Here is a 288,358-nt window from a genome sequence, read left to right as displayed (position 1 = left end):
CTGCTCTTCAGCCCTACCCCATGACCCTACTCCCCATACCTCTAATATACTCCCTGACTGCTCTTCAGCCCTACCCCATGACCCTATTCCCCATAACTCTAATATACTCCTTGACTGTGCTCTTCAGCCCTAGACCATGACCCTACTCCCCATACCTTTAATATACTCCCTGACTGCTCTTCAGCCCTACCCCATGACCCTACTCCCCATACCTCTAATATACTCCCTGACTGCTCTTCAGCCCTACCACATGACCCTACTCCCCATACCTCTAATATACTCCCTGACTGCTCTTCAGCCCTACCACATGACCCTACTCCCCATACCTCTAATATACTGCATGACTGCTCTTCGGCCCTACTCTCCATAACTCTAATATACTCCCTGACTGCTTTTCAGTACCCATGACCCTGCTCCCCATACCTCTAATATACTCCCTGACTGCTCTTCGACCCTACCCCATGACCCTACTCCCCATACCTCTAATATACTCCATGACTACTCTCAGCCCTACCCCATGACCCTACTCCCCATACCTCTAATATACTCCCTGACTGTGCTCTTCAGCCCTACCCCATGACCCTACTCCCCATACCTCTAATATACTCCCTGACTGCTCTTCAGCCCTACCACATGACCCTACTCCCCATACCTCTAATATACTCCCTGACTGCTCTTCAGCCCTACCCCATGACCCTACTCCCCATACCTCTAATATACTCCCTGACTGCTCTTCAGCCCTACCACATGACCCTACTCCCCATACCTCTAATATACTCTGACTGTGCTCTTCAGCCCTACCACATGACCCTACTTCCCATGCCTCTAATATACTCCCTGACTGCTCTTCGACCCTAGTCCCCATACCTCTAATATACTCCCTGACTGCTCTTCGGCCCTACCACATGACCCTACTCCCCATACCTCTAATATACTCCCTGACTGCTCTTCAGCCCTACCCCATGACCCTACTCCCCATACATCTAATATACTCCCTGACTGCTCTCCGGCCCTACCCCATGACCCTACTCCCCATACCTCTAATATACTCCCTGACTGCTCTTCGAGCCTACTCCCCATACCTCTAATATACACCCTGACTGCTCTCCAGCCCTACCACATGACCCTACTCCCCATACCTCTAATATACTCCCTGACTACTCTTCAGCCCTACCACATGACCCTACTCCCCATACCTCTAATATACTCCCTGACTGTGCTCTTCAGCCCTACCCCATGACCCTACTCCCCATACCTCTAATATACTCCCTGACTGTGCTCTTCAGCCCTACCCCATGACCCTACTCCCCGTACCTCTAATATACTCCCTGACTGCTCTTCAGCCCTACCACATGACCCTATTCCCCATACCTCTAATATACTCCCTGACTACTCTTCAGCCCTACCCCATGACCCTACTCCCCATACCTCTAGTATACTCCCTGACTGTGCTCTTCAGCCCTACCCCATGACCCTACTCCCCATACCTCTGATATACTCCCTGCCTGCTCTTCAACCCTACCCCATGACCCTACTCCCCATACCTCTAATATACTCCCTGACTACTCTTCAGCCCTACCCCATGACCCTACTCCCCATACCTCTAGTATACTCCCTGACTGTGCTCTTCAGCCCTACCCCATGACCCTACTCCCCATACCTCTAATATACTCCCTGCCTGCTCTTCAACCATACCCCATGACCCTACTCCCCATACCTCTAATATACTCCCTGACTACTCTTCAGCCCTACCCCATGACCCTACTCCCCATACCTCTAATATACTCTCTGACTGTGCACTTCAGCCCTACCCCATGACCCTACTCCCCATACCTCTAATATACTCCCTGCCTGCTTTTTTACCCTACCCCATGACCCTACTCCCCATACCTCTAATATACTCCCTGACTGCTCTTCGGCCCTACCCCATGACCCTACTCCCCATACCTCTAATATACTCCCTGACTACTCTCAGCCCTACCCCATGACCCTACTCCCCATACCTCTAATATACTCCCTGACTGCTCTTCAGCCCTACCACATGGCCCTACTCTCCATACCTCTAATATACTCCCTGCCTGCTCTTCGACCCTACCCCATGACCCTACTCCCCATACCTCTAATATACTCCCTGACTGCTCTTCAGCCCTACCACATGACCCTACTCCCCATACCTCTAATATACTCCCTGACTGCTCTTCGGCCCTACCCCATGACCCTACTCCCCATACTTCTAATATACTCCCTGACTGCTCTACGACCCTACTCCCCATACCTCTAATATTCTCCTTGACTGCTCTTCAGCCCTACCCCATGACCCTACTCCCCATACCTCTAATATACTCCCTGACTGTGCTCTTCAGCCCTACCACATGACCCTACTCCCCATACCTCTAATATACTCCCTGACTGCTCTTCAGCCCTACCACATGACCCTACTCCCCATACCTCTAATATACTCCCTGACTGCTCTTCAGCCCTACCCCATGACCCTACTCCCCATACCTCTAATATACTCCCTGACTGCTCTTCAGCCCTACCCCATGACCCTACTCCCCATACCTCTAATATACTCCCTGACTGCTCTTCAGCCCTACCCCATGACCCTACTCCCCATACCTCTAATATACTCCCTGACTGCTCTTCGACCCTACCCATGACCCTACTCCCCATACCTCTAATATACTCCCTGATTGCTCTTCAGCCCTACCACATGGCCCTACTCCCCATACCTCTAATATACTCCTTGACTGCTCTTCAGCCCTACCCCATGACCCTGCTCCCCATACCTCTAATATACTCTGACTGTGCTCTTCAGCCCTACCCCATGACCCTACTCCCCATACTTCTAATATACTCCCTGACTGCTCTTCGACCCTACTCCCCATACCTCTAATATACTCCCTGGCTGCTCTTCAGCCCTACCCCATGACCCTGCTCCCCATACCTCTAATATACTCCCTGACTTGCTCTTCAGCCCTACCCCATGACCCTACTCCCCATACTTCTAATATACTCCCTGACTGCTCTTCGACCCTACTCTCCATACCTCTAATATACTCCCTGATTGCTCTTCAGCCCTACCACATGGCCCTACTCCCCATACCTCTAATATACTCCTTGACTGCTCTTCAGCCCTACCCCATGACCCTACTCCCCATACCTCTAATATACTCCCTGACTGCTCTTCAGCCCTACCCCATGACCCTACTCCCCATACCTCTAATATACTCCCTGACTGCTCTTCAGCCCTACCCCATGACCCTATTCCCCATAACTCTAATATACTCCTTGACTGTGCTCTTCAGCCCTAGACCATGACCCTACTCCCCATACCTCTAATATACTCCCTGACTGCTCTTCAGCCCTACCCCATGACCCTACTCCCCATACCTCTAATATACTCCCTGACTGCTCTTCAGCCCTACCCCATGACCCTACTCCCCATACCTCTAATATACTCCCTGACTGCTCTTCAGCCCTACCACATGACCCTACTCCCCATACCTCTAATATACTGCATGACTGCTCTTCGGCCCTACTCTCCATAACTCTAATATACTCCCTGACTGCTTTTCAGTACCCATGACCCTCTCCCCATACCTCTAATATACTCCCTGACTGCTCTTCACCCTACCCCATGACCCTACTCCCCATACCTCTAATATACTCCCTGACTACTCTTCAGCCCTACCCCATGACCCTACTCCCCATACCTCTAATATACTCCCTGACTGTGCTCTTCAGCCCTACCCCATGACCCTACTCCCCATACCTCTAATATACTCCCTGACTGCTCTTCAGCCCTACCACATGACCCTACTCCCCATACCTCTAATATACTCCCTGACTGCTCTTCAGCCCTACCCCATGACCCTACTCCCCATACCTCTAATATACTCCCTGACTGCTCTTCAGCCCTACCACCTGGCCCTACTCCCCATACCTCTAATATACTCCCTGACTGTGCTCTTCAGCCCTACCACATGACCCTACTTCCCATGCCTCTAATATACTCCCTGACTGCTCTTCGACCCTAGTCCCCATACCTCTAATATACTCCCTGACTGCTCTTCGGCCCTACCACATGACCCTACTCCCCATACCTCTAATATACTCCCTGACTGCTCTTCAGCCCTACCCCATGACCCTACTCCCCATACATCTAATATACTCCCTGACTGCTCTCCGGCCCTACCCCATGACCCTACTCCCCATACCTCTAATATACTCCCTGACTGCTCTTCGAGCCTACTCCCCATACCTCTAATATACACCCTGACTGCTCTCCAGCCCTACCACATGACCCTACTCCCCATACCTCTAATATACTCCCTGACTACTCTTCAGCCCTACCACATGACCCTACTCCCCATACCTCTAATATACTCCCTGACTGTGCTCTTCAGCCCTACCCCATGACCCTACTCCCCATACCTCTAATATACTCCCTGACTGTGCTCTTCAGCCCTACCCCATGACCCTACTCCCCGTACCTCTAATATACTCCCTGACTGCTCTTCAGCCCTACCACATGACCCTATTCCCCATACCTCTAATATACTCCCTGACTACTCTTCAGCCCTACCCCATGACCCTACTCCCCATACCTCTAGTATACTCCCTGACTGTGCTCTTCAGCCCTACCCCATGACCCTACTCCCCATACCTCTGATATACTCCCTGCCTGCTCTTCAACCCTACCCCATGACCCTACTCCCCATACCTCTAATATACTCCCTGACTACTCTTCAGCCCTACCCCATGACCCTACTCCCCATACCTCTAGTATACTCCCTGACTGTGCTCTTCAGCCCTACCCCATGACCCTACTCCCCATACCTCTAATATACTCCCTGACTGCTCTTCAGCCCTACCCCATGACCCTACTCCCCATACCTCTAATATACTCCCTGACTGCTCTTCAGCCCTACCCCATGACCCTACTCCCCATACCTCTAATATACTCCCTGACTGCTCTTCAGCCCTACCCCATGACCCTACTCCCCATACCTCTAATATACTCCCTGACTGCTCTTCAGCCCTACCCCATGACCCTACTCCCCATACCTCTAATATACTCCCTGACTGCTCTTCAGCCCTACCACATGACCCTACTCCCCATACCTCTAATATACTCCCTGACTGCTCTTCGCCCTACTGCCTCCATACCTCTAATATACTCCCTGACTGCTCTTCAGCCCTACCCATGACCCTACTCCCCATACCTCTAATATACTCCCTGACTGCTCTTCGACCCTACCCCATGACCCTACTCCCCATACCTCTAATATACTCCCTGACTGCTCTTCAGCCCTACCCCATGACCCTACTCCCCATACCTCTAATATACTCCCTGACTGTGCTCTTCAGCCCTACCCCATGACCCTACTCCCCATACCTCTAATATACTCCCTGACTGCTCTTCAGCCCTACCACATGACCCTACTCCCCATACCTCTAATATACTCCCTGACTGCTCTTCAGCCCTACCCCATGACCCTACTCCCCATACCTCTAATATACTCCCTGACTGCTCTTCAGCCCTACCACATGGCCCTATTCCCCATACCTCTAATATACTCTGACTGTGCTCTTCAGCCCTACCACATGACCCTACTTCCCATGCCTCTAATATACTCCCTGACTGCTCTTCGACCCTAGTCCCCATACCTCTAATATACTCCCTGACTGCTCTTCAGCCCTACCACATGACCCTACTCCCCATACCTCTAATATACTCCCTGACTGCTCTTCAGCCCTACCCCATGACCCTACTCCCCATACCTCTAATATACTCCCTGACTGCTCTCCGGCCCTACCCCATGACCCTACTCCCCATACCTCTAATATACTCCCTGACTGCTCTTCGAGCCTACTCCCCATACCTCTAATATACACCCTGACTGCTCTCCAGCCCTACCACATGACCCTACTCCCCATACCTCTAATATACTCCCTGACTACTCTTCAGCCCTACCACATGACCCTACTCCCCATACCTCTAATATACTCCCTGACTGTGCTCTTCAGCCCTACCCCATGACCCTACTCCCCATACCTCTAATATACTCCCTGACTGTGCTCTTCAGCCCTACCCCATGACCCTACTCCCCATACCTCTAATATACTCCCTGACTGCTCTTCAGCCCTACCACATGACCCTATTCCCCATACCTCTAATATACTCCCTGACTACTCTTCAGCCCTACCCCATGACCCTACTCCCCATACCTCTAGTATACTCCCTGACTGTGCTCTTCAGCCCTACCCCATGACCCTACTCCCCATACCTCTGATATACTCCCTGCCTGCTCTTCAACCCTACCCCATGACCCTACTCCCCATACCTCTAATATACTCCCTGACTACTCTTCAGCCCTACCCCATGACCCTACTCCCCATACCTCTAGTATACTCCCTGACTGTGCTCTTCAGCCCTACCCCATGACCCTACTCCCCATACCTCTAATATACTCCCTGCCTGCTCTTCAACCATACCCCATGACCCTACTCCCCATACCTCTAATATACTCCCTGACTACTCTTCAGCCCTACCCCATGACCCTACTCCCCATACCTCTAATATACTCTCTGACTGTGCACTTCAGCCCTACCCCATGACCCTACTCCCCATACCTCTAATATACTCCCTGCCTGCTTTTTTACCCTACCCCATGACCCTACTCCCCATACCTCTAATATACTCCCTGACTGCTCTTCGGCCCTACCCCATGACCCTACTCCCCATACCTCTAATATACTCCCTGACTGCTCTTCAGCCCTACCCCATGACCCTACTCCCCATACCTCTAATATACTCCCTGACTGCTCTTCAGCCCTACCACATGGCCCTACTCCCCATACCTCTAATATACTCCCTGCCTGCTCTTCGACCCTACCCCATGACCCTACTCCCCATACCTCTAATATACTCCCTGACTGCTCTTCAGCCCTACCACATGACCCTACTCCCCATACCTCTAATATACTCCCTGACTGCTCTTCAGCCCTACCCCATGACCCTACTCCCCATACCTCTAATATACTCCCTGACTGCTCTTCAGCCCTACCACATGACCCTACTCCCCATACCTCTAATATACTCCCTGACTGCTCTTCAGCCCTACTCCATGACCCTACTCCCCATACCTCTAATATACTCCCTGACTGCTCTTCGGCCCTACCACATGACCCTACTCCCCATACCTCTAATATACTCCCTGACTACTCTTCAGCCCTACCCCATGACCCTACTCCCCATACCTCTAATATACTCCCTGACTGCTCTTCAGCCCTACCCCATGACCCTACTCCCCATACCTCTAATATACTCCCTGACTGCTCTTCAGCCCTACCCCATGACCCTACTCCCCATACCTCTAATATACTCCCTGACTGCTCTTCGACCCTACTCCCCATACCTCTAATATACTCCCTGACTGCTCTTCAGCCCTACCCCATGACCCTACTCCCCATACCTCTAATATACTCCCTGATTGCTCTTCAGCCCTACCACATGGCCCTACTCCCCATACCTCTAATATACTCCTTGACTGCTCTTCAGCCCTACCCCATGACCCTGCTCCCCATACCTCTAATATACTCCCTGATTGCTCTTCAGCCCTACCACATGGCCCTACTCCCCATACCTCTAATATACTCCCTGACTGCTCTTCAGCCCTACCCCATGACCCTCTCCCCATACCTCTAATATACTCCCTGATTGCTCTTCAGCCCTACCACATGGCCCTACTCCCCATACCTCTAATATACTCCCTGACTGCTCTTCAGCCCTACCACATGACCCTGCTCCACATACCTCTAATATACTCCTTGACTGCTCTTCAGTCCTACCCCGTGACCCTACTCCCCATACCTCTAATATACTCCCTGATTGCTCTTCAGCCCTACCACATGACCCTACTCCCCATACCTCTAATATACTCCTTGACTGCTCTTCAGCCCTACCCCATGACCCTACTCCCCATACCTCTAATATTCTCCCTGACTGTGCTCTTCAGCCCTACCACATGACCCTACTCCCCATACCTCTAATATACTCCCAGACTGCTCTTCAGCCCTACCACATGACCCTAATCCCCATACCTCTAATATACTCCCTGACTGCTCTTCGGCCCTACCCCATGACCCTACTCCCCATACTTCTAATATACTCCCTGACTGCTCTTCGACCCTACTCCCCATACCTCTAATATTCTCCTTGACTGCTCTTCAGCCCTACCCCATGACCCTGCTCCCCATACCTCTAATATACTCTGACTGTGCTCTTCAGCCCTACCACATGACCCTACTTCCCATGCCTCTAATATTCTCCCTGACTGCTCTTCGACCCTAGTCCCCATACCTCTAATATACTCCCTGACTGCTCTTCGGCCCTACCACATGACCCTACTCCCCATACCTCTAATATACTGCATGACTACTCTTCAGCCCTACCCCATGACCCTACTCCCCATACCTCTAATATACTTCCTGACTACTCTTCAGCCCTACCCCATGACCCTACTCCCCATACCTCTAATATACTCCCTGACTGCTCTTCAGCCCTACCCCATGACCCTACTCCCCATACTTCTAATATACTCCCTGACTGCTCTTCGACCCTACTCCCCATACCTCTAATATACTCCCTGGCTGCTCTTCAGCCCTACCCCATGACCCTACTCCCCATACCTCTAATATACTCCCTGACTGCTCTTCAGCCCTACCCCATGACCCTACTCCCCATACCTCTAATATACTCCCTGACTGCTCTTCAGCCCTACCCCATGACCCTACTCCCCATACCTCTAATATACTCCCTGACTGCTCTTCAGCCCTACCCCATGACCCTACTCCCCATACCTCTAATATACTCCCTGACTGTGCTCTTCAGCCCTACCCCATGACCCTACTCCCCATACCTCTAATATACTCCCTGACTGCTCTTCGGCCCTACTCTCCATAACTCTAATATACTCCCTGACTGCTTTTCAGAATTACCCAATGACCCTACTCCCCATACCTCTAATATACTCCCTGACTGCTCTTCAGCCCTACCACATGACCCTACTCCCCATACCTCTAATATACTCCCTGACTGCTCTTCAGCCCTACCCCATGACCCTACTCCCCATACCTCTAATATACTCCCTGACTGCTCTTCAGCCCTACCCCATGACCCTACTCCCCATACCTCTAATATACTCCCTGACTGTGCTCTTCAGCCCTACCACATGACCCTACTCCCCATACCTCTAATATACTCCCTGACTACTCTTCAGCCCTACCCCATGACCCTACTCCCCATACCTCTAGTATACTCCCTGACTGTGCTCTTCAGCCCTACCCCATGACCCTACTCCCCATACCTCTGATATACTCCCTGCCTGCTCTTCAACCCTACCCCATGACCCTACTCCCCATACCTCTAATATACTCCCTGACTACTCTTCAGCCCTACCCCATGACCCTACTCCCCATACCTCTAGTATACTCCCTGACTGTGCTCTTCAGCCCTACCCCATGACCCTACTCCCCATACCTCTAATATACTCCCTGCCTGCTCTTCAACCATACCCCATGACCCTACTCCCCATACCTCTAATATACTCCCTGACTACTCTTCAGCCCTACCCCATGACCCTACTCCCCATACCTCTAATATACTCTCTGACTGTGCACTTCAGCCCTACCCCATGACCCTACTCCCCATACCTCTAATATACTCCCTGCCTGCTTTTTTACCCTACCCCATGACCCTACTCCCCATACCTCTAATATACTCCCTGACTGCTCTTCAGCCCTACCCCATGACCCTACTCCCCATACCTCTAATATACTCCCTGACTGCTCTTCAGCCCTACCCCATGACCCTACTCCCCATACCTCTAATATACTCCCTGACTGCTCTTCAGCCCTACCACATGGCCCTACTCCCCATACCTCTAATATACTCCCTGCCTGCTCTTCGACCCTACCCCATGACCCTACTCCCCATACCTCTAATATACTCCCTGACTGCTCTTCAGCCCTACCACCATGACCCTACTCCCCATACCTCTAATATACTCCCTGACTGCTCTTCAGCCCTACTCCATGACCCTACTCCCCATACCTCTAATATACTCCCTGACTGCTCTTCGACCCTACTCCCCATACCTCTAATATACTCCCTGATTGCTCTTCAGCCCTACCACATGGCCCTACTCCCCATACCTCTAATATACTCCTTGACTGCTCTTCAGCCCTACCCCATGACCCTGCTCCCCATACCTCTAATATACTCTGACTGTGCTCTTCAGCCCTACCACATGACCCTACTCCCCATACCTCTAATATACTCCCTGACTGCTCTTCAGCCCTACCCCATGACCCTACTCCCCATACCTCTAATATACTCCCTGACTGCTCTTCAGCCCTACCCCATGACCCTACTCCCCATACCTCTAATATACTCCCTGACTGCTCTTCAGCCCTACCCCATGACCCTACTCCCCATACCTCTAATATACTCCCTGACTGCTCTTCGGCCCTACCACATGACCCTACTCCCCATACCTCTAATATACTCCCTGACTGCTCTTCAGCCCTACCCCATGACCCTACTCCCCATACCTCTAATATACTCCCTGACTACTCTTCAGCCCTACCCCATGACCCTACTCCCCATACCTCTAATATACTCCCTGACTGCTCTTCAGCCCTACCCCATGACCCTACTCCCCATACTTCTAATATACTCCCTGACTGCTCTTCGACCCTACTCCCCATACCTCTAATATACTCCCTGGCTGCTCTTCAGCCCTACCCCATGACCCTACTCCCCATACCTCTAATATACTCCCTGATTGCTCTTCAGCCCTACCACATGGCCCTACTCCCCATACCTCTAATATACTCCCTGACTGCTCTTCAGCCCTACCCCATGACCCTACTCCCCATACCTCTAATATACTCCCTGACTGCTCTTCAGCCCTACCACATGACCCTACTCCCCATACCTCTAATATACTCCCTGACTGCTCTTCAGCCCTACCCCATGACCCTACTCCCCATACCTCTAATATACTCCCTGACTGTGCTCTTCAGCCCTACCACATGACCCTACTCCCCATACCTCTAATATACTCCCTGACTGCTCTTCAGCCCTACCACATGACCCTACTCCCCATACCTCTAATATACTCCCTGACTGCTCTTCAGCCCTACCCCATGACCCTACTCCCCATACCTCTAATATACTCCCTGACTGCTCTTCGACCCTACTCCCCATACCTCTAATATACTCCTTGACTGCTCTTCAGCCCTACCCCATGACCCTGCTCCCCATACCTCTAATATACTCTGACTGTGCTCTTCAGCCCTACCACATGACCCTACTTCCCATGCCTCTAATATACTCCCTGACTGCTCTTCGACCCTAGTCCCCATACCTCTAATATACTCCCTGACTGCTCTTCAGCCCTACCCCATGACCCTACTCCCCATACCTCTAATATACTCCCTGACTGCTCTTCAGCCCTACCCCATGACCCTACTCCCCATACCTCTAATATACTCCCTGACTGCTCTTCAGCCCTACCCCATGACCCTACTCCCCATACTTCTAATATACTCCCTGACTGCTCTTCGACCCTACTCCCCATACCTCTAATATACTCCCCGGCTGCTCTTCAGCCCTACCCCATGACCCTACTCCCCATACCTCTAATATACTCCCTGATTGCTCTTCAGCCCTACCACATGGCCCTACTCCCCATACCTCTAATATACTCCTTGACTGCTCTTCAGCCCTACCCCATGACCCTGCTCCCCATACCTCTAATATACTCTGACTGTGCTCTTCAGCCCTACCCCATGACCCTACTCCCCATACTTCTAATATACTCCCTGACTGCTCTTCGACCCTACTCCCCATACCTCTAATATACTCCCTGGCTGCTCTTCAGCCCTACCACATGGCCCTACTCCCCATACCTCTAATATACTCCTTGACTGCTCTTCAGCCCTACCCCATGACCCTACTCCCCATACCCCTAATACACTCCCTGACTGCTCTTCAGCCCTACCCCATGACCCTACTCCCCATACCTCTAATATACTCCCTGACTGCTCTTCAGCCCTACCCCATGACCCTATTCCCCATAACTCTAATATACTCCTTGACTGTGCTCTTCAGCCCTAGACCATGACCCTACTCCCCATACCTCTAATATACTCCCTGACTGCTCTTCAGCCCTACCCCATGACCCTACTCCCCATACCTCTAATATACTCCCTGACTGCTCTTCAGCCCTACCACATGACCCTACTCCCCATACCTCTAATATACTGCATGACTGCTCTTCGGCCCTACTCTCCATAACTCTAATATACTCCCTGACTGCTTTTCAGAATTACCCAATGACCCTACTCCCCATAACTCTAATATACTCCCTGACTGCTCTTCAGCCCTACCACATGACCCTACTCCCCATACCTCTAATATACTCCCTGACTGCTCTTCAGCCCTACCCCATGACCCTACTCCCCATACCTCTAATATACTCCCTGACTGTGCTCTTCAGCCCTACCACATGCCCCTACTCCCCATACCTCTAATATACTGCATGACTGCTCTTCGGCCCTACCCCATGACCCCACTCCCCATACCTCTAATATACTCCCTGACTGCTCTTCAGCCCTACCACATGGCCCTACTCCCCATACCTCTAATATACTCCCTGACTGCTCTTCAGACCTACCACATGGCCCTATTCCCCATACCTCTAATATACTCCCTGACTGTGCTCTTCAGCCCTACCACATGCCCCTACTCCCCATACCTCTAATATACTGCATGACTGCTCTTCGGCCCTACTCTCCATAACTCTAATATACTCCCTGACTGCTTTTCAGAATTACCCAATGACCCTACTCCCCATACCTCTAATATACTCCCTGACTGTGCTCTTCAGCCCTACCACATGACCCTACTTCCCATGCCTCTAATATACTCCCTGACTGCTCTTCGACCCTAGTCCCCATACCTCTAATATACTCCCTGACTGCTCTTCGGCCCTACCACATGACCCTACTCCCCATACCTCTAATATACTCCCTGACTGCTCTTCAGCCCTACCCCATGACCCTACTCCCCATACATCTAATATACTCCCTGACTGCTCTCCGGCCCTACCCCATGACCCTACTCCCCATACCTCTAATATACTCCCTGACTGCTCTTCGAGCCTACTCCCCATACCTCTAATATACACCCTGACTGCTCTCCAGCCCTACCACATGACCCTACTCCCCATACCTCTAATATACTCCCTGACTACTCTTCAGCCCTACCACATGACCCTACTCCCCATACCTCTAATATACTCCCTGACTGTGCTCTTCAGCCCTACCCCATGACCCTACTCCCCATACCTCTAATATACTCCCTGACTGTGCTCTTCAGCCCTACCCCATGACCCTACTCCCCGTACCTCTAATATACTCCCTGACTGCTCTTCAGCCCTACCACATGACCCTATTCCCCATACCTCTAATATACTCCCTGACTACTCTTCAGCCCTACCCCATGACCCTACTCCCCATACCTCTAAGTATACTCCCTGACTGTGCTCTTCAGCCCTACCCCATGACCCTACTCCCCATACCTCTGATATACTCCCTGCCTGCTCTTCAACCCTACCCCATGACCCTACTCCCCATACCTCTAATATACTCCCTGACTACTCTTCAGCCCTACCCCATGACCCTACTCCCCATACCTCTAGTATACTCCCTGACTGTGCTCTTCAGCCCTACCCCATGACCCTACTCCCCATACCTCTAATATACTCCCTGCCTGCTCTTCAACCATACCCCATGACCCTACTCCCCATACCTCTAATATACTCCCTGACTACTCTTCAGCCCTACCCCATGACCCTACTCCCCATACCTCTAATATACTCTCTGACTGTGCACTTCAGCCCTACCCCATGACCCTACTCCCCATACCTCTAATATACTCCCTGCCTGCTTTTTTACCCTACCCCATGACCCTACTCCCCATACCTCTAATATACTCCCTGCCTGCTCTTCACCCTACCCCATGACCCTACTCCCCATACCTCTAATATACTCCCTGACTGCTCTTCAGCCCTACCACATGACCCTATTCCCCATACCTCTAATATACTCCCTGACTGCTCTTCAGCCCTACCACATGACCCTACTCCCCATACCTCTAATATACTCCCTGCCTGCTCTTCGACCCTACCCCATGACCCTACTCCCCATACCTCTAATATACTCCCTGACTGCTCTTCAGCCCTACCCCATGACCCTACTCCCCATTTCTCTAATATACTCCCTGACTGTGCTCTTCAGCCCTACCACATGACCCTACTCCCCATACCTCTAATATACCCCCTGACTGCTCTTCAGCCCTACCACATGACCCTACTCCCCATACCTCTAATATACTCCCTGACTGCTCTTCAGCCCTACTCCATGACCCTACTCCCCATACCTCTAATATACTCCCTGGCTGCTCTTCGACCCTACTCCCCATACCTCTAATATACTCCTTGACTGCTCTTCAGCCCTACTCCATGACCCTACTTCCCATGCCTCTAATATACTCCCTGACTGCTCTTCGACCCTAGTTCCCATACCTCTAATATACTCCCTGATTGCTCTTCAGCCCTACCACATGGCCCTACTCCCCATACGTCTAATATACTCCTTGACTGCTCTTCAGCCCTACCCCATGACCCTGCTCCCCATACCTCTAATATACTCTGACTGTGCTCTTCAGCCCTACCCCATGACCCTACTCCCCATACTTCTAATATACTCCCTGACTGCTCTTCGACCCTACTCCCCATACCTCTAATATACTCCCTGGCTGCTCTTCAGCCCTACCACATGGCCCTACTCCCCATACCTCTAATATACTCCTTGACTGCTCTTCAGCCCTACCCCATGACCCTACTCCCCATACCCCTAATACACTCCCTGACTGCTCTTCAGCCCTACCCCATGACCCTACTCCCCATACCTCTAATATACTCCCTGACTGTGCTCTTCAGCCCTACCCCATGACCCTACTCCCCATACCTCTAATATACTCCCTGACTGCTCTTCAGCCCTACCCCATGACCCTACTCCCCATACCTCTAATATACTCCCTGACTGCTCTTCAGCCCTACCACATGACCCTACTCCCCATACCTCTAATATACTCCCTGACTGCTCTTCAGCCCTACCCCATGACCCTACTCCCCATACCTCTAATATACTCCCTGCCTGCTCTTCAACCATACCCCATGACCCTACTCCCCATACCTCTAGTATACTCCCTGACTGTGCTCTTCAGCCCTACCCCATGACCCTACTCCCCATACCTCTAATATACTCCCTGACTGTGCTCTTCAGCCCTACCACATGACCCTACTTCCCATGCCTCTAATATACTCCCTGACTGCTCTTCGACCCTAGTCCCCATACCTCTAATATACTCCCTGACTGTGCTCTTCGGCCCTACCACATGACCCTACTCCCCATACCTCTAATATACTCCCTGACTGCTCTTCAGCCCTACCCCATGACCCTACTCCCCATACATCTAATATACTCCCTGACTGCTCTCCGGCCCTACCCCATGACCCTACTCCCCATACCTCTAATATACTCCCTGACTGCTCTTCGAGCCTACTCCCCATACCTCTAATATACACCCTGACTGCTCTCCAGCCCTACCACATGACCCTACTCCCCATACCTCTAATATACTCCCTGACTACTCTTCAGCCCTACCACATGACCCTACTCCCCATACCTCTAATATACTCCCTGACTGTGCTCTTCAGCCCTACCCCATGACCCTACTCCCCATACCTCTAATATACTCCCTGACTGTGCTCTTCAGCCCTACCCCATGACCCTACTCCCCGTACCTCTATTATACTCCCTGACTGCTCTTCAGCCCTACCACATGACCCTATTCCCCATACCTCTAATATACTCCCTGACTACTCTTCAGCCCTACCCCATGACCCTACTCCCCATACCTCTAGTATACTCCCTGACTGTGCTCTTCAGCCCTACCCCATGACCCTACTCCCCATACCTCTGATATACTCCCTGCCTGCTCTTCAACCCTACCCCATGACCCTACTCCCCATACCTCTAATATACTCCCTGACTACTCTTCAGCCCTACCCCATGACCCTACTCCCCATACCTCTAGTATACTCCCTGACTGTGCTCTTCAGCCCTACCCCATGACCCTACTCCCCATACCTCTAATATACTCCCTGCCTGCTCTTCAACCATACCCCATGACCCTACTCCCCATACCTCTAATATACTCCCTGACTACTCTTCAGCCCTACCCCATGACCCTACTCCCCATACCTCTAATATACTCTCTGACTGTGCACTTCAGCCCTACCCCATGACCCTACTCCCCATACCTCTAATATACTCCCTGCCTGCTTTTTTACCCTACCCCATGACCCTACTCCCCATACCTCTAATATACTCCCTGCCTGCTCTTCGACCCTACCCCATGACCCTACTCCCCATACCTCTAATATACTCCCTGACTGCTCTTCAGCCCTACCACATGACCCTATTCCCCATACCTCTAATATACTCCCTGACTGCTCTTCAGCCCTACCACATGACCCTACTCCCCATACCTCTAATATACTCCCTGCCTGCTCTTCGACCCTACCCCATGACCCTACTCCCCATACCTCTAATATACTCCCTGACTGCTCTTCAGCCCTACCCCATGACCCTACTCCCCATTTCTCTAATATACTCCCTGACTGTGCTCTTCAGCCCTACCACATGACCCTACTCCCCATACCTCTAATATACCCCCTGACTGCTCTTCAGCCCTACCACATGACCCTACTCCCCATACCTCTAATATACTCCCTGACTGCTCTTCAGCCCTACTCCATGACCCTACTCCCCATACCTCTAATATACTCCCTGGCTGCTCTTCGACCCTACTCCCCATACCTCTAATATACTCCTTGACTGCTCTTCAGCCCTACTCCATGACCCTACTTCCCATGCCTCTAATATACTCCCTGACTGCTCTTCGACCCTAGTTCCCATACCTCTAATATACTCCCTGATTGCTCTTCAGCCCTACCACATGGCCCTACTCCCCATACCTCTAATATACTCCTTGACTGCTCTTCAGCCCTACCCCATGACCCTGCTCCCCATACCTCTAATATACTCTGACTGTGCTCTTCAGCCCTACCCCATGACCCTACTCCCCATACTTCTAATATACTCCCTGACTGCTCTTCGACCCTACTCCCCATACCTCTAATATACTCCCTGGCTGCTCTTCAGCCCTACCCCATGACCCTGCTCCCCATACCTCTAATATACTCTGACTGTGCTCTTCAGCCCTACCCCATGACCCTACTCCCCATACTTCTAATATACTCCCTGACTGCTCTTCGACCCTACTCTCCATACCTCTAATATACTCCCTGATTGCTCTTCAGCCCTACCACATGGCCCTACTCCCCATACCTCTAATATACTCCTTGACTGCTCTTCAGCCCTACCCCATGACCCTACTCCCCATACCCCTAATACACTCCCTGACTGCTCTTCAGCCCTACCCCATGACCCTACTCCCCATACCTCTAATATACTCCCTGACTGCTCTTCAGCCCTACCCCATGACCCTATTCCCCATAACTCTAATATACTCCTTGACTGTGCTCTTCAGCCCTAGACCATGACCCTACTCCCCATACCTCTAATATACTCCCTGGCTGCTCTTCAGCCCTACCCCATGACCCTGCTCCCCATACCTCTAATATACTCCCTGACTGCTCTTCAGCCCTACCACATGACCCTACTCCCCATACCTCTAATATACTGCATGACTGCTCTTCGGCCCTACTCTCCATAACTCTAATATACTCCCTGACTGCTTTTCAGCCCTACCCCATGACCCTACTCCCCATACTTCTAATATACTCCCTGACTGTGCTCTTCAGCCATACCACATGACCCTACTCCCCATACCTCTAATATACTCCCTGACTGCTCTTCAGCCCTACCACATGACCCTACTCCCCATACCTCTAATATACTCCCTGACTGCTCTTCAGCCCTACCCCATGACCCTACTCCCCATACCTCTAATATACTCCCTGACTGTGCTCTTCAGCCCTACCACATGCCCCTACTCCCCATACCTCTAATATACTCCCTGACTGTGCTCTTCAGCCCTACCACATCACCCTACTTCCCATGCCTCTAATATACTCCCTGACTGCTCTTCGACCCTAGTCCCCATACCTCTAATATACTCCCTGACTGCTCTTCGGCCCTACCACATGACCCTACTCCCCATACCTCTAATATACTCCCTGACTGCTCTTCAGCCCTACCCCATGACCCTACTCCCCATACATCTAATATTCTCGCTGACTGCTCTCCGGCCCTACCCCATGACCCTACTCCCCATACCTCTAATATTCTCCCTGACTGCTCTTCGAGCCTACTCCCCATACCTCTAATATACACCCTGACTGCTCTCCAGCCCTACCACATGACCCTACTCCCCATACCTCTAATATACTCCCTGACTACTCTTCAGCCCTACCACATGACCCTACTCCCCATACCTCTAATATACTCCCTGACTGTGCTCTTCAGCCCTACCCCATGACCCTACTCCCCATACCTCTAATATACTCCCTGACTGTGCTCTTCAGCCCTACCCCATGACCCTACTCCCCGTACCTCTATTATACTCCCTGACTGCTCTTCAGCCCTACCACATGACCCTATTCCCCATACCTCTAATATACTCCCTGACTACTCTTCAGCCCTACCCCATGACCCTACTCCCCATACCTCTAGTATACTCCCTGACTGTGCTCTTCAGCCCTACCCCATGACCCTACTCCCCATACCTCTGATATACTCCCTGCCTGCTCTTCAACCCTACCCCATGACCCTACTCCCCATACCTCTAATATACTCCCTGACTACTCTTCAGCCCTACCCCATGACCCTACTCCCCATACCTCTAGTATACTCCCTGACTGTGCTCTTCAGCCCTACCCCATGACCCTACTCCCCATACCTCTAATATACTCCCTGCCTGCTCTTCAACCATACCCCATGACCCTACTCCCCATACCTCTAATATACTCCCTGACTACTCTTCAGCCCTACCCCATGACCCTACTCCCCATACCTCTAATATACTCTCTGACTGTGCACTTCAGCCCTACCCCATGACCCTACTCCCCATACCTCTAATATACTCCCTGCCTGCTTTTTTACCCTACCCCATGACCCTACTCCCCATACCTCTAATATACTCCCTGCCTGCTCTTCGACCCTACCCCATGACCCTACTCCCCATACCTCTAATATACTCCCTGACTGCTCTTCAGCCCTACCACATGACCCTATTCCCCATACCTCTAATATACTCCCTGACTGCTCTTCAGCCCTACCACATGACCCTACTCCCCATACCTCTAATATACTCCCTGCCTGCTCTTCGACCCTACCCCATGACCCTACTCCCCATACCTCTAATATACTCCCTGACTGCTCTTCAGCCCTACCCCATGACCCTACTCCCCATTTCTCTAATATACTCCCTGACTGTGCTCTTCAGCCCTACCACATGACCCTACTCCCCATACCTCTAATATACCCCCTGACTGCTCTTCAGCCCTACCACATGACCCTACTCCCCATACCTCTAATATACTCCCTGACTGCTCTTCAGCCCTACTCCATGACCCTACTCCCCATACCTCTAATATACTCCCTGGCTGCTCTTCGACCCTACTCCCCATACCCCTAATATACTCCTTGACTGCTCTTCAGCCCTACTCCATGACCCTACTTCCCATGCCTCTAATATACTCCCTGACTGCTCTTCGACCCTAGTTCCCATACCTCTAATATACTCCCTGATTGCTCTTCAGCCCTACCACATGGCCCTACTCCCCATACGTCTAATATACTCCTTGACTGCTCTTCAGCCCTACCCCATGACCCTGCTCCCCATACCTCTAATATACTCTGACTGTGCTCTTCAGCCCTACCCCATGACCCTACTCCCCATACTTCTAATATACTCCCTGACTGCTCTTCGACCCTACTCCCCATACCTCTAATATACTCCCTGGCTGCTCTTCAGCCCTACCCCATGACCCTACTCCCCATACTTCTAATATACTCCCTGACTGCTCTTCGACCCTACTCTCCATACCTCTAATATACTCCCTGATTGCTCTTCAGCCCTACCACATGGCCCTACTCCCCATACCTCTAATATACTCCTTGACTGCTCTTCAGCCCTACCCCATGACCCTACTCCCCATACCCCTAATACACTCCCTGACTGCTCTTCAGCCCTACCCCATGACCCTACTCCCCATACCTCTAATATACTCCCTGACTGCTCTTCAGCCCTACCCCATGACCCTATTCCCCATAACTCTAATATACTCCTTGACTGTGCTCTTCAGCCCTAGACCATGACCCTACTCCCCATACCTCTAATATACTCCCTGGCTGCTCTTCAGCCCTACCCCATGACCCTGCTCCCCATACCTCTAATATACTCCCTGACTGCTCTTCAGCCCTACCACATGACCCTACTCCCCATACCTCTAATATACTGCATGACTGCTCTTCGGCCCTACTCTCCATAACTCTAATATACTCCCTGACTGCTTTTCAGCCCTACCCCATGACCCTACTCCCCATACTTCTAATATACTCCCTGACTGTGCTCTTCAGCCATACCACATGACCCTACTCCCCATACCTCTAATATACTCCCTGACTGCTCTTCAGCCCTACCACATGACCCTACTCCCCATACCTCTAATATACTCCCTGACTGCTCTTCAGCCCTACCCCATGACCCTACTCCCCATACCTCTAATATACTCCCTGACTGCTCTTCAGCCCTACCACATGGCCCTATTCCCCATACCTCTAATATACTCCCTGACTGTGCTCTTCAGCCCTACCACATGCCCCTACTCCCCATACCTCTAATATACTCCCTGACTGTGCTCTTCAGCCCTACCACATCACCCTACTTCCCATGCCTCTAATATACTCCCTGACGGCTCTTCGACCCTAGTCCCCATACCTCTAATATACTCCCTGACTGCTCTTCGGCCCTACCACATGACCCTACTCCCCATACCTCTAATATACTCCCTGACTGCTCTTCAGCCCTACCCCATGACCCTACTCCCCATACATCTAATATTCTCGCTGACTGCTCTCCGGCCCTACCCCATGACCCTACTCCCCATACCTCTAATATTCTCCCTGACTGCTCTTCGAGCCTACTCCCCATACCTCTAATATACACCCTGACTGCTCTCCAGCCCTACCACATGACCCTACTCCCCATACCTCTAATATACTCCCTGACTACTCTTCAGCCCTACCACATGACCCTACTCCCCATACCTCTAATATACTCCCTGACTGTGCTCTTCAGCCCTACCCCATGACCCTACTCCCCATACCTCTAATATACTCCCTGACTGTGCTCTTCAGCCCTACCCCATGACCCTACTCCCCGTACCTCTAATATACTCCCTGACTGCTCTTCAGCCCTACCACATGACCCTATTCCCCATACCTCTAATATACTCCCTGACTACTCTTCAGCCCTACCCCATGACCCTACTCCCCATACCTCTAGTATACTCCCTGACTGTGCTCTTCAGCCCTACCCCATGACCCTACTCCCCATACCTCTGATATACTCCCTGCCTGCTCTTCAACCCTACCCCATGACCCTACTCCCCATACCTCTAATATACTCCCTGACTACTCTTCAGCCCTACCCCATGACCCTACTCCCCATACCTCTAGTATACTCCCTGACTGTGCTCTTCAGCCCTACCCCATGACCCTACTCCCCATACCTCTAATATACTCCCTGCCTGCTCTTCAACCATACCCCATGACCCTACTCCCCATACCTCTAATATACTCCCTGACTACTCTTCAGCCCTACCCCATGACCCTACTCCCCATACCTCTAATATACTCTCTGACTGTGCACTTCAGCCCTACCCCATGACCCTACTCCCCATACCTCTAATATACTCCCTGCCTGCTTTTTTACCCTACCCCATGACCCTACTCCCCATACCTCTAATATACTCCCTGCCTGCTCTTCGACCCTACCCCATGACCCTACTCCCCATACCTCTAATATACTCCCTGACTGCTCTTCAGCCCTACCACATGACCCTATTCCCCATACCTCTAATATACTCCCTGACTGCTCTTCAGCCCTACCACATGACCCTACTCCCCATACCTCTAATATACTCCCTGCCTGCTCTTCGACCCTACCCCATGACCCTACTCCCCATACCTCTAATATACTCCCTGACTGCTCTTCAGCCCTACCCCATGACCCTACTCCCCATATCTCTAATATACTCCCTGACTGTGCTCTTCAGCCCTACCACATGACCCTACTCCCCATACCTCTAATTTACCCCCTGACTGCTCTTCAGCCCTACCACATGACCCTACTCCCCATACCTCTAATATACTCCCTGACTGCTCTTCAGCCCTACTCCATGACCCTACTCCCCATACCTCTAATATACTCCCTGACTGCTCTTCGACCCTACTCCCCATACCTCTAATATACTCCTTGACTGCTCTTCAGCCCTACCCCATGACCCTACTCCCCATACCTCTAATATACTCCCTGACTGCTCTTCAGCCCTACCCATGACCCTCTCCCCATACCTCTAATATACTCCCTGACTTGCTCTTCAGCCCTACCACATGGCCCTACTCCCCATACCTCTAATATACTCCCTGACTGCTCTTCAGCCCTACCCCATGACCCTCTCCCCATACCTCTAATATACTCCCTGACTGTGCTCTTCAGCCCTACCCCATGACCCTACTCCCCATACCTCTAATATACTCCCTGACTGCTCTTCGAGCCTACTCCCCATACCTCTAATATACTCCCTGACTGCTCTTCAGCCCTACCCCATGACCCTCTCCCCATACCTCTAATATACTCCCTGACTGCTCTTCAGCCCTACCCCATGACCCTACTCCCCATACCTCTAATATACTCTGACTGTGCTCTTCAGCCCTACCCCATGACCCTACTCCCCATACCTCTAATATACTCCCTGACTGCTCTTCAGCCCTACCCCATGACCCTACTCCCCATACCTCTAATATACTCCCTGACTGCTCTTCAGCCCTACCCCATGACCCTATTCCCCATAACTCTAATATACTCCTTGACTGTGCTCTTCAGCCCTAGACCATGACCCTACTCCCCATACCTCTAATATACTCCCTGACTGCTCTTCAGCCCTACCCCATGACCCTACTCCCCATACCTCTAATATACTCCCTGACTGCTCTTCAGCCCTACCACATGACCCTACTCCCCATACCTCTAATATACTGCATGACTGCTCTTCGGCCCTACTCTCCATAACTCTAATATACTCCCTGACTGCTTTTCAGCCCTACCCCATGACCCTACTCCCCATACCTCTAATATACTCCCTGACTGTGCTCTTCAGCCCTACCACATGACCCTACTCCCCATACCTCTAATATACTCCCTGACTGCTCTTCAGCCCTACCACATGACCCTACTCCCCATACCTCTAATATACTCCCTGACTGCTCTTCAGCCCTACCCCATGACCCTACTCCCCATACCTCTAATATACTCCCTGACTGCTCTTCAGCCCTACCACCTGGCCCTACTCCCCATACCTCTAATATACTCCCTGACTGTGCTCTTCAGCCCTACCACATGACCCTACTCCCCATACCTCTAATATACTCCCTGACTGTGCTCTTCAGCCCTACCACATGACCCTACTCCCCATACCTCTAATATACTCCCTGACTGCTCTTCGACCCTAGTCCCCATACCTCTAATATACTCCCTGACTGCTCTTCGGCCCTACCACATGACCCTACTCCCCATACCTCTAATATACTCCCTGACTGCTCTTCAGCCCTACCCCATGACCCTACTCCCCATACATCTAATATACTCCCTGACTGCTCTCCGGCCCTACCCCATGACCCTACTCCCCATACCTCTAATATACTCCCTGACTGCTCTTCGAGCCTACTCCCCATACCTCTAATATACACCCTGACTGCTCTCCAGCCCTACCACATGACCCTACTCCCCATACCTCTAATATACTCCCTGACTACTCTTCAGCCCTACCACATGACCCTACTCCCCATACCTCTAATATACTCCCTGACTGTGCTCTTCAGCCCTACCCCATGACCCTACTCCCCATACCTCTAATATACTCACTGACTGTGCTCTTCAGCCCTACCCCATGACCCTACTCCCCGTACCTCTAATATACTCCCTGACTGCTCTTCAGCCCTACCACATGACCCTATTCCCCATACCTCTAGTATACTCCCTGACTGTGCTCTTCAGCCCTACCCCATGACCCTACTCCCCATACCTCTAATATACTCCCTGCCTGCTCTTCAACCCTACCCCATGACCCTACTCCCCATACCTCTAATATACTCCCTGACTACTCTTCAGCCCTACCCCATGACCCTACTCCCCATACCTCTAATATACTCCCTGACTGTGCTCTTCAGCCCTACCCCATGACCCTACTCCCCATACCTCTAATATACTCCCTGCCTGCTCTTTACCCTACCCCATGACCCTACTCCCCATACCTCTAATATACTCCCTGACTGCTCTTCAGCCCTACCCCATGACCCTACTCCCCATATCTCTAATATACTCCCTGACTGCTCTTCAGCCCTACCACCTGGCCCTACTCCCCATACCTCTAATATACTCCCTGACTGCTCTTCAGCCCTACCACATGACCCTACTCCCCATACCTCTAATATACTCCCTGACTGCTCTTCAGCCCTACCACATGACCCTACTCCCCATACCTCTAATATACTCCCTGACTGCTCTTCAGCCCTACCCATGACCCTACTCCCCATACCTCTAATATACTCCCTGACTGCTCTTCGACCCTACTCCCCATACCTTTAATATACTCCCTGATTGCTCTTCAGCCCTACCACATGGCCCTACTCCCCATACCTCTAATATACTCCTTGACTGCTCTTCAGCCCTACCCCATGACCCTACTCCCCATACATCTAATATACTCCCTGACTGCTCTCCTGCCCTACCCCATGACCCTACTCCCCATACCTCTAATATACTCCCTGACTGCTCTTCGAGCCTACTCCCCATACCTCTAATATACACCCTGACTGCTCTTCAGCCCTACCACATGACCCTACTCCCCATACCTCTAATATACTCCCTGACTGTGCTCTTCAGCCCTACCCCATGACCCTACTCCCCATACCTCTAATATACTCCCTGACTGTGCTCTTCAGCCCTACCCCATGACCCTACTCCCCGTACCTCTAATATACTCCCTGACTGCTCTTCAGCCCTACCACATGACCCTAATCCCCATACCTCTAATATACTCCCTGACTGCTCTTCAGGCCTACCCCATCACCCTACTCCCCATACCTCTAATATACTCCCTGACTACTCTTCAGCCCTACCCCATGACCCTACTCCCCATACCTCTAGTATACTCCCTGACTGTGCTCTTCAGCCCTACCCCATGACCCTACTCCCCATACCTCTGATATACTCCCTGCCTGCTCTTCAACCCTACCCCATGACCCTACTCCCCATACCTCTAATATACTCCCTGACTACTCTTCAGCCCTACCCCATGACCCTACTCCCCATACCTCTAATATACTCCCTGACTGTGCTCTTCAGCCCTACCCCATGACCCTACTCCCCATACCTCTAATATACTCCCTGCCTGCTCTTCAACCATACCCCATGACCCTACTCCCCATACCTCTAATATACTCCCTGACTGCTCTTCAGCCCTACCCCATGACCCTACTCCCCATACCTCTAATATACTCCCTGCCTGCTTTTTTACCCTACCCCATGACCCTACTCCCCATACCTCTAATATACTCCCTGCCTGCTCTTCGACCCTACCCCATGACCCTACTCCCCATACCTCTAATATACTCCCTGACTGCTCTTCAGCCCTACCACATGACCCTACTCCCCATACCTCTAATATACTCCCTGCCTGCTCTTCGACCCTACCCCATGACCCTACTCCCCATACCTCTAATATACTCCCTGACTGCTCTTCAGCCCTACCCCATGACCCTACTCCCCATACCTCTAATATACTCCCTGACTGCTCTTCAGCCCTACCACATGACCCTACTCCCCATACCTCTAATATACTCCCTGCCTGCTCTTCGACCCTACCCCATGACCCTACTCCCCATACCTCTAATATACTCCCTGACTGCTCTTCAGCCCTACCCCATGACCCTACTCCCCATACCTCTAATATACTCCCTGACTGTGCTCTTCAGCCCTACCACATGACCCTACTCCCCATACCTCTAATATACTCCCTGACTGCTCTTCAGCCCTACCACATGACCCTACTCCCCATACCTCTAATATACTCCCTGACTGCTCTTCAGCCCTACTCCATGACCCTACTCCCCATACCTCTAATATACTCCCTGACTGCTCTTCGACCCTACTCCCCATACCTTTAATATACTCCCTGATTGCTCTTCAGCCCTACCACATGGCCCTACTCCCCATACCTCTAATATACTCCTTGACTGCTCTTCAGCCCTACCCCATGACCCTACTCCCCATACCTCTAATATACTCCCTGACTGCTCTTCAGCCCTACCCCATGACCCTACTCCCCATACCTCTAATATACTCCCTGACTGCTCTTCGACCCTACTCCCCATACCTCTAATATACTCCCTGACTGCTCTTCAGCCCTACCACATGACCCTACTCCCCATACCTCTAATATACTCCCTGACTACTCTTCAGCCCTACCACATGACCCTACTCCCCATACCTCTAATATACTCCCTGACTGCTCTTCAGCCCTACCCCATGACCCTACTCCCCATACCTCTAATATACTCCCTGACTGTGCTCTTCAGCCCTACCCCATGACCCTACTCCCCATACCTCTAATATACTCCCTGACTGCTCTTCAGCCCTACCACATGACCCTAATCCCCATACCTCTAATATACTCCCTGACTGCTCTTCAGCCCTACCCCATGACCCTACTCCCCATACCTCTAATATACTCCCTGACTGCTCTTCAGCCCTACCCCATGACCCTACTCCCCATACCTCTAATATACTCCCTGACTGTGCTCTTCAGCCCTACCCCATGACCCTACTCCCCATACCTCTAATATACTCCCTGACTGCTCTTCAGCCCTACCCCATGACCCTACTCCCCATACCTCTAATATACTCCCTGACTGCTCTTCAGCCCTACCCCATGACCCTACTCCCCATACCTCTAATATACTCCCTGACTTGCTCTTCAGCCCTACCCCATGACCCTACTCCCCATACCTCTAATATACTCCCTGACTGCTCTTCAGCCCTACCCCATGACCCTACTCCCCATACCTCTAATATACTCCCTGACTGCTCTTCAGCCCTACCCCATGACCCTACTCCCCATACCTCTAATATACTCCCTGACTGCTCTTCAGCCCTACCCCATGACCCTACTCCCCATACCTCTAATATACTCCCTGCCTGCTTTTTTACCCTACCCCATGACCCTACTCCCCATACCTCTAATATACTCCCTGACTGCTCTTCGACCCTACCCCATGACCCTACTCCCCATACCTCTAATATACTCCCTGACTGCTCTTCAGCCCTACCACATGACCCTACTCCCCATACCTCTAATATACTCCCTGACTGCTCTTCAGCCCTACCACATGACCCTACTCCCCATACCTCTAATATACTCCCTGACTGCTCTTCGACCCTACCCCATGACCCTACTCCCCATACCTCTAATATACTCCCTGACTGCTCTTCAGCCCTACCCCATGACCCTACTCCCCATACCTCTAATATACTCCCTGACTGCTCTTCAGCCCTACCCCATGACCCTACTCCCCATACCTCTAATATACTCCCTGACTGCTCTTCAGCCCTACCACATGACCCTACTCCCCATACCTCTAATATACTCCCTGACTGCTCTTCAGCCCTACCCCATGACCCTACTCCCCATACCTCTAATATACTCCCTGACTGCTCTTCGACCCTACTCCCCATACCTTTAATATACTCCCTGATTGCTCTTCAGCCCTACCACATGGCCCTACTCCCCATACCTCTAATATACTCCTTGACTGCTCTTCAGCCCTACCCCATGACCCTACTCCCCATACCTCTAATATACTCTGACTGTGCTCTTCAGCCCTACCACATGACCCTACTTCCCATGCCTCTAATATACTCCCTGACTGCTCTTCGACCCTAGTTCCCATACCTCTAATATACTCCCTGATTGCTCTTCAGCCCTACCACATGGCCCTACTCCCCATACCTCTAATATACTCCTTGACTGCTCTTCAGCCCTACCCCATGACCCTACTCCCCATACCCCTAATACACTCCCTGACTGCTCTTCGACCCTACTCCCCATACCTCTAATATACTCCCTGGCTGCTCTTCAGCCCTACCCCATGACCCTGCTCCCCATACCTCTAATATACTCCCTGACTGTGCTCTTCAGCCCTACCCCATGACCCTACTCCCCATACCTCTAATATACTCCCTGACTGCTCTTCGACCCTACTCTCCCATACCTCTAATATACTCCCTGACTGCTCTTCAGCCCTACCCCATGACCCTACTCCCCATACCTCTAATATACTCCCTGACTGTGCTCTTCAGCCCTACCCCATGACCCTACTCCCCATACCTCTAATATACTCCCTGACTGCTCTTCAGCCCTACCCCATGACCCTACTCCCCATACCTCTAATATACTCCCTGACTGCTCTTCAGCCCTACCACATGACCCTACTCCCCATACCTCTAATATACTGCATGACTGCTCTTCGGCCCTACTCTCCATAACTCTAATATACTCCCTGACTGCTTTTCAGAATTACCCAATGACCCTACTCCCCATAACTCTAATATACTCCCTGACTGTGCTCTTCAGCCCTACCACATGACCCTACTCCCCATACCTCTAATATACTCCCTGACTGCTCTTCAGCCCTACCCCATGACCCTACTCCCCATACCTCTAATATACTCCCTGACTGCTTTTTTACCCTACCCCATGACCCTACTCCCCATACCTCTAATATACTCCCTGTCTGCTCTTCGACCCTACCCCATGACCCTACTCCCCATACCTCTAATATACTCCCTGACTGCTCTTCAGCCCTACCACATGACCCTACTCCCCATACCTCTAATATACTCCCTGACTGCTCTTCGACCCTACCCCATGACCCTACTCCCCATACCTCTAATATACTCCCTGACTGCTCTTCAGCCCTACCCCATGACCCTACTCCCCATACCTCTAATATACTCCCTGACTGCTCTTCAGCCCTACCACATGACCCTACTCCCCATACCTCTAATATACTCCCTGACTGCTCTTCAGCCCTACCACATGACCCTACTCCCCATACCTCTAATATACTCCCTGACTGCTCTTCAGCCCTACCACATGACCCTACTCCCCATACCTCTAATATACTCCCTGACTGCTCTTCAGCCCTACCCCATGACCCTACTCCCCATACCTCTAATATACTCCCTGACTGCTCTTCGACCCTACTCCCCATACCTCTAATATACTCCTTGACTGCTCTTCAGCCCTACCCCATGACCCTACTCCCCATACCTCTAATATACTCCCTGACTGTGCTCTTCAGCCCTACCACATGACCCTACTCCCCATTCCTCTAATATACTCCCTGACTGCTCTTCGACCCTAGTCCCCATACCTCTAATATACTCCCTGACTGCTCTTCAGCCCTACCACATGACCCTACTCCCCATACCTCTAATATACTCCCTGACTGCTCTTCAGCCCTACCCCATGACCCTACTCCCCATACCTCTAATATACTCCCTGACTGCTCTTCAGCCCTACCCCATGACCCTACTCCCCATACCTCTAATATACTCCCTGACTGCTCTTCAGCCCTACCCCATGACCCTACTCCCCATACCTCTAATATACTCCCTGACTGCTCTTCGACCCTACTCCCCATACCTCTAATATACTCCCTGGCTGCTCTTCAGCCCTACCCCATGACCCTACTCCCCATACCTCTAATATACTCCCTGACTTGCTCTTCAGCCCTACCACATGGCCCTACTCCCCATACCTCTAATATACTCCCTGACTGCTCTTCAGCCCTACCCCATGACCCTGCTCCCCATACCTCTAATATACTCCCTGACTGTGCTCTTCAGCCCTACCCCATGACCCTACTCCCCATACCTCTAATATACTCCCTGACTGCTCTTCGCCCTACCCATGACCCTCTCCCCATACCTCTAATATACTCCCTGACTGCTCTTCAGCCCTACCCCATGACCCTACTCCCCATACCTCTAATATACTCCCTGACTTGCTCTTCAGCCCTACCACATGACCCTACTCCCCATACCTCTAATATACTCCCTGACTGCTCTTCAGCCCTACCCCATGACCCTACTCCCCATACCTCTAATATACTCCCTGACTTGCTCTTCAGCCCTACCACATGACCCTACTCCCCATACCTCTAATATACTCCCTGACTGCTCTTCAGCCCTACCCCATGACCCTACTCCCCATACCTCTAATATACTCCCTGACTGCTCTTCAGCCCTACCACATGACCCTACTCCCCATACCTCTAATATACTCCCTGACTGCTCTTCAGCCCTACCACATGACCCTACTCCCCATACCTCTAATATACTCCCTGACTGCTCTTCGACCCTACCCTGCTCCCCATACCTCTAATATACTCCCTGACTGCTTTTCAGCCCTACCACATGACCCTACTCCCCATACCTCTAATATACTCCCTGACTGCTCTTCAGCCCTACCCCATGACCCTACTCCCCATACCTCTAATATACTCCCTGACTGCTCTTCAGCCCTACCCCATGACCCTACTCCCCATACCTCTAATATACTCCCTGACTGCTCTTCAGCCCTACCCCATGACCCTACTCCCCATACCTCTAATATACTCCCTGACTGCTCTTCAGCCCTACCCATGACCCTCTCCCCATACCTCTAATATACTCCCTGGACTGCTCTTCAGCCCTACCACATGACCCTACTCCCCATACCTCTAATATACTCCCTGACTGTGCTCTTCAGCCCTACCCCATGACCCTACTCCCCATACCTCTAATATACTCCCTGACTGTGCTCTTCAGCCCTACCCCATGACCCTACTCCCCATACCTCTAATATACTCCCTGACTGCTCTTCAGCCCTACCACATGACCCTACTCCCCATACCTCTAATATACTCCCTGACTGTGCTCTTCAGCCCTACCCCATGACCCTACTCCCCATACCTCTAATATACTCCCTGACTGCTCTTCAGCCCTACCACATGACCCTACTCCCCATACCTCTAATATACTCCCTGACTGCTCTTCAGCCCTACCCCATGACCCTACTCCCCATACCTCTAATATACTCCCTGACTGCTCTTCAGCCCTACCCCATGACCCTACTCCCCATACCTCTAATATACTCCCTGACTGCTCTTCGACCCTACTCCCCATACCTCTAATATACTCCCTGACTGCTCTTCAGCCCTACCCCATGACCCTACTCCCCATACCTCTAATATACTCCCTGATTGCTCTTCAGCCCTACCACATGACCCTACTCCCCATACCTCTAATATACTCCCTGACTGCTCTTCAGCCCTACCCCATGACCCTACTCCCCATACCTCTAATATACTCCCTGACTGCTCTTCAGCCCTACCACATGACCCTACTCCCCATACCTCTAATATACTCCCTGACTGCTCTTCAGCCCTACCCCATGACCCTACTCCCCATACCTCTAATATACTCCCTGATTGCTCTTCAGCCCTACCACATGGCCCTACTCCCCATACCTCTAATATACTCCCTGACTGCTCTTTGACCCTAGTCCCCATACCTCTAATATACTCCCTGACTGCTTTTCGGCCCTACCACATGACCCTACTCCCCATACCTCTAATATACTGCCTGACTACTCTTCAGCCCTACCCCATGACCCTACTCCCCATACCTCTAATATACTCCCTGACTGCTCTTCAGCCCTACCCCATGACCCTACTCCCCATACCTCTAATATACTCCCTGACTGCTCTTCAGCCCTACCCCATGACCCTACTCCCCATACCTCTAATATACTCCCTGACTGCTCTTCGTACCCATGACCCTACTCCCCATACCTCTAATATACTCCCTGGCTGCTCTTCAGCCCTACCCCATGACCCTACTCCCCATACCTCTAATATACTCCCTGACTGCTCTTCAGCCCTACCACATGACCCTACTCCCCATACCTCTAATATACTCCCTGACTGCTCTTCAGCCCTACCCCATGACCCTACTCCCCATACCTCTAATATACTCCCTGACTGCTCTTCGACCCTACTCCCCATACCTCTAATATACTCCCTGGCTGCTCTTCAGCCCTACCCCATGACCCTACTCCCCATACCTCTAATATACTCCCTGACTTGCTCTTCAGCCCTACCACATGACCCTACTCCCCATACCTCTAATATACTCCCTGACTGCTCTTCAGCCCTACCCCATGACCCTCTCCCCATACCTCTAATATACTCCCTGACTGCTCTTCAGCCCTACCACATGACCCTACTCCCCATACTTCTAATATACTCCCTGACTGCTCTTCAGCCCTATCCCATGACCCTACTCCCCATACCTCTAATATACTCTGACTGTGCTCTTCAGCCCTACCACATGACCCTACTCCCCATACTTCTAATATACTCCCTGACTGCTCTTCAGCCCTACCCATGACCCTACTCCCCATACCTCTAATATACTCCCTGACTGCTCTTCAGCCCTACCACATGACCCTACTCCCCATACTTCTAATATACTCCCTGACTGCTCTTCAGCCCTACCCCATGACCCTACTCCCCATACTTCTAATATACTCCCTGACTGCTCTTCAACCCTACTCCCCATACCTCTAATATACTCCCTGGCTGCTCTTCAGCCCTACCCCATGACCCTACTCCCCATACCTCTAATATACTGCCTGACTACTCTTCAGCCCTACCCCATGACCCTACTCCCCATACCTCTAATATACTGCCTGACTGCTCTTCGACCCTACTCCCCATACCTCTAATATACTCCCTGGCTGCTCTTCAGCCCTACCCCATGACCCTACTCCCCATACCTCTAATATACTCCCTGACTGCTCTTCAGCCCTACCACATGACCCTACTCCCCATACCTCTAATATACTCCCTGACTGCTCTTCAGCCCTACCCCATGACCCTACTCCCCATACCTCTAATATACTCCCTGACTGTGCTCTTCAGCCCTACCACATGACCCTACTTCCCATGCCTCTAATATACTCCCTGACTGCTCTTCGACCCTAGGCCCCATACCTCTAATATACTCCCTGACTGCTCTTCGGCCCTACCACATGACCCTACTCCCCATATCTCTAATATTCTCCCTGACTACTCTTCATCCCTACCCCATGACCCTACTCCCCATACCTCTAATATACTCCCTGAATGCTCTTCAGCCCTACCCCATGACCCTACTCCCCATACCTCTAATATACTCCCTGACTGTGCACTTCAGCCCTACCCCATGACCCTACTCCCCATACCTCTAATATACTCCCTGACTGCTCTTCAGCCCTACCCCATGACCCTACTCCCCATACCTCTAATATACTCCCTGACTGCTCTTCAGCCCTACCACATGACCCTACTCCCCATACCTCTAATATACTGCATGACTGCTCTTCGGCCCTACTCTCCATAACTCTAATATACTCCCTGACTGCTTTTCAGAATTACCCAATGACCCTACTCCCCATAACTCTAATATACTCCCTGACTGTGCTCTTCAGCCCTACCACATGACCCTACTCCCCATACCTCTAATATACTCCCTGATTGCTCTTCAGCCCTACCACATGGCCCTACTCCCCATGCCTCTAACATGCTCCCTGACTGCTCTTCGACCCTACTCCCCATACCTCTAATATACTCCCTGACTGCTCTTTGGCCCTACCACATGACCCTACTCCCCATACCTCTAATATACTGCCTGACTACTCTTCAGCCCTACCCCATGACCCTACTCCCCATACCTCTAATATACTGCCTGACTGCTCTTCGACCCTACTCCCCATACCTCTAATATACTCCCTGGCTGCTCTTCAGCCCTACCCCATGACCCTACTCCCCATACCTCTAATATACTCCCTGACTGCTCTTCAGCCCTACCACATGACCCTACTCCCCATACCTCTAATATACTCCCTGACTGCTCTTCAGCCCTACCCCATGACCCTACTCCCCATACCTCTAATATACTCCCTGACTGCTCTTCGACCCTACTCCCCATACCTCTAATATACTCCCTGATTGCTCTTCAGCCCTACCACATGGCCCTACTCCCCATACCTCTAATATACTCCTTGACTGCTCTTCAGCCCTACCCCATGACCCTACTCCCCATACCTCTAATATACTCCCTGACTGTGCTCTTCAGCCCTACCACATGACCCTACTTCCCATGCCTCTAATATACTCCCTGACTGCTCTTCGACCCTAGGCCCCATACCTCTAATATACTCCCTGACTGCTCTTCAGCCCTACCACATGACCCTACTCCCCATACCTCTAATATACTCCCTGACTGCTCTTCAGCCCTACCCCATGACCCTACTCCCCATACCTCTAATATACTCCCTGACTGCTCTTCAGCCCTACCCCATGACCCTACTCCCCATACCTCTAATATACTCCCTGACTGTGCTCTTCAGCCCTACCCCATGACCCTACTCCCCATACCTCTAATATACTCCCTGACTGCTCTTCAGCCCTACCCCATGACCCTACTCCCCATACCTCTAATATACTCCCTGACTGCTCTTCAGCCCTACCCCATGACCCTACTCCCCATACCTCTAATATACTGCATGACTGCTCTTCGGCCCTACTCTCCATACTCTAATATACTCCCTGACTGCTTTTCAGAATTACCCAATGACCCTACTCCCCATACCTCTAATATACTCCCTGACTGTGCTCTTCAGCCCTACCCCATGACCCTACTCCCCATACCTCTAATATACTCCCTGACTGCTCTTCAGCCCTACCCCATGACCCTACTCCCCATACCTCTAATATACTCCCTGACTGCTCTTCCACCCTACCCCATGACCCTACAACCCATTCCTCTAATATACTCCCTGACTGATCTTCAGCCCTACCACATGACCCTTCTCCCCATACCTCTAATATACTCCCTGACTGCTTTTCAGAATTACCCAATGACCCTACTCCCCAGACCTCTAATATACTCCCTGACTGCTCTTCAGCCCTACCACATGACCCTTCTCCCCATACCTCTAATATACTCCCTGACTGCTCTTCCACCCTACCCCATGACCCTACTCCCCATACCTCTAATATACTCCCTGACTGCTCTTCAGCCCTACCACATGACCCTACTCCCCATACCTCTAATATACTCCCTGACTGCTCTTCAGCCCTACCCCATGACCCTACTCCCCATACCTCTAATATACTCCCTGACTGCTCTTCAGCCCTACCACATGACCCTTCTCCCCATACCTCTAATATACTCCCTGACTGCTCTTCCACCCTACCCCATGACCCTACTCCCCATACCTCTAATATACTCCCTGACTGCTCTTCAGCCCTACCACATGTCCCTACTCCCCATACCTCTAATATACTGCATGACTGCTCTTCGGCCCTACTCCCCATATCTCAAATTTACTCCCTGCCTGTGCTCTTCAGCCTTACCCCATGACCCTTCTCCCCGTACCTCTAATATACTCCCTGACTGTGCTCTTCAGCCTTACCCCATGACCCTACTCCCCATACCTCTAATATACTCCCTGACTGCTCTTCGACCCTACCCCATGACCCTACTCCCCATACCTCTAATATACTCCCTGACTGATCTTCAGCCCTACCACATGACCCTACTCCCCATACCTCTAATATACTCCCTGACTGCTCTTCAGCCCTACCACATGTCCCTACTCCCCATACCTCTAATATTCTCCCTGACTGACTTCTTCAGCCCTACCCCATGACCCTACTCACCATACCTCTAATATACTCCCTGACTGCTCTTCAGCCCTACCACATGACCCTACTCCCCATACCTCTAATATACTGCATGACTGCTCTTCAGCCCTACTCTCCATACCTCTAATATACTCCCTGACTGCTTTTCAGAGTTACCCAATGACCCTACTCCCCAGACCTCTAATATATTCCCTGACTGTGCTCTTCAGCCCTACCCCATGACCCTATTCCCCATTCTTCTAATATACTCCCTGACTGCTCTTCAGCCCTACCACATGACCCTACTCCCCATACCTCTAATATACTCCCTGACTGCTCTTCATCCCTACCACATGACCCTACTCCCCATACCTCTAATATACTCCCTGACTGCTTTTCAGAATTACCCAATGACCCTACTCCCCATACCTCTAATATACTCCCTGACTGTGCTCTTCAGCCCTACCCCATGACCCTACTCCCCATACCTCTAATATACTCCCTGACTGCTCTTCAGCCCTACCACATGACCCTACTCCCCGTACCTGTAATGTACTCCCTGACTGCTCTTCATCCCTACCACATGACCCTACTCCCCATACCTCTAATATACTCCCTGACTGCTCTTCGACCCTACCCCATGACCCTACTCCCCATTCCTCTAATATACTCCCTGACTGATCTTCAGCCCTACCACATGACCCTACTCCCCGTACCTGTAATGTACTCCCTGACTGCTCTTCATCCCTACCACATGACCCTACTCCCCATACCTCTAATATACTCCCTGACTGCTTTTCAGAATTACCCAATGACCCTACTCCCCAGACCTCTAATATATTCCCTGACTGTGCTCTTCAGCCCTACCCCATGACCCTATTCCCCATTCTTCTAATATACTCCCTGACTGCTCTTCAGCCCTACCACATGACCCTACTCCCCGTACCTGTAATGTACTCCCTGACTGCTCTTCATCCCTACCACATGACCCTACTCCCCATACCTCTAATATACTCCCTGACTGCTCTTCGACCCTACCCCATGACCCTACTCCCCATTCCTCTAATATACTCCCTGACTGATCTTCAGCCCTACCACATGACCCTACTCCCCATACCTCTAATGTACTCCCTGACTGCTCTTCATCCCTACCACATGACCCTACTCCCCATACCTCTAATATACTGCATGTCTGCTCTTCGGCCCTACCACATGACCCTACTCCCCATACCTCTAATATAGTCCCTCACTGCTCTTCAGCCCTACCCCATGACCCTACTCCCCATACCTCTAATATACTCCCTGGCTGCTCTTCTGCCCTACCACATGACCCTACTCCCCATACCTCTAATATACTCCCTCACTGCTCTTCAGCCCTACCCATGACCCTATCCCCATACCTCTAATATACTCCCTGACTGCTTTTCATAATTACCCAATGACCCTACTCCCCAGACCTCTAATATACTCCCTGACTGTGCTCTTCAGCCCTACCCCATGACCCTACTCCCCATACCTCTAATATACTCCCTGACTGCTCTTCAGCCCTACCACATGACCCTATTCCCCATACCTCTAATATACTCCCTGTCTGCTCTTCGGCCCTACCCCAGGACCCTACTCCCCATACCTCTAATATACTCCCTGACTGACTCTTCAGCCCTACCACATGACCCTTCTCCCCATACCTCTAATATACTCCCTGACTGCTCTTCAGCCCTACCACATGACCCTTCTCCCCATACCTCTAATATACTCCCTGACTGTGCTCTTCAGCCCTACCACATGACCCTACTCCCCATACCTCTAATATACTCCCTGACTGCTCTTCAGCCCTACCCCATGACCCTACTCCCCATACCTCTAATATACTGCATGACTGCTCTTCGGCCCTATTCCCCATATCTCGAATTTACTCCCTGCCTGTGCTCTTCAGCCTTACCCCATGGCCCTGCTCCCCATACCTCTAATATACTCCCTGACTGTGCTCTTCAGCCTTACCCCATGACCCTACTCCCCATACCTCTAATATACTCCCTGACTGCTCTTCGACCCTACCCCATGACCCTACTCCCCATTCCTCTAATATACTCCCTGACTGATTTTCATCCCTACCACATGACCCTACTCCCCAGACCTCTAATATACTCCCTGCCTGCTCTTCGACCCTACCCCATGACCCTATTCCCCATAACTCTATTATACTCCCTGACTGCTTTTCAGAATTACCCAATGACCCTACCCCCCAGACCTCTAATATACTCCCTGACTGTGCTCTTCAGCCCTACCCCATGACCCTACTCCCCATACCTCTAATATACTCCCTGACTGCTCTTCGACCCTACCCCATGACCCTACTCCCCATTCCTCTAATATACTCCCTGACTGATCTTCAGCCCTACCACACGACCCTACTCCCCATACCTCTAATATACTCCCTGACTGCTCTTCAGCCCTACCACATGTCCCTACTCCCCATACCTCTAATATACTCCGCTGACTGCTCTTCAGCCCTACCCCATGACCCTACTCCCCATACCTCTAATATACTCCCTGACTGCTTTTCAGAATTACCCAATGACCCTACTCCCCAGACCTCTAATATACTCCCTGACTGTGCTCTTCAGCCCTACCCCATGACCCTACTCCCCATACCTCTAATATACTCCCTGACTGCTCTTCAGCCCTACCACATGACCCTACTCCCCATACCTCTAATATACTCCCTGACTGCTCTTCAGCCCTACCCCATGACCCTACTCCCCATACCTCTAATATACTCCCTGACTGCTCTTCAGCCCTACCACATGACCCTTCTCCCCATACCTCTAATATACTCCCTGACTGCTCTTCAGCCCTACCCCATGACCCTACTCCCCATACCTCTAATATACTCCCTGACTGCTCTTCAGCCCTACCCCATGACCCTACTCCCCATACCTCTAATATACTGCATGACTGCTCTTCGGCCCTACCCCATACTCGAATTACTCCCTGCTGCTCTTCAGCCTTACCCCATGACCCTACTCCCCATACCTCTAATATACTCCCTGACTGTGCTCTTCAGCCCTACCCCATGACCCTATTCCCCATACCTCTAATATACTCCCTGACTGCTCTTCGCCCTACCCCATGACCCTACTCCCCATACCTCTAATATACTCCCTGACTGCTCTTCAGCCCTACCACATGACCCTACTCCCCATACCTCTAATATACTCCCTGACTGCTCTTCAGCCCTACCCACATGACCCTACTCCCCATACCTCTAATATACTCCCTGACTGCTCTTCAGCCCTACCCCATGACCCTACTCCCCATACCTCTAATATACTGCATGACTGCTCTTCGGCCCTATTCCCCATATCTCGAATTTACTCCCTGCCTGTGCTCTTCAGCCTTACCCCATGGCCCTGCTCCCCATACCTCTAATATACTCCCTGACTGTGCTCTTCAGCCTTACCCCATGACCCTACTCCCCATACCTCTAATATACTCCCTGACTGCTCTTCGACCCTACCCCATGACCCTACTCCCCATTCCTCTAATATACTCCCTGACTGATCTTCAGCCCTACCCCATGACCCTACTCCCCATACCTCTAATATACTCCCTGACTGCTTTTCAGAATTACCCAATGACCCTACTCCCCATACCTCTAATATACTCCCTGACTGCTCTTCAGCCCTACCCCATGACCCTACTCCCCAGACCTCTAATATACTCCCTGACTGCTTTTCAGAATTACCCAGTGACCCTACTCCCCATACCTCTAATGTACTCCCTGACTGCTCTTCATCCCTACCGCACGACCCTACTCCCCATACCTCTAATATACTCCCTGAGTGTGCTCTTCAGCCCTACCACATGACCCTTCTCCCCATACCTCTAATATACTGCATGACTGCTCTTCGGCCCCTACTCTCCCCATACCTCTAATATACTCCCTGACTGCTTTTCATAATTACCCAATGACCCTACTCCCCAGACCTCTAATATACTCCCTGAGTGTGCTCTTCAGCCCTACCCCATGACCCTACTCCCCATACCTCTAATATACTCCCTGACTGCTCTTCAGCCCTACCACATGACCCTACTCCCCATACCTCTAATATACTCCCTGACTGCTCTTCAGCCCTACCACATGACCCTACTCCCCATACCTCTAATATACTCCCTGACTGCTCTTCAGCCCTACCCCATGACCCTACTCCCCATACCTCTAATATACTCCCTGACTGCTCTTCAGCCCTACCCCATGACCCTACTCCCCATACCTCTAATATACTGCATGACTGCTCTTCAGCCCTACTCCCCATACCTCTAATATACTCCCTGACTGCTCTTCAGACTTACCCCATGACCCTACTCCCCATACCTCTAATATACTCCCTGACTGTGCTCTTCAGCCCTACCCCATGACCCTACTCCCCATACCTCTAATATACTCCCTGACTGCTCTTCAGCCCTACCACATGACCCTACTCCCCGTACCTGTAATGTACTCCCTGACTGCTCTTCATCCCTACCGCATGGCCCTACTCCCCATACCTCTAATATACTCCCTGAGTGTGCTCTTCAGCCCTACCACATGACCCTTCTCCCCATACCTCTAATATACTCCCTGACTGCTTTTCATAATTACCCAATGACCCTACTCACCAGACCTCTAATATACTCCCTGAGTGTGCTCTTCAGCCCTACCCCATGACCCTACTCCCCATACCTCTAATATACTCCCTGACTGCTCTTTAGCCCTACCACATGACCCTACTCCCCATACCTCTAATATACTCCCTGTCTGCTCTTCGGCCCTACCCCAGGACCCTAATCCCCATACCTCTAATATACTCCCTGACTACTCTTCAGCCCTACCACATGACCCTTCTCCCCATACCTCTAATATACTCCCTGACTGCTCTTCAGCCCTACCACATGACCCTACTCCCCATACCTCTAATATACTCCCTGACTGCTCTTCAGCCCTACCCCATGACCCTACTCCCCATACCTCTAATATACTGCATGACTGCTCTTCGGCCCTATTCCCCATATCTCGAATTTACTCCCTGCCTGTGCTCTTCAGCCTTACCCCATGGCCCTGCTCCCCATACCTCTAATATACTCCCTGACTGTGCTCTTCAGCCTTACCCCATGACCCTACTCCCCATACCTCTAATATACTCCCTGACTGCTCTTCGACCCTACCCCATGACCCTACTCCCCATTCCTCTAATATACTCCCTGACTGATCTTCAGCCCTACCCCATGACCCTACTCCCCATACCTCTAATATACTCCCTGACTGCTTTTCAGAATTACCCAATGACCCTACTCCCCATACCTCTAATATACTCCCTGACTGCTCTTCAGCCCTACCCCATGACCCTACTCCCCATACCTCTAATATACTCCCTGACTGCTTTTCAGAATTACCCAATGACCCTACTCCCCATACCTCTAATATACTCCCTGACTGCTCTTCATCCCTACCGCACGACCCTACTCCCCATACCTCTAATATACTCCCTGACTGCTTTTCAGAATTACCCAATGACCCTACTCCCCATACCTCTAATGTACTCCCTGACTGCTCTTCATCCCTACCGCATGACCCTACTCCCCATACCTCTAATATACTCCCTGAGTGTGCTCTTCAGCCCTACCACATGACCCTTCTCCCCATACCTCTAATATACTGCATGACTGCTCTTCGGCCCTACTCTCCCCATACCTCTAATATACTCCCTGACTGCTTTTCATAATTACCCAATGACCCTACTCCCCAGACCTCTAATATACTCCCTGAGTGTGCTCTTCAGCCCTACCCCATGACCCTACTCCCCATACCTCTAATATACTCCCTGACTGCTCTTTAGCCCTACCACATGACCCTATTCCCCATACCTCTAATATACTCCCTGTCTGCTCTTCGGCCCTACCCCAGGACCCTACTCCCCATACCTCTAATATACTCCCTGACTACTCTTCAGCCCTACCACATGACCCTTCTCCCCATACCTCTAATATACTCCCTGACTGCTCTTCAGCCCTACCACATGACCCTACTCCCCATACCTCTAATATACTCCCTGACTGCTCTTCAGCCCTACCCCATGACCCTACTCCCCATACCTCTAATATACTGCATGACTGCTCTTCGGCCCTATTCCCCATATCTCGAATTTACTCCCTGCCTGTGCTCTTCAGCCTTACCCCATGGCCCTGCTCCCCATACCTCTAATATACTCCCTGACTGTGCTCTTCAGCCTTACCCCATGACCCTACTCCCCATACCTCTAATATACTCCCTGACTGCTCTTCGACCCTACCCCATGACCCTACTCCCCATTCCTCTAATATACTCCCTGACTGATCTTCAGCCCTACCCCATGACCCTACTCCCCATACCTCTAATATACTCCCTGACTGCTTTTCAGAATTACCCAATGACCCTACTCCCCATACCTCTAATATACTCCCTGACTGCTCTTCAGCCCTACCCCATGACCCTACTCCCCATACCTCTAATATACTCCCTGACTGCTTTTCAGAATTACCCAATGACCCTACTCCCCATACCTCTAATGTACTCCCTGACTGCTCTTCATCCCTACCGCATGACCCTACTCCCCATACCTCTAATATACTCCCTGAGTGTGCTCTTCAGCCCTACCACATGACCCTTCTCCCCATACCTCTAATATACTGCATGACTGCTCTTCGGCCCTACTCTCCCCATACCTCTAATATACTCCCTGACTGCTTTTCATAATTACCCAATGACCCTACTCCCCAGACCTCTAATATACTCCCTGAGTGTGCTCTTCAGCCCTACCCCATGACCCTACTCCCCATACCTCTAATATACTCCCTGACTGCTCTTTAGCCCTACCACATGACCCTATTCCCCATACCTCTAATATACTCCCTGTCTGCTCTTCGGCCCTACCCCAGGACCCTACTCCCCATACCTCTAATATACTCCCTGACTACTCTTCAGCCCTACCACATGACCCTTCTCCCCATACCTCTAATATACTCCCTGACTGCTCTTCAGCCCTACCACATGACCCTACTCCCCATACCTCTAATATACTCCCTGACTGCTCTTCAGCCCTACCCCATGACCCTACTCCCCATACCTCTAATATACTGCATGACTGCTCTTCGGCCCTATTCCCCATATCTCGAATTTACTCCCTGCCTGTGCTCTTCAGCCTTACCCCATGGCCCTGCTCCCCATACCTCTAATATACTCCCTGACTGTGCTCTTCAGCCTTACCCCATGACCCTACTCCCCATACCTCTAATATACTCCCTGACTGCTCTTCGACCCTACCCCATGACCCTACTCCCCATTCCTCTAATATACTCCCTGGCTGATCTTCAGCCCTACCCCATGACCCTACTCCCCATACCTCTAATATACTCCCTGACTGCTCTTCAGCCCTACCCCATGACCCTACTCCCCATACCTCTAATATACTCCCTGACTGCTTTTCAGAATTACCCAATGACCCTACTCCCCATACCTCTAATGTACTCCCTGACTGCTCTTCATCCCTACCGCATGACCCTACTCCCCATACCTCTAATATACTCCCTGGCTGCTCTTCAGCCCTACCACATGACCCTTCTCCCCATACCTCTAATATACTCCCTGACTGCTCTTCAGCCCTACCACATGACCCTACTCCCCATACCTCTAATATACTCCCTGACTGCTCTTCAGCCCTACCCCATGACCCTACTCCCCATACCTCTAATATACTGCATGACTGCTCTTCGGCCCTATTCCCCATATCTCGAATTTACTCCCTGCCTGTGCTCTTCAGCCTTACCCCATGGCCCTGCTCCCCATACCTCTAATATACTCCCTGACTGTGCTCTTCAGCCTTACCCCATGACCCTACTCCCCATACCTCTAATATACTCCCTGACTGCTCTTCGACCCTACCCCATGACCCTACTCCCCATTCCTCTAATATACTCCCTGACTGATCTTCAGCCCTACCCCATGACCCTACTCCCCATACCTCTAATATACTCCCTGACTGCTTTTCAGAATTACCCAATGACCCTACTCCCCATACCTCTAATATACTCCCTGACTGCTCTTCAGCCCTACCCCATGACCCTGCTCCCCATACCTCTAATATACTCCCTGACTGCTTTTCAGAATTACCCAATGACCCTACTCCCCATACCTCTAATGTACTCCCTGACTGCTCTTCATCCCTACCGCATGACCCTACTCCCCATACCTCTAATATACTCCCTGAGTGTGCTCTTCAGCCCTACCACATGACCCTTCTCCCCATACCTCTAATATACTGCATGACTGCTCTTCGGCCCTACTCTCCCCATACCTCTAATATACTCCCTGACTGCTTTTCATAATTACCCAATGACCCTACTCCCCAGACCTCTAATATACTCCCTGAGTGTGCTCTTCAGCCCTACCCCATGACCCTACTCCCCATACCTCTAATATACTCCCTGACTGCTCTTTAGCCCTACCACATGACCCTATTCCCCATACCTCTAATATACTCCCTGTCTGCTCTTCGGCCCTACCCCAGGACCCTACTCCCCATACCTCTAATATACTCCCTGACTACTCTTCAGCCCTACCACATGACCCTTCTCCCCATACCTCTAATATACTCCCTGACTGCTCTTCAGCCCTACCACATGACCCTACTCCCCATACCTCTAATATACTCCCTGACTGCTCTTCAGCCCTACCCCATGACCCTACTCCCCATACCTCTAATATACTGCATGACTGCTCTTCGGCCCTATTCCCCATATCTCGAATTTACTCCCTGCCTGTGCTCTTCAGCCTTACCCCATGGCCCTGCTCCCCATACCTCTAATATACTCCCTGACTGTGCTCTTCAGCCTTACCCCATGACCCTACTCCCCATACCTCTAATATACTCCCTGACTGCTCTTCGACCCTACCCCATGACCCTACTCCCCATTCCTCTAATATACTCCCTGGCTGATCTTCAGCCTTACCCCATGGCCCTGCTCCCCATACCTCTAATATACTCCCTGACTGTGCTCTTCAGCCTTACCCCATGACCCTACTCCCCATACCTCTAATATACTCCCTGACTGCTCTTCGACCCTACCCCATGACCCTACTCCCCATTCCTCTAATATACTCCCTGACTGATCTTCAGCCCTACCCCATGACCCTACTCCCCATACCTCTAATATACTCCCTGACTGCTTTTCAGAATTACCCAATGACCCTACTCCCCATACCTCTAATATACTCCCTGACTGCTCTTCAGCCCTACCCCATGACCCTACTCCCCATACCTCTAATATACTCCCTGACTGCTTTTCAGAATTACCCAATGACCCTACTCCCCATACCTCTAATGTACTCCCTGACTGCTCTTCATCCCTACCGCATGACCCTACTCCCCATACCTCTAATATACTCCCTGAGTGTGCTCTTCAGCCCTACCACATGACCCTTCTCCCCATACCTCTAATATACTGCATGACTGCTCTTCGGCCCTACTCTCCCCATACCTCTAATATACTCCCTGACTGCTTTTCATAATTACCCAATGACCCTACTCCCCAGACCTCTAATATACTCCCTGAGTGTGCTCTTCAGCCCTACCCCATGACCCTACTCCCCATACCTCTAATATACTCCCTGACTGCTCTTTAGCCCTACCACATGACCCTATTCCCCATACCTCTAATATACTCCCTGTCTGCTCTTCGGCCCTACCCCAGGACCCTACTCCCCATACCTCTAATATACTCCCTGACTACTCTTCAGCCCTACCACATGACCCTTCTCCCCATACCTCTAATATACTCCCTGACTGCTCTTCAGCCCTACCACATGACCCTACTCCCCATACCTCTAATATACTCCCTGACTGCTCTTCAGCCCTACCCCATGACCCTACTCCCCATACCTCTAATATACTGCATGACTGCTCTTCGGCCCTATTCCCCATATCTCGAATTTACTCCCTGCCTGTGCTCTTCAGCCTTACCCCATGGCCCTGCTCCCCATACCTCTAATATACTCCCTGACTGTGCTCTTCAGCCTTACCCCATGACCCTACTCCCCATACCTCTAATATACTCCCTGACTGCTCTTCGACCCTACCCCATGACCCTACTCCCCATTCCTCTAATATACTCCCTGACTGATCTTCAGCCCTACCCCATGACCCTACTCCCCATACCTCTAATATACTCCCTGACTGCTTTTCAGAATTACCCAATGACCCTACTCCCCATACCTCTAATATACTCCCTGACTGCTCTTCAGCCCTACCCCATGACCCTACTCCCCATACCTCTAATATACTCCCTGACTGCTTTTCAGAATTACCCAATGACCCTACTCCCCATACCTCTAATGTACTCCCTGACTGCTCTTCATCCCTACCGCATGACCCTACTCCCCATACCTCTAATATACTCCCTGAGTGTGCTCTTCAGCCCTACCACATGACCCTTCTCCCCATACCTCTAATATACTGCATGACTGCTCTTCGGCCCTACTCTCCCCATACCTCTAATATACTCCCTGACTGCTTTTCATAATTACCCAATGACCCTACTCCCCAGACCTCTAATATACTCCCTGAGTGTGCTCTTCAGCCCTACCCCATGACCCTACTCCCCATACCTCTAATATACTCCCTGACTGCTCTTTAGCCCTACCACATGACCCTATTCCCCATACCTCTAATATACTCCCTGTCTGCTCTTCGGCCCTACCCCAGGACCCTACTCCCCATACCTCTAATATACTCCCTGACTACTCTTCAGCCCTACCACATGACCCTTCTCCCCATACCTCTAATATACTCCCTGACTGCTCTTCGACCCTACCCCATGACCCTACTCCCCATACCTCTAATATACTCCCTGGCTGATCTTCAGCCCTACCCCATGACCCTACTCCCCATACCTCTAATATACTCCCTGACTGCTCTTCAGCCCTACCCCATGACCCTACTCCCCATACCTCTAATATACTCCCTGACTGCTTTTCAGACTTACCCAATGACCCTACTCCCCATACCTCTAATATACTCCCTGACTGCTCTTCAGCCCTACCCCATGACCCTACTCCCCATACCTCTAATATACTCCCTGACTGCTCTTCAGCCCTACCACATGACCCTTCTCCCCATACCTCTAATATACTCCCTGACTGCTCTTCAGCCCTACCACATGACCCTACTCCCCATACCTCTAATATACTCCCTGACTGCTCTTCAGCCCTACCCCATGACCCTACTCCCCATACCTCTAATATACTGCATGACTGCTCTTCGGCCCTATTCCCCATATCTCGAATTTACTCCCTGCCTGTGCTCTTCAGCCTTACCCCATGGCCCTGCTCCCCATACCTCTAATATACTCCCTGACTGTGCTCTTCAGCCTTACCCCATGACCCTACTCCCCATACCTCTAATATACTCCCTGACTGCTCTTCGACCCTACCCCATGACCCTACTCCCCATACCTCTAATATACTGCATGACTGCTCTTCGCCCTACCCCATATCTCAATCTTATCTCCCTGTGCTTTCAGCCTTACCCCATGACCCTACTCCCCATACCTCTAATATACTCCCTGAGTGTGCTCTTCAGCCCTACCCCATGACCCTACTCCCCATACCTCTAATATACTCCCTGACTGCTCTTCGACCCTACCCCATGACCCTACTCCCCATACCTCTAATATACTCCCTGACTGCTCTTCAGCCCTACCCCATGACCCTACTCCCCATACCTCTAATATACTCCCTGACTGCTCTTCAGCCCTACCCCATGACCCTACTCCCCATACCTCTAATATACTCCCTGACTGCTCTTTCAGCCCTACCCATGACCCTACTCCCCATACCTCTAATATACTCCCTGACTGCTCTTCAGCCCTACCCCATGACCCTACTCCCCATACCTCTAATATACTCCCTGACTGCTCTTCAGCCCTACCACATGACCCTTCTCCCCATACCTCTAATATACTCCCTGACTGCTCTTCAGCCCTACCACATGACCCTACTCCCCATACCTCTAATATACTCCCTGACTGCTCTTCAGCCCTACCCCATGACCCTACTCCCCATACCTCTAATATACTGCATGACTGCTCTTCGGCCCTATTCCCCATATCTCGAATTTACTCCCTGCCTGTGCTCTTCAGCCTTACCCCATGGCCCTGCTCCCCATACCTCTAATATACTCCCTGACTGTGCTCTTCAGCCTTACCCCATGACCCTACTCCCCATACCTCTAATATACTCCCTGACTGCTCTTCGACCCTACCCCATGACCCTACTCCCCATTCCTCTAATATACTCCCTGACTGATCTTCAGCCCTACCCCATGACCCTACTCCCCATACCTCTAATATACTCCCTGACTGCTTTTCAGAATTACCCAATGACCCTACTCCCCATACCTCTAATATACTCCCTGACTGCTCTTCAGCCCTACCCCATGACCCTACTCCCCATACCTCTAATATACTCCCTGACTGCTTTTCAGAATTACCCAATGACCCTACTCCCCATACCTCTAATGTACTCCCTGACTGCTCTTCATCCCTACCGCATGACCCTACTCCCCATACCTCTAATATACTCCCTGAGTGTGCTCTTCAGCCCTACCACATGACCCTTCTCCCCATACCTCTAATATACTGCATGACTGCTCTTCGGCCCTACTCTCCCCATACCTCTAATATACTCCCTGACTGCTTTTCATAATTACCCAATGACCCTACTCCCCAGACCTCTAATATACTCCCTGAGTGTGCTCTTCAGCCCTACCCCATGACCCTACTCCCCATACCTCTAATATACTCCCTGACTGCTCTTTAGCCCTACCACATGACCCTATTCCCCATACCTCTAATATACTCCCTGTCTGCTCTTCGGCCCTACCCCAGGACCCTACTCCCCATACCTCTAATATACTCCCTGACTACTCTTCAGCCCTACCACATGACCCTTCTCCCCATACCTCTAATATACTCCCTGACTGCTCTTCAGCCCTACCACATGACCCTACTCCCCATACCTCTAATATACTCCCTGACTGCTCTTCAGCCCTACCCCATGACCCTACTCCCCATACCTCTAATATACTGCATGACTGCTCTTCGGCCCTATTCCCCATATCTCGAATTTACTCCCTGCCTGTGCTCTTCAGCCTTACCCCATGGCCCTGCTCCCCATACCTCTAATATACTCCCTGACTGTGCTCTTCAGCCTTACCCCATGACCCTACTCCCCATACCTCTAATATACTCCCTGACTGCTCTTCGACCCTACCCCATGACCCTACTCCCCATTCCTCTAATATACTCCCTGGCTGATCTTCAGCCCTACCCCATGACCCTACTCCCCATACCTCTAATATACTCCCTGACTGCTTTTCAGAATTACCCAATGACCCTACTCCCCATACCTCTAATATACTCCCTGACTGCTCTTCAGCCCTACCCCATGACCCTACTCCCCATACCTCTAATATACTCCCTGACTGCTTTTCAGAATTACCCAATGACCCTACTCCCCATACCTCTAATGTACTCCCTGACTGCTCTTCATCCCTACCGCATGACCCTACTCCCCATACCTCTAATATACTCCCTGAGTGTGCTCTTCAGCCCTACCACATGACCCTTCTCCCCATACCTCTAATATACTGCATGACTGCTCTTCGGCCCTACTCTCCCCATACCTCTAATATACTCCCTGACTGCTTTTCATAATTACCCAATGACCCTACTCCCCAGACCTCTAATATACTCCCTGAGTGTGCTCTTCAGCCCTACCCCATGACCCTACTCCCCATACCTCTAATATACTCCCTGACTGCTCTTTAGCCCTACCACATGACCCTATTCCCCATACCTCTAATATACTCCCTGTCTGCTCTTCGGCCCTACCCCAGGACCCTACTCCCCATACCTCTAATATACTCCCTGACTACTCTTCAGCCCTACCACATGACCCTTCTCCCCATACCTCTAATATACTCCCTGACTGCTCTTCACCCTACCCCATGACCCTACTCCCCATACCTCTAATATACTCCCTGACTGCTCTTCAGCCCTACCCCATGACCCTACTCCCCATACCTCTAATATACTCCCTGACTGCTCTTCGCCTCCCCAGCCCTACTCCCCATACCTCTAATATACTCCCTGACTGCTTTCAGTTACCCATGACCCTACTCCCCATACCTCTAATATACTCCCTGACTGCTCTTCAGCCCTACCCCATGACCCTACTCCCCATACCTCTAATATACTCCCTGACTGCTCTTCAGCCCTACCACATGACCCTTCTCCCCATACCTCTAATATACTCCCTGACTGCTCTTCAGCCCTACCACATGACCCTACTCCCCATACCTCTAATATACTCCCTGACTGCTCTTCAGCCCTACCCCATGACCCTACTCCCCATACCTCTAATATACTGCATGACTGCTCTTCGGCCCTATTCCCCATATCTCGAATTTACTCCCTGCCTGTGCTCTTCAGCCTTACCCCATGGCCCTGCTCCCCATACCTCTAATATACTCCCTGACTGTGCTCTTCAGCCTTACCCCATGACCCTACTCCCCATACCTCTAATATACTCCCTGACTGCTCTTCGACCCTACCCCATGACCCTACTCCCCATTCCTCTAATATACTCCCTGACTGATCTTCAGCCCTACCCCATGACCCTACTCCCCATACCTCTAATATACTCCCTGACTGCTTTTCAGAATTACCCAATGACCCTACTCCCCATACCTCTAATATACTCCCTGACTGCTCTTCAGCCCTACCCCATGACCCTACTCCCCATACCTCTAATATACTCCCTGACTGCTTTTCAGAATTACCCAATGACCCTACTCCCCATACCTCTAATGTACTCCCTGACTGCTCTTCATCCCTACCGCATGACCCTACTCCCCATACCTCTAATATACTCCCTGAGTGTGCTCTTCAGCCCTACCACATGACCCTTCTCCCCATACCTCTAATATACTGCATGACTGCTCTTCGGCCCTACTCTCCCCATACCTCTAATATACTCCCTGACTGCTTTTCATAATTACCCAATGACCCTACTCCCCAGACCTCTAATATACTCCCTGAGTGTGCTCTTCAGCCCTACCCCATGACCCTACTCCCCATACCTCTAATATACTCCCTGACTGCTCTTTAGCCCTACCACATGACCCTATTCCCCATACCTCTAATATACTCCCTGTCTGCTCTTCGGCCCTACCCCAGGACCCTACTCCCCATACCTCTAATATACTCCCTGACTACTCTTCAGCCCTACCACATGACCCTTCTCCCCATACCTCTAATATACTCCCTGACTGCTCTTCAGCCCTACCACATGACCCTACTCCCCATACCTCTAATATACTCCCTGACTGCTCTTCAGCCCTACCCCATGACCCTACTCCCCATACCTCTAATATACTGCATGACTGCTCTTCGGCCCTATTCCCCATATCTCGAATTTACTCCCTGCCTGTGCTCTTCAGCCTTACCCCATGGCCCTGCTCCCCATACCTCTAATATACTCCCTGACTGTGCTCTTCAGCCTTACCCCATGACCCTACTCCCCATACCTCTAATATACTCCCTGACTGCTCTTCGACCCTACCCCATGACCCTACTCCCCATTCCTCTAATATACTCCCTGGCTGATCTTCAGCCCTACCCCATGACCCTACTCCCCATACCTCTAATATACTCCCTGACTGCTTTTCAGAATTACCCAATGACCCTACTCCCCATACCTCTAATATACTCCCTGACTGCTCTTCAGCCCTACCCCATGACCCTACTCCCCATACCTCTAATATACTCCCTGACTGCTTTTCAGAATTACCCAATGACCCTACTCCCCATACCTCTAATGTACTCCCTGACTGCTCTTCATCCCTACCGCATGACCCTACTCCCCATACCTCTAATATACTCCCTGAGTGTGCTCTTCAGCCCTACCACATGACCCTTCTCCCCATACCTCTAATATACTGCATGACTGCTCTTCGGCCCTACTCTCCCCATACCTCTAATATACTCCCTGACTGCTTTTCATAATTACCCAATGACCCTACTCCCCAGACCTCTAATATACTCCCTGAGTGTGCTCTTCAGCCCTACCCCATGACCCTACTCCCCATACCTCTAATATACTCCCTGACTGCTCTTTAGCCCTACCACATGACCCTATTCCCCATACCTCTAATATACTCCCTGTCTGCTCTTCGGCCCTACCCCAGGACCCTACTCCCCATACCTCTAATATACTCCCTGACTACTCTTCAGCCCTACCACATGACCCTTCTCCCCATACCTCTAATATACTCCCTGACTGCTCTTCAGCCCTACCACATGACCCTACTCCCCATACCTCTAATATACTCCCTGACTGCTCTTCAGCCCTACCCCATGACCCTACTCCCCATACCTCTAATATACTGCATGACTGCTCTTCGGCCCTATTCCCCATATCTCGAATTTACTCCCTGCCTGTGCTCTTCAGCCTTACCCCATGGCCCTGCTCCCCATACCTCTAATATACTCCCTGACTGTGCTCTTCAGCCTTACCCCATGACCCTACTCCCCATACCTCTAATATACTCCCTGACTGCTCTTCGACCCTACCCCATGACCCTACTCCCCATTCCTCTAATATACTCCCTGACTGATCTTCAGCCCTACCCCATGACCCTACTCCCCATACCTCTAATATACTCCCTGACTGCTTTTCAGAATTACCCAATGACCCTACTCCCCATACCTCTAATATACTCCCTGACTGCTCTTCAGCCCTACCCCATGACCCTACTCCCCATACCTCTAATATACTCCCTGACTGCTTTTCAGAATTACCCAATGACCCTACTCCCCATACCTCTAATGTACTCCCTGACTGCTCTTCATCCCTACCGCATGACCCTACTCCCCATACCTCTAATATACTCCCTGAGTGTGCTCTTCAGCCCTACCACATGACCCTTCTCCCCATACCTCTAATATACTGCATGACTGCTCTTCGGCCCTACTCTCCCCATACCTCTAATATACTCCCTGACTGCTTTTCATAATTACCCAATGACCCTACTCCCCAGACCTCTAATATACTCCCTGAGTGTGCTCTTCAGCCCTACCCCATGACCCTACTCCCCATACCTCTAATATACTCCCTGACTGCTCTTTAGCCCTACCACATGACCCTATTCCCCATACCTCTAATATACTCCCTGTCTGCTCTTCGGCCCTACCCCAGGACCCTACTCCCCATACCTCTAATATACTCCCTGACTACTCTTCAGCCCTACCACATGACCCTTCTCCCCATACCTCTAATATACTCCCTGACTGCTCTTCAGCCCTACCACATGACCCTACTCCCCATACCTCTAATATACTCCCTGACTGCTCTTCAGCCCTACCCCATGACCCTACTCCCCATACCTCTAATATACTGCATGACTGCTCTTCGGCCCTATTCCCCATATCTCGAATTTACTCCCTGCCTGTGCTCTTCAGCCTTACCCCATGGCCCTGCTCCCCATACCTCTAATATACTCCCTGACTGTGCTCTTCAGCCTTACCCCATGACCCTACTCCCCATACCTCTAATATACTCCCTGACTGCTCTTCAGCCCTACCCCATGACCCTACTCCCCATACCTCTAATATACTCCCTGACTGCTCTTCGACCCTACCCCATGACCCTACTCCCCATTCCTCTAATATACTCCCTGACTGATCTTCAGCCCTACCCCATGACCCTACTCCCCATACCTCTAATATACTCCCTGACTGCTTTTCAGAATTACCCAATGACCCTACTCCCCATACCTCTAATATACTCCCTGACTGTGCTCTTCAGCCCTACCCCATGACCCTACTCCCCATACCTCTAATATACTCCCTGGCTGCTCTTCTGCCCTACCACATGACCCTACTCCCCATACCTCTAATATACTCCCTGACTGCTCTTCAGCCCTACCACATGACCCTACTCCCCATACCTCTAATATACTCCCTGACTGCTCTTCAGCCCTACCACATGACCCTACTCCCCATACCTCTAATATACTCCCTGAGCTGTGCTCTTCAACCCTACCCCATGACCCTACTCCCCATACCTCTAATATACTCCCTGACTGTGCTCTTCAGCCCTACCACATGACCCTACTCCCCATACCTCTAATATACTCCTGACTGCTCTTCGACCCTACTCCCCATACCTCTAATATACTCCCTGACTGTGCTCTTCAGCCCTACCCCATGACCCTACTCCCCATACCTCTAATATACTCCCTGACTGCTCTTTAGCCCTACCACATGACCCTATTCCCCATACCTCTAATATACTCCCTGTCTGCTCTTCGGCCCTACCCCAGGACCCTACTCCCCATACCTCTAATATACTCCCTGACTACTCTTCAGCCCTACCACATGACCCTTCTCCCCATACCTCTAATATACTCCCTGACTGCTCTTCAGCCCTACCACATGACCCTACTCCCCATACCTCTAATATACTCCCTGACTGCTCTTCAGCCCTACCCCATGACCCTACTCCCCATACCTCTAATATACTGCATGACTGCTCTTCGGCCCTATTCCCCATATCTCGAATTTACTCCCTGCCTGTGCTCTTCAGCCTTACCCCATGGCCCTGCTCCCCATACCTCTAATATACTCCCTGACTGTGCTCTTCAGCCTTACGCCATGACCCTACTCCCCATACTTCTAATATACTCCCTGACTGCTCTTCGACCCTACCCCATTACCCTACTCCCCATTCCTCTAATTTACTCCCTGACTGCTTTTCAGAATTACCCAATGACCCTACTCCCCATACCTCTAATATACTCCCTGACTGCTCTTCGACCCTACCCCATGACCCTACTCCCCATTCCTCTAATATACTCCCTGACTGATCTTCAGCCCTACCCCATGACCCTACTCCCCATACCTCTAATATACTCCCTGACTGCTTTTCAGAATTACCCAATGACCCTACTCCCCATACCTCTAATATACTCCCTGACTGCTCTTCAGCCCTACCCCATGACCCTACTCCCCATACCTCTAATATACTCCCTGACTGCTTTTCAGAATTACCCAATGACCCTACTCCCCATACCTCTAATATACTCCCTGACTGCTCTTCATCCCTACCGCACGACCCTACTCCCCATACCTCTAATATACTCCCTGACTGCTTTTCAGAATTACCCAATGACCCTACTCCCCATACCTCTAATGTACTCCCTGACTGCTCTTCATCCCTACCGCATGACCCTACTCCCCATACCTCTAATATACTCCCTGAGTGTGCTCTTCAGCCCTACCACATGACCCTTCTCCCCATACCTCTAATATACTGCATGACTGCTCTTCGGCCCTACTCTCCCCATACCTCTAATATACTCCCTGACTGCTTTTCATAATTACCCAATGACCCTACTCCCCAGACCTCTAATATACTCCCTGAGTGTGCTCTTCAGCCCTACCCCATGACCCTACTCCCCATACCTCTAATATACTCCCTGACTGCTCTTTAGCCCTACCACATGACCCTATTCCCCATACCTCTAATATACTCCCTGTCTGCTCTTCGGCCCTACCCCAGGACCCTACTCCCCATACCTCTAATATACTCCCTGACTACTCTTCAGCCCTACCACATGACCCTTCTCCCCATACCTCTAATATACTCCCTGACTGCTCTTCAGCCCTACCACATGACCCTACTCCCCATACCTCTAATATACTCCCTGACTGCTCTTCAGCCCTACCCCATGACCCTACTCCCCATACCTCTAATATACTGCATGACTGCTCTTCGGCCCTATTCCCCATATCTCGAATTTACTCCCTGCCTGTGCTCTTCAGCCTTACCCCATGGCCCTGCTCCCCATACCTCTAATATACTCCCTGACTGTGCTCTTCAGCCTTACCCCATGACCCTACTCCCCATACCTCTAATATACTCCCTGACTGCTCTTCGACCCTACCCCATGACCCTACTCCCCATTCCTCTAATATACTCCCTGACTGATCTTCAGCCCTACCCCATGACCCTACTCCCCATACCTCTAATATACTCCCTGACTGCTTTTCAGAATTACCCAATGACCCTACTCCCCATACCTCTAATATACTCCCTGACTGCTCTTCAGCCCTACCCCATGACCCTGCTCCCCATACCTCTAATATACTCCCTGACTGCTTTTCAGAATTACCCAATGACCCTACTCCCCATACCTCTAATGTACTCCCTGACTGCTCTTCATCCCTACCGCATGACCCTACTCCCCATACCTCTAATATACTCCCTGAGTGTGCTCTTCAGCCCTACCACATGACCCTTCTCCCCATACCTCTAATATACTGCATGACTGCTCTTCGGCCCTACTCTCCCCATACCTCTAATATACTCCCTGACTGCTTTTCATAATTACCCAATGACCCTACTCCCCAGACCTCTAATATACTCCCTGAGTGTGCTCTTCAGCCCTACCCCATGACCCTACTCCCCATACCTCTAATATACTCCCTGACTGCTCTTTAGCCCTACCACATGACCCTATTCCCCATACCTCTAATATACTCCCTGTCTGCTCTTCGGCCCTACCCCAGGACCCTACTCCCCATACCTCTAATATACTCCCTGACTACTCTTCAGCCCTACCACATGACCCTTCTCCCCATACCTCTAATATACTCCCTGACTGCTCTTCAGCCCTACCACATGACCCTACTCCCCATACCTCTAATATACTCCCTGACTGCTCTTCAGCCCTACCCCATGACCCTACTCCCCATACCTCTAATATACTGCATGACTGCTCTTCGGCCCTATTCCCCATATCTCGAATTTACTCCCTGCCTGTGCTCTTCAGCCTTACCCCATGGCCCTGCTCCCCATACCTCTAATATACTCCCTGACTGTGCTCTTCAGCCTTACCCCATGACCCTACTCCCCATACCTCTAATATACTCCCTGACTGCTCTTCGACCCTACCCCATGACCCTACTCCCCATTCCTCTAATATACTCCCTGGCTGATCTTCAGCCCTACCCCATGACCCTACTCCCCATACCTCTAATATACTCCCTGACTGCTCTTCAGCCCTACCCCATGACCCTACTCCCCATACCTCTAATATACTCCCTGACTGCTTTTCATAATTACCCAATGACCCTACTCCCCAGACCTCTAATATACTCCCTGAGTGTGCTCTTCAGCCCTACCCCATGACCCTACTCCCCATACCTCTAATATACTCCCTGACTGCTCTTTAGCCCTACCACATGACCCTATTCCCCATACCTCTAATATACTCCCTGTCTGCTCTTCGGCCCTACCCCAGGACCCTACTCCCCATACCTCTAATATACTCCCTGACTACTCTTCAGCCCTACCACATGACCCTTCTCCCCATACCTCTAATATACTCCCTGACTGCTCTTCAGCCCTACCACATGACCCTACTCCCCATACCTCTAATATACTCCCTGACTGCTCTTCAGCCCTACCCCATGACCCTACTCCCCATACCTCTAATATACTGCATGACTGCTCTTCGGCCCTATTCCCCATATCTCGAATTTACTCCCTGCCTGTGCTCTTCAGCCTTACCCCATGGCCCTGCTCCCCATACCTCTAATATACTCCCTGACTGTGCTCTTCAGCCTTACCCCATGACCCTACTCCCCATACCTCTAATATACTCCCTGACTGCTCTTCGACCCTACCCCATGACCCTACTCCCCATTCCTCTAATATACTCCCTGGCTGATCTTCAGCCCTACCCCATGACCCTACTCCCCATACCTCTAATATACTCCCTGACTGCTTTTCAGAATTACCCAATGACCCTACTCCCCATACCTCTAATATACTCCCTGACTGCTCTTCAGCCCTACCCCATGACCCTACTCCCCATACCTCTAATATACTCCCTGACTGCTTTTCAGAATTACCCAATGACCCTACTCCCCATACCTCTAATGTACTCCCTGACTGCTCTTCATCCCTACCGCATGACCCTACTCCCCATACCTCTAATATACTCCCTGAGTGTGCTCTTCAGCCCTACCACATGACCCTTCTCCCCATACCTCTAATATACTGCATGACTGCTCTTCGGCCCTACTCTCCCCATACCTCTAATATACTCCCTGACTGCTTTTCATAATTACCCAATGACCCTACTCCCCAGACCTCTAATATACTCCCTGAGTGTGCTCTTCAGCCCTACCCCATGACCCTACTCCCCATACCTCTAATATACTCCCTGACTGCTCTTTAGCCCTACCACATGACCCTATTCCCCATACCTCTAATATACTCCCTGTCTGCTCTTCGGCCCTACCCCAGGACCCTACTCCCCATACCTCTAATATACTCCCTGACTACTCTTCAGCCCTACCACATGACCCTTCTCCCCATACCTCTAATATACTCCCTGACTGCTCTTCAGCCCTACCACATGACCCTACTCCCCATACCTCTAATATACTCCCTGACTGCTCTTCAGCCCTACCCCATGACCCTACTCCCCATACCTCTAATATACTGCATGACTGCTCTTCGGCCCTATTCCCCATATCTCGAATTTACTCCCTGCCTGTGCTCTTCAGCCTTACCCCATGGCCCTGCTCCCCATACCTCTAATATACTCCCTGACTGTGCTCTTCAGCCTTACCCCATGACCCTACTCCCCATACCTCTAATATACTCCCTGACTGCTCTTCGACCCTACCCCATGACCCTACTCCCCATTCCTCTAATATACTCCCTGGCTGATCTTCAGCCCTACCCCATGACCCTACTCCCCATACCTCTAATATACTCCCTGACTGCTTTTCAGAATTACCCAATGACCCTACTCCCCATACCTCTAATATACTCCCTGACTGCTCTTCAGCCCTACCCCATGACCCTACTCCCCATACCTCTAATATACTCCCTGACTGCTTTTCAGAATTACCCAATGACCCTACTCCCCATACCTCTAATGTACTCCCTGACTGCTCTTCATCCCTACCGCATGACCCTACTCCCCATACCTCTAATATACTCCCTGAGTGTGCTCTTCAGCCCTACCACATGACCCTTCTCCCCATACCTCTAATATACTGCATGACTGCTCTTCGGCCCTACTCTCCCCATACCTCTAATATACTCCCTGACTGCTTTTCATAATTACCCAATGACCCTACTCCCCAGACCTCTAATATACTCCCTGAGTGTGCTCTTCAGCCCTACCCCATGACCCTACTCCCCATACCTCTAATATACTCCCTGACTGCTCTTTAGCCCTACCACATGACCCTATTCCCCATACCTCTAATATACTCCCTGTCTGCTCTTCGGCCCTACCCCAGGACCCTACTCCCCATACCTCTAATATACTCCCTGACTACTCTTCAGCCCTACCACATGACCCTTCTCCCCATACCTCTAATATACTCCCTGACTGCTCTTCAGCCCTACCACATGACCCTACTCCCCATACCTCTAATATACTCCCTGACTGCTCTTCAGCCCTACCCCATGACCCTACTCCCCATACCTCTAATATACTGCATGACTGCTCTTCGGCCCTATTCCCCATATCTCGAATTTACTCCCTGCCTGTGCTCTTCAGCCTTACCCCATGGCCCTGCTCCCCATACCTCTAATATACTCCCTGACTGTGCTCTTCAGCCTTACCCCATGACCCTACTCCCCATACCTCTAATATACTCCCTGACTGCTCTTCGACCCTACCCCATGACCCTACTCCCCATTCCTCTAATATACTCCCTGACTGATCTTCAGCCCTACCCCATGACCCTACTCCCCATACCTCTAATATACTCCCTGACTGCTTTTCAGAATTACCCAATGACCCTACTCCCCGTACCTCTAATATACTCCCTGACTGCTCTTCAGCCCTACCCCATGACCCTACTCCCCATACCTCTAATATACTCCCTGACTGCTTTTCAGAATTACCCAATGACCCTACTCCCCATACCTCTAATGTACTCCCTGACTGCTCTTCATCCCTACCGCATGACCCTACTCCCCATGCCTCTAATATACTCCCTGAGTGTGCTCTTCAGCCCTACCACATGACCCTTCTCCCCATACCTCTAATATACTGCATGACTGCTCTTCGGCCCTACTCTCCCCACACCTCTAATATACTCCCTGACTGCTTTTCATAATTACCCAATGACCCTACTCCCCAGACCTCTAATATACTCCCTGAGTGTGCTCTTCAGCCCTACCCCATGACCCTACTCCCCATACCTCTAATATACTCCCTGACTGCTCTTTAGCCCTACCACATGACCCTATTCCCCATACCTCTAATATACTCCCTGTCTGCTCTTCGGCCCTACCCCAGGACCCTACTCCCCATACCTCTAATATACTCCCTGACTACTCTTCAGCTCTACCACATGACCCTTCTCCCCATACCTCTAATATACTCCCTGACTGCTCTTCATCCCTACCACATGACCCTACTCCCCATACCTCTAATATACTCCCTGACTGCTCTTCAGCCCTACCCCATGACCCTACTCCCCATACCTCTAATATACTGCATGACTGCTCTTCGGCCCTATTCCCCATATCTCGAATTTACTCCCTGCCTGTGCTCTTCAGCCTTACCCCATGGCCCTGCTCCCCATACCTCTAATATACTCCCTGACTGTGCTCTTCAGCCTTACCCCATGACCCTACTCCCCATACCTCTAATATACTCCCTGACTGTGCTCTTCAGCCTTACCCCATGACCCTACTCCCCATACCTCTAATATACTCCCTGACTGCTCTTCGACCCTACCCCATGACCCTACTCCCCATTCCTCTAATATACTCCCTGACTGATCTTCAGCCCTACCCCATGACCCTACTCCCCATACCTCTAATATACTCCCTGACTGCTTTTCAGAATTACCCAATGACCCTACTCCCCATACCTCTAATATACTCCCTGACTGTGCTCTTCAGCCTTACCCCATGACCCTACTCCCCATACCTCTAATATACTCCCTGACTGCTCTTCTGCCCTACCACATGATCCTACTCCCCATACCTCTAATATGCTCCCTGACTGCTCTTCAGCCCTACCACATGACCCTTCTCCCCATACCTCTAATATACTCCCTGACTGATCTTCAGCCCTACCACACGACCCTACTCCCCATACCTCTAATATACTCCCTGACTGCTCTTCAGCCCTACCACATGTCCCTAATCCCCATACCTCTAATATTCTCCCTGACTGACTGTGCTCTTCAACCCTACCCCATGACCCTACTCCCCATACCTCTAATATACTCTCTGACTGTGCTCTTCAGCCCTACCACATGACCCTACTCCCCATACATCTAATATACTCCTGACTGCTCTTCGACCCTACTCCCCATACCTCTAATATACTCCCTGACTGCTCTTCAGCCCTACCCCATGACCCTACTCCCCATACCTCTAATATACTCCCTGACTGCTCTTTAGCCCTACCACATGACCCTATTCCCCATACCTCTAATATACTCCCTGTCTGCTCTTCGGCCCTACCCCAGGACCCTACTCCCCATACCTCTAATATACTCCCTGACTACTCTTCAGCCCTACCACATGACCCTTCTCCCCATACCTCTAATATACTCCCTGACTGCTCTTCAGCCCTACCACATGACCCTACTCCCCATACCTCTAATATACTCCCTGACTGCTCTTCAGCCCTACCCCATGACCCTACTCCCCATACCTCTAATATACTGCATGACTGCTCTTCGGCCCTATTCCCCATATCTCGAATTTACTCCCTGCCTGTGCTCTTCAGCCTTACCCCATGGCCCTGCTCCCCATACCTCTAATATACTCCCTGACTGTGCTCTTCAGCCTTACGCCATGACCCTACTCCCCATACTTCTAATATACTCCCTGACTGCTCTTCGACCCTACCCCATTACCCTACTCCCCATTCCTCTAATTTACTCCCTGACTGCTTTTCAGAATTACCCAATGACCCTACTCCCCATACCTCTAATATACTCCCTGACTGCTCTTCAGCCCTACCACATGACCCTACTCCCCATACCTCTAATATACTCCCTGACTGCTTTTCAGAATTACCCAATGACCCTACTCCCCATACCTCTAATATACTCCCTGACTGCTCTTCAGCCCTACCACATGACCCTACTCCCCATACCTCTAATATACTCCCTGTCTGCTCTTCGGCCCTACCCCAGGACCCTACTCCCCATACCTCTAATATACTGCATGACTGCTCTTCGGCCCTATTCCCCATATCTCGAATTTACTCCCTGCCTGTGCTCTTCAGCCTTACCCCATGGCCCTGCTCCCCATACCTCTAATATACTCCCTGACTGTGCTCTTCAGCCTTACCCCATGACCCTACTCCCCATACCTCTAATATACTCTCTGACTGTGCTCTTCAGCCCTACCACATGACCCTACTCCCCATACATCTAATATACTCCTGACTGCTCTTCGACCCTACTCCCCATACCTCTAATATACTCCCCGACTGCTCTTCATCCCTACCACATGACCCTACTCCCCATACCTCTAATATACTCCCTGACTTTGCTCTTCAGCCCTACCCCATGACCCTACTCCCCATACCTCTAATATACTCCCTGACTGATCTTTTGCCCTACCCCATGCCTCTACTCCCCATACCTCTAATATACTCCCTGACTGCTCTTCAGCCCTACCCCATGACCCTACTCCCCATACCTCTAATATATTGCATGACTGCTCTTCGGCCCTATTCCCCATATCTCGAATTTACTCCCTGCCTGTGCTCTTCAGCCTTACCCCATGGCCCTGCTCCCCATACCTCTAATATACTCCCTGACTGTGCTCTTCAGCCTTACCCCATGACCCTACTCCCCATACCTCTAATATACTCCCTGACTGCTCTTCGACCCTACCCCATGACCCTACTCCCCATTCCTCTAATTTACTCCCTGACTGATCTTCAGCCCTACCCCATGACCCTACTCCCCATACCTCTAATATACTCCCTGACTGCTTTTCAGAATTACCCAATGACCCTACTCCCCATACCTCTAATATACTCCCTGACTGCTCTTCAGCCCTACCACATGACCCTACTCCCCATACCTCTAATATACTCCCTGTCTGCTCTTCGGCCCTACCCCAGGACCCTACTCCCCATACCTCTAATATACTGCATGACTGCTTTTCGGCCCTATTCCCCATATCTCGAATTTACTCCCTGCCTGTGCTCTTCAGCCTTACCCCATGGCCCTGCTCCCCATACCTCTAATATACTCCCTGACTGTGCTCTTCAGCCTTACCCCATGACCCTACTCCCCATACCTCTAATATACTCCCTGACTGCTCTTCGACCCTACCCCATGACCCTACTCCCCATTCCTCTAATATACTCCCTGACTGATCTTCAGCCCTACCCCATGACCTTACTCCCCATACCTCTAATATACTCCCTGACTGCTTTTCAGAATTACCCAATGACCCTACTCCCCAGACCTCTAATATATTCCCTGACTGTGCTCTTCAGCCTTACCCCATGACCCTACTCCCCATACCTTTAATATACTCCCTGACTGCTCTTCGACCCTACCCCATGACCCTACTCCCCATACCTCCAATATACTCCCTGACTGCTCTTCTGCCCTACCACATGACCCTACTCCCCATACCTCTAATATACTCCCTGACTGCTCTTCAGCCCTACCACATGACCCTTCTCCCCATACCTCTAATATACTCCCTGACTGATCTTCAGCCCTACCACATGACCCTACTCCCCATACCTCTAATATACTCCCTGACTGCTCTTCAGCCCTACCACATGTCCCTACTCCACATACCTCTAATATTCTCCCTGACTGACTGTGCTCTTCAACCCTACCCCATGACCCTACTCCCCATACCTCTAATATACTCTCTGACTGTGCTCTTCAGCCCTACCCCATGCCTCTACTCCCCATACCTCTAATATACTCCCTGACTGCTCTTCAGGACTACCACATGACCCTACTCCCCATACCTCTAATATTCTCCCTGACTGCTCTTCATTCCTACCCCATTACCCTACTCCCCATACCTCTAATATACTCCCTGACTTACTGTGCTCTTCAACCCTACCCCATGACCCTACTCCCCATACCTCTAATATACTCCCTGACTGCTCTTCGACCCTCCCCCATGACCCTACTCCCCATACCTCTAATATACTCCCTGACTGTGCTCTTCAGCCCTACCACATGACCCTACTCCCCATACCTCTAATATACTCCCTGACTGCTCTTCAGCCCTACCACATGACCCTACTCCCCATACCTCTAATATACTCCCTGACTGCTCTTTAGCCCTACCACATGACCCTATTCCCCATACCTCTCATATTCTCCCTGACTGCTCTTCAGACCTACCCCATGACCCAACTCCCCATACCTCTAATATACTCCCTGACGTACTGTGCTCTTCAGCCCTACCCCATGACCCTACTCCCCATACCTCTAATATACTCCCTGACTGCTCTTCAGCCCTACCACATGACCCTATTCCCCATACCTTTAATATTCTCCCTGACTGCTCTTCAGCCCTACCCCATGACCCTACTCCCCATACCTCTAATATACTGCATGACTGCTCTTCGGCCCTACTCCCCATACCTCTAATATACTCCCTGACTGATCTTTTGCCCTACCCCATGCCCCTACTCCCCATACCTCTAATATACTCCCTGACTGCTCTTCAGCCCTACCACATGACCCTACTCCCCATACCTCTAATATTCTCCCTGACTGCTCTTCATTCCTACCCCATGACCCTACTCCCCATACCTCTAATATACTCCCTGACTGACTGTGCTCTTCAACCCTACCCCATGACCCTACTCCCCATACCTTTAATATACTCCCTGACTGCTCTTCGACCCTACCCCATGACCGTACTCCCCATACCTCTAATATACTCCCTGACTGTGCTCTTCAGCCCTACCACATGACCCTACTCCCCATACCTCTAATATACTCCTTGACTGCTCTTCAGCCCTACCACATGACCCTACTCCCCATACCTCTAATATACTCCCTGACTGCTCTTCAGCCCTACCACATGACCCTATTCCCCATACCTCTAATATTCTCCCTGACTGCTCTTCAGACCTACCCCATGACCCAACTCCCCATACCTCTAATATACTCCCTGACGTACTGTGCTCTTCAGCCCTACCCCATGACCCTACTCCCCATACCTCTAATATACTCCCTGACTGCTCTTCAGCCCTACCACATGACCCTATTCCCCATACCTATAATATTCTCCCTGACTGCTCTTCAACCCTACCCCATGCCCCTACTCCCCATACCTCTAATATACTCCCTGACTGCTCTTCGACCCTACCACATGACCCTACTCCCCATACCTCTAATATACTCCCTGACTGCTCTTCAGCCCTACCATATGACCCTTCTCCCCATACCTCTAATATACTCCCTGACTGCTCTTCGGCCCTACCACATGACCCTATTCCCCATACCTCTAATATACTCCCTGACTGCTCTTCAGCCCTGCCCCATGACCCTACTCCCCATACCTCTAATATACTCCCTGACTGTGCTCTTCAGCCCTACACCATGACCCTAGTCCCCATACCTCTAATATACTCCCTGGCTGCTCTTCAACCCTACCACATGACCCTACTCCCCATACCTCTAATATTCTCCCTGACTGCTATTCAGCCCTACCCCATGACCCTACTCCCCATACCTCTAATATACTCCCTGTCTGCTCTTCGGCCCTACCCCAGGACCCTACTCCCCATACCTCTAATATACTCCCTGATTACTCTTCAGCCCTACCCCATGCCCCTACTCCCCATACCTCTAATATACTCCCTGACTGCTCTTCAGCCCTACCCCATGACCCTACTCCCCATACCTATAATATACTCCCTGACTGTGCTCTTCAGCCCTACACCATGACCCTACTCCCCATACCTCTAATATACTCCCTGACTGCTCTTCAGCCCTACCACATGACCCTACTCCCCATACCTCTAATATACTCCCTGGCTGCTCTTCAGCCCTACCCCATGACCCTACTCCCCATACCTCTAATATTCTCCCTGACTGCTCTTCAGCCCTACCACATGACCCTACTCCCCATATCTCTAATATACTCCCTGACTGTGCTCTTCAGCCCTACACCATGACCCTACTCCCCATACCTCTAATATACTCCCTGACTGCTCTTCAGCCCTACCCCATGACCCTACTCCCCATACCTCTAATATACTCCCTGACTGCTCTTCAGCCCTACCCCATGACCCTACTCCCCATACCTCTAATATACTCCCTGACTGTGCTCTTCAGCCCTACACCATGACCCTACTCCCCATACCTCTAATATACTCCCTGACTGCTCTTCAGACCTACCACATGACCCTACTCCCCATACCTCTAATATACTCCCTGACTGCTCTTCAGCCCTACCATATGACCCTTCTCCCCATACCTCTAATATACTCCCTGACTGCTCTTCGGCCCTACCACATGACCCTATTCCCCATACCTCTAATATACTCCCTGACTGCTCTTCAGCCCTACCCCATGACCCTACTCTCCATACCTCTAATATACTCCCTGACTGTGCTCTTCAGCCCTACACCATGACCCTACTCCCCATACCTCTAATATACTCCCTGGCTGCTCTTCAACCCTACCACATGACCCTACTCCCCATACCTCTAATATTCTCCCTGACTGCTATTCAGCCCTACCCCATGACCCTACTCCCCATACCTCTAATATACTCCCTGTCTGCTCTTCGGCCCTACCCCAGGACCCTACTCCCCATACCTCTAATATACTCCCTGACTACTCTTCAGCCCTACCCCATGCCCCTACTCCCCATACCTCTAATATACTCCCTGACTGCTCTTCAGACCTACCCCATGACCCTACTCCCCATACCTATAATATACTCCCTGACTGTGCTCTTCAGCCCTACACCATGACCCTACTCCCCATACCTCTAATATACTCCCTGACTGCTCTTCAGCCCTACCACATGACCCTACTCCCCATACCTCTAATATACTCCCTGGCTGCTCTTCAGCCCTACCACATGACCCTACTCCCCATACCTCTAATATTCTCCCTGACTGCTCTTCAGCCCTACCACATGATCCTACTCCCCATATCTCTAATATACTCCCTGACTGCTCTTCAGCCCTACACCATGACCCTACTCCCCATACCTCTAATATACTCCCTGACTGCTCTTCAGCCCTACCCCATGACCCTACTCCCCATACCTCTAATATACTCCCTGACTGCTCTTCAGCCCTACCCCATGACCCTACTCCCCATACCTCTAATATACTCCCTGACTGTGCTCTTCAGCCCTACACCATGACCCTACTCCCCATACCTCTAATATACTCCCTGACTGCTCTTCAGCCCTACCACATGACCCTACTCCCCATACCTCTAATATACTCCCTGGCTGCTCTTCAACCCTACCACATGACCCTACTCCCCATACCTCTAATATTCTCCCTGACTGCTATTCAGCCCTACCCCATGACCCTACTCCCCATACCTCTAATATACTCCCTGTCTGCTCTTCGGCCCTACCCCAGGACCCTACTCCCCATACCTCTAATATACTCCCTGACTACTCTTCAGCCCTACCCCATGCCCCTATTCCCCATACCTCTAATATACTCCCTGACTGCTCTTCAGCCCTACCCCATGACCCTACTCCCCATACCTATAATATACTCCCTGACTGTGCTCTTCAGCCCTACACCATGACCCTACTCCCCATACCTCTAATATACTCCCTGACTGCTCTTCAGCCCTACCACATGACCCTACTCCCCATACCTCTAATATACTCCCTGGCTGCTCTTCAGCCCTACCACATGACCCTACTCCCCATACCTCTAATATTCTCCCTGACTGCTCTTCAGCCCTACCACATGACCCTACTCCCCATATCTCTAATATACTCCCTGACTGTGCTCTTCAGCCCTACACCATGACCCTACTCCCCATACCTCTAATATACTCCCTGACTGCTCTTCAGCCCTACCCCATGACCCTACTCCCCATACCTCTAATATACTCCCTGACTGCTCTTCAGCCCTACCCCATGACCCTAATCCCCATACCTCTAATATACTTTCTGACTGTGCTCTTCAGCCCTACCCCATGACCCTACTCCCCATACCTCTAATATACTCTCTGACTGCTCTTCCACCCTACTCCCCATACCTCTAATGTACTCCCTGACTGCTCTTCAGCCCTACCCCATGACCCTACTCCCCATACCTCTAATATACTCCCTGACTGCTCTTCATTCCTACCCCATGACCCTACTCCCCATACCTCTAATAAACTCCCTGACTGCTCTTCATTCCTACCCCATGACCCTACTCCCCATACCTCTAATATTCTCCCTGGTTGCTCTTCAGCCCTACCCCATGACCCTACTGCCCATACCTCTAATATACTCCCTTACTGCTCTTATGACTTACCCCATGACCCTACTCCCCATACCTCTAATATACTCCCTAATTGCTCTTCAGACTTACCCCATGACCCTACTCCCCATACCTCTAATATACTCCCTGACTGCTCTTCAGCCCTTCCCCATGACCCTACTCCCCATACCTCTAATATACTCCCTGACTGCTCTTCGGCCCTACCCCATGACCCTACTCCCCATACCTCTAATATTCTCCCTGACTGCTCTTCAGCCCTACCCCATGACCCTACTCCCCATACCTCTAATATACTCCCTGACTGCTCTTCGGCCCTACCCCATGACCCTACTCCCCATACCTCTAGTATTCTCCCTGACTGCTCTTCAGCCCTACCCCATGACCCTACTCCCCATACCTCTAATATACTCCCTGACTGCTCTTCAGACTTACCCCATGACCCTACTCCCCATACCTCTAATATACTCCCTGACTTATCTTCAGCCCTACCACATGACCCTACTCCCCATACCTCTAATATACTCCCTGACTAATCTTCAGCCCTACCACATGACCCTATTCCCCATACCTCTAATATACTCCCTGACTGCTCTTCCACCCTTCTCCCCATACCTCTAATGTACTCCCTGACTGCTCTTCAGACTTACCCCATGACCCTACTCCCCATACCTATTATATACTCCCTGACTGCTCTTCGACCCTACCCCATGACCCTACTCCCCATACCTCAAATATACTCTCTGACTGTGCTCTTCAGCCCTACCCCATGACCCTACTCCCCATACCTCTAATATACTCCCTGACTGCTCTTCAGCCCTACCCCATGACCCTACTCCCCATACCTCTAATATACTCCCTGACTGCTCTTCAGACTTACCCCATGACCCTACTCCCCATACCTCTAATATACTCCCTGACTGCTCTTCAGACTTACCCCATGACCCTACTCCCCATACCTCTATTATACTATCTGACTGTGCTCTTCAGCCCTACCCCATGACCCTACTCCCCATACCTCTAATATACTCCCTGACTGCTCTTCAGCCCTACCCCATGACCCTACTCCCCATACCTCTAATATACTCCCTGACTGCTCTTCAGACTTACCCCATGACCCTACTCCCCATACCTCTAATATACTCCCTGACTGCTCTTCAGACTTACCCCATGACCCTACTCCCCATACCTCTAATATACTCCCTGACTGCTCTTCAGACTTACCCCATGACCCTACTCCCCATACCTCTAATATACTCCCTGACTGCTCTTCAGACTTACCCCATGACCCTACTCCCCATACCTCTATTATACTATCTGACTGTGCTCTTCAGCCCTACCCCATGACCCTACTCCCCATACCTCTAATATACTCCCTGACTGCTTTTCCACCCTACTCCCCATACCTCTAATGTACTCCCTGACTGCTCTTCAGGCTTACCCCATGACCCTACTCCCCATACCTCTAATATACTCCCTGACTGCTCTTCAGCCCTACCACATGGCCCTACTCCCCATACCTCTAATATACTCCCTGACTGCTCTTCAGACTTACCCCTTGACCCTACTCCCCATACCTCTAATATACTCCCTGACTGCTCTTCAGCCCTACCCCATAACCCTACTCCCCATACCTCTAATATACTCCCTTACTGCTCTTCAGCCCTACCCCATGACCCTACTCCCCATACCTCTAATATTCTCCCTGATTGCTCTTCAGCCCTACCCCATGACCCTACTCCCCATACCTCTAATATACTCCCTGACTGCTCATCAGACCTACTCCATAACCCTACTCCCCATACCTCTAATATACTCCCTGACTGTGCTCTTCAGCCCTACCCCATGACACTACTCCCCATACCTCTAATATACTCCCTGACTGCACTTCAGACCTACCACCTGACCCTACTCCCCATACCTCTAATATACTCCCTGACTGTGCTCTTCAGCCCTACCACATGACCCTACTCCCCATACCTCTAATATATCAAATCAAATTTTATTTGTCACATACACATGGTTAGCAGATGTTAATGCGAGTGTAGCGAAATGCTTGTGCTTCTAGTTCCGACAATGCAGTAATAACCAACAAGTTATCTAACCTAACAATTCCATAACTACTACCTTATACACACAAGTGTGTAAAGGGATAAAGAATATGTACATAAAGATATATGAATGAGTGATGGTACAGAACGGCATAGGCAAGATGCAGTAGATGGTATAGAGTACAGTATATACTTATACATATGAGATGAGTAATGTAGGGTATATAAGCATAAAGTGGCATAGTTTGAAGTGGCTAGTGATACATGTATTACATAAAGATGGCATGATGCAGTAGATGATATAGAGTACAGTATATACATATACATATGAGATGAGTAATGTAGCGTATGTAAACATTATATTAAGTGGCATTGTTTAAAGTGGCTAGTGATACATTTTTACATAAATTCCCATCAATTCCCATTATTAAAGTGGCTGGAGTTGAGTCAGTATGTTGGCAGCTGCCACTAAATGTTAGTGGTGGCTGTTTAACAGTCTGATGGCCTTGAGATAGAAGCTGTTTTTCAGTCTCTCGGTCCCTGCTTTGATGCACCTGTACTGACCTCGCCTTCTGGATGATAGCGGGGTGAACAGGCAGTGGCTCGGGTGGTTGTTGTCCTTGATGATCTTTATGGCCTTCCTGTGACATCGGGTGGTGTAGGTGTCCTGGGGGGCAGGTAGTTTGCCCCCGGTGATGCGTTGTGCAGACCTCACTACCCTCTGGAAAGCCTTACGGTTGTGGGCGGAGCAGTTGCCGTACCAGGCGGTGATACAGCCCGACAGGATGCTCTCGATTGTGCATCTGTAGAAGTTTGTGAGTGCTTTTGGTGACAAGCCAAATTTCTTCAGCCTCCTGAGGTTGAAGAGGCGCTGCTGCGCCTTCTTCACAACGCTGTCTGTGTGGGTGGACCAATTCAGTTTGTCCGTGATGTGTACACCGAGGAACTTAAAACTTACTACCCTCTCCACTACTGTCCCGTCGATGTTGATAGGGGGGTGCTCCCTCTGCTGTTTCCTGATGTCCACAATCATCTCCTTTGTTTTGTTTTGTTGACGTTGAGTGTGAGGTTATTTTCCTGACACCACACTCCGAGGGCCCTCACCTCCTCCCTGTAGGCCGTCTCGTCATTGTTGGTAATCAAGCCTACCACTGTAGTGTCGTCCGCAAACTTGATGATTGAGTTGGAGGCGTGCATGGCCACGCAGTCGTGGATGAACAGGGAGTACAGGAGAGGGCTCAGAACGCACCCTTGTGGGGCCCCAGTGTTGAGGATCAGCGGGGTGGAGATGTTGTTACCTACCCTCAACACCTGGGGGCGGCCCGTCAGGAAGTCCAGTACCCAGTTGTACAGGGCGGGGTCGAGACCCAGGGTCTCGAGCTTGATGACGAGTTTGGATGGTACTATGGTGTTAAATGCTGAGCTGTAGTCGATGAACAGCATTCTCACATAGGTATTCCTCTTGTCCAGATGGGTTAGGGCAGTGTGGTTGCGATTGCGTCGTCTGTGGACCTATTGGGTCGGTAAGCAAATTGGAGTGGGTCTAGGGTGTCAAGTAGGGTGGAGGTGATATGGTCCTTGACTAGTCTCTCAAAGCACTTCATGCTGGCGGAAGTGAGTGCTACGGGGCGGTAGTCGTTTAGCTCAGTTACCTTAGCTTTCCTAGGAACAGGAACAATGGTGGCCTTCTTGAAGCATGTGGGAACAGCAGACTGGGATAAGGATTGATTGAATATGTCCGTATACACACCAGTCAGCTGGTCTGCGCATGCTCTGAGGACGCGGCTGGGAATGCCGTCTGGGCCTGCAGCCTTGCGAGGGTTAACACGTTTACATGTTTTACTCACCTCGGCTGCAGTGAAGGAGAGGCCGCAGGTTTTGGTAGCGGGCCGTGTCAGTGGCACTGTATTGTCCTCAAAGCGAGCAAAAAAGTTATTTAGTTTGTCTGGGAGCAAGACATCCTGGTCCGCGAAGGGGCTGGTTTTCTTTTTGTAAGCCGTGATTGACTGTAGACCCTGCCACATACCTCTTGTGTCTGAGCTGTTGAATTGCGACTCTACTTTGTCTCTATACTGGCACTTAGCTTGTTTGATTGCCTTGCGGAGGGAATAGCTGTTTGTATTCGGTCACGTTTCCGGTCACCGTGCCCTGGTTAAAAGCAGTGGTTCGCGCTTTCAGTTTCACGCGAATGCTGCCATCAATCCACGGTTTCTGGTTTGGGAATGTTTTAATTGTTGCTGTGGGTAGTACGTCGCCGATGCACTTTCTAATGAACTCGCTCACCGAATCAGCGTATTCTTCAATGTTGTTGTTTCACGCAGTGCGGAACATATCCCAATCCACGTGATCGAAGCAGTCTTGAAGCGTGGAATCAGATTGGTCGGACCAGCGTTGAACAGACCTGAGCGCTGGAGCATCTTGTTTTAGTTTCTGTTTGTAGGCTGGAAGCAACAAAATGGAGTCGTGGTCAGCTTTTCCGAAAGGAGAAGCGTCGCGGAAGTTAGAATAACAATGATCCAGGGTTTTACCAGCCCTGGTAGCACAATCGATATGCTGATAGAATTTAGGGAGTTTTGTTTTCAGATTAGCCTTGTTAAAATCCCCAGCTACGATGAATGCATCCTCAGGGTGTGTGGTTTCCATTTTACATAGAGTCAGATAAAGTTCGTTCAGGGCCATCGATGTGTCTGCTTGGGGGGGAATATATACGGCTGTGATTATAATCGAAGAGAATTCCCTTGGTAGATAATGCGGTCGACATTTGATTGTGAAGCATTCAGGTGAACAGAATGACTTGAGTCAGGTGTCAGGTGAACAGAAAGTCAGGTGAACAGAATGACTTGAGTTCCTGTATGTTGTTATGATCACACAACGTCTCGTTGATCATAAGGCATACCCCCCCGCCCCTCTTCTTACCAGAAAGATGTTTGTTTCTGTCGGCGCGATGCGCGAAGAAACCAGCTGGCTGCACCGACTCCGTTAGCGTCTCTCGAGTGAGCCATGTTTCCGTGAAGCAAAGAACGTTACAGTCTCTGATGTCTCTCTGGAATGCAACCCTTGCTCGGATTTCATCAACCTTGTTGTCAAGAGACTGGACATTGGCGAGTAGTATGCTAGGGAGTGGAGCGCGATGTGCCCGTCTCCAAAGCCTGACCAGAAGACCGCTTCGTTTGCCCCTTTTACGGCGTCGTTGTTTAGGGTCGCCGGCTGGGATCAGATCCATTGTACTGGGTGGAATGCAAAACACAGGATCCGCTTCGGGAGAGTCATATTCCTGGTCGTAGTGATAGTGAGTTGACTTTGCTCTTATGTTCAGTAGTTCCTCCCGACTGTATGTAATGAAACCTAAGATTACCTGGGGTACCAATGTAAGAAATAACACGTAAAAAAAAAGATACTGCATATTTTCCTAGGAACGCGAAGCAAGGCGGCCATCTCTGTCTGCGCCGGAAGAGCTATATACTCCCTGACTGCTCTTTAGACCCTACCCCATGACCCTACTCTCCCCATACTTCTAATATACTCCCTGACTGTGCTCTTCAGCCCTACCCCATGACCCTACTCCCCATACCTCTAATATACTCCAACTGTGCTTTTCATACCTACCCCCCGAGTCCTTCTGCACCCCCCTTCCCATATCCCACTGGAGATGAGAGTTCTGCACTCTCTCTATGCTATTTGTAAGTTGTACAGTAAAATGCCAAGGACTATATATTCAATCAGTTAGTCACCTATAGGGGATGATCCCGGTATTGGGGTCTAGCCAATCTCCATTGGAACCAGTTCAACTTGGCCAGAATTCAAGCAATAACGACACACATAGTTGAACTTCTTGTTGTTGAATTATATGGTTCCCGTCCAGATATTGTGATGAATATAAAATTCATGTCATAGTCAACACCATTACACTCAAAAGTTACTTCAACCAGTGAGTGCTAGTGATGGCTAGCTACAGTGCCTTCAGAAAGTATTCACACCCCGACTTTTTCCGCATTTTGTTGTTACAGCCTGAATTTCAAATGGTTCAATTGAGATTTGTTGTCACTGGCCTACACACAATATCAAATAATGTCAAAGTGGAATTATTTTTTTTACAAGTTAATACAAAAATGGCTTGAGTCATAAGAATTCATCCCCTTTGTTATGGCAAGCCTAAACAAGTTCAGGAGTAAAACCTTACTTCACAAGTCACATAATAAGTTGCATGGACTCACTCTGTTTGCAATAATAGTGTTTAACACTGTACCCCACACATTCAATTATCTGTAAGGTCCCTCAGTGGAGCAGTGAATTTCAAACACAGATTCAACCAAAAAGACCAGGGAGGTTTTCCAATGCATCACAAAGAAAGGGCACCTATTGGTAGATGGGTAAAAAATAAAACAGACATTGATTCTCCCTTTTGAGCATGGTATTAATTACACTTTGGTGTATCAATACACCCAGTCACTACAAAGATACAGGCGTCCTTCCTAACTCAGTTGCTGGAGAGGAAGGAAACCCCTCAGGGATGTCACTATGGTGAAATTGTGACTTTAATCACGTTGTGATAGGAGAAAACCGAGGATGGATCAACAACATTGTAGTTGCTCCACCATACTAACTTAATTGACAAGTGAAAAGAAGGAAGCCTGAACAGAATGAAAATATTCAAAAACATGTGTCCTGTTCGCGACAAGGCACGAAAGTAAAACTGCAAAAAAATTGGCAAAGCAATTCACTTTTTCTCCTGAATACAAAGTGTTATGTTTAGGGCAAATCCAATACAACAAATTACTGAGTACCAATCTCCATATTTTCAAGCATAGTGGGGGCTCCATTTTATGGGTACGCTTGTAATTATTAAGGACTAGGAAGTTTTTGAGGATTACAAAAAAATAAACGTAATGGAGCTTAGCACAGGCAAAATCCTAGACGAAAACCTGGTTTAGTCTGCTTTCCACCAAACACTGGGAGATGGATTCACCTTTCACCAAGACAATAACTTAAAACACAAGGCCAAATCTACACTGGAGCTGCTTACCAAGAAGACAGTGAATGTTCCTGAGTGGCCCGAGTTACAGTTTTGACTTAAATCTGCTTGAAAATCTATGACAAGACCTGAAATTGGTTGTCAAGCAATGATCAACAACCAATTTGACAAAGCTTGAAGAATTTCAAAAGTAATAATGGGCAAATGTTGCACAATCCAGGTGTGGAAAGCTCTTAGAGACTTACCCAGAAAGACTCACAGCTGTAATCGGTGCCAAAGGTACTTTGGTTGTTACGTCCGTACCCCAGTTGACCCCATGTGACCTTCGCGAAACCTCATCCTGTGTGTCCTTGTCCCTTTGGCTTGACCAGCTGCATTGTCTGAATGTTGACATATAGCATAGGCTCTATTTTGTTTTCTTTGAAAAACGTTACTTCGTGTTCAGATATAATTGTATTATATTTCTGCTCTGCATAATAGGTCAGTTGTGAATAACACAGTAATACTCTCCATTAGTGGGTTTCATTTGGTTAATGACATTTATGTTTATCAGTCAACCCAGTCTTGCTCATGTCTTCAAAAATGAATGTGTACCAAGATTGAAGTCTGATGAACTTGAATAAATGTCATCATGACATTTGACACAAGTTCTCTCCCCCTAGCCTGGGTCTTAACTTGGGGGCGTCACTCCTGCCAGAATCATACACAGGCCTACAGAGAGTGAAAAAGAGTCATGTTGCATCAGATTCCATGACCATAACATTTATATCAATATTTTGACCTTACTGTAGGGCTATTCTCAAGGGGTTACAATTACTAAATGTAACCCAGTTTGTCCAGATTTCCAACGAAAGATAAGGCCTTGCTTTTCCAAACTTAATGCACACAGAAGTTGAACCTTTGCATAAACCATGCACTGATTTTAGTGGAAGATGTTTTGCAAACATTTGAATTGTGTGAATTAGAAGTTGGCGTTCAGCCATTTTGAGAATGTGATTTATTCCTAGAACATGATAATGATAGCCTATGCTAAATATATGGGAGTTTGTTGCTCCACACTAGTCTACATTGTGTCCTGCTTGTGCTACAATACTTGACTGAAAGCAACTTAGGGAGTGAAAAACAACTCTTAGGCTGCAATTACATAGGCTGCCCAATTTTGATATTTTTTCCATTAATTGGTCATATTTATTTATGTCAAAATAAAATTGAAAAAAGAATACCCCTTTTTCCTCCACAATTTCGTGATATCCAATTGGTAGTGACAGTCTTGTCCCATTGCTGCAACTCCCGTATGGACTCGGGAGAGGCAAAGGTCGAGAGCCATGCGTCTCCGAAACACAACTCTGCCAAGCCACACTGCTCCTTGACACACTGGTCGCTTAACCAAGCTTACCAATGTGTCGGAGGAAACACCGTACAACTGGCGACCGTGTCAACGTGCGTGCACCCGGCCCGCCACAGGAGTTGTTAGAGCGCGATGGGACAAGGACATCCCAGCTGGCCTAACCCGGACGACGCCAAGCCAATTGTGCGCCGCCTCATGGGTCTCTGTGCCAATTGTGCGCCACCTCATGGGTCTCCCGGTCACGGCCGGCTGTGACACATCCTGGGATTGAACCCGGATCTGTAGTGATGCCTCAAGCACTGCAGTGCCTTAGACCGCTGCACCACTAGGGAGTCCCCTCACTAATAGTTTTTTTGACCAATCACGTCAGATCTTTTTCAGAGCTGATCCGATTGCTCAAAAGACAAATTAGTGGAAAAAAAGATCACAATTGGTCTGCCCATATAAACGCAGCCTTACTGTGGTATAGTGATGGGGGAATACATCGATACGGTTACATATCGGGTTACATTATTTTTTTACAAGATAATTCATTTTGACATTATCGCAATATTACTGTTGCTCTAGTTGGCTCTACCTGCGCCAAAACTTTGCATAGCTTTTTCTCCATCTTTTTAAATAGGGATCAAAATGTGTTTTCTCATGGCTTTCGCTTGTCCCTCTACAGCAGACATAGTGAGCAATATTTTTGGAACAGCAAATCGCAATAAAATCACAGTATCAAATCGCAATACATATACAATTGTGACAATCGCAATTCATATGGTATCGGCACCTAATTATCGTGATAATATTGTATCGTGAGGTCCCTGGCAAATCCCACCCATACTGTGTTTGCATTGTATTACATGTGTCAAAGTTTTGAAAACCCAAGTACAAGTTTAGAAATCCAAGTACAAGAAACATTGTCAGGATTGACCAAAACAAATGTGATTTTTACATTCCATACAATCATTACAGTTTAAACTAGACATCCCAAATTCGCCCAGAATGTGTTTATGTATAAACTCCTTTTCATAACTTTCTCACTGTATGTTGCGTTGGTGGGCTGATTGTAGCCATCTGCCCCTCAGGCTCACTGGCACTGAACCAGTTTCAGACGGAGCTATGAGCTCATCCAGCCTACATGTTATCTGCTTCATTGGTTTCCAGTTATTTCAAAGTTTTAATGGCCTATGGAGATTGTAGTTTAACAACATTCCTCAATCATATAGCTGAATTGTTATTTAGCAGCTATGAGCAGTGTTTGTCTCAATTTTGCAATGCTTGCATTCTGTCCCATTCAAAACCCTCCCTCAATGTAGCCTAGCTATTCTACATGGCTACCCTGTTGGGAATTCCACTCTCTGTTCTTATGCATTTAATGTTTTCTATTTTTATTCTGTGATGTTCCAAGTCTTTTTAAAATATGTGTGCCTCCATGTCTGTTTGCAAGTGAAACCAACCAACCAAATATTAGGCCAAACTATTGTAATATGATGTCTAGCAGGTCTGGGAATGGATGTGAACTTGGTTGTGGAATGTGTGCAGGTTACTGAGATGTATATTTGCTGTCACAGTCTTGGAGATGATCTCACAGTGTGGTATAAACCTACTAGCTCTAACTAAGAACAACATGCAGGACAAGGTATCCAAGTAAATATTACTTGGCACTTTGTTATAGCTCCTTTGGGCATCCAAAGTGCCCACACTGTTATACATGTTTCTCAAAGTATAGGCAAGCTGTTGAGGTAATTTTGTCTTACGGTGATAAACTGTAGTCTGTGAATTATACTGAAAAGAATATAACAAACAAAGCTGCACCTTTTTTAAGTGGCCTTTTATTGTCCCCAGCACAAGTTGCACCTGTGTAATGATCATGTAATTAATCAGCTTCTTGATATGCCACACCTGTCAGGTGGATGGATTATCTTGGCAAAGGAGACATGCTCATTAACAGGGATGCAGTTTTGGAAAAAGTCTAAAAGTATTTGGTTTTAAATATACTTAAGTATCAAAAGTAAACGGAATTGCTAAAATGTACTTAAGTATCAAAAGTAAAAGTATAAACCATTTAAGATTCCTTATATTAAGCACACCAGATGGCACAATATATTTAATATTTTTTTTATTTTATGGATAGCCAGGGGCACACTCCAACACTCAGACATCATTTACAAACTTAGCATTTATGTTTAGCGAGTCCTCCAGATTAAAGGCAGTAGGGATCACAAGGGATGTTCTCTTGATAATTGTGTGAATTGGACCATTTTCCTGTCAAAATGTGATGAGTACTTTTGGGTGTCAGGGAAAATGTATGGTGTAAAAAATACATTATTTTCTTTAGGAATGTAGTAAAGTAAAAGTTGGCAAAAATATTAAATAGTCAAATAGAGTACAGATACCCCAAAAAGCTACTTAAGTAGTACTTTTAAAGTATTTTTTACTTAAGTACTTTACACCACTGCAGGGATGTAAATACATTTGTGCCCAAAAATTTAGAGAAATAAGCTTTTTGTGCGTGTGGAACATTTTATTTCTGCTCATGAGACATGGGTCCAAAACTTTACATGTGGGGTTTATATTCTTGTACAGTATAGTACCATAGAGTAGTCTGTACTCCTTACTGTGATCTGGAGAAATAAGGCAACTTTAGCGCCACCTGCTGGCAGTTCTAGTGCTGGTCTCATGGCCCCAGTTATCCCATATAGCCCTGTGGTCCACTTTGACTTGATGCGCTTGTATGTTTGAATCACTTGTTTTTACCCTCATACAAGCTATTGGGAGCTTTCACTTATGAAATAAATGTTGCACTATATACTTTTTTAGTTTGTAATAAGATGGGTAAAAATGGTACTGTGTGTGTAAAGATGGTAGATGGGAGGCGTGATTAGATCATAGGTCTAGCCTATTTTTATTTATTTACACACCAATATGAGAAAATGCCTTTTGCTTCACCACACAGTTCACTGATGTTGCACTATATACTTTTTTATTCTGTAATACGATGGGTGAAAATGCTACTTTGTGTGTAAAGACATTGTGTGTAAGACAGACATCACAATGTATTTACACAGGGGGCGTTCACTGATGCACACTGTATTATTGATTCCTATTGGCCAGAAGCACAGTAGTTGAGCACTGGTGTCCCATGTAGCTCAGTTGGTAGAGCATGGTGCTTGCAACGCCAGGGTTGTAGGTTTGATTCCCACGGCAGACCGGTATGGGGGTAAAACTTATGAAAATGTATGCACTCACTACTGTAAGTTGCTCTGGATAAGGGCGTCTGCTAAATGACTAAAATGTAAATGCTTTCCTACATATTTTGATCCCAGCAGCACTGCAGTAAACACACCATTTCCTGTGAAGGGACAGGTGCAGTGCATCATGAGTTGGCAGTAATCTATTACTTTGAATTAGAAATACTAATTAGTTCAAACAAATAATGATGTTAATATCTCTATTATTTGCTAATGGCCCAAAATCTGTTTCCATTCTCACCATTATTATTCTCTTCTCTCTTTTTGTGGTGTGATAATTCCTGTGAAATGATTCTGCCCAATAGCCTACGTTCTGTGGAGTCTTCAATTACACATGCTGCATTATGTTTAAGGCTCTCTCCATACTTGAGTCATCCCAAAGGTGTTTGTAGTCCCCATCTCTCCTTCCCATGTTACCAGCATATAGCTTAAACGCTACAGCAACAATTAATCAAAGGAATCGATTACTCTGTAATCTGGCGGAAGGCAGCTGAGAACATGGCTTGAATGCAAAGGAATTAATTTTGTAACAGTGCATATTGCATTGAGTCAATGCCAGTGAATGTATAACAACTACACTGCTCAAAAAAATAAAGGGAACACTTAAACAACACAATGTAACTCCAAGTCAATCACACTTCTGTGAAATCAAACTACGCTGACAGACACAGCAAACCTTCTTACCACAGCTCGCATTGATGTGCCATCCTGGATGAGCTGCACTACCTGAGCCACTTGTGTGGGTTGTAGACTCTGTCTCATGCTACCACTAGAGTGAAAGCACGGCCAGCATTCAAAAGTGACCAAAACATCAGCCAGGAAGCATAGGAACTGAGAAGTGGTCTGTGGTCACCACCTGCAGAACCATTCCTTTTTTGGGGGTGTCTTACTAATTGCCTATAATTTCCACCTTTTGTCTATTCCATTTGCACAATAGCGTGTGAAATTTATTGTCAATCAGTGTTGCTTCCTAAGTGGACAGTTTGATTTCACAGAAGTGTGATTGACTTGGAGTTACATTGTGTTGTTTAAGTGTTCCCTTTATTTTTTTGAGCAGTGTATTTTTCGAGCTGTGGTCATTAGATAACTTGATTTTTGCATAGTGTGAATCAGTTATTGGGGTCTCCAGTGTTTCCCCTTTCAAGGAGTGAGAAATAACTAGGCTGAGACATCCAAACATAAGTCTATTTATATCATTGTTAGAAAGAAAAACATGAAATTAATTTAATTCCCCATCAATTGTTTTGTTTTTGTGTTGGAATTAGATTTATCTCAAAATATTTCACAGTATTTCACAAAATGCCTGATTACTCAAATGATGGAGTAAAGCAGCTCTAATGTGGATACTTCCGTGTTATGTGAATTTGTTTGTGTCACTTGACATGATGGAATTGCTCATGGTTTCACATACTGCTGTTGATAATGCTATAACCGCCATCTTTAACTTGTTTCAGGTCTTTGTCTCCAGGGATGCTGTGGTTGTAGTTTTGTTGGGGTATCACAATGTCTTTTTTTGTGTTTCTTCTCTTTCAGTACTACAAACATGTTGTCCAGAGCGTGGAGAAGTTCGTTCAGAAAGTGAGTTTATTTCGGTTTCACCAGTCAAACTGAGTCAAGTAGAATACAAATCTGTACTACGCATGTTTTGAAATTGTTTGCCACTCATTTGCCCATCACCACAGAGATGCTAAACGCTCACCTTGTTTTGTGCAATCCAGTGCAAGCCAGAGTACAAGGTCCCAGGCCTGTACGTCATGGACTCCATTGTGCGGCAGTCACGGCACCAGTTTGGCCAGGACAAGGATGTGTTTGCCCCGCGCTTCAGCAAAAACATCATCGGAACCTTCCATTACTTCTACCGCTGCCCCTCAGATGACAAGGTGGGTCACAGTGGGAACAGAGACGGCTCTCTGATTTCTCTATTCAGATACACTGTTCTAGTTTACCACCTTCTACCTCTATTGTTGTTAGTGATAGATCTGATCTGTAGCATTGTTTGAAAAATGTTATTATTCAGTGTCAGTGGGGAATGAAATCAACGAATATACTATTTTAATACTCCACATGTGTAGAGTATACGGCATCAACTTTAGGCTGTGACTCATTCGCTGCAGTGGTCTTGTTTTGATTGAGTGGTTGTGTGTGTCAGTCTGTGATCTTCCTTCCGTTGTGTTCCAGAGTAAGATTGTCAGAGTCCTCAACCTGTGGCAGAAGAACGCCGTCTTCAAGAGTGACATCATCCAGCCGCTGCTGGACATGGCTGCAGGACTACTCCCTCCCAGTGTCAACCCTGTCATGACCAGCAGGGATGCTCCGGTCAACAACGCTACGCCTGGTCAGTCACCCAACATATAACATGCATACACATACAGCTCTATACTGACACCTGGTGGCGAAATAGCCCTTCTCCTGAACTGACACAATGTTCTGAGGCCTTTTTTTGACCAGGCTCTAATCAACTTCAATTGTAGATGTTTGTTGTATTATTCATATTGATTTCTCATGATGGATTTTCTCTGTGTTTGTGTCCAGGTACCCCAGCGACCCCGGCCACTCCAGCCAACATCGTGTCCAGTCTGCCTGACTGGGCGTCTCAGTTTTCCAACACAGACACTGTAGCTGCTGTGGCCCAGATCCTGCAGAGTCCACAGGGACAACAGGTCAGTATATAGAAGATCCCTGGTCTTCAAACAGTCAATTTAACTCAACATCAAATTTGAAGCTCAGAAAATGACACTGAATGTCTCTTTGCCTATTTAGTTTTGTTTTGACTTGCACACTTGTTGAGTCTGTGTTCTGACCTTTCTGATGCTCCTTTGTTTGCAAAACTTTCCTTTCCAAATGACCAGCTGTAGACGTTTTGTGCATCATTCTCTGTGTCTGTCTTTATCTGTGTGACAGCTCCAGCAGCTGGTGCAGAGTCTGCAGATGCAGCAGGAGAAGCCCCAGCCTTCTCTGCTGCAGGCGCTGGATGCAGGTCTGGTGGTCCAGCTGCAGGCCCTGACAGCCCAGCTCACTGCTGCAGCCTCAGCCAACCCCATGCAGCTCAACCCCCTGGACCAGAGGGTCTCCTCCTTCAACAAGGTGAGGAATCAAGGCCACAGACACAGAAATGGAGTGGAAGTAAGTCCCAGTGATATTAAGGGCACTTTTTTATTTATTGTTAATGCACATTTGTGTGTGATGTTGGTAACTATCTTCTACGTGTGACTCTCAAATCTATATTTTAACTTCTTATGGCTGCAATCCCGGTAACGGAATCGATATGACAAAAACAAAAAAAAGTGCAGGGCGCCAAATTCAAAAAACAGAAATCTCATAATTAAAGTTCCTCAGACATTCATGTGTCTTACAGTGGGGCAAAAAAGTATTTAGTCAGCCACCAATTGTGCAAGTTCTCCCACTTAAAAAGATGAGAGAGGCCTGTAATTTTCATCATAGGTACACTTCAACTATGACAGACAAAATGAGAGAGAAAAAATCCAGAAAATCACATTGTAGGATTTTTTATGAATTTATTTGCAAATTACGGTGGAAAATAAGTATTTGGTCAATAACAAAAGTTTATCTCAATACTTTGTTTTATACCCTTTGTTGGCAATGACAGCGGTCAAACGTTTTCTGTAAGTCTTCACAAGGTTTTAACACACTGTTGCTGGTATTTTGGCCCATTCCTCCATGCAGATCTCCTCTAGAGCAGTGATGTTTTGGGGCTGTTGCTGGGAAACATGGACTTTCAACTCCCTCCAAAGATTTTCTATGGGGTTGAGATCTGGAGACTGGCTAGGCCACTCCAGGACCTTGAAATGCTTCTTACGAAGCCACTCCTTCGTTGCCCGGGCGGTGTGTTTGGGATCATTGTCATGCTGAAAGACCCAGCCACGTTTCATCTTCAATGCCCTTGCTGATGGAAGGAGGTTTTCACTCAAAATCTCACGATACATGGCCCCATTCATTCTTTCCTTTACACGGATCAGTGGTCCCTGGTCCCTTTGCAGAAAAACAGCCCCAAAGCATGTTTCCACCCCCATGCTTCACAGTAGGTATGGTGTTCTTTGGATGCAACTCAGCATTCTTTGTCCTCCAAACACGACGAGTTGAGTTTTTACCAAAAAGTTATATTTTGGTTTCATCTGACCATATGACATTCTCCCAATCTTCTTCTGGATCATCCAAATGCTCTCTAGCAAACTTCAGACGGACCTGGACATGTACTGGCTTAAGCAGGGGGACACGTCTGGCACTGCAGGATATGAGTCCCTGGCGGCGTAGTGTGTTACTGATGGTAGGCTTTGTTACTTTGGTCCCAGCTCTCTGCAGGTCATTCACTAGGCCCCCCCGTGTGGTTCTGGGATTTTTGCTCACCGTTCTTGTGATCATTTTGACCCCACGGGGTGAGATCTTGCATGGAGCCCCCAGATCGAGGGAGATTATCAGTGGTCTTGTATGTCTTCCATTTCCTAATAATTGCTCCCACAGTTGATTTCTTCAAACCAAGCTGCTTACCTATTGCAGATTCAGTCTTCCCAGCCTGGTGCAGGTCTACAATTTTGTTTCTGGTGTCCTTTGACAGCTCTTTGGTCTTGGCTAAAGTGGAGTTTGGAGTGTGACTGTTTGAGGTTGTGGACAGGTGTCTTTTATACTGATAACAAGTTCAAACAGGTGCCATTAATACAGGTAACGAGTGGAGGACAGAGGAGCCTCTGTAAGTCGCTCTGGATAAGAGCGTCTGCTAAATGACTTAAATGTAAATGTAAATGTTAAAGAAGAAGTTACAGGTCTGTGAGAGCCAGAAATCTTGCTTGTTTGTAGGTGACCAAATACTTATTTTCCACCATAATTTGCAAATAAATTCATAAAAAATCCTACAACGTGATTTTCTGGATTTTTTCTCCTCATTTTGTCTGTCATAGTTGAAGTGTACCTATGATGAAAATTACATGCCTCTCTCATCTTTTTAAGTGGGAGAACTTGCACAATTGGTGGCTGACTAAATACTTTTTTGCCCCACTGTATATCATTTTAAAGGTAATCTTGTTGTTAATCCCACCAAAGTGTCCGATTTCAAATAGGCTTTTCAGCAAAAGCACTACAAACGATTATGTTAGGTCACCACAAAACCACAATAAGCACAGCCATTTTTTCCAGCGAAAGATAGCTTTCACAAAAAACAGAAATAGAGATAAAATTAATCACTAACCTTTGATTATTTTCATCAGATGACACTCATAGGACTTCATGTTACACAATACATGCATGTTTTGTTTGATTAAGTTCATATTTATATAAATAAAATCTGAGTTTACATTGACGCGTTAGATTCACTAGTTGCAAAAACATCAAGTGACTTTGCATAGCCACATCGTTTCAACAGAAATACTCATCATAAATATAGATGATAATACAAGTTATACACATGGAATTATAGATATACCTCTCCTTAATGCAGCCGCTGTGTCAGATTTCAAGAAAACTTTACGGAAAAATAAACCATGCAATAATCTGAGACGGAGCTCAGAACAATAGCCAAATTAGCCGCCATGTTGGACTCAACAGAAACCAGAAAATACATGATAAATGTTTCCTTACCTTTGATGAATTCATCAGAATGCAGTCCTAGGAATCCCAGGTCCACAATAAATGCTTGATTTGTTCGTTAATGTCCGTTATTTATGTCAAATTAGCTACTTTGGTTCGCGCCTTCGGTAAACAATTCGCGCCTTCGGTAAACAAAGTCAGAAAGTGCCTCCACTATAACGTGACGAAATGTCCATAAGTTCCGTAACAGTCAGTAGAAACATGTCAAACGATGTACTGAATCAATCTTTAGAATGTTGTTAACATACATCTTGAATAACGTTCCAACCGGAAAATTAAATTGACTTCAGAAGAGAGGTGGAACGGAGGTCCTCCTCATGTGAAGGCTCATGGTGAATGCGTGATCAGCCCGTGGAAGTGATTACTCATTCCTGTCTCCTTCGGCCCCTCTTCACGTTAGAATCACCAGACAAAGTTCTATTGACTGTTGACATCTAGTGGAAGCCGTAGGAAGTGAAAACTCATCAATGACTCGCTGTGATTTCAATGAGAGCTTGGTTGAAAATTGGCACCCCCAGAAAATACAAACAGGAAGTGGAACTTCTCATGTTTTTGCCTGCCATGTGAGTTCTGTTATACTCACAGACATAATTCAAACAGTTTTAGAAACTTCCGAGTGTTTTCTATCAAATATGAATAATAATATGCATATTTTAGCAACTGGGAATGAGGAGCAGGCCGTTTAATATGGGCACCTCTGTGCACCTTTCATCCAAGCTACTCAATACTGCCCCTTCAGCCATAAGAAATTAAAGATGATTGTCTTTCTCCATTTGTTGCAGAAAATGTTGGGTCATTTTGACTTTGGGAATGATTCAGAACGTTCTGAAGACTCCAAAAAGGACTCGCAATCATCCCAGATGTAAGCATGTTTTTTTTTTTGTTTTTTTTATCTACACATCTGAGACCCTGCGGAATATGTCACAGGTTCTGTGTGCACTTTGGCTCCCCACTACCTGTGTGACGGACAGCGGTATCCTGAACTCTTGACCCCTGTCTGCCTCCCTGTTTCCCTCCAGGCCCATGGTGTCAGACTCCATCTTCCACCAGCTGGCTGAGCAGCTGCAGCAGCAGAACCTAGAGCAGTTACAGAAGCAGCTCATGGAGCACCAGCAGCACCAGCAGAAGGTACCTACATAACACACACCTTCACAGACACCCTTAGTCCCTTCCTTTACGGCCCGCCCTATCCATACCGGAGCACTAGCAGCACCAGCAGAAGGTTGCTATACATCACCTCTAGAAGCACAGGAATTGACTTCCCAAAACAAAGCTGCCCTGGTTCCTTTACCATATATTCGTCTCTTGAGGTCATTGTGAGGAAAGTAGCTAGGACACTAACCAATCGGGTATTTTTCAGGATGGAATCTTTGGGTCTGAGAACACACCCCAGCAGAGCAGCAGCCAATCACAGCACCCAGAGCCAGACAACAAGATGGATGACTCCATTGACAACCAGCAGCAGGTAAGCCTTTCTTCCTCATGAACTTCTCTGTGACAAAAACGGATATAAAACTGCAATTGTAAGAGCTCTGTTGTATTTGTAAGTAGAGCTCTGTTGTATTTGTAGGTAGAGCTCTGTTGTATTTGTAGGTAGAGCTCTGTTGTATTTGTAGGTAGAGCTCTGTTGTATTTGTAAGTAGAGCTCTGTTGTATTTGTAAGTAGAGCTCTGTTGTATTTGTAAGTAGAGCTCTGTTGTATTTGTAAGTAGAGCTCTGTTGTATTTGTCAGTAAAGCTCTGTTGTATTTGTCAGTAAAGCTCTGTTGTATTTGTAAGTAAAGCTCTGTCGTAGAGGTCGACCGAATAATCGGAATGGCCGATTAATTAGGGCCGATTTCAAGTTTTCATAACAATCGGTAATCAGCATTTTTGGACACCGGTCATGGCCGATTACATTGCACTCCACGAGGAGACTCCGTGGCAGGCTGACTACCTGTTATGCGAGTGCAGCAAGGAGCCAAGCTAAGGTTCTAGCTATCATTAAATGCATCTTATAAAAAACGATCAATCTTAACATAATCACTAGTTAACTACACATGGTTGATGATGTTACTAGTTTATCTAGCTTGTCCTGCGTTGCATATAATCGATGCGGTGCCTGTTAATTTATCATTGAATCACAGCCTATTTCGCCAAACGGGTGATTTAACAAGCGCATTCGCGAAAAAAGCACTGTCGTTGCACCAATGTGTACCTAAACATAAACATCAACGCCTTTCTTAAAATCAATACACAAGTATATATTTTTAAACCTGCATATTTAGTTATTATTGCCTGCTGACATTAATTACTTTTAACTAGGGGAATTGTGTCACTTCTCTTGCGTTCTGTGCAACAGAGTCAGGGTATATGCAGCAGTTTGGGCCGCCTGGCTCGTTGCGAACTGTGTGAAGACTATTTCTTCCTAACAAAGACAGCCAACTTCGCCAAACGGGGGATGATTTAACAAAAGCGCATTTGCGGGAAAAAAGCACAATCGTTGCACGAATGTACCTAACCATAAACATCAATGCCTTTCTTTAAATCAATACACAGAAGTATATATTTTTTACCCTGCATATTTAGTTAAAATAAATTCATGTTAGCAGGCAATATTAAACTAGGAAAATTGTGTCAACTCCCGAGATTAGGCTGGCAATACTAAAGTACCTATTAGAACATCAAATAGTCAAAGGTATATGAAATACAAATGCTATAGAGAGAAATAGTCCTAAAATAACTACAACCTAAAACGTCTTACCTGGGAATATTGAAGACTCATGGTAAAAGGAACCACCAACTTTCATATGTTCTCATGTTCTGAGCAAGGAACTTAAACGTTAGCTTTTTAGATGGCAGATATTGCACTTTTACTTTCTTCTCCAACACTGTTTTTGCATTATTTAAACCAAATTGAACATGTTTCATTATTTATTTGAGACTAAATTGATTTCATTGATGTATTATATTAAGTTAAAATAAAAGTGTTCATTGTTCATTCAGTATTGTTGTAATTGTCATTATTACAAATATATATATAAAATTCGGCCGATTAATCGCTATCGGCTTTTTTTGGTCCTCCAATAATCGGCTCTGTGGTAGTTGTATTTGTAAGTAGAGCTCTGTGGTAGTTGTATTTGTAAGTAGAGCTCTGTGGTAGTTGTATTTGTAAGTAGAGCTCTGTGGTAGTTGTATTTGTAAGTAGAGCTCTGTGGTAGTTGTATTTGTAAGTAGAGCTCTGTGGTAGTTGTATTTGTAAGTAGAGCTCTGTGGTAGTTGTATTTGTAAGTAGAGCTCTGTGGTAGTTGTATTTGTAAGTAGAGCTATGTGGTAGTTGTATTTGTAAGTAGAGCTCTGTGGTAGTTGTATTTGTAAGTAGAGCTCTGTTTTAATGATGCCTGTGTTATAGGACATGGACCTGGATGACGGGCCAGAGATGGGCGAAGAGATCTTCGAGCCAGAGGACAAGAAGTCCAAGACGATTGACATACAATCAAGAACACGGTCCAGGTCACGATCAAGGTGAGTCTAAGAACCCATTCTGAGAGAAAGCGTCCACAAGGTAACTTGAGACACCTTGTAGAGGCGCAGATTATAGCACCGCCATCCATGTTGATTTTACCACGACTGCTGGCATCAAACTGCCTTCGAAATAACCCTCTACTCTAGATCTCCCAGGAAGAGAAGGTCCAGATCACGGTCAGGCTCTCGGAAACGGAAACATCGCAAGCGATCGCGGTCACGCTCCAGAGAACGGAAGAGGAAGTTGTCGCGGTCCTACTCCAGCGAGAGACAAGCCCTCGAGCTAGAGAAAGAGCGTCAGAAGAAAGGACTGCCTCCAATCCGATCCAAGTTTCTCAGTGGTAATACCAGCCCCCGATTAGCGCTTCACTGACCTTTTAATGTTTTAGTGTATCACTAGTCATGAAAATCTCCAAACTCCAATCTCCTTTTAATGTTTATCATCCTTGGCACCTTTAATGTGTTCTAAGCCTCCATCTCTTCTGTGTGTCCCCAGTGTGCAGCACCACTCTGTGGGTGGGACAGGTAGACAAGAAGGCTACTCCGCAGGACCTCACCAATCTGTTTGAAGAGTTTGGTCAGATTGAGTCTATCAATGTAAGTAGAGCACCCGCTGTCTGTCTGAGCTTGACTTCATTAACTGCTGCTCATTATGTGGGTAAGCAAGCTCTGTCACCTCTGACCTGAGGGAAATATTTATTAATTTGACTGTCCACTTTAAAGGACTCACCCTTTGCTCTTTAAGCCAGGCCAGGTATTTCTCATTAGCAAGTTCTGACCATCTGTCTTTCTGTACATCCCTCTCTCACTCTCTCCTTCTATAGATGATCCCTCCCCGTGGCTGTGCCTACATCTGTATGGTCCACAGACAGGATGCCTACCACGCCAGACAGAAACTCAGCACTGGTTCATACAAGATTGTCTCCAAGGTCATTAAGGTAAAGTCTGGCGTGATGCGAATGCCACTTCACTGCAGTTAGGGTATGTCCTCTGTGTGTGTGTTAATGTTTTTAAATCTCTTGGGTGGCTCGCTAAGTATACCACTGACCTCATAGCAACCCAGCCGTTACATATTTCCTACTCTCCTGTTTCGACTTCAATACCCTTGATATTTCTGCTCTTTCATGTATCCGCTGACATTTGTGTTCAGATTGCTTGGGCGCTGAATAAGGGAGTGAAGCAGGAGTATAAGCAGTTGTGGGACATGGACCTGGGGGTCACCTACATCCCCTGGGAGAAGGTCAAGCTGGACGACCTGGACGGCTTCGCTGAGGGAGGCATGATCGACCAGGAGACTGTCAACGCCGGTGAGCAGACGCAGCAAAGGACACAGGCACACACAGAAATTAACACTACGGGTGTTTCTCAATATGCATACTACCGGGCACCACACTCATGCTCCGAGTGCATTCTCAGAGGACATTCTCTTGAGAATGCAAAAAACATATTTAAGAAGCAAATGCACTCCCACTACTGTATTACCTCACGCTGCACCTCTCCATTCACTGGACCTTCTTCCGGCCAGGACAATGGCAACAATAGAGACGACACAAGATATACACAAAGCTATCAGCTAGCTAGATGTGAATCGTAATAATCGAACTAACCAGATAGTTTAACAGGCAAAAATGACCTAAAGCTAATGCTATACATGGTATACAAGGTAATTCTTTGTGGCTATCTAGCCAGCTAACAGTAGTAGCTAACCAGTAAACATTAGCCCTATTAACTTACTATGGGCTTGCGTTCTATGCACACGACAGTGGGTATTGTAGGCAGGTAAACATGCCAAAATTAACAGAGTATGTATTAATGTATCAAAATATAATATTGTAGTCAGGCAGCATATGAGATGTGATTGGGCAACATTTCATTTAGTCCGTTTTTTTTCTCACTTCAGCTTAAATAATGGCCGCCATTGATTTCAATAAATGTTTGCGTCGTTTTTTTACATGGTTGCGTCATATTTCTGTGGATACTTTCAGTTGAAGCTTGCATCGATGCATGCTTCAAAATACGTACCAACGGAGTACGCGGCCAAAAAGTGCACAGTTTCACATACTTTGATTTGGACTCATACTCCGACCCTCTCGTGCTCAGTGCACTCTAGTATGCATTTTGAGAAACACCCTCATGCTCACTCATATATACAAATAAAAGACATACACACTGGACATACACAAGCACAGGAATTACAAGCCCAACACTACTGCTCACTCATAAACAGGCGCACACACTCTCATTAACTCTCTGAACACCAACCACAAATATTTACTGGCGTTTGGTTATTTGGAGTTTATCAGAGTAGGAAGTCCCACGGAGAAACATAGTACTGGAGAGATACAGCCCAGCAGGGCAAAGTAAATGTGACTATCTGTGTCGTACAGTGAATTTTCTTCTCTAACCCCCTCTGTTTTTCTTAACTGTAGAGTGGGAAGCAGCCAAAAATGCACCACAGCCAGTGAAGGAAGCGGTGAGCCAGGCTGTTAGCGCTGAACCCATGGCAGCCACTAATACCCAACAGACCCAACAAAAGGCCTTCATCCAACAAGTCTCCATGATGCCTGTGCAGGTACCCAAACATCTAATATAAAACTAGTTGTGTGTTTTTGTGAGAAAGCGTGCCGGAGGGTGGAACACCCACTGTGAAATTGCTATCAATCAACTCTTTACAATTCCCATGCACACGTGATGTGGCTGTGAAGTTGGTTATTTTACAAGATAACTGTCAAGTTCTAAGTTGATCACACATGAATTCACTGGGCCCTTCACGTTTCTATGGTTCCTCTCCCATTTCCTTTGTACTGAGTGTCTTCCGTGGAGCCAGTCAGTCAGTGGTGTAAAACTGAACACCATAATCTTCCTGTGATTGGTGCTAGCTGCCTGCCCTGTCTATGGGGTGCTTAGCCTCAAGTATTCAGTCCTTTGTGACGGGGTTGAGTGAATGCAGGATGCACGGTCTGTGTTTGTTTGGTCGTGGGTGGGCCTAATGAGAAGGGTTGGCTCAGTGGGTGGGGGAAGTGTTTAGGCTGTGGATTAGTATACAACTCAGCTCATAGAAAATCACCTCTGTCGGAGTTAATCTGTCTACTAAACACATTCATGCAATTTACCCACACACGCCTTATTCAACTCGTCAGTCAGATATTTAAGTGATAATGCCCTCGAAGCTGGTGTTTGTAGAATATATTGTCACGGGTGTGGTTGGCACTTGCCAATATATCCTCCAAGCACCCGCTTCGAGGGCATTATCACTTTTATACAACCGGTTACCAACATATTAAAATAATTATTGACATATTTTCCTAGAATTTATTTATACTATTTCATCCTTCCACAAGATATAGGCCCGACACAATTCTAGGGTTGCTACCCAAGCCGGCTGGTCATTCGTTCTATCGGTTAGGTTGCCAGAGACGGGACCCAGTCGTTCAGTCTTTTTGTTCTGAATTTGTGGATGCAACCCAGTCGTTTGTTCTAAATGTTCCATTGCCATACTGGCTGGCAACGTTCTTATGCCTTGCTTGCCAGCTAGCTAACTACGGCTAATTTCCGGTTACGTCAAAAAGTGCAGCCAGAATAACAGCAAAGTAGCTGCATTTGTTTAAGCTGTTTTCTGGTGACATTTATTTGGATACATCCACAAACAATGAGCTAATGAGGCACAATTTTGCCTGCCGTAGAAAATGTTCTCACTCATCAGGACACTGTTGTTCAGAGAAGCTAGCCAACAACACAGCGAACACAATCACTTCAAACTGAGCTGGAAAGACTGCAAACTAGCTACACGTTTTGCCTTTCTTTGTGTATATCCATAAAATAATGCCAGCTGATTCATGATTTTGACTGGCTGGGAAATGCTTCCTGCCTGTCTGTCTCCTCCCGACACGTTATTTACTATGGGACAGCTGGAGATCGAATATGAATATTGAAACAATGTTGCAAATGTCGGAGAGACAGACAACAAGGTTTATTACAAATGATTGTTAAATGATATTACAGTGATCACATCTCAACCATGCATATTCATCCCAGCACTCATTTCACTGGTTTGCTCTCCTCTCTATCCTCTGTCTCAGCTCCCTGTGGCCCAGGCTGTCCCTGCTGGGGGTCCTGTGCCTCCATCCTTCCCTGTTTCCATGACAATGCCCCCGCCAGGCTATGGCCCCCCGCCCACCTTCCTCAGAGCAGGGTTCAACGCCTCCCAGCCTCCTCCAGGTAAGACACAGCAGTCTGCATAAAAAAATAAGGCCTATTGAACAGATTATGAGCGAGTTAAAAAATATAATCCCCCTCCTCAAACACTTTCTAGTAGAAATAGGCTACTGTATATAAAGAGGGACAGTCATTCAAGTTAGGTCTGTCAAATGAATACAGCGCTGGAAAAAGTGCAATCCAATCCCGATCATCTACAGGATAAAACGTCATTTAAGGTGATGTATATAGTGCAATAGAGTACAATATTTGTTTTTCTAATTCAATAATGATTGACAATAAATAATTGTAATCAAATGAAATGTTACGGTATAATGAGTTCATTACCTATAGCCTATAGGCTTTAACAAAATATTAGTACAAATATGAATAGGCCTACCAGACTAGGCTTTTACTTTGAAGAAATCAAGCTTTACTAAATTCGAGGCCAGAAGGTCTATACAGTCAATTCACTCATCGCATCCTCCTTCGATTGCCTCGTACGGTTGCCAGGAAAAGCCCCTAACATGATCGGCGTGAAGTGTGTGCGTACCACTGCCGATGCATTTAGCAGAATATTCGGGCTGTTCTCGGCGCCGCTTGATAACTTCAAACACATTCCGTCTTGGTGCAGGCAGTAGTCTGCCGGTAAAATGTAAGTTATGAATCGCAAATCACCATGTAGCTGACACTTTGATGTCATCAGTCATTTTTACTTCAATTTGGTTGTCAAAAATACTATCAGCTTGCACTGGATATTTGCTAAGGAATGCTAGAGCTCTCCTACCCGAGCCTGACGGGCCACGACATTATACATTGGGTTAAGGATGGGGTAGGAACAGTTTTTTCCCCCATCAATAACTAAGGTATAGGCATGGCTCGGGTATCACTAAATTGTTCACTAACATTTTGAAGCTGAGCCATTTGCTAGTGCTCTGCTGTGCAGTGCAGTCATATCTGGCTAAGATCATAACATTGTCAGAAGTGCTTCAATCTCGTCAAATATTAGACAGGATAGATTATTTCACCGACAATAATGTTTAGAATGATGAAAAGTAGCTAACAGCTCTCATGTCTCTTCATTGAGCAGAGCAGCCCAAGCGGAGCCATTGCTATGGTTACACAGACTCAGAGCACCATGAGCAGAGCGCATGCAGAGCAAGCTGCACGCAGGGAGCGAGTGACCGACAGAGAGGAGCAGCTAATGGATTTACTAATGGAGGAAGTTATTTCTGATTTAAGGCAGGGCCTTACATTTTGGCAGAAGCAATCAGGCCTGGGTAGGATAGGGCCTTAAAATTCATGCCCATGCAGAGTGTCATGTAAAGATCTTCCCAGCGTGAAATAGTTCCCAATCGTTCTGATTGTGACATCACGCTGTAAGATTTCTCCAAGCGTGAAAATGTTCCCAGTTCATGAATTGCACGTGCGTCTCTTCATATGGGTGGCTGAGCTCATCTTTTTATATGTGGATGGCTGAGCTCATCTTTTTATATGTGGATGGCTGAGCTCATCTTTTTATATGTGGATGGCTGAGCTCATCTTTTTATATGTGGATGGCTGAGCTCATCTTTTTATATGTGGATGGCTGAGCTCATCTTTTTATATGTGGATGGCTGAGCTCATCTTTTTATATGTGGATGGCTGAGCTCATCTTTTTATATGTGGATGGCTGAGCTCATCTCTTTATATGTGGATGGCGGAGCTCATCTCTTTATATGTGGATGGCTGAGCTCATCTCTTTATATGTGGATGGCTGAGCTCATCTCTTTATATGTGGATGGCTGAGCTCATCTCTTTATATGTGGATGGCTGAGCTCATCTCTTTATGTGTGGATGGCTGAGCTCATCTCTTTATGTGTGGATGGCTGAGCTCATCTCTTTGTGTGGATGGCTGAGCTCATCTCTTTATGTGGATGGCTGAGCTCATCTCTTTATGTGGATGGCTGAGCTCATATTTTTATGTGGATGGCTGAGCTCATCTTTTTATATGTGGATGGCTGAGCTCATCTTTTTATATGTGGATGGCTGAGCTCATCTCTATATGTGGATGGCTGAGCTCATCTTTTTATATGTGGATGGCTGAGCTCATCTTTTTATATGTGGATGGCTGAGCTCATCTTTTTATATGTGGATGGCTGAGCTCATCTCTATATGTGGATGGCTGAGCTCATCTCTTTATGTGTGGATGGCTGAGCTCATCTCTGTGTGGATGGCTGAGCTCATCTCTTTATGTGTGGATGGCTGAGCTCATCTCTTTGTGTGGATGGCTGAGCTCATCTCTTTGTGTGGATGGCTGAGCTCATCTCTTTATGTGGATGGCTGAGCTCATATTTTTATATGTGGATGGCTTAGCTCATCTCTTTATGTGGATGGTTGAGCTCATCTCATTAAGTGGACGGCTGAGCTCATCTCTATATGTGGATGGCTGAGCTCATCTCTTTATGTGGATGGCTGAGCTCATCTCATTAAGTGGACGGCTGAGCTTATCTCTTTATGTGGATGGCTGAGCTCATCTCTGTATGTGGATGGCTGAGCTCATCTCTATATGTGGATGGCTGAGCTCATCTCTTTATGTGGATGCCTGAGCTCATCTCTTTATGTGGACGGCTGAGCTCATCTCTTTATGTGGATGGCTGAGCTCATCTCTTTATGTGGACGGCTGAGCTCATCTCTTTATGTGGATGGCTGAGCTCATCTCTTTAAATGTGGATGGCTGAGCTCGTGCGGATGTTTCTCTCATACCCTTCCTCGACCTCCTCGACCCCCAGAAATACTTAAGTTGTTTTTGGGGTGTCTATACTTTACTATTTATATTTTTGGCAACTTTTACTTCACTACGTTCCTAAAGAAAATGTACTTTTTACGCCATCCATTTTCCCTTACACCCAAAAGTACTCGTTACATTTTGACAGGAAAATGGTCCAATTCACACACTAATCAAGAGAACATCCCTTGTGATCCCTACTTCCTCTGATCTGGAGGACTCACTAATAAACACATTCTTTGTTTGTAAATTATGAGTGTTGGAGTGTGCCACTGGCTATCCGTAAATGGAAAAAAAACAAGAAAATGGTGCCGTCTGGTTTGTTTAATGCAAGGAATATGAAATTATAATTTTTATACTTAAGTATCAAAAGTAAATGGAATTGCTACTTAAGTATATTTAAAACCAAATACTTTTAGACTTTTACTCAACTAGTATTTTACTGGGTGACTTTCACTTTGACTTGAGTCATTTTCTTTACTTTTACTCAAGTATGACAATTAAGTACTTTTTACACCACTGGTTGATGTGAGGAGAGATTTTTGATTGCAAAGACTTGGGCGCAACGGTAGAGTGTGAGAGAAACGTCCGTGCGAGCTCAGCCATCCACATAAAGAGGTGCAAGTGCAATTATTAAACTGGGAACATTTTCATACCGCAAATTTTTACAACATGACGTCACAATCAGAACGATTGGGAAGTATTTCACGCTGGGAAGATTTTTACGTGACACAGGGCTCTAATTGCTGGCCAGTTGTTTTGTTCCATGATGACGTTGTTGTAACAGGTATTAATTGCTTCTAATAGGTCAGAAAATGATGCATTAACCGTGGATTTAACCGACTGTTTATAACGAGGGATGCCCCACCATGTTTATTCTATACACATAAATACTAGGAATTTGCGCCGGCCTCAGCTACGCTGGCATGCAAGAGAAATGAAACATCTCCACAGTGTGTGCCACCGTCCAATCCAAGGCCCAAACATGACAAGCGAGTGATCTGAGGCAGTTTGGTCTTTGATTCTCGCGCATCAGCTTGGGAAATCCTCAAGGGAAAGTGGACGGGACCTGCGCAAATGGTCCCGTGTGGCTCAGTTGGTAGAGCATGGCGCTTGCAACGCCAGGGTTGTGGGTTCATTCCCCACGGTGGGACCAGGATGAATATGTATGAACTTTCCAATTTGTAAGTCGCTCTGGATAAGAGCGTCTGCTAAATGATGTAAATGTAAATGTATTATATGAACAAAGCACTGCATAAATTGGCCAAATTATACATATTTCAATAAGGGGAGAAAAGTGAAGCAGGGCATCCGTTAAACAGTAAATGAAGTTTGAATGGCCTAAATAGTGATTTATTGTTCAGATAATCCAAATAATGATAATGGTGTGTTGCATCTCCCTCCTGTAGGTTTCATGCAGGCAGCAGGTGTTCCTCAGCAAGCAGGCATGGGCTCAGCTCCTACATGTAAGTACAGCATGACCTTACTGTCTATAGAACCCATGATGTTGCATTACTTTTTGAGTAAATATTGCCAGAAAATATTAAAATGTTATGTGATATGCTTTAATTAAAATAGAAAAATCTGACATGGTTTGTTCTGTTCCTCTCCTGCAGCTCTGGTGCAGCCCTCCATGTCGCATGCTCAAGACAGCGTGAAGGTCTCCCCGTACGGAGCCACTGTCCCAGGAAGCTTCATGCCCTCTGCCATCCCTGGACAAGGGGTCTTCAACCCGCTTCAACCTGGAGTCCAGACGCAGCAAGGAGCCAATGACAAGACGGGCCAATCTGCTGATGGCATGGACGCTGCTGCAGAGTTAGTACTGCAAGGTAAACTATAAACTATAATCTAGGGTTCAGGTGAAAGTTTTTGTCTGTTCTTAATGACCCATTTAGAAATCTTTTGAAAATGTCTCACTTTCTCAAGACTTTGCTGCTGATACCTGTTTTTTTCCGTTAAATAACTTTTTATGTTCCTCTTCTCTCTAGGTATGCAAAATGCAATGAGTCGTCGTATGGGTCTTCTGGGGATGCACCCCTCAGCCTCCCTCACCCACCCCCTACACCAGCAGGGCCTGCCTGGCCAGAGGATGCCTGGGCTAATGCCGCTGGACCTCCAGCCTAGTATGCTCCAGGGAGCCGGGGCCCGCTTCCCCCTCCTGATGCAGCAGGGCCTGTCCCAACAGAGCATCCTGGATGCCTCTCTCCATGCACAGGCCCGCGCCAGAGCGGCCTCCCAGATGGACCACTTTAACAGGGCCGAGGGGGCCTTCAACCGGGCTACCAACCTCCCAAACGAAAACATGTCTAAGGCTGAGGACCAGCCTTCCTCTCAGGCAGACAAGAGCCAGCAGGGGAGGGACCAAGACTACCGCTTCCCCCCGCCCCAGGAGAAGCAGAACATGGGCCTGCTGAGGACACCTCCCCCGGAGCACAGAGAGTCCATGGGTGGAGGTGGACGTGGTGGGGGAGCTGGTGGTGTGGGAGCTGGTGGTGGGGGTATGGACGGAGGAGGAGGCAGATCTGCCCTGCTCCAGACCCCAGTGAGGGAGCCAGCTAGAGACAGCATAGTAGGGCGGCTTCAGGCCCTCGCCGGCTTCACCCCCCAGACCCAGAGTCGCTGGGGGCCACCTAGAGGGATCTTTGATGAGCGTGACATGCTGGGCTCACCAGCCAGGGTCTCCAAGGGCTTCCAGGAGGAGTGCCCTAGCTCCAACCAGGGGCAGAACTTTCCCAACCGCTTTGAGAACCAGAACCGCGCTGGGGCAGGAGGAGTAGGTGCTGGTGTTGGAGGTGGCCCGGCGTGGAGTCGTGGTGGAGCTAATGCTGCAGCACCGTTCGCTGATGCTGACATGCCACAGGACTTGGATGAGTGCCGGCGCCCTTGGGACAGGCAGCAACGGGAAAGGGACGACAGGGAATTTTACTTAAGGAAGGAGATGAACGGAAACCGCCTTGAGAGAGATAGCCGCGAGAAAGACCGGGAGAGGGAGAGAGAGAGGGACCGGGAGAGAGAAAGGGACCATGGCCGTGAGCGTGGCAACCGTGAACGAGAGCAAGAGTGCGACCGGGAGAGAGAGCGTGAAAAGGAGAGGGAGAAGGATCGGGAGAGAGAACGTGAGCGGGACCGTAACAAGCGTGGAGCCTGGACACCTCTTCTCCCTCTACCACAACCCCTACTTCCTACTCCTACCCCGACCCCAACCCTCTCCCTGACCCAAGGCAAATCCCAGGCCCTGCTGCAACTACAGTCCAGGCTTCAACCTAAACCTGGACTCCTAACTAAACCAGGTCTGCTTCAAACTCCAACCCTCCTAACTCGGTCAACATCTCAAGCCCCAACCAAGTTCCTTCAAGCCCCATCCCAGTCTCCAACTCAAGCCAAGAATGAAGCCCTCCCTGGGCCTGAGCCCCAGACAGAGTCCCAGTCCTCTACCCAGACCCATGCTTCCCCCAAGTCTGAGTCCTCACCCCAGACCCAATCCTCTCCTCAGAACCAGTCATCACCCCAAAACCTGGTTTCCCCTCAAGCCCAATCGCCATCCCCTCCCCAGGCTCAGTTCCCGCCACTGGCACAGTCCCCACCCCAGGCCCTGTCCCCACCACTGGCTCAGTCGCTTCCCCAGGCCCTGTCCCCACTACCGGCACAGTCGCCTCCCCAAGCCCTGTCCCCACCACCGGCACAGTCGCCCCCCCAGGCCCTGTCCCAGCCACCGGCACAGTCGCCCCCCCAGGCCCCGTCGCCACACCAGGAGATCACTGACACCCAGGAAGAGCCAGATAATGCCCTTTGGGCCAACAAGCCAGAGAAACCCCAGGAAGAACCCATAGAAGAGCCTGAACCCATAGAGGAACCTCCATCTCAGTTGGTCTATGGGACGGGGTTGAGGCTGGACACTGACGTAGTGGCTGAGCACACACCTGAACGGGTGCCCACCCCTACCCTCTCCCCCACTCCTGCCCCACTCTCAATGTCACCGGTCCTCACACACCGCGCTGAGGAACCCCAATGCCTGCCGGAGCCCCTGGACGTGCAGCAACCACCACAGCATGCCTCCTCCTCCTCCTCTTCCTCCTCCCCTAAGGACAATGGACTGAGTGAGCCGATGGAGGAAGCTAAGAAACAGCCAGTGGTAGAGCAAACTGACACTGAGGGGACATAATCATCACTCAGTAGGTAAAGATCATTTTGTAAAGTTGTCTCTTCTCTGTACTCATGTCAGCGACCCACTGGACCCTGGGTAGTAATTTGCATAATATTGTCTGATGACCTAACAACTGATTTTATTTCTCACATAACGGTGTACTTCAATAGATGGCTCGCTAGCTGATTAAATGGTAGGTGATTATGTTTTTCATTATTTTATTTCTTTTTTTTTGTAATGCCAGACCACGATATAAAGCTCGGTGAATTTTAATGAAAATTGCTTGCCAAAATGTTTGAATTGTAAATGAGAAAAAGAGCTTTGACCTTCCTATGGAAGAGTGTACGGATCCTGGCTGTTTCCACTGAATTGAATCCAGATGAGGGAATACTTGAAAACTGCAGTCACTGGCCTGTTTTTTTCTCTTCTTTTAAAATATGCTGCAGCAAAGTTTTACATGAATGCCTTTGTGGTGTCCTATATATATGCTTCTGGTCTATAAGCAGAATATAGCCTACATACAGTAAGAACCCTACAGTTGCTTCTAAAAAGGAACATCCTAAAAGATTAAAAACATGACCTGTGTTATCCCCAAAAGGAATGTCTGATTTGTTCATTATAATGCAGTGATTCAAAGGACAAAGTAAGCCAGAGATAAAAAAATAAATATATATATATATATTTTAAGGGTGGTGGATGTTGGGTGCATTCTGTTTTAGTTTGAAATAAACATGCTTTGTTTGTTAACAAATGCTTTAGGACTGTATTTTCTGACCCAGGACCAGTGGAATAATGTTTTACACACAGACTATATGCTTTTTGCAGTGGTGCCACATACAAACAGCTGTGTCACTACAGTAGTTAGACCATTGACTTGATGTTGTCGTACCCCATTAAGTCAGGCAGGATGTTAAAGTGCCTGTACTTAGACATCAATCTATTCTATCTAAACCGCTCTTTAGTTTGTTGTTTGCGATCATGGATTAATTTGTTATGTTAGTTTCTGCACACTCTGTACTTCCCTATACTTTTGTTTGGTGGATGACTTTGGGATCGGATTGTGCCTTCTTGATTTGATTAAATTCCCAATCTGGCCCTCAAACCATCATGGTCACCTAATAATCCCCAGTTTACAATTGGCTCATTCATCCCCCTCCTCTCCCCTGTAACTATTCCCCAGGTCGTTGCTGCAAATGAGAACGTGTTCTCAGTCAACTTACCTGGTAAAATAACGGTAAAATAAATAAATAAATAAATAAAACTGTTCAGCATAATGTCACCCCAATACACCACACTATGCTCAACGTGCTGCTTTGGTTTCCCTGAGACTGTACAACCCCTCAGAGAGACAGCAGTCTGTCCAGCAAGCTGACAACACAGACAATGATCTCCTTTGTCTGTGTGATCATAGCTGAGCAGCCTATACACAATTTAGCCTATGTATATGGGGAACCAACCAGTCTGTTTACTCCATCGTTGTGTGCATGCCGGCCTGTAGCCATTTATTCTTCTTTGTCTTGTTCACTTCATACTTCTTCAGTGCATTTCTGTTGAGACACTATACTACCAGGACAGGTTCAATAGTCTGAAGTTCTCTCAGAGAAGCAAATGTTATAAGAGTTGTGAAGTTGAATAAAGTTGAAGGTAAATCAGCATTTTTTCCCTTATTGTCATAAATCCTAATCTGGATAGATTAGGGACCAGGATCCTTGTTCCACACACCATTACACCCCCTGCTTTGGCCTCTGGACTATAGATCAGGCTGCACAGTTTGAACACAGAAGACAGCATTCCACATGTTTTCATAGCTGGCATTTGAAATTCAAAAGGCCCAATCAAGGACATTACCAAGAGTTTGACTTTTAGTCCGTATCGTATAAAACTTGGCATAAATATACAAAGGTAAATTACACCCTGTTTACATCAGGGATCATGAACTAGATTCAGCAGAGGGGATTTTGTTTTTCTTTGAACGGATGGTCTGGGAGGCTGGCACATATTTACAAAATAATTTGTAGACTGCAAATTGACTGCAAGAAGCCCAAACATATATTTGTATAAAACATAATAATGTCTAACATTGTTTACGATCACATATACCTTTATATTATGTGTGGAACATATTTCCAAAATTATAATCACTTGGAGCTGATTTGCTGGTGTTTTTACAGTTTTTTATGTTCAACAATAATAAAAAAATATATATACAAAACTTGGCCGCCAGTTAGGTAACCCTGATCTACATCACACCTACATCAATAAAGGTGTCTCAGTTTTGTCATGTTTTAGCAGTGAGACGAAATACTGACCTATCACACACTGTTGCACACTAGCTACAGTACATAATGCAGAAAGTTTTATATTGACATGGCAGAGAATGATTCCTGTAAGAGTGATCTGAAGATACGCATAAACCAGCTATCTGGTGTTGGCATTAGACATATGCACGCAGAGCAGAAGGACGACTGGGAGAGATAGAGACTACGAGGGATGGGGGGAGGTATAATAATGATGACGCCAACAGAGAAGGGGTTCCAAACCAAGAGTTCCAGCCAATGTTCCCTCTAATTTTTTAGGCACTGAGCAAATTTCAGGCGTGCTGGCACTTTGTGAAAATTCTGTGCAACTTCTAGCGTGCCTTTACTGTGAACACTGAGGCTGTACCCGCTTTAAGTTACAGTTTCAACAGAGGCCAAGTAGGCTACTGTGGCTATTGTATTATAATCCACTGGATGTCATAAGGTGAATGCACCAATTTGTAAGTCGCTCTGGATAAGAGCGTCTGCTAAATGACTTAAATGTAAATGTAAATAATGTAGGCCTACCAGAGTGGCCTACCATCAAAAACAATGGAGAAAATGCATTCCATAACATTTCAACATGGAAATAGCTGTTCTATCAATTGATTTAGTTATATATATATTCCTTTATTTAACTAGGCAAGTCAGTTAAGAACAAATTCTTATTTTCAATTACGGTCTACGAACAGTGGGTTAACTGCCTTGTTCAGGGGCAGAACGACAGATTGTCAGCTCGGGGATTCGATCTGGCAACCTTTCGGTTACTAGTCCAATGCTCTAACCACTAGGCTACCTGCCGCCCCATTCAGCCTACGGTAACAGACAACGTGTGGTGTTCAATGTAGGCCACATTCCATGAGACTCAGAAAAAAACATGCAGGGCTTGACATTAACCTGTTTATCCACTTGTCCTTCAGACAAGGAGGTGACAGAATTCTTGTGTGTGTTTGATGCAGGAAACCACTTTACAAATTAAAATGTATTATTATTCCCATACCATTATTAAAAAGAATCAGACATTATTCTCCTGTCTATTGGCTACTTAGCTTATTCAAGCCTGTCTCGAAATACAACACTGCCCCTTTAATACAAAAAAAAAGCTCTTTACCTGACTCGCTTTTCAAAGATGTCTAGTATACTCTTATAGGAAACAATCACTCCCCTATTGCTGACTACAAATGATCTATAACCGGGCTAATAACTCACTAACTAGCAAAGGATATTAACAAAATGTGCACACGTGGCTGCATGCAGCTCTCGCTTTGATTTCACAACAAGCACATCTACTCACAAGCGCTCATGCTGTAAGCACAGTCCAGTTCAAAGTAAATTGCACAGATCCATATATGGCAGTGGTCTATTTGCATATAGGCCTACTGCAGCTCTGATTGTTTATGCCGCACGGTCTGTGTAGAGTACGGGCTGAGTAGTGCGAGTCAATGCAATAGAATCCTAGTCCGATGCGGAGTACAAAAATCTCTTGCATAGTTAGTTTTGTTTCGGTATGTTGCATTGAAAGTGGCTAATAATTGGGTTGATTCGATCACAATTGCCACAGTAAAGGGAAACGTTGATAGTGTTCACAGGGAAATTTTTTGAACAGTGGTCACCAACCTTTTTTGAGTCAAGATCACTGAATCAAAATGCAAGCTGAGATCTAACACAATTTTCTTTTTTTCTTTTTTTTTTTACATTACATAAGCCTATGCAACATTAACTAATTTAAAAACAGTACTGTAGCATTGAGGTTTGTTCAGTAAGCTATAGGCCCAATACATTATCGCTGCATATTGGCTTTGCTTGAATTGCCCTGCCAATGCATTATTGTTCGGGCCATTTTGAAAAAATGTATTTCAAAATTTGAGGTATGCTATATGATCACACCGTTAATAGATACGTTGTTGTATTACTTGTGAGGCACAGCTGAGTGAGCATACATTTAAATCATTTGCTTTTTATTTTACTGTACTGATGGTGCCTGTATCTGATGGTCTGTCTCAGCGGAGGGAGAGAGCAGCCGACTGAGGGTCTGCCTCTCAACATCCCTCCGCTCTCCCTTTCCTCCACTGACACTGACCAAAAAGGGACACCGTCTTCCAGATGATGGCGAAAATCGAGTCGCACCACATTATTTCTGCCTCATGCACAAATTCATGTTGTTACTCCTACGAACAGAGAAAGTGAAATTTTCCTTGATATTAAAAAACACCTAAGCTGCTAATAATCACAAAAACGCAAGCCTATAGATACACTTTCCTACTCGTTCATTACTGCCACAGTGCTTGTTGTAGCGCTGAGTGGAAATAGGAAGAATGCGCATTTTAGGGCTTATAAAACTGTTGAATACAATGTTTTGACAGTGCTGAGTAAGAACATAAACATGAACTCCCTCATAAAAGCAGCATCTCTTTACTGTATTCGTTGACAGTGTCTAGACATTTTTTTAATTATATATATATTTTTAAATATAACCTTTATTTAACTAGGCAAGTTAGTTAAGAACAAATTCTTATTTACAATGACGGCCTATTTACAAAACGTTTGGTTTTAAATGTTTTGAAATCTCACAGTATCAACTTTGCTGTAGCTTTTTTTTATGCCTGCTATGTTACTGCAGACACGGTCATCTGTGCCATCCGATTTGCCAGCGGTAGGCCTATAGTGCACTTAATTTGCTCTCTAGGCCCGCTGGGAAGGTAGAGTTTGTACCTTCAGACACGTTAAGTGGTTCAAAATGGCAACAGTTCACCTATCCGGCCCGTAGGGCAGGTGAATCGGGTCCACCTCCCGCCAACAGCCCGAGACAATTAAATAAAAAGAACACAAGGCTTTATCGTTGTTTTTTTTACAGAAATGTTTGTTCACACATCACTGCGTGGCCATGCACGACTCCAACACCAAGTTCGCTAACGTCACGACAGTGGTAGGCCTGATCACTGATGACAATGAGACAGCCTACAGGGATGAGGTCAGACTTAGCAGTGTGCTGCCAGGACAACAACCTCTCCCTCAATGTTAGTAAGACCAAGTAGCTGATAGTGGACTAAAGGCGAAAGAGGGGAGAGCACACCCTTATTGACAGGGCTGTATTAGAGCACGTTGAGAGCTTCAAGTTCCTTGGTGTCCACATCACTATGGACCTAACATGGTCCACACACACCCGCACAGTCGTGAAGAGGGGACAGCAGGGCCACTTCCCCCTCAAGAGGCTGAAAAGATTTGTCATGGGTCCTCGGATCATCAAAAAGTTGTACACCTGCACCATCGAGAGCATCTTGACTGGCTGTATCACCGCTTGGTATGGACAGCCCAGTTCAACACTGGGGCCGAGCGCCCTGCCATCCAGGACCTCTTTATCAGGCGGTGTCAGAGGAAGGCCCGAAAAATAGCCAAAGACTCCAGCCACCCAATCCATAGACTGTTTGCTCTTGTAAGAACAGGCTCCGAGACAGCTTCTACCCCCAAGTCATAAGACTGCTAACAGTCTATTGTACCCTAACTATCTGCACTGACGCTATGCACAGTCACTAGGCTATATATACGCACCATATACATACTCGTTCACACACACACTACATTGACACTCCCACACAAAACTCACATTCGGAAAGTATTCAGAACCCTTGACTTTTTCCACATTTTGTTACGTTACAGCCTTATTCTGAAACGGATTAAATAATTGTTTTTCCTCATATATCTACACACAATATCGCATAATGACAAAGCGAAAACAGGTTTTTAAATTCAATTGACTGGACATGATTTGGAAAGGCACACACCTGTCTATATAAGGTTCAACAGTTGACAGTGCATGTCAGAGCAAAAACCAAGCCATGAGGTCGAAGGAATTGTCGTAGAGCTCCGAGACAGGATTGTGTCAAGGCACAGATCTGGGGAAGGGTACCAAAAAATGTCTGCAACATTGAAGGTCCCCAAGAACACAGTGGCCTCCATCATTCTTAAATGGAAGGAGTTTTGATCCACCAAGATTCTTCCTAGAGCTGGCTGCAAGGCTAAACTGAGCAATTGGGGGGAAAGGGCGGTGACCAAGAACCCGATGGTCACTCTGACAGAGCTCCAGAGTTCCTCTGTGGAAATGGGAGAGTCTTCCAGAAGGACAACCATCTCTGCAGTACTCCACCAATCAGGCCTTTATGGTAGAGTGGACAGACGGAAGCCACTCCTCAGTAAAAGGCACATGACAGCCCGCTTGGAGTTTGCCAAAAGGCACCTAAAGGACTCTCAGACCATGAGAATCAAGATTCTCTGGTCTGATGAAACCAAGATTTAACTCTTTGGCCTGAATGCCAAGTGTCACGTCTGGAGGAAACTTGGCACCATCCCTACAGCATGGTGTTGGCAACATCATGCTTTGGGGATGTTTTTCAGCGGCAGGGACTGGCAAACTAGTCAGGATCGAGGTAAAGATGTACAGAGAGATCCTTGATGAAAATCTGCTCCAGAGCGCTCAGGACCTGAGACTGGGGCGAAGGTTCATCTTCCAACAGGACAACGACCCTAAGCTCACAGCCAAGACAACGCAGGTGCTGCTTCAGGACAAGTTTCTGAATGTCTTTGAGTGGCTCGGCCAGAGCCCGGACTTGAACCCGATCTAACATCTCTATAGAGACCTGAAAATAGCTGTGCAGCAATGCTCCCCATCCAACCTGACAGAGCTTGAGAGGATCTGGAAAGAAAAATGGAAGAAACTCCCCAAATACAGGTGTGCTAAGCTTGTAGCGTCATACCCAAGAAGACTCGAGAATGTAATTGCTGCCAAAGGTGCTTCAACAAAGTTCTGAGAAAAGGGTCTGAATACTTATGTAAATGTGATATTTCTGTTTTTTAAATAAATTTGCTAACATTTCTAAAAACCTGTTTCTGCTTGGTCATTATGGGGTATTTTGTGTAGATTAATAAAGGGGAAAAACGATTGAAATCATTTTAGAATAAGGCTGTAACGTAACAAAATGTGAAAAAAGTCAAGGGGTCTGAACACTTTCCGAATGCACTGTACATACACATTACACGCACATACACACACTTTTACACTCACCGTTTGCTGCTGCTACTCTGTTCTTCATTTTACTCTTATTATTATCTATCATGTTGCCTAGTCACTTCACCCTGTCTTCATGTACATATCTACCTCAAATACCTCGTACCTCTGCACATTGAACTGGTACTGGTACTCCATGTATATAGGTCCATTATTGTGGATTTTGTTTTATTCCTCGTGTTACTATTTAATTTGTATTGTTATTTTTAAACTCTCCATCGTTGGGAAGGGCTCCTAAGCAAGCATTTCATGGTAAAGTCCACACCAGTTGTATTTGGCGCATGTGACAAATAAAATTTGATTTGTTATTCTGACCGCCTCCACCCCACTGCACTGCCAGAAAAGGCTGGGGTAAGTGCTTAATCAGCACAGGTCCTCCCCCTGTGCATTTTGGCCTGTTTAATGGCAGGAAACAACATAATTTATCAACGATAGTTAGCTTGTATTGCTAATCATATACCTCATGTGTCCCATAGATTCCTGGGGCTAGTTATTGCTGAGATAAAGGTCTAGTGAAATTGCAACACAGCTGCATTGAGCAACTCAGTGTAGCTCGATGCAGGATCCTGCATTGCAACCCATTACAGTAGTTTTTCTACCTCAAACAGACTGAGTCAGTCAATACAGATGAATGATGGAATCATTACCTGGGCTTGTCAACACATTCAAGAATCTTGCACCTGAGTGCAAAGATGAAATCTGTACAGATTCATAGAGATGATTCATGAGAATACAGTCTGATCCTCGTCTGCATCCTTCCTCCCACCTAGTGTATCTCTCCAGGCAGGCAGGTCAGCTCAGTGCTTACCTCCCAGCAGGAGAGTGGCCTCAGGGGTGGAGGAGAGAAGGCTGCAGTGCATACACTCAGTAATACACACACACACACACAGAGCCAGCCAGCCCTCCCTCACACTGCAATAAAAGACTAACATCCATGGGAACTCAGGCTCTAACAGTATTAACAGTTATTATGGTAGTGTGGTGGAAAAAGGGCAGCCCTGCTAATGGAATTCTGTTTCAGTGTGCTTCTGGAATCACTGGTATTCACAGATGGCCTAACAAAACACAGCCCTTGAAGGTAATCTCAAACATAGTGAACTAAGATGTTTTGTTATATTATTCTCTAGTATAATTAACACAGGCTAAGGTGATAATGATTTACTGATTCTTATTAGAGCATAACCCAAGCCTTTTACCATGTGATCAAGCACTCTATCAGCATGGTGTCTGTAAATAAGAATGTAGCGTGGGAAGGTGTGAGCGTGGTTACACGGTTCCATGCTAGCTTAAGCCTTAGACAGTCCTAGTCATTGACTACCATCCCTACAGTATGTTGGAGCGTGTTCCTGCCAAGGCCAGAGCCATAGACTTAGTTCATTTTACTGGAATCCTATGATGTCCCAGTGCCAATCAGCCAGGATGTTAGGGTCTACCATGGCTTGCGAAAGTATTCACCCCCCTTGGCATTTTTCCTATTTTGTTGCCTTACAACCTGGAATTAAAATGGATTTTTGGGGGGGGTTGTATTATTTGATTTACACAACAAGCCTACCACTTTGAAGATGCAAAATATTTTTGGGGAAACAAACAAGAAATAAGACAAAAAACAGAATTTGAGCGTGCATAACTATTCACCTCCCCAAAGTCAATACTTTGTAGAGTCACCTTTTGCAGCAATTACAGCTGCAAGTCTTTATGGGGTATGTCTCTATAAGCTTGGCACATCTAGCCACTGGGATTCTTGTTCATTATTCAAGGCAAAACTGCTCCAGCTCCTTCAAGTTGGATGGGTTCCGCTGGTGTACAGCAATCTTTAAGTCATACCACAGATTCTCAATTGGATTGAGGTCTGGGCTTTGACTAGGCCATTCCAAGACATTAAATGTTTCCTCTTAAACCACTCAAGTGTTGCATTAGCAGTATGCTTAGGGTCATTGTCCTGCTGGAAGGTGAACCTCCGTTCCAGTGTCAAATCTCTGGAAGACTGAAACAGGTTTCCCTCAAGAATTTCCCTGTATTTAGCGCCATCCATCATTCCTTCAATTCGGACCAGTTTCCCAGTCCCTGCCGGTGAAAAACATCCCCACAGCAGGATGCTGCCACCACCATGCTTCACTGTGGGGATGGTATTCTCGGGGTGATGAGGTGTTGGGTTTGCACCAGACATAGCGTTTTTCCTTGATGGCCAAAATGCACAATTTTTGTCTCATCTGACCAGAGTATCTTCTTCCATCTGTTTGGGGAGTCTCCCACATGCCTTTTGGCAAACACCAAACATGTTTGCTTATTTAAGCAATGGCTTTTTTTCTGGCCAGTCTTCCGTAAAGCGCAACTCTGTGGAGTGTACGGCTGAAAGTTGCCCTATGTACAGATACTCCAATCTCCGCTGTGGAGCTTTGCAACTCCTTCAGGGTTATCTTTGGTCTCTTTGTTGCCTCTCTGATTAATGCCCTCCTTGTCTGGTCTGTGAGTTTTGGTGGGCGGCCCTCTCTTGGCAGGTTTGTTGTGGTGGCATATTATTTCAATTTTTTAATAATGGATTTAATGGTCCTCTGTGGGATGTTCAAAGTTTCAGATATTTTTTTATAACCCAACCCTGATCTGTACTTCTCCACAACTTTGTCCCTGACCTGTTTGGAGAGCTCCTTGGTCTTCATAGTGCCTCTTGCTTGGTTGTGCCCCTTGCTTAGTGGTGTTGCAGACTCTGGGGCCTTTCAGAACAGGTGTATATATACTGAGATCATGTGACAGATTATGTGACACTTAGATTGCACACAGGTGGACTTAATTTAAGGTAAGGTAATTGGTTGCACCAGATCTTATTTAGGGGCTTCATAGCAAAGGGGGTGAATACATATGCACGCACCATTTATTTATTTTTTTAGAATGTTTTGTAACAAGTTATTTTTTAATTTCACTTCACCAATTTGGACTGTTTTGTGTAAATGTCCATTACATGAAATCCAAATATAAATATATTTAAATTACAGGTTGTGATGCAACAAAATAGGAAAAACGCCAAGGGGGGTGAATATTTTTGCAAGGCACTGTATGCCAAGTAGGTTCATGCCACACACAACCCCCACACAGTCCCAGAGAGGCATAGCAGATGCTGACCTCTGCTAGTCTAGAGTACCCAGCAGGGGAGAATTAATAGGAGTGGAACAGAACTAGTTCATTCCCTAGCTGGCAGTGGTACACATATGGAGATGATTATCTGATGGGGCAGTTTGTGCCATAAGTCTGAGGCAGAGAAGTTCCCTATTGTGGGGAATGTCATTAGACTTTGGTTCACAGACTACAGTAGGTAGTTTGGTCTTGAACATTTTTTTATACTATGGCATGAGATGGAATCACCCTATCACCTCTTCACAATCTATTCACAATTGGTCCCGTGTGGCTCAGTAGAGCATGGCGCTTGCAACGCCAGGGTTGGGTGTTCAATTCCGACGGGGACCGATTCGAAAAAGTACGAAAAATGCTTGCACTCACTACTGTAAGTCTCTCTGGATAAGAGTGTCTGCTAAATGACTCACTACTGTAAGTCTCTCTGGATAAGAGTGTCTGCTAAATGACTCAAATTTAACATATCTTTCCCTCTCTGTTCCAGAAATCTACAAATATTTTCTTTCTTCTGTTTACTTTGTACTAATGAGCATGTGATGTATACAGTACAGGAGTATGCGCTTGCAGTATGTGGACCCTGGATCGAGAACCCAGTTTCTGTAGTATAGAAGACAGTGTAGGTGCACTAGTTGTCCATTAGGGGTCAATGTGGTGCTACTGCAGTCACAGATCTGTAGGTATGTGGCCTTGTTCTCCAGTCGTAACTCGTGTGCAACAGACAGACAAAGCTGAAAATTTGCAGTGCTCACCTCTTACACAGCTTGTCACAGTTTAATAGTCTCCATACTGTAGGACACAGAGTTCTCTACACAAAACCTGCTTTGAAATATGGTACTGCAAGGCATGGAAATTGTTAGAGCATATTTACTATGGATCTCTGATGCATATTCTCTTTATCTTTTAAGATCAGTTAAGAAAAGATAATGGGGAAAAAGGAAAGCAAGACACAAGTCTGGTACTTGTCCTAAATGCTGATTTTGGACTGCTACATTCTTAATGAATCAAAGTCATTGATTAGACACCCAGGCAGTCCTTACTTAAATCAGCCTGTATCTCTGTAGCTGCTCACTGCATTCCTATCCTGCCTCAGCGGCACAGGGCAGAAAATCAGAGAGAGAGGGAGGGCGAGAAAGTAGAGTCCACTGAGGTGCGTGCTGTCGGTCGGTCGGTGGAATCCCTATCTGAGCTCCAAGGCTGGCATAGTAATTATTTCCTCTATGGGACTCTGTATAACTCAGCTGCCTTCAGGAGGACTTGGTCAGGGTCTTTCCTATAACACACAGCAGGCAGGCTATCTCCCATCTTCATGGCCCACAGAGCTGTCTACACCTCACCTCACTCAGAGTTCAAGACCAGTCAAAGGTTCACACCTACTGCAATATCTGGGCTGACAAATTAACAGACAAACAAGTGAGATTTTTGAGTTCAGTGGCTGGAGAACACTGATCTTATGCAATGGGTATAGAATCTAGTTACCAAGGAGAACACTACTTTTAAAGAGAAGCCTTGAATCTTACATTCAGAAGTACACTACATGACCATTAGTATGTGGACTGGATACCTGCTCGTCGAATATCTCATTCCAAAATCATGAGCATCAATATGGAGTTGGTCCCCCCTTTGCTGCTATAACAGCCTCCACTCTTCTGGGAAGTCTGGGAACTTGCTTCCATTCAGCCACAAGAGCATTAGTGAGGTCAGGCACTGATGTTGGGCGATTAGGCCTGGCTCACAGTCGGCATTCCAATTCATCCCAAAGGTATTTGATGGGGTTGAAGTCAGGGGTCTGTGCAGGCCAGTCAAGTTCTTCCACACTGATCTCGAAAAACTATTTCTGTATGGACCTTGCTTTCTGCACAGGGGCATTGTCATGCTGAAACAGAAAAGTGCCTTCCCCAAACTGTTATCACAAAGTTGGAAGCATAGAATTGTCTAGAATGTAATTATATGCGGTAGCATTAAGATTTCCCTTCACTGGAACTAAGGGGTCTAGCCAGAACCATGAAAAACAGCCCCAGACATTATTCCTCCACCACCAAACTTCACAGTTGGCACTATCCGTTGTGGCAGGTAGCATTCTCCCGCCATCTGCTAAACCCAGATTCGTCCGTCGGACTGCCAGATGGTGAAGCGTGATTCATCACTCCAGAGAACCTGTTTCCACTGGTACCGAGTCCAATGGATGCGAGCTTTACACCACTCTAGCCAATGCTTGGCATCGCGCATTGTGATCTAAGTCTTGTGTGCCGCTGCTCGGTCATGGAAACCCGACAAACAGTTATTGTGCTGACGTTGGCAGTTTGAAACTCGGTAGGAAGTGTTGCAAATGAGGATAGACTATTTTTAAAGGGCTAAGCACTTCAGCACTCAGCAAGCCCGTTCTGTGAGCTTGTGTGGCCAACCACTTCGCAGCTGAGCCGTTGTTGCTCGTCAACGTTTCCACTTCATAATAACAGCACTTACAGTTGACCGGGGCAGATCTAGAGGGCATAAATTTGACGAACTGACTTGTTGGAAAGGTGGCATCCTATGACGGTGCCACATATTAAAGTTACTGAGCTCTTCAGTAAGGCGCACAATTGTACCAGTGCCTTTAGGGTTTGGCCGGGGTAGGCCGTCATTATAAATAAGAATTTGTTCTTAACTGACTTGCCTAGTTAAATAAAGGTTAAATAAAAAATAAATAAAAAGGCCATTCCACTGCCAATGTTTGTCTATGGAGATTGCATGTCCGTGTGCTCGATTTTATACACCTATCAGCAACGGATGTGGCTGAAATGGCCGAATCCACTGATTTTAAGGGGTGTTCAATTACTTTTATATATACAGTGCATTCGGAAAGTATTCAGACCCCTTGACTTTTTCCACATTTTGTTACGTTACAGCCTTATTCTAAAATGATTAAATCGTTTTTTACCCTCATCAATCTACACACAATATCCCATAATGACAAAGAAAAAACAGGTTTTTAGAAATGTTGGCAATTGTATTAAATATAAAATATCACATTTACATAAGTATTCAGACCCTTTACTCAGTACTTTGTTGAAGCACCTTTGACAGCAATTACAGCCTTGAGTCTTCTTGGGTATGATGCTACAAGCTTGGCATACCTGTATTTGGGGAGTTTCTCCCATTCTTCTCTGCAGATCATCTCAAGCTCTGTCAGATTGGACGGGGAGCGTCGCTGCATCGCTATTTTCAGGTCTCTCCAAAGATGTTAGATCGGGTTCAAGTCCGGGCTCTGGCTGGGCCACTCAAGGACATTGAGACTTGTCCTGAAGCCACTCCTGCGTTGTCTTGGCTGTGTTCTTAGGGTCGTTGTCCTGTTGGGAGTTTAACCTTCGCCCCAGTCTGAGGTCCTGAGCACTCTGGAGCAGGTTTTCATCAAGGATCTCTCTGTACTTTGCTCCGTTCATCTTTCCCTTGATCCTGTCTAGTCTCCCAGTCCCTGCCGCTGAAAAACATCCCCACAGCATGATGCTGCCACCACCATTCTTCACTGTATGGATGGTGCCAAGTTTCCTCCAGACTTGGCATTGGCATTCAAGCCAAGAGTTCACTCTTGGTTTCATCTTGTTTCTCATGGTCTGAGAGTCCTTTAGGTGCCTTTTGGCAAACTCCAAGCGGGCAGTCAAGTGCCTTTTACTGAGGAGTGGCTTGCTTCTGACCACTCCACCATAAAGGCCTGATTGGTGGAGTACTGCAGAGATGGTTGTCCTTCTGGAAGGTTCTCTTATCTCCACAAAGGAACTCTGGAGCTCTGTCAGAGTGACCATCGGGTTCTTGGTCACATCCCTACCTTCCCCGATTGCTCAGTTTGGCCGGGAGGCCAGCTCTAGGAAGAGTCTTAGTAGTTTGAAACTTATTCCATTTAAGAATGATGGAGGCCACTGTGTTCTTGGTGACCTCCAATGCTGCAGACATTTTTTGGTACCCTTCCCCAGATCTGTGCCTTGACACAATCCTGTCTCGGAGCTCTACGGACAATTCCTTCGACCTCATGGCTTGGTTTTTGCTCTGTCAACTGTGGGACCTTATATAGACAGATTGTACCTTTCAAAATCATATCCAATCAATTGAATTTACCACAGGTGGACTCAAATCAAGTTGTAGAAACATCTCAAGGATGATCAGTGGAAACAGGTTGCACTTGAGCTCAATTTCGAGTCTCATAGCAAAGGGTCTGAACACTTATTGAAATACGTTTTTTTTGTTTTTTTATTAAAAAAAACTGTTTTTGCTTTGTGATTATGGGGTATTGTGTGTAGATTGATGAGAAAAAATTATAGTGTACATAGTGAGTGAGGTGAGCACCATTTCGATATTGCTCTGAGTGTGCTGAAGTTATTCAGCTACTCTTGGGAAATGGAAGTTCAATTAAAACTATATATTTTGCTTAGGGCTGAAGCAGGCAGCCAGCTCACAATCTCAGGGACGGGCTCTGTTTACAGATCAGTCTCCTGGATGTTTGCAGAATGGGGAGGTTTCTTATCTGGAGTTCACATGGTAATGTCTGCTATCACAGCCTGAACACTAATACAAGTGTTTGTCGGTACAGTGTCAATATTTCAGTCACCACAATTTAAACCCCAACTACACGTACACACACATGCACATGCACAGTTACTGGAAGCCTTCTCTATCAGTTTGTGTGCATGGTATTTCAGTAGGTAACCCTATTACCCCTATCCCCCCTAATGTGAGATAGAGGACATATCAGTCAACATGTAAATATCAGCTATTTGCATATGACCTTGTATGCCAGTCAGACATAGAGGGATGACATTCATGAAAAGATGGCGCCAAAGAGGATGGCTGATGTTTTACATGCTCCTAACCAATTGTGCTATTTTGTTAGATTTTTTGCGTTGTTTGTAACTTATTTTTTTACTTATTTTGTACATAATGTTACTGCTACCGTCTCTTATGACCAAAAATAACTTCTGGACATCAGAACAGCGATTACTCACCACGAACTGGAAGAAGCTTTTTCCTTTAACGAGTCCGACGAGAAGGATATACTGCTCTCCCTGGAACGGGCCCAAATCCCCATAATTTGCGTGAAGAAAAGTCGGAGGAAAAGAGGACGCAGATCGGGCTGCCTTCTGAGAATCTGTAGGCGAGCAAGTAAACTCCCACTGCCTTCCGTCCTACTTGCTAACATGCAATCATTGGAAAATAAAATTGATGACCTACGATTACGATTATCCTACCAACGGGACACTAAGAACTGTAATATCTTATGTTTCACCGAGTTGTGGCTGAATAACGACACGGATAATATAGAGCTGGCGGGATTTTCCATGCACCGGCAGAACAGAGAAGCTACGTCTGGTAAAACGAGGGGTGGGGGTGTGTGTCTTTTTGTCAATAACAGCTGGTGAGCGATGTCTAATATTAAAGAAGTCTTGAGGTATTGCTCGCCTGAGGTAGAGTACCTTATGATAAGCTGTAGACCACACTATCTTCCAAGAGAGTTCTCATCTATATTATTCGTAGCCGTCTATTTACCACCACAGACCGCACTCAACCAACTCTATAAGGCCATAAACAAACAAGTAAATGCTCATCCAGAAGCGGCGCTCCTAGTGGCCGGAGACTTTAATGCAGGCAAACTTTTTTTGTAAACTCTTGACACCTTTATTCCACACACAGAGATGCATACAAAGCTCTCCCCTGCCCTCCATTTGGCAAATCTGACCATAATTCTATCCTCCTGATTCCTGCTTACAAGCAAAAACTAGGAAGTACCAGTGACTCGCTCAAAATGGAAGTGGTCAGAAGACAAGGATGCTACGTTACAGGACTGTTTTGCTAGCACAGACTGGAATATGTTCCGGGATTCATCCAATGGCATTGAAGAGTATACCACCTCAGTCATCGGCTTCATCAATAAGTGCATCGACGATGCCGTCCCCACAGTGACCGTACGTACATACAGTGGCTTGCGAAAGTATTCACCCCCTTGACTTTTTTCCTATTTTGTTGCCTTACAACCTGGAATTAACATGGATTTTTGGGGGTTTGTATCATTTGATTTACACAACAAGCCTACCACTTTGAAGATACAAAATATGTTTTATTGTGAAACAAACAAGAAATAAGACAAAAAACTGAATTTGAGCGTGCATAACTATTCACCCCCCCCCCCCCCCAAAGTCAATACTTTGTAGAGCCACCTTCTGCAGCAGTTACAGCTGCAAGTCTTTATGGGGTATGTCTCTATAAGCTTGGCACATCTAGCCACTGGGATTTTTGCCCATTCTTCAAGGCAAAACTGCTCCAGCTCCTTCAAGTTGGATGGGTTCCGCTGGTGTACAGCAATCTTTAAGTCATACCACAGATTCTCAATTGGATTGAGGTCTGAGCTTTGACTAGCCCATTCCAAGACATTTAAATGTTTCCCCTTAAACCACTTGAGTGTTACTTTAGCAGTATGCTTAGGGTCATTGTCCTGCTGGAAGGTGAACCTCCGTTCCAGTGTCAAATCTCTGGAAGACTGAAACAGGTTTCCCTCAAGAATGTCCCTGTGTTTAGCGCCATCCATCATTTATTCTATTCTGACCAATTTCCCAGTCCCTGCTGGTGAAAAACATCCCCACATGCAGGTTGCTGCCACCACCATGCTTCACTGTGGGGATGGTGTTCTCGGGGTGATGAGGTGTTGGGTTTGTGCCAGACATAGCGTTTTTCCTTGATGGACAAAAAGCACAATTTTTGTCTCATCTGACCAGAGTACCTTCTTCCATATGTTTGGGGAGTCTTCCACGTGCCTTTTGGCAAACACCAAACGTGTTTGCTTGTTTTTCCTTTAAGCAATGGCTTTTGTCTGGCCACTCCTCCATAAAGCCCAGCTCCGTGGAGTGTACGGCTTAAAGTGGTCCTATGGACAGATACTCCAATCTCCGCTGTGGAGCTTTGCAGCTCCTTCAGGCTTATCATTGGTCTCTTTGTTGCCTCTCTGATTATTGCCCTCCTTGCCAGGTCTGTGAGTTTTGGTGGGCGGCCCTCCGTTTGTTGTGGTGCCATATTCTTTTTAAAATTTTTTATAATAGATATAAATGGCACTCCGTGGGTTGTTCAAAATTTCAGATAGTATTCATATAGTTTTTTATAACCCAACCCTGATCTGTACTTCTCCACCACTTTGTCCCTGACCTGTTTGGAGAGCTCCTTGGTCTTCATGGTGGTGCTAGCTTGGGGGTGCCGCTTGCTTAGTGGTGTTGCAGACTCTAGGGCCTTTCAGAACAGCTGTATATATACTGAGATCATGTGACACTTAAATTGCACACAGGTGGACTTTATTTAACTAATTATACGACTTATGAAGGTAATTGGTTGCACCAAATCTTATTTAGAGGCTTCATAGCAAAGAGGGTGAATACATATGCACGCATCACTTTTCCATTTAAAAAAAAATATTTTTTTAAAGAAGTTATTTTTTTCACTTCACTAATTTGGACTATTTTGTGTATGTCCATTACATGAAATCCAAATAAAAATCTATTTAAATTACAGGTTGTAATGCAACAAAATAGGAAAAACACCAAAGGGGATGAATACTTTTGCAAGGCAATGTATCCCAACCAGAAGCCATGGATTACAGGAAATATCCGCATTGAGCTAAAGGCTAGAGCTGCCGCTTTCAAGGAGCGGGACACTAATATGGACGCTTATAAGAAATCCCGATATGCCCTCAGACAAACCATCGAACAAGCAAAGCGTCAATACAGGATTAAGATTGAATCCTACTACACCGGCTCTGACGCTCGTTGGATGTGGCAGGGCTTGAAAACTATTACGGATTACAAAGGGAAACGCAGACGCGAGATGCCAAGTGACGCAAGCCTACTGAATGCCTTTTTAAGCTCGCCTCGAAGCAAGCAACACTGAAACATCCATGAGAGCACCAGCTGTTCTGGATGACTGTGTGATAACGCTCTCGGTATCCGATGTGAGCAAGACCTTTAACCAGGTCAACATTCACAAAGCCACGGGGCCAGATGGATTACCAGGATGTGTACTCAAAGCACGCGCGGACCAACTTGCAAGTGTCTTCACTTACATTTCCAACCTCCCCCTGAGTCTTTAATACCTACATGTTTCAAGCAGACCATCATAGTCCAAGGAAGCAAAGGTAACCTGCCTAAATGATTACCGCCCTGTAGCACTCACGTCAGTAGCCATGAAGTGCTTTGAAAGGCTGGTCATGGCTCACATTAACAGCATCCTCCCAGATACCCTCGACCCACTCCAATTCGCATACCGCCCCAACAGATCCACAGATGATGCAATCTCAATCGCACTCCACACTGCCCTTTCCCACCTGGACAAAAGGAACACCTATGTGAGAATGCTGTTCATTGACTAATGCTCAGCGTTCAACACCATAGTGCCCACGAAGCTCATCACTAAGCTAAGGACCCTGGGACTAAACACCTCCCTCTGCAACTGGATCCTGGACTTCCTGACGGGCCACCCACAGGTGGTAAGGGTAGGCAACAACACGTCTGCCACGCTGATCATCAACACTGGGGCCCCTCAGGGGTGTGTACTTAGTCCCCTCCTGTACTCCCTGTTCACCCACGACTGCGTGGCCAAACATGATTCCAACGCCATCATTAAGTTGGCTGACGACACAACAGTGGTAGGCCTGATCACTGACAACGATGAGACAGTCTATACGGAGGAGGTCAGAGAACTGGCAGTGTGGTGCCAGGACAACAACCTCTCCCTCAATGTGAGCAAGACAAACGAGCTGATCGTAGACTACAGAAAATAGCCGAATAGGCTCTCATTACCATCAACGGGGCTGCAGTGGAGCGGGTCAAGAGTTTCGAGTTCCTTGGTGTCCACATCACCAACGAACTATCATGGTCCAAACACACCAAGACAGTCGTGAAGAGGGCACGACAAAACCTTTTCCCCCTCAGGGGACTGAAAAGATTTGGCATGGGTCCCCAGATCCTCAAGAAGTTCTACAGCTGCACCATGGAGAGCATCCTGACTGGTTGCATCAGTTGCCATACCAGTTGCCTGGTATGGCAACTGCTCGGCATCTGACCATAAGGCGCTACAGCGGGTAGTGCGTACGGCCCAGTACATCACTGGGGCCAAGCTTCCTGCCATCCAGGACCTATATAATAGGCGGTGTCAGAGGAAAGCACATAAAATTGTCAGAGACTCCAGTCACCCAAGTCAGACTGTTTTCTCTGCTTCCGCACGGCAAGCAGTACCGGAGCGCCAAGTCTAGGACCAAAAGGCTCCTTAACAGCTTATACCTTAACAGCTTGTGGCGGCCTAGTGGTTAGAGCGTTGGACTAGTAACCGAAAGGTTGTAAGATCGAATCCTCGAGTTGACAAGGTAAAATATCTGTCTTTCTGCCCCTGAACAAGGCAGTTAACCCACTGTTCCTAGGCTGTCATTGAAAATAAGAATTTGTTCTTAACTGACTTGCCTAGTTAAATAAAGGAAAAATAAATACTCCCAACCCATAAGACTGTTGAACAATTAATCAAATGGCCACCGGACTATTACATTCACACCCCCCCCCCAATTTTGTAACTGTTTCTACTTGCTGCTTATTATTATCTATGCATAGTCACGTCACCCCTACCTACATGTACAAATTACCTCAACTAACCTATACGCCCTCACACTGACTCGGTACCGGTACCCCCTGTATATAGCTTCGTTATTGTTACTTTTTACTTTAGTTTATTTGTTAAATATTTTCTTAACTCTTCTTGAACTGCACTCTTGGTTAATGGCTTGTAAGTAAGCATTTCACGGTAAGGCCTACACTTGTTGTATTCAGTGCATGTGTCACGCCCTGGCCTTATTATTCTTTGTTTTCTTTATTATTTTAGTTAGGTCAGGGTGTGACATGGGGAATGTTTATGTTTTGTTGTTTTGGGTGTTTATTTGGTAAAGGGGTTAATGGGTGTAGTATATGGTTTTGTGTTGAGTGTAGATGTTTAGCATTGTCTATGGTGGTTAGTTATCTAGGGGAGTCTATGGTTGCCTGAATGAGTTCCCAATTAGAGACAGCTGATTTCGGTTGTCTCTGATTGGGAGCCTTATTTAGGGTAGCCATAGGCTCTCATTAGTTGTGGGTAATTGTCTATGTAAGAACGTTAGTCGCCTGTATGTTTGTGCACAACGTTTGTAGCTTCACGGTCGTTTTGTTATTTTGTTGTTTTGTTAAAGTGTTTTTGTGTCGTGTTCATCTTCGTGTTAAAATAAAAGAAGATGGCATATTTTCCAACTGCTGCATTTTGGTCCGTTAATCCGCCACACGATCGTGACAGCATGTGACAAATAAAGTTTGATTTGATTTGACATTGCCAGGGATGGCAGGTTTCTCCAACACTCGTTAGGCTGTCAGTCTCATTAGTAAACCACCTCTCAGTGATTATGTTCTTTGTCTGAAATAGAGAGGCAGGTATTAGGAGGGGCCGGGGTTAGGATTCAGAGTTCAGGGCTCATCACTCCTCCCAGAGTTCAACAGGTCCAAGGGGGGAGAGCAAAATACTATGGGAAAGGAGCAGGAAGTTGTCCGTCAAGGAGACGATGTTAACAAGCTAAACACTCTCAATCTCGGAGAGAGAGGAGAGGACTCAATCATATCTCACCGCAGGCACATGGTCTAAGGAGCTTCTTAAACCTGCTCAGAGAGAGAAAGACAGGAGGGATGGAGAGCGGTGTGAATATGCTGAGTAAGCAAGCAAGTGCTCGATAGAGCTGCACAGTAGGCTTGAAATTGGGAATTTCTAAACTAGAAATTTAGCATGGCAAGACTGACAGAGAGAGATTGCAGATGCACAGTTGGACATTTCTGTCAGCCTTCCGCCACCACAGTCCCACACACACACAAATAAAATGTTGTATCCAAACAGGACCTCAGTACGTGTGTCTGTTATTGTTTTGAAGGAAGAGTCAGTAAAAGCTACTTATTATGTTGGCAGACTAACACAGTGCCTCAGGACATGCCACCTGGTTGAGCACCCTCTGAGCATAGCATTTCATTGTTTCCAATTCCAGGGAATTGCTGTGTGAGTGGTTGTGTGAGCCCCGTCAGAGGCTGTCCCTTTCCCCTAACTATGTTCACATAAAACACACAACTGGTGATTAGCCCTGGAGGACTGCTTGTTTTGCGGTTTCTTTATTACGGGCGGAGCAGATTGCCTCATGGGAATGGTACTTCATTCATCATAAACATACTCTGTTAAAATGTCAACGTCCTCTGAGTCATTTGATTCATAAACATAGACAATATATTGAGGTTACCAATGAAATATCAAATTCTTTATACACAATTCCAGTTTGTAAGTCCAATGTCATAGCATCTTTGCATGTTGTGCAAGTGATTGAAAGCAGGAAAAGCCTTTATTTGCTGAGTACTCCAAAAAGGATGGAGCCCACAGAAACCCCCCCCCTCTCTGATTGTGAACCCTGAAGGTCATTGTGTAGACGTCTTCAGAGAAAAGCCTGCCTTTTGATCCGATCAATTGAAGCCATATCTGCCCTCTCAATCTCAGCGCCCATGCTCACATGAAGCAGGAAATCCAATGCCGCGCTCATGAGTTAACCCCGTGTGGAGTGCTTCAAACCGCCTCCCCTCCCGTGGCTCGCTCTAATCTGGCGCGTGGCTCTCATCAACATTGCCCACGAGGGTTCCTCTACCCCACTGATGGGGATGAAACATTTATGATCATGTTTATTAAAGACCAGTGAGCATCTGTGGTCCCTTGGAAACATCCCATGCCTTCCCCCCACCATATTTAATCTGATTGTGCTTCCTTCTCCTTCCTTCACTCAGATTAGTATCCATTTCCAATGAGCTCTACGACTGGGAGTGCTCGAAATGTAAATGGCCATCGGTCAGTTAACGAGGCCTCAGATACGTATCCAATCATCTGTTAAATAGAGACGGAAGAGCTTTCTTGGTTCCATCCTCTCTGATGACTGGGGCTGAACTCTCTGAGGGGCTGAGGAATGAATGTCCTCTGGGATGACATCTGTGACAGTCTGGCCCTGTGGCAACTAGTGTGGCAGGAAGGAACAGGACCTGATCTGGAGCAGATGCCATTAATATAAGCCAGAGACTGACAAGCCAGGGTTGAAGGTCTATGGCCTAGAGAGCATGGAGGATTGGGAAACATTTCTCTTCACACTGCTGCATTCTTCTCTCCTCTCAGCCTTGCTTCATGCACTTGCTTTCTCCCCCATGATGCACTATATATACCGTCCTAATATTGAGTTGCACCCTCCCCTTTTGCCCTCAGAACAGCCTCAATTCATCTGGGCATGGACTCTACAAGGTGTTGAAAGAGTTCCACAGGGATGCTGGCCCATGTTGACTCCAAGGCTTTCAACAAATTGGCTGGATGTCCTTTGGGTGGTGGACCATTCTTGATACACATGGGAAACTGTTGTGTGAAAAACTCAGCAGTGTTGCTGTTCTTGACACAAACCAGTGCGCCTGGCACCTACTACCATACCCTGTTCACCCTCTGAATGGCATACACACCTTCTGTCTCAATTGTCTCAAGGCTTAAAAATCCTTCTTTAACCTGTCTCCTCCCTTTCATCTTCCAGCTTCCAACTGCACTGAAGATAGGAAACACTGTCACCACCGACAAATCCACTATAATTGAGAATTTCAATAAGCATTTTTCTACGGCTGGCCATGCTTTCCACCTGGCTACCCCTACCCCGGTCAACAGCACTGCCCTCCCCTCTGCTACTCGCCCAAGCCTTCCACATTTCTCTTTCTCCCAAATACAGTCAGCTGATGTTCTGAAAGAGCTGCAAAATCTGGACCCTTACAAATCAGCCGGGCTAGATAATCTGGACCCTTTCTTTCTAAAACTATCTGCTGAAATTGTTGCCACCCCTATTACTAGCCTTTTCAACCTCTCTTTCGTGTCGTCTGAGATTCCCAAAGATTGGAAAGCAGCTGCGGTTATCCCCCTCTTCAAAGGGGGGGACACTCTTGACCCTAACAGCTACAGACCTATATCTATCCTACCCTGCCTTTCTAAGGTCTTCGAAAGCCAAGTCAACAAACAGATTACCGACCATTTCGAATCCCACCATACCTTCTCCGCTATGCAATCTGGTTTCAGAGCTGGTCATGGGTGCACCTCAGCCACGCTCAAGGTCATAAACGATATCTTAACCGCCATCGATAGGAAACAATACTGTGCAGTCGTATTCATTGACCTGGCCAAGGCTTTTGACTCTGTCAATCACCACATCCTCATCGGCAGACTCGACAGCCTTGGTTTCTCTAATGATTGCCTCGCCTGGTTCACCAACTACTTCTCTGATCGAGTTCAGTGTGTCAAATCGGAGGGTCTGTTGTCCGGGCCTCTGGCAGTCTCTATGGGGGTGCCACAGGGTTCAATTCTTGGACCGACTCTCTTCTCTGTATACATCAATGATGTCGCTCTTGCTGCTGGTGATTTTCTGATCCATCTCTACACAGACGACACTATTCTGTATACTTCTGGCCCTTCTTTTGACACTGTGTTAACAACCCTCCAGGCGAGCTTCAATGCCATACAACTCTCCTTCCGTGGCCTCCATTTGCTCTTAAATACAAGTAAAACTAAATGCATGCTCTTCAACCGATCGCTGCCTGCACCTGCCCGCCTGTCCAACATTGGATGGCTCTGACTTAGAATATGTGGACAACTACAAATACCTAGGTGTCTGGTTAGACTGTAAACTCTCCTTCCAGACTCACATCAAACATCTCCAATCCAAAGTTAAATCTAGAATTGGCTTCCTATTCCGCAACAAAGCATCCTTCACTCATGCTGCCAAACATACCCTTGTAAAACTGACCATCCTACCAATCCTCGACTTCGGTGATGTCATTTACAAAATAGCCTCCAAAACCCTACTCAATAAATTGGATGCAGTCTATCACAGTGCCATCCGTTGTCACCAAAGCCCCATATACTACCCACCACTGCGACCTGTACACTCTCGTTGGCTGGCCCTCGCTTCATACTCGTCGCCAAACCCACTGGCTCCAGGTCATCTACAAGACCCTGCTAGGTAAAGTCCCCCCTTATCTCAGCTCGCTGGTCACCATAGCAGCACCTACTTGTAGCACGCGCTCCAGCAGGTATATCTCTCTGGTCACCCCCAAAACCAATTCTTCCTTTGGCCGCCTCTCCTTCCAGTTCTCTGCTGCCAATGACTGGAATGAACTACAAAAATCTCTGAAACTGGAAACACTTATCTCCCTCACTAGCTTTAAGCACCAGCTGTCAGAGCAGCTCATAGATTACTGCACCTGTACATAGCCCATCTATAATTTAGCCCAAACAACTACCTGTTTACCTACTGTATTTATTTATTTATTTATTTTGCTCCTTTGCACCCCATTATTTCTATCTCTACTTTTTTCTATCTCTACTATCTCTACTTTTTTTTTTACTTTTTTTTTTTACTTGCTATATTGTATTTACTTCGCCACCATGGCCTTTTTATATTTTTATTTATTTATTTATATATATATTTTGTTTGCTTTCACCTCCCTTATCTCACCTCACTTGCTCATATTGTATATAGACTTATTTTTCACTGTATTATTGACTGTATGTTTGTTTTACTCCATGTGTAACTATGTGTTGTTGTATGTGTCGAACTGCTTTGCTTTATCTTGGCCAGGTCGCAATTGTAAATGAGAACGTGTTCTCAATTTGCCTACCTGGTTAAATAAAGGTGAAATAAAAAAATAAATAAAAAAATCTACATTGATTGAAGTGGATTTAACAAGTGACATCAATAAGGGATCATGGTTTTCACCTGGATTCACCTGCTCAGACTGTCATGGAAAAAGCAGGTGTTCCTAATGTTTTGTACACTCAGTGTATGTGGAAAACTATGTGCTGCCCCACAGCATACATGGCATCTGCAAATTAGATGACAGATGAGCGATGGGATGGGGTATAGATGAGTGCTGATGCTGCATAGTGTCCCCCTACTGCACCCTCCTCTCCTGAACAGGACGATTTATTACCAGATGCTCTTTGTTCCAATCAGGTGGCTTGACAACGAGGACTTTCTCTCCGTGGGCTGCATGGCGTATTGATCGGGGGGATGGGGAGGAGGGAGGTGGGGTGGTGCTGGAAGGGGGCAGGGTGAGGAGGATAGAGGTAGGTTGGTAGTGGAGAGGAGTGGGGTGAGGAGGTGGGGTGGTAGTGGAGAGGGGTGTGGTGGGGAGGGTGGTGGAGTGGAGAAGGGTGAGGAGGAGGGAGGTGGGGTGGTGCTGGGATGAGGAGGGAGGTGGGGTGATGTGGTAGAGGAGAGGGGTGGTGTTGGGGTTAGGAGGAGGGAGGTGTCGTTGTAGTGGAGAGAGGTGGGGTGAGGAGAAGGGAGGTGGGGTAGTGCTTGAGAGGGGGTTGCGGGGGTTAGCTTATGCATAAGTTAACAGGTTTCTGCCCGGCCGTCTGTCTGCCGGCTCCACCCCTCCATACAACCTCACTCCATCCCCTGGTCCCTGGAGAGGCCGGTGAAAATGAGAAACATTAACCCGGCACGCGCCGGCCGAGAGCTCGTCTCCAATGAGAGTAACATTGAGGGGGAGAGCGGGTCAGGCCTGGCTGGGTGGGGAGAGCACACATTTGTCAAGCTGCCAGGACCCATGCTACTGGAAGGGAAAGATCTGTGCCAGATGAGAGGGAAAGGGTAGCAATAGGCTGCTGCTGCAGTGGATCTGATGAATTGGCTTTTATACACACAGGTTAAGTCCTGCTATCTCCTACACACACAGACTGAGAGATGCACATGTACACACAGGTTAAGTCCTGCTATCTCCTACACACACAGACTGAGAGATGCACATGTACACACAGGTTAAGTCCTGCTATCTCCTACACACACAGACTGAGAGATGCACATGTACACACAGGTTAAGTCCTGCTATCTCCTACACACACAGACTGAGAGATGCACATGTACACACAGGTTAAGTCCTGCTATCTCCTACACACACAGACTGAGAGATGCACATATACACACAGGTTAAGTCCTGCTATCTCCTACACACACAGACTGAGAGATTCACATATACACACAGACACACACCGAGTTGGAGTAAGTGTCCCACACAGTGGAAGCCGCAGACCCTCGCTGCTGTAATTGGCTGTCGGTCAGAGGAGAGGAGAGTACAGTCGGGTCCTTTGCCTTGTTCATGGAGACTTTAGCGGCAGACACTCACTCTCTTACCATCTGATTGAGTCAGACAGAATAACAGAATACCTCTCCCACACACACTGCCCGGCTCGCTGCAGCCCAGCAGAGCCCAGCCCAGCTCAGCAGAGAGCTTAGCACAGCATACAGCCCACAACGTAGCCCAGTGTATCCCAGCGTAGCAGTGAGCTTAGCACAGCATACAGCCCACAACGTAGCCCAGCGTAGCAGAGAGCTTAGCACAGCATACAGCCCACAACGTAGCCCAGTGTAGCCCAGCGTAGCAGTGAGCTTAACACAGCATACAGCCCACAACGTAGCCCAGTGTAGCAGTGAGCTTAGCACAGCATACAGCCCACAACGTAGCCCAGTGTAGCCCAGCGTAGCAGAGAGCTTAGCACAGCATACAGCCCACAACGTAGCCCAGTGTAGCCCAGCGTAGCCCAGTGTAGCCCAGCGTAGCAGAGAGCTTAGCACAGCATACAGCCCACAACGTAGCCCAGTGTAGCCCAGCGTAGCCCAGTTTAGCCCAGCGTAGCCCAGTGTAGCCCAGCGTAGCAGAGAGCTTAGCACAGCATACAGCCCACAACGTAGCCCAGCGTAGCCCAGCATAGCCCAGTGTAGCCCAGCGTAGCAGAGAGCTTAGCACAGCATACAGCCCACAACGTAGTCAGCGTAGCCCAGTGTAGCCCAGTGTAGCAGAGAGCTTAGCACAGCATACAGCCCACAACGTAGCCCAGTGTAGCCCAGCGTAGACCAGTGTAGACCAGTGTAGCCCAGCGTAGCAGAGAGCTTAGCACAGCATACAGCCCACAACGTAGCCCAGCGTAGCCCAGTGTAGCAGAGAGCTTAGCACAGCATACAGCCCACAACGTAGCCCAGTGTAGCCCAGCGTAGCCCAGCCACCGCTGGGAAGATAATCAGATAAAAACATTTCAGAGCCTCATGTAGAAGATCCATTATCAGCATAATTAATAGGGTAATACTTGTTAAGAACACAGTTGTATCATGTATAAATACCTTCTAAATAAGCCTGTAATTATCAGAATGGTTGTTTTCTATACCAGATGCAGCAGAACCGGTTGGTGTTTCTAGGTTTTCTCCGCCTGTAAACACGGTTGCCATGGACGCCTCCACAAGGCCTATAAACATGCAGGCTAGAGACAGGCTGGTACAGATCAGACTGTTTTAGTGGCCTGCTGGTACATTATTAAGAACTAGCTCCTCCTGGACAGTCAGTCATTTCCTCTGGTCTGTGAGGTGATCTGCCTCTGTGAGACGGACAGACAGGCGTAGGAGCTTACTCATTACCCGCCTGTGATTCTGAATTCACTTTCTATTCTCAGAGATGAGTTGGTTCATTACAGGGTCTGTAGTTCATTAGTGAAAGGGAAATTAGTATAGCCACAGTCCATGACTTTAATAAGGTACTGTAACTTAACAGACCTCCACTCTACTTTCTTTGTATGGGTGTGAATGTAGTGCTCAGCAGAAACTCTGGGTAAGAGTTACCTTACAAAAAAACACTGTCGGTCACCATTTCTTTATCTGTCTCTCAAATACCTGCCCATAAATGCTATATTTACCTAAAACATAGTTGTCCTCTTTAGTGCAAATCACTGTTGTGGTTGTTTAATTTTGTTTTCAAACACGATAGTCTTTTGAAGTAGAGTTATTCACTATTTTTAGCTTGTTGCTGCTCTTATTGAGTTAAAATAGGGCAGAATATGTTATTGCCCTAGAGGTTAAATCATATTAAACTGTTGAGTGGTTTAATGCTATTTAGCTCATTGGAATCAGGCTCATCCAATTCAGACTTGATGGAACCTCAGTTCTCAATCGTTGTTTATTTGCTCTATATGTCCGGTTGACTGTAAGCTATGGATACACAACTAACCCAATACTGGCTATGTGACACACTGTATAAATGTTCCAGGCCTGTTACACTAGCCCCTTATGGACTTATGTGAATCAACTATGTTGGGTTTGTTCAATAAGAGTCATGTAACTAGAAGTAGTTTAACAGGATAAGCGAGTCATTTCAACTCTAACGCAATCCCTGACACACATTTCCTCAGACACCAGTTATTTAAAAGGCTTCAAAGTATTTTGCTTTTATTGATGTGACATTCTCTCGCCCCCTCAGTGTCTTTCTAAATAACAAATGTCCCTTATTTCAAGACAGAAGACTTTCTCATGCTAGATGTTATATTTGGTCATCTACATGCCTCTGTGAAGCTACACTATTAAAGTTGACCCATTATTAATTTAACTGAGGGAATCAGAAATGTTCTACTGTACATGTTCTTCAGGACATTTTTTATTACTGAGTAATGTCATGCCACATATCATGCTGACCACTAAACTATATAATTTATTTTCCCATTTTTGGGCTTGTCTGACCTGCTACTGTCTGACCTGCTACTGTCTGACCTGCTACTGTCTGCCCTGCTACTGCCTGCCCTGCTACTGTCTGACCTGCTACTGTCTGCCCTGCTACTGTCTGACCTGCTACTGTCTGCCCTGCTACTGTCTGACCTGCTACTGTCTGACCTGCTACTGTCTGACCTGCTACTGTCTGACCTGCTACTGTCTGCCCTGCTACTGTCTGCCCTGCTACTGTCTGACCTGCTACTGTCTGCCCTGCTACTGTCTGACCTGCTACTGTCTGACCTGCTACTGTCTGACCTGCTACTGTCTGCCCTGCTACTGTCTGACCTGCTACTGTCTGACCTGCTACTGTCTGCCCTGCTACTGTCTGCCCTGCTACTGTCTGACCTGCTACTGTCTGACCTGCTACTGTCTGACCTGCTACTGTCTGCCCTGCTACTGTCTGACCTGCTACTGTCTGACCTGCTACTGTCTGCCCTGCTACTGTCTGCCCTGCTACTGTCTGACCTGCTACTGTCTGACCTGCTACTGTCTGCCACTGTCAGACTGCTATGGTCTCACGGCAAGACCAGCAGCATGTTTTCCAACGGGTAATTTCCAAGAGCGTGGCAAAATCCTGTACCATCGGTTACTCACAGTATTACACTGAAACAGCAGGGTTCCTCTACTCCAACTTTTCCCTCCAGAGACAATGTCATCAGTTTATAATGCTGTAGGCTCTGAGCTATGACTTGATATTCTCATAAATAAGTCAAACCTCACACAAATCTTCAATTGATATCAATGCATAACTTGCGTAGTGTGGTCCCGGTCAATAGGTCACCTCATTCCCATCAGACCTAAAATATCAGTGTATCTGCATCAATAGCGTGACCTGTGGTTTTGTGTCAATAGGGGAGCAAGCAGTCTTATGCTCTCTCTTCCTCACACACATTCTCTCTGTCTCTCTCTCTCTATATATATATACACTGCTCAAAAAAATAAAGGGAACACTTAAACAACACAATGTAACTCCAAGTCAATCACACTTCTGTGAAATCAAACTGTCCACTTAGGAAGCAACACTGATTGACAATAAATTTCACATGCTGTTGTGCAAATGGAATAGACAAAAGGTGGAAATTATAGGCAATTAGCAAGACACCCCCAAAAAAGGAGTGATTCTGCAGGTGGTGACCACAGACCACTTCTCAGTTCCTATGCTTCCTGGCTGATGTTTTGGTCACTTTTGAATGCTGGCGGTGCTCTCACTCTAGTGGTAGCATGAGACAGAGTCTACAACCCACACAAGTGGCTCAGGTAGTGCAGCTCATCCAGGATTGCACATCAATGCGAGCTGTGGCAAGAAGGTTTGCTGTGTGTGTCAGCGTAGTGTCCAGAGCATGGAGGCGCTACCAGGAGACAGGCCAGTACATCAGGAGACGTGGAGGAGGCCGTAGGAGGGCAACAACCCAACAGCAGGACCGCTACCTCCGCCTTTGTGCAAGGAGGAGCACTGCCAGATCCCTGCAAAATGACCTCCAGCAGGGAGGTGTGTCCCTCACACAATGAGGGACACATCCAAACAGTTGTATACTGTATGTCAGCCCTGACAGCATCCGAACACAATGAGGGACGTCACTCACAAGACAATCTACCATGGACACTGTCGTATACCTCTTCACTGTAAAGCCCTGTATTGTACTGCACTGTACTTGTACTGCACTGTCACTGTTGATAAGCTGCTTTGATACAGTTCACTATTTGTTACCATTGATCTCTAATTAGTTGGCTCATTACGAGACTGTAAGCTCCATCACTGGGATTGCATTTCAGACCTGTCTTGGTCAATTACATATAATAGGCATTTCAAAGGGGTCTGCTTTAAAAACCACACGTCTGGGTTCATACGTTGTAGTCTATACATATATTTCTAGCTCTGTCATGTGCAGTATACCGCAGATGCACAGAGGATGATTATAGAAGGTGCTTTTTATACTGAATTCTCCATTTAGAAACGGGACCCAGGCAACCAGTTGTTTATGTGTCTGATTACAATCATACAGTAGACACACATACACGTACACACACACACACACATACACGTACACACACGTACACACACACACACACACACACACACACACACGTACACACACACACACACACTCTCCCTTTGAAATGACTGCATCATCAGACAAAGCTCTCTCATTTCTCCCAGCTAACTACCCATTGTATTCCACATGACAAATTGCCATGGCAATTACAGACAGTGAAAAGCCCAGGCTATGCTTAGGGGCTGGTATAGTAGTTGGGAATAATGACTGGATCACACTGTACAATAGCCACCCCCGAGAAGAGAAGGGTAAGAAAATCACTTAGCAGGGGGCTGGTCCCCTCCGCACAATTACCATGACGACCCTATTATAGCAGCCATCTTGGGAGATTTAACTGGTGCCAGAAGTGGATGGTGGGACTCTCCCTACACGCATTGATACACATATCCTGTGCCGAAGTTGTTCTCAAGTCTCTCAGCCTCAATTCAAACAAGGAAGGGTGATAGCTGTGGAGGGGACACAGAGGTGTGTCTGTGCGTGTAGGGAAAGTGCTATCTGTCTAGCTGGCGTGGACTGGGACATGCACGGGCGAAACCTCATCCAGGTCTGTTATTGTCTGGGGACAGAGAAAGGACTTGATGGGAGACAGGATGTCCGTCAGAGCCTATTAGAGGTAATGAGATGCAGGGTGACTGAGCAGAGCAGCAGTCCTCCTGAAAGCTGCCAGACAACAGCAGACAGAGGCTCTGCATGCCACTGTCCAGAATGGACTGTATTACAGGATATTGTACACATGTTATATGTACATATGAACAGTTCATCAAATGGCTACCTGGACTATTTTCAATGACACCCTTTTTGGATTTTTTTACTGACATTCTTGCACTGGAGTCTGCCCACACATACACTGACACTCCAACACACACACATACACACAAACAAACACACTCTCACTACATACGCTCACACAAACACACACACATGCATATTGATGACACACTTTCACACTCTTCACATACGCTGCTGCTACTCTGTTTATTATCTATCCTGATTGCCTAGTCACTTTTACCCCTACCTACATTTACATGTGAGTCATTTAGCAGACACTTATCCAGAGCTACTTACAGTTAGTGCAGTCATCTTCAGATAGCTAGGTGGGACAAGCACATATCAGTCATAGTAAGTAGATTTTCCTCAACGTAGCGATCAGCAAAGTCAGAGCTAGTAAGGGGGGAAGAGACAAGTGCAAGTGCTAGTTCACAAAAGGCTATTATTTGAAGGGGGTGCTGTGGGATTATTTTAAATACTCTTTGAAGAGGTAGGGCTTCAGATGTTTTGGGAAGATGGGCAGTGATTCTGCTGTCCTAGCTTCAAGGGGAAGCTGGTTCCACCATTTGGGTGCCAGGACAGAGAAGAGCTTGGACTGGGCTGAGTGGAAGCTGTGAGGGCCAAGAGTCCCGAGGTTTGGGGTGTAGGGTTTGAACATATCCTGAAGGCAGTCCCTCTTGCTGTTCCGTAGGTAAGAACCATGGTCTTGTAGTGGATGTAAGCTTCAACTGGAAGCCAGTGGAGTGTGCGGAGGAGCGGGGTGACATGAGAGAACTTGGGAAGGTTGAACACCAGGCAGGCTGCAGCGTTCTGGGTAAGTTGCAGGGGTTCGATGGTCTGGAGAAGGGAGGAGGGGATAGGGTCTACGGGCAGGGTGTCGGGCGGCCAGACCTCACTCCTTGTATACAGCCTCGTTATTTTGTTACTATTTCCTTTTATTTAAAAAAAAAAGTGCTCATCTTTTCTTACTTTTAACTCTGCATTTTTGGGAAAGGGTTCGCAAGTAAGCATTTCACGGTAAAGTCTACACCAGTTGTATTCGGCATGTGACAAATATATATATTTTTGATGATACAGATCTGTGTCACATCATTTGTTGCCTATATACTGTAACTAACACCCATTATCTGTCAGTCAATACATTAAGATGTATGTGACCACAGCATGTAATGACAAAATTGGTCCTATTGAACTAGGGCTGGGAATTGCCAGGGACCTCACGATACGATATTATCACGATACTTAGGTGCCGATTCTATATGTATTGCGATTCGATAGTGATTTTATTGTGATTTGATGTTACAAACATATTTCTCACAATATGTCTGCTGCAGAGGGACAAGGGAGAGCCATGAGCAAACTAGTGCTGATCAGTCATGGAAAACAAGATGGAGAACAAGCTATGAGTTTTGGTGCAGGTACAGCCAAATAGCGCAAAAATAATATTGCGATATTTTTAAAACAATACAATGCGATATATCCTCAACAATAATATCCCAATATGTAAATGTATCGGTTTTTCTCACATCACTTATTTGAACCAATTTTACAGTGATTGTATTACTCCGAGCAGCAGAGGTATGGGTTTTTAATTGTATGTATTCCTAACCTTTAGCGATTTATTAAGTTAACATACTGTAATCCTTTGGGATTTCTAAGATAATCATAATCAGATGTAATATAAATAACATGACATTGTTGATTAGGCAGAGGGCTTCTAGTATAGTGATGAAAATCCCCCCATGGGCAGCTGTGTGCAGAGGAATGAATGAGGCCCCATGCTGCTACAGTGTAGACAGACAGTGATGGTCCTATAATTAAAGAGCATAGATTGAGATACAGTATCTGCCAGAACAATAGACCAGCCACAGATAAACATCTCCGTTCAGCCCTCAATCTGCTGTAAAGAAACTGATATACAGATTACAGTATTAGTGACTGTGAGGCAAACATATAGTGTGTGTTTGTTGGCAGTCATGCAGCTCACAGAGGAACACAAGGCCAGATAATGTTTATGAACATGGAAGACCAGGAAGACCTGTCCCTCTGGTAGTGTTATCTGGCAAGCATTTACTGCAGTGGTCCGTTTACTTGCATCACAGCCACATACAATGTCTGCTTATCTATCTTCTTTGTAAGTTGTGGTGAACAAAACGTGTCTGTTTCCGTTTTTTTGGTGTGCTTATCTGTTGATCACACATTTTTATGTGACAGACAAGATACAACTGTAAAAATGATATGGGAAAATATGTTCACCTGTGTACAGCAGGCGGCACTCTGCTGGATTCTGCTTGGGGTCCATTACTAGACAACTAAAGTTGTTTTAGTTTTAAAAAAGAGCACCATGAATCAAAGTAGAGATGCATGTTTTTCCATGAAATGTTGCGCTTGGTCCATGACTTCGCCTAGTGGTCTAGTTTAGTGTCCGTCAGCTAGAGGCGTGGTTAAATCCCTACACATTGTCTGGGAGGAGTTCAGTATTTTGGCGTCGCGCTGATGGTGCGACCTAGAAAACACTTGGAAAGCGTGGGATCACCGTGGGACAGCGCTGGTGTTAAAAGACAAATTACGTACAAAACTACGTGTAGCCGATGTTTATGAGTTCACGAAAAATACGGCACACTATACAACGAACGTCTTCTCTTACACTATTGTAAACTGGTAAGTTGATCAACGAACTTTAAAAAATATATACGATTATCGTAAAAGGAGAAGAGTCTTCTTTCATATCGTCCACAGTGAAGACAAGAGTCTAATATTTGTTTGAATTGATTTTTTTTGTTGCATTATCCCATGAATATTGGAAAATTATTCCGTGAACTTTTATGGAAACCAAAGTCACTCAGTGCTTATAATTGTGCGTATTATTACAACTTGCAGCTGTGCCCAAACAATAAAACTTTATCATTATATGTCCGTCATTGTAAATAAGAATTTGTTCTTTACTGACTTGCTTAGTTAAATAAAGGTTAAATAAAATTAAAATTTGCTGGAGGCTAACCGCTCACCAAGTGAACCTGAATGTGACTATTTAAAGTTTTGTGGTGATCTCTCTCACAAGAATGCATAGATGCGTCTGCCTACTTTACATTATTTCCAACAATCTGTGCTGCAAGAGTCCTTCCTTAGTGTAATTTCCACCACTACAACAATTCCATTCTCTTTGCCCTCTTGTCATTTGATCCAAACATTTAATCACTGGTGATTTGTATCTTTAATTTGCTCTCTTTCCATTCATAATTTGGCCTGTGGTTTAGAAAGCGCAATTTTAGTCACTTCAGGGTCTATACCAAATTATTTATAGATTTTTTTTTTTTTACATTTCCTATTATGAACTTAAATCTGCTGAAATCTTGTCATATTTTGCTGTAGGCCTTCAAAACGTTAAAATGCCACATGAGGAGCCCAGAGTCAGTCCTAACTACATTTAAACTGCATTGAACCAACAATTTCACATAGGGCCCGGAAACGTATTGGGCCCACTGACTGGATGTGTGGGTATGGATGTGGGTAGGTAGACCCAGGAGGTTGGTGGCACCTTAATTAGGGAGGACGTGCTCATGGTAATGGCTGGGGCAGAGTTAGTGGAATGGTATCAAGTACATGGTAATAGTTCATTAGAAATGCATTAACCTGTGACCATGAAAGGCCTGGGGATGTTCAATATGTAACTGACATCAGTCTGAGAGCGTCTTTATTGTTTCCTTCTCTGCTGATTTATGGGGAGAGAAATGTGCCCAGTGATGCCCGTAAATGTCCGGGGGCCGGCCTGCTCCTTCCCCCGTGTTGTGTGTGTGTTTGGGGTGATTTACCCTCTGTCTTTGTTGTTGGGGAAGTGGGGGGGTGGTTATCACCGTGTGGAAGAGCTCTGGGGCCACAGAGGCAACAAAAGGGACCCTGGAGTGCAGGGCTGGCCAGAGCAAACACACCCAGGAGAGGAGGCAGGGACCTGAGGAAGGGCCAGGCATGCCTTTTGGCACAGAGGGCTCTCTGTCATGGCAACCCATCACCCTATTGTCTGTTTGACTGTCACACACCCTCAGTGCTACACTCTGCTGCGGCCTAGAGAAGGCTTTTCATTAAACCAGGCTAATGCTTTACTGGGAGACTCTGCTTATTACTGGTGTGTGTCTGTTTGAAGTCTCCTATGGAGTTATTGTGGTCTTTGGTATGCCATGGTAGATTTCTGACCTGGCTGGCACTACACATTTGCTCATCAAGTTTGCGCCCTCACTCACACAAAGATGCATTTAAGTAAACAACAAAAAGGACCCCAATGCTTATTTAAAAGTTGTAAAACTTGCATTAATGTCTGTCCATGGAACATTGTCCAGAAATGAACATGTGTGCTGTTGACTGTTATCCAATAATGTTTGGTGGTGGTTGTTTATTTGAAGGGGACAGGCTCTCTCAGTGGTTTAAATCTCAGCAGACGGCCCTACTCTACTCCCTTCCTGATGTTCTTTACACAGCACATGCTCATGGACATAATTGTTGTTATCGTCATGAGAGCCAGCTCCTTCAGAGGGCAATAACAAAACATAGGGTTAGAGACATGATCCGTATGCCTGGGTCTTTCTGTGACCACAAGGAAGACTACATTTTATACTTACAGCCCAAAAGGGTCTACAGTCAGAATTGATATGGACAGTTCCATGCTTTATTTCAATGGAAACATAGCAAACCATATGATTGTGTTATTTTCTTTCTCCTGATGTGACCTTTCAAGAATGAGATTTGTTCCCCTCTCAGCTGGCCCCACCATTAGCTGTCAGAGTTGTTTACCAGTGACAAAGGACCAAAGGGATGTTGTAATGTTACTCTCACTGGGTGGCACATATGGTCTCGAGGCATCTGCAGCTCATCACTCAAGTGAGTGTTGACACACTATGAAACCATAAAATATAGTTTTAAATGTACTGATAGAAAAGGAATTTCCTAATAAGTAGTGTGTTCAATTGTATAATGTGTTAAAGCTGAACCTATTTGGCTAAAGTGAAAGTACCTATGGACTTCAATCTTTTCAATAGTTAGTGCTTTAGGCCTATGTCAAGCTGGACATCTTGACGTATGGTTCTCCTCCCCATAAGCCCCTTGGAAGGCTGTGTGCTGCGACTGCCCATCGTTAATTCTGAAGTGCTAGCAACTCTCAGAGAAACACAAATGTTTCATGTCTTCTCTCGGCACATTTTTCTCCATATAAGGGCGTCTGGCTGTGACTTATCAGGCGTTGGTAATATCTGTGCTTATTGTCACATTCCACACGGCAGGAGAAGGTCTTTTACTGTCTGTAGGTAGAGGCACTGTTAGGGGAAACACATCATCTCTCTCTCTCTGCTGTACATCCCAATCCTTACACATTGGAAAATTCGGTCCAATGCAGCCATTTTTTATTTTCAATATCAAATTATTTTCGGGGAGACAATTAAGTATTTTACTGTGATTGTTTTCAATTAAAAGGGTCCAAAAGTGTTTCAGCTTTCTCAAGCAAGAATTTGTCATAGCCAGACACAGGAAATTCATGTTTTTGACTGCACTGGGTGCTTTATTTTCATCTGTGCTGTTTTGACTGTTTTTCCCCTACTGATCTGCTCTTGTTGATCAACTTAAGACTATTTGAAGTGTCACAAGATTGGACTAATGCACTCCCCAATGTCCCAATGCTGTCAAAAATTTGATTTTTTTTCCCCCCTGTGTTTTTATATATATTTCCACTCTATGAAGTTTGAATAATATTGTGAAAATTATGAAAATGCCTTTTTTCTGTAAGAGCCATTTGAAATGGCCACTTGACATTTCGGCTTGTTTTGGTGGGATGGAGTTTTGGCCTGCCTGGAGACATCAAATTAGTTAATATACCATTAAGAATTAGAGTTCCAAACTTCTCTGCAAATAACGGCTAGTTTTCAAGTTTCCCTCACCACTCAGACCACTGCCATACAGTTCTAGAAAAAGTATTGCTTGAGAAATTGGTATTTGCTAAGAAGCTATTTTTGTTTCTTTTTTGACAATATTTTTTATTGAAAACAATCACAGAAAGGTACTTAATTGTTACCTGAAATTATTTGATATTGAGATAAAAATGGCTGCATTGAACCTTTTTTAATTTAGTCAGCTACTATGGAAAATAATAATGTCATATGGTGCAGTTTTTTTCCCCTGTGGCTGAAGTTATATTTGGCATTTGAGGCAATGGGAGACGTGTGGCTTGTGTGCACGTGGGCTGGGCAGCAGCAGTGTCTGGAGTAGAGCTATAAAAAGCAGGTGAGCTCAGGCTGGTGTCGACAGTGTCCTGACGGGGACTTCACCACCAGTCAGGTCACCAGGCTGCCATACCAGATGACTGGCATGACCACCACTTCCTGTCCCGTGGGCTACCTCCTATTACAGGGACAACAAACCATAGTTTGACATTGGTTCACTCACAGGGGTGGGTGTACGGACCCAGATTAAGCCTACTCATGGACTGAAAAGCCCTTTCATATCAATGGAGAGTCTCCATTGGGTCATTCCATGTAATTTCAGCTAGCCCTGACACTCACCATCTCCGATTCTTCTGAAATTGTTTCTATAGTTAGAAACTGATAAGATTAGCCTTCCTGAAACATTATTTTGTTGAAATGTAATTTGATCTCGGAGAAAATAAGACAATTGATTGCACCCAAATTGACTCTTAATTTATAGGATTCACATAATTTTCAACAATATAGTAGCCAACTTCCAATTAAGACCAAACTTCGTCCTACCATAGAGTAAGCCATGAGGAATCCAATAAAATGGTCAAAAGAAACACACGGACCCCCCAACACCATTCCCATCCCAACAACCAGTATACAGTATCACTTCTATATTTCTGACACGTAAGCTGCAGCTTGGACTATTGCTTATACATCCTTTAATGTATTTCCTGAGAATCTGGTGATGTATTTTCCTCCCTGTTTAGAGAAATTAATAATTGAAGTTGCAATGCATTATTTACCATTATTTACCATGAATTAGTGTGAAAGTACCACCCACTAGATGCCACTGTTCATGCTACTGCCACAGCACCCTTTAATCCATTTTGCTGGTCTATTGTGTTTATTAAATGGATCACAACATTTTGTTTGCAACTTTGGGTAGAAAACCAATAGCTTTTGCCCATTATGAAAATACATGATGTGGTAAATTGTGTGGTCAAGACAGTCCTCCATGAAAGCAATTCAGTTTGACCTTCTCTTAGGAATGCTTCAACCCAACTCCTTGAAAAGTCAAAAAAATTATAGCTCTCTGAGAGGGCAATCCACATGGTGCAATTTTCATATGAAGACTTTTCCTACAGCCCAGAACTAGTGACTGAAATGCCGCTCTGACGTGTATATATATATATATATATATATATTCTTAATCCATTCCTTGATTTACGTGTATTTTGGGTATATGTAGTGAAACTGTTAGATATTACTGCACTGTCAGAGTTAGAAGCACAAGCATTTCGCTACACTCGCAATAACATCTGCTAAACATGTGTATGTGACCAATATAATGTGATTTGATTTAAATTGTTGCGACAACTCTAATAATACAATTGTAAACCATTGCATTGTAGTCATATGTTTTTTAAATAAAATGATTAGAAAACACCTGTATGTGATTAGTGACATTTACCATTAAACCGAACCCATTACCATTACGCAACAGTAAACAGTGTGTTGGGACTTTTACCATTCAAGACGATAAGAAAACATAACATAACATTGAAACCATTAGAACTGCTGTAGCCTAATGGTTTGCTTGTTCACCAGGAATGGTCTAACTAATCCATACTTTTTTTTAAAGGGGTAAAACAGGGCTGTTTCCTGGGGAAAAATGAAGCCTAAGAGAAGGACAAACTGAATGGCTTTCATGGAGGACTGGCTTAAATTATGAGGATGACAGCACAATTTATTTAGATAACAAGCAAAAGTTATTAGTTTTCTACCCAAAGTTGCAAAGAAAATGTTGTGATCCGTTTAATAAACAGGAGACCAGCAAAGTGGATAAAAGTAGCAGGAACAATGGCATCTAGTGGGTGAAATGGGGTACTTTCCCACTAATTTATGGTAAATAATGCAAGAGACTTCAATGGCTACTTTATCTGAATGGGGAAGAAACATAACCATATTCACAGGGAATACATTAAAAAGGATGACGAAGCAATACTCCAAGCAGCAGCTCCATACTGCTTGTCAGACATAAAGCGCTTATACTGTATACTGGTTGTTTGGGTGGGATTGGTGTGGGGGGGTCTGTGGTAGAGGTCTTCACCTGTGGTAGAAGTCTTCTGTTCTGAAATGGAGCTGAGGCTTTCCCACCCAGACCCAATTTTTTTTTAAATATAGAGACCTGTTACAAATGGATCCGAGGACAACTAGACCCCTTCCATTTAGACCTGGTCGGATCCAGACCTGATCTGAGTGAGGGAAGCAGCAGAAAAGTATTTTTTTAACCTACTTTATTAACTGGAGCTGATAAAGCGCAAGTGGGAGAGACTCAGTTCTAGTAGGTGGGGGAAGGGCCGCACTGGGAGCAAGTGACACAGGGAGTAGGGAGGGAGAGATGGCAACCAACCAAGCCAACTCGCACTATAGTAGACCAATAGGTTATTTATCATCAAATATGTTTACGTAGTACCTGACTTAACTGCATCAAACCGGGAGACTCTAACATTAGCTAGCTAGGCTAATTGAGGCTCCAGTGCATGCGCCTTCTCATCCTAAAGTTACATCTCCATTCAGAATATTAAGTAGCAGCCTACCTGTTGTCACTTGATCCTTTCCTTAACATTTTAATTCTGTAATTTTAATTCCATATGCCATTGATTAGATATCTCCTAACTTTTGCCACGCACGGCGGCTCTATGAATTTAGCCTATTGCTGGTTTTATGACTTATGATTGGCCAACAACAACAAGCTTACACGCTTCACTCATGAAAAGCAAGAGCAGCGGCATGAATGATACAATTTCTCTCTCCCTCTACTGCAGCAGTTGCGTTCCGATCTATACTGGTCTTTCCAGACAAGTCTGTTAAAATTATACATACCCGAGACCCATGACAATGTCACGGGTCTGGGTCAGACCTGATATGATTATCTAGAGTTCTGGATCCTGACCTGCTCGGCTCCCGGATCGGGTCTCGTGCACCAAAAAGTAGCAATCTGTCCCAGTATTTGATCCTTTACTAAACAAACATAAGTGTTGGTTGGTGGGACTGGTGTTCAGCTGAACAGATGGAAGCCCATGGTCTATTCATGTTCAGGCTGACACTAAACGGCTATAAATTGAAGCCTTTGAGGAGATTAATGTGTTGGTTCAAATTGAATTGTGTTTCTTGCGGGTCACGTTTCAAGGTTCATCCATGTGGTTTGTTTGGGGAAATTAAGATTAAATGAAGGTGAGCATGTAAGCGATGTGCCAAATAAGCTCGCAGATCGAGATTTATCATGCAGAAGATGGAAGATTACGGAGAGAGAGAGAGTGTTCTGTCATGGAGTGGAGATTTACTCTGTGTGTGTGATGCACTAAAAGCAGGACTAGAGCTCATCAAAACTCAGGTAGATCATCGCTAAATACAATGCCAAGGCTGTAGACTGCAGCTATTAATTGGCAGCTAATGTAACTACAGTGCAATATATGTGAAATAAGGTGTCATTTATGAGTCTGGTAAAAGCCGCATATCCAGCCTCAGCAGCAGGACTTGAGGATGATATAGGCCTACAAGCTGCAGTTATGGCTGAGCCCCTACATGGGCAGCTCCCATGGTAACAATGGAATAGGGGTATTGTACTTCAGGGATCGACCAACCAGGACGCAATACATCTGTAATGTTATGACAGCCTGAGGGCTACAGGTAACAGCCACAGGGGTGCCTTGTGTTCCTCTTCCTGTATCAATGCTCATCCTGTCAGCACACTCATCTCTCAGGGGATCCAGGGTGTAATGAGGAGCATAAACACTAACCAGGGAGCATGCATCTACAGTTGAAGTCGGAAGTTTAAATACATGTATGTTGGAGTGATTAAAACTCGTTTTTCAACCACTCCACAAATTTCTTGTTAACAAACTATAGTTTTGGCAAGTCAGTTAGGACATCTACTTTGTGCATGACAAGTAATTTTTCCAACAATTGTTTACAGACAGATTATTTAACTTAATTCGCTGTATCACAATTCCAGTGGGTCAGAAGTTTGCATACACTAAGTTAACTGTGCCTAACTTGGAAAATTCCAGAAAATTATGTCATTGCTTTAGAAGCTTCTGATAGGCTAATTGACATTATTTGAGTCAATTGAAGGTGTAGCTGTGGATGTATTTCAAGGCCTACCTTCACCTCAGTGCCTCTTTGCTTGACATCATGGGGAAATCAGCCAAGACCTCAGGAAAAAAATTGTAGACTTCCACAAGTCTGGTTCATCCTTGGGAGCAATTTCCTAATGCTTGAAGGTACCACATTCATCTGTACAAACAATAGTACGCAAGTATAAACACCATGGGACCACACAGCAGTCATACCACTCAGGAAGGAGACGCGTTTCTGTCTCCTAGAGATCAACGTACTTTGGTGCAAAAAGTGCAAATCAGTCCCAGAAGAACAGCAAAGGACCTTGTGAAGATGCTGGAGGAAACAGGTACAAAAGTTTCTATATCCACAGTAAAACGAGTCCTATATCCACATAACCTGAAAGGCCGCTCAGCAAGGAAGAAGCCACTGTTCCAAAACCGCCATGAAAAAGCCAGACTACGGTTTGCAACTGCACATGGGGACAAAGATCGTACTTTTTGGAGAAATGTCCTCTGGTCTAATTAAACAAAATAGAACTGTTTGGCCATAATGATTATAGTTATGTTTGGAGGAAAAAGGAGGAGGCCTGCAAGCTGAAGAACACCATCCCAACCGTGAAGCACGGGGATGGCAGCATCATGTTGTGGGAGTGCTTTGCTGCAGGAGGGACTGGTTCACTTCACAAAATAGATGGCATCACGAGGTAGGAAAATTATGTGGATATATTGACGCAACATCTCAAGACATCAGTCAGGAAGTTAAAGCTTGGTCGCAAATGAGTCTTCCAAGCATACTTCCAAAGTTGTGGCAAAATGGCTAAAGGACAACAAAGTCAAGGTATTGGAGTGGCCATCACAGAGCCCTGACCTCAATCCTATAGAACATTTGTGGGCAGAACTGAAAAAGCGTGTGTGAGCAAGGAGGCCTACAAACTCGACTCAGTTACACCAGCTCTATCAGGGGGAATGGGCCAAAATTCACACAACGTATTGTGGGAAGCTTGGAAGGCTACCCAAAACGTCTGACTCAAGTTAAACAATTTAAAGGCAATGCTACCAAATACTAATTGAGTTTACATAAACTTCTGACCCACTGGGAATGTGATGAAAGAAATAAAAGCTGAATGAAATAATTCTCTCTACTATTATTCTGACATTTCACATTCTTAAAATAAAGTGGTGATCCTAATTTACCTAAAACAGGGAATTTTTACTAGGATTAAATGTCAGGAATTGTGAAAAACTGAGTTTAAATGTCTTTGGCTAAGGTGTATGTAAACTTCCGACTTCAACTGTACCTATCAGTGCCAGGTGCACATGTGTACTTGTCTTTGTTTGTGTGTTTAGATGTGAATGTGACTGCATGTATGTGTGTGTCAGGGATATGTACAAATGCGACCACTAGTCCAGACGGGTTGAGAAAAGTCAGTGGTAGTTGCCATAGTGCAGCCTATCTCTGTGACAAAAACTACTTCACCAGCCAAGCGCAACAATTGTAATTGTGATTGATATAGCCCAACCCTCCACTAGCCATCAGGCCTCAGTGACCGTCTACCTCTATTGGAAGAGTAAATACAGCTCAGCTGGGACGCTATTGGCTGAAGTGCTTTATTAGGCACCATGTGTTGTCCAATATTGTTCTCTGTGATGGATGCAGTTCAGGGTGCACTTCTCCTCCCACCTGCTCATCAGTGGGGCTTCAATGCCTCATCTCCAACTCACCCTACCTTCTCTCTACAATCAGGGCTACGAGCAGGCGCTACCTCCTAGTAACAAAACAGACCACAGTAAAATGTCATGTGTAGGGCTGCTGTTGTGGGTTAATGATAAGCCTTTTATTTTGTTTTGTCAGTCACCTACCATGCAGAACAGCCTACAGAGTCTCCAGCTCAATGGTTCTATTTTTCTGGGAGATGTGAAGTGCTGTGGAGACTGACTGACTGAGAGCTTGGCTGTAGCAGCACTCATGTGGATTGTGAGATGCATTTTCAGCCTCATTAATGCTGCTCTCTCTCACTCAAATTAGGAGCCTAGTTTGATGCAGGAGTGAGAGAAACTCTTTTTTCCCCCTCAGCTTCAGGCTTTGTCATGTTGGTTCACTCATTTGGAGTCAGACCAATGTAAACAGTGAAGGCCTTGATTGCTCTAGGTCACCAGGAACCCTGGCATCCAAACCCTGAATGAGCTCGATTAGATTTTTATGAAATAGCAAAATGTTTCCAAGTCATGATCCCTGGAGAGATGCCATCTTTAAGGCTGCTTTGGCGCGAAGGCCTCAGCTGCTGTAGGAGAACCTGTTTAGCATTGGAGGACCTTCGGGTAAAATTACTGCATAAATGGCTAGTTTAGTTTGCTTTGGCTTACAAACACAAAAACATACTGTTAGAAATGTCGAGACATTAATGGGAAACAGAAGCTATTTCCATCTCTGTATCTATTTCCATCTCTGTATTCCTCTGGAACCCTAGGATAAGGGAAGGGGTCATGTGGCGGCCAGTAAAAAAGAAAAAGTGTATTTGTATGGGTGTGTTTGTCTGTGCCCTCCGGATATCAGAGGAGACCAGTTCTGTTTCTCACCACAGTCCAATAGTGTTTCTCTTCTACTCACGGTTCACCCAGTAGGGTGTTTAACTACTCTGCCCAGAATGTGATGAAATTTAACTTCCTTAAGTTACAAAATACATTTTACCAAGACGAGTATGATTCTTCGTCTTCTGAATCTTTCAGTGGGGTCTTTTCTCTAACATATCATTAACATTTTATCCAAAAAGTCAGATTTCGTAACCTAATACATCCAATAATAAGCACCAAGCTCTCGCAGCAACTTTTGAGGATTTTATGTTGTTGTGGTGGTCGTCTGCAAAATTGTTTCCACAGGTTGCAGAAAGCAAAATTAACACGACACCAGCTGAATTAAATGTAAAAGGTTTTGAAAATAAGCTTGTATTATGCTCAGTGCTCCGTTGACATTTCACAGAAATACACTTGTTTTTGTGAGAAATCTTTGAAAAAGAACAGGAATTACACATTAATATGAAAGCTACAATTTGAAAATACTACGTGTCTAACTAGCTTACCTCTATATTGTTTTATGTCCTCTGGATTCGAGAAGAAAGATGACGAGTTGAGCCTGTCAGTAAGCATTAATTCTCACACAGCATCCAGCCTAGCTGACTCAACGTGATTTTTGACCACTTTTTCTCTGACCTCAATTGATTTAGTTACCCTACAAGGGTGAAAACTCCAATAACATTTGAACGGATTATGATAGAGACATGAAGTTTGGACCATTGGTTTTATTAGAGGAGAATCTACACAATTAACATAATTTTACCCATTGGTCAAAAGATGCGTTTTTGATTAGACACTCTACACCCAGGCCAGAACACTCCATTAAGGCTGGCCTTTTCTAGAATCGTTACATAAGACCAATTTACTCTGAACCACTGGTCCCTGGACAGCAGGACATGGCTGTCTGGTTCTCCATACATCCATACCACCCTGACTGTCCCAGTCTCGGCTAGGTTTATTTTATCAACAGTGATCGGTGTGGAGGGAAAACATTCAGTTCATTCCTCTCCAGGAATAAATGGGTCTGTACCAGCTGAGCTAGGAGAATGTCTGGATAAGTGGAGTCAGATTTTCTCCTTGATTACTTTGAGTGCTATTGTGTGACACAGAATATATTTCAGTCTGCACCCTGCAGTGCACACAGTTCACCTGCTGATATTGTATTCTGCTTCATTTCAGCTCCCAGAGGAATTGTTCTCATGCAATTAATGGCTCTCAATGGTTTGTGTTTCAGATAAAGAGTTGGGAAGGGTGCTACCTTTTAAACAGATCAACTGGGTAAATATGATCATTGGCAGGTGCCCCTCCTGTTGGTGTCCAGTAGCAGTGGAGGACTGTGCTGAGCCTTGGTGTTAGGCTTACTGCACTCTCTCTGGGTTCGGAAACAAAACTGATGTTTTGGGGATACAGTATTTTCAACCTAACTTCTGTTTCCCCTTGAAAAACAGATGTGGGAACTCCTCTCAAGCGTCTTTTTAGCTTAGACCTACTCTGATCATGACTGACCCGGCCATTGGTGCAATATTCATGAATCTCATACCCCTAAATGAGGTCATCACAGACAGCCAAGCACTTCCATTCTAAATGCCATATTTAAAAGAAATGTGTAGTCTAGCCAGAGATGGTTCACTGCTGTGCCACTGTTTAAGGAGTGACGGCTCCACTTTGTGCCAGTTCCTTTAGATATAAAGCCTGTGATTTATTTCTGAAGCTTTACCTCCATAAATGAACACTGCATGGGAGTACAGTAAAGATGGAAAACAACCACTGTTGAGGAGACAGAGTGAACACTAACAGTAAGTAACTGGTGCATGTATGGTGTATAGTTGGACAGTACGGTATATCCCAGGCTATTCCTGTCTGTCGACATTCAGCTGTCATTTGATACGCTGGCTCCTAATCTGCAGCTGCACAATCCTAATGTTAAAGGTATGAGAGCTAAGAGGCAGCCTTCTTTAGAGACTCTGCCCAGCCACTGTCCCTTTTCAAGAGCAGAATGCTCGCCTCTCTCTCAGAACCTTGCAGTTGGAATTGTCCATACATTTGTGATGTAATGTCCCCTCTCTGCCCCGGCCTGACACTCTGCTCCCCCTTAGGATTAGTGACTACGGGTCATCTCTCTCACCCCCCACTGTCTCTCGTGGTTTGGTCCTCACTCAACAGGCCCTTTGTTGGCAGCTCCAGATGGGCCAGTCTGGAAGGGGGGAATGTGCGAGGGCACGGTGCCTTCAGTTTAGACTGCCTCTCTTGGGGAAAGGAAGGACTGAGTCACAGGCGAAAGGGGAAAAAAAATCATATCCTGTGTACAAAGAAACAACTGCTTGCCATTGGAGAAGTGTGTGACTGAGTGTGTTTTTTTTTTATATAGAGAGATATCCTCTCTTCCGAAGTGGTATAGAGATGAATGTTTGAGCACATGTTATGTGGCACTGCTTTTAACTGCATTCCACCCAACTGAATAGTAGGAACTGTGTGTATAAACCTGTGGCCTCCCATAAACGTCTCCTATGTAGATGCAACGGCTGTCACGGCCATATTTTTTATTTTATTTTACCTTTATTTAACTAGGCAAGTCAGTTAAGAACAAATTCTTATTTTCAAATCCCCGAGCTGACAAGGTAAAAATCTGTTGTCCTGCCCCTGAACAAGGCAGTTAGCCCACTGTTCACTGAACAACAAGGCTCCCTTGTTCAGGGACAGAACAACAGATTTTTACCTTGTCAGCTCAGGGATTTGAAAATAAGAATTTGTTCTTAACCTGAGGATAAGATGAACGCTTCACTGGTAAACATTCTACTTTTCATTCACAAACACACAAGGTAAAAATCTATTGTTCTGAAATATTGGTGTATAGTTGGACAGTACGTATTCCATTATCCCAAGATCAGATCCCCGAGCTGACAAGGTAAAAATCTGTTCTGCCCCTGAACAAGGCACTGTTCACTTACTATGTTGTTCAGGGGCAGAACAACAAATCTTTACCCTGTCAGCTCGGGGATTTGATCTTGCAACCTTTCGGTTACTAGTCCAACGCTCTAACCACTAGGCTACCTGCTGCCCCTTATGACTGTGGTTGATGTCTCCTCTATCCTCCACTTCTCAATGGAAACCCCATTGCCAACTACAGTCATTATCTATCTTCCTGAGTTCTTTCCTTTTGTGATTCTTTGTGTTTCATACCCTCAGCACTTGTCATCTTTTACCAATAAAGTTTCCTCCACTGCAGTGCAATCCAGATGTGTTTGTGAATGAAAAGTAGAATGTTTACCAGTGAAGCCTTCATCTTATCTTCACACTGTCCTGAATGTGACTCAACGACTCCTGTGAAAAATGATTTATTCACAGTTTTATGATTAATGGAGCATACCCTCTCTGACTCAAACGCCTGATGTCACTCAGTCAGCCAATTGGAACAACTGTGTCTGGGAGAGAAGACGCATGATTGTCTTACAGTACTAGGTGTAGCAAGTCTTCATTTAAGTGAATATAGCTAAGCCCAGGCAGTAATGTGTTGTCATTGGCTTGTTTCTGTCAATCTTAGCTTGAGCTTCAGTAGTCTATATATAATGCAGAGTTAGCACAGCTTTTAAATGGCAGTTTTCCCCAGTTATCTGACATCCAATGCTTATTTCTGCTGAGTCTTATTATGATAGAATGATTCCATTAGGTATTATTTTTGTCCCTCTTAGTCATTCTGAAACCAACCTTAGTCTGGCTATAGTCTGACTCCTGAGGGCTACTTTAGCCTGGCTGTTTGTTTCCAGTAGGATAAGGTTGGGCAGGTCAGAGCTGGGCTGGGTTGGGCTGGGTTGGGCTGGGTTGGGCAGTACAAGGCTGGGCTGGGTTGGGCAGTACAAGGCTGGGCTGGGCTGGGTTGGGTAGTACAAGGCTGGGCTGGGCTGGGTTGGGCAGTACAAGGCTGGGCTGGGTTGGGCAGTACAAGGCTGGGCTGGGTTGGGCAGTACAAGGCTGGGCTGGGTTGGGCAGTACAAGGCTGGGCTGGGTTGGGCAGTACAAGGCTGGGCTGGGTTGGGCAGTACAAGGCTGGGCTGGGTTGGGCAGTACAAGGCTGGGCTGGGTTGGGCAGTACAAGGCTGGGCTGGGTTGGGCAGTACAAGGCTGGGCTGGGTTGGGCAGTACAAGGCTGGGCTGGGTTGGGCAGTACAAGGCTGGGCTGGGCTGGGTTGGGCAGTACAAGGCTGGGCTGGGCTGGGTTGGGCAGTACAAGGCTGGGCTGGGTTGGGCAGTACAAGGCTGGGCTGGGTTGGGCAGTACAAGGCTGGGCTGGGCTGGGTTGGGCAGTACAAGGCTGGGCTGGGCTGGGTTGGGCAGTACAAGGCTGGGCTGGGCTGGGTTGGGCAGTACAAGGCTGGGCTGGGCTGGGTTGGGCAGTACAAGGCTGGGCTGGGTTGGGCAGTACAAGGCTGGGCTGGGTTGGGCAGTACAAGGCTGGGCTGGGTTGGGCAGTACAAGGCTGGGCTGGGTTGGGCAGTACAAGGCTGGGCTGGGCTGGGTTGGGCAGTACAAGGCTGGGCTGGGCTGGGTTGGGCAGTACAAGGCTGGGCTGGGCTGGGTTGGGCAGTACAAGGCTGGGCTGGGCTGGGTTGGGCAGTACAAGGCTGGGCTGGGCTGGGTTGGGTAGTACAAGGCTGGGCTGGGTTGGGCAGTACAAGGCTGGGCTGGGCTGGGTTGGGCAGTACAAGGCTGGGCTGGGCTGGGTTGGGTAGTACAAGGCTGGGCTGGGCAAGACACTGAGGGAAAGCAGCAGGCTTTCTGATTAGCAGCTCGTGTGGAGAGATCAGCCTCGCTGAAAACTTGTGGTTCTTTTTTTATACTAATAATGATATTTGACAGTAAATAGGTTCATATCCATGTCTATTTACCGATAATAACAGTGCAGCGAAAAGCCAGGAACTGCGGTTTCCTTACAGTGTAGCCTCAGTCCAAAGCAAACATTATAGATTACTGCTGTTATTACTTTCTCTCTGGTTTGTCTTCTACTGCCTTCATTCCCCTGCTCTCGCTCTCTCTCTCTCTCTCTCTCTCTCTCAATTTCAATTAATTTACATGTAAGGGGCTTTTTTGGCCTGGGAAACATGTTTACATTGCCAAAGCAAGTGAAATAGATAAATAATAAATATGTAGTAAATTTAACACTCACAAAAGAATAAAGACTTCAAATGTCATTATGTCTATACATTGTTGTAATGATGTGCAAATAGTTAAAGTACAAAAGGGAAAATAAATGTTGCTGCTGTGATTGCACACTGGTGTTTCACCCAATACATATGGGAGTTTATCGAAATTGGATTTGTTTTCGAATTCTTTGTGGGTCTGTGTAATCTGAGGAAAATATGTGTCTAATATGGTCATACATTTGGCAGGAGGTGAGGAAGTGCAGCATAGTTTCCACCTCATTTTGTGGGCAGTGTCTCTATCAGTGTATTACCTTCATCTAATGGAGGTCTGATGGTTTGATGAGAGAGAAGGTTCTTAATGGAGGACCTTCTGGTCTTGGTTAATAGAAGCCATGTTAATACCCTCAGAGTATTACACACCAGATGGCTAGGTCTGACATGGCGACGAGAAAGTCCATGAGAGTTGTTCTTCGTAAGTGGGGGGGTTTAATGTCAGAGACCTGCCTGTTTCTGCTAATTATGCTATCCTATAGCGCCACAGGCTTCTCACAGCTAATCCCACTGGGTTTTACAAGAGTATTTTAACAAGCTTCCATACTCTACTCTCCCCCTCCCTGCCATGTGTCTGGACTGTTAGCTTTGCCATAACTGTGCTTACATATTTATAACACACGCACACTACAATTTCACAGTAAGCGCTCACTCACTCAACATGCCTTGCATCAGACGACCACACATTTATCAACACGGAGAAACTCCTAAATGCATTCATTCTTTACTTTAGATATTGCAGGCATACCACAGTATGTCTGTCTGTCCAGGATAACTGGCAGAGTTGGACTGTGCAACTGTTGTCTGATTGACAGTCTGTATGCTTTTCTAGTGATGTCAAATGTCCTTATTTCCTGTGCTTTCCTGTCATTTTCCAACTTGGTGGCAAAGCTTTTTCCCCTCTCCGGAGTCAGTCTAAGACTGGATGACAGAACACGCTATAGGCTAGTCTAAAGGCATACAACCTGGAGGTAGAGAGGGGGTCTCTCGCACACACGCACACACACACCACCAGTGAGGAGCCAAACAGAATGTGTTTTGTATCATCAGGGCATTTGCCTGAGGGGGTTAAATAGCCCTCTCTATTTTCCCTAAGCCCCCCCCCCCCCCAGATTTAAGGAATGAAGGCACGGAATAAATACTCCGCTTGTGTTCTCATAAAGGATCATTTTGACCCCTGTGACCTTCACTGGCTGAAGCATCTGCCTGTCCATTACAGCTGCTCTACGGGACCACAGGCCAGGCCCTCTCCATGCTGCATCTGCGAGCGCACAGTAATACCAAAACCCAATTCCTAATATCTATAAATTGGTATTTATGACTGGCCGATATTTTATTTTGCTGTCCTCTAAATGCTCCATTGTGCCGTAGTATTCAACCCCTGTGTGAAATTGGTGTGTTTTCTTGTCCGAGTCCTTGCATGATAGCCTAACGAGCCTGGGTCTCATTGACATTCTTTGGGCTCTTCTTGGATGGGTTAATAATGGGCTTGGCATCAGCTTTAATTCAATCACGTCAGTAAAAGGCTGCACATGTGGCACAGCTGCTAGTGCTTACCCCCTAGCTGAGGTGCCAGTCTGGTCCTGCATTAGCTTTGCCAGCTGCATTGTTGTCCATTTTTAAATGACATTTGTAATGGTTCTGTTGAGAGTGTGAAAGAGTTTGTTTTGCATATATTTGTTTGACTGTGATTTTAATTCAAATCAGCTCAGTGCATGTGCCTTGTCCATAATAACCAGAAACTGTTTTTATTGTTTTCAACTGTCTGTTTCCCCTGCTTATTTTCCCTTTCAACCCCTAAGTCAAGCCCAGTGCTGGTTTGCCGTCTAGCAGCTATATTTTTTAATAAATACCCATAGGCCTACATTGGAAGTGATAATTCAACAGTGAAACATCCTTTAATTTTAGCCTTACCTCTTTGGATTGGTTTTATGAAATTCCTGTGGACTGAAACACCTGGGAGACAAAATGTGTTTCCAATTGGATAGAAGACAAGCCTGAGGAATACCACGCACACAACAGTAAATAACATTGCATGATTACTGTGACACAGTTCTTGTAAGTAATCTGTGTTGCTGGTTGGACAGGGAGCATCTGCTGTCTAGATGAGTGATCTCAGCCACACACACTCAGCTCTGCTATCAGTTATCAGCTTGTCAATGGAGTGCGATAGCATTCGTCTTAACCTTTGGCAATGTGTGATCGAAAATTCTCCATAATACAGAATGTGTGTGTCCATCCGTTGGTGTGTGAAGACTAGAGTTTTTGCAGGCAGGGTAACCCCTTACCTTCAGAGAGAGGCTCTTTAGAGATGGCTCTTGTGTGGTCAGCAGAATTCTTCAGTCTATGAAGCCTCTGGCTAACACACATTCTATACCATAAATATGTTCACATTGCTGATCAGGTAGAGTGGCACATTTCTATCCTATGCCTGTAGTACCGCCTGTACCTATCTACCAGGTGTAGGTACTGGACTTTGAATTCAATATAGCATAAGCCTGGTATGTAGAAAGTTTAACATTTAGAATGATAAGCTCTGCCCACCAGGTCTTTTAGCAAAGAGGAATGTCCAACTCTTTAGTAAACTGATCTCATTGCTGTGGTCCATTCTGGCCTTTAGGCTTTAACTAAATGAGTTTGATCAATTGCCTTGGTGAACAAACAAGGCACTCTGTTTCATTGATTGTGTTTAACTTTCCATATGTCCTCATTTAACACGTCTGTAAAGCTCGCTCACTCAATGGACTCTCATTGTTGCAGTCTAGTCTACACAGCGATTTTATGAGTCAAAAGCTGCTGAAAGAGGATTTGAATTGATGCTTTCAGATCATATATATATATATCTGTCGATATTCCCTTGAGCAAGGCCCTTAACCCTAATTTGCTCCAGGGGCGCCGTACTACTATGGTTGACCCTGTAAAACAACACATTTCACTACACCTATCTGGTATGTGATTTTTTTTATTTTTAAAGGGTGTGTAAGTTGTGCTTCTAAGAACCAACCTGGTTATTTGAATCAGAAACTCAGCTACAGTGGAGATGTACATTACCTTTCTGTGTCTCTGGCTGGCTCCTGGGTGGTACAGAGTTATGTTTACACTGTATTACTGTATGACGTCTACTCATTTCGGGTGTGTGTATTCCACTAGTGGTATAGACCAGGTTCAGCACGTCATGGCATGCTATCTAAACAGCTTAGATTAGTCCTGATGGATGGTTTATGTTGTAAAGGGCCTTTTGTTTACATGCCTCTGATGTAGACCCTGAGCGTGTCTATCCAGCCAGCCATCTAGCTACAGCCTAGCCCCCTCCAAGGTCACATGAAGTGTGTTACATTACATGCATGTGGAACAGCCACAGTTATCACTACATAAACATGTGCGGCTGTGACAACGTAATGCAGACATGGCAGGTTCTGGGACTTTGACTCTGTCATTGCCTTTGCCCTACTTTTCATTTTTATTCATATATTTATCAATTCACATTTTTGATTCATTCAATTCAATTATACACAATCTGCTGGTGTTTACCTGTCATATAACCTGGTGCCTCTGGGGACCCTACGATCTAGCCAGTGGTCACAAATTGGATCAAAGAGTGAATTGAGTGATTCATTGTCTGTGTGACTTGACTTTGGCTCTATTTGGAACCAGAATGGTGATGCCTTTCCATAAAAAGGAGAACCGAAACCCGCCAACTGGAGCCATATCGGTAACATTTGGATCCTCTTGGTACAGTGGAGCTGGAACAGTTAACTCATCATCATTAACGTCAACTTGTCCTCCAGGCTTTTAGTCCCACAGCCCCGCATGCTGCCAAACCTTCTCAGGGATGGTTCTAGGCCCTGGTCTGGATGTGTAAAACTGGGTCCAGGGTAACGGGTGCTGCTCTCAGCTCGGAGAGAGGCAGTTACTATGGGGAAGACCGCAAGGGCAACCCCCTGGTGTCAAGAATGTAGAGGGGATAATGAATTTCTCTGGCAGTGAGGGATGAGCTACACACACACACACACACACACACACACACACACACACACACACACACACACACACACACACACACACACACACACACACACAGAGAGAGACAGCATCTGCAGTCTTTGGACATCCCTGCACCATTGTGAGCCGGTGTGGCTGGCTCTCTGCTGGGACAAAGGCTCGGTGGTCTGCCCTGCTAGCCCAGATAAATGAGGAGCAGTTTATTGATAACGTATTACACTAACTTAACTTAAGCCTGATACACTCGTAACGATTAACATTGTCTTTCAAGCCGTCAATTAATTGATTTGCGAATTTATCGTTTTATATCTCTTTATATTATAGGATGGTGAACACAATGATAACGATGTATGTATGTGCATTCCTATATCAGTATGTGTGTTATAATCACCTCGGTGTGTATCCAGTCAATTTCAGATTCTCTCAATCATTGTTAGTGAATCCTCCAGTGACTATATTGACCTCTCCAGTGTCTCCCTGACCTGTTTTTGTTCTCCTTTGGTAAATGTGTCTGATGGATCACCATGGCTCTGTGATCTATCTCCTAGCCTGTGTGCTGCTGTAGGGTACACACCACTATGTTAATGAGTGAGTGAGCTGATTGATTGTAATAGTCTCTCTCACACCAGAGGAGGTGACAGATGACCGTGCAGCATACACAGGACACCCAGTCAATCTGATTCAATTTAAAGACACACTTTAGACACCCCCACCAGCACACCACTCATGTGTGACAGTATAGGAGGGAATAGAGGGGGTTGCAGAGGGATGGTTGTGGGGGCTGGGGATACGGCTGCATATATTTAAAGCATTGACCTTGAGGATTTGAAGAAAAACTGACCTGACAGGTGTGAAAATCTGCTGCAGTCTCTGTTTCACTCTATGTATCTCACTTTCTCCCTGTTGAGGAGGAAACTGGCATGATTGGCGGCTATGCTTTGTCTTCCTGGGCTGGACCCACAGTGCTGGGTGGGGACCCGTTTCCCTGGGACCCGCCAGACTCTTATCTGGTTCTCTGGCAGTCAGAGCCTGTTGCTCGGCTGTTTTCCCATGGGAGGGATGTCAGATCATCTGAGACATAAACCTCTGCCCCCAGGGCCCACATCTCTGCCGGAGTGGACTGCCAATGGAGAGCCTTGAACAAAAGACCTGAGAGAGATTATGGTTTTGATTTAAGCTAACTGACATTTTAAGAGTTGAATACTCCTGCTGCAGATGAAAGTGTGTATTTTACAACCCACAGATTATTAGAGTAAAACATGTTGCCGCTTCTCCTCTGAGCGTCTGAGAGTGTCATCTGTCGCACTGCTGGAAAAACGGCAGGTGCACATCAACATTCCATCAGCTCCAGTGCTCATTAAGCTGCCTAATGGACAGAGAAAGGTTGTTTTGGGGGTTAAACCTGTGCAAGGAAAACTTTTCACACACACACTCACAGCTTGTTTTGATCTGTGGCCAGGGTTGTCTGACCTACCTGTCACTGATTGATATCCCTGCGACTTTGAAGGTGTGGATTTTCAATGCAATCCATATTCACAGCATTTACCGCTCTGGTACACGCATGCACGCATGCACGTGCACACACACAAAGACTGCTGACAGCAGCCATGCAACATGGAGAGTAACACTCCTGGAAGGATCACAGGGTTCTCTCTCCAATGAACATGGCAGTAGATGTGCTGTTTACTCCCAGCTCTGACTTTGGGTCTGTTAACGTCTCTGTCAGTGGGGAGTAAAACACTCAGGCTGCCTTGTAGTTCTGGAGCTAGACGTCTCTGACATACAAAGAGCTAGACACTCTGTGTAGAACGCTTCCACTGGGGCTGGTTCTGACGGGGAACTTGACAAAGGTGTTTGATCTGTCTGTCGATCTGGTGGTACTGCCTGACAGCCTCCACTTTGGTAGAACTGAGGAGAACTGCCAGACTGCCAACAGGAGAAATCGAGTTCACAGTAAGGCATTAAAGAGAGAGGGACAATGTGATGCCTTTTGATCATAGCTAAAACCCAGAGAATTCTATGCTTTTTCCACTTTAGAGAGATTTAGTCTCAATTTTTTTGTAGATTTGGATCTATAGAGTAGAGACTTCCATGCCAGCTAAATTTGATAAACAAATTGATAGCCAGCTAAATTTGATAAACAACCAAAAATAACTACGGATTTTCTGGTTTATTGTGTTTTCAGAATATTTGGGCAAATTAGCTGGCTGACTCATTGATGCTGCTTTGTAGTACACCCCTCTGACCTCTAACATCTGACCCTGGATCACCCCTCTGACCTCTAACATCTGACCCTGGATCACGCCTCTGACCTCTAACATCTGACCCTGGATCACCCCTCTGACCTCTAACATCTGACCCTGGATCACTGACATCCTGCTGTGTCTGGATTCCACCACTCTCTCGCCATCTCTTCCCTCCCTACCTCATCCCTCTCTCAAAATGCTGTAATTCTCATCCACAGTTTTTGTTGTGAATATTACAGTCCTGCTGGGTGTTGCTACTCTATTCCCATATGAGCTGGATAATAAATGGCTTCAAGTTAAAAACAGCACCCAGCTACCAGAATACATCTGTCAAAGTGTTGGGGAGACACTGGGTTATTACATTAGCATGATGAGTTAACTTCTCTCTCTACCCCTTTTCCCTTTCCTCTCTCTCTCTTTCTCTGTATCTCTCTCTCTTTCCACTATCTTTCGGTGTGTCCCATGGGGTTCAGTGTCAAGCAGATTAATGGAGGGAGGATTAGACAATATTTATTTCATACACATTTTCATGAACTACCATTACACAATCCCCTAAATGAAGTGTCTCCCTTTTTACTATGTCATATCTCCTGGGATATCTGAATTGGTGAAAGATGGTTCATGAATCAGTTTGGACAAGGAGACCACAGTAGTGCATTGTAAAGTCTGTCTATGGGGGCAAGATGGCAGTGGAAGTGAGCAGCGTCTTTATGGTCACGTGTTGGTTTTACTATGGTAAACATAGAGAGGTATGGGAGGTGTGGAGGGGGAAATTGACTATCTGAGGATGGATATCAATAGTGTGGGAGTGATAAAGGTTGACCCTGTGGGTTCTCTGTCTTCTCTTACTGAGGGAGGTGACTGAATGGTAGAGGCTATCAGGGGTTGAGGGGTATCGTAGGTTGTATTATCAGGGAGGTGACTGAATGGTAGAGGCTATCAGGGGTTGAGGGGTATCGTAGGTTGTATTATCAGGGAGGTGACTGAATGGTAGAGGCGATCAGGGGTTGAGGGGTATCGTAGGTTGTATTATCAGGGAGGTGACTGAATGGTAGAGGCTATCAGGGGTTGAGGGGTATCGTAGGTTGTATTATCAGGGAGGTGTGTGTAAACCCACCAAACCTCAACCCCACTGCACTCTCTCTGAACCCTGTACCACCCTCATACTTTTCCAGCCTCGCATTCGCAAAGCTAGGGCCATGTGAAGGGCTTGTTGACCTGTTAGTGAAGAGCACCATATAAATGTAGTTCATTACTATCATTATGTATTACAATGTGCCTCTGCTCTTTCAAGTACTTTATCTGTCAGGGTGCTGAGTAGGAGTCAGCCCAAATGCCATGTAGATGTATATTACATGAGACTCCTGGCAGAGAGAGAGAGATTATCCCCTGATTGGATCCTGGCCCCTCAGAGCTCATTCCGCCTGTTAAATGAGCTTAATTAGGGTCAGTCCATTCATTGCGCTCCATTGAATTACCCAACACCTGCTCTGTATGAATATGTATAACACCTCTCATCTTTCACTCTCTCTCTCACTTCCTTTTCTTCATGCTTCTGAATGTGTGTTGTGACTGGTCATACATTTGGCAGGAGGTTAGGATGTGCAGCTCAGTTTCCACCTCATTTTGTGGGCAGTGTGCACATAGGCAGACCTAGCTCTCAAGAGAAGACAGGCTATGGCGGCCTTTCTCAATAGCAAGGCTATGTTCACAGTCTGTACATAGTCAAAGCTTTCCTTAATTTTGGGGCAGTCACAGTGCTCAGGTATTCTGCCACTGTGCTCTCTCTCTCTCTCTCTCTCTCTCTCTGTCTCTTTGTCTCTCTGTCTCTTTCTTTGTCTCTCTGTCTCTTTCTTTGTCTCTTTCTTTGTCTCTCTGTCTTTATCTAATAATCTATCTATATATGCTTCTCTGCCTCTGAAAGTGTGTGTTGGTTAAGCTTTTGAGATTTCCCAGACAAGGCCACGGAGGCCATTATGCTTCTGACAATGTTGTTTTGGACCCTCTGAATGTTGTTCTTATTGTTGCCAACATTGTGAACTTGACTCCATTTGCCCACGCAGCTGGCCAAGAACAGGCTATACTTTTACATCCACTCTTCAAGCACTGCATGGATAATGGACCAACTACAAGTATGAGTAGTGGATATTGCTTTGAATTATTATGTTTGTAAGCTTTTAACTAATCCGCTCATATTCATTTGGATTTGTCTCAAGTAAATGGTTTGGAGGTTGACTGTGGTCAGAGAGCAGGGAGGAACCTGTGTCATGGAATAACCACATAAGCGCTAGCAATTACAGGTACAGTAGGTGTATGTGATCTGAAAGAAAAAGGTATATATTATTTTCCATTTTATAAGCAACCGTATAGTTTGGCTTCTAAATGTGACTCTTTATGTGAGTCTATACAATGTGCTGTTGTAGTTTCTTTCAGCCCAAGAATTGTATTTTTTTTATTTAACTAGGCTAGTCAGTTAAGAACCAATTCTTATTTTCTTTGATGGCCTAGGAACAGTGGCCTCTCTGGGATAGGCGGGACGCTACCGTCCCACTTGGCCAAAAGCCAGTGAAAATGCAGATTACCAAATTCAAATAAATTACTATAAAAATCAAACTTTCATTAAATCACACATGAAAGATACCAAATTAAAGCTACACTGGTTGTGAATCCAGCCAACATGTCAGAATTCAAATAGGCTTTTCGTTGAAAGCAAACGATGCTATTATCTAAGGATAGCACCATAGTAAACAAAGAGAGAGAAACATATTTCAACCCTGCAGGCGCGACACAAAACGCGGCAATAAAAATATAATTCATGCCATAACTTTGACGAGCTTCTGTTGGCACTCCAATATGTCCCATAAATATCACAAATGGTCCTTTTGTTCGATTAATTTCGTCGATATATATCCAAAATGTCCATTTATTTGGCTCATTTGATCCAGAAAAACACCGGTTCCAACTCATGAAACATGACTACAAAATATCTCAAAAGTTACCTGTAAACTTTGCCAAAACATTTCAAACTACTTTTGTAATACAACTTTAGGTATTTTGTTACGTAAATAATCAATAAAGTTGAAGACGGGATGATCTGTGTTCAATACAGGATTAAAACAATCTGTAGCATGCTTTCTGGTCACGCGCCTCTATCTAACAGTACACAACAAGTGACCCTGATTCAAAATGGCCGTACTTCTTCATTACACAAAGGAAAAACCCTCAACTAATTTCTAAAGACTGTTGACATCCAGTGGAAGTGGTAGGAACTGCAAAGAAGGTCAATTAGAAATCTGGATTCCCGATGAAAACCCATTGAAAAGAGAGTGGCCTCAAAAAAAAAAACTGAATGGTTTGTCCTCGGGGTTTCGCCTGCTAAATAAGTTCTGTTATACTCACAGACATGATTCAAACAGTTTTGAAACTTCAGCGTGTTTTCTATCAAAATCTACTAATAATATGCATATCTTATCTTCTGGGGATGAGTAGCTGGCAGTTGAATTTGGGTATGCTTTTCATCCAAACGTGAAAATGCTGCCCCCTATCCTAGAGAAGTTTTAACTTCTTATATTCTTTGATGGCCTAGGAACAGTGGGTTAACTGCCTTGTTCAGGGGCAGAACGACAGATTTGACCTTGTCAGCTCGGAGATTCAATCTAGCAACCTTTCGGTTACTGGCCCAACGCTCTAACCACTAGGCCACCTGCCTGCCCTTAAGATGTTTCAGTCTTTTATAATGTTCGTGATAAACATGAACATGTTTAGTTTAATTACCTGTAAATCAATTTGTTGACACATCCTGTTCAGTTTAATCTAAGCAATGAATTTGTTTTGAGCACCAGATTTTCACTCTAAATTAGGACTCAGAAAATAAAGGACTGACTCACAAAACCCTGGAGGGGAAAAGCACCACCTTTTGGAATTGTCTGGCATACTTCATACCAGAAACTGGCCCTGCTGTGCTGTGGCTTTGTCAATGGGCCAGTTTGAATGAAGGTTCTGTGTAACCACTAGTATGTGCCATAAAGGAGCATGTGTGTTTTTAGAAAGGTGGTCACAATTTGGACCCGCAGGGAATGCATAACATTTGGTCTGCGTTTCAGAGACGTTAGTTCCAGGGAATGCATAACATTTGGTCTGCGTTTCAGAGATGTTAGTTCCAGGGAATGCATAACATTTGGTCTGCGTTTCAGAGACGTTAGTTCCAGGGAATGCATAACATTTGGTCTGCGTTTTAGAGATGTTAGTTCCAGGGAATGCATAACATTTGGTCTGCGTTTCAGAGACGTTAGTTCCAGGGAATGCATAACATTTGGTCTGCGTTTCAGAGACGTTAGTTCCAGGGAATGCATAACATTTGGTCTGCGTTTCAGAGATGTTAGTTCCAGGGAATGCATAACATTTGGTCTGCGTTTCAGAGACGTTAGTTCCAGGGAATGCATGTGGACTTGTGTCTCTGTGCCATTTCTCATTCACCTTAATTAGCTTTTTAAATGGATACAGATCTGGCCTTCTGGCTCTCTTTGCTCTCTCTTAATCCAGCCCTTAGTCTTTCTAGCTTTCTCTCTCTACTATACACTCTCACTCTCTCAATTTAAATTTAACTTCTCTGGGATATGTGGGACGCTAACGTCCCACTTGGCCAAAAGCCAGTAAAAATGCAGAGCGCCAAATTCAAATAAATTACTATAAAATCCAACTTTCATGAAATCACACATGAAAGACACTAAATTAAAGCTACTCTTGTTGTGAATCCAGCCAACATGTCTGATTTCAAAAAGGATTTACGGGGAAAGCACACCAAACGATTGTTAGGTCAGTACATAGCCACAGAAAAACACAGCCATTTTTCCAGCAAAAGAGAGGAGTAACAAAAAGCAGAAATAGAGATAAAATGAATCACTAACCTTTGATCTTCATCAGATGACACTCATAGGACTTCATGTTACACAATACATGTATGTTTTGTTCGGTAAAGTTCATATTTATATTCAAAAATCTGAGTTTAGGCGGGACGCTACTGTCTCACTTGGCCAAAAGCCAGTGAAAATGCAGAGCGCCATTTTCAAATAAATTACTATAAAAATCAAACTTTCATTAAATCACACATGAAAGATACCCAAATTAAAGCTACACTGGTTGTGAATCCAGCCAACGTGTCAGAATTCAAATAGTCTTTTTGGCGAAAGCAAACGATGCTATTATCTGAGTTAGCACCATAGTAAACAAAGAGAGAGAAGCATATTTCAACCCTGCAGGCGCGACACAAAACGCGGCAATAAAAATATAATTCATGCCATACCTTTGACGAGCTTCTGTTGTTGGCACTCCAATGTCCCATAAACATCACAAATGGTCCTTTTGTTCGATTAATTCCGTCTATATATATCCAAAATGTCCATTTATTTGGCTCGTTTGATCCAGAAAAACACCGGTTCCAACTCATGAAACATGACTACAAAATATCTCAAAAGTTACCTGTAAACTTTGCCAAAACATTTCAAACTACTTTTGTAATACAACTTTAGGTATTTTGTTACGTAAATAATCGATAAAGTTGAAGACGGGATGATCTGTGTTCAATACAGGATTAAAACAATCTGTAGCATGCTTTCTGGTCACGCGCCTCTATCTAACAGTACACAACAAGTGACCCTGATTCAAAATGGCCGTACTTCTTCATTACACAAAGGAAAAACCCTCAACTAATTTCTAAAGACTGTTGACATCCAGTAGAAGCGGTAGGAACTGCAAAGAAGGTCAATTAGAAATCTGTATTCCCAATGAAAATCCATTGAAAAGAGAGTGACCTCAAAAAAAAAAAACTGAATGGTTTGTCCTCGGGGGTTCGCTTGCTAAATAAGTTCTGTTATACTCACAGACATGATTCAAACAGTTTTAGAAACTTCAGAGTGTGTTCCATCCAAATCTACTAACAATATGCATATCTCATCTTCTGGGGATGAGTAGCTGGCAGTTGAATTTGGGTATGCTTTTCATCCAAATGTGAAAATGCTGCCCCCTATCCTAGAGAAGTTAAGGGGCTTTATTGGCATAGGAAGCATATGGTTACATTGCCAAAGCAAGTGAAATAGATACTACACAAAAGTTAAATAAACGTCTGTCTGTCGTGATCTCCTCAGCCTGGCTTCAGAGTGCTCTCTCTCACAGTCCTCTCTCACAGTGCTCTCTTGGGATCATTGTGGTATGTTGTGTCAGGCAAGAGTCCCAGCCATAGCAGCATTCCCTGGTGCCTCCCAGTAATTATGCAGAGTCATACGCCAACTTGTCTTGCCCAATCATATCTATTGCCCATGGAAAACGTCTTTCAAAAATAAAAATAAAAAGCTCCTGCATCCTACACTTTGCCCAATGGAAAATCAGCAGAAACAACACTGAGGGTGTAGTAGTTCCTATATTACATACAACATATCTGGTCCTAACTTCCACCTGGAGAGTGAGTGAGGCTGGCTTGAGCACTTTCACTTTTTCCTCTCCTCCTCACCACTCTCTGTTGCCCCGCGTTACCCTGGAGGATTACAATTCGCTGTGCCTAGAAGCCGGGTTGAGGGAGAGGGAGTTTCCTCATGTGCCTCAGTCAGTGTGTGAGTCAGTCAGTGTGTGAGTCAGTCAGTGTGTGTGTGACTGTGTCACTTTAAGACCGGCAGGCTGACTTGGTTGAATCCACTTTAAGATCAGAGAGCTCTGGATTCTCCTTGCTTGCTCTTCAAAGAGCTTTTAGATGAAAGCTTTGGACGGAGGTAAGGGAGGTTTTTGTCTCTCTATTTCATCCTTCCCTTTGTTTCTTCTGTTTCCAGGATTTAAGATAAAGCAGAACATTTTTTACCATGGTTGTCTTCTATCCAGTTGTTCAGGTTTAGACAAGTCTGTGTGTTTGGTGCTTTCTTTGTGTACACGCGGACTTGAACTTTGCATCTAATGTTTAGGGATGTTGGTTCTAGCAGTAATCACAGGCATGTTCCCTGCTGTAGTGTTTAACTAGCTCTGTATAGTAGCATAGAACCCAGCCAGATTGATTTTGTGAAAAGGTGACCCTTTTCTCCCACAGGAGACCTCGCTGTCAGCTCACTGTACGTTTCACTGTTAGCATTTATATTGAGTCACAGCAGAATGATGGACTGATTATTGCAGCGGTTTACTACGATGGATTCTTTACACTCAATGTGGTGTTTTTGGTCTGTCTTATAGCCCATCATTTAGATCCTATGGTAAAATTGGCAACAGTACATTTGGTATAATCAGTGCTCCATTGTTTAGGATATTATTAAGAAATGTTTTGACTCTGTTGGCATTTATCTGATTCTGAAAAGGCTAACACATATATCTCTGTAAATCGCTCATAGGGCGCCATGTCATTTTTGGTTCAGAGCCCGTTGAAGGCCTTTATAATGGAAAATTCCAAAGAACTCTAACAAGCAGTTTGATGCTCAGTGGCTTTGGCAACACAGTATAATCTACCATACTGTAATATACTGTATTGCCTTCACTCTATGATCCATGGCCTTTTATTTCCTCCTCATAACTGAATGGCCACAGGATCCTCTGTAATATCCAGCCTGAATGACAGAGATCAGGCGAAAACATCTCTGTCTTACAACAACAGTCTATTGACTTTTGTTTACCTCCTGTTGTTGTCAGTCCGTGGGGACTTGTCTTGTGAAAGTGGGTCTCACTCTCAGACAGTGGGGACTTGTCTTGTGAAAGTGGGTCTCACTCTCAGACAGTGGGGACTTGTCTTGTGAAAGTGGGTCTCACTCTCAGACAGTGGGGACTTGTCTTGTGAAAGTGGGTCTCACTCTCAGACAGTGGGGACTTGTCTTGTGAAAGTGGGTCTCACTCTCAGACAGTGGGGACTTGTCTTGTGAAAGTGGGTCTCACTCTCAGACAGTGGGGACTTGTCTTGTGAAAGTGGGTCTCACTCTCAGTGTTCTACTGCTTCTAGCAGCTGTGGCTAGATTATACCGTACTGCTCCTTTAAGAGTCAGCTAGGTATTTGGCTAGGCTGAGGCTCTGTGCCACAGGAAGGTGATAAGTGATAAGGGAGGAGTCCTCTGGGTACTGATTTGTTAGAAGGAAGGTAACATCAGGGAGAACTGGATAATGAATGATAATACTAGATGACGTTATGGGTCTGAGGGAACAATGAAGTTTGAGACCTGAAACCTAAATGATTAATGAGACAATAGTTTTACCTGTTTATTGTTCTAGTTTACTTAATGTCAGATTAAAGCCAAACCAAGATGTCTTTCTGTGTTTGATGGATTGATCATTTCCACTGAAAGGGCTATGCAGACAAATTTTTAATTTCATGGTGTGATTTTTCTTTTACTACAAGGTTCAGTATCCACTTATGGCTAGCCCAGAAATGCACAGCTAGTGGTTCCTGATCTCCAGGGTTCTGTAGTTTACCGGGTAAAAAAGTGCACTAGCATGGAATTGTAGTGCTGGGGATGCATCCTCCAGGGATGGCCCAACCCAGCTCCATGTTTCACACTGCTGTGTCAAGGGGTTTGAGGCTTTGATCCTCAAGTTTACCTTCAAGGACAAGAGTGTTTTTCACAGACAGCCTCAACATGGCTCAAAATGCAACCCTGTGTGAAGTGTGTACTGTCAAATATAGACTTGGCCTTGTTGGCCTTTTTGCTGTGTGTGTGTGTGTGTGTGTGTGTGTGTGTGTGTGTGTGTGTGTGTGTGTGTGTGTGTGTGTGTGTGTGTGTGTGTGTGTGTGTGTGTGTGTGTCACAAGGACATGCAGTTTGCTCATGATTTAGACACCCCACTACTACACCCCCCACCCTCTCTACAACACAACTATGCAGTGTTTATACCCTGTGGAAGTGTGTCCTCACTGACATGGCCCAAGGCTCCATCCCTGAGACACGATGTCAGACTAAACAGAGAGAGGATGTAGGAGTCATCCAGGGACATTAGCAGGAGAATACCAGGTCACAGGGTGCTAGCGGAGAATAGGGGAGCGTGAGCTCTCTTTGCTCCAGAACAGATGGCCTATGGCATAGAGGCTATTGAGAGGCACAGGACTGCAGGCAGGGGTTCAGTGTTGTGGTCAAGGAAGACATGGTCCCCTCCCCCAAAACTATTATAAGGCTCCGGTTCAGCCCACAGCACAAGGCTGACGTCTACGAGAATGTGATTGTGCTTGTGCCTTTGCTTTTATTCAGGCAAAGGAAGGCTGCAAGTTTGAAAAGCTCAGTCAGAAGTTGGCTCTGTGTCAGAACTAGCAGTGAAAGGAACTGGAAGCAGCCATTGTGACTCCTGGAGCATGCCAGATGAATTTGTCTATTTTCTCCTAAAGAGATTTGTTTGGTTTCTACTTATTCATTTTGAGCGACGTGGAGCAATTTCCCTGCTTCAAACTCTTTAGCTTCGAGGGGCCAATCATTGTCAAAGCTAATCAGAGAGTCAGACGGTTGGGAGGGGTTAGATGCCTTTCTTGGGAGTTTTTCCTAGCCACCGTGCTTCTACACCTGCATTGCTTGCTGTTTGGGGTTTTAGGCTGGGTTTCTGTACAGCACTTTGATATATCAGCTGATGTAAGAAGGGCTTTATAAATACCTTTGATTTGATGCGGAGACTATGGCAGATGGATGATAAACCTGGCCGTGAGAGATGATGCTCCGGTATTCCCACAGACATGGAACACTGTGGAGGACAGGCCAGGGACTATTAGCCTAGTGGAGCGGCCAACTGCAGTCGACCAGGCACTCATGACCTCTGTTGGCTCTTAACCTTGGACACGTGGCCTCTGGCCTTAACTTGGCAACCCTGGGAACTTTAGCTGCCAAAGGGCTTCAACTTAGCAACCCTTCTAACTGTATCTGTCAGAGCTAGAGGTCTTTGACTTGGCAGTACTTCTAACTGTATCTGTCAGAGCTAGAGGTCTTTGACTTGGCAGCTCTTCTAACTGTATCTGTCAGAGCTAGAGGTCTTTGACTTGGCAGCACTTCTAACTGTATCTGTCAGAGCTAGAGGTCTTTGACTTGGCAGCACTTCTAACTGTATCTGTCAGAGCTAGAGGTCTTTGACTTGGCAGCTCTTCTAACTGTATCTGTCAGAGCTAGAGGTCTTTGACTTGGCAGCACTTCTAACTGTATCTGTCAGAGCTAGAGGTCTTTGACTTGGCAGCACTTCTAACTGTATCTGTCAGAGCTAGAGGTCTTTGACTTGGCAGCTCTTCTAACTGTATCTGTCAGAGCTAGAGGTCTTTGACTTGGCAGCACTTCTAACTGTATCTGTCAGAGCTAGAGGTCTTTGACTTGGCAGCTCTTCTAACTGTATCTGTCAGAGCTAGAGGTCTTTGACTTGGCAACTCTAAACACTTTCTGTCAGGATTTGTGGATTATATGTCATGAATATTTTTTTGTGGGGATTGATACATTTTACGTTAGGGCAAATCAAGTCTGAAATGTGCTTGTTGAAATTAAAAACTTTAGAAGCCTTTTTTAATCCTTCAATACACTACAAGTTTGCAAATTCTCATCAACAAAATAATGATCAAATGAAGATCCTACATCTTTATCTATAGGTTATAGATGCTTTAATCTTATCACTGTAGGACCTATGTCAAGTTCATGATCTGTGTAGTGGTTCTACAACATGTGGGAACAGCTATGGCTGGTGAAGGCTAGCAGCAGTTTGTAATAGGTCAGGACTAAAAACAAACTTGGCTGAACTGTTTGCCTTGTGCCTGATCCATTTTGTAGAAGCTTGATAGAATAAATTCTCACAACCAAGGCTTAATTTCCTTTAACATGGTGCTGTTTGTCTCTCTGACTACATTGGGAAGGTCACAGGTACCAAACAAAACAAGTTTGTGCAGTTCTCCTTTACTCTCAAGCCGGAGCTGTGATTTCTTATTACCCTCAGCCTATATGCTACAGTACAGAACATCTAGTCATTCAGCAGACTCTTATCTTGCGCCTCTTGAAGGTCTTGAAAGTCAAGGTGCAGTAAGAAGGAGAAGTAAACCGTAGTAAGAAGGAGAGGTAAACAGCAGTAATGCCACAGATCAGTCAATCCCCAGGGTATTTACACTATGTCCTGGCCTCTCACATGCTATAAGTGTGCTGCTGCTGCACCAGTAGAGGATGGGTTTCATGTGAATGCTTTCCTGGAGCGTGAGCTTACATGCATGTGGAAGGGTTATACTGCAAGGGTCGTGCTCTTTCTTCCGCTGAGCCCACAGCTACAGTAAGAACGCTCTCCAGCAGTTTCTGTTGTTTGGAATCCGCCCCTGGACAAATTTGCCAGTGGGAAGCAAAGAAAAGGCTGGAATTCCAGTGTTTAAAAATAAACAGCGGGGCAAAATGTAGCAGGCTTTCAAAAACTTTCCCAACCGATCAAAGAAGACGTCATTGAGTTCTGCAGAGTAGGAAAAATGTGAGTAATGTTTAGGTTGGAGAGGAATATAAAAGGGATTTTGAGTCAGAGGAGAGGAGTGGTTTCTACAGTAGTCATGGAGACAGAGTGGCACAGCAGAGACAGACCTGGGCTGACTCCTTCAGGATCACTGTGATGGAAACCTGGTGCAGGTTTGAGCCTAACACATGGAAGCACTGTATTTCTGTACTGTATATGCCTTTGACAGGGAAAGCTTGTAGTTGTAATTCAATTTTAGTATACCAAGAATGTCCTCTCTTCGGATGAGGTACAGTAGCCATGTGGTGGTGTTCCTCTTGGAAACATACATTCTGGATTTTGCAAAGAATCTGTTCCTCAGAAACCTTAATGGAAAGTAGTCCTCTGATCATTGGCTGGGTGTCCTCTTCTTAACCACTAAAATACCAAAGCTCTACTGAACACCAGATTATGACTCAGCCCTAATTGCAACACCTGTTATCAAACATTGGGGGTTGCCACAGGCAGTTAACAGAGCTGTGTTTCCATAGTGATAACCCAATCACTACCTAACCCAACTGCTCTCCTTTGTATGTTCCTCAGATGGTCCTGGCTGTGCAGCAGGAGGAGAGAGGGTTGCCTGAGAGCAGAGGAATCCAGGACCACCATGCCCACTGAAGGAACTCTGAGACGAGACTGAGACTTTAGAACACACAGGTGAGTCTCAGATTCTGTCTCCTATCAGCGATTATTAACATTGCTTTTATAAGTGGTAGTGATTGTAGGTAAGTGTCTTAGCATGTTTAAGTGGTGCAGGGAGTGGAAAATGTTAGGCTAACGCTAATGTAGTATTGCCAACTATACCGATTATGCAATGAAATCACAGTAAGTGTGCCATAGTTGCCTTCAGTAACATATTACAGTTGACAAACCAATGTAAAACCAAGCCACTACATACTACATCCATCACACATAACAGCCATGAAGGCTTAACTTCTTTGGGCTGCAAGCCCGAAGTCGGGCACAATATGACAACAGCCACTTCAAGTGCAGGGCGCGAAATTCAAAATATATATATTTTTTAATATTTAACTTTCACACATTAACAAGTCCAATACAGCATATGAAAGATAAACATCTTGTGAATCTAGCCAACATGTGTGATTTTTAAAATGTTTTACAGCGAAAACACCACATATTTATGTTAGCTCACCACCAAATACCAAAAAGGACAGACATTTTTCACAGCACAGGTAGCATGCACAAAGCCAACCTCACTAACCAAGAACCAACCAAACTAACCAAGAAACAACTTCATCAGATGACAGTCTTATAACATGTTATACAATAAATCTATGTTTTGTTTGAAAAATGTGCATATTTGAGGTATAAGTCAGTTTTACATTGCAGCTACCATCACAGCTACCGTCACAAATCGGACCGAAGCAGCCAGAGTAATTACAGACACCAACGTCAAATACCTAAATACTCATCATAAAACATTTCTGAAAAATCGATAGTGTATAGCAAATTAAAGACAAACATCTTGTGAATCCAGCCAATATTTCCGATTTTTTAAAGTGTTTTACAGCGAAAACACAATATAGCATTATATTAGCTTACTACAATAGCCTACCACACTACCGCGTTCATTCATCAAGGCACGTTAGCGATAGCAATAGGCACGTTAGCGATAGCGAATAAACCAGCAAAAGATATATAATTTTTGACTAACCTTGATAAGCTTCATCAGATGACAGTCCTATAACATCAGGTTATACATACACTTATGTTTTGTTCGAAAATGTGCATATTTAGAGCTGAAATCAGTGGTTATACATTGTGCTAACGTAGCATCTTTTTCCCAGAATGTGCGGATATTTTTATGGCACTCAACTATTTTGACCAAATAACTATACATAAACGTTACTAAAAAATACATGTTGTATAGGAAATGATAGATACACTAGTTCTTAATGCAATCGCCGTGTTAGAATTCTAAAAATAACTTCATTACGACATCCAGCTTAGGTATAGCGAGAGAGTACACAAAATCTGGGCGCAAACGACTATTTCAAATGGGTCCTACTTTTGACGATCTTTCATCAGAATGTTGTACAAGGGGTCCTTTGTCGGGAACAATCGTTGTTTGGATTTAGAATGTCCTCTTCTCCAGTCAATTAGCACGGAAAGCTAGCAAAGTGGCGCGAAGCTCTCCTTCCTGAACAAAGGCACACAACGCAACACGCCTAACGTCCCGAAAAAATTTCAATAATCTAATAAAACTATATTGTAAAAACATACTTTACGATGATATAATCAAAGCCGGAGATATTAGTCGTCTATAACGACAGCTGTACAGAAGGCAAAACCAGGTCCCTTCACGCGCTCTCCAGAAAACAGGAAACTGGTGACACGTCATACAAAGAGCTTTTGTTCGACCCCAGATCAAGTTATACACTCCATTTCTTCTCTCACTGCCTGTCGACATCTAGTGGAAGACATATGAAGTGCATGTATACTGATATATACACTGCTCAAAAAAATAAAGGGAACACTTAAACAACACAATGTAACTCCAAGTCAATCACACTTCTGTGAAATCAAACTGTCCACTTAGGAAGCAACACTGATTGACAATAAATTTCACATGCTGTTGTGCAAATGGAAGAGACAAAAGTTGGAAATTATAGGCAATTAGCAAGACACCCCCCAAAACAGGAGTGATTCTGCAGGTGGTGACCACAGACCACTTCTCAGTTCCTATGCTTCCTGGCTGATGTTTTGGTCACTTTTGAATGCTGGCGGTGCTCTCACTCTAGTGGTAGCATGAGACGGAGTCTACAACCCACACAAGTGGCTCAGGTAGTGCAGTTCATCCAGGATGGCACATCAATGCGAACTGTGGCAAAAAGGTTTGCTGTGTCTGTCAGCGTGGTGTCCAGAGCATGCAGGCGCTACCAGGAGACAGGCCAGTACATCAGGAGACGTGGAGGAGGCCGTAGGAGGGCAACAACCCAGCAGCAGGACCGGTACCTCCGCCTTAGTGCAAGGAGGTGCACTGCCAGAGCCCTGCAAAATGACCTCCAGCAGGCCACAAATGTGCATGTGTCAGCATATGGTCTCACAAGGGGTCTGAGGATCTCATCTCGGTACCTAATGGCAGTCAGGCTACCTCTGGCGAGCACATGGAGGGCTGTGCGGCCCCACAAAGAAATGCCACCCCACACCATGACTGACCCATCGCCAAACCGGTCATGCTGGAGGATGTTGCAGGCAGCAGAACGTTCTCCACGGCGTCTCCAGACTCTGTCACGTCTGTCACATGTGCTCAGTGTGAACCTGCTTTCATCTGTGAAGAGCACAGGGCGCCAGTGGCGAATTTGCCAATCTTGGTGTTCTCTGGCAAATGCCAAACGTCCTGCACGGTGTTGGGCTGTAAGCACAACCCCCACCTGTGGACGTCGGGCCCTCATACCACCCTCATGGAGTCTGTTTCTGACCGTTTGAGCAGACACATGCACATTTGTGGCCTGCTGGAGGTCATTTTGCAGGGCGCTGGCAGTGCACCTCCTTGCACTAAGGCGGAGGTAGCGGTCCTGCTGCTGGGTTGTTGCCCTCCTACGGCCTCCTCCACGTCTCCTGATGTACTGGCCTGTCTCCTGGTAGCGCCTGCATGCTCTGGACACTACGCTGACAGACACAGCAAACCTTTTTGCCACAGTTCGCATTGATGTGCCATCCTGGATGAACTGCACTACCTGAGCCACTTGTGTTGGTTGTAGACTCCGTCTCATGCTACCACTAGAGTGAGAGCACCGCCAGCATTCAAAAGTGACCAAAACATCAGCTAGGAAGCATAGGAACTGAGAAGTGGTCTGTGGTCACCACCTGCAGAATCACTCCTGTTTTGGGGGGTGTCTTGCTAATTGCCTATAATTTCCACCTTTTGTCTATTCCATTTGCACAACAGCATGTGAAATTTATTGTCAATCAGTGTTGCTTCCTAAGTGGACAGTTTGATTTCACAGAAGTGTGATTGACTTGGAGTTACATTGTGTTTTTTAAGTGTTCCCTTTTATTTTTTTGAGCAGTGTATATCAAGGACATTTATAGGCAGGCCCTAGAACAGAGCATCGATTTCAGATTTTCCACTTCCTGTCAGGAAGTTTGCTGCAAAATGAGTTCTGTTTTACTCACAGATATAATTCAAACGGTTTTAGAAACTAGAGAGTGTTTTCTATCCAATAGTAATAATAATATGCATATTGTACGAGCAAGAATTGAGTACGAGGCCGTTTGAAATGGGCACCTTTTATCCGGCTACTCAATACTGCCCCTGCAGCCCAAACAAGTTAAAGCTTGTTGGTCACACTAGTGATACCGCTGCCTTGGTACCTTTCCTGGAAAAGGAGTAAAATTAGAAGAAAAGGATGTCTTTGTAATTATTAGACTTTTTCATCCTGAGTCTCTTTTGTCTTCCAGATCGCAATGGGAAACTCTGAGAGCCAGTACAGCATTCAGGGGTCCAAGGGCACCAGCTTAATCTTCCCAGGGAAACAAAAGCCCTACTCACTAAAGTTCCGCTCAAACAAAGAAGAGGTTCTATCCCCCCATACGTGGTGGAAAGGTGGCCCGGGGGGCTCGGGGTACAAGGCCAGGGCTGTTGGTCGAGGATGCCTCTCCCCCCTGCAGAGGAGAGGAGAGCCGTACATCTCCAGACACTATGATTACGTCACCAAAGGGGTGAAGGGCAGTCCAAACTCCCATATCTGGCATGGCTCCCCACCAAGAGGCTGCTCACACCTCCCAGCTGAGAATAGATGCTGCCCCTATGAGGGCAGGGGAAGCCTGTACAGTAGAGCATCAGGGGATCTGAACGACTATGCTATAAACGGTCACAGGACCCCAGAGAGGATGCGAGGAGAGGGGGAGGGGCTTGAGGAGCAGAGCAGTCCCAGGGTGGTCATCAAGAAGGATGGTAGTCTGAGGGTGGAGTTCACCAACACTAACAGTGGTCTGCTGGTAGATGAGGCATCTGGGCCAGTGCAGCTGCTCAAGTTCTCCCCCGCTCTGGAGTCCACCTCTAGTCTGCCTGGCAGCAGCAGGCCTGAGGCCCACCATGGTGCTCCGCAGCCAGCCTCAACCTCAACCGCCAGGACTAGCAAGGGCAGCTCGCTGAGCTCAGAGGGCTCTTGGTACGACTCGCCCTGTGGGCCCAGCGCGGAGCTCTGCGACCAGGACCAGTCTTGTTCCTCCAGTAGGTCTATGGGAAACCGTAGGGCTGACCAGTTGGATGCCTTTGGCCAGCAGTCTCCCCCTGTGTCCATCTCAGATCTCTACAGGGACCCCAGTATGGCTGCCACCTTCCCCACAGCTAAGGACCTGTCGGCACAGTACAGGGAATCCCCTCTTCACTACCATCACATCCAGCACCGAGCCTCCTTTGTTTCGGCCCTGGACGTGCCTGCTGAGGAGCAATGTTCAGAGGCCCCGCAGTACTCAACCTACACCCTGCCCTGCCGTAAGGCCCAGCCTAATGGAGAGGTCTCCACCCTGAAGGGCTCTGGCTCCGTCAGGAGCCGCATGAGACGCCTCAGCGACTGGACTGGAAGTCTCAGCAGGAAGAAGAGGAAGACACAGGTGAGTGCGGCTGTCATCCGGGGTTGTCTGTGTTTCTAGATCAGGGTCCCAGTGCTCAATCTATGAAATGTGTTTTATTTGTTAACAGAAACATTTGTCACAAAGTGTCACAAAGTACTAAACAATGAGCAAACCGAGCCAGTTGCAAGGTAACGCTTCCGCTTAGGTTCTAAACTGATGTTGTCCTTCATAGATCTGTATACACCCTATCTTCATGGCTTGTTATATACAACCAGTAGGCCTACAGCGTGTTTGCAGTTAGGTCTGTAGCCATATCATATATCTAGTGGTCAATCTGTAATGGAGGTACTGCTTTAGCTGCATCAGGTGTGTCTAATCTCCTTAGGAAATTCCCTGTTTTGAGATGTGATTGTCTGCAGTTCCTTGGCTCCACAGGAGAATATGATGACTCTGGAGTCTCCCAGTGCTTGGCACAGACTAGTGTTCCAACCATGTTAGTGAGGGAGGGGGGGCAGCAGAGAAAGCAACTCTCTGACAGTTACTTGGCTGGGGACTGTTACTGGTCAGTGTCGTCTCACCAGGTACACAACGTTGTCCCCGATCCCGAGTACCACAATACCAGCTGTCTGAGTACAGGGAACCACAGGGTACCGCGGAATGAAATTTGGGAAGCGGATGGTGCATTGTGTAGGGACTAGAGATGCAGTCGTCTACCGGAGAATAAGGCATGAAACAGGGGGAAGGAGAGGAAGGATGAAAAGCCAAGGGGTCTGCAGATTCCATGACTACGTCTGGGTGGGTACAAGAGGTCATGACTACGTCTGGGTGGGTACAAGAGGTCATGACTACGTCTGGGTGGGTACAAGAGGTCATGACTACGTCTGGGTGGGTACAAGAGGTCATGACTACGTCTGGGTGGGTACAAGAGGTCATGACTACGTCTGGGTGGGTACAAGAGGTCATGACTACGTCTGGGTGGGTACAAGAGGTCATGACTACGTCTGGGTGGGTACAAGAGGTCATGACTACGTCTGGGTGGGTACAAGAGGTCATGACTACGTCTGGGTGGGTACAAGAGGTCATGACTACGTCTGGGTGGGTACAAGAGGTCATGACTACGTCTGGGTGGGTACAAGAGGTCATGACTACGTCTGGGTGGGTACAAGAGGTCATGTCAGTTTAGTGTTTTTAGCAACATCATGCTAATGAAAGGAATATGTAGAATGCACTGTGTTGGAAGCATAGCTCCATTGTATATCATTTGCTGTTGAGTGCATTGCTATGATCAGACGATATCCTCCAGTTTGGGTCGAGATGATTGTTGTTACACAGTGGAGATTGAGACAATGATTTTTTTTTTCTTTAGTGTACAAGCTCGTATGCATTTCATTGAGATATTGTGTGAGTGGTTGAAAATAGATGTTATCTACCAGTTGACAGCAGGTCTGTATGATGTACAGCAGGTCAGTGTTGCAGTATGGGTCAGACAGCTGAGAACCGGACCTGTAAAATGACACCAGACTGTTTTTTGTACAGTATTAGAATAACCATGACTTGTATGCCAAATCATTGGATAGAGTGTGTTTGTGTAAATGTGTGTTATGGGTCTGTAAGAGTTTATTTAGAGCATTTAAGCCCCATAAATGTAATCACATAGCTTTTGTTGCAGAAAATATGACTAAGTAGTTAATTCCTAAAAAATGTGTGTTAGATATTCCCAAATTAGCTTAAAAACGGCTTGAAACGTGGCCCTCCGTGACTTTGAGGCGTTAAATCATACATTATGCCCTAATTCTCTTGTAAACTTAAATGCTTTTCAAACCATTCCAAGATAATTACTGTAAGCCTATGAAATCTCTGTTACTGAAACTAATTCCCAGCTGAAGATTTCGAAACCCCACCCCACTCTTAATGATGTGGTCGTCATGGTGATTATGATTTGGTGGCGCTGCTCTGGGTTTCTACTCAACACTCTGTCCTCCTCTCCAGAGACCCAATCCACTAGTGTGTACTGTATGGATAGGTACTCGTTCATAGGGCATTAGTGTCTAAGTAAAATATCTGGGTGTAACCGGCGTTGGCACAAGAGGGTTAACTTGTCTTGGGACCAGAGCGTGCACTCTAAATTAGTTCCTATTGTCATGACGTTGCCCTCTTTGGCTACAGCGAGCACCATCCCCCGCTCTCTGCCCCCCTCCCCCCCCTCTCTCTCTCTCCTACACCCAGGATGCTGTTAGGCAGGTCATAAATTCCTGGATGAGATTCTTCCTCATGGCCAGACAGTATAGAGAGAGAGTGAGTTTTCATATAGAGAACAATGGAACTTCTTACACCTCACAGAACTTGAGAACTGAACAATATTCATGTTCTGGAGAATGTATAAAAGGTCGGTGAAGTAGCCAGCTATGAACTGGTCCATTTGGTACAGTTTTGTGAAACTCATGAGAGACAATACAGCCATATTACCATAACCCTGCTTATACAAGAGTCTCGGTTGTGGGACTTGCATCTAATTGTTGTATGGGATGAATGAGTAAAGATGAAACTATTTGTGAAATGATGTAATGTGATTTTAGACTGTTTAATGAAGGAAACTCCAATTCCCTTTGGAGTTTAACTAAATCAGAGGCCCGCCCCATGAGCACAGACATTGATCTGGCATTGTGGGACAGCCCCTTTCTGCTCTCCCGAATATAACCCCCACCTTGGGAATTTATCATGACCAGTACCTCATCACAGAGGGCTAAGGTTTGAGTAGAGACCATGCATTTCTCTTGCTGAATACTTAACCATACCACGTGGTTAAACTCTCTATCTAACTGACAGAATAAGAACAAATCTTTGATACTAATTACTAGTTTGCAGCTAGGAATTCGGTATCATTGAATGCGAAGACCGACAACCACCGAAACAACATATACTCTATAACAACATTGCTGAATGTTACTCTGAACTATCTATTCTAACCACGGCAGAGATAGAGAGAGCGCGGACAAACTCTCCAACAAAAACAAACTTTCCAACAGAGATCAAGACGACACACTGAGCGTAAATATATATATATTGATTGCAATTATTCCCGAATGAGTGAGCGTTCATGTGCAAAGTATTAGCATTTCAATTGTTATAATTATCAACTTTGTAGTGTCTTTTATCTCAGTCGACCCCCACTTCCCTTTTGTCCACCAAGCCGCGATGCCGGTTTAGCCCACTAGGGCACATACGCTATCATTTCCTTGTAATTATACCTACTGTTTGTTTGTGCATTTCTGTGATTATTTAGTTAATAAATAAATGATTTAAGACAATTGATGTATGGATGACTCATAGTGAAGACTGGGTTCGTGCAGATAACCAACAATTTACGACGTTTGGAATGAGACTAACGTGAGGTAAAGAATAATTCATTAATGAGAAGACTAATTGATCAGATATTAAAATATCTGAAAGTTATATTAGGAAAATTATTACTTTGTAAATTGAATATTTTTCTTGGTGCCCCGACATCCTAGTTAATTACATCTACCTGATTAGTTAATCACGTAATAAGTACAGAGAATTGATTTGATAAACTACAAGTAAGTCTTCAGTTTAATGATGCCAAAGACACAACACTTTAATGATGCCAAAGACACAACACTACCTTAAACCCTGGTAATCTCTTGCACTGTGTTGGGTTTGGGGAGAGACCATGCAGTATTGAACTTATTGACCTTTTCAATGAGAAGGACAGGGGCTTTTGAGGGACTGTGATTGAAGTTGTTCAGGTTCCCAGCAAAGCTTCAAAGGTCTATGAGAAACACCCCAACAAGCTCTGGTCAATCAGAGTAGCAATCACATCCCTATTCTCTGTTAAACTCTACCACACATCAAATGTTTGTATCTGTAGGCATTGGGCAACCCCAGGCTTCCGAACAGAATACTAATGAGCAGAGTGATATTTGTTTAGATAAACGGTCTCTTTTAGTGTTCTGACTCAAACTTCTTCATGGGCAAATGTTGGAGCGTGATGTTTCCAGCTGAGCTCTGTATAGTTTAGTTGGAGACATTCAGAGTTGTTATAGCTTCATGCTGACACATTCATTGGGTCTCTCTGCACTCTGGTGACTCTGTGGTGCCCAGCACATAGCTGATTCAGGGGTCCACACTGGCCTGGTACTGCCCCTGTTTGGAGTTCTCCGCTGGGTCTAGTTCCACCATGGCCACCTAATCACCGCCAGCTTCCAATTGGCTCAATGAACCATATTTCACCATGTATCACAAAGTCTGGCCACTGAGCCTCTTTTCAACGAGTCGACCCAAACAAGGACTAATTTCAGCTCTCGTTGCCCTCCACCTGGGCTTCAGAGCTCTCGCTGCGCTGCGCCCTCCAAGCCAGCCACTCAGGCCCAGCCCAGGTTCTAATGAGAAACAGCTGGGGGAGACGGCGGGAGACTGGGGGAGAGGGGGATTGGGAAGGAAAGCAGAGACTATGGGATACTAAGGGGGAAAAAGGGTAGACTGAGAGTAGGGGAGGTACTGGGGGAGGATTTGGAAGACTGACATAAAGGGAAGGAAGGGAGAGGTTGACGGACAGGGCTAGAAGGGAGAGGTTGACGGACAGGGCTAGAAGGGAGAGGTTGACGGACAGGGCTAGAAGGGAGAGGTTGACGGAAAGGAGAGGTTGGCAGACAGTGAGAGTAGGGGGTAGACTCGGCGAGAGACTGAGGAAGGGTTGCTTTGGAAGGGCATTGGAACACTGTGTTTGAAGTTCACCCAACCCAGTTGCCAGGGGAGAATCGATGTTGCAATCTAGTGGAGTGCAGGTGGGATGTCATTACCCCTGAAAGAGCGCAATCACATGAAGTAGTGTTTCTACTGAGATCAGGAAGCCAGGGTGTCCTCGCAGACTCAAGAACTTCAGTCGCACTTCATCCTACCCTCACCCCAAAGTCTCCGCCTACCCTCTCTCCCTACTCTCCCCCCCACCCTCTCTCCCTACTTCACCACAGTCTCACCCCCCCATCCCTACTCTCACTCCAGTCTCCCCCACCCTCTCTCTCTACCATCTCCTCTCACACTCCCATCACCCCACCCTCTCTCCCTACTCTCACCCCCCCCATCCCTACTCTCACTCCACAGTCTCCCCCCACCCTCTCTCTCTACCATCTCCTCTCACACTCCCATCACCCCACCCTCTCTCCCTACTCTCACCCCCCCCATCCCTACTCTCACTCCACAGTCTCCCCCCACCCTCTCTCTCTACCATCTCCTCTCACACTCCCATCACCCCACCCTCTCTCCCTACTCTCACCCCCCCATCCCTACTCTCACTCCAGTCTCCCCCCACCCTCTCTCTCTACCATCTCCTCTCACACTCCCATCACCCCACCCTCTCTCCCTACTCTCACCCCCCATCCCTACTCTCACTCCACAGTCTCCCCCCACCCTCTCTCTCTACCATCTCCTCTCACACTCCCATCACCCCATCCTCTCTCCCTACGCTCTCCTCACACTCTCACTTCATCCCTCTCCTCACCTTATTCTCATCTCTGTGCCCTTCCAGGAGCCTAGGTATAAGGACGGCAGCGAGGCCTTTGACAGTGGAGTGGACGGCCTGACAGCTGACACCAGCTCTCCCTCCCAGTTATCCAGCCTGTGGTACCCTGGCGGACCTGGCAATGTTGGGGCCTCCCGGGCCCAGTCTGCAGGGGCCCTCCACCACAGCAGTGACGCCCTCCACCAGAACATCTATGAGAACTTCATGCAGGAGCTGGAGACAGGGATGGGGCAGGGCAGTAGTGGAGGAGCAGGGGGAGGCGGTGAGAGGAGAGACCCGTCTACGGGGACAGAAGGGGGGGGGAGCAGCAGTGAGTCTGCAGGGGGCTCTCTGGAGCAGCTGGACATGCTCTTTGAAAAGGAGCAGGGGGTGGTACGCAGGGCCGGCTGGCTCTCCTTCAAACCCCTCCTCACCCTGCACAAGGAAAGGAAGCTGGAGCTGGTCACACGCAGGAAGTGGAAACAGTACTGGGTCACCCTGAAAGGTGAGTAGGCGTGGGTGGCTAGAGAGAAAGACGATTTGTGACATTGCAATCTAAAGTCCAGTCAATATACACATTGAATTGGACCTTCAATACCTCACTGAAATGGAGTTGAGCTTGATGCTTAATAGGTTTGGTCACATTGAAAGGTGAGTTAAAGGTGTGAGGAGGTTTATAGGGCAACTAAAGGTCAAAGTGTAACTTGAACTTTAGCGTTGGAGGCATTACATCCTCAGGTTCAGTAGATATAACCACTACATTGTTTGCTGAATACATAAACTGAAATGGAATTTACGCTGTGCGACAGAGGGGAATGTCCGTTTCTAACTTTAAATCACATTTAATGTTGAAGTAAAACCAGACATATCACTTAAGAGAGGGCAGCAGCAGCTCTTCACATGGTTTTTCTGGAAGACTACAGTGTGTCCTTTGCAGAGTCCATCTTCTTTACTTAGCCTGTGCATTACATTTATCGTACACTGATCCTTTGCTATCCTAAAAGCTTACAGGGAATTTTACTGCTGCATTTACTGGCTAAATAGATAAACCTCAGGCCAGGAGCGTGAGAGTGTGTGTCCTTCAGCCTTCCACTTTACTGTAAGTGACTGAAGAACGGCAGAGAAAAATAAATGACAGGTTATGAGGACATTCCTCTGAGCTGTGTTCTTCCTCCCTCTAATGACCAACCTCTTCCTCCAGGTTGTACCTTGTTGTTCTATGAGACCTATGGTAAGGGTTCTCCAGAACAGGAGCTGTCTCCACGCTACGCGCTGTTTGCAGAGGACTGTATCGTCCAGGCCATTCCTGAGCACCCCAAGAAGGAGAACGTCTTCTGTCTCAGCAACACCTACGGAGATGTCTACCTCTTCCAGGTGAGGTCTACCTCTTCAAACTCACTATCAAACTACAGAATGTAGATGTCCACAGTATTTATCCCCAAGTGGATGGATATGCTGTAGATACAGTTTTTTCAGAAAAAACATTCCATATGTTTGTATAGCTACAGCAAATCTTCATGTGTTCATAAATGTCACACTACAACTATATTGGTCTGTCCAGCTGGTGGTTCCTCCATCCTAGAGCCTGTGCGGCATTGGCTTGCCGTTAGCGTGTTGTTAGCTTAGCGTTAGCTTCATGAGCACATCATGGCGTTAGTGCTCTGATTTCCCCCATCACTTTGCTCTGCTTGTTGAAATGCTTAGTGTTCCAGCCAATCCAACACACAAATGAGGAGCAGAAGCTGTTACTTAGTGGGGAATGTTTTTTGTCGTTGGAAAGGAAAGCGTGTCCCGCGCTACTGTGGCAGCCTGGTTTGATAGCCTCTTCCTGCTTGGGCAGCCAAGCAGATTGGTGTAGTCTACTGCTAGATTACACTGACTGTGTCAGCCGAACAATAGGGAACAAACGCACTGTTCGGCATATTCACACTGTATAGTAGTGGACGGAGATGTTTTACAAATATAGTCACACACATACAATCACACACACTTGTGTATTTTTAGACTGTATAATCTAGCAGATCAATTGAATGGTTCTAGCTCGTAAATGATTATAATTGAACTCTCCAGTTGGAGCTTTTCCGTTTGTATGGCTGACCTTATTTCCACTGTTGGATGCAGAGAGACTTAAGGCCTGACTTGGCCTCACTAGTTTTCTCTTTTCTGAGGGTATTGCATGAAATCCCAGTTGTGGTGTTCTGAGTAAAGCTAATAAAATGGTCAAGTGGATTTAACATCACTTGAAACTCTAAAGAGGTCAGGAAACCATTAAGTCTATAAAATGAAGCACCATGGAAGCCTGTGTTCTCCCTCATGTGTCCTACATGAATCACTCCCTCATATTCCTATCACATTTCATACCATGTCCTCTGATAATGTAATCGTTTTTGTCAAGCTATATGATCCTTTCAAGATTGACTGTATAGACTGTGAAATTACGTAATCGCGTATAGATGGGAAAATTGGGAAAATCTGGCATGAAGATGATAATATGCCATGAGGAAGATAGGGAACACAATATGGGTGCAAAGTGCTCTGCTCTTATAACTGTCAATCATTCAGATATAGAGCCCATTTACATTTACATTTAAGTCATTTAGCAGACGCTCTTATCCAGAGCGACTTACAAATTGGTGCATTCACCTAATGACATCCAGTGGAACAGCCACTTTACAATAGTGCATCTAAATCTTTTAAGGGGGGGGGGGGGCAGAAGGATTGCTTTATCCTATCCTAGGTATTCCTTGAAGAGGTGGGGTTTCAGGTGTCTCCGGAAGGTGGTGATTGACTCCGCTGTTCTGGCGTCGTGAGGGAGTTTGTTCCACCATTGGGGTGCCAGAGCAGCGAACAGTTTTGACTGGGCTGAGCGGGAACTGTACTTCCTCAGTGGTAGGGAGGCGAGCAGGCCAGAGGTGGATGAACGCAGTGCCCTTGTTTGGGTGTAGGGCCTGATCAGAGCCTGAAGGTACTGAGGTGCCGTTCCCCTCACAGCTCCGTAGGCAAGCACCATGGTCTTGTAGCGGATGCGAGCTTCAACTGGAAGCCAGTGGAGAGAGCGGAGGAGCGGGGTGACGTGAGAGAACTTGGGAAGGTTGAACACCAGACGGGCTGCGGCGTTCTGGATGAGTTGTAGGGGTTTGATGGCACAGGCAGGGAGCCCAGCCAACAGCGAGTTGCAGTAATCCAGACGGGAGATGACAAGTGCCTGGATTAGGACCTGCGCCGCTTCCTGTGTGAGGCAGGGTCGTACTCTGCGGATGTTGTAGAGCATAAACCTACAGGAACGGGCCACCGCCTTGATGTTAGTTGAGAACGACAGGGTGTTGTCCAGGATCACGCCAAGGTTCTTAGCGCTCTGGGAGGAGGACACAATGGAGTTGTCAACCGTGATGGCGAGATCATGGAACGGGCAGTCCTTCCCCGGGAGGAAGAGCAGCTCCGTCTTGCCGAGGTTCAGCTTGAGGTGGTGATCCGTCATCCACTCTGATATGTCTGCCAGACATGCAGAGATGCGATTCGCCACCTGGTCATCAGAAGGGGGAAAGGAGAAGATTAATTGTGTGTCGTCTGCATAGCAATGATAGGAGAGACCATGTGAGGTTATGACAGAGCCAAGTGACTTGGTGTATAGCGAGAATAGGAGAGGGCCTAGAACAGAGCCCTGGGGGACACCAGTGGTGAGAGCGCGTGGTGAGGAGACAGATTCTCGCCACGCCACCTGGTAGGAGCGACCTGTCAGGTAGGACGCAATCCAAGCGTGGGCCGCGCCGGAGATGCCCAACTCGGAGAGGGTGGAGAGGAGGATCTGATGGTTCACAGTATCGAAGGCAGCCGATAGGTCTAGAAGGATGAGAGCAGAGGAGAGAGAGTTAGCTTTAGCAGTGCGGAGCGCCTCCGTGATACAGAGAAGAGCAGTCTCAGTTGAGTGACTAGTCTTGAAACCTGACTGATTTGGATCAAGAAGGTCATTCTGAGAGAGATAGCAGGAGAGCTGGCCAAGGACGGCACGTTCAAGAGTTTTGGAGAGAAAAGAAAGAAGGGATACTGGTCTGTAGTTGTTGACATCGGAGGGATCGAGTGTAGGTTTTTTCAGAAGGGGTGCAACTCTCGCTCTCTTGAAGACGGAAGGGACGTAGCCAGCGGTCAGGGATGAGTTGATGAGCGAGGTGAGGTAAGGGAGAAGGTCTCCGGAAATGGTCTGGAGAAGAGAGGAGGGGATAGGGTCAAGCGGGCAGGTTGTTGGGCGGCCGGCCGTCACAAGACGCGAGATTTCATCTGGAGAGAGAGGGGAGAAAGAGGTCAAAGCACAGGGTAGGGCAGTGTGAGCAGAACCAGCGGTGTCGTTTGACTTAGCAAACGAGGATCGGATGTCGTCGACCTTCTTTTCAAAATGGTTGACGAAGTCGTCTGCAGAGAGGGAGGAGGGGGGGGGGGAGGGGGAGGAGGATTCAGGAGGGAGGAGAAGGTGGCAAAGAGCTTCCTAGGGTTAGAGGCAGATGCTTGGAATTTAGAGTGGTAGAAAGTGGCTTTAGCAGCAGAGACAGAAGAGGAAAATGTAGAGAGGAGGGAGTGAAAGGATGCCAGGTCCGCAGGGAGGCGAGTTTTCCTCCATTTCCGCTCGGCTGCCCGGAGCCCTGTTCTGTGAGCTCGCAATGAGTCGTCGAGCCACGGAGCGGGAGGGGAGGACCGAGCCGGCCTGGAGGATAGGGGACATAGAGAGTCAAAGGATGCAGAAAGGGAGGAGAGGAGGGTTGAGGAGGCAGAATCAGGAGATAGGTTGGAGAAGGTTTGGGCAGAGGGAAGAGATGATAGGATGGAAGAGGAGAGAGTAGCGGGGGAGAGAGAGCGAAGGTTGGGACGGCGCGATACCATCCGAGTAGGGGCAGTGTGGGAAGTGTTGGATGAGAGCGAGAGGGAAAAGGATACAAGGTAGTGGTCGGAGACTTGGAGGGGAGTTGCAATGAGGTTAGTGGAAGAACAGCATCTAGTAAAGATGAGGTCAAGCGTATTGCCTGCCTTGTGAGTAGGGGGGGAAGGTGAGAGGGTGAGGTCAAAAGAGGAGAGGAGTGGAAAGAAGGAGGCAGAGAGGAATGAGTCAAAGGTAGACATGGGGAGGTTAAAGTCACCCAGAACTGTGAGAGGTGAGCCGTCCTCAGGAAAGGAGCTTATCAAGGCATCAAGCTCATTGATGAACTCTCCAAGGGAACCTGGAGGGCGATAAATGATAAGGATGTTAAGCTTGAAAGGGCTGGTAACTGTGACAGCATGGAATTCAAAGGAGGCGATAGACAGATGGGTAAGGGGAGAAAGAGAGAATGACCACTTGGGAGAGATGAGGATCCCGGTGCCACCACCCCGCTGACCAGAAGCTCTCGGGGTGTGCGAGAACACGTGGGCAGACGAAGAGAGAGCAGTAGGAATAGCAGTGTTATCTGTGGTGAGCCATGTTTCCGTCAGTGCCAAGAAGTCGAGGGACTGGAGGGACGCATAGGCTGAGATGAGCTCTGCCTTGTTGGCCGCGGATCGGCAGTTCCAGAGGCTACCGGAGACCTGGAACTCCACGTGGGTCGTGCGGGCTGGGACCACCAGGTTAGGGTGGGCGCGGCCACGCGGTGTGAAGCGTTTGTATGGTCTGTGCAGAGAGGAGAGAACAGGGATAGACAGACACATAGTTGACAGGCTACAGAAGAGGCTACGCTAAAGCAAAGGAGATTAGAATGACAAGTGGGCTAGACGTCTCGAATGTTCAGAAAGTTAAGCTTACGTTGCAAAAAAATAAATAGAATAAAAGATCTTATTGACTAAAATGATATAGTACTGCTGGCTGGTGAAGTAGCCTGGCTAGCAGTAGCTGCGTTGTTGAAAGTGAAGCTGGCTAGGTGACCTCGACAATTTCTCTAAATTTCTCTAAACTACACAATTATCATGGATACCAGGACAGCAAAGACAACTAGCTAACACTACGCTAATCAAGTCGTTCCGTTGTAATGTAAGTTTCTACAGTGCTGCTATTCGGTAGAAGTTGGCTAGCTAGCAGTGTTAGCTAGCAGTGTTGGCTAGGTAGGAGGACGGCAGCGCGGCAGGCGAAAATAGCTGGCTAGCTAACCGATAATTACTCAAAGCTACACAATTATCTTAGATACAAAGATAGCAAAGAAAACTATGTAGCTAGCTAACACTACACAAATCAAGTCGTTCCGTTGTAATGTAATCGTTTCTACAGTGCTGCTAATCGGTGGCTAGCTAGCAGGGTTGACTACCTTACGTTACGTTAGGACGAGAATACCTGGCTAGCGAACCTCAGCGAACCTCGATAACTACACAATTATCTTTGATACAAAGACGGCTATGTAGCCAGCTAAGTAGCTAGCTAAGATCAAACAAATCAAAGATAGCAAAGACAACTGTGTAGCCAGCTAACACTACACTAATCAAGTCGTTCCGTTGTAATGCACTCGTTTCTACAATGCTGCTATTTGGTGGCAAGCTGGCTAGCTAGCAGTGTTGGCTACGTTGCGTTACGTTAGGGCGAAAATAGCTGGCTAGCGAACCTCAATAACTACGCAATTATGTTTGATACAAAGACGGCTATGTAGCTAGCTAAGATCAAACAAATCAAACCGTTGTACTGTAATGAAAATCAGACCGTTGTACTATAATGAAATGTAATGAAAAGTTATACTACTATTCGGTAGACGGTGGACGTTTGCTAGCTGCTGGGCAGCTAGCAGTGTGGACTACGATAGACGACGAAATACGATAATTACGCAATTATCTTTGATACACAGACGGCTATGTAGCTAGTTAAGAAGAAATTGCTAAGGTTGGACAAATTAAACCGTTGTACTATAATGAAATGTAATGAAAAGTTATACTACCTGCAGAGCGAATGCAAATGCGACCGCTCGCTCCAAACCGGATTTGCGAGAAGCCCAACCCGGAAGCATGTCGTTCATGGCATCGCTATCATCGCTGCATCTTGCAGTGCTTATACCATCACATAAGCCATTGAGGACGAATTCTCTTTCAGTAATAATCTTGTCTTACCATTTATGGTCTTACCTCAAACATCCATCTAATATCCTACCTTCACCTCTGTGTGTTCAGGCTAGCAACCAGACAGACTTGGAGAACTGGGTGACAGCCATCCACTCTGCAAGTGCCTCTCTGTTCGCTAAGCGCCATGGGAAGGAGGACACGGTACGTCTGCTGAGGAGCCAGATCAGAGGCCTGCTGCAGAAGGTAGACATGGACGGTAAGATGAAGAAGATGGCTGAGCTGCAGCTGTCCATTGTCAGTGATCCCAAGAACAGGAAGGCCATCGAGAACCAGGTGAGGATGAGGTAGATGATGATCAGAGGTTATGTTGATAGTGGTGTGTTCTCACAGTGAAGCAGTGGTTAGTGTCCCAGACAGATCTGTTCTATGGTCTGTTCTGTTCAGTGTGTTTGTTAGGAATCTAGCAGCTCTAAAAATATGAGCTGTGAATCAACCCACGCGACTAAAATCCCATGTCTTATTTTCGGAAGTGGGAGAAGTAGCCTAAACGTAGCTAATGGCTGTCCAAACATATACTCAGAGGAGAGGAGCGGCAGGCTGCTGCTTCCCATTGCATCAGATTGGGATTCCAGATGTTGTTCTATATAATGACCTCTCAACATTAGCCCCTCTAACACCCTGCCTGAGGAGAAAAACAGACCAATCACTGATTCTCCCCACAGCTAAAACTGTCCTGTACATATAATGTAGTGAGCCATGGAGATGGCTAAAGACTCAACACCAAGCTAGCTTGCCCACCCCTCATTTCAGCCCCCTCAACAGTCCCAACTACTTAAGAGTATATATCAGATTTATAGTGCAGTAATTCCTCCTTCGGAGGTGGGTCTGGTTGCTTCAAAGCATTTCAACTCTGAATTAGAAGATAGTGATTTTAGACTTGCAACATTGTGGGGGGTGTTTGTGATGGTTGGATGTTTGTGTTTGGAAGGTTGTGAGTGCAAAGACATCTACCTTGACTGCAAGACATGAAAGCTCAACATCCAGGATTTTGCTTTGTCTGAAGGTGGAAATTGCTATGTTTTTGTAATATCAATGAGGTAACATAGCTGTGAAAAAGATGAATGGCTCATGGCTGTCATGACCAATGGGAATGACATGGAGGGCAGTGTCTGTCTTCCAAACTGACTTGGTGTCTGTTTTCTGTTAGCTATCACAGCACCTCGAGACAGAGAGGTCTGGAGCCAATGATAGGGTCAGAGGGGAGAGGGCGGGGTTAGGCCCTGAGACGGGCGCCCACGACTGATGATGGATTTAGGATGGGGGTGATTGGGCTATGAGAGGGCACTTTGATGTTTACCCCCCCCCCCCCCTTCTCAAAATCAGTGCCTTTTTGAAGTCTCTCTATTCCCCTCCATAGTGAAGTCATACTCAGGTTGGCATGTACAATCATTAAGAGAGAGGGGGAAAGTCAAAGGAGGCTGTATGTCTTAGAAAAAAGGCCAATTTCGGCCAATTAATGGAACTGAAATGGGAGTAAATAGGATTGCTGTAAGGCCAGATGGGTACAATATGCCTTCAGCGGTAAAGAGATTGACAAACACACACACACACACACACACATCCATGCCAGCCTCTTTCTGGTTCTCAATCTGATAATGGCCATGCTTCTTTGATATGATGATGGATTAACATTGCCTGACAGAATGTAAATAAGATGCAATCGATCAGACATGGATTTGTGTGTGGCGCTTCCAATTGTGGCCATGCGGTGTCCAATATTAAACCGTATCAACCATAACCTTCCTGTCTTTGCTCTGGGGGAAAAGGAGTCCATCTAATTGAAATGTAATTGTATTGGTCATGTACACATATTTTTCAGATGTTATTGCAGACGCAGCGAAATGCTTATGTTTCTAGCTCCAACAGTGCAGTAATACTTAACAATACTAAACAATACACACAAATACAAAAAAGAAAAAGACAAAGACAAACTCAGAAATATCAGAATGAGCAATGTCAGAGTCCGGAATATAAATATATATGTGTATGGTGGTGTGTATGGACAGTATATGAATAGAAAAGGTGTGTATGTATAAATATTATGGACAGTATGTAAATAGAAAAGGTGTGTATGTATAAATATTATGGACAGTATGTAAATAGAAAAGGTGTGTATGTATAAATATTATGGACAGTATATGAATAGAAAAGGTGTGTATGTATAAATATTATGGACAGTATATGAATAGAAAAGGTGTGTATGTATAAATATTATGGACAGTATGTAAATAGAAAAGGTGTGTATGTATAAATATTATGGACAGTATGTAAATAGAAAAGGTGTGTATGTATAAATATTATGGACAGTATGTAAATAGAAAAGGTGTGTATGTATAAATATTATGGACAGTATATGAATAGAAAAGGTGTGTATGTATAAATATTATGGACAGTATATGAATAGAAAAGGTGTGTATGTATAAATATTATGGACAGTATATTTTTATTTTTTTATTTTTTTTATTTAACCTTTATTTAACCAGGTAGGCAAATTGAGAACACGTTCTCATTTACAATTGCGACCTGGCCAAGATAAAGCAAAGCAGTTCGACACATACAACAACACATAGTTACACATGGAGTAAAAACAAACATATAGTCAATAATACAGTGAAAAAAAATAAGTCTATATACAATGTGAGCAAGTGAGGTGAGATAAGGGAGGTGAAGGCAAACAGATATATGTATAAATAAATAAAATATAAAAAGGCCATGGAGGCGAAGTGAGTACAACAGAGCAAGTAAAATAAAAACTAAAAAAACACTGGAATGGTTGGTTTGCATTGGAAGAAAGTGCAAAGTAGAGACAGAAATAATGGGGTGCAAAGGAGCAAAATAAATTAATAAATAAATACAGTAGGTAAAGAGGTAGTTGTTTGGGCTAAATTGTAGATGGGTTATGTACAGGTGCAGTAATCTATGAGCTGCTCTGACAGCTGGTGCTTAAAGCTAGTGAGGGAGATAGGTGTTTCCAGTTTCAGAGATTTTTGTAGTTCGTTCCAGTCATTGGCAGCAGAGAACTGGAAGGAGAGGCGTCCAAAGGAAGAATTGGTTTTGGGGGTGACTAGAGAGATATACCTGCTGGAGCGCGTGCTACAGGTAGGTGCTGCTATGGTGACCAGCGAGCTGAGATAAGGGGGGACTTTACCTAGCAGGGTCTTGTAGATGACCTGGAACCAGTGGGTTTGGCGACGAGTATGAAGCGAGGGCCAGCCAACGAGAGTGTACAGGTCGCAGTGGTGGGTAGTATATGGGGCTTTGGTGACAACGGATGGCACTGTGATAGACTGCATCCAATTTATTGAGTAGGGTTTTGGAGGCTATTTTGTAAATGACATCACCGAAGTCGAGGATTGGTAGGATGGTCAGTTTTACAAGGGTATGTTTGGCAGCATGAGTAAAGGATGCTTTGTTGCGGAATAGGAAGCCAATTCTAGATTTGACTTTGGATTGGAGATGTTTGATGTGGGTCTGGAAGGAGAGTTTACAGTCTAACCAGACACCTAGGTATTTGTAGTTGTCCACATATTCTAAGTCAGAGCCGTCCAAAGTAGTGATGTTGGACAGGCGGGCAGGAGCAGGCAGCGATCGGTTGAAGAGCACGCATTTGGTTTTACTTGTATTTAAGAGCAGTTGGAGGCCACGGAAGGAGAGTTGTATGGCATTGAAGCTCGCCTGGAGGGTTGTTAACACAGTGTCAAAAGAAGGGCCAGAAGTATACAGAATAGTGTCGTCTGCGTAGAGGTGGATCAGAGAATCACCAGCAGCAAGAGCGACATCATTGATGTAAACAGAGAAGAGAGTCGGTCCAAGAATTGAACCCTGTGGCACCCCCATAGAGACTGCCAGAGGCCCGGACAACAGACCCTCCGATTTGACACACTGAACTCTATCAGAGAAGTAGTTGGTGAACCAGGCGAGGCAATCATTAGAGAAACCAAGGCTGTCGAGTCTGCCAATGAGGATGTGGTGATTGACAGAGTCAAAAGCCTTGGCCAGGTCAATGAATACGGCTGCACAGTATTGTTTCCTATCGATGGCGGTTACGATATCGTTTATGACCTTGAGCGTGGCTGAGGTGCACCCATGACCAGCTCTGAAACCAGATTGCATAGCGGAGAAGGTGTGGTGTGATTCGAAATGGTCGGTAATCTGTTTGTTGACTTGGCTTTCGAAGACCTTAGAAATATGAATAGAAAAGGTGTGTATGTATAAATATTATGGACAGTATGTAAATAGAAAAGGTGTGTATGTATAAATATTATGGACAGTATGTAAATAGAAAAGGTGTGTATGTATAAATATTATGGACAGTATGTAAATAGAAAAGGTGTGTATGTATAAATATTATGGACAGTATATGAATAGAAAAGGTGTGTATGTATAAATATTATGGACAGTATGTGAATAGAAAAGGTGTGTATGAATAAATATTATGGACAGTATATGAATAGAAAAGGTGTGTATGTATAAATATTATGGACAGTATGTGAATAGAAAAGGTGTGTATGAATAAATATTATGGACAGTATGTAAATAGAAAAGGTGTGTATGTATAAATATTATGGACAGTATGTAAATAGAAAAGGTGTGTATGTATAAATATTATGGACAGTATATGAATAGAAAAGGTGTGTATGTATAAATATTATGGACAGTATATGAATAGAAAAGGTGTGTACAGCAGTAGTTATATAGGATGAGCCTTGACTAGAATACAGCATATACATATGAAGTGGGTAAAACAGTATGTAAACATTATTGAAGTGACCAGTGTTCAATGACTCTGTACATAGGCCAGCAGTATGTAAGGTGCAGGGTTGAGTACCGGGTTGTACCCGTCTAGTAACAGTGACTAAGGTTCAGGGCATGGTACTGGGCAGAGGTCGGCTAGTGGTGGCTGTTTAACAGTCTGATGGCCTGGAGATAGAAGCTGTTTATCAGTCTCTCGGTCCCAGCTTTGATACACCTGTATTGTCTCTGCCTTCTAGATGGTAGCGGGTGAACAGGCTGTGTTTCGGGTGACTTGAGGTCTTTGATGATCTTCTTGGCCTTCCTGTGACACCGGGTGCTGTAGTTGTAATTGACAATGTAATGCCTGCTCTCCAATTAAAATGATACTCTCCTGTCCCCCAGAATACCCCACTGTAATAGTCTTAGAGAAGCCGTAGGGATACAGGGTTATCTCAGCGGATTTACCAAGCATGACACTTAGGACCACACAGCCCGGCTCAGACTCTAACCCTTGGATGACGCTATATTAATGACACATGACCATACACTAGATGTCTGTACACCGGTTAACATTGGCTGCAGAAGGGCATAGGGTTCATAATGTTATTGGTTTGAACCTTTTACGTGTGTTAGCTCTGTCTGAACACAAATCATTGTGCAACAGGATCATTGTTGGTCTTTACAGTCCTGTTTCGATGGTGGAATGTTCTGGTCCCCTATCCAACTCATCCCCTACCATGAAGGATTCCATCAGTCTGAATCAGTGTTAATGAGAGGGTGGATTCCGTACTGGTCTGTATTGTAAATGAACTCTCTGCATACTAGCACTATAAAAGTAAACTGTATAGAGAGTTGTTTAACTCCACAGTTCTCTCATTAAAGTGAACCCCCCAAGCTTACAAATAAGCACCATCTCATACTTTACAGTACATGGTGCAAAAAGGGTCTCAACGCATGTGTTCATTCTCCGTGTTGGTGAGTGTGTTGTGTGTGTTTTTAGGGGGGAGGGTTAAGGTGGTCTGGTGCTCGTCAACCCCCTCCCATGACTTTTATTGCAGAGAATAAGATACACACACACTACAAACCTCCTTCACTATATCATCAATCTTACTGCCCTCAACCAGCACCAGTTTTTGCCCCCCACTCCCACCACCACCACATCTGTAAGCAATCCCAGCTTGATGGAATGTACCCTAAATGTTCTCTCTGACCTCCCTCCCTCCATCTCTCCCCCTCTTCACTTCCCTTCGCCCCTCTCTCCCCTCCTCATTTCTCTAACCCTCCCTCCTACAGATCCAGCAGTGGGAGCAGAACCTGGAGAAGTTTAACATGGACCTGTTCAGGATGCGCTGTTACCTGGCCAGCCTGCAGGGCGGCGAGCTGCCTAACCCCAAGAGCCTGTTGGCTGCAGCCAGCCGGCCCTCCAAGACTGCCCTGGGACGCCTGAGCATCTTCTCTGTGTCCTCCTTCCATGCACTGGTCAGTCTCTGGTTGGGATGGAGGGTGTCTATATAGACTGAAGTTGAAGCAGGTTGTGACTGCAGAGGTAGATCCTAGTCCTGACGGTGTGTTATGTCTGTTATTTCGTCAGATCTGTTCCAGGGATGAGGCCACACTGAGGAGGCGCTCTGTGTCCCTGAGCCAGAGATCACGCAACAAGAAAGGCCTCTTCTCCTCCCTCAAAGGCCTGGACAATCTCACTAAGAGGGGCCGCGACAAGAGACCGTCTGCAGGACAGGTATGGTACCTGGACATACTGCACACACAGGACACACTAAATGCCCATACAGAGAACACACACACCTACAAGGAAATTGAAGCAGGACTTTTTCATATTTCTAAGAGAAAGTTGAAATGGGGCCCTGGTGTGCATTTGTACCCCATAAACAAGATTTCATTTTTTAAAGGTAATAAGCTCATATTTGTTGTTGTTGTTGTTGTAATTACTCTTCCCCACACGCTCATTATCTATTGATGTTGTCAGCTCCCACCCCCCTATGCCCTGAAGGTACTGCCCAGCAGAGTCTTCTAAGGCATGGAACAGACCTACTTCCCAGGATCTAGTCTATTATGAAAACCAATGCATTTGGATAATGGTGTAGTACACTAGATTAAGATGTCAGTGCTTACTTCAGTACATGTGAATGTCACAACATCACTACAATCTTTTCTCTGATGTAGACAGTATTTTGCGTTGCATCTGAGCTGGAGGCTTCACTTTGAGGATTCATACATGTTTCTACGGCCATGTCTCTTACTGGTTTTGACTGATGGACTGACTTTGATTGTAGGGAGCATTAAGCACCCATCTATAATGTAGACGCTGCTAACTGCCAGCTTCTGATTCTCTGTAGTGCTCTTCCAAACAGGAGGCCAGGTGTCCTTAATGCAGACTACACCGAGTCTTCCCTGCTCCCAGTACTCTCGTCACCCCTCCACCTCCGCAGGGCTCTGTGTGTGTGATGTTGATGGTGGTGTGTTTGGGAGCTCCAGCAGGCTAGCTAATGAGACCCAGTTTGGTTTCACAGCGCAGAAGGCCGAGGTGGCTCACAGCGCACAACGAGCAGGAACAGTTCTGTACCATGAATTATTAAAAGCCATATGTGGTAAATTGTAGCCTGCTGTACCCAGCCCTACAGCGACAAACAGATGGTTTGTGTAAGTTCACTAAATATTAAACAGCCCCACAGTTATTCACAGGTTCCCCTGTAAAGCTACGCTCTCCAGTTGGGATATGTTTCTGTTCCTTTTCTATGATGTTGGTGCCTATTAAAAAGAGTGGCAAATTGCTTCGAGGGGAGTTGTAGATTGATGGCTTTCCAGGTACATCTGCTGTCTTTTAAGAGTGTGAGTGTCAGTAGTGCCGGTCTAGTGTTTAGTTTCCCATCTTTCCTGGAGATGAGTTAAGTCTTCAAGTTTGGTGACATCAATGCTCTCTGTCCTCCCGAAGAGTCAATATGATACATGTTTATTACAGAGGGATTTATACTGAACAAAAATATGAATGCAACATGTAAAGTGTTTCATGATTCATGAGCTGAAATAAAAGATCCCAGAAATGTTCCATACGCACAAAAAGCTTATTTCTCTCAAATTTTTTGCACAAATTTGTTTACATCCCTGTTAGTGAGAAGTTCTCATTTGCCAAGATAATCCATCCACCTGACAGGTGTGGCATATCAAGAAGCTGATTAAACAGCATGATCATTACACAGGTGCACCTTGTACTAGGGACAATAAAAGGTCACTCTAAAATGTGCAGTTTTGTCACACAACACAATGCCACAGATGTCTCAAGTTTTGAGGGAGCTTGCAATTGGCATGCTGACTACAGGAATGTCCAACAGAGCTGTTGCCAGAGAATTGAATGTTAATTTCTCTACCATAAGCCACCTCCAATGTCGTTTTAGATAATTTGGCAGTACATCCATCTGGTCTCACAACCTCAGACCGCGTGTAGCCACGGCAGCCCAGGACCTCCACATCCGGCTTCTTCACCTGATCATCTGGGGGGGGGGGGGGGGGGGGAAGAGTGTCTCTGTCTGTAATAAAGCCTTTGTGGGGAAAAACAAATTCCGATTGTCTGGGTCTGCCTCCCTAGCGGGTGGGCCTAGCTCCCGTGGCTGCGCCCCTGCATAGTCATGTAAAATCCATAGATTAGGGCCTAATTAATGAGTTTCCATTGACTGATTTCCTTCTATGAACTGTAACTCAATAAAATCTTTGAAATTGTTCCATTTTTATATTTTTGTTCAGAATAGATAGCAGGCTGATCTCATAATGCCAAACTCTCTCACTCCTTTACTTTCTCTCTCACATCCTCATTCCTTTTTCTCTCTCTCTTACCCTGGCTCTCTCCCTCCAGCTATCTTTCTCTACTTCAATAAACATTAGCTACCGGCTACCCTCCCACGACGTCCCACAGTCCTCTTATTGAGTCATCTCAGTTGACTAAGCCCCAATCCTATTTTCCCTGCTTGGTGATTCCAAAATCAAAAGCTCTCCCTCAACACAGGCCTCTCTCTTTTAGACAAGGGTGTGTAGCGTTACCCTATGAGCTGCCTGGCCAGGGTTCAGTGGCTGCAGCAGGCCGGAGGGCCCAGAGATTTGTGTGAGAAGTTTAAGAGTTATAAAGTTAGTGTGCTTTACGGCAGTCAGGCAGCGGTGTTTACAGCTACTATAACAAAACCTGCTCGGTGCCTAATACAGCATGTATAACTTCCGTAGACGGCGGTCAATGCTCTGTATATCACTACTACTGCCATCTGTCTGGAGAGGCCATATTCATTTCTCATCTGAAGTGAAGCAGAGTGTTGGGTTAAGCTGTGTTAAAGTACAGTAGAGCAGTGGTGTCATCAGTCATCTTTCTGAACCTGCTGAGTCACACTTCCTAGAGGGCTTAGGGACTCATCACATGCCTACCTGCGTGCCTGCTACAACACGCTTTACATCAGTCGGGAGGAAGGGAGATAGAGGGGTAAGGGATCAAGAAGAGAGAGATTAAGAGGTAGAGTTAGCGAGAGGGGATCTGGAGGAGGAATCCCCCACCCTTCTCTCTACCCTGGCATGCTGTCTGTCCTCTCATCTCTTCTCTCTACCCTGGCAGGCTGTCTGTCCTCTCATCTCTTCTCTCTACACTGGCAGGCTGTCTGTCCTCTCATCTCTTCTCTCTACACTGGCAGGCTCTGTCCTCATCTCTTCTCTCTACCCTGGCAGGCTGTCTGTCCTCTCATCTCTTCTCTCTACACTGGCAGGCTGTCTGTCCTCTCATCTCTTCTCTCTACCCTGGCAGGCTGTCTGTCCTCTCATCTCTTCTCTTTACCCTGGCAGGCTGTCTGTCCTCTCATCTCTTCTCTCTACCCTGGCAGGCTGTCTGTCCTCTCATCTCTTCTCTCTACCCTGGCAGGCTCTGTCCTCATCTCTTCTCTCTACCCTGGCAGGATCTCTGTCCTCATCTCTTCTCTCTCTCACACTCCTGCCACACAATAGTCCTGATTCTGTATTTCTACACTACTTATTACTGCCTCCCTCTGGAGCCTCACAGGCTGTCCTAGTCCCAGCCGCAGGGTCAGCCCTAGTCCCAGCCCTAGTCCCAGTCTTAATCCCAGCCCTAGTCCCAGCTGCAGGGTCAGCCCTTGTCCCAGCCGCAGCCCTAGCCCCAGCTGCAGGGTCAGCCCTAGTCCCAGCCGTAGCCCTAGCCCCAGTCCTAGTCCCAGCCCCAGCCCTAGTCCCAGCTGCAGAGTCAGCCCTAGTCCCAGCCGCAGCCCTAGCCCCAGCCCTAGTCCCAGCCGCAGCCGCAGCCCTAGCCCCAGTCCCAGCCGCAGCCCTAGCCCTAGTCCCAGCTGCAGGGTCAGCCCTAGTCCCAGCTGCAGGGTCAGCCCTAGTCCCAGCTGCAGGGTCAGCCCTAGTCCCAGCAGCAGGGTCAGCCCTAGTCCCAGCTGCAGGGTCAGCCCTAGTCCCAGCTGCAGGGTCAGCCCTAGTCCCAGCTGCAGGGTCAGCCCTAGTCCCAGCTGCAGGGTCAGCCCTAGTCCCAGCTGCAGGGTCAGCCCTAGTCCCAGCTGCAGGGTCAGCCCTAGTCCCAGCTGCAGGGTCAGCCCTAGTCCCAGCTGCAGGGTCAGCCCTAGTCCCAGCTGCAGGGTCAGCCCTAGTCCCAGCTGCAGGGTCAGCCCTAGTCCCAGCTGCAGGGTCAGCCCTAGTCCCAGCTGCAGGGTCAGCCCTAGTCCCAGCTGCAGGGTCAGCCCTAGTCCCAGCTGCAGGGTCAGCCCTAGTCCCAGCTGCAGGGTCAGCCCTAGTCCCAGCTGCAGGGTCAGCCCTAGTCCCAGCTGCAGGGTCAGCCCTAGTCCCAGCTGCAGGGTCAGCCCTAGTCCCAGCTGCAGGGTCAGCCCTAGTCCCAGCTGCAGGGTCAGCCCTAGTCCCAGCTGCAGGGTCAGCCCTAGTCCCAGCTGCAGGGTCAGCCCTAGTCCCAGCAGCAGGGTCAGCCCTAGTCCCAGCCGCAGGGTCAGCCCTACTCCCAGCCGCATCCCCAGTCCCAGCCCCAGTCCCAGCCCACATGGAAATAGTATCAAAGCACCAGGCCCTCACTGCACACTTTTTAATTAGCTACATAATAACAAAGTGTGTGTTTGTGTACTAAGTCTGCTGCTATGGGTTACCGCTGTTTAATAGATGACTACAGGGATTTTAACAAGTCAAGGAAACATGTGTTTTTCTCTGTTGCAGATCTTTGAAAGTGATGGAGGACAACCCTACTGTCTCCCACCCACTAGTTCTGAGGTCAGTCCATGTTACACTTTCATATGACTGTTTCATCTAATTCTATTACCTTTTAGGAGTAAGGATATAAAAATGTAAAATACCATATATATTTTGTTTTGATATCTACTTCTGATTAGATAACAAACAAGTGTCAAACAATCATACAATTCATTGACTGAGAGTCTACAGGCTAGATTTTATAAGTGAGCGCATATGGCTGAGACATAGATCAACAGTATCATGTGTCTCAGCAAGCCTCATGGTTACGCATTACGATGACAAGCCGTGGGATGACATCTCCCAGGTACAGGTCAGGGGTTAAGGTCAGGGGTTAAGGGTCATGCCTGCAGCTTGTGTCTGACTCTGCAGACTTTGGGCTGGGGTCTGTCCTGTACATAGGACCAGAGTGGGATTAAAGTTAAGATGCCTTTCATGGCAATCTGCAGGTGTCTGTCTATCTGTACTGCCATATCTGTATATCACAAAGAGAGAAATCTGCACCCCATTGTATCTAAAGGGCAATAGAACCCACTATAAGCAATTATGTACAAAGCCAAGATCATAGAGGAATTCTAATGTTTTATTTATAAATGCTCAAACGGGTGTGCACAATGAGTTATTTAACCTACCAGAACCAATTGGTTACCCACTAGTAACGGTTAGACACAGTGTCCAATAGAGCCCCTGGTGTTCAATATTCCACCCCTCGTCTGAGCAGCAGGGGTAAAAAACAAGACAGGTTCTGGTGATGTAGTGAGTGGCTCCGCTTCACAACGGGAAGGTCATAATGGAAAGTGCTGAGAGAGAGTGTTGAAAAGCGCGGTCTTGCTCAGTTTCCATCTGTCGCCAGTGTTTGTTAATAGAAGCTCTAGTGTTATTTTCTTTCCGTCAGGAGTGTGACCGGGAGCAGGGAGGAGTAAATGATTGACACCATGTAAAGAGCAGAATCAACAATCTCTGCATCATCAAGACAGTTGCTTTGTGAGAAGGTGTCAACCATACAAAGGTTAACCCATAACCCATGTTCACAGTTAAATGGCAGCTGAAAAGTGCCGATGTCCAGGCTTCGGCCCCAACTCAGAGCAGGTCCTCTGAGGCCATGGCCCAGTGAGACATGGATGCCGGTCCATGGAGATGGAAACAAAAGTCTTAGCCTTTTGGGTAAAACACTGAGGTAAATCTGATGGAAACTCAGAATCAGTGTGTATGTGAATATGTGGATTGAATAGTAGAAATACACACCATCTGAGCAGTAACATACAGTAACTTTAAATCCCTTGGGATCACACATTGGAACTATTAGCTGGTTACAAACATGTTGTCAGGCTGTTACAAATAGACTGTCTGGCATTTTCTCATACACATATAGCATTGTTCCTCTGGTGTCTGTGGCTCTTCTGCTCTCCTCTTCCTCTCTGCAGAACAACTTGTCCTGAATGTGTTGGGATCTATTGGACAGATAAAGATTGACATGAGGGGTCACAATGAACAGACAGAGAGGGCAGGATATCCATCCGGTAGGCTCGCGTCACTATTTCCCTGGACACAAAGCTCTGTATTGAGACTGAGGCTGAGATTAGGGGACCAGGGTGAATGTGGCCAATGTTGGAGCCATGAACTGCTCCACCCAGCATCAGAATAGCATGTGGCTGATGTGGCTAGGGACAACAACATATTTTCTTTAGGACGAGCTTTAACGTTGTTGTCAAAGTGTTATGATGTATTTCTCATTACTCTTTCTGTCCTGGAGTTGGATGAAGTATTTCCTGGAATCGATTTTGATTTAGAATTGGGCTCCTTTCTATCAGAGAGGAAGCTGTATTGATTTATGCCCCCATGCGTTTCATCCTCTGTTTCTGTTCTCTCTCAACACACACTGCTGTCTCCTGTTTGTTCTCTGCCTGTGTTGGGTCTTTCTGGGTCTTAGTTTCAGCAATGTTTCTATTAATCAGTCATCTAACTCCCTAATCCACTGAAGGAAGGGGTGGATGGGTGGGTGGGGGTCGTCTGTGGGTGTCTGCGTCTATGTTATAAGATGGGCAGGAATGCTGCATATCAGCGGTCGGGTCAGGGAGTTTCACTTTGTTGATGGGGGGATATAAAGGACTCTGACAGTGTCTGCCAGCGAACCCTCACCTGTATCCCATAGGAATGTCATCATGGGGTTCCTGTACAAATCTTTGACTCTCCAGAGACCGTGCAAGGCCATATCACACCTGTGAGATCCACCTCCCATCCCCCCACCACTGCCCCCATCCCACCTATGTTCAACCAGAAGTCCTGTCAGACCTGTTGTACTGTAGTCCACACCTCGCCCCCTCTTCCTGCCCGTACCCCTGTGCCGTGTGCTCCCCCTGTCACCACCTCTCTTCCTCTGCCACACACGGGAAACAAACAAAAGTGGCCGCATCACTCACAAAAACGTATCAAAAATGTAATCACAGGTAATTATAAAGGGAGCAGGAGAACTTCTAAATTGGCTACAATAATTACAATAACTTTTCAAGCACCAAGTAAGGACATTTTTAAGGGTTGGCCTATTCCAGTTAAAAGTCATGTTCAATAGGCTAATTCAAGCCCCTTGTATTGTTTAAAATTGCAGGTGTAACATGGAAAACAACATGCATTTGTCATGTTAATTCATTAACAAATCATGTTGTGAATAAGCCCACTAGACGATGTCATTTGTTGTCATTATATCCAGAATAACTCATATGAATAGCGTTCGGTGTTGATCAATAGTCCTATACAAGAGTAGACTTGTAGCACAGTAGACTCGGTGTCCAATCCGAGGTACAAAAACATAAGAAAACATGAACTCATTACCTTGATGATTTCTCTGTTAAACTTAACGAGACCCTGCTGTAAATGAAACAGACAACAACAGATGATCAGCCTCAGTTCTCTGGGGATATTAGATTCAATGTGGATCCAGGCACAACTGTCTTCACTGGAGTAACGAATGAGGCGGCAAAATATTCTGGACCGTTTTTTACAGCACTTGGGCTGTTGTTGCATCTTCTGAAAATATTAGGGCGTAACTATGCGCATGTGCATCCAACAAATATCATGCATAATTATGGAAGTACCACATCAGTATTGATTTAGGTTTTAAGTATCAATTTAAGGTGACTATTTTGGTTAAGACCATTCAATTTTGCAATGCCTACATTATTTTGGATTTGTGTGCCCATGAAAACTGTTTTCAAGCCATACCATAAGGAGACACTAAATGTTATGTAGTTACACTGCATTTCTGATATCTCTATACAACAAACTGTCCAACAGCTAGATCCATGATTCTTACAGGGTTCAAGTTCAATGTCTAATTTAACTGATTAATGCTTAATATATGTATAAACGACAACTTACACTGCCATAAATGCAAGGACAGAAAAGTAATGTTTTGTCACACGATTTTGGACAAATTCTTCAAGACACCAACCACGATAAAGGGTTAAACATAGGTTTTAAATCAACTGGTGAATTTTATTGACTATAGCTATGATCCCTTATATCTTAATGTAATGACATGAAAAAAAGCGGCAGATTATTATCAATGACTTATCAACAGCTGTAACAAGTTGCCTAGTGTAGAAAGACCCAAGTACACTATGGAATTATAATAGTGTTCTATTTCCACATATTCAAAAAAAGAGTAGTGTGTGTTAGGCTGTAGTGTGTGTTAGGCTGTAGTGTGTGTTAGGCTTTAGTGTGTGTTAGGCTGTAGTGTGTGTTAGGCTGTAGGGTGTGTTAGGCTGTAGGGTGTGTTAGGCTGTAGGGTGTGTTAGGCTGTAGGGTGTGTTAGGCTGTAGTGTGTGTTAGGCTGTAGGGTGTGTTAGGCTGTAGGGTGTGTTAGGCTGTAGGGTGTGTTAGGCTGTAGGGTGTGTTAGGCTGTAGGGTGTGTTAGGCTGTAGTGTGTGTTAGGCTGTAGTGTGTGTTAGGCTGTAGTGTGTGTTAGGCTGTAGTGTGTGTTAGGCTGTAGTGTGTGTTAGGCTGTAGGGTGTGTTAGGCTGTAGGGTGTGTTAGGCTGTAGGGTGTGTTAGGCTGTAGGGTGTGTTAGGCTGTAGGGTGTGTTAGGCTGTAGGGTGTGTTAGGCTGTAGGGTGTGTTAGGCTGTAGGGTGTGTTAGGCTGTAGGGTGTGTTAGGCTGTAGGGTGTGTTAGGCTGTAGGGTGTGTTAGGCTGTAGGGTGTGTTAGGCTGTAGTGTGTGTTAGGCTGTAGTGTGTGTTAGGCTGTAGTGTGTGTTAGGCTGTAGTGTGTGTTAGGCTGTAGTGTGTGTTAGGCTGTAGTGTGTGTTAGGCTGTAGTGTGTGTTAGGCTGTAGTGTGTGTTAGGCTGTAGTGTGTGTTAGGCTGTAGGGTGTGTTAGGCTGTAGGGTGTGTTAGGCTGTAGGGTGTGTTTGGATGTGGCTTGGAGCTACTGTACAGAGTTGAAAGTGGTTTTGTGTGATGGGTGGCTCCTAGAAAGAGGGTTACGAAGGTTCATGGTGGTGGTTCGCTCCTAGAAAGAGGGTTACGAAGGTTCATGGTGGTGGTTCGCTCCTAGAAAGAGGGTTACGAAGGTTCATGGTGGTGGTTCGCTGCTAGAAAGAGGGTTACGAAGGTTCATGGTGGTGGTTCGCTGCTAGAAAGAGGGTTACGAAGGTTCATGGTGGTGGTTCGCTGCTAGAAAGAGGGTTACGAAGGTTCATGGTGGTGGTTCGCTGCTAGAAAGAGGAAAGTCTGAGAGGAAAGTCTGAAGTATAGGTTTGAGTTTTGACACACACACACGCACGTTAAGGGCCGGCGCGTGCTGAGGCTTGGCAGTGCCTGTGGAAAGATGACCAGGCCGTTACAAGCCTGCCTGGGTCAATTAATGACTGAGTCCCGTGTGGCTCAGTTGGTAGAGCATGGTGCTTGCAACACCAGGGTTGTGGGTTCAATTCCCACGGGGGACCAGTACTCACTACTGGATAGATAAGCGTCTGCTAAATGACTAAAATGTAAAAATGTACTTGGCTTGAGGTGAAGAGGCAGACTGGTCACCAACTGCCAACAGAGCAGTTATTTTCCAATCACACCAGGTTGGATGGACAGACAGGGTAGGTTACCCAGCAGGCAGGGTGGTTATGCAACCTTTCCCAAGACAACCATTTTTCTCTCCCTCTGAAAGTATAAACATGACCTCATTAACCCACAGGAGTGGACAGAAAGTTGTGAAAGAACCAGCTCTCTGTTGCTTGTCTCCACAAAGGTTAGAGCAACCCTTTGGCCAGAACATTGGTAGGCTTTATGTTGGCAGCGTTCTGTCAGGTTTCTCTTCCCAGATGGACATGTTGCTGGAAAATGAAATGACTGTTTTCTTGTACAACCATGTTTTTCCAGCAACCTCGGTCAGAAAGCCACTTTGTTATCCTCGCCAGACTCTCTCTGTGTGCGCGTGTGACCATATGTTTATGCCCAACAAACATAGGCCAAGTCAAAGAGATCTTAGTCCCCTAGTCTCACTCTGGTCTCTGAAGGGGGAATGTCTCCCAAGATTTTCCTCTGTGACACAGACAGAGTCCAGGAGACACACACCACTCTGTCATCTACCAATGTGCTAAAACGCCACTATTCTACTTCAGTCCACACAGCAACTCTCTAGTGATAAGTGTTTTCATTGAAGCGCTGCTGAATCCTTGGTTGTTTCTGCTGGTTGTGACTTTTTAAACATGTTTGAGTGTTTACTCGCTATGTGGAGCCTTGTATAGCAGCTGTGGTTTGTGTAGTTACTGTGGCATCGCCCACAACCCCTTACTGCAGCAGTGGCTGTTTTCCCTTCAGAGACATGGAGTCGCAACCAAAACCCAAATACTGCTGCTTCTGAGGCCCCGTGGCAGGACAACCCAGTATTAATACTAACCCCAACCTCATTGTTAATGTGGATAGGGAATAATTGGCCTGACGGACTCCATGAAGGAGCCTGTCAAGGCAGCCATTAATCCATCACTAAACATGAAATCCTCTGGATGGCACTCAGAACTAAATGAGCCTATTATCATCATGATGATGATGCAGTCTTTTTGTAGATCTGTGTAGATGTCGCCCAGGCTAGACGCGCTCACAAACTCTGCCAATAACCCACTGTAATCAATTCCCTTGTGTACAGCATCATTATGATGGCTATTATATGAAACAACTGCGTCCTGTGATGTCTAAATGGCTAATTGCATGACATCTTTGTACTGAACTTTGAGCCACTGCCAGTTTCTGTATCGGTTTAATGGAAACCTATTGATCTGTCTGCTTCTCTCTCTCTCTCCCTTCCTTTCTCTCACTCTCCCTTTCTCCTTTTCTTCCTCTCCCTTTCTCATTTTCTTGCTCTCCCTCTCTCCCTCCTGTCAGAGACTGGACAGCCTGGCCAACCACTACTCTCTGGCTCCCCCTGAGGGCGGTCAATGGGAGAGCAGTGGTGAAACACTGAGCTGTGTTTACATGCCTGACAGCCACGCCGTCCAAGTGCCTATGAGACGGGACCATACAGTGGCTGATGTCGTCTCCCTAGCCTGCAAGGTGAGAGTCAAGGCCCAGTGAGTGTTTTAATATTAGGGTTCTGAGAGCTCTGAACATTTATTTTTTAGTTATGAAACAGTACTTAATGAGTAAAGCTTTTACTTGAGGTTATGCCTTGCTCTTATTAAGCCTGCTTTTATTGAAAACAGCTCTTGTCAATGTAGTCATGTTAGAAGCTCCAATCTGTCAGTAATTTGACCAACCCACGCTCTTGTACCTTTTGTGAACCCCTCATTTCCTTTTTAGTGTTATGCCCATTGTTAGAGCTCGTGTAATTTTTTTAATGGCTTGTACAGTAGACAGTTCCAGACAGTTACTCTGCTCTCACGTTGTCTGTATCCTACTCCCTGCCCTTAGGGTCTGGTATACACACACACACACACACACACACACACACACACACACACACACACACACACACACACACACACTGCCATGCACTCTCTGACCTGTGTGTCGGGTGTGACAGCAGTGGGATGGCTGGCTAGCTCATTCTCACACCCACACAGCACAGACACATGTACACACACACACACACTTTATTCATCAAACTTGACGCCACTTCGTCTTAATCACCTTTGAGCTGCAGTGAACACATCCCATGTCATATGCCTTTTTGTGTAGACCAGGTGCCTGGTCTAGACTAGTTGTATTTGCTGTTTATTGCTGCATTCAGGGTGTTGACAGATGTTTCCCTATCACAGTTGACACAGCTGGACCCTAACCTGCACTGTCTCAGACTGCACAGATGTGTGGCCCAGAACGTAGAGGTCCGTACCCCAGCACCCAGCGAACTCCTACACGACCTGGTGAGCTAACACCTTATTCAGCATAATACTTCACTGGAAATGCACAGAGGATTTGACTTGTGTTTAACATCCCTGACCTATGTGTGAAGGTGTTATCTGACTGAGTTGTTTCCTTTGTGCAGTTGTATGACGAGCTAGAGGTGTTTCCAATGAATGTATTCACCCTGCACATGACGAGACCTGCCTGCACTGGAGACTTTGGTAGGTGTTCTGTACTCTAGCAGACAGGAACAGTTTGTGTGTGTCATTGCCTCATAGATCCTATAAATCATTAGTTCAGCTCTATTTGTAAATATATGGTCATTGCACTCTACTAGCCATCGTTGACGCTGTCTCTCATCTCTGATGTCAGGCTTTGCTGTCACAGGGCACATAGATGGACAGAGGAACAGCCGCATCTTTGTCAGTGAGGTTCTGCCTGATGGACTGGCCTTCAGTGAAGGTATGTTCACTTCATTTAACTTTGATTAATAAACTCTGCAAAAAAAGAAACATCCCTTTTTCAGGACCCTGTCTCTCAAAGATAATTTGTAAAAATCCAAATAACTTCACAGATCTTCGATGTAAAGGGTTTAAACACTGTTTCCCATGCTTGTTCAATGAACCAGAAACAATTCATGAACATGCACCTGTGGAACGGTCATTAAGACACTAACAGCTTACAGACGGTAGGCAATTAAGGTCACAGTTATGAAAACTTAGGACACTAAAGAGGCCTTTCTAGTGACTCTGAAAAACACCAAAAGAAAGATCCCCAGGGTCCTTGCTCATCTGTGTGAACGTGCTTTAGGCATGCTGCAAGGAGGCATGAGGACTGTAGATGTGGCCAAGGCAATAAATTGCAATGTCCGTACTGTGAGACACCTAAGACAGCGCTACAGGGAGACAGGACGGACAGCTGATCGTCCTCGCAGTGGCAGACCACGTGTAACAACACCTGCACCGGATCGGTACATCCGAACATCACACCTGCAGGACAGGTACAGGACGGCAACAACAACTGCCTGAGTTACACCAGGAACGCACAATCCCTCCATCAGTGCTCAGACTGTCCGCAATAGGCTGAGAGAGGCTGGACTGAGGGCTTGTAGGCCTGTTGTCTGGTCATGACCTGCTTTACATCACCGGCAACAACGTCGCCTATGGGCACAAACCCACCGTCGCTGGACCAGACAGGACTGGCAAAAAGTGCTCTTCACTGACGAGTCGCGGTTTTGTCTCACGTTTATTGACGAAGGAATGAGCGTTACACCGAGGCCTGTACTCTGGAGCTAGATCGATTTGGAGGTGGAGGGTCTGTCATGGTCTGGGGCGGTGTGTCACAGCATCATCGGACTGAGCTTGTTGTCATTGCAGGCAATCTCAACGCTATGCGTTACAGGGAAGACATCCTCCTCCTTCATGTGGTACCCTTCCTGCAGATTCATCCTGACATGACACTCCAGCATGACAATGCCACCAGCCATACTGCTCGTTCTGTGCATGATTTCCTGCAAGACAGGAATGTCAGTGTTCTGCCATGGCAAGCGAAGAGCCCGGATCTCAATCCCATTGAGCACGTCTGGGACCTGTTGGATCGGAGGGTGAGGGCTAGGGCCAATCCGCCCCAGAAATGTCCAGGAAGTTGCAGGTGCCCTGGTGGAAGAGTGGGGTAACATCTCACAGCAAGAACTGGCAAATCTGGTGCAGTCCATGAGGAGGAGATGCACTGCAGTACTTAATGCAGCTGGTGGCCACATCAGATACTGACTGTTCCTTTTGATTTTGACCTCCCCTTTGTTCAGGGACACATTATTCCATTTCTGTTAGTCAAATGTCTGTGGAACTTCAGTTTATGTCTCAGTTGTTGAATCTTATTATGTTCATACAAATATTTACATGTTAAGTTTGCTGAAAATAAATGCAGTTGACAGTGAGAGGACGTTTCTTTTTTTACTGAGTTTATTTACACTACTTGCATATCTCTGTTACTGTAGTGTGACTTTATTTCTTACTGTGTGTTCCTCACACAGGCCTGAGACCAGGTAATGAGATTGTGGTTCTGAACGGTCGAGGCGTGTCCACTTTGGACCTGGGTCTGATCCAGAAGCTGTTCGCTGAGCAGACCCTCCAGCTGACCCTCAGACGGGACGCACCGCCCACCTCACCCCTGACCTCTGACCCCTCGACTCCGACCCCACTCTCCAACCAATCACAGCTGCTGCAGGACTTCCTGGACATACACCACCACGCCAAGTCCACTACAGGTGAGATTGTGCACCCTCACACACACACTAACACACATACTAAGACAAATGCGCACACACACAATACTGTGTCTTCGCCAAAAGGCTGGTAGGCATCACTTCACAGGTCTAACACAATTACTGTAACTATACAGTGTGGGAAAATCCTCTGCGCTTCAAGTCACTGGCTCAAAGAACTGGCATCAACGGTATGATCAAACTCAGAGCATCAGCTGGTTTACTATGAAGCTAACGCAATCACCAACAATTACATAGATAACTTATTGATGTCTGCATTGGATTAGTATTTTATACCAGGGGTCTTCAACCTTTTCTTGCCCAGGGGCCTCCATCGAGGCGGCCCATCATATGTTAAGAATATACATTTTTTCTTGTCTTGTCTTATCAGGTGAATGATAATGTCAAGGAGAAGTAATCACATGTTTTAAATGAATAGATTTGGTAGATTGTTTTTCATTACTTTCACCTCCTCACATAAATGGAAGAGGAAGTATAAACTCTACCATAGCCTATTAGCTAGGAGAACATTTGAGCTAATAGCAGCTGTTTAGCTGGTAAACAAAGGTTAGCCATGTGTCGGCAAAAATGTATGTCCAAGTCAAAACAGGTTACCAGCAGCCAGCGGCACTTGCTGTGACCCGTACCTGCGGGTGCTTTTGGAAATCATATGTCAGAGACTCCAGTGAGTATAATGAGCTCCAGTGAGTGTAATTTGATCATTAGAAAGAAGATATTCTTCTCTTTTCTTTCAAAATGTGATTATTCTGTTGCTAGCGATATTTATTTTATATATATATACACTGCTCAAAAAAATAAAAGGAACACTAAAATAACACATCCTAGATCTGAATGAATGAAATATTCTTCTTAAATAATTTTTTCTTTACATAGTTGAATGTGCTGACAACAAAATCACACAAAAATTATCAATGGAAATCAAATTTATCAACCCATGGAGGTCTGGATTTGGAGCCACACTCAAAATTAAAGTGGAAAACCACACTACAGGCTGATCCAACTTTGATGTAATGTCCTTAAAACAAGTCAAAATGAGGCTCAGTAGTGTGTGTGGCCTCCACGTGCCTGTATGACCTCCCTACAACGCCTGGGCATGCTCCTGATGAGGTGGCGGATGGTCTCCTGAGGGATCTCCTCCCAGACCTGGACTAAAGCATCCGCCAACTCCTGGACAGTCTGTGGTGCAACGTGGCATTGGTGGATGGAGCGAGACATGATGTCCCAGATGTGCTCAATTGGATTCAGGTCTGGGGAACGGGCTGGCCAGTTCATAGCATCAATGCCTTCCTCTTGCAGGAACTGCTGACACACTCCAGCCACATGAGGTCTTGCATTAGGAGGAACCCAGGGCCAACCGCACCAGCATATGGTCTCACAAGGGGTCTGAGGATCTCATCTCGGTACCTAATGGCAGTCAGGCTACCTCTGGCGAGCACATGGAGGGCTGTGCGGCACCCCAAAGAAATGCCACCCCACACCATGACTGACCCACCGCCAAACCGGTCATGCTGGAGGATGTTGCAGGCAGCAGAACGTTCTCCACGGCGTCTCCAGACTCTGTCACGTCTGTCACATGTGCTCATGTGCTCAGTGTGAACCTGCTTTCATCTGTGAAGAGCGCAGGGCCCAGTGGCGAATTTGCCAATCTTGGTGTTCTCTGGCAAATGCCAAACGTCCTGCACGGTGTTGGGCTGTAAGCACAACCCCCACCTGTGGACGTCGGGCCCTCATACCACCCTCATGGAGTCTGTTTCAGACCTGTCTGTTTCTGACACAGCAAACCTTCTTGCCATAGCTCACATTGATGTGCCATCCTGGATGAGCTGCACTACCTGAGCCACTTGTGTGGGTTGTAGACTCCGTCTTATGCTACCACTAGAGTGAAAGCACCGCCAGCATTCAAAAGTGACCAAAACATCAGCCAGGAAGCATAGGAACTGAGAAGTGGTCTGTGGTCACCACCTGCAGAACCACTCCTTTATTGGGGGTGTCTTGCTAATTGCCTATAATTTCCACCTGTTGTCTATTCCATTTGCACAACAGCATGTGAAATTCATTGTCAATCAGTGTTGCTTCCAAAGTGGACAGTTTGATTTCACAGAAGTGTGATTGACTTGGAGTTACATTGTGTTGTTTAAGTATTCCCTTTATTTTTTTGAGCAGTGTAAATATATAACTCATATACATACAGTATTTAGCAGATGTTATTGCGGGTGTAGTGAAATGCTTTTGTTCCTGTCTCCAACAGTTCAGTAATATCTAAGAATAAACACAAATCTAAAAGTAAAATAATTCATTTTAGAAATATTAGGACGAGCAATGTCGGAGTCCGGAGTATAAATACAGTACCAGTCAAAAGTTTGGACACACCTACTCATTACAGGGTTTTTCTTTATTTTTACTAATTTCTACATTGTAGAATAATAGTGAAGACATCAGAACTATGAAATAACACATATACTACCAAGAGTGTGCAAAGCTGTCATCAAGGCAAAGGGTGGCTACTTTGAATAATGATTTGTTTAACACTTTCTTTGGTTACTACATGATTCCATATGTGTTATTTCATAGTTTTGATGTCTTCACTATTATTCTACAATGTAGAAAACCCTGTAATGAGTAGGTGTGTCCAAACTTTTGACTGGTACTGCATATATACACTACTGTTCAAAAGTTTGGGGTCACTTAGAAATGTCCTTGTTTTTGAAAGAAAAGCATATTTTTTGTCCATTTAAAATAATATCAAATTGATCAGAAATACATTGTTAATGTTGTTCCTTTGTCCCGTGTCTGTGTTCTTTTGCCCATCTTAATATTTTATTTTTATTGGCCAGTCTGAGATATGGCTTTTTCTTTGCAGCACTGCCTAGAAGGCCAGCATCCCGGAGTCGCTTCTTCACTGTTGACGTTGAGACTGGTGTTTTGCGGGTACTATTTAATGAAGCTGCCAGTTGAGGACTTGTGAGGCGTCTGTTTCTCGAACTAGATACTCTTGTGTACTTGTTCTCTTGCTCAGTTGTGCACCGGGGCCTCCCACTCCCACTCCTCTTTCTATTCTGGTTAGAGCCAGTTTGTCCTGTTCTGTGAAGGGAGTAGTACACAGCGTTGTACGAGATCTTCAGTTTCTTGGCAATTTCTCACATGGAATCGCCTTCATTTCTCAGAACAAGAATAGACTGACTAGTTTCACAAGAAAGTTATTTGTTTCTGGCCATTTTGAGCTTGTAATCAAACCCACAAACAGTTTTCAACTGTGCTAACATAATTGTAAAATAGTTTTTTAATGATCAAATAGCCTTTTAAAATTATAAACTTGGATTAGCTAACACAATGTGCCATTGGAACACAGGAGTGATGGTTGTTGATAATGTGTCTCTGTACACCTACAGTGGGGAGAACAAGTATTTGACACACTGACGATTTTGCAGGTTTTCCTACTTACAAAGCATGTAGAGGTCTGTAATTTTTATCATAGGTACACTTCAACTGTGAGAGATGGAATCTAAAACAAAAATCCAGAAAATAACATTGTACGATTTTTAAGTAATTAATTTGCATTTTATTGCATAGTTGAAAAGGATGACCTTGACTAGAATACAGTATATACATATGAAATGGATAAAACAGTATGTAAACATTATTAAAGTGACCAGTGTTCCATGTCTATGTACTTAGGGCAGCAGCCTCGACGGTGCAGGGTTGAGTAACCGGGTGGTAGCCGGCTATTGAAAGTGACTAAGTTCAGGGCAGGGTACTGAGTGGAGGCCGGCTAGTGATGTCTATTTAACAGACGGATGGCCTTGAGATAGAAGATGTTTTTCTGTCTTTCAGTCCCATCTTTGATGCACCTGTACTGACCTCACCTTCTGGATGACAGCGGGGTGAACAGGCCGTGGCTCGGATGGCTGAGGTCCTTGATGTCTTCTGGCCCTTCCTGTGACACCAGCTGTAGATGTCCGGGAGGGCAGGCAGTGTGCAACCGGTGATGTGTTGGGCAGACCGCACCACCCTCTGGAGAGCCCTGCGGTTGCGAATGGTGCAGTTGCCGTACCAAGTAGTGATACAGCCCGACAGGATGCTCTCAATGGTTCAACTGTAAAAGTTTGTGAGGGTCTTAGGGGCCAAGACAAATTTCTTCAGCTTCATGAGGTTGAAGAGGCGCTCTTTGCCTTTTTCACCATACTGTCTGTGTGGGCGTACTATTTCAGATTGTCAGTGATGTGTATTTCGAGGAACTTGAAGCTGGGGGCTGCACTCCCTCTGCTGTCTCCTGAAGTCCACGATCAGCTCCTTCGTTTTGTTGAGGGAGAGGTTATTTTCATTGCACCACTCCACCTGGGCCCTCACCTGCTCCCTTTAGGCTGTCTTGTCGTTGTTGGTAATCAGGCCTATGACTGTTGTGTCGTCTGCAAACTTAATGATTAAGTTGGAGGTATGCGTGGCCACGCAGTCATGGGCGAACAGGGAGTACAGGAGAAGGCTGAGCACCCACCCTTGTGGGGCCCATGTGTTGAGGATCAGTGTATTGGAGGTGTTTTTGCCTATCTTCACCACATGGGGGGCGACCCGTCAGGAAGTCCAGGACCCCCTACAGTATGAACCCCTTGGGGTCCACAGATCCCAGGTTGAATACACCTGATGTATACTATATCTACTGTGCACTGAGACCAGTAAACATACAACATGTCTCTCTACTCAACGCTGCCAACAAGTGTTCCTGGCTGTGGCAGATGGCTGGTGATATAGTCACAGTCACACTTCCACAGAATTGCTGGCAGATACTGGCAGATACTTGGCAGATACTGTGTTAGGACTGGGCCTACTATCAGTAGGTGTGGGTACCACCAACCTTCCTCGATTCCGCTCCCAACACTTTCTCTGGAAATGGTCTATCAACAAGCTGTTGCGCTGACTTGCTTCTCTCCACCAATGTGATCTCATTATTGAAAGGATGCCAGAATATCAGACAAATTCTGTGGAAAGTGCCAACAATTGGTTTTCTGTATGAAATGACATTACTATTATAAACATTATATAAACAAAATACTAATCATCACTCATCTATCAAAGAATTTGGCTGACAATTCTCCAGCTCTCTCTTTTACAGCCCTCCCTTCCTTCCCTACGTCTGCTTATCTCTGTCTGTAGAGGATCATTTAGATGAGCTGTTTGTCACTTACACCCTATTAAGTCACCACAGAATTCCTTTTTATGAGAGTCAAATACATCCTCAAAACCCATCAGCCCCAATACGTTATACTTCCTCAAAACCTATCAGCCCCAATACGTTATACTTCCTCAAAACCCATCAGCCCCAATACGTTATACTTCCTCAAAACCCATCAGCCCCAATACGTTATACTTCCTCAAAACCCATCAGCCCCAATACGTTATACTTCCTCAAAACCCATCAGCCCCAATACGTTATACTTCCTCAAAACCCATCAGCCCCAATACGTTATACTTCCTCAAAACCCATCAGCCCCAATACGTTATACTTCCTCAAAACCCATCAGCCCCAATACGTTATACTTCCTCAAAACCCATCAGCCCCAATACGTTATACTTCCTCAAAACCCATCAGCCCCAATACGTTATACTTCCTCAAAACCCATCAGCCCCAATACGTTATACTTCCTCAAAACCCATCAGCCCCAATACGTTATACTTCCTCAAAACCCATCAGCCCCAATACGTTATACTTCCTCAAAACCCATCAGCCCCAATACGTTATACTTCCTCAAAACCCATCAGCCCCAATACGTTATACTTCCTCAAAACCTATCAACCACAATACGTTATACTTCCTCAAAACCCATCAGCCACAATACGTTATACTTCCTCGAACCTAACGTAGCAGGCTTAAAAGAAACACCGTTAACTAGATCCCCCTATATACTGGTCTTAACGAGAAGAGAGAGAAAAAAACTGTCTGGGGAGTTCTTGAGGTTCTCTTCTACACTGTTCAACCAATTCGGTAAATGTGGCAGAGGAGTTGAGACGGAGTGTCGCCTTGGTTAACGTCCAAAAGTGGAAGTCGCGTCACGGTCTCTTTCCATTTTCCTTGAAAACTGGAGCATCCAGTTGTTGAGGACTCAGCAGAGACTATACTTCCATAAAAATCCATCAGCCACATTGACCCTTCAGAGTCAGCCGGACCCGATGAGCAGTGGAAATGTCTAGAAAGGTCTTAAGCACAGGTACATGTATGTTCAGGGGAGAGAGGAGGTGTTTTACTAAAGGTCTCTTCCTATCGGAGGCTTAGTTTCCAGTGATGACTGACACAGTGAGGCAGGGTTCTGGAGTAACGCCTCGCATGCAGCTAGCTGAAACAGTCACAGTTGCATGAGCAGGCGTTAGTCTTTTAAACTACACATAGTTTTACTCTTCCCCGACTGGCATTCATTTCTAAGGTGAGGGTATCAAAATATATTCATTTCTAAGGTGAGGGTATCAAAATATATTCATTTCTAAGGTGAGGGTATCAAAATTATATTCATTTCTAAGGTGAGGGTATCAAAATATATTCATTTCTAAGGTGAGGGCATCAAAATATATAGTCATGTTTTCCTCTACTGTATATTTATGTTTCATGACTTTGAAGAAGTGTCTTTTATACAGTGGAAATTACGTTTGTGTAATTGCTTTAGCTGGTGACGCTTCGGTCTATGTCTTCATAGTTTTGCTTGTTAGTGAAATGATGATGAATTTTCATGCAACAATTTGAATCTCTGAGGGATTATCTCACCACACTATTTATACAGATAGGGTTTTCATGTAATTATGCTTTAGGTCATTTATTCTGCATATGAGAACTGAGAAAGTTTCTCCTTCAAGTAGTTAGGGTGTTGAGTTCTCACAGTTGTAAAAGAGAGTGAATGACAGTAATTTGTCACGACAACATCCTGAACCAACACCCCAGGCAACACTTCACACTACAGGACTGATGATGACATGCAGTACAACTTACTGAAAACTGTGTAGCCACTGGCTTGCCACTCAGATGGAGATAAAAGCATCTTACTGTACATAAGATATGAGATAGGCCTGCAACATGACTGCAGTTTCATCCTCTGCCTCTAGAGGGGGTGTGATCCCAGTCAGGCTGACGAGGGTGATGAGAGGTCAACTCTCTGAACCATACTAGTGTGACAACAACCAGGCAAGACCCCTGGTGTGTGTGAAATGTTTTGTGACATGTTATATTGCTTTGAGATATGCTTAGTAGGGAAAGGGTTTGTTCAGCTACATCTCTGATAAGTGCCTCTGAAAAGCCTCATTCTTCAGGTGTTTACCTACCAATCAAAAGGTCAAATCAATTGATTGTGCTCATGTGCTGAGTTGATTTCCCAATAGCCTGTGAGTTTGTTAGAAGCAGGAAGGGAAGAAGGCAGGAAGGGTAGATATCCCTACCAGACCCAGTTAGTGTAATCAGATCTGACCTCAGTTAATCCGGTGCCTTTAACCAGAGGCACTGTGTGACTGCGAGCGTTCCCAAAATGTGATTTTTAGGAAAACTGCTACAGGAGTTAATTATCATCAGCTCTCCGCTGAGACCATGTCCAGCAGACGAAGGGAACTGTTCGATTGGTTCCCTTGACTGACAAATGGAAGAGCCACTTCACTGTGATGCTGTTTTAGAATGCTGCATGTCTAGTCCACATCTCCCTGTCGACACCTATGATTGCTTGGTACACTGGTACTACAGAACTGTGTGTGTGCTATGTGGTCAGCAGATGGATGCTGAACTGTAATCATCACCCCATCTCAGAGGAAATGCTGTGTGACAACACTGGCCTCGAGGACAACAGCATTTCCTTCATACATACCAGTATTCCAGTTGGCTGTGCTTGTATTAAATGGCCAAGCCAGTTAACTATAAAACAGTGAACATCATCCCGTAAATGTGATGCTAATGCTAATTGCTGTGTCTTGCAGATGTGTCCTTGGTGCCAGAGGTCCTTGGTGAGTCCTTAGGCTCTGGGCTGGAGAATGGTCTACAGCACTCCCACAACAGCCACAGGGCCGTACAACACAGCAAGGTAAGACTGAATCTACGCTGCCACTGGTACTGCCCACACTGGGCAGGAGGAGTTAGAATAAACATACAGAGAGGAAGACAGATTGAGAGAAAGATTAATTCACACTATAGAATAATCAACAGAGCTTTGAGATCATGAACATAAGCAATCTTGAAACATAGTTGCTAAAGTATATGTGTGCAAATGAGTGTGTGTGCTGTGCGTATAAATGTGTTTACTGCTCGGCGCCCCTCATCAAGGACAGTGCTGTGGTAGCCAGGCTGAAGATGACTTGGCACCACTCTTAGAGAGATCTGTATATAATTACACCGTCCTGGGCTCAGTCGAAAGACGGCTTGTTACTGTCACAATCAGAGAGAGGCCCTGTGTCTCGGTCTAATGCCCATACTGTCAACACTCCTCTGCCTGCTATTAACCTTCTCACTGTCACACTGAGGCCCCAGCACATGAATATTACCCCAGATAGACATCCTGAATAGTAGAGAGTTGTAAAGACAGTCAGGGTTGGTCTGCTAGGGATGAGGCAGGGTCCAAAGCCCACTGCTAGCATCATTTCCTTCATGGCTCCATCCCTAGCATGGAGGGAGAATAGACCTCAGTATCTCTCTGCCTCGCTCTCTCTCTGCCTCGCTCTCTCTCTGCCTCGCTCTCTCTCTGCCTCGCTCTCTCTCTGCCTCGCTCTCTCTCTGCCTCGCTCTCTCTCTGCCTCGCTCTCTCTCTGCCTCGCTCTCTCTCTGCCTCGCTCTCTCTCTGCCTCGCTCTCTCTCTGCCTCGCTCTCTCTCTGCCTCGCTCTCTCTCTCTCTCTCTCTCTCTCTCTCTCTCTCTCTCTGTCTCTCTCTCTCTCTCTCGCTGTGTCACTCTCTCTCTGTCTCTCAATTCAATTCAAATTTCTTTATTGGCATGACGTAACAATGTACATATTGCCAAAGCGTACAATATTAACATAATCAAAATGAAAATAATAATAATCAAGATTGTCAACGGGGCATTCAGTAACCAAAATAATCAAGGGTAAAAATAATCATACAATAACAATGGCTTAGAGGACAGTGCCTGTCAGTCACTATCCCTCATCTTATGGCAGGCAGCAATGTAGTGCGCTGCCAACCCACAGCTCTCTGCGTCCACCCCATTCTCTGCATCCCCCCTAGCATAATCTCATCAGAGAGGTCTGAAACCTTGAATAAGGGTTTCAAATTTTGGGAAATTACAGTCTCTTAATGTTTTATATTGTCAGGAACTATTGTCTACCCTTCTCAATGGCAAGACTGTGCTCACTGAGCCTGTACTTTATGTTTTTTTCTAAGGTTTTGATCAGTAACCATGGTTAAATAGTTTGCCATGGTGTACTGCCCATTTAGGGCCAGATAGCACTGCATTTTGCTTTGTGCTTGTGTTTCCCAATAGGTAGTGTAGTTTTGTTTTGACTGTGTTGTAATTTGGTTGTAATTCTGATTGATTGGGCTTCAGTGTGTTAGAAGAACAGGTTTGTGAACTCAGTTCACAAACTCAGGGACCAGTTGGATGAGGAACTATTTTCTTTGCTTAACTTTCTGCATTGCAGGGCTTGGTAATGATAGAGGATGTCACTGTATTTATGATGTTTCCAAAACTAAATTACTCTTTTTTTTATTTTTTATTATTATTAGTGGATGTTGGCCTAATTCTGTCCGGCATGCATTGTTTGTAGTTTTCTCCTGGACATGTAGCAGAATCTTACAGAACTCTGTATGCAGGGTTTCAAAGCGGTGTTTGTCCCATTGGGTGAAATCGTGTTTTGCAAGTGGACCCCACACCTCACGGTCATAAAGTGCAATTGGTTCAATGACACATTCAATTCGTTTTAGCCACGTTTTTATAGTTATTTCAATTTGAATTTGTTTTTTAATTCCGGAAAATACCTTGCGTGCTTTCTCTTTCTGTTCATTCACTGCCTCATTGACGTGTCCAGATGAGCTTATATTTAAACCTATGTAATTGTAGTGTGTGCAATACTCTGTATATTCTGTACCAATTGAAAACTTTGGTCTTATTCCCTGAGATCTGGATCTTCTCTTGAAAATCATTATTTTAGTCTTTTTGGGGTTTACTGCCAGGGCCCAGGTCTGGCAGTACTGCTCTAGCAGGTCCAGGCTCTGCTGTAGGCCATGTGCTTTGGGTGACAGCAGGCACAGGTCTTTTAACCTCTTAATTGTGGAGACCGAGACTCTCTCGGTCTCTGTCAGTCTCTGTCACTCTCTGTCTCTCTCTTTCTCTCTTTCTCACTGTCTCTCTCTGTCTTCTACGCTCTGTCGGTCTCTCTCTCAATTCAATTCAATTTTCAATTCAAAGGGCTTTATTGGATTAGGAAAAATACGTTTGCATTGCTTATTTCCCTTTTGTTTATTGTCTACTTCCATTGCTTTGGCAAAGGAAATAAGCAATCAAAAATGAACAGTAAACATTACGCTCACAAAAGTTTTAAAAGAATATAGACATTTCAAATGTTATATTATTGGCTATGTACAGTGTTGTAACAATGTGCAAATAGTTGAAGTACAAAATAAATAAACAAATACATATAGTTGTATTTACAATGGTGATAGTGCTCCACTGATTTCTGTCTCTCTCTCTCCGTCTCTCCATCTGTCCGTCTGTCCGTCCTGTCCGTCCTGTCTGTCTTGTCTGTCTTGTCTGTCTGTCTGTCCTGTCTTACAATTAAAGTCAGGAGGTTATTTTTCCTTCCTATCTGGGTGAATATTGTTAGCGAGGAATTATACCCCAAGCCTACATTTGTGATTTCAAAGAGTTTGTTGTGTTATCATGTTCTGATTTAGGACTGAATAGTGACTTGGTCAAGGAGGCGAGGCTGGGGAGCTCTAGACTAGCTCTGTAGCAAGAAAAGTGTAGGTCCCGGCTAATGGTTTTGTGGGTAGTCGTCCATGTTTTGTTGCAGCTTTCATCACTTCCAAACTGTAACATCTCCACTTTTCGTTCTGTAAATATGCAAATGGCTGTCTCTTGATTCAATTCATGTTTATTTTTGTCCCAGGGAGTTTTTGTTCTTGTCAGTTTATTTTTACATGTAAATAATAACTTATTTAAGTCATTAAAGTGTGTTTATGCGTCATGTTGGAACACTTTATTATTGGGCTGCATTAATGAGTTCAGTCATCTGAAGAGCCAGGTTTTAATGATCCGGACTTCAGTGGACTGAACAGTAACAGTGCAGCACTGAGGAGAGATAATGATCTGAATGCTGTTTGATGCTCCTAAAATCTCGCTCTCGAGACTGTACACTGGCTACACATATCTAGGCTGACTATTTGCTTGCACCCCTGTGTTCAGTACTTGTATACAGCAGATTGTCAATGTGTCATTCTGTAACGTCCCATTGCACTGTTACATTATACATCACAGTGCTACCATGCCTGTAGGGTTTACTGTGTAGTATGTCCCAGTCGGCTGTGTTCAGTCTGTGTAGTAGCTGGTCTGAGGTCAGTGAGGAGGTGGATTAGCGAGGACAGGCTCCTCTGCTCTCTCTCTGTTTGCCCAATGACAAGAATGAGTCCCGTGCGCTGGGATCTGCACTGCAGTACCTCTGGCTGCTGCTGCACTGGCCACTGTGCTTGTCTTTGTACAAACTGAGAGGTGTGTGTGTGTGTGTGTGTGTGTGTGTGTGTGTGTGTGTGTGTGTGTGTGTGTGTGTGTGTGTGTGAGAGAGAGACTGTGTGTGTATGTGTGTGTGTGTGTGTGAGAGAGACTGTGTGTGTATGTGTGAGAGAGACTGTGTGTGTATGTGAGAGAGAGACTGTGTGTGTATGTGTGTGTGTGTGTGTGAGAGAGACTGTGTGTGTATGTGAGAGAGAGACTGTGTGTGTATGTGAGAGAGAGACTGTGTGTGTATGTGAGAGAGAGACTGTGTGTGTATGTGAGAGAGAGACTGTGTGTGTATGTGAGAGAGAGACTGTGTGTGTATGTGAGAGAGAGACTGTGTGTGTATGTGAGAGAGAGACTGTGTGTGTATGTGTGAGAGAGACTGTGTGTGTATGTGAGAGAGAGACTGTGTGTGTATGTGAGAGAGAGACTGTGTGTGTATGTGAGAGAGAGACTGTGTGTGTATGTGAGAGAGAGACTGTGTGTGTATGTGAGAGAGAGACTGTGTGTGTATGTGAGAGAGAGACTGTGTGTGTGTGTGTGTGTGAGACTGTGGTCGAGCTCCCTGCCATCCAGGACCTCTATCCCAGGCGGTGTCAGAGGAAGGCCCTAATAATGCTCAGACTCCAGCCACCCAATTCATGGACTGTTCTTTCTGCTACCGCATGACAAGAGGTACTGATGCACCAAGTATGGAACCAACAGGACCCTGAACAGCTTCTACCACCAAGGCATAAGACTGCTAAATAGTTAGTCTGGTAGCTATTTGGTTAACTGTTTAACTATCTGCATTGATATTTTGCACATACTCTTTTGACTCATTACGCTGCTGCTACTGCTTATTATCTGTCACTTTACCCTACCTATATGTATACATCTACCTCAATTACCTCGTACTCCTGCATGTCAACTCAGTACTGATACACCGTGTATGTAGCTGAGTTATCATTACTCATTGTGTATTTATTATTACTTTTATTATGACGTGTTTTACTTTTCTGTTATTTCTCTAGTTTCTCTCTTTTAGCATTGTTGGGAAGGACCTGTATGTAAGCATTTCACTGTTAGTCTACACCTGTTGTTTTCAAAGCAAGTGACAAATGAAAATGTATTTTATTTGCGTGTGTGCGTGTGGGAGTTGTGTTTGTGTAGTCGTAAGCGTGTGTGAGCAAGAGATAGAGACATCTTGGTACATTGTCAAGCCATGACTTCAGTTATATTTGCTTTCTTTATTATTTTGGTTAGGTCAGGGTGTGACAAGGGTGGTTTGTTTAGTTTTTGTATTGTCTAGGTTTTTTTTGCCTTGTCTAGGGGGATTTTGGGAAAAAATCTATGGGGATTTTGTATTGTCTAGGGGTATGTAGGTTTATGGTGGGCTGAATGGGTTCCCAATTAGAGACAGCTGTTTATCGTTGTCTCTGATTGGGGAGCCTATTTAGGTTGACATTTTCCATGTTGGTTTTGTGGGTAGTGGTCCATGTTTAGTTGCCTGGATGCACTACGTTGGCTTCACGTGTCGTTTGGAGGTTTATTGTTTTGTTGGCGACATCGTTAATAAAGAGGTATGTACGCTCACCACGCTGTCCCTTGGTCCACTCCTTTAAACGGACGTGACATACATGCAGTAAAAGCGAGCATTTGAGATATTGTTGTGGCAAACCTGATTACCAGAGTCAATTTGTGTCCCTGAGAAAAACAATCTAGTCGATGGGAAGAATATCACCTATGTATCAGGAAGGCAGCATAGATACCCACTGCCACAGCAGCCAGTCATCCAGCCAGCCAGTGATTGAATGGGAAGGAAAGACTAATTTCAAGCCTCTTGTCACAGCATGTAATCGCCTGCTGCAGCACACTGACTGACTTTGATTAATTGGTCTAGTGGTTTCTAATTTGCTCATATTACAGGGATGAGCAGTGTTGTTGTGTCTAGAAGTGCTTACAAATCTTCCCTGCCTGCTGCCATGTTGTTGTTGTTGTTTGGGGACTTGTTGCTAATGCTATTGGTCTCGAACCCCAGGCTGTAGTGATGCCGCAACACTGTGATGCAGTGCCTTAGACCACTCTGCCACTCGGAAGGCCGATTGGATCATTTCTAACAAATCAGAGTATCAAAGCCAATGACTCATTTTCAAAGTGCTGCTTTACCCACGTGTTTAGCAGGACAATAACCTACAACACAAGGCCAAATCTACACTGGAGTTGCTTACCAAGAACGCAGTGAATGTTCCTGAGTGGCCGAGTTACAGTTTTGACTTAAATCTGTTAGAAAATCTATGACAAGACCTGAAATTGTCTAGATCACCAACACCTTGACAGAGCGTCCAGAATTTTGAATAGAATAATGGGCAAATATTGCACAATACTACTGGTGGGCAAAGCTTTTGGAGACTTACAGCTGTAATCACTGTCAAAGGTGATTCTAACATGTATTGACTCAGGAGGGTGAATACTTATCTAATCAAGGTTTATTAGTATTTTATTTTTCATCCATTTTTTTGGTGTTCAAATTTTTCTTCCACTTTGAAATCAGAGTGTTTTGTGTAGATCAATGACAAAAAAAATCACAATTACCTTAATTTCAATCCCACTTTGTAACGCAACAAAATGTTTAAAAATCTAAGTGGGTAATACTTATGATACCCACTATAAATACCATCCATAAACACTACGACACAAGACATTTTCAACCACATTTACAGCTTGTTGTAATACCAGTTTGTTGTAGTCATTAATACCAGTTGAGGAGCTGTACCACTGAATGAAATAGCATATAATATCAGTCACCATATGGCCGTGACTAGCCTTATAATCTGGGTTTATGGCTGGGGAGTGGCCCCAGCATCTGGAGCAGGCCCACTGCAGAGCAATAGAGGGAGAGGGAAGGAGAGATAGACCTATCGATGGAGGCGTAGATGGCTCGCCAGAGGAGAGGAAGAGGCGAGCTGGGGAGCGTTGGAGTCAGCCCTATACCATAGCTCAGGGCTGGTTGGTGGTTTGATGGGTAGGAGGAGGAGGAGGGTGGTGGCGGAGGAGGAAGAGGCCAGGCCCTGCATCTAGCTCACCAACCTGATCTTTTACATCTTACATTTTTAATTGAACCTTTATTTAACTAGGCAAATCAGTTAAGAACAAATTAGTCATTATTTACAATGACTGCCTACCCCGGCAAACCCGGACGACACTGGGCCAATAGTGCACTGCCCTATGGGACTCCCAATCACGACCGGATGTGATACAGCCTGGCTTCGAACCAGGGACTGTAGTGATGCCTATTGTACTGAGATGCAGTGCCTTAGACCGCTGCGCCGCTTGGGAGACCAGTCCCAGGCTCGGTGCTCCCTGCTGGCCATGTGCTGGTTCTGGCCAGGAGGCTGTGAAGCAGAGAAGGACCTGTTTCTGTGCTCGGCCCTGCTCACCCTCAGGCAGCTGCTAAAGGACAAGCTGGCCCAGCTGCTAGATGACATGGCTGGATGAGTGGCCTGTGAGAAACCTACTGTCTCCGACCCATGCACTGGACTCCTGGTAACCCACCTCTGCCTTTTCTAGGTGTTTGAGCACGGTTTATTATAGGCTGCCACGGTATATACTGTAGTGTCATATGTTTCTTCAGTACAGATTCCAGGCTTTACACTTCTCCAACCTGCCTCTACTGATGATTTATTGAACTATATAGATTGCATACAGTACATTAATGCATAGCAGCTCCCCACTGGATCAATGGTCAGTTCAATTCACTCTGATATACTACTAGGTCAAGAAGGCATATTCAATTATTTGGATCCCCATTAGCTTTTGCAGAAGCAGCAGCTATTCTTCTTGGAGTCCACAAAAAAACCAAAACATGACAAGTAACAAAACACTGATTGATACACTGATAGTCAACGACAATCACACACATTTAAAATACAAACCATTTTTACCAACAATACAACTGTAGCGCTAGCATTGGGCTACTGTATCACTCTTCCTCTTCTATTTAATACAAAATAATATTGGTACTTTTTACCCCTTTCGTGATATCCAATTGGTAGTTACAGTCTTGTCTCATCGCTGCAACTCCCGTACAAACTCGGGAGAGGCGAAGGTCGAGAGCCATGCGTCCTCCGAAAAATGACCCCGCCAAGACGCACTGCTTCTTGACACACAGCTCGCTTAACCAGGAAGCCAGTAGCACCAATGTGTCGGAGGAAGCACGGTACAGCTGGCAACCGAACTCAGCGTGTATGCGCCCGGCCGCCACAAGGAGTCACTAGAGCGCGATGGGACAAGGACATCCCAGTCGGCCAAACCCTCCCCTAACCCAGACGACGCTGGGCCAATTGTGCGCCGCCTCATGGATCTTCCGGTCGCAGCTGGCTGAGACACAGCCTGGGATCGAACCCGGACCGGTAGTGATGTCTCTAGCACTGCGCTGCAGGCCCCCACTCCTCCTCTTCTATCTCAGTATTCATTTGCACCCAGGATAGTCCTACTGGTTTGTCAACCTGTCTCTGGGAAGAGTTTATTACCAAGTAGGTCAGAGGGAAGGTTGGCTTGGCTGTTACTGGTTTTATGGTTGTGCTTTGTATTAGGGACTGTTCTGTGGGTAGCCTGCTAGATGCCCAATCGGATGTTATCAGACATCCTCTGTGGCAGGTTTGTGGCCCAGCGGTAGTGTTGGCTATCACCATTCTCTGTTTTATATCAGGGCACCAGGTCATGCGGCTAGCAGGTTTCACCATGCTTCTTCCTGTGCTTTCAATTTATATGAACTGGTCTCATGTTGAGAAATTGTTCACTACAATATTAGTGTCTTTCCTATGCTGTTGTTTTGTATCAGTCATATTTGTCAGGTAGGGGTGCTGCTAGCGTTTTCCTACTTTGTTGTTCTAGTCGTGGGGATGCAATATAATACTGTTGTTCTCAACCCCCTATGGGGACTCCTCAGAATGGATTTTTAATCTGAGGGTGTTTCATTATTAAAACATTCACTCTGAAGTCTCCTCAGAGACCCCGGTGGAATAATATTTGTTTAGAATGAATAATAAAGCATATAATGGGAATAGCAGAGGTACTGGGGCCCTCCCTCCCTGTTTGATTTATGAGAAACTGTCTTTATTTATTGAGCCCTAAAAAGCAGATGGCAATATGACACAATAGGCCTAACCTGAGGGATGAATCTGCCTCTGTCAGAGCCTTACTGTGGTGTGACAGGACACTCTCCTGTGAGCAATGGGCTGAGCCGGCCCGAGGGACGCCCCGTATTTTATCCCCGGCTTTACACTTTAGACGTTCCATTCGGGTTTGTTTATTTTCGTAAAGAGAAATTATTTTGGCGCCTGGAGGATTCTTCTTTGATATGAAAAGCGGTTCATAACTTAAAGTAGGCTGAGCCTTCTGCTTTTAATGACTGTTTTAGTGTCTGGCGGGGAGAGGGGAGAATGAACAGTATCCGGCTTCACTCAACTGTTTGATGTCTGGCGGTGAGAGGGGAGAATGAACAGTATCCGGCTTCACTCAACTGTTTGATGTCTGGCGGTGAGAGGGGAGAATGAACAGTATCCGGCTTCACTCAACTGTTTGATGTCTGGCGGTGAGAGGGGAGAATGAACAGTATCCGGCTTCACTCAACTGTTTGATGTCTGGCGGTGAGAGGGGAGAATGAACAGTATCCGGCTTCACTCAACTGTTTGATGTCTGGCGGTGAGAGGGGAGAATGAACAGTATCCGGCTTCACTCAACTGTTTGACAGCTCTTGTTTGTCTTTGGGCTGTGTTTGTTTCTAACCTCACTGTATATGAATAATATTTGAATAACATGTCAGTGGAGCCAGGTTGGAGTGCGTTCTGACCTTGGCTTAGGAGACGTTAGGAGACACAATCTACCTACCTCATCCCCATATTGTTTTTATTTACTTTTCTGCTCTTTTGCACACCAGTATCTCTACTTGCACATCATCATCTGCTCATTTATCACTTCAATGTTAATCTGCTAAATTGTCATTACTTCGCTACTATGGCCTATTTATTGCCTACCTCCTCATGCCATTTGCACACACTGTATATAGACTTTATTTTTTTCTATTGTGTTATTGACTGTACGCTTGTTTATTCCATGTGTAATTCTGTGTTGTTTGTGTCGCACTGCTTTGCTTTATCTTGGCCAGGTCGCAGTTGTAAATGAAAACTTGTTCTCAACTAGTTTACCTGCTTAAATAAAGGTGGAATTAAAAATTAAAAAAATTAAAATTTGTTCTGACCTTGGCTTAGAAGACTCTTGGATGTGTTTGGCTGCCAGTGTGTGTATGAAAGAGAGGTGTTGTGGAGGACACCTTCCCGTGTGTGGAAAATACCAGGCTTGTTAATCAACCCAGTTGGCGAGCAGGAGTAGTAATCTCTCCACAAACCGCTCCTCTTCACAAACAGCTCCTTCTGATCTCTACAAGGTCAACATGATTAGGATTTCACATGAACAATACCTAGCCTTTGCGATCACATTGGAGTTTGTGAAAGAGATCATCAACATATATCCAGTGTTATATCTTTAGTGAAGTTATATCTTAAGTGAACCACATACTTTCAGACATTCCGAAACCTTTTAGACACTCATTTTGGTTGCATTCTCGGAATGCCGTTAACTACAAGGGGTTGGGAGCTAGTAGAATGAAATATCATGTTTCTATGCTGAGACATTAGTAAGGCTAGTTATTTGTGTTATTTGTTGGAGTGGTCTGCCCCCACAGACCTGAGCCTCTAGTCAGGTGACCTGACCTGGGTTTGGAACAAAATAGTCTCTGAGTGTCACTCAGCTACAGTAGTAGCCTCTACTAGGCTTTCACCTCCACGTCGGCGAGCGAGGCCTGGAAGCCAAAGCTACTCAGCTTGTGACCTCGGGTAGCTTTGTTTGCAAACACGGGACTCAAATCCCCCTCAATTGTCACACCAGACGCCTCAGTAAGATGTTGTTTTCCGTGACGCATAGCTTCTAATGATAGGCTTAGACTCATGTTTTTCTTCAAAAGCACCCAAAATACTTAATTAAAGGGCCCCTCCTCCCTACAGCATGACCTGTGTTGTTGTCAGTTCAGATGAATGCCCCCCTCTGCCCCTGAATCCCCCTGGCCTGTTGAACAGATGCAGCTTTTCCTGACAGTGTCCCAGTATATCCAGCAGCCCAGAAGAGTCCTCATTGTATTGATGTGTTGAGGCTGCATGGCCAGTAACACTCGCAGCCTGGCCTCTGCATTATACTCTCTGGAAACTGACCAGGGTCACGTGGACCAGAGATGGGATGGTAGAGAGAGAGCGTGAGGGAGGAATGCCCCTCCGTTTGCATTGTCCGCTCGGTCCGGCCGTCCACTCCGATTGATATGCAGATTGGTGCAGGCAGCAGTTTTTTGTCAAATGCCTACACTCTCAGAACCTCTAGGATCAGGATGAATAGCTAGATCCCATCAAGTACAGTCCAGTCAGCACCAACCAAGTGTGGTTTATCGGTCAGACACAGTCCAGCCGTGATGCCAGCGTCCAGGCCGGGTAGGCTGCATAGGAAGGGCTGTAACCTGGCCCGTAGGACCCAGAGACAGGCCACAGCAGCCTGGAGGCTCCTCTACAGTCTGCTCTTCATGGTGAGTAGAACAGAGAGGGATTGAGATCGAGAGGCTTGATGATTGCCATGGGAGTAGAGTTGACCGTTTGGAGAGGGAAGGACAGCAGTAGCGGGTATATGGGGTTCTGGTGTGGCGATGGGTATTAACCTCTGGCTCAACATGTTTTAGGGCTGTAGGTGCTGTGACAGATGCTGAAACTATTCCTCATGGTGAGAGGGAGATGTCTGGCTTTACAACACGGATAGGAGATGGGTTCTCCAATTTGGGCTAATTGACAGGATAGGATTCAGCTCATTTTACCTAGCATTCCCACAGGCTTTATGCTTGTGAAATCAGAAAACCCCCACAGTTCTGGGTTTAGTTTTGGGTTAACCGAGGGATGTAGAATTGAGACTAGCGCTGTCGGACGTGCTTGTCCTTTCTGCTACTGCATCCCTGTCTCTCCCTCACCCGCCTCCACGGCTCCCGAGCCGGCTTTGCAGGTCTTAATTGGATATTTGGGTTAGTCGTCAGGTGTTGGACTCAGACTGTGTTGTTGGGATTGTTGTGTGAGACAGAGACTTCTTAGTCACGTCTGAGTCTCTCTCTCTCTCCCTCTAGTCATGCTCTTACAGGTCACTCTTATTAAGAACTGATTCAAAGTCCTGCTGCGAGAAAGGGAGAATCCCTGTGTGTGTGTGTGTGTGTGTGCATCCATGCCTGTGTGTGTAGCTATGTGTGTGTTTTCTCCAGATGCTCTGTAGGCCTAGGACCTCAGTGACTGCAGCAGCAGAAACAAACTGCAGGCGAGAGCCGCACACAATTACTGCTATCTGTCTGTGTGAGGCAGGTTTGCCTCTGAAGCTGCCGCAGGGTCTTTGAATAATATGTCAACATGATATTCTTCAACCCTTTTTCCTCCTTGAGCTGGTCTCCAAGCCTTTCAGCTGCAATATGGAGAAGCTTTGGTCTGTGTTAGTGTGTGGGTGAAACATATCCACTACTTTCAGTGTGTGTGTGTGTGTGTATGTGTGTGTGTGTGTGTGTGCGCGCATGTGTCGATGCTCGCCTGTATGCGTGAGTCTGTTATTTTGTAAATCTACAGTCTACAGCAATATAGAATCATGTCAGTGTGGTGCTCTCCTCTCAGTAGCATAGTGGGACAGCTGAGTCTCAGTGTAATTATCATTGCTCACGCAGAGACCCAGAGCTGCTGATTGGGTGGTCCTGTCTAGAGGCCAGCCTAGCCTATCCCAGGCCTGAATCCTCTTCCCCTCAGTGGGTCCCTGAGCCACCAGCCTCCTGAGCCCAGCCCTATGCCGTAGCTATACTTCTCCCACACTGCTGCCCTGTGACTTCTCTGTCCTCTCTACAGATTAGTTTTGAAGCTGCTTTGGCACCCGGTCTCCTGATTGGCCATGCTATGAGCTGCTGGCTTAATAGAGGACTTGATTTGGGTCCTGCTGGGATGTTTACAGTGTATTGATTTGTATGTTGTGAATGTGTGTGCGCTGTGCAATATTTATGGTGACAAGCAAGGTATTTTCTGAGACTTGCTTTTTTTATTGTAAAGATCAGCGTTTCTCTCACTCAAATACACACACACACACACACACACACACACCTACCTGTCAGTACTGGCACTGTAGAGAAACTAGAACTATAGGAGCCAATCACAGCCCTGAGCCGATCACACAGCTAGGACTGTGTGATACTGTAAACTTGTTAAGTTGCGCTCTAAGCTATGGTTTAGTTTTTGTGTGCTTCATACTGTATGACAGCTTGTTATGGTGATCGTTTTTGACATACAGTTCATTCGGAAAGTATTCAGACCCCGCGAAAACAGGATTTTATCAATTTTAGCACATGTTTTAAAAATGAACAGAAATAGCTTATTTACATAAGTATTCAGACCCTTTGCTATGAGACTTGAAATTGAGCTCAGGCGCATCCTGTTTCCATCGATCATCCTTGCGATGTTTGTACAACTTGATTGGAGTCCACCTGTGGTAAATTCAATTGATTAGACATGATTTGGAAAGGCCTGTCTATATAAGGTCACACAGTCGACTGCATGTCAGAGCAAAAACCAAGCCATGAGGTCGAAGGAATTGTCCGGAGAGCTCCGAGACAGGATTGTGTTGAGACACAGATCTGGGGAAGGGTACCAAAACATTTCTGCAGCATTGAAGGTCCCCAAGAACACAGTGGCCTCCATTCTTAAATGGAATACTTTTGGAACCACCAACTCCTCCTAGAGCTGGCCGCCCGGCCAAACTGAGCAATCGGGGGAGAAGGGCCTTGGTCAGGGAGGTGACCAAAAACCTGATGGTCACTCTGACAGAGCTCCAGAGTTCATCAGTGGATATGAAGGACACCCATCTCTGCAGCGCTCCACCAATCAGGCCTTTTATGGTAGAGTGGCTAGACGGAAGCCACTCCTCAGTAAAAGTCACATGACAGCCCGCTTAGAGTTTGCCAACAGGCACCTAAATACTCTGACCATGATAAACACGATTATCTGGTCTGATGAAACCAAGATTGAACTCTTTGGCTTGAATGCTAAGCGTCACGTCTGGAGGAAACCTGGCACCATCCCTACGGTGAAGCATGGTGGTGGCTGCATCATGCTGTGGGGATGATTTTCAGCAGCAGGGACTGAGACTAGTCAGGATTGAGGCAAAGATGAACGGAGCAAAGTACAGCGAGACCCTTGTTGAAAACCTGCTCCAGAGCACTCAGGACCTCAGACTGGGTCCGAAGGGTCACCTTCCAACAGGACAATGACTCTAAGCACACAGCCAAGACAACGCAGGAGTGGCTTCGGGACAAGTCTCTGAATGTCCTTGAGTGGCCCAGCCAGAGCCCAGACTTGAACCCGATCTAACATCTCTGGAGAGACCTGAAAATAAGTGCCCACCAACGCTACCCATCCAACTTGACAGAACTTGAGAGGATCTGCAGAGAAGAATGGGAGAAACTCCCCAAATATCAATCAATCAAATGTATTTATAAAGTCCTTTTTATATCAGCCGATGTCAGAAAGTGCTATACAGAAACCCAGCCTAAAACCCCAAACAGCATGCAATGCAGATGTAGAAGCATGGTGGCTAGGAAAAACTCCCTAGAAAGTCAGGAACCTAGGAAGAAACCTAGAGAGCAACCAGGCTCTGAGGGGTGGCCAGTCCTCTTCTGGCTGTGCCGGGTGGAGATTATAACAGTACATGGCCAAGATGTTCAAACGTTCATAGATGACCAGCAGGGTCAAATAATAATAATCACAGTGGTTGTAGAGGGTGCAACAGGTCAGCAGCTCAGGAGTAAATGTCAGTTGGCTTTTCATAGCCGATCATTCAGAGTTAGACAGCAGGTACGGTAGAGAGAGTCGAAAACAACAGGTCCGGGACGAAGTAGCACGTCCGGTGAACAGGTCAGGGTTCCATAGCCACAGGCAGAACAGTTGAAACTGGAGCAGCAGCACGACCAGGTGGACTAGGGACAGCAAGGAATCATCAGGCCAGGTATTCCTGAGGCATGGTAATCGTGCTCAGGTCCTCCGAGAGAAGAGAATGAGAGAGAATTAGAGGGAGCATTCTTAAATTCACACAGGACACCGGAAAAGACAGGTGAAATACTCCAGATATAACAGACTGACCCTAGCCCCCCGACACAAACTATTGTAGCATAATTACTGGAGGCTGAGACAGGAGGGGTCGGGAGACACTGTGGCCCCGTCTGACTATACCCCCAGACAGGGCCAACCAGGCAGGATATAACCCCACCCACTTTTCCAAAGCACAGCACTAGAGGGATATCTTCAACCACCAACTTACTACCCTGAGACAAGTCCGAGTATAGCCCACAAAGATCTCCCTGACGGCACGAACCCGAGGGGGGGCGCCAAATACATGTGTGCCAAGCTTGTAGCATCATACCCAAGAAAACTTGAGGCTGTAATCGCTCCCAATGGTGCTTGAACAAAGTACTGAGTAAAAGGTCTGAATACTTATAGTACCAGTCATTAGTTTGGACACACCTTCTCATTCAAGGGTTTTTCTATGTTTTTTTACTATTTTCTACATTGTAGAATAATAGTGAAGACATCAACTATGAAATAACACATATGGAATCATGTAGTAACTAAAATGTGTCAAACAAATCAAAATATATTTGAGATTCTTCAAAGTAGCCACCCTTTGCCCTTGAAGACAGCTTTGTACACTCTTGGCATTCTCTCAACCAGCTTCATGAGGAATGGTTTTCCAACAGTCTTGAAGGAGTTCCCACATATGCAGAGAACCTGTTGGCTGCTTTCACTTTACTCTGCGGTCCAACTCATCCCAAACCATCTCAATGGGGTTGAGGTCAGGTGATTGTGGAGGCCAGGTCATCTGATGCAGCACCCCATCACTCTCCTTCTTGGTCAAATAGCCCTTACACAGCCTGGAGGTGTGTTTTGGGTCATTGTCCTGTTGAAAAACAAATGATAGTCCCACTAACCGCAAACCAGATGGGATGGCGTATTGCTGCAGAATGCTGTAGTAGCCGTGCTGGTTAAGTGTGCTTTAAATTCTAAATAAATCACAGACAACGTCACCAGCAAAGCACCGCACACCATCACACCTCCTCCATGCTTCATGGTGGGAACCACACATGCAGAGGTCATCCGTTCACCTACTCTGCGTCTCACAAACACACGCCGGTTGGAACCAAAAATCTCAAAATTTGAACTCCAGACCAAAGGACAGATTTCCACCAGTCTAATGTCCATTGCTCGTGTTTCTTGAACCAAGCAAGTCTCTTCTTCTTATTGGAGTCCTTTAGAAGTGGTTTCTTTGCAGCAATTCGACCATGAAGGCCTGATTCATGCAATCTCCTCTGAACAGTTGATGTTGAGATGTGTCTGTTACTTGAACTCTGTGAAGCATTTTTTTGGGCTGCAATCTGAGGTGCACTTAACTCTAATTAACTTATCCTCTGCAGCAGAAGTAACTCTGGGTCTTCCTTTCCTGTGGTGGTCCTCATGAGAGCCAGTTTCATCATAGCACTTGATGGTTTTAGCGACTGCACTTGAAGAAACTTTAAAAGTTCTTTAAATTTCCCGAATGACTGACCATCATGTCTTTAAGTAATGATGGACTGTTGTTTCTCTTTGCTTATTTGAGCTGTTCTTACCATAAAATGGACTTGGTCTTTTACCAAATGGGATTATCTTCTGTATATCATCCCTACCTTTTCACAACACAACTGATTGGCTCAAACGCATTATGAAGGAAAGAAATTCCACAAATTAACTTAACAAGGCACACCTGTTAATTGGTGACTACCTTATGAAGCTGGTTGAGAGAATGCCTAGTGTGCAATGCTGTCATCAAGGCAAATGGTGGCTACTTTGAAGAATCTAAAATATGAAATATATTTTGATTTTGTTTAACACTTTTTTTGGTTAATACATGATTCCATATGTGTTATTTCATAGTTTTGATGTCTTCACTATTATTCAACAATTTAAAAAAGAAAGAAAAACCCTTGAATGAGTAGGTGTGTCTAAACTTTTGACTGGTACTGTACGTAAATGTGACATTTCCGTTTTATATTTGCAATACATTAGCCACCAATTTAAAACCTGTTTTTGCATTGTCATTTGGGGGTATTGTGTGTAGATTGATGAATACATTTTAGAATAAGCCTGTGATGTTACAAAACGTGGAAAAAGTCAAGGGGTCTGAATACTTTCCGAATGCACTGTATATCTATGTGGTAAGATAAACAAGATAAAAGTCCTTGTGATCCTAGTAAGCTTTGTGTACATGTTACTCATGCAGTCCCTAACCTGTCTCTATCGCCCACTGTAGAGCGTGGAGACGGTGTGCATGCTGTACCACACCTTCCAAGAGGGCTCCGGGGGCTTGGAGGGCCACAAAGACCCCCCACACCCAGGGGCCGAGCCCACACTGCTCAGACCTTGCCCCCGACACATGAGTGCCACCGAGAGGCTCCGCAAGGTCATCCAGGAGCTGGTGGACACAGAGAAGTCCTATGTCAAGGTAATGATTTGTTATCTGGCTATTATGTTTGTTTAAGATAATGGCAAATTTCCCCGAAACAGTCAATTCAGTTGCGCCAGGATGAGCTGGAAAGAGAAAGCCACTGAATAGTACCGAGACACAGTCTGTGTGGACCTACCTACCTACCTCAATCTCTCTCTGTCTCTCTCTTTCTCTCTGTCTCTTGTTGTCTCTCTCTTTCTCTCTGTCTCTCTTGCTGTCTCTCTCTCTCGGTCTCTTCTCTCGGCCGCTCTCTTTCTCGGTCTCTCTCTCTTTCTCGGTCTCTCTCTGTTGGTCTCCTCTCTCTCTCTCTCTCTCTCTCATTCTCGCTCGGTCTCTCTCTCTCGGTCTCTCGATCTCTCTCGCTCACTCTATCTCTCTCTCGGTCTCTCGCTCAATCTCTCTCTCGGTCTCTCTCTCTCTCTCTATCGGTCGCTCGCTCAATCTCTCTCTCTCAATCTCTCTGTCTTTCTGTCTCTCTTGGTCTCTCTCTGTGTGTCTCTCTCGGTCAATCTCTCTCTCTCTCTCTCTCTCGCTCAATCTCTCTGTGTCTCTCTCTCGCTCGGTCTCTCTCGATCTCTCTCGCTCTGTCTCTCTCGCTCTGTCTCTCTCGCTCGGGCTCTCTCTCTCGGTCTTTCTCTCTCTCTCGGTCTCTGTCTTTCTTTCTCTCTCGGTCTCTGTCTCTCTCACATTAAAGAGCTCCTTTCATGATTTCCACCTTGTCTCTCTCTGTCTTTCTTTCTCTCTCTCTGGGAGGCGGTGGGTGATTTGTAGAGGGGAGGAGAATGCCTTCCCAGCGTCCTCTGCAGCGGCTGTAACCATTTGTCTGTGATGTGCTGCGTTGGCTGTGCGGCGGGGGGCGTAAATCAGCCTAATAGGAATATCACCAGTGAAGCCCTGACGATCCACAGCCACATTAAAACACAGGGAGGAGAGAATGGAAGAGGAGGAGATAACGGATCACTTCTGGGGGGATTGAATAACTGTTGATACCGATAGCAGCCCTATGATGCAGTGTTTGATTCCCTATCACTAACCTACCTCTTGTATTTTTCCTCTTTCTGTCTGTCTGTCTCTCCTTCCTCCAGGACCTGAGTTGCCTGTTTGAGATCTACCTGAAGCCACTGCAGAACGAGACCTTCCTTACGCTGGACGAGGTAGAGGAGGGTGCCCTGGGATGAGGGATTGGAGGGGTTTAGAGGGATGGGAGGGGATGGTGGGATGGGAGAGGGGGTTTTGTAGCTTGAGAGGGGGGTTTGGTGCAATGGGAGGGGGGGTTGGTGGGATGGGTGGAGTGGAGGGTTGGTGGGAGGGGATGGGAGGGAGGTTGGGAGGAAGAATGGGGGATGGGAGTGAGGTTTGGATGGGGGATTGGAGGAAGGATGCAGGATGGGGGATTGGGAGATGGAGGAAGGATGGGGGATTGGGAGATGGGGGAGGCAGGAGGAAGGATGGGGGATGGGAGTGAGGTTTGGATGGGGGATTGGAGGAAGGATGCAGGATGGGGGATTGGGAGATGGGGGAGGCAGGAGGAAGGATGGGGGATTGGGAGATGGGGGAGGCAGGAGGAAGGATGGGGGATTGGGAGATGGGGGAGGCAGGAGGAAGGATGGGGGATTGGGAGATGGAGGATTAGATGGGAGGGAGGATGGGGGATTGGGAGATGGGGGAGGGAGGATTGTATAGGAGATGGGATAGGGGATTGGAGGATTAGATGGGAGGAAGGATGGAGGATGGGGGATTGGGAGATGGGGGAGGGAGGATTAGATGGGAGGAAGGATGGGGGATTGGGGGAGGGAGGATTAGATGGAAGGATGGGGGATTGGGGGAGGGAGGATTAGATGGGAGGAAGGATGGAGGATGGGGGATTGGGGAGTTAATAGAAATTTAGAATTTTAGGAGGTTGGTTCATATGAGGTCACAGATTGAGAGATGGATAGCTTGATTAGATTTGGGTGGGGTTAAATTCATTTCTAGTAGCAATAAACACTAAGGACCTCCCCTTCTTAAAACCCTTACTGATATCGGACCAAAACGTGGTTAAAATGATGCTTATACCTCCCATTGCATTATAGTCTTCCATTTTTAATCGATACATGATTGACTCTTCTCTCAGGTTAAGATTAGTCCTTATGTGTCGGTCCCTCCTCTGTGAGCCCAGAAGGCCATGGCTGGGGAATGCTAATGGAGACCCACATCCAGTAGCTAGTGAACGCTGATGTGAACTGAGCATGACCTCAGTCTCAGGACGACACTCTCAAAGGAGAGATCCATCGATACACACTGAGCAGTGGGGCTGATTAAACCAACATTATCGGTCACTCAGACGTGTCTAGGCACACAGCGGACAAGAGAGCAAGACACCTTGAACACCTTTTAATGATGGTGTGAGAGAGCGAGAGACTGGGAGATTGTGCTTTTTGTCCCTTAACAGAGAGTACCCAGTGGCAGAATACATGAACACTGTGACTGACGCAAAATGAAGGAAAGCTTTGAATATGTACAGACTCAGTGAGCATAGCCTTGCTATTGAGAAAGGCCGCTGTAGGCAGACCTGGATCTCAAGAGAAGAGGCTATGTGCACACTGGCCACAAAATGTGGAAACTGAGCTGCACTTCCTAACCTCCTGCCAAATGTATGACCATATTAGAGATACATATTTCCCTCAGATTACACAGACCCACAAAGAATTCGAAAACAAATCCAATATTGATAAACTCCCATATCTATTGGGAGAAATACCACAGTGTACCATCACAGCAGCAAGATTTGTAACCTGTTGCCACAATAAAAGGGTTAACCAGTGAAGAACAAACACCATCATAAATACAACCCATATTTATGTTTATTTATTTTCCTTTTTGTACTTTAACTATTTGCACATCATTATAGCAGTGTACTTAGCCATATGACATTTGAAATGTGTCTATTCCTTTGAAACGTGTGAGCGGAATGTTTACTGTTAATTTGTTATTGATTATTTAACTTTTGTTAATTATATATTTTCACTTTCTTTGGCAATGTGAACATGTTTCACATGCCAATAAAGCCCTTTGAAATGAATTGAATTGATAGGAAGAGAGAGAGGCTGTTCCTAAGTGCCTCTCACCTGAGACATCAGAGGGGGATGTTAACTAGTGACTGACTGCTGTAGAGATAGCTATCTCTGACTGACTGCTGTAGAGAGATAGCTATCTCTGACTGCTGTAGAGAGATAGCTATCTCTGACTGACTGCTGTAGAGAGATAGCTATCTCTGACTGACTGCTGTAGAGAGATAGCTATCTCTGACTGCTGTAGAGAGATAGCTATCTCTGACTGACTGCTGTAGAGAGATAGCTATCTCTGACTGACTGCTGTAGAGATAGCTATCTCTGACTGACTGCTGTAGAGATAGCTATCTCTGACTGACTGCTGTAGAGAGATAGCTATCTCTGACTGCTGTAGAGAGATAGCTATCTCTGACTGACTGCTGTAGAGAGATAGCTATCTCTGACTGACTGCTGTAGAGAGATAGCTATCTCTGACTGACTGCTGTAGAGATAGCTATCTCTGACTGACTGCTGTAGAGATAGCTATCTCTGACTGACTGCTGTAGAGAGATAGCTATCTCTGACTGACTGCTGTAGAGAGATAGCTATCTCTGACTGCTGTAGAGAGATAGCTATCTCTGACTGACTGCTGTAGAGAGATAGCTATCTCTGACTGACTGCTGTAGAGATAGCTATCTCTGACTGACTGCTGTAGAGATAGCTATCTCTGACTGACTGCTGTAGAGAGATAGCTATCTCTGACTGACTGCTGTAGAGAGATAGCTATCGCTGACTGACTGCTGTAGAGAGATAGCTATCGCTGACTGACTGCTGTAGAGAGATAGCTATCGCTGACTGACTGCTGTAGAGAGATAGCTATCGCTGACTGACTGCTGTAGAGAGATAGCTATCGCTGACTGACTGCTGTAGAGAGATAGCTATCTCTGACTGACTGCTGTAAAGAGATGACTGACCAGGCTCCTGTCTCTCCTTTCGTTTAGATGGATAGTCTGTTTGGCAGCCTGCCAGAGATGCTGGACTTCCAGAGAGTCTTCCTGCAGACGCTGGAGGAGAGGATCGCCTCTTCACCTGACTTCAGCACACTGGAAACCCCTGTGCAGTTTAAGGTATGACACACTGTTTGTGACCCTTGTTGCAACTGCCTCTGCCAATCCATCTCTCGTCATACATGCGTGATATACACACACTTAGATGACATGATTAAACCGCATACTCATAGACGCATTAACCAATGAGCACACACCAATGACATAGAAATATGTGAAATCACTCCCCCAAACCTTCTTCATTACTATAGATGAGCTATGATGAACAGTGAGTGTCCTGTCACACTTTGAGATATATCTGTATTTATTATTGCGAGATTGTTACAGTTTCACACATGATTGATTTACTACATCGACATGGCATCGGATGGATTTTGCCATTTTGCCATGGAGAATTGTATGTTGATAAAAGCACTGTACTCAGGGGTTAGAGAGGGCAGGCCTGGGGGATTTTAAATACTGTCCCGTGAGAGGGAGGTGAGAGTGGTCAGGTCACGACTTCACATGTTCTCTCCATCTCGCTCTCCTTCACACATTCTTACTCTCTCTCTCTTATTCCAGAAGCTTCTCTTCTCTCTGGGTGGATCCTTCCTGTACTACGCTGATCACTTCAAGCTCTACAGTGGCTTCTGTGCCAACCACATCAAGGTCCAGAAAGTCCTGGAGAGAGGTACGGGTCTCCTCTCTCCCCACCACCCCCAACCTGCCCGAAATACCCCCTTGCACCTCCATTGCATCATCCCCACCAACCCCAGCACTCTATGTAAATGACATGGTTGACTAGACGCCTACGGTCCAGCATCAATAATGAACTCCATTAAAATGTCTCTGAGTGGAGCTACTCGCTTGGTGAAGTGATGCAATCCCACTTTACTTCAACCTCTCCTCGTATTCACTCAATCATTCCAGACTCCCATATTCTCTTTCATATCAACTCAACTGTAAATGGCTTCCCACTGTAAAACTGTGAAAGTGGCTAGCTGGAGTGCCCCCATTGTGCTGCACAGCTAACGAAGGCTGGTCTATAATGAGAGAAAGACCATGAACCGCAGACAGGGGGAGTGCTAGAAATGTTGAGTGTCCCTGTTTATATGTGTGAATATAAATGTTGAACTTAATTTATGCCCGCAACGTTGGCCTCTTCCTCTGGTTTGGGCACGCTGCCCAGCGCAGAATGAATGAAACCGAGCAGGTGGGGAAATTGCACCCCGGTGCCTCTTAAATTCTTCCCATTACAAGATTACGCGTTGCATTCCTAGAAGCAGGTACCGAAATGGAGTTTTAATAGCGCAAGGATAATCTTGCAAACGGCTTTGCATGTTCCTCAACAGTCTCTGATGAAGCAGAATGAACTGAAGTAGGAAACCGCAGCGTAAACATGCATTAGAGCAGAACTCTGCATCACCGCACAACCCAGTCCACCAGTCCATCAGAGCACAACTCAGTCCATCAGAGCACAACTCAGTCCATCAGAGCACAACTCAGTCCATCAGAGCACAACTCAGTCCATCAGAGCACAACTCAGTCCATCAAAGCACAACCCAGTCCATCAGAGCACAACCAAGTCCATCAGAGCATAACCCAGTCCATCAGAGCATAACCCAGTCCATCAGAGCACAGCATAACCCAGTCCATCAGAGCATAACCCAGTCCATCAGAGCATAACCCAGTCCATCAGAGCATAACCCAGTCCATCAGAGCACAGCATAACCCAGTCCATCAGAGCATAACCCAGTCCATCAGAGCATAACCCAGTCCATCAGAGCATAACCCAGTCCATCAGAGCATAACCCAGTCCATCAGAGCACAGCCCAGTCCATCAGAGCACAGCCCAGTCCATCAGAGCACAGCCCAGTCCATCAGAGCACAACCCAGTCCATCAGAGCATAACCCAGTCCATCAGAGCACAACCCAGTCCATCAGAGCATAACTCAGTCCATCAGAGCATAACCCAGTCCATCAGAGCACAGCATAACCCAGTCCATCAGAGCATAACCCAGTCCATCAGAGCAGAGCATAACCCAGTCCATCAGAGCATAACCCAGTCCATCAGAGCATAACCCAGTCCATCAGAGCATAACCCAGTCCATCAGAGCATAACCCAGTCCATCAGAGCATAGCACAACCCAGTCCATCAGAGCAGAGCACAACCCAGTCCATCAGAGCAGAGCATAACCCAGTCCATCAGAGCATAACCCAGTCCATCAGAGCAGAGCATAACCCAGTCCATCAGAGCATAACCCAGTCCATCAGAGCATAACCCAGTCCATCAGAGCATAACCCAGTCCATCAGAGCATAACCCAGTCCATCAGAGCATAACCCAGTCCATCAGAGCATAACCCAGTCCATCAGAGCATAACCCAGTCCATCAGAGCACAGCATAACCCAGTCCATCAGAGCACAGCATAACCCAGTCCATCAGAGCACAGCATAACCCAGTCCATCAGAGCACAGCATAACCCAGTCCATCAGAGCATAACCCAGTCCATCAGAGCATAACCCAGTCCATCAGAGCATAACCCAGTCCATCAGAGCATAACCCAGTCCATCAGAGCATAACCCAGTCCATCAGAGCATAACCCAGTCCATCAGAGCATAACCCAGTCCATCAGAGCAGAGCATAACCCAGTCCATCAGAGCAGAGCATAACCCAGTCCATCAGAGCATAACCCAGTCCAGCAGAGCATAACCCAGTCCAGCAGAGCATAACCCAGTCCAGCAGAGCATAACCCAGTCCATCAGAGCATAACCCAGTCCATCAGAGCATAACCCAGTCCATCAGAGCATAACCCAGTCCATCAGAGCATAACCCAGTCCATCAGAGCATAACCCAGTCCATCAGAGCATAACCCAGTCCATCAGAGCATAACCCAGTCCATCAGAGCATAACCCAGTCCATCAGAGCATAACCCAGTCCATCAGAGCATAACCCAGTCCATCAGAGCATAACCCAGTCCATCAGAGCACAGCATAACCCAGTCCATCAGAGCATAACCCAGTCCATCAGAGCAGAGCACAACCCAGTCCATCAGAGCACAGCATAACCCAGTCCATCAGAGCACAGTCCAGTCCATCAGAGCACAGTCCAGTCCATCAGAGCACAACCCAGTCCATCAGAGCACAGTCCAGCTCAGTACAACAAAGCCTAGCACAGCGGAGCCCAACACAACTGAACGAGGGCGTTCACAGAGAATCTGTGGGTGTCTGTCAGCGGTTCTAGTAATTACACATTCTCGCTCTGCCAACGTGGTGCCGGGCCAATGTGGTACTGGGCCCCTTCTCGCTACGCATACACTTTTTGTGTTTACTCGTTTACTCATTAATTGCCTGCCAATTACTGTGTGAAGTGTCAATGCAGCTGCCTGTCTCTGTGGCTCAGAGTGCTATAATTAATACTCTAATGGCCTCTCAATCCTTTCACACATGAGACACACAGCGAGGTGGCAAGAAATGTCTACACCTGACCTCCAGGATGCCTCTCAATGTGTTACAATACTACACTGTTCTTGATTTGGACTGAAATAGGTGCCGGTACTCATTTTGGGTGCCAGTATTGTTTATATTTAGGTGCAGGAGCTCCACAATACCTTTGAGCTAATATTCTATGAGAGGAACAGGAGCTCAAGCAGTAGAACATTTGAGGTGCCGGTCCTCTGCTCTGGTGAGCTCCTGCCCAAGCCTAGACCACACAGCACCCACTATTAGACATCTCTCCTCGCTATGCACACTGTGAATGAAAATCACTGCTGTGGTTGTTTTGAATCATAGTGTCTTTTGAATGGTATTGTTTGCAATGGAGTGGCAGTCTCATGTCCAAACCATGTTTTACAGTAGCTACCTGCAGTGTTGCCATTTTACTGCAGTGGTGAGGAGTAGCCTATACTGCCCCCATGTGGACAAGTATTATTGCACCAAGATAGTGGTGGGTCTATTTAGCATCACTAGGCACAGTCCTCCAAGCGTGCTACAGAATGAAAGATGTGACTGAACAACTTACATGTACAGGGCTTGGTAAATAAGTCTGTTTGTCGTCTACAGCTAAGACTGATTGGTCCTTTAAGGAGTTCCTGGCTGCGAGGAACCCTACGAAGCAGCACTCCTCAACCCTGGAGTCCTACCTGATCAAGCCAGTCCAGAGAGTGTTGAAATACCCTCTACTGCTCCGAGAGCTGGTTTCTCTCACTGACACAGACAGCGAGGAGCACTACCACCTCACAGGTAACTTGAAGACTCACACACAGTCAGCGAGGAGCACTACCACCTCACAGGTAACTTGAAGACTCACACACAGACACAGACAGCGAGGAGCACTACCACCTCACAGGTAACTTGAAGACTCACACACAGACACAGACAGCGAGGAGCACTACCACCTCACAGGTAACTTGAAGACTCACACACAGACACAGACAGCGAGGAGCACTACCACCTCACAGGTAACTTGAAGACTCACACACAGACACAGACAGCGAGGAGCACTACCACCTCACAGGTAACTTGAAGACTCACACACAGACACAGACAGCGAGGAGCACTACCACCTCACAGGTAACTTGAAGACACACACAGACACAGACAGCGAGGAGCACTACCACCTCACAGGTAACTTGAAGACTCACACACAGACACAGACAGCGAGGAGCACTACCACCTCACAAGTAACTTGAAGACACACAGACACAGACAGCGAGGAGCACTACCACCTCACAGGTAACTTGAAGACTCACACACAGACACAGACAGCGAGGAGCACTACCACCTCACAGGTAACTTGAAGACTCACACACAGACACAGACAGCGAGGAGCACTACCACCTCACAGGTAACTTGAAGACTTAGACACAGACACAGACATTAACCCTTCCTTTCCCTCCTCTGTGCCCACAGAGGCCCTGAAGGCCATGGAGAAGGTGGCCAGCCACATCAATGAGATGCAGAAGATCTATGAGGACTATGGCTCTGTGTTTGACCAGCTGGTGGCAGAGCAGAGTGGCCCTGAGAAGGAGGTAACTCTACTGTAATGTACCCTGCGCTACCCTCTTCTTCCCTTACAGCAGCTTTCATCACTCTCACTTACATCTTCAATCTAGACACGTAGTTGGACCAACACCAGCACAGCCTGGATCTTCTGCACAACCACTAGGGGCAATTTAATATATTCATCCTAGTGATGTATATCTCTTACAGAAAACTGGTTGGAAATAGCCAAGTTCCCGTATAGATACTTCCTCTTTAGATACTCAACAATCACCCAACACAGAGAGAACATTTTTGTGCTAGATGAGTGGCACAGGTCCCTGTACAGATACAGTACTTACTATGTCCCTCACATACTGACTGTGGCCCATGGCCTTTCCTTCTCTCTCCCAGGTCACAGAGCTTACCATGGGAGAATTCCTCATGCATTCCTCTGTCGTCTGGCTCAACCCCCATCCTTCTCTGGGCCGCATGAGAAAGGACCCCGAGATGACTGTGTTTGGTGAGTTAGAAAGACACTGTACCGTTACTGCGGTATCATGGGAGAGAGTGTGCCTGGCCCTTGCCAGAGCCTGGTAGCAGTCTCTCTCAGCCTGGACTCCACTGGCTTAACACAAACACATGTAAACACAACACACATTTTATGGCTAGCTATTAGATAAATGTATTGTATATCCACAAAAATATGTTGCTGTTCAGTGTTATACCAGTATAGTTTGGGGTTTTATGGATACATTGTAGTGCCAATGTGCTGTAAACTCAGATCGAAAGTTTTCTGACAGGATGGATTCCTGTGTAAACTCTCAAAGTTGTGGTCAAAGTTTTCATTTCGTTTCTCTCATCAGTGTTCAAGAAGGCAGTGATACTTGTCTACAGGGAGAGCAACAAGCTCAAGAAGAAGATGGTGAGTTCTCTTTCATTTACTTTCATATGCCTTTGATGCCAGCAGTGCCTAACATCTCTCTCTCTCTCGTGTGTGAGCAGACCACCCCTCGCTTGGCACACTCCCATGGAGACCTGGACCCCTTCAAATTCCGCTGGCTCATCCCGCTTTCTGCACTGCAGGTCCGACTAGGCAACACTGCAGGTAAGAGACAGACAGACAGACAGACAGACAGACAGAGACACACACACACACACACACACACACCCCCCCCCCCCCCTCTTCTGGCTCTCATTAACTACCAGAGATCATATTCTCTTGGATATTGAGTCTTTTGAAACTAAATTTAGATGTCTTGATTAAAAGGATCTTCTCCAATCCCTTCCTCCTAAGGTACTGAGACTACCTGCATCTGGGAGCTGATACATACCAAGTCTGAACTGGAGGGAAGGCCAGAGACGGTCTTCCAGCTGTGTAGCAGGTAAGAGAGAGCAGTAGTTCTGACTGGATCTATAGCTCTGGTCCTTGAGGGCCACAGAGTATGCTGTTTTTTCTTTATCCTCTTAATCATAGACTACCTTCTACAAGGTCAGGGGTTGCATGGGCTCTAGCCAATCAGTTGTCCATTGAGTGTCTGGGGGAAATAAGCACCAGCAGGACTGTAGTCGCAGAGAAGTGGGACCCTCCTGTTGTAGACTGTGTGAATTAGCCCTGCTCTCTCAGAGCATGGTACCGCTGTTTCCCTCCACAGTGTCCCAGAATGCAAAGTGAACATCATCAAGGTCATCCGCTCCATCCTCCGGGAGAACGTCAGACGGAACATGCTCCCGGCCGAGATGAGGTGTAAGGAGCGCCTCACGCCTTTACGCAGCACCCTGCCCTCCTCTGCCAGGATAGGTGAGTTTCATCCCTTAAAATAACACTGCTTAGATTTTTTATCTTTAGACAACATGACCTTGACTTAAACCTTATAAGCACTCATTGACTTACTGTACATACAGTAGTGTTTGTGGCCAGATATTAGTGAATGTATTGCTCAGTTGGCAGCTGTCTCTCGCTCTCCCCCCACCAGGTTCATCCAGAGCCTCCTGGCTGTGTAAGCAGCCCCTGCTGGATCTCCCCACCCCAGCCAGCACACTCAAACCTGGCCAGCCTGACTCAGACGAGGGCAGCCTGAGCAGCGGCACCCACAGCTCCTCTGACGCTCCCCCAGCTGACGGTCCCACACAGCACAAGACACTGTCTACCCAAAAGGCCTGGTCTCGGGGAGGCCAGCGGCCCTCTGGCTTCAGCTCTGTGAAGGAGTCATACATCCTGAGTGATGAGGACGATGAGTTCAGTGAGGCTGGAGGGAGCTTCCCCTCCTGTGCCATTGAGGCCCAGTTTCTCAGTTTGAGGCTGTCAGAGGAGGCAGCTTCCTCCCGGGCGCCGGCCCCCCGCGTGCAGCCAGAGGGAGCAGAGGTGAACACCCCGGAGAGCCAGCCCAAACTTGTTCGGGGCCACTTCTGCCCAGTGAAGAGGAAAGGTAGCAGCCAGCGGGCGCTACTGAGTCTGAGGGAACACAGCCGTTCCCTGGACAGCCAGACGGACCTGGCAGCCATGGACCTCAGCGCTCTGCTGGAGAGAGAGTTCAGCGTACAGAGCCTCACCTCCGTGGTCAACGAGGACTGTTTCTACGACTCTACGGACACTGGCAGTGCCCCTAACTCCTCATAGGGTCAGGAATAGACCCAAGGAGAGCAGCCAAAGCTCTGCCCAGCGCCCGCTCCATGCCTTAGGGCATTGGAAACCCCTGGTTAGTTCTGTCCTAGTCCCAGGGTATCTGTTGTGCCTCAGCTCTGAAGTTAAACTGTGTTCCTTTTGAGAGCGTACAATTGGCATATCCCACTTGCTTAGGTATGCACGGGTGTAAAAGGAAAGATGAGCTACCTTTGGCTCAGCGACATGGTTGTCCCCATAGAGAGACGAGGCGACTCGGTCCCTGATAATTACTGCAATGAATCTGCTGAGCACTAATGTACAACTACGCTCCGCCTCCAGCCCTGCTCTTCTGTATATGCCTCTGCCCAGCGTTCTCAATAATATGAATTGGCTTCCTCTACTTGTCTCCTTTACATAGGTGAGAGTAATATAACGAATAGACTTTGTTCACCTTCCAGTTCATTCATGTCAGAGAAGAACGGCGATGAGAGGATTCCACTTTAGAGACTCACCCTAAGAGCTTCACTTAAACTCAGACTTCCTGAGCTGTAGGAAGTATATCTAAATCGACAGGAGAGGATGGAAATTGATTTTGTGACTTGCTGTACATTGTTTGCAAAATGTTTTTTTAACTAGGCAAGTCATTTAAGAACAAATTCTTATTTTTAATGATGGCCTAGGAACAGTGGGTTAACTGCCTTGTTCAGGGGCAGGACGACAGATTTTTACCTTGTCAGCTCGGGGATTCAATCTTGCAGCCTTTCGGTTACTAGTCCAACGCTCTAATCACTAGGCTTCCTGCTGCCCCTGTATTTGTACATCAAGTGGATTTTTGTTTTGAAAGAAATGTTTATTTATTGATTGTTGTAACTTTTTATTGCTTTGTAAAATACATATGGGGTTGGCTTGAATTGAAGAATCTGGTATGTTTCACCTAGTTAATGGTTTCCAGTGTATTGAAGTCATCCTCCCCCAGGAGTGTTGCTTACAATGTACATAGGCATTGTCAAAGTAAAAGGATTTCATTCAAATGTGTTGTCAACTTGCCCTGTTTGTAGCTCCCATACCCGAGTAGCTGGACTATAACTTCATTTGAATCTGTGATATTATTACACATACTGACATTGTACAGGTAGAAACAGCTGTAACTTGCAATAAATACACTATCTGGGATATTTTGTAAAGGTACTTCTTATTTAGCTCTTGAAGATGCTGTTGGGACATCCTATTATCTGACAACTCTTCACCACCACATACCCTCCCTCTCGGTTTGCCCTCAACTGTAAACATGCCTTTAATGCTAGCATACCAATGAATGTGAACCATAATGAACTGTTTTATAAATAAACATTTGTATCTGTGAGAGCAGGTTGTTTTATCCTGTTGTATTCCTAAGTCTGGCTTTGAGAATCTATATTCTTGTCTCCTTGACAGGTAAGATGAACGGTTTATTTCCAGCTCTATCCCAGTTGATGAAGCTGTCAGAGAAATTGAGAATCCTTGTTCTCTGCATTGGACCAACGTATAATGGAGGCAGGACAGAGTAGGAAGAAACATGTTGGTGTAATCTGTAGGAACATATTAATGAAACAGTAACATTGTTCCATCATCACTGACAAAACATTTCAAAACAGATGGCCAGCACTTTAACAAGACACTCAGGATTTTAGTAGCCCTATCAGGAGCTGCCAATTTTTCAACAGCACTTCCCACTCCACTCCACACCCCCAGTGAGTGAGACAAAAAGGAGGCGGAATGGCCTGAATACCATCAACGTGTTCTTATTCTCCAAATCGTCCTGAAAATGTTTCCGGACTCATTTCCCAGAGGACAAAGTCATATGGGAAAATCAGGATCAGAAGTAAGAACCAGGACATGGTGCGTGATGGGTTGAGCATTACAAACTCTTCTCACCACTTAAAACTCTCCTGCTGGTCATTTCACACACTGTTCTTCCTTTACAACTGGACTGGAGTGCCTGAGCTGTGTGTTAGCTACTCCAGTTTGGACCAATGCCAAATGTCCCCAACCCCAGCCAGTGTTCAGCTCTCCCCCGTTTCCACCACAGTCCCTCTCTATTCTATCACATCCGGGACACCAGAGATTCCCTGTGTCTCACCCAGCACCTCCAGGACACCAGAGATTCCCTGTGTCTCACCCGGGACACCAGAGATTCCCTGTGTCTCACCCAGCACCCCCGGGACACCAGAGATTCCCTGTGTCTCACCCAGCACCCCCGGGACACCAGAGATTCCCTGTGTCTCACTCAGCACCCCCGGGACACCAGAGAAATTGTGTTTAAAAATGCATGCGTGTGCCAGGTAGAAATGTTAGAGCTAAGAGCAGTCTGTTGTCTCGTCTCTAACAGAGACCATTAGGCACTCCTTCCCCTCGGTCCTCCTAGACTCTCTCTCTGTCCTCCTAGCTTCTCTCTCTGTCAGGGGCTGCTGAGTGCTGCTGCCTGATCGCCTGTTATGGTGTTTGAGTCTGAGTTCCTCTCTGAAGTCGTAGGTGAGGAGGCCCTGGTTCTCAGAGCAGAGGCGGCTGTAGGCGTGTGCCAGGGCTCTGATGTCAGGGATGGAGAGCTCCGTGGGGCGCAGGGTGGGGTCCACGTCTGCCTCATGCATCATCACCTTTGCCAGCTCCAGCCTCTCTGTCTCCGGGAACAGCATTCTGGGAAGAGAATGGGAAAAATCTCAGGGGGCTTCCGGTCCATAATGACCACTCATAGGTACAGTACAGGGCCAGATGGAATCTGCTGAGGCAATATGTCCACAAGCCTCCAGCTATCGTTTAGAAATAGAAAACAATTTAAATCAAACATGCTGCCACAAAGCGCATAAATTAATCATGTTGTGATTAAATATGCAGTGTTAAAAAGAAGATTCCATCAGACCATACTAACACTGTAGATGAAAGTAACTTAGAAAATTCAGATGTCATGTCATGTCCTCTCAGATCATTGGCCGTGGAACGGAGACGAGGAGAATAAACAATTGAAGACTTTCGACTAGAGATGTAGCCCCAGATGCCCTCAGCAACACCATGGGTTTTCACAGTAAGCATAATACAGAACCCAACTTCAAGAGCATCAGATCACATCGCAGCACCCACATACCCAGTACAGATGCTTCCTTAGTGCTTCAGTGCCAGGTAGCTCCTCTTCAAGCTGTTAAAGCTGTCTCTACCCGCTGCAGTTACATAAGTTATGTTATCATCTTCCTATGACACCCCAATGACTCATAATTGCTGTTCTCTTCTTTTGTTCTCCGGCCCTACACCCTGCCTACCTACACTCCTCACAGGCATGGATGGGACGGGGAGTGAGGGGGAGTGAGAGAGAGAGAGTCATGAGCAGTTTTGTATAGAGCTGGTCATGGATGAACTGAGAGTTCACTTAATGCGGCATGTAACAAAGAGTGTAGAGAGAGAGAGATTAAAGCGTGAACCGTAGCAGGAGGGGTAGAAATATTGCTTACTCGATTCCTTTGCGGCAGTGCTTTCTCCGGAATTGGAAGACATTCCTGACTACTTTCTCCACCAGCTTGAAGGGCTGCTTGATTTGGGGCTGAGCCAGAGGGGTGAAGTGCACCACCCCCACGTCCACCTACACACACACACACAAGCAGCAGGGGGTAAAATATATCTGTACGTAACACTGAAGGGGCAGATGAAGCAGCCACCTGGCCAGGCTCCGTAGACATCGCTCCCGAGTATACTACTAGTCAATGTCCAGTCTCTTGACAACAAGGTAGATGAAATTCGAGCAAGGGTTGCCTTCCAGAGAGACAGAGATTGTAATATTCTCTGTTTCATGGAAACATGGCTCTCTCGGGATATGTTGTCGGAATCGGTTCAGCCACCGGGCTTCTCCATGCATCGCGCCGACAGAGATAAACAACTCTCTGTGAAGAGGAAGGGCAGGGGTGTATGCTTTATGATTAACGACTCATGGTGTAATCATAACAACATACAGGAACTCAAGTCCTTCTGCTCACCAGATCTAGAATTCCTTACAATCAAGTGCCGACCATTCTACCTACCAAGAGAATTATCGTCAGTTATAGTCACAGCTGTGTACATTCCCCCTCAAGCAGACACCAAGCCGGCCATCGAGGAACTTCACTTGACTGTATGGAAACTGGAAACCATACATCTTGAGGCTGCATTTATTGTAGCTGGGGATTTTAACAAAGCAAATGAGAACAAGTCTACCTAAATTCTTCCAGCATATTGATTGCAATATGCGCATGCGCAATACCCTCGACCACTGCTACTCTAACTTCCGAGATGCATACAAAGCCCTCCCCCGTCCTCCCTTCGGCAAATCCGACCACGACGCCATCTTGCTCCTTCCGTCTTATAGGCAAAAACTCAAACAGGATGTACCAGTGACGAGAACCATTCAACGCTAGTCCGACCAATCGGAAGCTAATCTTCAAGATTGTATTGATCACGCAGACTGGAATATGTTCCGGTCAGCCTCAGAACACAACTGCGTAGCCATGCACGCCTCCAACTCAATCATCAAGTTTGCAGATGACACAACAGTAGTAGGCTTGATTACCAACAATGACGAGACAGCCTACAGGGAGGAGGTGAGGGCACTCTGAGTGTGGTGTCAGGAAAATAACCTCTCACTCAACGTCAACAAAACAAAGGAGATGATCGTGGACTTCAGGAAACAGCAGAGGGAGCACCCCCCTATCCACATCGACGGGACAGTAGTGGAGAGGGTAGAAAGTTAAGTTCCTCGGTGTACACATCACGGACAAACTGAAATGGTCCACCCACACAGACAGTGTGGTGAAGAAGGCACAACAGCACCTCTTCAACTTCAGGAGGCTGAAGACATTTGGCTTGTCACTCAAAACCCTGACAAACTTTTACAGATGCACAATCGAGAGCATCCTGTCGGGCTGTATCACAGCCTGGTATGGCAACTGCATCACCCTCAACTGCAAGGAACTCCAGAGGGTGGTGCGGTCTGCACAACGCATCACCGGGGGCAAACTACCTGCCCTCCATGACACCTACAGCACCCGATGTCACAGGAAGGCCAAAAAGATCATCAAGTACATCAACCACCCGAGCCACGGCCTGTTAACCCCGCTACCATCCAGAAGGCGAGGTCAGTACAGGTGCATCAAAGCTGGGACCGAGAGACTGAAAAACAGCTTCTATCTCAAGGCCATCAGACTGCTAAACAGCAATCACTAACTCAGAGGTTGCTGCCCACATTGAGACCCAATCACTGGATACTCTAAATAATGCCACTTTAATAATGCTTCATATTTTACATTACTCATATCACATGTATATACTGTATTTTATACAATCTATTGCACCTTGCCTATGCCGCTCGGCCATTGCTCATCCATGTATTCTCATTCACCCCTTTAGATTTGTGTGTATTAGGTAGTTGTTGGGGAATTGTTAGATGACTTGTTAGATATTACTGCACTGTCGGAACTAGAAGCACAAGCATTTCACTACACTCGCATTAACATCTGCTAACCATGTGTATGTGACCAATAAAATGTGATTTGAAGAAGATCCACTCATGGGAGCAAAGCGAGTGGAAGACGGGAAAGAGGGGGATGAAAAAACAGGTGACATGCGATGGATGGCAAGCCGGTTCCGGTTGCCACAGTAACACCTGTGCGAGGAAAAAGCCAGCCCTCTTCCTGTCACGCTGCCACTTAGCAGGCGCCGTTCAGAGAGCCTGATGAGACATGAGGTGACACGTTCAAACACACTTTTTCCCTTTATCTCTATTGTTTCTGAGGAGGAGTCCAGCGGCTTCAGCCTCAGACCCAGTGGAATGGAGGAACCAGGCAGGGAGACACAGGAGGCAGGGCTGGCCCAGAACACAGCTCTTCCTCGAGGCTCGTGTGGAATCCTGGCTGTGGTTCCCCTCTCAAGCCACCTCTCTGCCTCCCGATCCCGCTGTCAGAGCTAAGCTGATATGACAAACAGTTGAAGTAATCATGCCAGAATCAGCAAAGCCTAGTCCTACTCAGAGCTCTCTCCTCCTCCCAAACTCACCCTCATTCTCTCTCCCTCACTGGGTCTTTCTCTGCTTGTCCATCCTCTCTCAAAGGGTAATAAAGGGATTGTGCTCAAAGACCCACAACACACAAAAAGGACAACTCTTCTTTAGGTGGATCTGTGAATGTGCAGTAGGAGGGAAGGCTGCCTCCCTCATATGAGACTACCAGGGGGTCTAATGCAGTGACCCCCCCCTCCTCACCTCTCAGATCAGGAGGGGGGTCTAATGCAGTGATCTCACCTCTCAGATCAGGAGGGGGGTCTAATGCAGTGACCCCCCCTCCTCACCTCTCAGATCAGGAGGGGGGTCTAATGCAGTGACCCCCCCTCCTCACCTCTCAGATCAGGAGGGGGGTCTAATGCAGTAACCCCCCCTCACCTCTCAGATCAGGAGGGGGTCTAATGCAGTGACCCCCCCTCCTCACCTCTCAGATCAGGAGGGGGTCTAATGCAGTGACCCCCCCTCCTCACCTCTCAGATCAGGAGGGGGGTCTAATGCAGTAACCCCCCCTCCTCACCTCTCAGATCAGGAGGGGGTCTAATGCAGTAACCCCCCCTCACCTCTCAGATCAGGAGGGGGTCTAATGCAGTGACCCCCCCTCCTCACCTCTCAGATCAGGAGGGGGGTCTAATGCAGTGACCCCCCCTCCTCACCTCTCAGATCAGGAGGGGGGTCTAATGCAGTGACCCCCCCCCCTCCTCACCTCTCAGATCAGGAGGGGGGTCTAATGCAGTGACCCTCCTCACCTCTCAGATCAGGAAGGGGTCTAATGCAGTAACCCCTCACCGATCAGGAGGGGGGTCTATTGCAGTAACCCCCCCTCCTCACCTCTCAGATCAGGAAGGGATCTAATGCAGTAACCCCCCCTCCTCACCTCTCAGATCAGGAAGGGGTCTAATGCAGTGACCCCCCCTCACCTCTCAGATCAGGAAGGGGTCTAATGCAGTAACCCCCCCCTCACCTCTCAGATCAGGAAGGGGTCTAATGCAGTGACCCCCCCTCGCCTCTCAGATCAGGAGGGGGTCTAATGCAGTGACCCCCCCCCCCTCACCTCAGGAAGGGGTCTAATGCAGTAACCCCCCCTCACCTCTCAGATCAGGAAGGGATCTAATGCAGTAACCCCCCCTCACCTCTCAGATCAGGAAGGGGTCTAATGCAGTGACCCCCCCTCACCTCTCAGATCAGGAAGGGGTCTAATGCAGTAACCCCCCCTCACCTCTCAGATCAGGAAGGGGTCTAATGCAGTGACCCCCCCTCGCCTCTCAGATCAGGAAGGGGTCTAATGCAGTGACCCCCCCCTCACCTCTCAGATCAGGAAGGGGTCTAATGCAGTAACCCCCCCTCCTCACCTCTCAGATCAGGAAGGGGTCTAATGCAGTGACCCCCCCTCACCTCTCAGATCAGGAAGGGGTCTAATGCAGTAACCCCCCCTCCTCACCTCTAGATCAGGAGCCAGACCTACAGCTCAGTCTGAGAAGTGAAGTGGAGCTATGGACCAATGACACAGCAGCACCAGTGAGACACTGGTCAACAGAGCGGAGCATTGTAGCCTGCCTAGCTGCCTGCCTTCACCTGGTAATAACCTTGTTTCTCTGGTGTGAACGCCACTCAAGGCGACCACTGACTGACTGACTGACTTGACTGGCTATGGGGAGCAGCGGTAGCTCACTTCTCTGTCCACAGGGAGAGGAGAGGTGGTGCAGGGAGAGGAGAGGTGGTGCAGGGAGAGGAGAGGTGGTGCAGGGAGAGGAGAGGTGGTGCAGGGAGAGGAGAGGAGGTGCAGCATCAGTCTGGGGAGGTGGAAACCACAACGCTGCCAGAAGGAGACGACAGTCTGGACACACACAGACATTTCCAGGTATGTGAAAGAGGATACAGAAGGTACAATACGAGGCAGAGTATACAGAGCGGACGAATAGAAAACAGGAAAAAACACACACAGTTATGTGGGTGCGAGGGTGTTTCATTTACAGCAGAGCTCTTCTGTTGAGACAACCTGCCCTAAAGAACTACCTCCACAGCAGCATCTTTGCGTCTGTGGGGGTTGTGACTCACCAGACTATACCCTCCTTTGTTATTCTGGGCTAGGGAAGGGGAAGGGCAGGATAATTGGGTGAGGATAACTAAAGTGATCCAAGGATGTGATGGAGCCTTTCTAATGAGCTGTTTAGATTCTCTCCCTCCCGTGCCATGCTGCAGCGTCTGGCTGGGCTTGTAAACCAGGACCGCTATCTACTATCTCATCTGATCTATAGCTCTGTATGTTACTGCCTGCCTTACCGGCTGCCTGCTTGCCTGCCTGCCTTACCGGCTGCCTGCCTGCCTGCCTTACCGGCTGCCTGCCTTACTGGCTGCCTGCCTGCCCGACCGCAGTGGCCTGGGACACCACTGCTAGACTGGAGCCTACTTGTCAGAGCAGCCAGCTATATTGTAGTCTATAGGAGTACAACGAACTCCTGGGCTGCTCACATCACTATCAGTTGTAGGAAGACGAGAGGGTTTTGGACACCAGTTACAGTAGACTTTCAGGGCAGGGAGAAGAAGCACTACATTGCTTTGTGATATACTGGGACTGAAAAGAGTAACTGTGACAGGAGCTATCATCAGAGATGGACTCATCTGCATCAATTTGGCGGAACAAGGCTGACATGAGGAAAATCAATTCTTCCACCTGTCACCTCAACATGCTAGGATGATTTGGGTGAGAAGCAATCTCATACCTTGGTACTGCAGTGTGCCTTTATCAAAGCACACACCCAGAGTGATGCAGCATCAACCCACCATCTGGTCTGGCCAGGTAACACAAAATAATGCCTTTCATTTCACTCCTGGAGTAATTAGGTAATTTTATATTCCGCACTTCATCAGTGGGATGATTGGAATGTAAATAGAACTTCATGTTGTAACGAACATGTATTTTAACAGGGAAGCAAATCATAATCCCTAATGATTTATAGATAAATTGCACTACTCTAAATTGGCTTATTATATAAGGATCTACATATAAATGATCCTGCCCTCTCCATGGCTAATTTAGTCTGACTCTTTTAAACAAAGACTTCAAACATTTACAGAGACTTAACCTACTTTTCCTCTTGCACACTAATACTGAATAATCATAACTGAACTTTAACACTTTATTTGAATCCTAGTTGTTTTCCACAGGTCTGCCTTTGTCCCCCTCGACGACCGTGACCCAACTCATCTCAGTAATATGGAGTCAGGCACACATCCATATTAACACATACATTTCCCTATTTCATCTCTATGACCTGGGAGCTCTGCAGGAACTCTATTACACTGGCCTTGCCCTGTAGCTCTCCAAATCCTCTTGTCCATTTCTACCTTCCACTCCTTTTTCCCGAGCCCTCTCTCTACCCAATGTTGTGTGAGCAGTAATTTGTCATCTCCCTCTGAGCGTAACCAAGATGAGACGGCAGGCCCTCAGGGTGGCTAGCCGATACCTCCTGAGCAACCCGCATTTCCCCTTACGTAACTGCTGCAGGTTCTGAGGGGGGAGCAAGGAACAATGGAATACACAGCTGTGGAATACAGAAAGTAAAATACAATAAAAAGGAAGATTCTTCCGAGGGGAAAGAGATGCATTAATCATAACAAAACCATCAGAAGACCACCTCCATTACAACAGAAGACCACCTCCATTACAACAGGAGACAACCTCCATTACAACAGAAGACAACCTCCATTACATCAGAAGACAACCTCCATTACAACAGGAGACAACCTCCATTACAACAGGAGACAACCTCCATTACAACAGGAGACAACCTTCATTACAACAGGAGACAACCTCCATTACAACAGGAGACAACCTCCATTACATCAGAAGACAACCTCCATTACAACAGGAGACAACCTCCATTTCAACAGGAGACAACCTCCATTACATCAGAAGACAACCTCCATTACATCAGAAGACAACCTCCATTACATCAGAAGACAACCTCCATTACAACAGGAGACAACCTCCATTTCAACAGGAGACAACCTCCATTACAACAGGAGACAACCTCCATTACAACAGGAGACAACCTCCATTACAACAGGAGACAACCTCCATTACAACAGAAGACAACCTCCATTACATCAGAAGACAACCTCCATTACATCAGAAGACAACCTCCATTACATCAGAAGACAACCTCCATTACATCAGAAGACAACCTCCATTACATCAGAAGACAACCTCCATTACATCAGAAGACAACCTCCATTACATCAGAAGACAACCTCCATTACATCAGAAGACAACCTCCATTACAACAGAAGACAACCTCCATTACAACAGAAGACAACCTCCATTACAACAGGAGACAACCTCCATTACAACAGGAGACAACCTCCATTACAACAGGAGACAACCTCCATTACAACAGGAGACAACCTCCATTACAACAGGAGACAACCTCCATTACAACAGGAGACAACCTCCATTACAACAGGAGACAACCTCCATTACAACAGGAGACAACCTCCATTACAACAGAAGACAACCTCCATTACAACAGAAGACAACCTCCATTACAACAGAAGACAACCTCCATTACAACAGAAGACAACCTCCATTACAACAGAAGACCACCTCCATTACAACAGAAGACCACCTCCATTACAACAGAAGACCACCTCCATTACAACAGAAGACCACCTCCATTACAACAGAAGACAACCTCCATTACATCAGAAGACAACCTCCATTACAACAGAAGACAACCTCCATTACAACAGAAGACAACCTCCATTACAACAGAAGACAACCTCCATTACAACAGAAGACAACCTCCATTACAACAGGAGACAACCTCCATTACAACAGAAGACAACCTCCATTACAACAGAAGACAACCTCCATTACAACAGGAGACAACCTCCATTACAACAGAAGACAACCTCCATTACAACAGGAGACAACCTCCATTACAACAGGAGACAACCTCCATTACAACAGGAGACAACCTCCATTACAACAGAAGACCACCTCCATTACAACAGAAGACCACCTCCATTACAACAGAAGACCACCTCCATTACAACAGAAGACCACCTCCATTACAACAGAAGACCACCTCCATTACAACAGAAGACAACCTCCATTACATCAGAAGACAACCTCCATTACATCAGAAGACAACCTCCATTACAACAGAAGACAACCTCCATTACAACAGAAGACAACCTCCATTACAACAGGAGACAACCTCCATTACAACAGAAGACAACCTCCATTACAACAGGAGACAACCTCCATTACAACAGGAGACAACCTCCATTACAACAGGAGACAACCTCCATTACAACAGGAGACAACCTCCATTACAACAGAAGACAACCTCCATTACAACAGGAGACAACCTCCATTACAACAGAAGACAACCTCCATTACAACAGGAGACAACCTCCATTACAACAGGAGACAACCTCCATTACAACAGGAGACAACCTCCATTACAACAGAAGACAACCTCCATTTTACATTTATTTAACTAGGACAGTCAGTTAAGAACAAATTCTTATTTTCAATGACGGCCTAGGAACAGTGGGTTAATTGCCTTGTTCAGGGGCAGAACGACAGATTTTTACCTTGTCAGCTCGGGGATTTTATCTTGCAACCTTTCGGTTACTAGTGCTCTAACCAATGCTCTAACCACTGGGCTACCTGCTGCCCCATTACATCAGAAGCACAGATGAACAGGACAGGCACTTAGGAGGAATAGGCACTAGGCAAGCTTAAGCTATGGGCAACTCTTGCTAGATGGTGCCAGTGTTTCCCACACTCTCAGAACAGCCCTGGGCACACAGCACAGGCAAACCAAGAACACATCCTGATCCACACCCATCTTCTTCTCCGGTCCTCTGAATTGTTTTCCAAAGGAAAACTCTCCAACTCTACAGTCAAGAATGCCACTAGGTGAAATGAAGAATTCCACTAGGTCAGAAGAGAGATTAGGACTGTGGATAAAATATGCCTACTAAACAAACAGAAAACAGAATCTATGCTGTTTTTACATGACATTAAAAATAACTCAAATGTCTGACCACTTGGTACATTTGGTAGTAAATCTTAAGAGAAAAAATGCAGGCCCTAAATCAAACCAACCCTGGGTAATTTCACATCGTGTCACAACTGTTTTCCCCCTGATGGTTTACAAATGTTCTCCATGTTGAAAATGGGTATGCCCATACATGGAACAAGATTGTGTTGACAGCTACAGATGACACCTCCGACCGTAACGTTAAATAACAAGGCTTTAAAAAAATGATGAGCACAAAACCAATTAAACCACGAAATAAAGAATATGCAAATTGAACAATAAAATCCCTCATCTCATGAATGGACAATCTTTGTGTCCAGCCATGCCTTGGAGCTATAACATGGAGGACTGGGCTACAGTCATAAAACAAGGAGCCATGCTTATAATAGCCTGCCATGTCTTCACACATCTGCACTCCCTGGGTACATGTTAACTGTGGTTTCCTCACCTCCCTCTCCCATCCCTGTTATTTATTTCCCAACAGAACATCACTAGCATCAAGGATCTTGTCAGTAAAAACACACTCAAACACAGTACAGTGCTTAAATACTGTGGCTATTTCTCCTTCTGCAGCAGCTGCCCACGAGGGCCTGGAGTATGAAGTCTGAAAGGTCAGCAGCCAAACAACTCAGGTAATACGTTGTGTGTGTGTGTGTGTGTGTGTTATTGTGTTGGTGATGTCATATCTGTGGAAATAGTCTCTGAGGGGTTATCTTGGGGGATTCAACAGAGGTAGATCATTGGACCAAATTAAACAAACAGATCAATCACCAACCCAATCAATCACTTAGCAGATATACCTGCCACCTCCATTTTGGTCATTACTGGTGTTGAGAGAGAGAGGTCATTCTCCTGAAACTGGCTGTTTATGATGATCTTGCCCATGCAGCAAAATTATGGAAACACACATCTGCGTTATCAAGGCTATCACGTCTATTAGCCAAGTCTGTTTTTCGCATCTCTTTGTCATTCATGAATCAAGGCCGTCCTGCCTGCCCCTCCCTTCCCCTACTAGACGTCCTCTGCAGAGGGGACTGGAGGAGCGATGAGAGGAGGGTAGCAGCTGTGAGTTTAGTCTCCCACTGAGTGGTTGCTGATGCTGACTGCTCTAGGGAGCGTCCGTTTTGACATAGTGGACCCGCTACCACATAAATAAAAGAAAAACACTGCCAGAACAGCCCCTACCACCTGCTTGGAGTAGGTTTTCTTCATATGGTTATTATTGTAGAAGTGTCATTGTGTTATTATTGTAAGCCTATTATTTGGTGCCCAATGTGTATCTAGTAATTCAATCTATATAGTTCAGGATCTACATTAACATGTGTTCATTAGGCTAGATTATAGATCTGACCTGGGGTTGTAGGTGTAGGTAAAACAATGTTGAATAAATTATATTTCCCAGGGTGCAATGGGTTATTCATATTATTTGTATAGTTGAAAGAAACGCAGCGACGTGGTTATGGAAAGTTATTCGGGTCTCTCTGGTTAGATAGATACATTGGCCAAAGTTGTCATTTCTTTAGCTTAAACATTTTGGAGACTGGAGGTAAGCCCACTGAAGCAGAACTGTTATGATATCTGTGTAATTATGAAAGCAGGTGTATCTGTCATTAGGCTAACATTTAATTGCTAGCTACCTCGGGTTAGCTACGGCTAGGCTAACAGGGAGAATGAATATTGCCAAAAGTGTGCACATTGTTTCAGATAAATATTAGCTAGTTATGATAAACAATCCGGTGGCTAGATGCCACCTCTAGCTAGCCAGCTAATAATATGGGTCAATATTGGAATGAAGCAGCTGTCTTATGATTGATTGCGGTTTGACTGGTAGCGGGTATAGCTGGTCCATAATACATTTGCTTGTCTCCATCATCTGCTGCATAAATCAAGCATTGCGTGACAAGTGCATTGAACAACTCAATGAATTCTAATGCAATGCAAAATAAATATAGCAGTACCTAGATGACCCTTCACACACACAAATACAGTTACAGAGAGTGTCAGTGTAAACCATAGTAAGCTTCGCTATGGTGCATACTATTCTGTAGCAGCCCGTCTCACGAGCCATGTGACGTAGAGAGTCTATTCTACAGCACTGAAAGGAAAGCAGAGCAACCCCCTTTCAGAAGCGCCGAGTGAGCATGTGTGGCTCACGACTGGCTAGGATGTCCTTTAATATACGGTTGCTATGGAAATGGATGACATGAAATGGATCCGTACGGCTAACGGCTAAAACATCTCCTCACCTCGTGTTTTTACAGAAATCACTGCCAACAACCTGACACGTCATAAGGAGATCTGCACCAGCCGAGGTAAGGATCTCAACATCTCTCTTGCTGTACATCATAAACAATTAGAATTAAAGGATGTTTGCCCTTCTACCCTTACTGAAGAATAATCAATACATTTTAAATTAAAAAGCAATGCTGGCAAATGTATGTGAACATCTTTAAAAAATGTAAATGAATTGTCTGTCTTATTTCAAAGTTTTATAAATGTTCTAAACAAAAATATTTATTATTGTATCAGTGATAAAATGATTTTAAAAAATTGTTAATATTGAAGTCACTGTGGTGGGGTAACCTTATTGAAGTGTGGTGAGAAGGACACTGCAGCTTTAAGTCCACATATTGAGCATTACAATTATCAGAAGTCATTGTCCTCTTCAGTAACAGTTCCATGAGGTGCCGGCACAGAGGAGAGGCATGCGCAACAGAAAATACACACGCACTAAAACTAGTGTCTCCTTTTTCAACTATCAGCCAGAGCCATCAATCTCTCTCATCGGTCCAGTTCACACTCTCCTTTGTTCCTGCAAGAAAAGTCTGTGCCTGAGTGTGGTGAGAGAGGGGAAAGAGAGAGAGAGCGAGGGGAGAGAGAGAAAAGAGAGGGAGACAAACGAAGAGACCTGCTCAATTCAATTTCTCATTCCTGTCTCCTCTCCAGTCCAGTGGAGCCGGCGCTGAGCAGAGGGGCTGAAGATTGGCTGCTGCCCGCTCTAGCACCAGGATCCTCTACAGCCGTCTGGGGTGAGGGGTGGAGGAGACGAGGTGCCTGGCTGGGGCTGGGTGGATGCTGCCTGGAGGGGGGGTGGCCACGGCAGCAGCAGAGGCAGTGGGAGGAAGATGGCATCCACATGCATGCAGATCTTCGCCTTCATCCTGGCGCTGTTGGGCATCATGGGGGCCATGGTGGCCACACTGCTGCCCAATTGGAAGGTGAGTGCCGACGTGGGCTCCAACATCATCACAGCCATCTCCCAGATGCAGGGGCTGTGGATGGACTGCACCTGGTACAGCACCGGCATGTTCAGCTGCACCTTGAAGTACTCGGTGCTGTCGCTGCCCGCCTACCTGCAGACTGCCCGCACCACCATGGTGCTGTCCTGTGTGATGGCTGCCATGGGCCTGTGCCTGGCATCCCTGGGGCTCAAATGTACCCGCTGGGGGGGCGGCCGGCGCTCCAAGAGGCACGCGGCCATCGCCAGCGGGGGCTGCTTCATCGCCGCCGGCTTCCTGTGTCTGGTGCCCGCTTCCTGGTTCACCAACGAGGTCATCACTAACTTCCTGGACCGCAGCGTGCACGAGAGCAATAAGTTTGAGCCCGGGGGGGCCGTGTACGTGGCCTTCCTGTCGGCAGGCTTCCTCTTCGTGGGGGGGTCCATCTTCTGCGTGTCTTGCTCGGGGAAGAGGCCCGGTCACCAGGACATGATCTTACTGCCCCCCCCCAACAAACTCATACTGCAGCAGCAACAGCAGCTCCTACAGCAACAGCAGCAGGACCAGCACCAGTACTGCTCCCTCTCCCCACTAGACAATAAGACAGGCTACAGCCTGCAGGACTATGTGTAGGCTAAAGCAACAAGCCACTTGCTACTGCTAGGCAGACCAGTTAGGGGAAACAACCAGGGCTTGCACTGCGTAAGAGATTGAATAGGAGACTAGAGCGGAGGGGAAGGACTTTGATGGCGTCTCTTTCCCTTTCCCCTCTTTTTCTGTTCTGCAAGCACAAGCAGTGGAGGTATTCCCCGAGCAGCCCCTTGGAACAGACGGACGGATGGTGAATGTGAAATGCAGCGCAGCCGGGGGAGGAAGGGAAGCGCTGCAGAATGGGAGGGGAGCCACAGCTCCACACATGCAGATACCCCAGCAATCATCAGTAAATCCATTAAGACTTCCCGGGGGAATGGATTAGCTGATAACAAGCCTCCCGTTAATTTCCTTTTCCTCGCCAAAGGTTTGAATTAATAAGCAATCATTTAGCTGCTAATAATTGTATGGCAACCACCCATTCGGCAAGTTGGCAATATTGCTATTATTGTCTCAGAGGCAATAACAGTACGTGCAATTCCCTTTTCATAAGCAAGCTACTGTTTTGAAATATCCACTAGATATGCTAGTTGTTGGGACTGATTTAAGAAATGGTCTTATTTTTGGTAGCTAATAGACTGATTGATATTTTGCCTAAGCATGCTGTTTGGAGCCTGTCTGTGTATAATGCAGAGGAATGCCTGTTAGAGACTGAGACGTATGTAGTGTAGCCAACGCAATGCCTAAAAAGCTGTAGTATATTATCCTTCCCATTGAAACTGTTCAAAGAGTGCTGTCAGAATGAATACATAGGGTTCTGGGCTTGGAGATCGAACAGAATGGCATATAAACAAAATCCTGTAACTCACCCTGCAGGTAGAGACAGACCGAGACAAAGAGACAGACAGACAGAGAGGAAGGGACAAACAGCGAGACAACACACACACAGAAAGAGACAAACAGCGAGAGAGAGACAAACAGCGAGACAACACACACACACACACAGAGAGACAAACAGCGAGAGAGAGGGACAAACAGCGCGAGAGAGAGGCACACATAGACACACAGAGAGAGACAGTCCCACCTCCAGCAAAGTGGACTGTATGACATACTTTACTATTAAGCTCCAAAATAAAAAGGAGCTGCCTTCAGGCTGGGCTACGCATACAAAACACTCATACACCCACAGACGCACAGTTCACACACACCCACACATAGATTACACAACCACACAGAGATACAAAAACCCACACAAACTGTACCCTCTGCCTCACTGGGCTGTGTGTGCTTTTCATCCTGCTGTCCGCCTCCTCACTGCCATGGAAACGGGATCCTGCGCCCAAATATCTTTATTGTCTGCGGTGGGGGGTGGGGTGTCAGCCTGTACTTTGAGGTTGGTTAGGGGGGCATCTCTCTCTTTCTCTCCCTCCCCACCCCCATGGCCCCATAAGCCTTGTGAAGAGCCTCCACACATGCACAGCTGCTTCACTAATGCCCTTTATTAGCCCAGTGACAGGGAGCACCAAGCCACTGTTACACCCAGGCCTGTCTGGGAAATACTCTCTTTATGTTGTCCCATATTACACTGTGTCTGACATGCAATTAGTGTTATGGTGAAAAAGGGCTGTGTTTTGAAAAGTCAGGCTGATTATTAGAATTGTAGATCAGTAGGTAGAAAATGGCACTTGCAATGCCAGGATAGTGGGTTCGATTCCCGGGATCACCCATACGTAATATGTATACACGCTTGACTAAGTCGCTTTGGATAAAAGCGTCTGCTAAATGGTATATATTATTAACTGCAGCAGATGTGCCTCCAAATCTAGAAAACGGTTTGAGGTATTCCACTATGTGACTTGTTTAGTGCGTCAGCAGTGCATATGCTACTGTTCAGCACCTGCAGGAGATTGTGTGGCTAAAGTTAAAGCAACTTCTCTGTGCCATTCTCATCTTTCCTATTGCACCTGTCAGCTTTGCTCTCCTCTACCTCTCCCTGTTCCACCTGGTCTCTCCATCTATAGCAGTCTTTGTCTAAAGGGAAGTAAAGCAGCATTTCTCTGACAGGGAACACTGTTGCATGTTAAGAACATGCTGGTCAGCGCACACACACACACAACTCCCGCCACCAACTTATTTGTCAGGGCTGCTACTGCACTTTAACATAATCAAGTTCCCATGTGTGTCTGTACACGGCTGAGAGGAAAGGAAGATGTGCTGTCTCCAGCCTGAAATGGCTGCTCTGGTGACAGGCCCTGGCAGTGATGTGTGGCGCAGACCGCGTGTTGTTCGTTCTCTAACACACTGTTTTTTACAGGGCGAGCAGATGGCTAAGCCCAGCTCGCCACCTGCAGGCGACTGCCTGCACACTGGAGGCATCACTAGAGGTCCTGGCAGCCTGTTTCATACCCTATGTATAGAGAAGAGAGGACCGGACATCAGTATAATAATACACTGCCCAATGCCCAGGCACCCCTTACGAACGCAATAAAAATAACAAGAATGTCAATGTGCCCTCGTGAACAAACTGAATACATACCAACACATACACGCGTTGGAGAATGTGCCAAATCAACTCCTGTCAAGTTTGATACTGCATGTAGTTCATACAGTTTACTTTTTTTATTACATTTGTTTGTATGTGAATTATACATTGGCATATGGTTTTATGGAGTAATTATTTGTTGTGCGAGGCCAAGTCTTGAGTAAGCTAGACACTTGTATACAGTAGGATGCAGCTTTCTATGGTTATTTTTTCAACCTTATTATTCCAATACATTCCAAAGCACACAATCATTTCAGACACAAACAATTCTGATTTCATCGGGAAAGCCTTGCACAATTGTTTATTTTTTATTTGTTGTAATGTTTAAATCATGCTTCTGCAGAGAACAGTATGCATTTGGCTAGGACATTTGTGGACTTAATTCGATTTTTTTTGCCATGGTAACTTTCTTTCCTATTTAGTTCAAATGTCTTTTTATCATGTCCATACACTGCATCTTCTTCATAAGAAGACTACTTGACTGCACCTTTGCTTGTGTTACCTTGTTGGACAGCGCAGTTTGTTTCAAGCGGCTGAGCAATGCAAGTCCTCTGGACCGGTTCAAATGTACATAACACAACTGGCAGTCTGAAAAAGAGCAAAGCCATTTCTGTCTGATGTGATTTGAGCAGGCCAATGTGAGCTGGAGGTTTGTTCCGTTGTGTAGATGTGCAGCCTGTTCCTCGGCCAGCCAGCGCACCATTTCATTAGCTTCAAATGGCCTAGATGTCTAAACAGCTGCAGCTCTCCTGCAGAACCAAGACAGGAATTATCATTTTGATAATTGCAGCTTATTTTCGTGGATGCTTCAGCACTTCTTAATTTGCCAGAGGATTTTCAACAGTTCAAGTGTTCTGGTTACTGTTGTCTAAATGTGCTTGTGCAAGTAGTTATATTTTTTACTAATAAAAAAATATTTTGTGGAAGCAGAGCAATATGCCTATATTAAATGACTGTGTGTGTACGTGTGAGCAGTTCGGGATGGCTCTCAGCTTCCTGCCAAAAACACAGATTTCTGGAAGGTACTGGATGTACCGTGCGTAGGCAAGCAGGCATGCTGTCTCTTCATACTGTTCTTATAACCTCTATATACACACACAGCAGCTCTCTGAAAAACAGCTCAAAGAAGAGACGGAGGTTTCACTCCCTTCATGAACACGTATCCATAAAACATTACATACCGTCTGCAAATTGGATGAAAAAAGCCGAAACACACTCCATAAAGCACGTTCAGAATCGAGCTCTCTCTCATTGAGATGTAAACACAATACTTCACAGAGGTATGGAGAGAGCATCAGCAAGTGGCATGAAATAACTAACCCTGTGAGAGTTGTGGCAAATGGGGATTATTTTGTCTGGTGTATGTCTGAGTGTGAACAGAATGATAATGAATGACAGCATGTGTAGGTTAGCTGCTGCAACATTTGTACAATTAGAATGGAATACAAAGCAACAGCTGATGAAGCCAGTCAGTCAGCACGGGTAACATGGAGTGCAATCTGCATCCCCCATCCCTTCCTCCGGTTCCACCGAGCATCCCATCAGCCATCGGGCATCAAAACAGCCTCGCCAGCTTTAAAATCGGACTCATATGAAGAGTAATGCCAAGTCAGACTGGAGAGAAATATCCAATACTAAGACCCCACAAATACTGGTCTTAGTTCCAGCTGGGGAATAAATCCCTGCTTTTCATACATGAAGTAGATGCCTTAAAGCACAGGTGTCAAACTCATTCCACGGGGGGCCGAGTGTCTGCGGGTTTTCGCTCCTCCCTTGTACTTGATTGATGAATTAACATCACTAATTAGTTAGGAACTCCCCACACCTGGTTGTCTAGGGCTTTATTGAAGGGAAAAACCAAAAACCTGCAGACACTAGGCCCTCCGTGGAATGAGTTTGACACCCCTGCCTTAAAGCCTCCATGCGGTCTTTATAATTGTATTTTTAAATCACTGTAGGTCAATTGTTTTTGTTATATATATTTAACTAGGCAAGTCAGTTAAGAACAAATTCTTATTTACAATGACGGCCTACAACGGCCAAACCCGGACGACGCTGGGCCAATTGTGCGCCACCCTATGGGACGCCGGATACAGCCTGGAATCAAACCAGGGACTGTAGTGACGCCTCTTGCACTGAGATGTAGTGCCTCAGGAGACCATAAATCACTGTTTTGTTTATTTTTTCAAAAATAACGAAATATTTATTTTATTTTATCAGAGTTATATTATACTGAGACCAAGGTCTCTTTTATAGATGAGCCCGTAATTACATAAAATGCACACATCAAAATATAAAAATACAAGCAGAAAGAAAAAACACGGTCATAAAAAACAAACACATTTATTAGTAATAAGATCCTCAATCAGCTTTCTGAATCGCACTAGAGGCACCAGAACATCACATTTAACAACATTTAGAAAACTGTTTCACAAATAAGGTTCAAGAAAACTAGACTGAACAAAAATATAAAAACGCAACATAAATACTTTCCAATATTTTACTGAGTTACAGTTCAATTAAGGAAATCAGTCAATTTAAATAAATAAGTCCTATTCATGGATTTCACATGACTGGGCAGGGGCGCAGCCATGGGAGGGCCTGTGAGGGTATAGGCCCACACACTGGGGGAGCCAGGCCCAGCCAATCAGAATGAGTTTTTCCCTAACAAACAGGATTTATTACAGACACAAACACTCCCCCACCCCCTCTCAGAGGATCCCACAGGTGAAGCCAGATGTGGAGGTCCTTGGCTGGCGTGGTTACATGTGGTCTGCGGTTGTAACATACTGCCAAATTCTCTAAAACGACGTTGGAGGCAGCTTATGGTAGAGAAATGAACATTCAATTCTCTGGCAACAGCTCTGTTGGACATTCCTGCAGTCAGCATGCTCCCTCAAAACTTGACACATCTGTGGCATTGTGTTGTGTGACAAAAATGCACATTTTAAAGTGTCCTTTTGTCCCCAGCACAAGGTGCACCTTTGTAATGATAATGCTGTTTAATCAGATTTTTGATATGCCACACCTGACAGGTGGATGGATAATCTTGGTAAAGGAGAAATGCTCACTAACAGGGATGTAAACAAATTTGTACACAACATTTTTGTGCGTATCGAAATTTCTGGGATTTTCTTTTTTTCAGCTCTTGAAACATAGGACCAACACTTTACATGTTGCAAGCATGTTTGGGATGCTCTGGGTCGACATGTACGACAGTGTGTTCCAGTTTCTGCCAATATCTAGCAACTTCGCACAGACATTGAAGAGGAGTGGGACAACATTCCACAGGCCACAATCAACAAACTGGTTAACTCTAAGTGAAGGAGATGTGTCGCGCTGCATGAGGCAAATGGTGGTCACACCAGATACTGACTGGTTTTCTGATCCACGGCCCAATTCTTCTTCTTCTTTTTTTTTTTAAAGGTATCTGTGACCAACAGATGCATATTTGTATTCCCAGTCATGTGAAATCCAATTGACAGATTTTCTTATATGAACTGTAACTCAGTAAAATCTACTGTAACTCAGTAAAACCTTTGAAAATGTTGCACTTATATTTTTGTTCTGTATAGATAGTAATGAGAATCTCGCGTCTCATTACAGCTGATTACAGCCAAGTCGACAGTGGGAAGTTCGGAGATATGTGGCTTTCTTGAAACAAACATGGATTATTCAAGGCGTTCTCTCCTTTTGGTTATGCAACAGAGTGGAGATCAAATAGCAGCTCCCCTCTTGGGTAAACGTTAATAAGATCCGCTCCTCTGTGTATTTATCCTACATTTCCTTCAAAGGGTTTCACCCTGAGATGCCGTCATGACAGATCAGGGATGTGGGCTCAGAGGAGAACTTTGAACCCTGCAGGCATAGGGGTTAATCCAACTGTATATCCCACCTTGAGCGTCAAGACAAGTTGACTTGCACTGCGCACGCTCAGTTACAGCGAGATGCATGATATCGTCTGTAGATGCATGTGGTTGAGGCTCTAAATCAAATCCGCTCTTTATCGATATCATTTTTAAACCGATAACATTTTACAGCCAGAGTTATTTTAATAAAAAAGCATGATTCATAGCGCCGTTTGATAATAAGGATATCACTAACAAGCATGTAGCCGTGAAGCAGCTCTGGAGTCATGATGTTGGCAGGTACAAAGATAGATATAAGCTGGGCCAAGAATCAACGCCCTACCGCTCATCAAAACCCCATCAGCAATAACCGTAGTGCTGTAATGCATCGCTGAGAACAGTCACCCAAGGCATGCCAATACTTCACCTTAATGTAAGGCATTTTCTTCTGGACAAACATCGTCTTCATGAGAGTCTATATTGGCAATATAATACAGTCATCAACAGCAGCTGAAAATGACCTTGCATTGTCCAAGACTTTGCCCTCCTGTTCCAGTACACATCTGAGACTGGGGAGTAATGGCAATGACCTTGCTGCGGAAGTGAAGTGCTGAGAGAAGCAGTATGAGCTCCGCAAGATGACAAAGACACCCTGACACTTCAAAGAAGCATTTTAATATTTTAGATCACCATAAGTATTACAAGAGTTACGGAACTAAAAAGATTGGCTAAAGGTCCACTACATGATGATAAAGTGATGAATAGACTTCACACTTAGTAATTAGGCATTGTTTCCAGGGGTGTTCTGAATGAACCAAACACAAGATCACAGTTGGTTATGGCATTTGGAGAATCAGAAAACAATTATATTGTTCTTGAATTGCAAATAATTTTTTTGATCTACAGTAATTGTATTACTTTAGCTGGAAACAAATTAATCTATTTTTATTTTTGTTTTGGCACAGACAATGTTTTTTCCAGCAGCCCAGGCTTTCTATTTTGTGTGTATATGTGAAAAGCACATTTTGTGCGTATATGTGAAAAACGTAAAATCACAGTGCTTGACCTTTCTAAATAAAATCTTTAAAAATAAAAACACACACAGTAGAGTTAACAGCTTATGTATTGATCCTTTCAATACTATACAGTGCCTTCAGAAAGTATTCATACCCCTTGACTTATTCTACATTTTTATGTTTTACAGCCTGAATTAAAAAATAGATTAAATATATTTTAATCTACACACAATACAATTTTTTTTTGCTATTACACTGCTCAAAAAAATAAAGGGAACACTTAAACAACACAATGTAACTCCAAGTCAATCACACTTCTGTGAAATCAAACTGTCCACTTAGGAAGCAACACTGATTGACAATAAATTTCACATGCTGTTGTGCAAATGGAATAGACAAAAGGTGGAAATTATAGGCAATTAGCAAGACACCCCCAATAAAGGAGTGATTCTGCAGGTGGTGACCACAGACCACTTCTCAGTTCCTATGCTTCCTGGCTGATGTTTTGGTCACTTTTGAATGCTGGCGGTGCTCTCACTCTAGTGGTAGCATGAGACGGAATCTACAACCCACACAAGTGGCTCAGGTAGTGCAGCTCATCCAGGATGGCACATCAATGCGAGCTGTGGCAAGAAGGTTTGCTGTGTCTGTCAGCGTAGTGTCCAGAGCATGGAGGCGCTACCAGGAGACATGCCAGTACATCAGGAGACGTGGAGGAGGGTGTAGGAGGGCAACAACCCAGCAGCAGGACCGCTACCTCCGCCTTTGTGGAAGGAGGAGCAATGCCAGAGCCCTGCAAAATGACCTCCAGCTCGCCAGAGGTAGCCTGACTGCCATTAGGTACCGAGATGAGATCCTCATACCCCTTGTGAGACCATATGCTGACACATGCACATTTGTGGCCTGCTGGAGGTCATTTTGATGGTGCAAAAAGGGTCAATGCAGATGGTCCGGGTAGCTATTTGGTTAACTACTTTACAAGTCTTATGGTTTGGGGGTAGAAGGTGTTCAGGGTCCTGTTGGTTCCAGACTTGGTGCCTCAGTACCGCTTGTCATGCAGTAGCAGAAAGAACAGTCTATGACTTGGGTGGCTGGAGTCTGACCATTTTTAGGGCTTTCCTCTGACACTGCCTGGTATACACACTAAAGGTATGTGGACACTCCTTCAAATTAGTCGATTCGGCTATTTCAGTCACACCTGTTGCTGACAGGTGTATAAAATAGAGCACACAGCCATGCCCTCTCCATAGACAAACATTGCCAGTAGAATGGCCCGTACAGACGAGCTCAGTGACTTTCAACGTGGCACCATCATAGGATGCCACCTTTCTAACAAGTCAGTCTGTAAAATGTCTGCCCTGCTAAAGCTGCCCCGGTCAACTGTAAGTGCTGTTATTGTGAAGTGGAAATGTCTAGGAACAACAACGGCTCAGCCGCAGAGTGGTAGGCCACACAAGCTCACAGAACGAGACCACTGAGTGCTGAAGTGCGTAAAAAAAGTAAAAATCATCTATCCTAGGTTGCAACACTCACAACTGAGTTCCAAACTGCCTCTGATAGCAACGTCAGCACAATAACTGTTTGTCGGGAGCTTCATGAAATGGGTTTCCATGGCCGAGCAGCCGCACACAAGCCTAAGATCACCATGAAGAATGGCAAGTGTCGGCTGGAGTGTTGTAAAGCTCGCCGCCATTGGATTCTAGAGCAGTGGAAACACGTTCTCTGGAGTAATGAATCACGCTTCATCATCTGGCAGTCTGGCAGATGAACCTGGGTTGACAGATGCCAGGAGAACGCTACCTGCCCGAATGTATAGTTCCAACTGTAAAGTTTGGTGGAGAAGGATTATTGGTCTGGGGATGTTTTTCATGGTTCGAGCTATGCCCCTTAGTTCCAGTGAAGAGAAATCTTAACACTACAGCATACAATTACATTCTAGACGATTCTGTGCTTCCAACTTTGTGGCAACAGTTTGGGGAAGGTCCTTTCCTGTTTCAGCATGACAATGCTCCTGTGCACAAAGCGAGGTCCATACAGAAATGGTTTGTCGAGATCGGTATGGAAGAACTTGATTGGCCTGCACAGAGCCCTGAGCTCAACCCCATCGAACACCTTTGGGATGAATTGGAACACCGACTGCAAGTGATGCCTAATCGCCCAACATCAGTGCCTGACCTCACTATTGCTTTTGTGGCTGAACAGAAGCAAACCCCTGCAGCAATGTTACAACATCTAGTGGAAATCCTTCCCAAAAGAGTGGAGGCTGTTATAGCAGCAAAGGGGAGGCCAACTCCATATTAATGCCTATGATTTTGGAATAAAATGTTCGACGAGCAGGTTCCTATGCTAGTCTACAAGTGCTGCGCTATATATTGGCTGCTCAATTAAATCTCACACACACACTACCGTTCAAAAGTTTGGGGTCACTTGGAAATGTCCTTGTTTTTGAAAGAAAAACACATTTTTTTGTCCATTAAAATAACATCAAATTGATCAGAAATACAGTGTAAACATTGTTAATGCTGTAAATTACTATTGTAGCTGGAAACGGCAGATGTTTAATAGAATATCTACATAGGCGTACAGAGGCCCATTATCAGCAACCATCACTCCTGTGGTCCAATGGCACATTGTGTTAGCTAATCCAAGTTTATCATTTTAAAAGGCTAATTGATCATTAGAAACCCCTTTTGCAAATTATGTTAGCACAGCTGAAAACTGTTGTGCTAATTAAAGAAGCAATAAAACTGGCCTTCTTTAGACTAGTTGAGTATCTGGAGCGTCAGCATTTGTGGGTTCGATTACAGGCTCAAAATGGCCAGAAACAAAGGACTTTCTTCTGAACCAAAGACCTTTCTTCTGAAACTCGTCAGCCTATTCTTGTTCAGAGAAATGAAGGCTATTCCATGCGAGAAATTGCCAAGAAACTGAAGATCTCGTACAACGCTGTGTACTACTTCCTTCACAGAACAGCGCAAACTGGCTCTAACCAGAATAGGAGGAGGAGTGGGAGGCCCCGGTGCACAACTGAGCAAGAGGACAAGTACATTAGTGTCTAGTTTGAGAAACAGACGCCTCACAAGTCCTCAACTGGCAGCTTCATTAAATAGTACCCTCAAAACACTGGTCTCAACGTCAACAGTGAAGAGGCGACTCCGAGATGCTGGCCTTCTAGGCAGAGTTGCAAAGAAAAAGCAATATCTCTGTCCAGTGTCTGTTCTTCTGCCCATCTTAATCTTTTATTTTTTATTGGCCAGTCGGAGATATGGCTGTTTTAAATTTTTATACTTAAGTATCAAAAGTAAAAGTATAAAATCATTTAAAATTCCTTGTATCAGGCAAACCAGACGGCAAGGTTTTCTTGTTTTTTTAAATGTACGGATAGTCAGGGTCACACTCCAATACGGAGACAAAATTTACAAATTAAGTATTTGTGTTTAGTAAGTGCGCCAAATCAGAGGCAGTAGGGATGAGCAGGGATGTTCTTTTGATAAGTGCGTGAATTGGACCATTTTCCTGTCCTGCTAAGCATTCAAAATGCAACGAGTACTTAAGGGTGTCAGGGAAAATGGAGTACATTGTTTTCTTTAGGAATGTAGTGGAGTAACAGTAAAGTTAGACACCCCAAAAAACTACTTAAGTAGTACTTTAAAGTACTTTACACCACTGCTGTCATCAAGTCAAAGGTTGGATACTTTGAAGAATCTAAAATCTAAAATTTATTTTGATTTACTTAACATTCTTTTGGTCTGTACAGATTAACTACCTTTTCATGAAAAATCTCTCTCTCTCGAGCCATGTACAGTACATGGACCCATAAAGATGTATAGAGGGCACACTTTCCAGTAGACGGGAAAGCCCTTTATGGGCTTTGCTATCACAGAATCTATGAATAGCAACGTTTGGTAGAAATATAATTCTGAAAGTAACGCACGCCTTGTTTCGCAAAGTAACTAACAATATTAAACTTTTTTTTTAAAGTAACTCAGTAGGGGCTGTGTACAAGGAAAACATCTGTACGGCTCTCCCCCTCAGAGACCGGAGCTATGGAAGCAGGATGGGTAGCCGATCGCTGATGCAGCCATTACTCAGGATGGCTGGTGACGGCCCCAGACAACCATCTGCTGGAGGTACGCTTCACTCTCCCTTCAGATCCATCAACGTCATGAATCTGTCTCCGGGCGTTCTCCTCTCCTACTGCATGTGGAGTACACACTGACTGCAAGCTGCAGCATTCCCACTCTTATCTCCTACTGCTCTCTCCCACTGTCTTCCAATCTCTCCACCTCTCTTCTCAGCTCAATCACTCCCACTAACTCTCCACCTCCCATTCTCTCCCTCTCTCTTTCAAGCTCTCCCTGTCTCCCTCCCTCTTTCAAGCGCTCTCTTTCAGTCTGTCTGTGGAGCTTGGAGGCCCGTGGGTCTACTGTTTAGAAGCAGCCCTCTAGGACGTGATGGAGCAGCTATTGAGCGACTTATAGACCCGTTAATGACAGAGACAGGCAGATTTTAATCACATTCTGCCAGTAAAGAACTGTGCAGGCTAGAGGAGAGGAGGCCGGGGCGAATTGGATGGGCAAGTCTCACTAACATGCTTTCCTCACTTTATCTGAATAACCTCCATTTTAGGAAAGGCAGTGAGAAACACAGGGTTGGCAGAAAAACACAGGGTTGGCAGAAAAACACAGGGTTGGCAGAAAAACACAGGGTTGGCAGAAAAACACAGGGTTGGCAGAAAAACACAGGGTTGGCAGAAAAACACAGGGTTGGCAGAAAAACACAGGGTTGGCAGAAAAACACAGGGTTGGCAGAAAAACACAGGGTTGGCAGAAAAACACAGGGTTGGCAGAAAAACACAGGGTTGGCAGAAAAACACAGGGTTGGCAGAAAAACACAGGGTTGGCAGAAAAACACAGGGTTGGCAGAAAAACACAGGGTTGGCAGAAAAACACAGGGTTGGCAGAAAAACACAGGGTTGGCTAAAAAAACACAGGGTTGGCTAAAAAAACACAGGGTTGGCTAAAAAAACACAGGGTTGGCTAAAAAAACACAGGGTTGGCTAAAAAAACACAGGGTTGGCTAAAAAACACAGGGTTGGCTAAAAAACACAGGGTTGGCTAAAAAACACAGGGTTGGCTAAAAAACACAGGGTTGGCGATAATGTTGAAGGGATGTCAAATGGTCTCAAATCTCTGTGGCCGAGGTCACAAACCCCTTGACCCTCCGTCAGAATATTACATCAGAGAGACACAGCCAGTTATGTACTTTGTCATTTCTACTAAGCCAATAAGACCTTTTTTGTTTTTTCGGGAACATAAAAATTTAATTTGCAAATTACAAGTGACCTGTATTTGCCACAAGCAGCCATTTTGTATTTTCTTCTTGAATATGTATATTAACACGGAGGAGAATGAGAGGGGTGTGAATGTGATCCGTGACAGGCAGACCTAGGGCACAATGGACCGGAGGGCAAACGAGGAGTCAGCCAATCACGCTGGACGAAAGCCTTCAAGGACAATCAGACTCAGTCAATGTGACAGAGGTAGTCAGTGCATTCCTTCCAGGGGTGAGAACATGCATGGCAACAGATTAAACAACACAAAGGATAAAGCCTAAGTCACGACACGTCAATATGGACCAGCAGCTGCAAATGTAAAATGGATTCAACTTTTTCTTCTAATCACCAGTCAGCTACAATGTGCCTCTCTTTCCCTCAGGTTAAAATGTATTAGTCACTAAATCCAGTCATGTTTTTTTCATCTAATTGCCATTTTCTCACCATTGGATTGTATAAGGTTCAATGATGTTCTCTGTTTGTTGGTTAGAGAGTACAACTATTAAACGCATTTTCACAAATAAGGTGAGGAGGTTACACTGCTAATTGTTATATCTGTAACATAGCCCCTGCTTCTGGTTTGATGTACTATGAAAATGGGAGATAGCATAGCAGTGTGTTACAGTGTGTATCCGTCGAGTTCTTCTGGTTTGATGTACTATGAAAATGGGAGATACACACTGTGTAACACACTGCTATGCTTTCCGTCGAGTTCTTTGTGGCACATTTTCTCAGAACTGCTAAACAACATTATTACAGCTATGCAGCAGCAACGTCCCTTCGTCTGTATTAACCTGTTCCTACACATTTTAAGATACACATCACACACACCAAAACCAGGTTACCACAGTTCAGATGTGACCGATACATGCCAGGAATAAATAAAGAAAAACAACAGATAAAAGTGAAACTTCAATTTGAGCAAATCCCTATTCATAAAAACACACAATTAGCAATCCAAAGCTACAGAGAGAGCCAGATAATACCAACAATTAGAATGTAGAGCGGATTTGTTGGATTTGTCTAGCTTGGCTATGTGCATGTTCTCCTCGGTCTAAGAACTCACGCTGCTCCACCAGGACTCAGCAGACGGTGGACAAACAGAAAGACTCACAGAGAGGCACAGCCTTCAGGAATACAGCTCTCCATCATCCACCCTACTTAATGTGCATTGCTTCTTAGCAATGGTTATGGCCAGTAGTAGATGTCTTGGCCGAATAACACCCATTGATGTACTCTCGTACTGCCCACGCGTGCACTCCAAGGTATTGATAAAAACACTCTCTGGGTAAGTGGCTATGAACAAAGATTTTGCACAAATCCAGCTATAAACAGGCCTCAGGGGACATGAAAATGAGACTAATCTAGAAACACCCTCTACCTTTCGGTAGAACTTAAGGACCTATATTTACACAAAACATAAGTATATACAGTATTGTAAGGGCGGTAGGTAGCCTAGCAGTTAGAGCTTTGGGCCAGTAACCGAAATGTCGCTAGTTCGAATCCCCGAGTAGACAACGTGAAAAATCTGTCAATAAGCCCATGAGCAAAGCACTTTAACCCTAATTGCTTCAGACCCTGGCTGTGACCCCACAATATGAGGGTGTCTCAGGGACAGTGGTATATGCAAAAAACACATTTCCAGTTCACACATGCTTATTAATACACACTTGTACATTTGTGAAACAGGACAAATATAAGCACACACCTAATTATTATTATTATTTTGTTTCATTATTATTGATTGATGTTCTATTTCACTGTTCATCCAAACAGGAATTCCTGTAATACCCGTCTTCCATTAGTCAGTGCGTTATGAATTATTATAAACTCAGCAAAAAAAGAAACGTCCCTTATTCAGGACCCTGTCTTTCAAAGATCATTTGTAAAATCCAAATAATGTAACAGATCTTCATTGTAAAGGGTTGACACATGTTTCCCATGCTTCAATGAACCATAAACAAAGAATGAACATGCACCTGTGGAACGGTCGTTAAGACACTAACAGCTTACAGATGGTAGGCAATTAAGGTCACAGTTATGAAAACTTAGGACACTAGAGAGGCCTTTCTAGTGACTCTGAAAAACACCAAAAGAAAGATGCCCAGGGTCCCTGCTCATCTGTGTGAACGTACCTTAGGCATGCTGCAAGGAGGAATGAGGACTGCAGATGTGGCCAGGGCAATAAATTGCAATATCCGTACTGTGAGACACCTAAGACAGCGCTACAGGGAGACAGTTGATCGTCCTCGCAGTGGCAGACCACGTGTAACAACACCTGCACCGGATCGGTACATCCGAACATCACACCTGCAGGACAGGTACAGGACGGCAACAACAACTGCCCGAGTTACACCAGGAACGCACAATCCCACCATCAGTGATCAGACTGTCCACAATAGGCTGAGAGAGGCTGGACTGATGGCTTGTAGGCCTGTTGTAAGGCAGGTCCTCACCAGACATCACCGGCAACAACGTCGCCTACGGGCACAAACCCACCGTCGCTGGAACAGACAGGACTGGCAAAAAGAGCTCTTCACTGACGAGTCGCGGTTTTGTCTCACCAAGGGTGATGGTCGGATTTGCGTTTATCGTTGAAGGAATGAGCGTTACACCGAGGCCTGTACTCTGGAGCGGGATCGATTTGGAGGTGGAGGGTCCATCATGGTCTGGGGCGGTGTGTCACAGCATCATCGGACTGAGCTTGTTGTCATTGCAGGCAATCTCAACGCTGTGCATTAAAGGGAAGACATCCTCCTCCCTCATGTGGAACCCTTCCTGCAGGCTCATCCTGACATGACCCTCCAGCCATACTGCTCGTTCTGTGCGTGATTTCCTGCAAGACAGGAATGTCAGTGTTCTGCCATGGCCAGCAAAGAGCCCGGATCTCAATCCCATTGAGCACTTCTGGGACCTGTTGGATCGGAGGGTGAGGGCTTGGGCCATTCCCCCCAGAAATGTCCAGGAACTTGCAGGTGCCTTGGTGGAAGAGTGGGGTAACATCTCACAGCAAGAACTGGCAAATCTGGTGCAGTCCATGAGGAAGAGATGCACTGCAGTACTTAATGCAGCTGGTGGCCACACCAGACCCCCCCTTTGTTCATGGACACATTATTCCATTTCTGTTAGTCACATGTCTGTGGAACTTGTTCAGTTTATGTCTCAGTTGTTGAATCTTGTTATGTTCATACAAATATTTACACATGTTAAGTTTGCTGAAAATAAACGCAGTTGACAGTGAGAGGACGTTTATTTTTTTGCTGAGTTTATTTACATTAACATGTGAAAGTATATATATTATTGGGCATAAAATCACAGAATGAACAACAATGTGCTGTTCAGTCTTATGTCATCAGCAGGAGACCAGCTCATGAAATACCCATTATTTGTCTTCGACATCCAGTCTCCCTAGACACCAACTCCATCATCAAGTTTGCTGACGACGCCACGGTTGTAGGCCTGATAACCAACAACGACGAGTCAGCCTATAGGGAGGAGGTACTGGCATTGTGGTGTCATGACAACCTCAACGTCAGCAAAACAAAGGAGTTGATTGTTGACTTCAGTTAGCAGAGGGGGGAACATTCCCTGATCCACATCAATGGAACTGCAGTAGAGAGAGTCACGAGTTTTAAGTTCCTCGGCGTCCACATCACAGAGGACTTATCGTGGACCAACACCACCACTACTCTTATCAAGAGGGAGCAACAGCGTCTCTACTTCCTAAGGCGGCTGAAGAAATTTGGCATGCGACCCTGTGCAATCATCTACAAATAATAACGCTGCACCATCGAGAGCGTCCTAAACGGTTGCATGATGGCCTGGTACTGGAATTGCTCCGTCCACGACCGCAAGGCCCTCCAGCAGGTGGTGAAGCCCAGTACATCACTGGGACCGTGCTCCCACCCATCCAGAACATCTACTCAAAACAGTGCCTAAAAAAGGCCTGCAGCATCATCAAGGACCCCACACACCCCAGCCACAAACTGTTCTCTCCTTTACCGTCAGGTAGACGGTATCGGATCATGAGGTTTGATACCAACAAGCTCAGAATCAGTTTCTATCTACAAGCCATCAGACTGCTTAACAATTGAACTGGAATGACCACCTGCTGATTCTATGCATAGTCACTTCACCGCTACCTACATGTACAAATTACCTCAACCAACCTGTACCCCCTCACACTGACTCGGTACCCCTTGTATATGGCCTCGTTATTGTTATTTTATTGTGTTACTTTTTATATTATCTGGTAAATATCTTCTTAACTCTTCTTGAACTGCACTGTTGGTTAAGGGCTTGTAAGTTAGCATTTCACTGTAAGGTCTACACCTGTTGTTTTCGGCACGTGACATATAACGTTTGATTTGATTCTCCGCACCTTAGCACACATGCACTCACGCACACACACATCACAGCTGCTGCTACCAGACTCTTATAATGATAGCTAAAACATGCACAATTTAAACACGTGGAAATATTGGACTATAAATTGTGCCACCCTGTATTATACACTCTTAGAAAAAACTATTCCAAAATGGTTCCTTGGCTGGAACCAAAAGGGTTCCTTGGCTGGAACCAAGACGTGTACTTCAAAAGGTTCTCCTATGGGGACCCTTTTAGGTTCTAGATAGCACCTTTTTTTCTCAAGTGTACTTATGCTAAAATGTGTATTCTATTCTACTGAGCCATTTACTTTATGTTCCTATTCTTATCTTTTATTATTTCTTAATGTTTTTGCATTGAGAAGGAACCTGCAAGTAAGAATTTGGTAGGACGATGTATACCATGTGCATCCCGTACATAAGACTAATACAACTTATAACTGTTTGTGCGATGAACATGCATGAGGACAAATTAACAACTGCAGCATAAACACACTACTCACACACTTACACAGACGCCTGCGCACAAACGTCACGTGTACTCACACACGGTGTAAAAGCTGCCTCTATGTGATTAAATAATCATTGGAGCTATTTCTTCTAAGAGAATGAACAATCAGCCCTAGTTTCATTCACTTCACTTACTCCATCCATTCCATACAGATGAAATATTTACTAACAGAGGGCTCCTAGAGAGGGACTTCTTCTTCAGGGGACCCTAGTCCATCAGACAGCAACCTACAGCCCATCCCCAAGAACAGAGAAACATCATTCTCTGTAGGCAGTAGCCTAGGCCTATAATCTTATATAATAAGCATTCCCCTGGAACCCACCAGCGACACAGAGAAAAGACAGTAAAAAGGGGCTGAGTTCTCAATACTGATGTGTGATATATATCCACCAGGCATCATAACCCAACAACGGGTCACAATTCTGAAGACACTTCTGAGACAACATTGATTTACACGCAGCCGTAATGAACCCTTGAACTGTACGTGTCTAGTGACAGCAGCAGAAATGGGGGCAATGGAAGAGGAGGAGAACAGAGAGTAAATAGGGGGTCCTACCCCCTGGTGTGGGGTGATGTGTGGCTGATTGTGAGCCCATTTCCAAGTGTGTGTGCTCCACAAACGGAGCATTGTCATCAACTTGGATACACAGCCAAGATGCTCTGTGTCTGTGTGTGTGTGTGAGCAGAGCGTGGGGTCCTACCTCAGGTTTGGGGATGAAGGCTCGTCCTGGGATGGTGAAGCAGCTCTTGACAGCACAGAGGTACTGGGCCATGATGGACAGACGACTCCTCTGCCTGCTGGCTGTGCTGGCTATCAACCTCTGAAGAGGGGAACCCAACATGTTGTGTCAGTATCATTTTTGGCCCTGAGCAGTTAGATCAACAAAGAAAGGGTGAATAAAGGGCTGAATAATCAGACCGGAAAATAAGTTACTGATTCAGGAACATCGACCGAGTGATAATAGACAGTATTGAACAAACAGCACACACACCTCTGCCACCTCTTTCTGAAAGGTAAGGGTCAGTCTGGTCCGGCCGTAAACAAAGGGTCCAGTTCTGTTGGATATGTTCTCCAGCCACATGATGATGAGAGGAGTGGACACACTGAAGGGAAGGTTCCCAATGATATGCAGGTCCGGTGGATCTGGAGGGACAGTTTTAGTAGTGTTAGGTTCTAAATGAACCGAGTAAAACTCACGGACGATTAGTAAAGCTTAAACCAAGTTTATTCACCCATTGGGTCATACAGCTGCATAAGACAAAGACATTATTTCACCAGTGGTAGTATATAAAACCCAATTTGAGTGATGTGCTCCTTCTCTCTAAACATTACATCGTTATTGCTAGACAGGAAATTAAGTGACGCGGGCCATAAACTGTTCCTTCTCCCTTCATGTGACCTGACCTCGATCTCTCCACACTTATCAGTGCCTGCCATATGTGATTGCCCTTCCTTTACACAATACATTCCCGCTACAGATAACCATTAACTTCTGGTGTAGAAACTAGACTATGGCACTCAATATTCCAATAGGATACCTGATAATTAACAATACTTAAAGTTTAGAACTCATCAGTAGTATCACACTGTTGCAACACAACGTACAAAACATAAATCAATGTAATGTGTGTTTCAGACTTAAAGCAATCTAGTAGGCGCTTTCATCAATCAGGCAAATCTACCTCAATACTAAGTCTACTTCTTCATCTCACTCACCATCCTCCCATGCCTTGGTTATGACTTTTGGGAATCCTCGGTCCATTCTGTACGTGAGTATATCACCATGGACAACCCTGAGCTTCCCTGGTGCCGCTTCAGACAAAAGCTGTGGACATGGAATTTGCATATTACAGGCACTTGAGTATTTACTGTTTCCAATCTGGGCAATTATTTTAAAGACAAACTCTTCCTGCATGGTCTCCTGTAGCTACGTTTAGTCCGGGTATGAAGCGGTTGTCCTTCTCCACCACCAGCAGGTCTGCAGCCCCAGCATTGAGGATGGAGCGGGTCAGCCCTCCAGGTCCTGGACCCACCTCACACACATGGGCGTCCCTCAGACTGCCTGCCTGGCGTACAATCTTATCTACACACACAGTTCAGAAAACACAGTGACCAGGGTGCATTACTTACAAACATTGGAATGGGTTGGGTATATTAAGGTGAACAATGTATCAAGTCAATCTTACATGCCTTTCAACAACAGTGTCTTCCATATGTCTTGCAAGCAAAATAAAGGTTGGCCGGGGCACTGTATTTTACCATATGCCTGGCTCCTATCGCTCCTTGGCAAAGTTGCCTAAGCTTCTTTTGTACTTACATCTAAAACAGAAACCTTGTTCAAGGGCACCAGAACAGATCTGCAGCACTGCATCACTGATAGAATCACATCAGTAGTATCTGTTGCTTGTGGACAAGCCTACGCGGGCACTGCAGTCCGGTACACTGAATGTGTTGTGAACAGGGCGGAGAAAAAAACACCATTGTGTCCTCACAGTGTACCAGGTGTTGGTGCATTGCAGCTAGAGGAGAAGGCTGACTCACCTGTGAGCCTCATGTCCAGCAGAAAGTTCTGGGACAGCTGTTTCAATGCTCTCAGGTTGTACAGCTTGATTACCTCCCCAATGGTGGGTAGGGGAGGCAGGCGAAACAACGCTATCTTTCTGGGAGCCGCCATCTCTCAAACTGTGCTGCTGTGGGAATATAAAGGGTGGTACTGTAACAGCAATTAAACTCAGAGGGGAAACAGAGTAATTAGTGATAGAACAGAGATCTGGGGATTATCTGCTAATCTCTCATAATTAACATGCTAATGCATCCAGGTTCTAATTACCATGAATATAGGGTTTACTCAGCAATGTATATATCAAGGGTTTCATTTTAGAGCTTCAAGATACTATGTGAAAGCACAACTGCTATTGTCAAGGAATGATCAATGGTAGAGAGAAAATACATGGTACTTTGAGGATTAAAAACATGATCTTGATCGCCACCCAGTGGATAAATTACCAAATGACATCGTATTATGAAATCGATATTGGGCATTATGTTTTATAGATGTGTCCTGCCAAAGACACTGGAATTATTCTGCGGTGGTTCTGCTCCATAATGTCATTCATTCATACTATAAACAGTCATCTGCTGGCTGGCTAAGACACATTCAAAGGCAAGTGTCAACTTACTAGTTTAGCTACTTGAGTTTGGATAAGTGAATCAGAGTGCGGGACCTACAGACCTACAACAGGCATAATGTGATAAATTATAGCTAACGTTAATGCTTGACACTGTGTGACCGTGAAGATATCTTGCTCTTTACTGAATCTGTAGCTAGCAACTCGAAACGTGTAACGTTAACTCTGTAGCTAGCCAACTGAGAAACCAGCATCGACGTTTTGCTTATTTTTTCTCTATAGCTAATTATAAAGGTCGCATACAAAAACCCCTGGCCTGAAAGAGTTGCAACAAATTTAGGTTCACAAACTCGACCACGCAAATATGACTTTGAGAACGGTAAAATAAAGATAAAAGAGTTCACCGGATAACACGCTTCTCACCAGTCTGAATGTTCTTCTTGAAATGCTGCTGTCGTCGGGAAACTGGCAGGATGACACCCAATGGGATTGGAATAATCACTTCTGCAACCAATCAATTTGGGATAGGCGGAACTTCAGTTTGACAGTGAAGGGCTCTATTAAACTCTCCCGGGTTGCACCGGACATTGGACCGTCACGTGAACCGGCGAAGCCGATGAGGGTGGCGCGCCCTACTCAAATCGAAAAGTAATCTGTGCCGCTTGATCATGTTGTCAAAAAGGCCGAATCGTTCACAAACATACATATTTTTTTCCATCAAATATATGTTCGAATTTTATAAATAGTTTTCATTGGGAAGACAGATGAATCGTTTTCATCAAAAGCAATAACTTTTGCATATAAACACACAGAATCCTACTTATTACTCCACGTGCTTAACCTAGGTCACTTTTGTTTTGAGCCGACTTCGCCGTCGGCCAGTACAGGATACCCTGCTCTTGCCCCGGGGGCAGCCAGGTTCCACACCGAATGAAATCACTGTTCACCCGCTGTAAACTACGCTTACAAGCCAGCTTAATCGAATCCCCTCCTTGAAAGTCCACATCTTTTTGATGTAATGACATTATAGCCAGCAAACGGAAGCATTTTGATGGCAAGCTTACTACATTTGAAAGATACTATGTTATCCAAAATGTGCATTGCAATAAACATTATTGGTTGATGTATTCCATAGAGAACAATTAATTGGGGTTCTGTCATGATTTCTCATCCTCAGCATGTTTGATCTGATCTGTCTGCTATTTACAACTGTGGACAACCTTGACTCGTCCTTGTGGCCGACTGAGATGTAAAAAAAACCACTAAAAAAACGATGACAGATGCATGGTGCTCAAAGCTGCAATTTTTTTGACATAATGTTTATTGTCTACCTTTATAATGATGCATCACTATTGTATATATGCATTAAACAGACAATGGGATGATAATTCATGTGATCTAATTTCCATCAGTGGGGAAGAGGAAGAGACAAGCCCTCCAGCTGGTGGCGTTTTTCGTTGTTTTGCCCACCAAGCAAGGAGTTTTTGTATGGAGTTCAATGAGAGTGTCGAATTTGGTCAACCGAAAAATTTGCTACATGAGGTTTATTTGATCTAATATAAGTTTCGTAATGCTTAAGTTGTTACGAATACCGATATAAGTAGAACACGTGACATCACAAGAGACATCTGGGCGAGTTGTCTTGAGATGGCTATGCATATTCATAGTATGAGGCTAGTAGCATAGCATCTCTTTCCATTGAATGCAGGCGGTTAAAGTCAACAATCCTCGTCGATTATTCAAAAAATGATCACAATACTGTATCCACCGATCCAAAGAAAGGTTAGGCGGGAGTTAGACAGCCCGCCGTGCCGCTTTGTGTACAACAACTCCCATTGTTAGGGCAGATAGATGTATCTTGTCAGTATATCCATAATCTTTGTTTCCATACATCCCTATTTCATAATTGCGTAATACTATTGCGTAATACTGTATTATTATATTGACAAATGACTTTCATCAACAGCTCTTTTTCAATGTCCCCACAGAAAGAAGCAACATGTTATGGATGAGTAGCCTGTCAGCTATGGGGAGATGCATAATTTCAACATTTACTTGGGGAGTTATTATAACGATTCCTAATAACCTCTTGGTAAACAGCATTATAAATTCAGCTTCAGACTTTACAACACATTCGGATAATGACATTATCCTCTCAGCAAAATGGAGTTACTGTATGGGAGAGATTCGTCATAACAGATTTTGACTAAGGAGGATCGATCGTGCACACGCAGCTGTTGGTTAGAATGAACCCTGTGGCCCTGAGTCCCTCATCTCCCCGGCAGCACTGTTCACAGTACAGGAAGGGTCAGGGTGCACTATTTTTGTTGAGATGGAAACGCTCCCCTCCAGGGTATGTGGATGAGCGGCAGTTACAGATCTCGCTGTTACCGACCTTGGTGGAGAGGAGAGAGAGGCTCGGTCTGCGATGCTGCTTGCTGCTATGGAAACAAGTCGACCAATCACGTACTTCAAAGAGTGCTTCGTATGGACCTTTTGTCTTCACTTTCTCTCCCGGAAAGTCACCTTTCTGACAATTTATTCCGATAAGATGGCATTATTTAATTGAAGAGCATTGGACAAATCAGTGCCCTCCATACTGATAGTGCTGCATGTATATTTTAGAGGTACCTCCATATGAAGTCAACACTGAGATTCATACATTCAACTATTGTTATTTAAATGTGTATACAATTAAATAAGAATTTAAAAAATATATATTTACCAATCTTAATAATGGACAGACAGTACAACACTATAGCTTACACAGAGATTGTGCTGCTTAGCCAATGAAACTGGTACTATAGCATTGGACGGCTTATTAAAGAAATGATCACAGTCTAGTAAAACCTGTGAATACAATACAGTATCATCTGACAGTCCCTGCTGGTCTGCTTTTTCTGCTGATGCCCCTCTCTTTCTGTGGGGTCCCTCCCTGTGAATTGTGCTAGGCAGAGACATGAGCGGCCGCTTAGGGCCCATCGGCCCTTCGTCATTTAAAAAAAATGTACAGTATATATATATTTTTAGAAACTCAGTCTGGGTCTCAAGTTACCGTTGAGAGGTAGGATAGTAGAATACACACGGTCCTCGTGTTATGTTAATCACTGACAGTCACTCAATTAACTCATGTCAGCGAAACATTTTTAGATTGCTAGGTCTAGCCAGCTATCTAAACCTTATGGTAATCCTGGCCGAATTACCAACCAGTCATGCAGGGCACGTGCCCAGATATGGTGGCCTCCAGAGGGCTACCAGATATCATAGGAACATGGCATAAATGATGGCAAAACGTGTAGAATTGCAGAAAATTAGCTTTAAAGCTACAAATATATATTTCCACACCTTAGCAAAACTGCTAATGTTCTCTCCGCCCCATGGGAAAATGAATAGAATTGCATAAAATGTGTTTGAAAACTGCAAGATTTTCTCTCCACCCCATGGCAGTATGTGTAGAATAGCAGAAAATGTGCTTTGAAACGGCAACATTTTCTTTACGCCGGTTTTACTGTAGAATTGCAGGAAATGAACTTTAAAACTGCAATTTTTTCTCTCTGACGTCAAAAGGGGGGCCACTAAAAGGTTTTGCCCATGAGAACGCCCCAACCAAATCTCGCTTAGTGCCCCCAAAAGTTGAGGGCCGGCCATGGTGAAAAAAGGTGCTATCTAGAGCCTAAAAGGGTTCTTCGGCTGTCCCCATAGGAGAAACCTTTGAAGAACCCTTTTTGGTTCCAGGTAGAACCCTTTCGGTTCCAGGTAGAACACTATTGGGTTACATGTGGAACCAACATAGCCTACCCTCTCATTCACATGCTCCTGTCAGTATGGAGCAGCAGACTAGGCTAGCTGCTGACAAAGGTTGTGTTCCTGCCTGACTACATTGCAGCAAATTCTGGATCGTACAAAGCCTGGATAGATATTTAACATATCAGCTAAACCACATCATATGATATAGCAATCCTGTGTCTGACTGCTACACACCTTTCCACCATTCCAATTCTGACACCAATGGAGCGAATTCTGGGGATAGGCCCGACCGGGACTCAAACCTGGATCCAGTAACTGTCAAGCCAACACCTTAACCACCTAGTGTTGGGTTAAGGTCGCAACAATATTAATTACAGCTCTTTCTTGTCACATGCTCTTATGTAAGCCTTAATAAAGACTTCAGAAGTGGCAGCGGACATACTCAAACATTAATTAACATAACCTTAACCACCTAAACTGGTACAACACTTCCACTCATGGGTGGCCAATAAAGAACTAACCACGCCCCCACTAATCCACGCCTCCACCCTGGGAAACATAAACGTACATTTTTGAGAGTGTGTGAAGATTGCACCTTTATATTCAAAATATTGGGCACAAATATACCATTATGCTAGATTATTCACACATGTACGCTAAAAAGTATCGAACAGTACTATGTTAGATCATATGTGTACCTCTTAAGGTAAGGTACATTATGTGTATTTTGATCTTTTTGTATTCCAGGGAACAATACTGTAACCTAACCTTACCCTTTTTTTCTGAAAGTGTAGAGAAGGTGCTTGCATGTGGTTTGGAAGCAGGCCTAAAATGATCAAAATCCTTCATGGCTTATTGTCTTCATGCACCGACTGAGGGTCCTCTATTTCCAGTATACTCATATCTAGTTTAACTCAAGTGTCTGCCATGCAGGCCCTCACCTTTGCAGAACAAAGAAGTAAAGTGACAGTTAAACGGTTGTATTATCACCACATAAAACTGGATGTCAGCATTAACGCTAAAGTTCTGCAACTTTCTTTTGCCAAAGCATTATGTGCTGCCCTCTACTCCCTCTGAATACATGTTAGTTTGTGGGAGAAACCCTAGGTATCTTCACCTCTTCTTTGATCTGATTTAATACACCAGTAGTACTGTAGTAACATGTTGAAGCATTAAAAAGGTAAAATGGTGGAGAATAAAAACGGAAATACTGCTGTGTAACTGATGAGTATACATTATACAACGCAAATTTAATGCATAAACAGCCAATTTCAACTACAGGTAACTTGCTAGCCAAATTACCGGCAGATGGCAATATTGAGTGTTTCATCTTACTGTCCAAAGGGAATCTATGCAGCCGGCGATACACTCGTATCCCCCGTGGACCAGTTCGTATATAAAACATTCTCCATTCAGGCTGCAAAGGCGTCGATTTCCTCCTTAACTCGATTTTTTAAATATTTTTTTATTTAACCTTTATTTAACTTAACTCGATTTAATGGTGAGAAGGCAATAAAACATTTCCACCACCATGCTACAGTGGCTAATGCTAGTCCCTGATGTTGCATATTGCGTTCAGCCAATCAGACCAGCTGTGAACGCCAATTAACTCAGTGTTTACAGAAATATTAGCTTTGCAGCTGTTATTGTGGGACTATACCAAGTCTATATTTCGGTCCTTATGACTCTGAATTATGGGTCCATCAGAATTCCCAGAGACCATTCATTTGTAGGTCTACATATTTCTTAGGCATTGTTAAATTGTGTTATACAGTGTAAATGTACAACTCACATTAATACATTCCTTTCATTTCCTTCTTTGATTTCAGGATTACCATAACTGTGGGTATCAAATCAAATTTATTTCAAATCAAATTTAATTATATTGCCCTTCTTACATCTGCTGATATATCAAAGTGCTGTATAGAAACCCAGCCTAAAACCCAAACAGCAAGCAATGCAGGTGTAGAAGCACGGTGGCTAGGAAAAACTCCCTAGAAAGGCCAAAACCTAGGAAGAAACCTAGAGAGGAACCAGGCTATGAGGGATGGCCAGTCCGCTTCTGGCTGTGCCGGGTGGAGATTATAACAGAACATGGCCAAGATGTTCAAATGTTCATAAATGACCAGTATGGTCAAATAATAGTAATCACAGTGAACAGGTCAGGGTTCCATAGCCGCAGGCAGAAATGTTGAAACTGGAGCAGCAGCAAGGCCAGGTGGACTGGGGACAACAAGGAGTCATCATGCCAGTTAGTCCTGAGGCATGGTCCTAGGGCTCAGGTCCTCCGAGAGAGAGAAAGAAAGAGAGAAAGAGAGAATTAGAGAGAGCATACTTAAATTCACACAGGACACCGGAAAAGACAGGAGAAATACTCCAGATATAACAGACTGACCCTAGCCCCCCCGTCACAAACTACTGCAGCATAAATACTGGAGGCTGAGACAGGAGGGGTCAGGAGACACTGTGACCCCATCCGATGATACCCCCGGACAAGGCCAAACAGGTAGGATATAACCCCACCCACTTTGCCAAAGCACAGCCCCCACACCACTAGAGGGATACCTTCAACCACCAACTTACCATCCTGAGACAAGGCCGAGTATAGCCCACAAAAATCTCCGCCACGGCACAACCCAAGGGGGGTGCCAACTCAGACAGAAAGACCACGTCAGTGACTCAACCCACTCAAGTGATGCACCCCTCCTAGGGACGGCATGGAAGAGCACCAGTAAGCCAGTGACTCAGCCCCTGTAATAAAAATAAAAATGGAACTCTATAGGAGAAAGCTTTGCCTCCAACTGTTTGCATAGAAATTCTAGGGACGATTAGGAGGCCTGCGTCTTGTGACCGTAGCGTACGTGTAGGTATGTACGGCAGGACCAAATCAGAAAGATAGGTAGGAGTAAGCCCATGTAATGCTTTGTAGGTTAGCAGTAAAACCTTGAAATCAGCCTTTGCCTTAACAGGAAGCCAGTGTAGGGAGGCTATCACTGGAATAATATGATATCATTTTTGGTTCTAGTCAGGATTCTAGCAGCCGTATTCAGCAATAACTGAAGTTTATTTAGTGCTTTATCCGGGTAGCCGGAAAGTAGCGCATTGCAGTAGTCTAACCTAGACGTAACAAAAGCATGGATACATTTTTCTGCATCATTTTTGGACAGAAAATTTCTGATTTTTGCAACGTTACGTAAATGGAAAAAGCTGTCCTTGAAACAGTCTTGATATGTTCGTCAAAAGAAAGCTCAGGGTCCAGAGTAACGCCGAGGTCCTTCAGTTTTATTTGAGACGACTGTACAACCATCAAGATTAATTGTCAGATTCAACAGAAGATCTTTGTTTCTTGGGCCCTAGAACAAGCATCTCTGTTTTGTCCGAGTTTAAAAGTAGAAAGTTTGCAGCCATCCACTTCTTTGTGTCTGAAACACAAGCTTCCAGCGAGGGCAATTTTGGGTAGTCATCATGATCCCCCTGATTGGAGCATGCTTGATTTTGGCCAGAATAACTGCCATAGTGACCAACTCCAGGGCCGGTGAGCACGTATATACAGTAGCAGCCAAAAGTTTGGACACATACTCATTCACGGATTTCTTTATTTTTACATTGTAGAATAATACTTAAGACATCAACTATGAAATAATCTAGTATCCCAAAAAATAGTTAAACAAATTAAAATATATTTTATATTTGAGATTCTTCAAAGTAACAACCCTTTGCCTTGATGACAGCTTTGCACACTCTTGGCTGTCTGCCTGCTACTTCTGACGGTGGACGGCGCGCTGGAGTCTCACTGTCCCTGCCGGTCCTGGCAGTGACTCCTAAGGATCCTCCCCAGCTCC

The 288,358-nt window shown here is 46.3% G+C and overlaps 4 protein-coding genes across 17 annotated transcripts in view; 3 read left to right on the top strand and 1 right to left on the bottom strand.

Moving 5' to 3' along the window:
• Window positions 1-102,371, top strand: part of LOC129811532 (SR-related and CTD-associated factor 8-like) — a 125,974-nt gene extending 23,603 nt beyond the window's left edge. For all 3 annotated transcript variants that reach the window (XM_055862924.1, XM_055862926.1, XM_055862925.1), the window contains exons 3-20: window positions 82,044-82,088; window positions 82,229-82,390; window positions 82,689-82,845; window positions 83,043-83,170; window positions 83,412-83,594; window positions 86,891-86,970; window positions 87,128-87,236; window positions 87,469-87,573; window positions 89,499-89,611; window positions 89,759-89,952; window positions 90,108-90,208; window positions 90,436-90,549; window positions 90,762-90,918; window positions 92,041-92,183; window positions 93,691-93,829; window positions 97,982-98,038; window positions 98,189-98,401; window positions 98,561-102,371. In XM_055862924.1, coding sequence (XP_055718899.1) covers window positions 82,044-82,088; window positions 82,229-82,390; window positions 82,689-82,845; window positions 83,043-83,170; window positions 83,412-83,594; window positions 86,891-86,970; window positions 87,128-87,236; window positions 87,469-87,573; window positions 89,499-89,611; window positions 89,759-89,952; window positions 90,108-90,208; window positions 90,436-90,549; window positions 90,762-90,918; window positions 92,041-92,183; window positions 93,691-93,829; window positions 97,982-98,038; window positions 98,189-98,401; window positions 98,561-100,734 — 4,374 coding nt within the window. In that variant the 3' untranslated portion in view covers window positions 100,735-102,371. The remainder of the gene's footprint in view (window positions 1-82,043; window positions 82,089-82,228; window positions 82,391-82,688; window positions 82,846-83,042; window positions 83,171-83,411; window positions 83,595-86,890; window positions 86,971-87,127; window positions 87,237-87,468; window positions 87,574-89,498; window positions 89,612-89,758; window positions 89,953-90,107; window positions 90,209-90,435; window positions 90,550-90,761; window positions 90,919-92,040; window positions 92,184-93,690; window positions 93,830-97,981; window positions 98,039-98,188; window positions 98,402-98,560) is intronic.
• Window positions 102,372-135,137: 32,766 nt separating this feature from the next.
• LOC129811528 (rho guanine nucleotide exchange factor TIAM2-like) lies at window positions 135,138-245,454 on the top strand. Of its 4 annotated transcripts, none has more exons than XM_055862912.1 (27): window positions 135,138-135,333; window positions 168,959-169,072; window positions 172,841-173,998; window positions 179,505-179,982; window positions 180,679-180,851; window positions 186,585-186,809; window positions 192,564-192,749; window positions 192,862-193,008; window positions 197,490-197,543; window positions 203,892-204,059; window positions 204,764-204,829; window positions 204,991-205,069; window positions 205,221-205,310; window positions 206,881-207,114; window positions 215,071-215,174; window positions 232,237-232,428; window positions 233,517-233,585; window positions 236,462-236,587; window positions 237,089-237,197; window positions 240,567-240,746; window positions 241,416-241,534; window positions 241,899-242,007; window positions 242,351-242,409; window positions 242,490-242,592; window positions 242,782-242,869; window positions 243,140-243,285; window positions 243,461-245,454. In XM_055862912.1, exons 3-27 carry the CDS (start codon window positions 172,847-172,849, stop codon window positions 244,102-244,104), a joined length of 5,100 nt encoding a protein of 1,699 aa, XP_055718887.1. In that variant the 5' UTR covers window positions 135,138-135,333; window positions 168,959-169,072; window positions 172,841-172,846; the 3' UTR covers window positions 244,105-245,454. The 4 variants fall into 4 exon arrangements, with proteins under 4 accessions (XP_055718887.1, XP_055718885.1, XP_055718886.1 ...); XM_055862910.1 differs by having other exon boundaries at window positions 204,764-204,868; XM_055862911.1 differs by lacking the exon at window positions 135,138-135,333 and adding an exon at window positions 163,581-163,741 and having other exon boundaries at window positions 204,764-204,868.
• Window positions 245,455-245,636: 182 nt separating this feature from the next.
• On the bottom strand, window positions 245,637-281,358 carry LOC129811529 (dimethyladenosine transferase 1, mitochondrial-like). Of its 6 annotated transcripts, none has more exons than XM_055862914.1 (8): window positions 281,193-281,358; window positions 280,183-280,331; window positions 279,573-279,724; window positions 279,358-279,466; window positions 278,633-278,784; window positions 278,342-278,461; window positions 247,569-247,696; window positions 245,637-246,762 (listed from the first exon to the last, which is right to left on the bottom strand). In XM_055862914.1, the coding sequence occupies exons 2-8, from the start codon at window positions 280,313-280,315 to the stop codon at window positions 246,426-246,428; spliced, it is 1,131 nt and encodes a 376-aa protein (XP_055718889.1). In that variant the 5' UTR covers window positions 280,316-280,331; window positions 281,193-281,358; the 3' UTR covers window positions 245,637-246,425. The 6 variants fall into 6 exon arrangements, with proteins under 6 accessions (XP_055718889.1, XP_055718892.1, XP_055718891.1 ...); XM_055862917.1 differs by having other exon boundaries at window positions 280,183-280,328; XM_055862916.1 differs by lacking the exon at window positions 281,193-281,358 and adding an exon at window positions 280,821-281,186.
• LOC129811531 (claudin-20) lies at window positions 258,220-273,268 on the top strand. Of its 4 annotated transcripts, XR_008752891.1 has the most exons (3): window positions 258,220-258,506; window positions 258,957-260,430; window positions 271,391-273,268. XR_008752891.1 is itself a non-coding variant. In XM_055862921.1 (2 exons), exon 2 carries the CDS (start codon window positions 259,320-259,322, stop codon window positions 260,043-260,045), a length of 726 nt encoding a protein of 241 aa, XP_055718896.1. In that variant the 5' UTR covers window positions 258,220-258,506; window positions 259,141-259,319; the 3' UTR covers window positions 260,046-266,596. The 4 variants fall into 4 exon arrangements, 3 of the variants coding, with proteins under 3 accessions (XP_055718896.1, XP_055718895.1, XP_055718898.1); XM_055862921.1 differs by lacking the exon at window positions 271,391-273,268 and having other exon boundaries at window positions 259,141-266,596; XM_055862920.1 differs by lacking the exon at window positions 271,391-273,268 and having other exon boundaries at window positions 258,957-266,596.
• Window positions 281,359-288,358: the final 7,000 nt, after the last annotated feature.

Source organism: Salvelinus fontinalis, chromosome 15, assembly GCF_029448725.1.
Source record: "Salvelinus fontinalis isolate EN_2023a chromosome 15, ASM2944872v1, whole genome shotgun sequence".
NCBI classification, from domain to species: Eukaryota; Metazoa; Chordata; class Actinopteri; order Salmoniformes; family Salmonidae; genus Salvelinus; species Salvelinus fontinalis.
Note: the sequence above shows the minus strand (reverse complement) of the source record. Positions and strands in the feature narration are given on the sequence as shown.

Excerpts from the sequence above, each read along its gene's own strand:
- LOC129811531 (XM_055862921.1), top strand. The coding sequence starts at position 259,320 with ATGGCATCCACATGCATGCAGATCTTCGCCTTCATCCTGGCGCTGTTG.
- LOC129811529 (XM_055862914.1), bottom strand. The coding sequence starts at position 280,315 with ATGGCGGCTCCCAGAAAGATAGCGTTGTTTCGCCTGCCTCCCCTACCC. Across the intron at positions 279,725-280,182 it reads GCTGGACATGAGGCTCACAG|ATAAGATTGTACGCCAGGCA; the intron begins GTGAGTCAGCCT and ends CTGTGTGTGTAG. Across the intron at positions 279,467-279,572 it reads GCTTCATACCCGGACTAAAC|CTTTTGTCTGAAGCGGCACC; the intron begins GTAGCTACAGGA and ends CCATGTCCACAG.
- LOC129811528 (XM_055862910.1), top strand. The coding sequence starts at position 172,847 with ATGGGAAACTCTGAGAGCCAGTACAGCATTCAGGGGTCCAAGGGCACC. Across the intron at positions 205,070-205,220 it reads TGCCTGCACTGGAGACTTTG|GCTTTGCTGTCACAGGGCAC; the intron begins GTAGGTGTTCTG and ends CTCTGATGTCAG. Across the intron at positions 207,115-215,070 it reads CCACGCCAAGTCCACTACAG|ATGTGTCCTTGGTGCCAGAG; the intron begins GTGAGATTGTGC and ends TGTGTCTTGCAG.